The 232,936-nt window shown below is 39.7% G+C and overlaps 5 protein-coding genes across 6 annotated transcripts; 2 read left to right on the top strand and 3 right to left on the bottom strand.

Moving 5' to 3' along the window:
• The first annotated feature begins 23,496 nt into the window (after positions 1–23,496).
• Positions 23,497–203,429, top strand: tmod4 (tropomodulin 4 (muscle)). Of its 2 annotated transcripts, XR_008532158.1 has the most exons (11): positions 23,497–23,621; positions 30,804–30,981; positions 31,767–31,923; positions 32,689–32,808; positions 36,406–36,498; positions 38,049–38,179; positions 38,893–39,000; positions 39,294–39,437; positions 39,534–39,678; positions 39,771–39,852; positions 203,419–203,429. XR_008532158.1 is itself a non-coding variant. In XM_054622442.1 (10 exons), the coding sequence occupies exons 2-10, from the start codon at positions 30,880–30,882 to the stop codon at positions 39,791–39,793; spliced, it is 1,023 nt and encodes a 340-aa protein (XP_054478417.1). In that variant the 5' UTR covers positions 23,497–23,621; positions 30,804–30,879; the 3' UTR covers positions 39,794–40,190. The 2 variants fall into 2 exon arrangements, 1 of the variants encoding a protein (XP_054478417.1); XM_054622442.1 differs by lacking the exon at positions 203,419–203,429 and having other exon boundaries at positions 39,771–40,190.
• On the bottom strand, positions 41,773–45,302 carry scnm1 (sodium channel modifier 1). The gene is made up of 8 exons (XM_054622443.1): positions 45,165–45,302; positions 44,957–45,027; positions 44,788–44,876; positions 43,315–43,409; positions 42,926–43,026; positions 42,699–42,847; positions 42,478–42,598; positions 41,773–42,379 (listed from the first exon to the last, which is right to left on the bottom strand). Exons 1-8 carry the CDS (start codon positions 45,213–45,215, stop codon positions 42,265–42,267), a joined length of 792 nt encoding a protein of 263 aa, XP_054478418.1. The 5' UTR covers positions 45,216–45,302; the 3' UTR covers positions 41,773–42,264.
• lysmd1 (LysM, putative peptidoglycan-binding, domain containing 1) lies at positions 45,843–49,394 on the top strand. The gene is made up of 3 exons (XM_054622444.1): positions 45,843–46,205; positions 47,334–47,641; positions 47,942–49,394. The coding sequence occupies exons 1-3, from the start codon at positions 46,032–46,034 to the stop codon at positions 48,126–48,128; spliced, it is 669 nt and encodes a 222-aa protein (XP_054478419.1). The 5' UTR covers positions 45,843–46,031; the 3' UTR covers positions 48,129–49,394.
• Positions 49,469–56,823, bottom strand: tnfaip8l2b (tumor necrosis factor, alpha-induced protein 8-like 2b). Its single transcript, XM_054622445.1, has 3 exons — positions 56,424–56,823; positions 51,557–51,885; positions 49,469–50,735 (listed from the first exon to the last, which is right to left on the bottom strand). Exons 2-3 carry the CDS (start codon positions 51,872–51,874, stop codon positions 50,493–50,495), a joined length of 561 nt encoding a protein of 186 aa, XP_054478420.1. The 5' UTR covers positions 51,875–51,885; positions 56,424–56,823; the 3' UTR covers positions 49,469–50,492.
• Positions 61,627–75,209, bottom strand: LOC129110033 (soluble guanylate cyclase gcy-31-like). The gene is made up of 16 exons (XM_054622193.1): positions 75,082–75,209; positions 74,392–74,524; positions 73,606–73,780; positions 72,691–72,782; positions 70,884–71,141; positions 70,666–70,792; positions 69,367–69,525; positions 69,157–69,277; positions 68,231–68,360; positions 67,703–67,849; positions 66,357–66,503; positions 65,912–66,068; positions 64,775–64,848; positions 64,195–64,284; positions 63,768–63,886; positions 61,627–62,005 (listed from the first exon to the last, which is right to left on the bottom strand). Exons 1-16 carry the CDS (start codon positions 75,207–75,209, stop codon positions 61,627–61,629), a joined length of 2,436 nt encoding a protein of 811 aa, XP_054478168.1.
• Positions 203,430–232,936: the final 29,507 nt, after the last annotated feature.

Raw genomic sequence — 232,936 nt, 5'->3', positions numbered from 1 at the left:
AAATATCCTCACTTTTGAAAAATATCCTCACTTTTGAAAAATATCCTCACTTTTGAAAAATATCCTCACTTTTGAAAAATATCCTCACTTTTGAAAAATATCCTCACTTTTGAAAAATATCCTCACTTTTGAAAAATATCCTCACTTTTGAAAAATATCCTCACTTTTGAAAAATATCCTCACTTTTGAAAAATATCCTCACTTTTGAAAAATATCCTCACTTTTGAAAAATATCCTCACTTTTGAAAAATATCCTCACTTTTGAAAAATATCCTCACTTTTGAAAAATATCCTCACTTTTGAAAAATATCCTCACTTTTGAAAAATATCCTCACTTTTGAAAAATATCCTCACTTTGGTAAAATATCCTCACTTTTGAAAAATATCCTCACTTTTGAAAAATATCCTCACTTTTGAAAAATATCCTCACTTTTGAAAAATATCCTCACTTTTGAAAAATATCCTCACTTTTGAAAAATATCCTCACTTTCTAAAAATATCCTCACTTTTGAAAAATATCCTCACTTTTGAAAAATATCCTCACTTTTGAAAAATATCCTCACTTTTGAAAAATATCCTCACTTTTGAAAAATATCCTCACTTTTGAAAAATATCCTCACTTTTGAAAAATATCCTCACTTTTGAAAAATATCCTCACTTTTGAAAAATATCCTCACTTTTGAAAAATATCCTCACTTTTGAAAAATATCCTCACTTTTGAAAAATATCCTCACTTTTGAAAAATATCCTCACTTTGTTAAAATACCTTACTTTTGAAAAATATCCTCACTTTTGAAAAATATCCTCACTTTTGAAAAATATCCTCACTTTTGAAAAATATCCTCACTTTTGAAAAATATCCTCACTTTTGAAAAATATCCTCACTTTTGAAAAATATCCTCACTTTTGAAAAATATCCTCACTTTTGAAAAATATCCTCACTTTTGAAAAATATCCTCACTTTTGAAAAATATCCTCACTTTTGAAAAATATCCTCACTTTTGAAAAATATCCTCACTTTTGTAAAAATATCCTCACTTTTGAAAAATATCCTCACTTTTGAAAAATATCCTCACTTTTGAAAAATATCCTCACTTTTGAAAAATATCCTCACTTTTGAAAAATATCCTCACTTTTGAAAAATATCCTCACTTTTGAAAAATATCCTCACTTTTGAAAAATATCCTCACTTTTGAAAAATATCCTCACTTTTGAAAAATATCCTCACTTTGTTAAAATATCCTCACTTTTGAAAAATATCCTCACTTTTGAAAAATATCCTCACTTTTGAAAAATATCCTCGCTTTTGAAAAATATCCTCACTTTTGAAAAATATCCTCACTTTTGAAAAATATCCTCACTTTTGAAAAATATCGTCAATTTTGAAAAATATCCTCACTTTTGAAAAATATCCTCACTTTGTTAAAATATCCTCACTTTTGAAAAATATCCTCACTTCTGAAAAATATCCTCACTTTTGAAAAATATCCTCAATTTTGAAAAAAATTCTCACTTTTCAAAAATATCCTCACTTTTGTAAAAATATCCTCACTTTGGAAAAATATCCTCACTTTTGAAAAATATCCTCACTTTTGAAAAATATCCTCACTTTTGAAAAATATCCTCACTTTTGAAAAATATCCTCACTTTTGAAAAATATCCTCACTTTTGAAAAATTTCCTCACTTTTTAAATCCTCATGTTAGTAAAATATCCTCACTTTTGAAAAATATCCTCACTTTTGAAAAATATCCTCACTTTGGAAAAATATCTATAATTTTGAAAAATATCCTCACTTTTGAAAAATATCCTCACTTTTGAAAAATATCCTCACTTTTGAAAAATATCCTCACTTTTGAAAAATATCCTCACTTTTTGTAAAATATACACACTTTTGAAAAATATCCTCACTTTGGAAAACATCCTCACTTCTGAAAAATATCCTCACTTTTGAAAAATATCCTCACTTTTGAAAAATATCCTCACTTTTGAAAAATATCCTCACTTTTGAAAAATATCCTCACTTTTGAAAAATATCCTCACTTTTGAAAAATATCCTCACTTTTGAAAAATATCCTCACTTTTGAAAAATATCCTCACTTTTGAAAAATATCCTCACTTTTAAAAATATCCTCACTTTTGAAAAATATCCTCACTTTTGAAAAATATCCTCACTTTTGAAAAATATCCTCACTTTTGAAAATTATCTACACTTTTGAAAAATATCCTCACTTTTGAAAAATATCCTCAAAAATATCCTCACTTTTGAAAAATATCCTCACTTTTGAAAAATATCCTCACTTTTGAAAAATATCCTCACTTTTGAAAAATATCCACACTTTTGAAAAATATCCTCAATTTTTAAAAATATCGTCAATTTTGAAAAATATCCTCACTTTTGAAAAATATCCTCACTTTTGAAAAATATCCTTTTTTGAAAAATATTTTTTTTTGAAAATATCCTCACTTTTAAAAATATCCTCACTTTTGAAAAATATCCTCACTTTTGAAAAATATCCTCACTTTTGAAAAATATCCTCACTTTTTTTTCAAAATATCCTCACTTTTGAAAAATATCCTCACTTTTTAAAAATATCCTCACTTTTGAAAAATATCCTCACTTTTGAAAAATATCCTCACTTTTTAAAAATATCCTCACTTTTGAAAAAATATCCTCACTTTTGAAAAATATCCTCACTTTTTAAAAATATCCTCAATTTTTAAAAATATCGTCAATTTTTAAAAATATCCTATCTTTTGAAAAATATCCTCACTTTTGAAAAATATCCTCACTTTTGAAAAATATCCTATTTTTCAAAAATATCCTTTTTTAAAAATATCCTCACTATTTTTTTTTTTGAAAAATATCCTATTTTGAAAAATGATCCTATTTTTCAAAAATATCCTCATTTTTCAAAAAATATCCTCATTTTTTTTCAAAGTTTTTTCAAATATCCTTTTTGAAAAATATCCTCATATTTTTCAAAAATATTTTTTCAAATATCCTCATTTTTCAAAAATATCCTATTTTTCAAAAATATCCTCATATTTTTCAAAAAATCCTCATTTTTCAAAAATATATTTTTCAAAAATATCCTATTTTTCAAAAATATCCTATTTTTCAAAATATCCTATTTTTCAAAAAATATCCTCACTTTTTTCAAAATATCCTCATTTTTTCAAAAATATCCTATTTTTTAAAAATATCCTATTTTTCAAATATCCTCATTTTTCAAAAATGAGGATATTTTTCAAAAATATGAGGATATTTTTTCAAAAATATCCTATTTTTCAAAAAGATATTTTTTTGAAAAATATGAGGATATTTTCAAAATTGATCCTATTTTTCAAAATATCCTCACTATTTTTCAAAATATTTTCCTCACTTTTGAAAAATATTTTTTTCAAAATATGAGGATATTTTTCAAAATATCCTATTTTTTCAAAAATGAGGATATTTTTCAAAAATATGAGGATATTTTTTAAAATATCCTCATATTTTTCAAAAGTGAGGATATTTTTCAAAAAGGATATTTTTTCAAAAAAAAAGAGGATATTTTTTCAAAAGTGATATTTTTTGAAAAATATTTTTTCAAAAAGTGATTTTTCAAAAATGAGGATATTTTTCAAAAATATGAGATATTTTTCAAAATTTCAAAAGTAGGATATTTTTCAAAAATGAGGATATTTTTCAAAAAGTGAGGATATTTTTCAAAAAGGATATTTTTTTTCAAAATGAGATATTTTTTTCAAAAATGAGGATATTTTTTCAAAAGTGAGGATATTTTTCAAAAAGGATATTTTTTCAAAAATGATCCTATTTTTCAAAAAGTGAGGATATTTTTCAAAAAGGATATTTTTCAAAAGTGAGGATATTTTTCAAAAGTGAAAATATTTTTTTCAAAATATGAGGATATTTTTCAAAAAAGATCCTCATTTTTTCAAAAATGAGGATATTTTTCAAAAAATTGAGGATATTTTTTTCAAAAATGAGGATATTTTTCAAAATTGAGGATATTTTTTTTGAAAATTTTCAAAATATTTTTTTTTCAAAAATGAGGATATTTTTTCAAAAATGAGGATATTTTCAAAAGTGAGGATATTTTTCAAAAGTGAGGATATTTTTTAAAAAGTGAGGATATTTTTTTCAAAAGTGAGGATATTTTTCAAAAGTGAGGATATTTTCAAAAATGTGAGGATTTTTTAAAAAGTGAGGATATTTTTCAAAATGAGGATATTTTTTTCAAAAGTGAGGATATTTTTTTGAAAAGTGAGGATTTTTTCAAAGTGAGGATATTTTTCAAAAAAGTGAGGATATTTTTTACAAAAATGAGGATATTTTTTCAAAAGTGAGGATATTTTTCAAAAGTGAGGATATTTTTCAAAAGTGATATTTTTTTCAAAAAAGTGAGGATATTTTTTTAAAAGTGAGGATATTTTTTTCAAAAGTGAGGATATTTTTCAAAAGTGAGGATATTTTTTTAAAAATGAGGATATTTTTCAAAAGTGAGGATATTTTTTCAAAAGTGAGGATATTTTTCAAAAAGTGAGGATATTTTTTAAAAAGTGAGATATTTTTCAAAAAGTTGAGGATATTTTTCAAAAGTGAGATATTTTTCAAAAGTGAGGATATTTTTCAAAAATGAGGATATTTTTCAAAAGTGAGGATATTTTTCAAAAGTGAGGATATTTTTTCAAAAGTGAGGATATTTTTCAAAAGTGAGGATATTTTTCAAAAGTGAGATATTTTTCAAAAGTGAGATATTTTTTCAAAAGTGAGGATATTTTTTCAAAGTGAGGATATTTTTCAAAAGTGAGGATATTTTTTTCAAAAGTGAGGATATTTTTTCAAAAGTGAGGATATTTTTCAAAAGTGAGGATATTTTTTCAAAAGTGAGGATATTTTTCAAAAGTGAGGATATTTTTCAAAAGTGAGGATATTTTTCAAAAGTGAGGATATTTTTCAAAAGTGAGGATATTTTTCAAAAGTGAGGATATTTTTCAAAATTTTTCAGGATATTTTTTTCAAAAGTGAGGATATTTTTTCAAAAAAGTGAGGATATTTTTCAAAAGTGAGGATATTTTTCAAAAGTGAGGATATTTTTTCAAAAGTGAGGATATTTTTCAAAAGTGATATTTTTTTCAAAAGTGAGGATATTTTTCAAAAGTGAGGATATTTTTTTCAAAAAGTGAGGATATTTTTCAAAAGTGAGGATATTTTTTCAAAAGTGAGGATATTTTTCAAAAGTGAGGATATTTTTTTCAAAGTGAGGATATTTTTCAAAAATGAAAATTTTTTCAAAAAGTGATATTTTTCAAAAGTGAGGATATTTTTCAAAAGTGAGGATATTTTTCAAAAGTGAGGATATTTTTTCAAAAGTGAGGATATTTTTCAAAAGTGAGGATATTTTTTTCAAAAGTGAGGATATTTTTCAAAAGTGAGGATATTTTTCAAAAGTGAGGATATTTTTTCAAAAAGTGAGGATATTTTTCAAAAGTGAGGATATTTTTCAAAAGTGAGATATTTTTCAAAAAGTGAGGATATTTTTCAAAAGTGAGGATATTTTTTCAAAAAATGAGGATATTTTTCAAAAGTGAGGATATTTTTCAAAAGTGAGGATATTTTTTTTAAAAAGTGAGGATATTTTTTCAAAAAGTGAGATATTTTTCAAAAGTGAGGATATTTTTCAAAAGTGAGGATATTTTTTTAAAAAGTGAGGATATTTTTTCAAAAAGTGAGGATATTTTTCAAAAGTGAGGATATTTTTCAAAAGTGAGGATATTTTTCAAAAGTGAGGATATTTTTCAAAATATTATTTTTTTAAAAGTGAGGATATTTTTCAAAAGTGAGGATATTTTTTTTCAAAGTGAGGATATTTTTCAAAAGTGAGGATATTTTTCAAAAGTGAGGATATTTTTCAAAAAGAGGATATTTTTTCAAAAGTGAGGATATTTTTCAAAAGTGAGGATATTTTTCAAAAGTGAGGATATTTTTCAAAAGTGAGGATATTTTTCAAAAGTGAGGATATTTTTTCAAAAAGTGAGGATATTTTTCAAAAGTGAGGATTTTTTCAAAAGTGAGGATATTTTTCAAAAAAGTGAGGATATTTTTCAAAAGTGAGGATATTTTTCAAAAAGTGAGGATATTTTTTCAAAAGTGAGGATATTTTTCAAAAGTGAGGATATTTTTCAAAAGTGAGGATATTTTTCAAAAGTGAGGATATTTTTCAAAAGTGAGGATATTTTTCAAAAGTGAGGATATTTTTCAAAAAGTGAGGATATTTTTCAAAAGTGAGGATATTTTTCAAAAGTGAGATATTTTTCAAAAGTGAGGATTTTTTCAAAAGTGAGGATATTTTTCAAAAGTGAGGATATTTTTCAAAAGTGAGGATATTTTTCAAAAGTGAGATATTTTTCAAAAGTATTTTTTTTTCAAAAGTGAGGATATTTTTCAAAAGTGAGGATATTTTTCAAAAGTGAGGATATTTTTCAAAAAGAGGATATTTTTTAAAAGTGAGGATATTTTTTCAAAAGTGAGGATATTTTTCAAAAAGTGAGGATATTTTTCAAAAGTGAGGATATTTTTCAAAAGTGAGGATATTTTTCAAAAGTGAGGATATTTTTCAAAAAAGTGAGGATATTTTTTTTAAAAAATTTTTCAAGGATATTTTTCAAAAGTGAGGATATTTTTCAAAAAGTGAGGATATTTTTCAAAAGTGAGGATATTTTTCAAAAGTGAGGATATTTTTCAAAAAGTGAGATATTTTTTTAAAAAGTGAGGATATTTTTCAAAAAGTGAGGATATTTTTCAAAAGTGAGGATATTTTTTCAAAAGTGAGGATATTTTTCAAAAGTGAGGATATTTTTCAAATATTTTTCAAAAGGATATTTTTTTTCAAAGTGAGGATATTTTTCAAAAGTGAGGATATTTTTCAAAAGTGAGGATATTTTTTTGAGGATATTTTTCAAAAAATGAGGATATTTTTCAAAAGTGAGGATATTTTTCAAAAGTGAGGATATTTTTCAAAAGTGAGATATTTTTCAAAAGTGAGGATATTTTTCAAAAGTGAGGATATTTTTCAAAAGTGAGGATATTTTTTTAAATATTTTTCAAAAATGAGGATATTTTTCAAAAAGTGAGGATATTTTTTCAAAAGTGAGGATATTTTTCAAAAAGTGAGGATATTTTTCAAAAAGTGAGGATATTTTTCAAAAGTGAGGATATTTTTCAAAAGTGAGGATATTTTTCAAAAAAGTGAGGATATTTTTCAAAAAGTGAGGATATTTTTCAAAAATTGAGGATATTTTTCAAAAGTGAGGATATTTTTCAAAAGTGAGGATATTTTTCAAAAAGTGAGGATATTTTTCAAAAGTGAGGATATTTTTCAAAAGTTTATTTTTCAAAAGTGAGGATATTTTTCAAAAGTGAGGATATTTTTCAAAAAGTGAGGATATTTTTCAAAAGTGAGATATTTTTCAAAAGTGAGGATATTTTTTCAAAAGTGAGGATATTTTTCAAAAGTGAGGATATTTTTCAAAAAGTGAGGATATTTTTTCAAAAGTGAGGATATTTTTTCAAAAGTGAGATATTTTTTTCAAAAGTGAGGATATTTTTCAAAAGTGAGGATTTTTTCAAAAGTGAGGATATTTTTCAAAAGTGAGGATATTTTTCAAAAGTGAGGATATTTTTCAAAAAGTGAGGATATTTTTCAAAAGTGAGGATATTTTTCAAAAGTGAGGATATTTTTCAAAAGTGAGGATATTTTTTTCAAAGTGAGGATATTTTTCAAAAAGTGAGGATATTTTTCAAAAGTGAGGATATTTTTCAAAAAAGTGAGGATATTTTTTTCAAAAGGATATTTTTCAAAAGTGAGGATATTTTTCAAAAGTGAGGATATTTTTCAAAAGTGAGGATATTTTTCAAAAGTGAGGATATTTTTCAAAAGTGAGGATATTTTTCAAAAGTGAGGATATTTTTCAAAAGTGAGATATTTTTCAAAAAGTATTTTTTTCAAAAGTGAGATATTTTTTTCAAAATGAGGATATTTTTTTCAAAAGTGAGGATATTTTTCAAAAGTGAGGATATTTTTCAAAAATGAGGATATTTTTCAAAAAAGTGAGGATATTTTTCAAAAGTGAGGATATTTTTCAAAAGTGAGGATATTTTTCAAAAAGAGGATATTTTTCAAAAGTGAGGATATTTTTCAAAAGTGAGGATATTTTTCAAAAGTGAGGATATTTTTTTAAAGGATATTTTTTCAAAAGTGAGGATATTTTTTCAAAGTGAGATATTTTTCAAAAGTGAGGATATTTTTTTCAAAGTGAGGATATTTTTTTCAAAAGTGAGGATATTTTTCAAAAGTGAGGATATTTTTTTTCAAAAGTGAGGATATTTTTTCAAAAGTGAGGATATTTTTTCAAAAGTGAGGATATTTTTTCAAAAAAAGTGAGGATATTTTTCAAAAAGTGAGGATATTTTTCAAAAGTGAGATATTTTTCAAAAGTGAGGATATTTTTTTTTTTTCAAAAGTTTTTCAGGATATTTTTCAAAAGTGAGGATATTTTTCAAAGTGAGGATATTTTTCAAAAGTGAGGATATTTTTCAAAAGTGAGGATATTTTTTTCAAAAGTGAGGATATTTTTTAAAAGTGAGGATATTTTTCAAAAAGTGAGGATATTTTTCAAAAGTATTTTTAGGATATTTTTTTTCAAAATTGAGGATATTTTTCAAAAAGTGAGGATATTTTTCAAAAGTGAGGATATTTTTCAAAAGTGAGGATATTTTTCAAAAGTGAGGATATTTTTCAAAAGTGAGGATATTTTTTTCAAAAGTGAGGATATTTTTCAAAAAAGTGAGGATATTTTTCAAAAGTGAGATATATTTTTTTCAAAAGTGAGGATATTTTTCAAAAGTGTGGATATTTTTTTCAAAAGTGAGGATATTTTTTCAAAAGTGAGGATATTTTTTTCAAAAAGTGGATATTTTTTTCAAAAGTGAGGATATTTTTCAAAAGTGAGGATATTTTTCAAAAAGAGGATATTTTTCAAAAAGTGAGGATATTTTTTCAAAAAGTGAGGATATTTTTCAAAAGTGAGGATATTTTTCAAAAGTGAGGATATTTTTCAAAAGTGAGGATATTTTTCAAAAGTGAGGATATTTTTCAAAAGTGAGGATATTTTTTCAAAGTGAGGATATTTTTCAAAAGTGAGATATTTTTCAAAAAGTGAGGATATTTTTCAAAAGTGAGGATATTTTTTTAAAGTGAGGATATTTTTCAAAAAAGTGAGGATATTTTTCAAAAAGTGAGGATATTTTTCAAAAGTGAGGATATTTTTCAAAAGTGAGATATTTTTCAAAAGTGAGGATATTTTTTTCAAAAGTGAGGATATTTTTCAAAAGTGAGGATATTTTTTCAAAAAGTGGATATTTTTCAAAAGTGAGGATATTTTTCAAAAAATGAGGATATTTTTCAAAAGTGAGGATATTTTTCAAAAAGTGAGATATTTTTTCAAAAAGTTTTTCAAAAGTGAGGATATTTTTCAAAAGTGAGGATATTTTTCAAAAGTGAGGATATTTTTCAAAATTTTTCAGGATATTTTTTCAAAAGTGAGGATATTTTTTCAAAAGTGAGGATATTTTTCAAAAGTGAGGATATTTTTCAAAAGTGAGGATATTTTTCAAAAAATGAGGATATTTTTCAAAAGTGAGGATATTTTTCAAAAGTGAGGATATTTTTCAAAAGTGAGGATATTTTTTTAAAAGTGAGGATATTTTTCAAAAGTGAGGATATTTTTCAAAAGCGAGGATATTTTTAAAAAGTGAGGATATTTTTCAAAAGTGAGGATGTTTTCCAAAGTGAGGATATTTTTCAAAAGTGAGGATATTTTTCAAAAGTGAGATATTTTTCAAAAGTGAGGATATTTTTTTTTCAAAAGTGAGGATATTTTTCAAAAAGAGGATATTTTTTTCAAAGTGAGGATATTTTTTCAAAAGTGAGGATATTTTTCAAATTTTTTCAAAAGTGAGATATTTTTCAAAAGTGAGGATATTTTTCAAAAGTGAGGATATTTTTCAAAAGTGAGGATATTTTTCAAAAGTGAGGATTTTTTTCAAAAAAGTGAGGATATTTTTTTCAAAAGTGAGGATATTTTTTTCAAAATTGACGATTTTTTCAAAAGTGAGGATATTTTTCAAGTGAGGATATTTTTGAAAATTGACGATTTTTTCAAAAGTGAGGATATTTTTCAAAAGTGAGGATATTTTTCAAAAGTGAGGATATTTTTCAAAAGTGAGGATATTTTTCAAAATTGAGATATTTTTCAAAAAGTGATATTTTTTTCAAAAGTGAGGATATTTTTCAAAAGTGAGGATATTTTTTTCAAAAGAGGATATTTTTCAAAAGTGAGGATATTTTTTTCAAAGTGAGGATATTTTTCAAAAGTGAGGATATTTTTCAAAAAGTGAGGATATTTTTCAAAAGTGAGGATATTTTTTTCAAAAGTGAGGATATTTTTTCAAAAAAGTGAGGATTTTTTCAAAATATTTTTCAAAATTGAGATATTTTTTCAAAAGTGAGGATATTTTTCAAAAGTGAGGATATTTTTTCAAAAGTGAGGATATTTTTCAAAAGTGAGGATATTTTTTCAAAAGTGAGGATATTTTTCAAAAGTGAGGATATTTTTCAAAAGTGAGATATTTTTTTAAAAGTGAGGATATTTTTCAAAAGTGAGGATATTTTTCAAAAGTGAGGATATTTTTCAAAAGTGAGGATATTTTTTTTTCAAAAGTGAGATATTTTTTCAAAAAGGAGGATATTTTTCAAAAGTGAGGATATTTTTTCAAAAGTGAGGATATTTTTTTCAAAAGTGTGAGGATATTTTTTTCAAAAAGTGAGGATATTTTTCAAAAAGTGAGGATATTTTTCAAAGTGAGGATATTTTTCAAAAAGTGAGGATATTTTTCAAAAGTGAGGATATTTTTTTAAAAGTGAGGATATTTTTCAAAAAGTGAGATATTTTTCAAAAGTGAGGATATTTTTCAAAAAGTGGATATTTTTTTCAAAAAGTGAGGATATTTTTCAAAAGTGAGGATATTTTTCAAAAGTGAGGATATTTTTCAAAAGTGAGGATATTTTTCAAAAAGAGGATATTTTTCAAAAGTGAGGATATTTTTTTCAAAAGTGAGGATATTTTTCAAAAGTGAGGATATTTTTCAAAAGTGAGGATATTTTTCAAAAGTGAGGATATTTTTTCAAAAGTGAGGATATTTTTCAAAAGTGAGGATATTTTTCAAAAGTGAGGATATTTTTCAAAAGTGAGGATATTTTTCAAAAGTGAGGATATTTTTTACAAAATTGACGATATTTTTCAAAAGTGAGATATTTTTCAAAAGTGAGGATATTTTTCAAAAAGTGAGGATATTTTTCAAAAGTGAGGATATTTTTCAAAAGTGAGGATATTTTTTTCAAAAGTGAGGATATTTTTCAAAAGTGAGGATATTTTTTTCAAAAGTGAGGATATTTTTTCAAAAAGTGAGGATATTTTTCAAAAGTATTTTTCAAAAGGATATTTTTCAAAAAGTGAGGATATTTTTCAAAAGTGAGGATATTTTTCAAAAGTGAGGATATTTTTCAAAAGTGAGGATATTTTTTCAAAAAGTGAGGATATTTTTCAAAAGTGAGGATATTTTTCAAAAGTGAGGATATTTTTTACAAAATTGACGATATTTTTCAAAAAGTGAGGATATTTTTCAAAAGTGAGGATATTTTTCAAAAAGTGAGGATATTTTTCAAAAGTGAGGATATTTTTCAAAAGTGAGGATATTTTTTCAAAAGTGAGGATATTTTTCAAAAGTGAGGATATTTTTCAAAAGTGAGGATATTTTTCAAAAGTGAGGATATTTTTCAAAAGTGAGGATATTTTTCAAAAATATGAGGATATTTTTTCAAAAGTGAGGATATTTTTCAAAAGTGAGGATATTTTTTCAAAATTGAGATATTTTTCAAAAGTGAGATATTTTTCAAAAGTGAGGATATTTTTTCAAAAGTGAGGATATTTTTCAAAAGTGAGGATATTTTTCAAAAGTGAGGATATTTTTCAAAAAAGTGAGGATATTTTTCAAAAGTGAGATATTTTTTTAAAAGTGAGGATATTTTTCAAAAGTGAGATATTTTATTTTCAAAAGTGTATATTTTTAAAAGTGAGGATATTTTTCAAAATATTTTTCAAAAAGTGATATTTTTCAAAAGTGAGATATTTTTCAAAATGAGGATATTTTAAAAAAGAGATATTTTTCAAAAGTGAGGATATTTTTCAAAAGTGAGGATAGCCGTTCTCAGCAGATGTCTGTGCTAAAGGTGAGATGACAATTCCACCTTTGTTTGGTGTAAAACATCAAAAACCAGCTGGGTCGGTAAACATGCTTTATGCTGGTAATCCATTAAAGTCTGAGCATTGGTGTCATTACATTTGAAACAGTTCCCTGTTGCGTCCGACTGGTTCCACCATTCTGAGAAACAGCACTATGGCATGTTCACAGCAACATTTTGAAACAGCAAAATCAATTCATTTAATGAAGTCATTGTGAATATTTTGTGTTATAACTTTGGTGAACTTTCACACCTAAATGTGTGCTGGTGACCAATAACAAACAGAACAGTGTTGACCTTTGAGACAACGAGAACCAGAGAGCTCCAAATGGAGGAAGCTATTGTTCTAGCTGTGTTTCACCATGAAGTTATATTTAACTTATTGCAGTATAATGTGTTCCACTAAAAAGGCATGGATTGTTAACAGTTATGTCTTTTCAACTCTGTAAACAATTGTTTTCTAGCCTCAAAAATTATCCGAAGTGTTTTAATGATTAAATAAAATTGTGAAAATTACAAAATATAACATTTTTCGACCTGGGTAACCCTTGAATGATAGGAAAAGAAATAGTGAGCTGTCATGAGTTGCTCTCCTTCCAGACCTGTCTAGTTTTTAGCGCTGGTTAGCATCATGGCTAGGCTAACGTTGCCTGGAATGCCTGGAAGGAACGAGCCAATCAGAGGCAGAGTAGAGGCGGATCTTCCCGTAAGGTTTACAGCAAGATTGGAAAGCTTTTTCTGCTTCTTAAATAGCATTCCCATTGTATACTTCTGCAAACCATGAATACCTTAAATGTTGATGGTTTTTTTCTGGTCAGAAGAAGAGACGCAGAGCAAGTGATGAAGTATATCGAGCATGATTCTTGGACTTTATGTAAAAATGAGTAAAACAAGCGTGATAGTCCACTAAGGGCGGGTGGGTCAGACCAAAGACTGAATATAAGAAGTGGACATAGTCATCGTTACGTCTCACATTGGTTTGTTGACTGCTGTTTTGAAGCCTTGAATTGGGCGTCGCCATCTTGGTTTTTGCAACCAGTGAACCATATTTGGACTGAGGAGGAGTGACGTAGAGATGCCATATGTTTACAATGTTTACTGAGATAATAAATGAAGTGAGAAGTAGGGTCACTTTCTCATAGACTTCCATAGAGTCGCCCCCTGCTGGTCAGTAGAGAGAATGCAAGTGTAAGACAATTCCACATTGAGTTCACTCGTCAGGTTCACTTGGCAACGGTTGCCACCTGGGTCAAACACAGGACCATCACCCAGGACACCACTGTTTGTGAAACATATTTCCGATTCAAAAAAAGTTTATATGTCCTGACTGTATCATTTGCTGTGGATTTTAATCAAAAATGAAAGGAAAACCAATTCTAATTGGAGACCTGAGAGACAATTAAGCAACCTGTTGTTTTCTGTATGGTGGATATCTCATCTTGGAATGAAACTCCACATTAGGTATACTTTTACATCTCATAATTAAGACCACATTTCATGATGAACAACCTTGTTGCTTTACCAAGGTGACATCATGCACCACAGTAAGCCTTTACTCATCACTCAGGCTCCTCAGTAATGCAGTAAAACACATAATGAGGAGGGCAACATAGTGAAACACCAAGAACATTGCCTCAACATGTTCTTCCCTGATACTTATCACCTTTACTTGTGAGGCTCACACCCTCACCAGAGGGACGACTAATGTGTTGACGGCTGCTTGAGTAATGCAAGACATTTCTTTCCCATCACCAAATGTCTGGAAGCTCCTGTTTATCTGTTCTCCTGCTGGTTTACAGTCATTGTTTTCAATTTCATGGCTTTGCCCACTGACATTTAAAATGGATCCTCCACCAAAAAATACTGTTTATCAAAGATGGAAGAACAACATTATCATCTTCTCAACTTTGCATCTGAATTTTCAAGATGTCCTATTTTTATTGTGCTCTTGAGGCTCATAATGGACCGCCATCTTCCTCCAACAATTCGTTCATATAATTGGTCATCCATTAACGGATACAGAACATCCTGATTGCATAAGTTGAAACCTAATTGGTCAAGACTGCCACACCTCAAAGTCATGGTACATGCTGTCCACATTCCACCACACCTAACTCTGACTCTGGGTGTAACTAGAACAGATTGAAAGTCATTGCTCTATTCATCTTCTAAACATGTACCTTAGTTAGTAACTACTTTGCAGATTAAGATTTACATATAACTGTATTTATACTCAGACAGTCTGCCATTTATTGTGTGTTTTTTCCAATATGTATGCAGTGACAATTGATCAATCCATAATGTCATGAAAGATCATAAAAAATAGGCGTAGAATTGATAATATAACATCTGTCAAAATTCAAGAAATATGAACGTCAAAAGCACAATGAATATATTGAAATATTGAGAATTTGATACCTAAAATGCATCTATAAAATCATAACACACTTATCAAAATGTGTCCTTAAAGGTCCTTTGTACTGTCTTATCATAAAGAAGGTGTTCACGTAAAGAGATAAGGTTTATTTGCTTGTACTACAGTCAGAGTGAGTTGGCTTGCTTCCTTATATAGAAGTTCCGGGAATTCAAACTGCCATCGTCAGCCTTTTTTGTGATAATACATTTTTGAGGAAATGCTCAGCATGTCTTTGTAGATTAGTTAGTAAAGATGTCTAACCTATCGGGCAAGGCGTGTAATAAAGAGAGCTAAGGCAAACAGTCCAAAGAGCGAAGGATTTGAGAACAGCGATCAACTCCACCTTTAGCAACTACAATATTTAAATGGTGGTTACATGTTCGATAACTTCTCGTAATCCATCAGCATCAAAATGCCAATGATGTAACAATCTCAAAAGGTTCATTTTGCATAATGAGAACTTTAATTTGCAGATTTGACCTCAGTGTAAAGTTGCATGCAGGACTTTTACTTGACCCTTTTGTTTAGTCCCGCCCCTTAAACGCAGACCGGCCAATCACAGCTTTGCATCAGCCAGCTCCGACCATGGTCCGACAACTATAAAGCTCTGCTCCGCCGACTGTCATGCAATCGTTTCAGATTTTATTACTTTTCAAGCTGGATTCGTGGATTTGTTGTAGCTAGTTATGTTTAAACGTTGTGTCATAGAGATACTCGTTAACCGGAGATATGTACATTTCTAAAACCTTTCTATATGAAAACTAGTGGAGCTAACATTAGCAGGGTATGTTAGCACAACAGTAACTAGCATTATTTACCTACTGAATGTATTTTAATGATGGTAACAGTGAATAATGACCCACCTGTTTAACAGGAACAGTGTTGTTCCTTAATTTCATGGAAGACCAAACACGGTGATGTGGTTTCAAAAAACATGATCTGTAGCTTCTATGTTTATCTTTTTAACTTGCAAACACATATTGTAGAACCTTCTGTCTGCTTATCTCTGAAAAAGCCTTTTCACAAAATATGATAATAATTATTCAGGGGGTGCAGTTAGTGACAGTGTGGGCTCTGACATTTAGACAGAATAGCAGTGGGGGGCGGGGCTTAGCGAAGGGCCATTGAGCACTTTTTTACGTCGTGGTTTTGCTACTTTTACTTAAACCTTTATAAGTACATTTGTTGCGACCACTTGGGGAGTACTTCATGCTGTAAACATAAAGTGAAAATGGTGAACATGTTGGCAAACAGTGGCTTAATTACACAACCAAAAGACAACAGTGCAACGCTAGCATTCATCTGTAGTCATGTCCGTGTCCTCGTGATGAATGTAAGACCAATATTGACATTTTTCTCTGTTCACGTTTCATTGATTTTGTGAACACAAGAGGTCATTTGTGGCATCAACTTAAAAATATTGTCAACATGAAGTGCACCTGCTTCAAGTACCATGAAGTTGTCCAGGGCCTTCCAATTGACTATATTTTGTATTCGAGAGCATAATCCAAAACCTCTAAATATCCTCGGGTTAGGATTTCCTTTCCACTAACTCCAAAGGTAAATACCTAGCTCTTTAGCTGCTAGCTGCTCCACTATGTTTACTAGCTAATTGCTAGCTTTGGTGCCTTTAGAGCTTTTTCCCATAAAACACTGTTTCAGACCGTGAAACTGACCTTTTTTGAAACCGATGAACATAAAGTTACCTTATTTTGAATTCTGAGGAGTGATGTCGTGATGGCGAATACAGCTCTGGTTGCGACTGCGACCTGTCAATCAAAGTAAGCCCCGCCCTAAAGCATTCCCTGCTTTATGGTCTGTTTGACTCTAAATGGAGCATCATTTACTAAATGAACATCATGCTGTATTGAAGAAGACTTGAAACTAGAGATTGAGACCATAAACTCATGTTTACAATGTTTACTGAGGGAATAAATCAAGAGAGAAGTAGAGTCATTTTCTCATAGACTTCTATACAACCAGAGGAGTCGCCCCCTGATGGACAGTAGAGAGAATGCAGGGTTCTGCATCGGCCTCACTCTGCAAAAAAGGACACACAACAACGAGCTAAAAGATGCTAAAAAGCTTTGTGGAGCTGAGCGATAATCCTCATTATTAGCCAACTTCTTTCACATTACACATAATTATTTTAGCTAATATTACCTTTTGTTTTATTACAGTATAGCAACTTTAAGTAAAAGGCCCTCTTCTATCACTATAACTTAAATTCAGGACTTTCAGGTACGTTTTGTATTTGCCCTTTACCTCATCATGCACTAACCCATGCTGCAATCAAGTTTAACTTTGCGGAATTTGACCATCTAATTGCTTATAACCTGATATGCAAAACAAGTGGACTAAACAACAGCGCCACTCCTCTCTGTACAAAAATGATATTAAATCACCATTTAATTGTGGTATAAGCACAACACTTCCTCAACAACACGAGTATGAATAATTACTTTTAAGTTTGTGTTCGTTGGCGCACAGGCCGAGGGCCAACACCTTGTGAGACTGAACCACAGAGCATACACTGCTCTGTGAGACGGGTTCGGGCCGGATTTGTGGTTGAATTTGTCTTTGCACAGTCCAACACAGTGGAATGTTCCTCATGTGGTTTGTGTTTGGTATTCACTCAGTGTCTCGGTGCCATGAGGGATAAAAGGTTCCCAACTGGGAACATCGTAAACACAGAGTGAAGTCAGCAAAGGAGAGCTCTGTGTTTGCTGTCAACATGGCTTAAAGTAGTCCTGCTGTGATCATGTAGCACACGTAGCACACACACACACACACACACACACACACACACACACACACACACACACACACACACACACACACACACACACACACACACACACACACACACACACACACAAAGGAGAAGCAGGAGAACGGTCTGCATTCTCTCTGAGACAAAGACCTTTTGTCTGCTGGTTTTGGAAATGTCACTGGAGGAAAAACTGCCTCATTTGCCCCCTCTAGGGGCCCCCTCAACGACGACTTTTACAGGAATTCCATCTATGTATTTCCTCTTTTCTGTGAATGAGGAAGCAGGTAGTCTGAAGGTGTCTGTGAGGGGAAACATGCGGATGTGTGAGAGAGGAGCCGAAGGAGGGAATTGTGATAATTTATCAGACAAAAAGACTCCTTGTTGTTGCTTTGGATTTTTTGTCCCCAGAGGTTTCTTTCGTGTTTGAATATGAGGGGTGAACCCCGAAGACTTCCTGTTGAAGCGGTGGAACCCCGCCTCATTAGTCACATTCAAATTAGCTTTATTTTCATGAGCAGAAAACACAGTTATAGTATGACTTGCTTTTGTCTTTTATTGTGACTGTATCTATATTTCATTTTCATGTTTTTTGTGTTTTTGTGTTAATGTATATACTTCTGCATTTTTATTTACATGTTGTACATAATAGTTAAATGTCTACCATTTGTTCCTCTTGGATCTCCTTGTATTTTTTGGTTTTTATTTGTCTGTTTCTTTGTATTAGTGGGCGTAAGAAACCAGAGTCAAATTCCTTGTATTCATACGCATACATGGCCAATAAAGCTGATTCTGACTCTGATTCTGATTCTGAAGCATTTTGTGACCTCAACTCTAAAAAGGTGCTACATAAAGTAAATAAAGTCACTTTTAGTTTACAAAGAGTGGTTTTCACACTATACTCTTTATACAATACATACACAATACAATACAACAACACCATGCATAAAAATCATACAGAATAAATATATAAATAAAAGAATAAATATGATCAGATCAGATAAAGTTTGAACCATTGTATTGCTGTTTCCCCCCTTTGTCTTTGTGCTAAGCTAAGCTAACAGATGCTTGTATTTACTGTGCAGATTAAGTAGTATCTTCCCATCTAACTCTTGGCAAAAAAAATAGCGTATAACATTATATTTAAATATTGAACTGTCCCTTTAACAACTGAACGTAATGGTGACAAACTGAGTCTGTTTTGTAATGCTCTTATTGCAGAGTTGTTTCTTCCCTTCAGGCTGTGACTTGCTCTGACATATTTTCTTCTCAAGTAAATATTGAATGTCGTTTTGCTCTGAGAGTCTGCCAATCTCCTGCTGTTTGAGTTGTCATTTTGGAAAAGAAAAACTGGGTCAAGGTATCTTTTCTATAAGCTGCTGGCATGGGCACAGACATGCTGAAGGCCTCACCACCTGGAACAAGACACACAGACTCATAGTTGTGTTCTTTGTCATTTGTTTGACCTTTTTGTAGTTGTTATGAGTCTCTGTGATTCTTTGCAGTTAATTTGGTCTTGTTGTGGTGATTGAGTGTCTCTTTGTGGTTGTTTTGATCCCTCTCATATAGTCTTTGCAAAAATCCCTCTGTGTGTCTTTGCAGCTGTTATGTAGTCATTATGAGTCTCTTAGCATTAATTCTATGTTTGTTTTGTAGTCATTATGAGTCTCTTTGTAGTTGATTTGTATCTCTATCTTCATCATTTTATTTTGTCTATTTTCATTGTCTTTGTCAGTCTATCTGTCTCTTTGTAGTTGTTTTGGTCTTTTGTAGTCTTTTTGTGTGTTATTGTAGCGGCTGTGGCGTAGTGGAGAGCAAGGTAGTTCTCCATTCAGAGGATCGGTGGTTCGATACCCGGCTTCGGCAGTCGATGTGTCCTTGGGCAAGACACTTAACCCCAAGTTGCTCCTGAAGGCTTGCCATCGGTGTGGACTGGATGATGAATGTTAGTTAGAGTCTGATGGTGGCACCTTGATGGTAGCCTGTCATCAGTGTGTGAATGGGTGAATGATATGTAATATACTACTGACTGTAAGTCGCTTTGGATAAAAGCGTCTGCTAAATGACTGTAATGTAATGTAGCATCTCTGTTGTCATTTTGAGTCTCCTCTTGGTTGGTATGTCTCCCTTTGAGTGACATTTTGAGTGACATTCCTGCTGCACTGCAGGGGCCCCTGACACTTTGGGCCCCTGCAGTGCAGCAGGAAGTGTGTCTCTGTCTCAGCAGAACTGACACAGCCTGTTTTTTTTTAACATTTGTCTGTGTTGACCAGTCATAACTTCCAGATGTTTGCTGATTATGCAGAGTGTTTTCATTTAATGTGGTTTTTCAGTTTCTGTTTGATCAGATCATCAGTTTTGTCTATGTGTCAAAGAGCTTTGAAGTTCCCTTTCAGTCTTTCTAGTTGGTGCCCGATGGTTTCTTTTTTACTAATCTGGATCGTCTAGTTGAAGGGCTGTCCTGACCTTATGTTTGTATGTTTGTTCCTCTGTCTCTCTCTCTCGGTCTCGGTCTTTTTCTCGCTCTCTCGATCTTACTCACTTGTTCTGTCTCACATATCAATTTAGTGGCTCACACTTCCCCCTCCCAACTGGTGACTGAGTCATTTAACTGGAAACACCTACGCACAACACACACAACACACACACACACACACGCACACACACACACACACACACACACAATCTCAAAAAACGGACTTATCTGACTAATTATGAACCAGTGAACAAACATGAAACTCTGGATCTGTCAGATTTTGAGTCAAACTCAAAGTGAGAGTAGGAGGAATCTGACTTGAGGGGAAATAACATATTTCATAACAATATCACTCCAATAACATCCCTATTAGACAATGTTTTATTGACTTCATTGGTGTGTAAACACTTCAGGGTTGATTGTCGATCTCACTAAATATTTGGAAACGATTTAACTCCCTCGCCTCAGAGAATATGGTTTTGTTCGTCTTTGCATACCATGCATTGTTTTAAACTTATGCTTTGTTTTGAAATGTAGCCAAGGTTCCAAAGAAAATGCAGCAGCTTAGGTTTGCAAAACTCTAGAGCTAAAAATGTCAGCACACAAACAGTATTTTTCTTTAACAGAAATGCAGAGTCTATATTTTAGTTCCAAAATATTCCCTCGCAAACTTCTGCCTTCGAACCAACACATCTGACCTGAACAGAAGTTAATTTGTGGTGCCGAAAGCTTGGAAAATTACAAAATCTAACATTTTTGTGTCTGTGGAAAAATCCCAACACATCACTGTTTACAGTTTTTCTAAAGGACTATTTATATATATATAAATGCCCAGACTGAGGTTTTTGGGTTATCCAGAATAACCCAGGACAATTATTTTAGAAAGAAACTTTACTTATGATAATTTCGCAATATTCAAAGCTCATATTTCATCACGATTGCACTGGTTCAGAGGCAAAAGTCTCAGAGATACATATATCAAAGCCTTAGCGGGTATAACTGAAACTATCCATGGGATAAGTGCGAATATATACCGTAGCATACGATCCACTTTATTTTTTTTGACCTTTGTGTCTTGGAAGCATCTTGCGTTTGTTTTTCCATGTCATGCTTTTCCTCAACTTGCAAAATGGGTGAACCAACCCTTTAAGAAAATCAGTTATATGCAAAGGCCGCAGGTGCAATAGATCACATCAGGGCGTGCAGAGGAATGTGCAGACTTGCAAGAACAGAAACACTGAACACATGAAGAAAGTGCTTAAATGACAGAATAGAAAAGTACAAACGGTGTGAGAACCCAGGTGCTTTTTTATTCACACTCGTATCGGATTATGCGGACACTGCTGGGAAAATGAAAAACGAATGAATGCTGAAGGCACTCTGTTTGTTGTTGGCTTCTCTATGGTGAGGGTTATAATGGGAACAGAATGCAGCCAGGTGGCATACACACTCAGGTGTGCAGTATGTGAAACATCTGTCAGGGATCAAAGAGATGAATGGCTTTTTTTGTGTTAAGGCTTCAGTTGCGAAATCATCTTGAATAGACATCTTTCAGTATTATATAAATAGCACATTGAAATGATTCTGTTGAGTAGAATCAAAAGAAGGTTTCCCAGTATCGCTTTCGGAATGAACCACACGATAATGTTTTTCTTTTTTCCTAACAAAATGATACATTTATCCCCTCAATAATGAGCTCACTATTGCTCGTTGCAAGTCTTGTTTTTCTCATGCAGCCCTTCGGCTCGTTTATAGCCAGAGTGCCAAACACTGGAGGGCTTTGTACAGTCATAAACACAGGGTTGCCTGTTTGATGGCAATGATTTCATAAGAACATCAGAGCTGCAGTGTTAGTGGTTAGTGTCTGTCTGCTGCCATCTAGAGGCGTGTAGATGTGTGCAGTCTGGTTCTAAAAGCGTGTAGAAAGTGCAGGAAAATGATTTAATTTAAGATCATGGTTCCTGGAAATTTAAGTTGAGGTAAGGGAAAAAAGATCCTCTCTTAGTGCAGTAATCAAACGGGTTGTTCAGGGAAAACAGGTGAATTACAGAGGAAGTTTGCTGAGGTAAGCTAGTCATTCATTTTCCCTCTGGAGGGGAATTCCTTACCTGCTATTTCTTAAATGACAAACAAGGGAATGACTTTAAATAATGGTGTTACTATTATATGATAAAGGTTTACTACTTAGCTACACACTGCCTAATAATCAGAAAATAAGTGAGGGATAAAAGAGATGAGAAATGAAAGAGAAAAAAATAATAAAATACCTGCCACACAATCATTTAGAAATAAATATAAATGTGGATTAATTAAAAAATATGCTACAAGTATAGGTCATAGGCTGAATACAATAGTGCTTTATTTAAATTGTGTATAAATTGATTTGGGTTGTCACTTTGTTGGGATAGCTCCATGGTAACAATGTCAAGTGCTGCCAGTGTGGGAAAATAATAATGAGCATGCACACAGCTGATTGGCTGTTTCCTCTGCTTTAATTTGATTGGCTATTTAACTTATGTCGTCATTTGCTCCTAGCTAAGAAAGTTTGTTAGAAAGATTAAACACATCAGTACTCACCAATCGTGGCATATTGTTATGAACCAAACCTCTGTTGAGAATTATCAGATTTAACGTGCGAGGTTCTTGAGACAGAAATGGCTAAAGCTAACTGCCAGCTTGTCAGTGAAGACACTTTTATTCCCCTGCATCATTCAGAGGAGAATGAGGAACATTTGGGCAAACATGGCTACCCAAACGTAATGTTTAGTGACTTTGGTAAAGTGGCTTGTGGAAAAACGCTGCTTTCTCACACTGAGAATGAACCACACTGTGAAATGGGCGGTATGAACATACATATAGGTTAATGCTAAAGGGCGAAACAGTTGCTAGTTAATTCCTGCTAATACAGGACATGACTTGTTTAAAATATCAAGTTAAGATACAAGTTCAATACTTTTGCCTGTAAGATTTCATGGATGTACAGAGTGACATTGTTTTGTCCATAAGTTGAGGAAAATAAGCAGGCCTCTGTTGGCATTACATACGAGTATCAGAAGCAGAAATAGTAGTAAACGTGGTTTCTATCGCACAATCCATGCAGAAAAATGCACGTTTTCATCATAAGATTATACAATAAAACAGTAACGAAGTATGATGTATGAAAATACATAGTGTAAAATATCTACAGATAGAAAGAAACGGAGGTCCAAAGTACAACTCGACTCAAACCACTAGATGTCAGCCCTTCTCTTTCTGTCTGACTGCACTCAGTTTTAATTGGATGACTGATGAACATGAGTTCATGCCCCACTTCTCTCCCCCTCTCTCTTTCTCAAAATGACCCCCCCTTCTCTCTTTCTAGCAACCAAAATAACAAAATGCTGACTTCTCAAAGTGCTGTCCGTCAGCATGCCTGTTTCAGCATAGCAGCCACTCAAGAGAGAGGGGGAGTAGAGAGAGAGAGAGAGAGAGAGAGGGAGAGAGGGAGAGAGGGAGGAGGGGGGAGAAGAAGAAAAAAAAGAAGCAACTTTCTCTGGTTTCTAACTGCAGGCTCTGCCTTGCCGAGGGGCTTCATCACTGCGCTTCTGTGAAGGTAGGTGTGAGGCTGCTTCCTTCTGTTGCTCTGTGTATTTTTTTAAAGAGGGGAGGGGGGTCCCCACTTTAATCTTCCCCTCCGGGTTGCCTGTTTGGGGGCAGAGTGGGGGGTTCACCCTCTCATGTGTGAGACTGTGGATTATTGTGTCCAAAGTGGGACAAAGCTAGAGAATGAATGGTGGACATGGGTGAATTGTTCCATAATCAAATGTTGCTGTGCTCCAATATATATATATATATATATATATATATTTTATTAAACTGGATTTATATTTATGTTGATGTTTCCAGGCTGAAACTCTCCACTTGTGTCACTCTATGGGTGGCTTCTGCAGAGGGTCAGCTGAAAACTGAAACAGTGTCGCTCTAATGAAGCTATCGGTGTGGCATGTGGCCGGGTTGAGCCGCTCTGCTCATCGCTGTGCCGTTAACTCGTCAGAGGGGATTTGGAGATGTTGCCTCAGTGGGTCGCAGAGTTTGGAGACCGGGAAAGGAGGGTTACGTTTGCCCTCCGCCTGCACAACCCGTCCAGTTAAGGTCCATTAGGGTTGGACATTTGATTATCTGTCACTGGATTAGATTGTCTTTTGGGGGACTGATGTCTTCATTGTGGTGGACGATGAAGTTGTAAAGGTGCGACCTTTTCTGCAGAGTCAACTGAGTTACAGTGGGTTTTTTTAATGACATACGCCACCAAACAGCTTGTGAAACAGCTCCAATTTATTCAATTATTTTCAATATCTGAGTCAGTTTTCTGCATCAGTTCCAAATTGGCTGACCTTGTTCCAAAAAATACTGAACGACACTTTTCAGACTTCCCTTTTGGAGCAAAACCTATGCATCCGAGATGTTCTCTGGGCCTAAAAATGGTGCTTCGATATACAGTCTCAAGGAGCAACCCAAGCCGGGGAGGATTCACACGGCTGGAAGTAGCTGACTTGTGAAGCTAAAATTAAGCTGAGGGCAGATTTGGAATGTTACACTTGGGCGGTAAGACGTGGAGAAGACGACCCGCGGATGGTGACAAATCTCCTGAGTGGTCGGTGGCAGAAGGGCAACTTGCATCATTTAATGAATAATAAAATAAATAAATAAAACTTTTGATACAATTACACAAAAAGTAGTCCTCTACCTAACAAAGATCAGGGAAACTGAGAGAGATGACCTCAAAGTTTATATTCTGCTCCAGTAAAAACAAACGCCCTGGCACAGAAGCCGAGTGTAAATCATTCTGGAGCATTTATGAGTGTACAACCTTTGTCACTGTGAAATCCAAACCCTTGTAATGGTCTTTGACTTATAAAACACATAGTAACTCACTGCTGCCTTTGAGTTACTGGGGCCCCTTAATGCAAGAGGACAATAAGAAAGGAAACAAGCTCACATGCAGTGAATCAGGGTTTTTACTGCACGTATCACCTAAATAAGTGCCTTTTTTCCCACAGACAGTGTGCTCTTCAAATGACTCCATGAACATGTACAGATTCAGACAGAAGCACCAGCCGTGAAATCTCTGGATACTTTAACTGCCGTGCCCAAAGTGCCCATGCGCAAAGCTCAACAGATGGTTGGAGTTGGAAGGACAGAATTGGTTGCAATGATCGGGGCAGTCGGAGCAGCTGCTTTAGCTCCTGTTGGAGGAAACATGTTAGCTGTGATTTAGAATGGTGGAGCCCAGTTTCACCTCGTACACTGTTGAGGTACAGTCGCATTACAATTATAAACATATCCTCCACCTCTCGTTCACTACTATCAGAACCTTTGGGACAAAACATTCAAGCTGCTAGAGTTTAATTTGAGTTCAGCTGTTTTCGAGCTGTCAGTCTGAGGAAGGCCCAACTCCTTTGATCGCCCTGCAAACCAAGTCTGCCCAGGTGTGTTCTGTTATTCTGGTTAATTAAACTCTATTCTGTAGTTCACTCATTCAACACTGGATTTACTATATAATCAGTAGTTTACTCTATTGTGAGCAGCAAATTGATATTCATTTTGTGTGTCTGTGTCGCACAACAGGGAATTTTGCATCTATAATATTCAACACACTGTTGGATTGTTAGCAGAAAGTAGTGTACAGGCCACACTACCATCTTTGTTCCATTGTTGGATGTTTTTAAAGGCACTACTGTGCATAAAGTGCATCAATTTTACTTTTAGAATTCAGGCACTTAACTCACAGTTGAGCTTTGATTATAATCAGTTTTTGATCCAGTTCCAAGTTGGTGAAATTAATGAATGAGGTGAAGCTCAGACTCTTGAATCTTTTATTTCCTCTTCTGTTATAAGTGAGGATTCCCTCGTTATTTCCCTGAATACTCAATAGAACATTAATACTTGAGTTTAAGTTCTAGCATTGTTTTTGGTTTGCCAGACAAAATCAGATACTGGATGATGAGTTACACATTTAATAGGATTCAGGCTCAATTGGTCTAGTATTAGGATGATTTTTTCCATTCTGCTGCAATGCTAAAGCCCAACTTTGTTTTAAACACACACTGAAATAAGCTTTTTGAATTTTCTCTGATTTAAGGCTTCTCATTAAATTGAGTTGCCTGTTTAATGTTCCGTTCCCTCGTTGTGCCACATAACCGTAATTATGACATTTATCTCAGGAGGAAGCTAAAATGATTTTACTGTTGAGCTAACGATGACAAATTCTGCTCTGACTTGCTAAAAAGAGTCACATGTCAGGGTAAACAGTGACTCTGTGAGCTTTTTCTGGAGTTCACAGACCAGAGAAACATCTCCGTGTGTGCAGCAGAAATTACTGGGTGTTGAGGGGCTGTCATGGTTGACACTTCAACAGTTGCCAAAGGAGTGGCAAACCGGGGTGGTGGTTCCCCTGTTCAAAAAGGGGGACCAGAGTGTGTGCCAATTACCAGGTGCTTCTCAGCCTCCTGGTAAAGTCTACTCCAAGGTGCTGGAAAGGAGGTAGGGAACATTAAACCTCTGTCACACAAAATCTGACCTGGCTCTCTTTCACATGCGGTTTAAATATTGAGCAGCTGTCATTAACCAGCCCCAATAAAATGTAGATAAACATTTAGAACAGCTAAAGTCAGGGCTCTCATAAAGACGGCATCTGCAGGTGCAGGAGATGGTTGAGATTTAAATCCTGGAAAAAGAAACGTCCGGAGCCAGCTGGCAGCGGCAGGTGACGGCCACTGCTCCCAGTTTGTTGTGGTTCATATAGAAATCCTGCTGGGACTGCTGGTGACAGATGCACATTCAAAGTCCAGCCTGTTTCCAGTGCGGTCGGAGACCTCCTGGCATGTGGAACGTGCCAAATTAAATGTCAAAACAAATGAAAACACAATGGTGGGCCTGGCTGTTTGTCCGCGCACCACAGGGGTATTGTCTATTATCTGCCAAAGTCCGTGCAGTTTTTTTGATATCTTAACTATTTTATGATAATTAACTAATACATTCAGTGATACTATGTAATCTGGATTTGTAGTTCCCTATACCATGCGAGAAGAGGAAATGTACCGTTATAAGACCTCCCCCCCAAACCAATGATCTCTTTCTAAAACTGTAAATGTCAAAGTATTTAGATCTTCGGTTCCTTGACTGGCAGGCTGCTGGCACGCAGTGGTCTGAGCCCTCACACTTAGCTCAAGTGTCAGAAAAACAGCCATGCATTTAACTCAACAATAAGCACGGCTCAAAGGCTTGACTGCCGGCAAATCACATGAGCCTCGTTTGGATGGCACTGGGTCATATTCACTTCTTAAGTCACAGACGGCTCTCTACGTCAAATACAGCAATAAAGCCAATAAGTGACTGTAACAACAAGGATTGGGAAAAGTTAATGGATGAATTACAAATTTGCAATGTTTTCATGTCAAAGTGTCTTAGATGTTAGATACGAGCTGAAAATGGATTTACATAAAGCTGAATAGACCAATTAAAACAAAAGTTGCGTAAATTAATCAAATAGGGACAACTTGGAAATTGTAGCATGTTAAACAACCACACAGAGTTTTAATTTAACTTGCATCATTTGATGCTTTACTGCAATATACAACATACTATTAATATCTGACTGATGTATTTAATGCATTGAGAAAGAGTGATGTCTTTAATGACAATTTCCCCAAGTGAAGATACTTAAAGTTTCAAAACTGAAACTTTTGGCTATACATCACCTCACTACTTGCTACAAAGATCATACTAGTGGGGCCCAAACATAGGTTGTATATAAGAAGTGGACGTAGTCATCATGACGTCACCCGTTGATTTGTGGTCTGCCGTTGTGAAGCCTCAAGTTCGGCGATTTCGCTGTCGCCATCTTGGAATACGGCCATTGCCATGTACATTTTTAAAACAGAAGTGACCATATTTGGAAAGATGAGGAATAATGCAGAGACGCCGTATCTGGTTCTGGTCCGCCCTAAAGCATCCCCTGCTTTATGGTCTGTTTGACTCTAAATGGAGCATCATTTACTAAATGAACATCATGCTGTATTGAAGAAGACTTGAAACTAGAGATTGAGACCATAAACTCATGTTTACAATGTTTACTGAGGGAATAAATCAAGAGAGAAGTAGAGTCATTTTCTCATAGACTTCTATACAACCAGAGGAGTCGCCCCCTGATGGACAGTAGAGAGAATGCAAGTTGAAGTCATGTCCGCATTGGCTTCACTCGGCAGAACTGTAGGTTGCCGCCTGGGCCCGACAGTGAGGGTTGCCCAATGTTATGGCCTTTTGGTTGTCATCAGTTGAAACAATTTTTTAATGTATAAAAAAATAGAGACAGCAAATAGCAAAACGTGCATCCCATAATCAATACATTTTACATTTTTGTCACATTTGTGATATTTAAATATTGCTGTTACAGGTGTGTTTAGACTTGGAGGCTTATAAAACGTTTAATCCCAGACCAGGTAGAGTTATCCTCCACCTGGTCCTTAGAGCTGCAGCCTCCTTCCCCTCATCCTTTTTAAATCTCCTCCATCTTCCTCTACAATCCGGTGTTTGTGTCGTTGGCTTTACGCATTAGAGCCACACAGCCTCGGCGAGGAAAAAGAGAGATAGAATTTCAGAGGTCTTGTCCAAGGAGAAGATCTGAAACATTCGCTAACACACATACCAAGTTATCATTCTTTGATTCTGTAGCAGGTATTGTTTCATCAGCCATATGGTGTCCATCTCCAGTCACAAGAAGTGTGTATCCTATGTGAGTGTGTCTCCTCTCTAATGAAGTGTAATCTGATAACTGACTCCAAACAAACAGGCCTTACCTTGAGAAGAACAAGGTTATGGTCACATAGTTTGTGTGCCATTGGAGCCAATAGTTCTATTCCCATGGCGACCGAGATTCTGTACTGTTGTCAAGGAAACCATGGATGGATAAAGAGAGCTGGATACAGGGTTGGAGCCTGCGAGTGCGATTTCTTTAACTCTGCCTTCGAGCTATATGATATTAACTGTGGATTTGGCAATTTTTTTGACAACTTAAAGGACCTATTGTCTTAATTAATGTCTATTCTAGCTTTACCTAAAAAGAAAATGATCCGCTGAGTAACAGACGTCTCGGGTGGCAACTTTGCTTACCAACACGTTGCATATTGACAAAAAAATATGATGACTAATTGTGAAATCAGTTTGACTTAAACATTACAGTATTTAGTAGCAGTTTATTACAATTTCTTGTCATTTTTGGCACATTTTGTTCTGTTTTGGAGGGTAAAAGACCTTTATGTAGCTGGAAAAAGTTGTATGGATATCATTTCTTCTAGTAAAAGTACAAGTTGATAATTGCCTATTTCACTAAATATCCCTTAAATGAATCCCTGAGCATAAATGTGACTGTTTACTTGCTGTAAAATACATGAACTCCCGTTGCCATCACAGACATGATTGGCCCCTGACATTATACAAGCGGGCTGGCTGAATCACACCACGTTCTGTGACCTGAGCTGCGATGGGTTTTCTTCTCTGGCCAAGTTTGGATGAAATTTGGAGCGAAAATGAAAACATTGGACCTCACAAACCTGATAGCTGCATTACTCATAATTTGACCTAGAGCCATTATTGAGGAATTGTATTCCCTAGTTTGAGGGCTCCTCTGTGTAGTTTGAATCTGCTGCTCTTTGCTTTATCAGACACCGTTTGTTGTTGGGTGTTTTTTTTCATCGCTGGGTGCTGATATGTTTCGGGTGTGTCCACTACTGTATGGGCGAGTGTCCGTCAATGATAAATAAGGGATTGCACTTTCCACCCTCTCCAATCTGCTATTCTTAGTCTCTGTGTGGTGAGCTAAGGGTTTAGAGTTACAAAGACTTTGCACTCTCTCTCTTTTTCACTTTCTTCCCTTCTCTGCCTCGCTCTACCTCTTCGTCTTTCAAACATCAGTGGGTGGTTGTTCACATCTCATGTGTTTTTTTTAAGGTGAGAATGAAGCTTATGTCGGCGTGTGTGCTGGGAGCCCGCTGCAGCATATTTATGCAGCCTCTGCCCTCCTGAGAACTGCAGATTTGTTATTGGAAATGCATCTATTATTATCATCACCACATTATTGAAGCTGTCTGAACAAGGCAGTTGATAAGCTCAATGGAGATCATGACACTGTTTGGCAAGGACGGTGGTACTTAAGGGGGGGGAGTCCCCAGGTGAAATAAGGACATAGGGATTTCTAATTTTGTCAAATAGTTTGAAAACCTAGGGGGCGCCCTGGTGTCCTAAGGGTCAAGGTGCCATCCATGAGCTGAAATGTCCTCGACTCACAACCATCCAGCAATAGATCGGATCCCTTTCCACCTGGACAAAGACCCACTAACATTGCAAACATCTGGCTTTGGTCTTCAGTTGGAAAGGTTACAACCAGCATTCATTCCCGGGTAGAATATTTCTGCAGTAATCACAGGTCCGGCTATGTGAGGCGAGGGCCGCTGTGAAGCTGACATGGGGTCGGTGCCGTGAACAGCTTGCACTTTCCGAACCGAACTAGATTCGCTGCTGGATGAAATGTGCAGGGAGAGAACCAGCCCACCGGCCGAGAAGTGTAAAAATATGTTCTGCTACACTGATGTGCTACCGTGTAACTTTATTTACACTAATTGTGTTGCTAAGGGCGTAAACTCCTAATGAGCAGAGGACACAAGACACCGAGAGAAAAACAAACTCTGATATCCCCCCCTCCTCTCTCTCTCTCTCTCTCTCTTCCCTTCTCTCACAGTGCCCTCTCGCCCAGGGGTGTGCAGCGGTGTGTATGAGAGAGTGTGTGTGTATGTGAGCCAGAACCCTAAGGAGCCATGTCGGACCCCCGGGACATCGACGAGGATGCCATCCTCAAGGGCCTCAGCGCCGCGGAGCTGGACCAGCTGGAGAATGAGCTGCAGGAGATGGACCCCGAGGTATGAGGGAGCGCTTGATAATTTGAAACCAGCCAGGTGTTTCGGCTGCTGGTCTCTAATCCGACAGGGATTTGTTTGTCAGATCTGGCTCCTGTGGTCCAGAAATCCTGCAGGTTTTTTGTTCCTGTATCTTCACGGTCAGCGAACCTAAAAACCTGCAGGATGAATGACATCAAAGATTGAGAGGTTTATCGCAGTAGGCCTCCCTTCAGTGAACCCACGCAGTGATTCAATTTGTTACAAGAAGTGAGCAGCAGGAGAACGAGGGCAAAAGATCAATTGAAGCGAAATCAAGCGTCAAACTCAACCAGTAAAAGTTACTGTTGCCATAACAAAGTTGTCCAAATTAATATGATAAAAAAAAGAAAATGATTTAGGCAGATGCAGCGACTGATTGGATTGAGCAACGCCCACATGTTCAGAATTGTGAGATACATGTTGTCAAAATAGGAAACTGTGAAAATGAACTGATCTAATTTGTATCGTCACTGCAGAACCATGTAAATGCACCTTTATATACAAACAGGTCTCACTGAATACTGAGAAAAAAGACATTTTAGACCAATGGGGACATCCAGCCATAATTTTTTGGTTGGGAACTGTAATATCCACATGTAATGTTCAGCCAATTAAAGTCCCAGTCAGTAATTAGAGATACCTGACTGCAGCAGATGTCTCCAACATGTTAAACCCACTACGCTGAGGTAACAACGAGTCTGTTCTCTCGTGTTCTCTCGTCTTAATGCCGCATAAACTTAACATTTGATCCTGTGTTCTCTTCCCAGAATGCCATGCTGCCTGCCGGCTACCGGCAGCGTGACCAGACGAAGAAGGGCCCAACGGGGGCGTTTGACCGCGACGCCCTGCAGCAGCACTTGGAGAAGGAAGCCCTGGAGCACGAGGACAGGGACGACCTGGTGCCCTTCACTCAGGAGAAGAAAGGTGTGGGGGGGACGACGACTTCGTTACACCAAGTCATCTCAATCTTATGTAACCACACAGACATGAAACTGTGTGGGCTCAGACCTGAATCTCCCTCCATAGACTTCTCTCAGACAGATGTACAGTATTGTACTCTGTGATGCTCCACTGCACAGCAGCTCAGGCTCTTAGTTTCAGGTCTGTGTGGGTTTTGTTGCAGCTCACTGAGTTTCGGGGTCATTTCCATCACAGTCCCACAGGCTGCCGTGTCCCATAACTACTACCAGGAAATAGTTTTACTTCGAATATTTGTTCTTGTGCAGCTCAGATTAAACTGAACCAATATCAGATATATTTTATGAGTTTTTGTTGGTATTCACAACAGAAATTGTGAAGATAAATGAGAAAAAGTCCAAAGAAAAAAATAAGAAAGCACAATCTAGGCTCCAGTGGAAAATGTGGAGTTTTTTTTAGAGCTGGTCCACAAATCCGTGATAAGCCCTGACTACTTGTAAAACATGAAGCTTTCACCAAAACAGAGACAAATGATCAGTTGTAACTAGTCAGATGGAAGAAACCCAATTAAAGGGTTTTAGAAAAAACAAAAAAAACATTGGGACACTTTGTTTGCTGACTGATGCTTGAATACACACAAACATCAGAAACTGCACAACACTGTGATCCTATCTGACTCTATCGATATCCTCATTTCTGATCCCCCCTCTGCCTTTTTCCTATTCTCTTGTTTTATTTCTAAACTCTTCAATTCTTTCTTTCTGCCTCCAGGAAAGACCTTCGTGCCAAAGAAACCAGCGGAGATCCCTGAACACGAGCAGGTGATGCTGGAGCCGGAGCTGGAGGAGGCTCTGAAAAATGCCAGTGACGCAGAGATGTGTGACATTGCGGGTAAGAAGAACATCATTATTATTACTACGATATATAGTAGTAGCATGGTCAAATCCTGGTTGACTCACTTAATGTTAATTAATTACACCTGTGCTTATCCTGCCGATGCTGACATGTCTCATGATGTCATCTTTTGGTCCTCATGCTCATTTTACCAGCAGCAGGTGCTGATTATACCTCAGTGTTTGGTCACAGTGGCTCTGACCATCATAGTTCTATAAAACAGAACCAGTTTTCTCTCTACTGTTGGCTTCGTGTTGTTTTTCATTTAGCAGACGCTTTTATCCAAAGCGACTTACAGGAAGTGTATTCAACATAGGTATTCAAGAGAACTACTAGTCACCAGAAGTCATAAGTGCATCTCCTTTCTTAAACAAGCATCTTAAAGCATAAACCAGAGCAAAAGTATAGTGCAGAGGCAAATTACTACGAGAACAATAATTGCAACAAACTAATATGAATATAATAATTGCAACAGACTAATACGAATACAACTCTGACACTCGGCTCAGTCGTCCCTGGTTTACAGACATGGGCAAAAATGCAACGAGATCCAATTCCCCACGCTCAGCAACACAAAAATAAATAAGCATGGCCCGCAGCCAGAGGGAAGGGTGGAGCTAACACTGGGGACGGTGGGGGGGGGGGGCAAAGATACTGTATCTGTTTGAAACAGACCACAGGGAAGCTACTGTGTTCACAGATAGACAAGCCACAGATCTCAGAATATGCTGTGTGATGGGTCAAGTATTATTGGAGTCTTTTAAAACATTTCTTTCTTTTTTTAAATATGATCTTATTTAAGATTTGTAGATTTGATGATTTAATAACGTACTGTAGATAGTCTTCTTAAAGTGGTATAAACTTTAGTAGTATTGTTCCACAATCGACATTCAAATATGGCATTTGGGTGAATCTGACACAATGACATCATGATTGAGTGTTCACTAAACCCCGTCTCCATTAGTTACTGTTGCCATGATGAACAAGCATTCCATTCTGGCAATGCAAACAATGGATCCTTGATTTCCATCAGTTGTAGATAGCCCGCTAAATCAGCTTTAACCAGCTCATCAAGCTGGCATTTACAACAATGAGAGCTGGTCTCTGGTTGACATTTCCATCTGGCTTGTTTTAGAATGAAAATATTGTAACATTGGTCTTGAATATGCACATGACAGCTACACACATAACATCAGTCAGCCTCCTCATCATCAGCTGATGATCCATGTAGAAGACGTATGAACTCAGCCTGTTAGTCTCTCACAACGTTCGCCTGTTCAGAACATTTAAATCTAATAGAGTGCAGGACAGAGCTGCTAACATTAGCTCACACTGGTCTGGTTTTCACACGGTGGGGAAGTACCAGAGGAGGGACCAAGTCATTGTTTTGCAAGTTAAACTCAAGTCACAAGTCCAGATGGACAAGTTTCAGGTCGAGATGAATAAGTTTCAAGTCAAGACTTACGAGTTTCAGGTATAGAGTCGACTCAGGTCCAAGTGAAGTCCTGAGTCATTGGTTTTGAAGTCCAAGTTGAGTTGAAAGTCTTTTATGGTTTTGTCAGGTTATTAGTCATCAAATTTGTGACTTGAATCCTCACCTCTGGGAAATACTACGCAGTGCTAATGTAACCTAGTCTGTTCACAGTTGGAGTAGCTTACATTACAGTAGAAAGGTTCACTGCTGAGGTTGTTTCCTGCTCTTGTGTTTCTGGTTTTGGAAAGGTTTAAAGAAAACACGGCTCCCTTCAAACTTTTTAAATGCAGAGCAGACCCATTAAGTTTGGCATAAGGGGAAACCCAAAGAGTGCCTTAAAGGAACTAAATATAGAACTCACTAACTAACTTACAAAAACTGTGTCAGACAGCCTTCCTTGTCCAGAAATGAGGTTAAATTGAAACGTAGAACGTGTTGTCTTTATTCAGTGTGATCCGTTGAACAGCGTGAACACGCTTTCACACACAGAGAGGCAGGCATCCGGAAAGCCAGAGCAGGGGAGCGTGTTTGTCCGGCTCCATCAGCCCGTCAGAGAGACGGCCCTTTTAACCCTGGACCGGGTCCAGATGAGGATTAAACCTCCGTTAGCCTCTGTCAGTCTTTTGTTTGGGCTTTTTTGGCAAACACACTAAAAGGGGGCTGCGTAGCCGGGCCGACCCGCTTCATGAGCTCAGAGCCGTCCAACAAGTTCATTTTCAAAATGTGTAAATGTCACCATGTTTCCATATTGAGCTTTTGTAGTTGCTGCAGTCTAGTTAGTGTTGTAAAGCTACCGTGGGTTATTCTAAGGAGCCAAACCGGATGATGAGGGGGTGTTTATGGTCGGTAAGCCCCCCCACCCACACACCGAGCAGGCAGCTGTCTCCCTGGCCTCCCTCTCCTCACAAGAACCTTCCCATGGTTCCCCACACCGGGTCAGGAGGCTGGGAGGTGGAGGGGAGGGGGCTTTCAGTTATAGCAGTTTGTTTGTGACATAGTTTGGCAGTTTACTCTGCCCCCTGCTGGTCATATACAGTAACAACAGAACAAGAGAGAACTGTCACTGTTTGATTCTATTTATAAGTCTTTAATTCTGGGTATTAAATAAACCAATTATATTCTCTATGCATAGATGCATAGAGTGTCACTTAATCTCCAAACCAATGAAACTACATAGCATGTAAGGTCAAACATATTACTTACTGGCAAATAACTGCTCTGGAAAGTACATTCATCCAAGCACTGTACTTTTTTTAAATTGTGCTCTTTTACTTCAATACATTTCAGAAAGAAGTATTGTACTTGTTACTTTACATTACTACATTTGTCTTGGCAGCTACAGTAACTTGCACATTCAGATTTTACATTCAAAACTAAAGATAAAGCATGATTTAATGCTATAGATGAAATAAGCAGCATATAAAGTAGAATCGGTAGAATCCACCAGAGGGCCCCACAATAGAATATTATTGCAAATTAATAAATGATGCAATAAGCAGAGTACTTGTCGACATCTGTTTATTCTAATCTAGGTTTCACACTTCCTATTGCAGCAAAACGGGTTTGTCAGTTGTGCAAAAATCTACAGAAAGCCTCAAATCTATTGTCAAATCTGATCACATCGCAACATTGACTGTAAACTAGATGATTTGTTGTTCAAGAATCCAGCTCCTCTCCTTAAGTGTGTTTATGTGTGTGTGTGTGTGTGTGTGTGTGTGTGTGTGTGTGTGTGTGTGTGTGTGTGTGTGTGTGTGTGTGTGTGTGTGTGTGTGTGTGTGTGTGTGTGTGTGTGTGTGTGTGTGTGTGGTCTTATAACACACACACACACACTCAGAGAAAGCTGATAACACTTCCTCTGTGTTATCAGCTTGAAAAACACAGAGAAAGTTAGAGGCCCTCCCTGAAACATTACTTCCTCGGGACTCCTGTGAGATTAGAACCAGTGATCCAGTTTCGTGCTGAGCTCAGGCATTTAATGTCCTCATCTCAGACATAGAGACACGCATGAGACCAGGGCTCACGGCAAACATGACAATCCAGGACATTCAGCATGATCTCATTCCAAACATCAGAGACATTTTGATCTTGTGTTCACAGGGTTTGTTTTTCTGTTCTTGCAGCTATCCTTGGAATGTACACGCTGATGAGCAACAAGCAGTACTACGACGCTCTGGGCACCACAGGAACCATCGCCAACACAGAGGGCATCAACAGTACGTATGACGTCGCTTCATGAACGATTTCAGCTTTATTTTAATAAGGAAAGATATTTTACAAGTTAATATTAAAGTAACAAGAAACACAAACCGCTGAGGAGATTCTTATTCTTATTTTAATGGTCTTTTGATCAGATCTTTTTCCTTCTTTCAACCGTGAATTGGTTCCCACACGTCCTGGAAAAACAAGTTAATCAATTTTCTAGTTATGGAGTAAAATGTCCCAGGAATATAAATTTCAACATTCTCCAATTTTCCTATCAGAGCTCCCAAAACACACAACATTACTGTCTGTAAGTCATATTCAGGATCATATTCATGTTTAAATGGCAGTTTGTGCACCAGAGTCTCATAACAGGCTGCTCTAGGTTAAGTTGTTGAAACGCTGTGAACACACTCATAATTTAAGTCACGCTGGAGGACATAACATGATGTGCTTTCTTTCCTTCTCTTTTACTTATTTTAAACATTTGAATAATGTTAAATTAGTGATCATGTTTGGTTCAGTGGCAGCAAATAATCCTAGAAGACTAGACTCTGAAATCAATTCACTTCCACAGAGAGGAACATATTAGTTTATGGCGCCTTCCCTGTCTGTCATATCAGCTTGATCATCACTGAAAATGTCCTGGGAAATCATTTCAAGAGAAGAGAAGGGAACCTGCATAATATTGCTTATTTCAGACTGTGTTTTATTCTGGCAAATGTCTTGCATAGCAGAAATCAGACACTGATGCATTTGAGAAGTTGAAATAATATTTAATAATTAATAATCCTCAGAGTAAGTATGTTTTTGCATTGTTTTGCTATCTTAATGTCCCCGGTAACACAAATTATAAATGATTTTCGTAGCGTGCATTAAATATGCTGAGGAGGGACTGATTCAAAATTGCTGAACACTACGTACAGCAACTTTCAAGCTTGCTAGCATGCCTTTTGGCAATTCAAATGTAACATTGGCCTAGTTAATCGACCAAGTGGTAAACATGAATAGAATCCATCCTTTTTTTCCCCAAGAACTGATGGTGGAACTAGCTAAGAAGTGATCCTGCTTTTAGATTATAACCTTCTAAAGCTGTACCACTCCTTTAAAGTGTTCTCTATAAATAAACTTAACTTGAGTCATCTCGCTTCTTTCTCATCTCTGTTGAGAGTTGCACATGCACAGTCCTATCGGGCACTTGCTAGAAAAAGGAAGCGGTTTAAGCTGTGGGGCATCTGAAAGGATATTGCGCACTTTGACACGTTTGAGAACAAGGCGGATAAAACAAGTCTTTGTGGTTATTTGTTTACCACTAATAAATATTTGTATAGGGCGGATAAAAATGTTATTTGGGCAGGTTGAACCCTGCATAAAAAAACATAAAGGCACTCTGTCTTGACGGTATTCTTGTTGAGGTTTTCTCATTTTTGACATTACGTGTATGTCATTTGAATGAGGGAAGTTTCCTCTTCTTTGTTTAACACAAATCAATGAATGGATGAATGCTTAAACTCGATCACTACGCCCGTCTGGAGCCTAAGCTGTGATGTTGTGTCTCCTACAGGTGTAGTGAAAGCAGATCCATTCAAAATCTTCCCCGATGAGATGCCCAACCCCACCAACGTGGAGGAAACCCTGGAGAGAATCCACAACAACGACAGCGGCCTGATAGAAGTCAACCTCAACAACATCAAGGTCAGTTTAACGGGGAAAAAACTGCAATAACAGGAGAAGATAAATTAAACACGGTTTATTCCTCCAATTCATCAGAAATACAAATAACAGCTTTAGTAGCATGCAGCTGATATTTACACTCTTTTAAAGCCGACATCATTTTTTCTTTTCACTGTTAACACTCTCAAAAAGTGACTCTACCACCAGATGATTTTCCTTTAAAGAGTGCTGCAGGAATCCTAATACCCAGAAATGAGTCGGCATGTTTGCACTTCCTGTTCCCTCGTCTCGAACTCAAGTGGTTTTTGGATTGATGCCTAAAATAATGTTTGGTTTGCGGTTGCCACAAGTTTAAGACATACAGAAGCATCTAAGAAGCATTTGTCTTGATGAGACGACAAAAGGTCATCCCAGAACACCAGTCCTCCTTTAGCTTGGCGGTGGTGACATGAAGTCATGTGACCGTTGAATACTTCCTTTTTTGGGGGCGTTGGAATTAAGCTACAAAAATCATTAAAGTGGCGTTCATTTTGCTGAACAAAACAAATTAGTATCATAAATGTTTATTTTCTGCAATAATCCAAAATCCAATGAAATATCCCATTGGCTGTCAACTGGGAACCAGTGTGATGCTAACTTCCTGGTTGGCCTACAAAGAAACGTCAGCCCTGAAGCGCTCTACTAACAAACAGAATACCTAAAGCTTCTGAAAGGTGACCGTGTCTGTGCTGCAGGACATTCCCATCCCAACACTGAAAGAGATCTTCGAGGCGATGAAGGGAAACTCTCACGTGGAGTTTCTGAGCATCGCGGCGACACGCAGCAACGACCCCGTGGCCTACGTGAGTACGATGCGAAACGACCATGACAACAGGTCAGCTGACAAAGGCTGTGCATGTTCAGATGTTTTGGTTTTAATTTCTTAAGTATAGAAAATCTAAAACATACTTTTGGACCCACTGATGGATAGTTGTTTTCATAAACCTGTGAAGCAGATACTTCTACTACTTCTACTCCTAAGCATGGATTTTTTTATCTAATATTTGTTGGGAATTGAACCCATAATCCTACATTGTAACATTTCAAATAAAAAGCCCATTAAATGAAGGTTTTTGTGTGTGTGTGTGTACACCAGGCATGTGCCGAGATGCTCCAGGAGAACACCAGCTTGCAGAGTCTTAACGTCGAGTCCAACTTCATCACTTCGGACGGCATGATGGCGATCATCAAAGCCATGGCCAGCAACGCCACACTGGTGGAGCTCAAGATCGACAACCAGGTCTGAAACACGTGACTGAAACTACGGAGCATCTCAGTAACAAATACCATATGTGAGAGTCAATGCTGTGACGCTCGTGACCGTGTTTCCATACAGAGGCAGAAGCTGGGAGACTCAGTTGAGATGGAGATCGCCTCCATGTTGGAGAACAACTCCAGCATCCTCAAGTTCGGCTACCACTTCACCCAGCAGGGTCCCCGCGCCAGGGCTGCCATGGCGATCACACGAAACAACGACATGAGTGAGAAAAACGCACAGAAAGACATTTTTTTTTTATGTGTAAAGTGTGTTTTTAGGCTTCATATTTAGGGTTTATTCTTCTTCTCTCTGCAGTTCGCCAGCAGAGATTAAGATGAAAGCAGCGAGGAGCAAACAGAACAGACGCTTCGGCCCCGTGGAGCCTACAGACAGACCGCTCCAGCGCCGGAGATGAAACCAAATCCTCCCAAATTAACCCGGGTCGTCGTCGTGCGCGGTGCGACCCAGCTAACACCCGTGTACAACCATTTCATTTCATTTACCGCGGCCAGCTTCTTCTTGTAGACTGCTGAAATTCATCATAAAGGCATGTATAGGTCACAAGCAAAATGTGAGGTGTCTCTTTTTTTTTTGTGCTTTTATCGTCATCCTCGTCATCATCATCCCAAAAAAAACCCAAGTCTTTTCATTCATGAAAAACATTTTCAATGTGGTGCTATCTGTGGGAAGAAAAACAAACTGTAAATACTTTAAATAAAAATATATATTCAAGTATTTTTTTTTGTAAATGTCTTTGGCAATTTTAATGTTCTATATTGGATATATGACTACGATTTAAGTTTAAATGCACCAAAGAAGCGCATATTTGGTGCATCTGGACAGAATTGTTTTGCATAAGCTAAAAGGAACTTCTAATTGTGTCTTAATCAAATCTGATAAACAAGATTTCAACCCAAATTAAACTTTGTAGGACTCCACAGGTCCATAATTTACAAAATCTTACATGAATGATTCTCTTCATAGTTTATTTTGAACATTACATGATAATTTTCCCCTTTACAAATTCTGCAGCATTTCAGGGATGAACCCTTCCCGTAAAGAATCACAGCGCTTTAATCCCTTTTAAAGTCTCTCCTGATCCTCGGACTCCCCTCAAGCACCTGAGCTATATTTAACCCCCCCCCCCCCCCCCCAGAACCCTGATGGGAAACGTAACCTCGTCCACTGGGCTTGAGTTACCTTATTCCAAATATATACACACACAAACATTTGAAGGTTTCACCCGCAGAGTTTTATGAACACAAACAGCTGCTAACCTCTGAGGACTTGTTCACCTCTTCATTTCTTCAACCTATTTTTCCTCATTTCTTCAAAGCGCTCTGACTTAATGTCAAGTTTGATGCGATCCATCAAGTGAAACGCAGAAAGCTAGACTTCTGAAAGGTCACATCTTTAAAAGTCATACTGCATTTCACTGACGTTTGGCACCTTTAAAATGATTTAAAGTCAGCGTTGCCTCTCATCAATCTATTCCGAGGGTTTTCTCTCCTCTGCACATTAAAACCCAGGGACATTTTTCAAATGCTGGGTGCAAAGCATGCTGGGACAGACTTGTTAACTGTAATATGTTTCTTTTTTTATATACAGATTTGCATCTGAAGTATGTGTAAGTTATAGAAGAGGGAATGGCAGAAATGACATTAAAGGTCACCAGAGGTTAAGTGTGATGAATTTGACTTCAAAGCATTTTAAAGTTGTTTCCAAGTCGTTCTGCCAACAACAGACACTCTTGGCTCCAAACTAATGAAGTGAGCGTGCTTTTCGACACGTATCAGCGGCGTCATCAGAAGCTAACCCATGCTAAGCCCGCTGACCCTGACCGTGTTACCCAATTCATACCAACTGTGAGCTGAGAGGAGAACCGAACGAAACACCCTGTGAAGAATGCTAACCGGCGGCTACGCTAACAAGATTAGCACCAGGATGGGTCCTACCAGAGAGGAGATGGAGCTTTAATTTAAAGGGGGTCAGATTTAATACACAATTAAGGGTGATGAAGATAGCATTTCTTGTTCTGTAGGTAAGAGACTTTAAGCTGAAAAGAGTCTGACTATGGTCCAGTTAGTTTGTAACACTGTTTAAACTCTGTCACACTCACTAAGTAAACCTTGAACTTTGACCCTCTTGCTCATTAATCTGCTGCGCTAAGGATTGTGGCTCAGAATAGAGAAAATGTGGCTGCAAAATGCAACTGCTTGTAGTAGAACATCCTGGTATTTTTGACATACTACATTTGACATACTATGTATTAGGACTAACTAAATATTATTCCGGCATACGAAATAATACGGAAGTATGGGTGTTGGAACAGACTTTAATAGGGTACTTGCCGTAGTTTCAGTTTTTGCTCCAGATTAAGTGGTTTAGATTATCTGAATGAGCTTTTGGTTTATTTTTATTTTGCCTAGTCAGACTCAGATGTAGCAATTTCTCCAACTACTTTGGTGAATACAGGGTTATGATAAATAAAATGATGGCCAAAGCAAGTAAAACAGTGCTTTACAAAGTAGTAACAAAAACAGTAACACTGTCAGCAATTAGAGGGACATTTTTCCTTACTGTTGGTTCTGATTCTGTAAATCGTAAATTATGATTTACAAAATAAGCTGACTGTGTGAAAATTACATTTATCAGCACAGAAAAAAACCTGGAATCCAATAAAAGGTTGATGATTATATTTATAAGAGAAGTCTTTGCACGCGGCACTGTTTCAAACAGCACTGTGGCCTCTGAATGCACCACTGTGGTACGAGTTCATCTGTGTTTTCCCACAGTTCTTAGCTCTTTCTCAGTGACTCTCAGGTAGCGGGGCGAGCGTAGTAGGCTCCTCCTCCTCGTCCGAATCAAACTCCACATTCTCGTCTCTCACCCACTGGCCGCTCCGGTCCTTCAGCCAGCCGTCACTAAGAAATAGACAAATAAAAAGATGAAATTAAAGCCACCATGTTGGTCCAGTCAAATATACTGAGGCTGATAGTGACAGATAGTGACAGTCCTTCACCTTTTCAGTTTGAGATAGTGCTCCAGCTCTCTCCTCCTCTGGGCGGTTATAGGCTCCGCCTCCTGTGTCACTGCTCCCTCAGCTCCTTTTATGTCTTCTGATGGATGTGACACTTCATCGGCTACAGGACGCAATAAACATGTCCACAATTAAAGCACAGTGGGACCAGGGCTCTTTTCAACAAAGTCTGAAAATGAAAGGTTTCCTACGGCAGACTGTACCTGCTGTGGAGCCACTAGAAGTACTTTGTGATAAACTGTTTGTAACTTCAGATTCCCGACATGCTTTTTCTTGTTGGGTTGTCGTTTTGCTGGAAGAGATGCTGCTGGGATCGGAGTCGATGCTCGGCGGCACCTTTTCAGATTTCGTGCTTGAAAATGATAATAGATTTATGTTAAAAAATGTATTTATCAGGGAATTTATATATAAAAAGCAACAACATGCTCACCTGGTTTTTGTATGGCAGCTGTTGTATGGTACAGTCTTCAATAGAGCATGATGTGTAAGCTTCCGTGTTTGTTCCAGTAAAGGGGCTGAAGAGGAGGGTTCCTAAAAACATAACAAAACACTAGATGATGTCATTTGTCAGGGTCATGTGGTAGACACACCCGGGCTAACAAATGCCTTCCACACAAGACAACAACATGGCTCGACAGTCTCAGTCAGTCAAGGGAAGTTTGTTCATCTTATTGTTGTTATTCTCCAATGATGGTTCATTGACCTTCTGTCTGTTGGATGATCAGACTGGCACACATCTGTTGTTCCAGAAAACAACGTATCCATGCAGCTACATGTTGCTTTTGAGTCAACTGAACCGCGACAGTTAAAGCTGCCCACCTGCCTCGTGTCTTCTGCCTTGACGTAGTTTTCATGGTGCCTTTTTGTCCGTTCATTCTTCAGTCGTGCTTTCTTGCCGTAGAATGATTTTAATCCTGATGAAATACAACACAAAACAGAGTAATGTATATTTTTCAAGCCATTTATAATAACTTGCATACAGTGCGAAACAATATAAATTTGTCAACCATCAGATTATTTGCCATACAATTTACACAATAGTTGTGTAGCTATGCTTTCTGGTTGTATTATGCCACCATGGGAAATGTTGCAAACCAATAAGCTAGTCATCTTTATGCTAATATCAGAATTTTATGATTTCTGCATCATTTTGATAAGGTGAGAGTGACTTGACTTATCAGGAGTTTAATTCATTTTATGCATTCGCCAAAAACAGATTTGTTCCTGTCTGGTTTTATGCATAAAAAGGTTTTCATATTCACATAAATCAGACCTCTGGAGCTGGTCCAGAAAGCTGCAGCACGTCTGGTGTTCAATCGCCCCAAGTTCTCCCACACAACCTCCCTTCTCCGTTCTCTACACTGGCTCCCTGTAAGAGCTCGCATCCAGTTACAGACTCTGGTGCTAGCCTACAGGGCAGTGAGAGGAACAGCTCCTTCCTATCTCCAGGCCTTGGTCAAGCCCTACACCCCCGCCCGACCACTTGGCTCTGCTGCCTCGGGGCGATCGGTTGCCCCGTCGCTCAGAGGTCCCTGCAGGCCGATCCACCCGGTCACAGCTTCTTTCTGTCCTGGCCCCTCAGTGGTGGAATGAACTCCCCACTGACGTCAGGACAGCAGAGTCGCTGCCCATCTTTAGACGCAGGCTGAAAACTCACCTCTTCAAGAAGTACTACCCTATTGTATTCATATTAGTTTGCACTTATTGTATTTGTATTAGTTTGTTGCACTTATTGTATTCATATTAGTTTGTTAGTTGCACTTATTGTATTCATATTAGTTTGTTGCACTTATTGTATTCATATTAGTTTGTATTCATGTTAGTTTGTTACACTTATTGTATTCATATTAGTTTGTTGCACTTATTGTATTCACTTATTGTATTCATATTAGTTTGTTAGTTGTATTCACTTATTGTATTCATATTAGTTTGTTTCTGTACTTTTGCTCTGGTTTATGCTTTAAGATGCTTGTTTAAGAAAGGAGATGCACTTATGACTTCTGGTGACTAGTAGTTCTCTTGAATACCTATGTTGAATACACTTCCTGTAAGTCGCTTTGGATAAAAGCGTCTGCTAAATGACTGTAATGTAATGTAATAATGTAATGTAAATGTATGTAGGGATATCAAGTCCAGATATTCCATTAAATGTTGCTCAAGAGATAAATCTTCAAAACAAAATAGCTGTCTATGAGGAAGTAATGCTAGATGATCACAGGAAAGAGAGGACACCTGAACACCTCTGGAATGAAATGCACATCATGAATAAGAGGTGGTCTTTGAACGTCTCACCCTCCAGATGCCTTTTCCCGTTCCTGTGGGCCGTCAGCGTGTCGACAGTATCAAACACAGGCCGGTAGGAGCACACAAGGCAAGTGTATCTAGAAAACAACAACAAAAAAATGTGTTTTTAATGCAATAAATGTGCTTATTTCCCCCAAAAACATGTTTAAAAGTTCACCTTCCGTTGTTGAGAAGAGCTGCTTCATCCTCTGGAATGAAACTAGACAGCAGATCTGCTACACGACGTCTCTGAAACACAAGGTTGTCTCATTGTTTTGGTTCAAAGCAGCTCTCACAGCACACGTGGCTAGCAGGATGCTAACCATAACAACGTAGATAATATACTGAAAAACCTTCTAAAAGGGCAAAATAAAGTTAAATTATACCTTAAGTATGTTCAACTGACTCTTATCATCGCCTTCACGTTTAAAAGACATTATTTATTATGGAGGAAAATCTGTAAAAATGTGTCTTAAACACGTTAGCATAGCTGGCTGTTTTCTTCTTCTTCTTCTTCTGCTGCTTTTTTTCTGCTTCTTCTTCTTCTTCTTTGTTTTTTTTAGCGGTAGATGCGTTCAGTTGCATCACCGCCCCCTAGTGGCGTTACCCGCCCACTGCTAAACCCTGTGCTAAATCATGATAGCAATGCTGCGTTCGAAGTCATGAGGAAAATGGGAAATATAAGTTTCCCGTTTGAAAATACCATTTTTTTAAGGTGGTATATTGTTTTGATTTGAAAGTTAGGCAATTATAACCGATTTTTATTGATTCTATTGATTTAGAGAGACATGCAACAATAACAGAGTATTAAATAGATAAAGTAATTCACTATAATTTGCATTCGCTTGGTTACACAACCTTTTAAACGTCACCTGTGATTAATATATTAGAAAGTCACCTCAAGTCTTTATCAAAGTGTGTCTAAGGCTCAGAAAACAGTCAAATTATCATAAATATCCAATCACTATGCGGGCAAATACATCAAGTATGTGTCACTCCCGGGAATTCCAATTGTTTTGAACGCAACGCGTGTCTGCAAAGACAACACATGGCGACCAGCTGACTGCTGACTGCGAGCGACAATCTGCAACTTTCTCTGCAACTTTCCAGGTGTTTCTTGGACAGGTACGGGGTCTGCAACTTGCCATAAAGTAAGTTAATGCCCCTGGCCTTCACATAAACCCGACAGGTAACATTGTGCATGCATTAAAGCTGCTGGTGACGTCACTTAAGCCCTGGTAAAAACGCAAACCATGACGTCCGGGGAGAGAGCGCCTTTGCCGGCCGGGGGCAGCGGCCTGCTGCGGGGGAGCCGCACCAGGTCGTACGGGAGCCTGGTCCGGTCCCCGCTGCGACAGAGATGCATTGAACACAACATTCAGCCAGAAGACACGCTGCCAGGCCTGGCCCTGAAATATGGAGTGTCTGTAAGTATTAAAGTGTTTAAGTCAGTGTCTGTATCTTTGTTATAAGATAAGATAAGATAAGATAATCCTGTATTATGTGCAGGATTACAGCAGCATAGAGTATAGTGCAAAACAAGAGACATAGTGAAAATGAAAGTATTATAAATAAGCAATAAAAAAAATGTATTTTATTGCACATGTGTCATGTAGACCACATGACAATGAGAAATAAAATAATAAAAAAATCCACAATAACTGAAATATTATTTGATTATAGTGAAAAGAAAAACAAAGATTAAAGAAAATGAAAGTATTATAAATAAGCAGTAAAAAATTATAAATAAGTAATAAAAAAAATCCACAATAACTGAAATATTATTTTATCTAATTATTATTAGAAAAACTATTACAGTGTATTTTGTATTTTATTGCACATGTGTCATGTGGTCTGCTGGGAGCAGAGTTGGTTGCAAAACAAGATAAAAGAAAATGAAAGTATTATAAATAAGCAATAAAAAAACAGTAAAAAAAAAAAATAGCTGAAATATTATTTTATATAATTATTATTAGAAAAACTATTACAGTGTATTTTGTATTTTATTGCACATGTGTCATGTGGTCTGCTGGGAGCAGAGTTGGTTGGTTGTCCTCTCACATTTAGGCCTAAACAGACATTAGAGATGCATGATATTGTAAATGCATGCTCCCCCCCATAGGATATCCATCATTTCCTATATTCTTATGATCAAAATGAACATTTAATGTTGTTTTAAGTACTATATTTTTCTTTCTAACCTTTGTTCATGTGTTATTGTGGTTCAGTAAAATGAAGTATCCATAATCACAAACAGCACAGCACATATACAGTACCAGCCAAAAGGTTGGACACACCTTGAAGGAACACATGTGGAATTATGTGGTAAACAAACAAATGCTCAACAAACCAGAATATGTTTTACATTTTAGATTCTTCAAAGTAGTTGAATGAGAAGGTGTGTCCAAACTTTTGACTGCTACTGTAGTTGAATTAACTTGTGTGTTTAATTGTTGGCAATTTGCATGAATGAATTGGTGTGCCGTCCTTCTAGTGGTTTTATTACATTTTTATTGAGTCAAGTTTGAAACTAATGAGGAAATCTTCTCTCACAGATGGAGCAAATCAAAAGAGCCAACTGGCTGTACACCAACGAGTCCATATTCCTGAAGAAGTCGCTGTCCATCCCTGTGCTGTCGGACTCGGACCACTGCAGTAAAAGGGTGGATTTGGTTGGAGAGGACAGTGAAGGAGACGGCTCCGCTGTAAACGGGCTCACGGGGAGCTCCTCCGAGAGGAAGCAGAGCGATGGTACAGAAAGGGCGTCGGACCTCACGCCAGTGGATTTTCTGAAAAGGCTGGATGGCTTGATCAGTCAGTCCAAGCAGGCGGCCGTCAAAGGATGCCAGGACGCAGAGAGAAGGTATGACTGCGGGCCTCTCACTGTAGTTTGTTCACATTAGCAAGTCATTATTTTTTGTTCTTATGTAAATAAGAACACCAGTTGCTGCCGGCTGTTGTACAAGTCAAATACTAAACACAATGTTCCACCTCCCTTTGCCTCATCATTGCTTTGAACCACTTCCAGTTTTAGCAGCAAATGTTGCAACTGAAAGATTAAATTGTCAATACATGTTAGATATGAGTGCACTTTGTAGGAGACCTGTTTGATACTACTCAGAGCAACAGTCTTCACACTTCTCATCTTCCTCGGTCTTCACAGGGTTGCTGCCATAGAAGCAGCTTGCACCCGCGGGACATCGGACTGGTGGCCGTTGACGAGGTCCCAGAGTGTCATTTTATCTTCCAGAGGGCATCAGCAGCAGGCGTCACACGTGGCGGTGCCCTTAACCATCACCAGACTCACAAAGAAACTCCGAGACAGGGAGGATGAGATCTTCCAGCTGTGACTTGTTTGGTTCCTGCTGTCTCACACTGATCATTACAGGAAAACTCTCTCAGAAAGCCACGTCACAGGGTTTGTCCTACCGGATAAGAGAGCAACGCAGATTAAAGAATAGATCCTGCTGCCACATGGACTTGAAGCACAAACGTTTCTTTTCACACAGCTATATAATATATACCTATTTAATGGGAGTCTTTTAACAGGGTCTTTAAAATGATTATTGCACCTATGTAGCCACCTTATTTATTTGTTGACACATACTCTAGATCCGGAGTAGCTCTACCCGTTAGAGTGGCTTGCTAAAGGTTCAAAGAAGTTGTACATCAATTCGATGACACAAAATAGTTTTCTTTTAATTCTATCCAGTCAAATTCCCAGGCATCCCGCACCCTTCTGATATTTAATGATTATTTGCCGACCAGCGGCCAATTAAATGATTTATGCCGCTTTTATGTTTTGTTGCGTCTGCGTAACTTTAGTCGATGGCGGCAGACTAGCAAGCAAACACCAGATTTGACTTTAACTACCAAAAAATAGCCAAGCCAATAACAGCCCCCCAGAAAACTATTTACATAAGCAGAATTTTTATTTCACAAATTTGAATGGTAAATGTTTGTGTCTCATTTGCGGTGCCGCTTCACCAAAGTCCACAGCAACCTTTCATGGGACTTTCTGGCTCGTATTTAGTTTGATTTACCAAGCTGAAGAAGAAAGCCGCCGCAGCAACAGAGGCTTTGAATACACTTCCTGTAAGTCGCTTTGGATAAAAGCGTCTGCTAAATGACTGTAATGTAATGTAATGCTTTGATTAGTGGAGCAACACAACAGGCCCTTTGCCTAGAAGCGATGACTGCTGTGGCTGAAACATTTCAGACAACCATAAAAGTAAGACAGGAATCATGTCTGTTATTGACGATGTACAACTATGTTGCTATGAGTAGATTTCAGTTACTTTCATTATTTCAAATAAGCTGTTAAGAGGGGAAAAGGTTTGAGGCTGATGCTGTAGATTATGAAGAGCTTCATATGCTCCATAGCTGTGTTTGGCTTGTTTTCATGAGCAGGAAACATAAGTGTGAAATTATTCTAAATGAGAGTCTTTGGTCACAAGCTGGTTCAGTCACATGACTCTTCATATGGTCAACTCAAGTGGTTTGAGTGTGACGCTACCTGATACTGCCTGATACTGCAAAGAAGGCCAAGTTTTCAGACTAAAGCCTTCAGAATATGAATCATGTTTTCTGAAATATTAAGAGCACAAAGTTCTTTCTCTCTGTTACTACTGAATACTTTAAACTCTAATGTAGCCAAAGTATAAAAAAAAGTGACAAGTCTTTTAGAGCATATTTTAAAAGAAATCTTTTTATTATTTATGTGCAACCTTTTTCTTTTTTTTTATGTTCATTTTAGTTGTGTATAGTTCACTTTAGAATATAAGAAACGTATTGATCCCATGTTTAGGTGCAGGTATGTAATATGTGTTGACTCTCTAAAGCACTTGATATTTCAAAAGAGCTTTCTGTAACTTTATAGTTAAACTAACTTTTCTCTGTATTAGCATTTGACTTTTCTATAAGATATTTATTTTCATGATTGTCTTTTTAATGTAAAACCAAAGAATAACACTTGTCTTAATCACATCCATTGTCTGTGATCCAATCTTCAGAAAAACACGAATTATAGGATTAACATTGAAGCTCGTTCAGTCAACACCATCTCAGGTGTTTTTGTTCATGCTTCTAAACATGTTTTGAAGACACTGCAAAGTGTTGGTGTAAGTAATTGTCCACTGTGGCGGTAATTCACTTTATTATTGGCTGCATTGTCTTACTGATGCTCCAGTAAATACAGCAAGTTGAGCATCGTCCTGCCCACCAGGTGGCGCTGCAGTATTACAGTAGCATCATCCCTCCCCTTTGTTCTCTTTATGCAATCTTTCCAGCTGTTTTAACTCCTCCTCCTCCTCTGAATACACAACATCAGTAGTTCATGAAACATTTCAAAGTCTCAAGTATTTACATTAGATGACTAATCATAATCTAATATAACATCTGATATAGTAGAAACTGGTTTATATTCAAGTTTGATTTCTGTGAACTTTGTCTGAACAGACATTACAACTATACAGTATATATATCGCCTATAAAAGTAAAAAAAACTTGAGGAATAAGTCGACCAACTTTGTTTTTATCCCACATGTTCTTTAAGAACGATGTGGCAGCAGTTAGGTTCTTAAATCACTTGTCTTACGTTGCCGGTGCTCGGCAGCATGAAGACTAATTCTGTCCAACAGAGTCTTGGATGCATCAGCCCGTTGATCTCCCAGTGTCTGTGTGACTATGTGGGGGTTTTTAAAATTGTTTATAGGTCATATAGTCCCGTCCTCCACCAGTTTGTTGAGTCCTTTGCAGATCTTGGTGAGGTTGGGTCTGAAGGCGCTGCTGGGCTCGTACAGCTTGGTCAGGAGCTCCGGGTCGGAGTAATGGTTGAAGACGTGGTTGATGCGGCCGTGGGATTTGGGGGTGAGGTGGGTGTTGACCAGCTTCAGCAGCAGATCCCTGCAGTTGGTCAGGAGCTCCTCCATCACTGCTTTGTCGAAGGTAAAGTCCACCTGCAGTAGTCGGGGGGGGAAACGTGATGTAAGAGCATTGTTAGTATGAGGTTCATCTCTGATATCTGTATTTGACAAAGGACAGCATCTAATAGGAGATTTGTAACCGTGAGACGGATATATGGATATATATTTTATTTTTTTATAACATTTTCTTTACATTTAAAAGAAAAGAAAAATCTTAAAAAAAAAAAAAAAAAAAAAAAATGTAATAATGCTTTCACACTCTGAGGCCTCGATCACACCCAGATGCATTCCTAGAAAAGTGTTGGCCACAAACCCATTTTATTTCCTGTGGTGTGGCGCGCCCTCATCTTTTGCCCAGTGACGTTTTCTAGCGTTTTTTCGATTCAAATAAAAGTTTAAATATTCTGAACCGTTTAGTATCAGGCACAGAGTCACATGATTCGTCAATGTCACACTTGGCCCAGCCAATCACGCAATAGGCGGGATTTACTAAGTTACCATTAACTTTCAGTTTTGCAAGCTAGCTAGTTGACCTATAGGGTCTAAATGGAGCATCATTTACTAAATGAACATCATGCTGTATTGAAGAAGACTTGAAACTAGAGATTGAGACCATAAACTCATGTTTACAATGTTTACTGAGGGAATAAATCAAGAGAGAAGTAGAGTCATTTTCTCATAGACTTGTTGATTTTCATCTCATCAGTTTGAATGAACTTGGTGTCCTTTTCCCGATGTGATTTATCTATTAGTTGATTTATACGTGCCAGAGTAAAGTACATACATTTCAGATCACTCGAGTTCTGGCTTTCATACATCCTGTACATTAAACAAGTGAACATGTGGACTCGTACCTCGTAGAAGCTGATGGCCGTCATGGCCCCCATGTGCAGCTTCTTCTTAAACTCCGTGGCCACTTTCAGCTCCTCCGTGCTGAAGCGGTTGTTCTTGAACAGCAGGCCGATCTTCACGGCGATCTTAATCAGGTTCTTGATCACCTTCTGGGCCTCCGACTTGTTACCCGAGTACTCCTTGGAGACGCGGTACAGTTCGTCTAGGATCTCGCTGGTGGTGTCGTCGATGAACATCTGGACGGAGCTTTTGGTGGCCATGGAGCTGAGGATCTTCTTCTGCGCCCTCAAGGCCATGTCCTTGGAGCTGAAGGCGTCCATGGTTGCCTGAACTGTGAGGGAGAAGAAAAAAACACAGACGGAGATTAAACTGCTGTAGTAAATGTCGCATATTAGTATTTTCCCACATTAGGATTGAAGAAGACAGACTTTACTGTTTAAGGTCTTATAATAAAGTTGTTTATGATAAAAGTGTTGCTGGAGTTTTCTTCTCCATGCACCTTGGGAGTATCCCCACTCTGCTAATCCATGACTGACATCCGCAACATTTTGAATTTGTCTCGTTCAGCCGATGGAAAAATTCAATTAGATTACTCACATTTTTATTTTTTTCTCCACTGTATGATTACAAAAGTGCTACATGTAAAAGTAGTACCCACTCAACCGAAAATAATGAAGATATTTATAGACGTGGCCTTAAAAGAAGAGGAAGAATGACATTTTCACATCTGGTTGCTGCTCTTTGGCTGGCAGAAAGTGATCAGCTCTAGAGTGGAGTAGTTGGAGGTTAAGTGCCACGTTCAAGAGCCTACCGTTTGTAGTTATGGAAGCTTTGGAGGGCAACATATGTTCACCTCTCCGGGGATTTGAACCGGCGACTCTCCAGACATTACTTGGAGTCTCTAACCTTCATATTGCCACCTATCCAGATTCAAACACAAGCACACATCAGTGTATTGTTAACAATAGAAGCTCACATATTTGTTGATTTATGGAAATAAAGGGAAAGTTGAGTTATTTAAAAACGCTGAAAAATACAGTGTCGAATTTGAAACCCTTCTTTCATGTAACTTTAGTTTCATCCTGTGTTTGTTTTTGTATCTGTCGTGAACATACGATGCCAAAAGGGGGGAAAAAAGGCTCCACGGAGGCTTTTAATTTCTCCACCGAGACTTTAACCACACCTAGCATCCATCACAGAGGAGCCCCCCACGGGAGGTCATCAGCATGAAGGCTGCAGGCAATGACACAACTACAAAATCCACTGTTTATCTTCCACTGTCAACACCGTTTGGATTAATTCCTTTTTAATTGTGTTTAATTCCCCCCCACACCCGCCCGCCCGCCTGCCTTAATCTCTGTCATAAAGCAGGCGTGGAGTGGATCATTCACAGAGGAAATCTATATTCATATTTTATTTAGCTGAGAGAATTAGAGAAGGAAATAAAGAGTGAGAGGATCAGAGTAACATGATTCTAACAATGAAACCAATATGTGTCCTTGTAGAATACTTGTTATATCTCCAATCCCATAAAACACATAAAGAACAATGCATGTCTTGACTCCCACTTCTTCTCTCAATCCAAATAATTTGCGATGAGTGAGTTTGAATCAACAAAGACATACAGTATCTCTTGCATGCATCAGTGCCGCTGTGACTTCCGTGCATCCTCTCCCACTTCCTGTGTGATCAGGCCTCGCAGTTACACAGTTATATTGGCCCAAAGTGTTCAAACAACATATTTCAACTGTAACTTTTAGTGCACTAAATCCCTGATCTGGCCTGCGTGGACAAGTTCTGTGAGAGGAGCAGGACGGCTGCATAGCTGAGGCAGGTCCATGCCTGCTTCTCCCAGATTGCATCAGTGGCAGGGCTGCAGAGATGGCATGTTTTTTAAGAAAGTGTAAATAAAGTTTTGTGGTTTACTTTAGTTTACTTTAGTTTGTTACAGCTGAAATATGTTGTTAGAACGTTGTTTTGTTCAGCAAGATAATCTTCACAAATGACATCCACATTTGTAGATTTTTGAAGTGTGAACGCAATAGCCAGAAGTGAAACGCCAACGTTAGGCTATAAACAGACTTTGCATGAGTGCAGGTACACACAGCGAGGCTGTAAAGGCGTTTTGTAGTTTCCATTTAGCCATTTGTTAACAACCGCTAGCTTCAAAATCAGGAGAGGGGTTTTTACGGAAGTATTTTATGTTGAAGAACGTTTTCATTACTTAATCTTGTGTTGACCGCAGACTCTTTTTCAGGCGTCTAACCAAAAACCCATTGAATTTGAGACGATGGAACTGGTGGTCAAATATGCCGACTCATTTCTGGGGGGGTTTAGGACTCATTCCTTCAGCCCTCTATGTCTGCCTAAATAACTGGCCTGGGGTATGCCTTTAGGTAAAAAAAAACAGTTAATCTGCTATGGAAATACCCTGTGCATTAGCATCGGCCTACTGTCCATAAGTTGTCAGTTAAATGGCGGCCTAATGGCTTCGTTAATGAGTTTCTCTCTACTTGTTAATAATGTCGATGATTCACTGTCAGCGTTGTGAGCAGAAAAAAGTGATCCGCTGGAATTAACGATCATATCATGCAAATACGCAGTGCTTCTCCTCGTCCCCGATGTGCACCCCGATCCCAGCGACAACATCCATAATAAGCAAACATCCACTTTATGTTTTTTAATAGGATATCTCACCAGGTTTCCATTTTTTACATGCACAGCCATTCATTTCGAAACAAGTGTCACATTTTCTAATAGCCCGCTTTGTTACGAAAGCTTTGACTTCCCCGTGGGGAATTAAAGAACATTCATTAGATTAATTTCCCTTAACGGTGATGATGGAAGTGGAGCAGTGTGATAGCTGTTTCAGATTCATGCTTCAATCTCATTTATTTCGCTAAAAAGACTACAGGGATTTGAGGGACGTGCACGGTGTGTACTCATGAGCCACAGTGAGATGTGGCTCCTCAGCTGGAGGCCGCTGGCTGCTTGGCCTTTCTTTTTTTTTTTTTTTTTTTTCTCGTGCTCCTACATTGTTTGTTTTTATGCAGATCCATCAGAAGATTGAGGCCGTCTGCCGAGAGCCTTGGAAAATGTTCTGTGTCGTGGCAGCACATTGCCATGAAGCCACTTTCCCATAATGGGTGTCGTTCGGTCGGTCACATCAAGGGGCGCTTTGGATTCTGAGTATCAATTTTCTGCTACAGATGGATTGAAGGGGGCTTTTAAGCGTCGCTTCATCGTTGGCGTCCACCAGAGAGTGACTGCATTGCATGTTCAAGTGTTTGTCGTCGTCGTCCCCCCCCCCACCGACATGCACCTGTATACTGAGTAAAATCTGACACTGCTCAGAGGAGCAACATTTTAAATAACAGAGGTGGAACTCTCCGTAAACAGTGAGGCAGTGAGGAATCTTTAAACGCTGGGTTAATGGACAGTCAGAGAGAGAGAGAGACAGCTGATTGGTGGAGCTATCCAGGAAAGCAGGAGAGGTAAATATTTAGCATTCCTCAGATGACTCCAGCATCGGGTCTCAGCGTTTGTGTGAACATGTGTGAACTTGTGCATGTGGACGTGTGCTTTTTAGAGTTATCAGTGGTTTCTGTTTGTTTTTTTTGTTTTTGCAACTTTTATTTTGTGTGTGTGTGTGTGTGTGTGTGTGTGTGTGTGTGTGTGTGTGTGTGTGTGTGTGTGTGTGTGTGTGTGTGTGTGTGTGTGTGTGTGTGTGTGTGTGTGTGGAGCCCCCCTTTTGACTCTGCCGATCAAAATGTTATAAGAGAGCATTACAGGGCCTCGTTGCCATGAGCTCCACAGATAGACATCCTCACTGACTTACATCACCTGGGGTTGAGCAGGAGGAGTGGGGGGGGTTGAGGTCTCTTTTAGCTGCCCACCAGCCTTTGATCAGATTAAACAATGAGAATGTTCCAGAAAAGAAACGCACAGAAAAAGCCATACTGCTCGATTGGATGAAAACAAGCAGGCCATTGTTGAAAGGTCATCGCTGAGCTACAAGGGTGGATGTATATGAACTGGTAGAAACCTTTGAGTTTCTCCTGGTGATGAACCAAAGATGATTAAACGGTAACAATGAAACTAACGGGTGTCTGTGCACCACGAGCGTTGTGTCAGGATGAAATGCAACTTCCGCTGTGGGGCAACGGTGCTGAAGGTTCAAATGTGTACTTGTCTTGTTTTTTTTTTAAACTTTGGACACATCTTATCGTTTTATGTACTTGATGTCCATTTTTAATTCTAGACAAGACAGCAATTTGACATCCTCCAAAAAAACACACATTGCAGTCTCTCTTTTCAACATTGCGCAACCCTTCCAGATAGTCGTTGCTCAAACGGGAAGCGAAACAGACAGCGGTTGGCTAAAGCGCTGTAGAGCCACCAGCCGAGGCCCACAGATAGTATCCGTCTCTTTGTGTATATCTGCACTGCGACGCCAGTGACATCGCACACTTTCCTACCACCCCCCCACACACCGTCTTTATCTCTGACTTTTAAGTGCCTCAAATCAAAGCAGGCCACTGAGGGAGGGAAAGTCCACTGGCTCCAGATTTTGAGTTGAGCAACTCCGAGCGTGTGCAAACAAAAAAAGGTTGTGAGCCAAACATCTGTGCAATTGTCAACTGTGCTTGTTCCAGCATGACTGCTACCGTACATGCATGTCTCCCAGCTCAAGATGGGGAAGTAGAGAGAGGTCAAGCAGTTTGTTCCAATCATGCTCCGTCTCTTCTCATACTCTTAATGTTTCCACAAACAACAAAAAAAGGAGAACTTTACACTAATCTGGGCCCATAGTTTATTTTTTTCTTCTTCTTCTCTACTGTCACATGAACGCGGTAGAAGTTCTCTTACCTGAGTTGCTGAGTCCTCCTCCCTCCTGCTCTGTCAGATGTCTCTCTCTCTCTCTCTCTCTCTCTCTTTTGTGTTGACAGCACAGGCCGGTTGATTTAATTTGATCCCTTCTTCATCTTCATCACGAGCAGAACCAAAAAAACTGAAAAAAGTATCCCTCCTGCAGCGCTTCTGTCAGATCTGCCACCCTGTCTTAAGATAATGTAGAGTTATACTTCCTTGAGGAACTAAATTGCTATGACACACCCCTTAGTGTGTGTCTCTCTCTCTCTCTCGCTCTCTCTCTCTCTCTCTCTCTCTCTCTCCTATCTTGTGTGTTCCCTCCTCTGAAGTTCAAACTCTCCAGAACAGCTGTGTTTCTCTCCTGGCCTCACACCTTGGCGCTCTCTCTGATTCTGTCTCTTCTCTCTCTGCTCTTCTCTCTCTACTGCTGACGTTGTGCCTCTGCTTGTTCTGACAAGTGAAAACCCCAGAAAGAATTTAGCAATAATCCATGGATGCAGCCGGGTGAAAGGGGAGTGGCTCAACCCCTTTTATTTGTGTGTGTGTGTTGTGTGTGTGTGTGTGTGTGTGTGTGTGTGTGTGTGTGTGTGTTGTGTGTGTGTGTGTGTGTGTGTGTGTGTGTTCACCTTCGCTGGAATGCAGCTCCTGTCAGTGCGGCCGAGCTCCATGTCCCTCCCCGTGTGTGTGTGTGTGTGTGTGTGTCACCTATTCAGGGTAGAGAGAAAACAATGAGTAGCCAGGAGTGTGTCTCCGTCTGACACACACACACACACACACACACACACACACACACACACACACACACACACACACACACACACGTGCACACGGTAACAGACGGCTGACTGAGCTGAAACTAAACTCTCCTAACCACCTGTGGAGCTTTTTGATATGATAGTTATTGACAAAACGCAGTGGCAACATGATCCGATACTTTCATGCTGCTTCATGCATTTCTCTGTGTGATATCTGCCACTGATGTCTGCTTTTATAATAACTCCTGAGGTTGTCTGGGATCTTAATCCCGTGCAAACCTGCCAAGTTATTTACGTAATTTGACAAGTAAAAATTCAACCACAAATGAACTACCGTATTTGCCAAATATAGGGGTGATTTGACTTTTTTCTGCCACCTACCTGGTTAGGAATTTTGGGAGACTGCGTTTGCAGTTATGCATGAGAATTTTGAAAGCATTTTGGGTAAAGATTCAAGAGCGTCATCTCATCTCGCTACACAGCACGGAGACCCGCTTCAACCGGGACATAAATAGGCCTATAATACTTCTAGTATTAGATATAAATTTCACATAGTATGTATTATTGTAATAAAAGCCGGTGTTGTGCAGAGCTGTGATATCATACGGAGGAGGATAATGGCAGTAAAATACAGACTTGGTTGACGTGGAAAAGGTGTTTGTTTTCCACCGGTAATTAAATGTTGTCGGCCTTCTTTGTTTTAACACTTTAGATTTATTGGGTGTGTGTATTGATAAGTTATCGTAGTTGTTAAGTTCGGTGTCAGCTGACCTAACTGCAGATAAAACAATAGCACATAAACTCATTGACATCATCGTGATGCAAACTAGTGCACTTTGTCCCTGATAAATGAAAAATACACTTCATAAAATAATTCCCCGTGTAGTTGAGAGTTTCATTGTAGTCTCGGCTCTAATAAAATCTGAAGGCCAATATCACTTTGATGAATGGAGCTTTGTTTGAGCTGGTGGCCATAAAACAGCCATTTCAGAGTCTCATTTGAGTGAGTGAAATCTAAACACAGATGAGGGTACTAGAGGATATAATCAAGAGTAACCGATATCGAGCCCGGTGTTGTTCACAACAGAGCAGTCAGTCTTGGCGACGACAGCAAACACGTCTGAACTCATGAATTCAACGATTCATTTAGAAACCAGGAAGTGTCCCATGATTCATAGCTGTGTGTTTTATCAGTAGGTTTATCTGAATAGCAACCAGCTGTGCTGAGAGGGGGCTGCTGGCTGAAGCTCAGGCCATTCAGAAAGAAAAAAAAAAGACTGTCGCAAATGTTAATTGTTGTCAGATGTTGGGGGTCAAAGGTCACGCTGACACCCAGCTGGACTGAGGAGCGCCTGGACGCGGCTGCAGACCCCAACACACCTGCCTCCTTTGTTTTTCTACCTCCCGCTCCGGGGCCCTTCTGCAAGAAATTAACCCCTGGGTGAAGTCGTGGTAAACTTTGCAACTGCAGGGTGAGGTCTGTCGTCGTGGCAACAGACAGGAAGTAGTGCTTAAGCGGTTTCCTGATGGCTTCCTCTTTATCGTGTAATGACATCTCGCAAGGAAACATCGGCAGAGAGCACTCGGCTGAACGTGTGTGTGTGTGTGTGTGTGTGTGTGTGTGAGTACGCCCGATTGGGTGTTAAAGTGTGTGTGTGTGTGTGTGTGTGTGTGTGTGTGTGTGTGTGTGTGTGTGTGTGTGTGTGTGTGTGTGTGTGTTGTAAAGGAGCGCACTTGACCTGGAATTAGCTCTTACCTGTCTTACCTTCGTACTGTACTCAGCTTACACACTTGCCTCTTTTGGTTATGAGATAATAAAAGGAACTTCAATTATGTCACTTATCTTTCATTAAAAGATCTCATGGACCTTCCAGCCTCCAACCTTACACACACACACACACACACACACACACACACACACACACACACACACACACACGCATACATACATACAGTCACTCACATAATGGCAGCCTGTTATCAACAGATGACTAAGACGGGAATAACTGACCTGCTAACCACTGAGGTCAGGACATTACGCCTGAAGATGTGGAGGCTGAATTGGACGGAGGATTTGGTGAGCTTAGGTGCTTTCCACTCGCAGCGTCACGAGATAGAAGGCGAGATCGGATGGAGATGAACAGATGCTGGTTCAGGGGAGGCCAGAGATTTGATTTTGATCGGTCTGCAGCTAACAGGGATTCACTTTCACCCCACGGCTTCATCGTATATAAGATCCTTCCATCTCACTTGTTTTTTTTTTTTTAGATGTGAAGAACTTCAGGAAACCAGAAAGTGAACACTCATTGACTACGTTAACATGCACCAAATATTCATATTTTTTGTCTTATTCCAACAAACACAATATTCCTAATAATCTGTTAACATGGCTAATGAGAATAAATATTCCACTTATATTCCCATTTACATGCATCCGTACATATTCTGATTAACGGCAGAAGCAGCATTTTGCTTCTTTGCGTCAAAATATCTTTTTTCCTTCAACCACCTTCTTGAAAAGATCCACTATGCGATATTTGTTCATATCCAAAAACCTGTGTATATCCAAGTCCTTCATAATGTTTAAAAGTAGGTGTGTTTCTCCTGCTTTTCTTTTGGACATGCATCTCTACTCCAGCTTTACAAACTGTTGGCTAGTTGCTTTGTGTTCAACGCACAGAGCTAGTCGTAAACAGGAAAGATGTCGTGTTTCGCAAAGTGACGTGAAAACCCATATTGAGACTCATATTCTGAATGCTCCTAACACCTGAATAATATTAACATATCCTACATGTCTTAATCGGAAAATGCTTCATTTGGAATAAGGCCTAATTCAGAATATCCAAATAGAATATGATGTTTACATGAACCACATCTTATTCTGAATATTGTCATGTTTAGAATAATAGTGGAATATGAGTGGGCATGTAAACAAAGTCATTGTTCCCAGGACCTGATTTATTAAAGTTTAACTGCAACCCCTGGTCTAAGCCTGAATCCACCCACCCACCATTTTCTGTAACCCGTGTAAGGTCATGTTAGAAACATGGTGGGATTAGCAGGCTACCGTTAGCTAGGAGAGGACAGACTCCCTCCTCTGTTGCTCTCCCTCATTTTTCTCTGTAAAAGCTTTTTGGGGGAAAGTTTTTCCTTTTTTTCCGATGCTAGGATCTTGTAACAGATGATGTCGTAAAATAAACAGATTTTAAAGCCCTCTGAGGCAAAGTTGTAATTTGTGATATTGAGCTAAACCAATAAAACTGACTAGAAAATGATTAGGAAACAATGCTTATGTAAAATAAAGCATTACCCGTTTTTCATACTTAGCAAAGTGCACACTATAGCCACAAGCCAGAAACAGGTGCATATTGTATGTAGATCAGTATGAGGGTCATGACCTTATTACAGGCAAATGAAAACATGACACTTTTAGTGGCTGTACACATAGCTTTTATATAAATAAACACTGTCATACAGTGAAATGCAGTCAGTTACATGCAGAACTTGGAACCAAAACTCCTAAAGACAATGTTGTGAAGGTCCAACCAAATGCCTACTGAATTACTATATGCTTAGTTTCAACAAAATAAAATGCAACCTCTGATGATGTCTACTCTCAGTGAATGAAATGGAGCATCCATAGAATTAGTTGTCCTGTTTCTGTGGATTCTCTAGATTACCGTGGAAGGCCGGACACATAAATTTGCTCACTTTTATTTGTTCAAATGATCCTTTATTTTGTTGTCATTGTACATTTAAACTTAATTCCTGACTTGGTGAAGTGCTTGTAGAGCTGGAAAAAAGAAATATTCATGAAATATTCATGTATTCAAGAAAACTCATATTCATGCCTATAGTACAGTTTTAAGTTCTCTGTTTCTCTGTGTGTGTGCTGTTTGCGTGTAGAGGACGTTGCACTTCCTTTTTTAAAAAATGTTGTGAAACCTGTTGTGAAACCTGTTAATTCTAAGTATTCTAAAAAAAGTACTTTCACAATTTCTATACAAGTCGAACCCTTTGATGCATGAAATCAAATGAACATGCTGGTTTAGAGTTGACTTAAATGCAGTGACTTTGAGTGCATCTCGCAATCAAGATAACTGCATCCAATTATCAAGCACTTTGGAGCACGCTTTAAACTTTGCACAAACTTTACCTTAACAAAAAGGGACTTTAGTAGAAAATGTTTGAATGTGTTTAAAAGTGTTAGTGATCAGTTTAAGTTGCCATTTAACTCTTATTTTAATCCACAAACCACAACCCCGTTGGCGTGACGTAGCATTCAAAAGGCGTTAAAATACAGATCGTTGTTGACTGTGAATTCTGAAAACTTTTTAAAAATGCCTGTTTTGCCCTCTGATTTAAACTTCATTGATATTTTTCCGTATCACACCCTGGTCACATGTCAGAGCCGTTTTGTCACCTCTCACACTACGACCGGCCGCTCACAGAATGCAGCAGGAGGCGCTGCGCATGGGCAGGTTGGCGGGCAGCTTGGCGTAGTGCTGCCTGAAGCTGTTCCTCTTGATGCCCAGCAGAGGAGCCGGGTTGTCCGGGCCGTTGACTGGCGACGAAGACTCCGGCATGGCGTTCCCCTGGGGCACTTCCAGCTTGGCCCCCTTGTTGTTCTTAGTCTTTTTTGGGGCCTTCTCCTTCTCCCCCTCCGGAGGCTCGACAGACATGGACGGGGGCTCGATGGCGACCTCTGGTGGCGGCAGGGCGTCCAGCGGGAGGTCGCTTGGGCTCGGCTTCCCATCGGCTTGCTCCTCGACGCTGCCGATGTTGAGGTTGGAGCCCATGCACTTGGCGTTGGTGCTTATGGAACTAGAGTGGTTACACATTAGTAGAGTTTTTCCAGGGATTCACAAAAGACATAAAAACATGTGTAATGCTGTGTACACAGCAAACGTTTACTCGCAGGTCAATTTGTGTTTATTCGCTTCATTCGCGCCAGACGAGCCGGAGAGGGGGAGTGGCTTATCTCCCTGGAAACTGTCGCCAACTAAGCCATTTATCTCTGCAATCAACCATGCAAGAAATAACTACTATATCTGCTTTATACTTGTTGTGGCAGTCCCAGATATCCCGGGAAACTAAACGCCGTCTTGTCTGGGTTCATAACATCATCCGGTGGCGCTCGGTGGATTTCATCGAGCCGTATTCACTGAATCCACCAGGCCACACGTCGGCTGGTTTACTACAGCTGTATGAACCGAAAACAAACAATTTTGCTTTGATTTAATTGCAAAAAACGTACAAAAAGGGACGCTGAAATAACTACATAATGATGGTTGTTTGTAAAAAGTCAGATTTCATGTTTTTGTTAGTTCTCTTTGCAAGACGACAAGGAAATCACTTTTTAAGTGCTTGCTTTCTGAACAGAGCTCGGATCGATTGGTGCTAGACTTTGCTTACATGACATGATGACAGGAAGTGAATCTCAACGCTGATTGGCTGAAAAATTTGCTTCGCGTTTGGTGTGAACGCAGCATAAGTGTAATTATGCTGTCTGAAATAAAACAAATAATCAAACAAACAAAATAAATAAAATAATAAAATAAATAAAATAAATAAAATAAATAAAATAAATAAAATAAATAAAATAAATAAAATAATGAAATAAATAAAATCAAGTGATAATGGTAAAATATAGTAAACAAATATAAGATAAAATACCAAGACCAAATGAAAATGAACCAATAAAACGACGACATCACATAAAAGCCAATCTATAAAAATGTGTTTTAAGAAGTGATTAAAAAGAGATTACTGATTCTGAAGCCTTATCTCCTCCGGTAGGTCATTCCAAAGCCGAGGGGCCCTTATGGCAAGAGCACGGTCGCCTTTGGTTTTCAGTTTCGACTTTGGAACAACCAGAAGGGCCCCACCTGAGGATCTAAGGCTGCGAGCTGGCTCATACGGGGTCAACATTTCTCCTATGTATGTCGGGGCCAGACCCAGACGTGCTTTAAAAGTGATCAGCAAAATCTTAAAATCAATTCTAAAACGAGCAGGGAGCCAGTGAAGAGAAGCCAGGATCGGGGTGATGTGATGTCGTCTGTTACAACCAGTAAGAAGCCTCGCTGCGGAGTTCTGAACCAGTTGGAGGCGAGAGAGTGACTTGTGGTTAATGCCAGAGAGGAGGGAGTACATTTTGTTTGTACGACCTCTGGCATTTCAGAGAGTTCTGCAACGGACAGCGTGTTGAGCATGAATGCCTTTTGGCCGTGCTCTTATCTTGCGTCATCTCACGTTTAGTGCCACGCATAAACAAATGTTAAAGGAACCTTTTTTTTGTGCCGTTTTGCCTGCTTTGTCTCACCCTGTTCAGTTTCTGTGTTGCTTCAGTAACCCAACAGTTGCACTGCCCTATCTGACTGAAAATGTAGTTGTTGTTTTTTTCTGGTCAGCATGACTCCTCCAAACAAACAAAAGCGCCCTAACACGGCCTCTCGGTCTGCTTGCTGTCTGGTTCTGCAGGGGGCCAATGAGCACAGCTGGTTCTGACCCAACGGGGGGGGCATCCTGAGTCCACACTGTGAAAAGTGTCTGTTTGGCCCTGACTGCTCTCCTTTTGTCCACTCACCCGATAGAGCTCTTTTCCTCCGAGTCCTTCTGTTCGCTGCTGTAGCGCATCTCCGCCGGGGTCTTGAACGACAGATCCCTCTTTCCTTTGAGCCAGTAGGTCTTCATGTAGCCTTTACCCTGCAGGACGTCAGGACCATAGTGTGCTGATCAGAAATGCATTTTGGAAAGAGCATCTAAAATGCATCGGTGTAAAAGCACAACATATCTTAGAATTGGTCAAGTATTTTTTTTAGCACACAAGGTGTGCAATTTTTTTAATTATACAACTCATCTTGGAATAACGTGCTTGAAGTCTGACTAAACCTGACCAAGTAGTAATCATAATGTCCGTCTCAATCAGAGGATTGTGGATAAGAAAGCCATAATTTGCAGAAAGCAATCACTAGCATAAGGTCTGTGTTCGTCAGCTGATATGAAACACTCACCTTCACAAAGATTTTTCCCCTCTCCTCGATGATGTAGGGCTCGTGTTCCAGGTGGTCTTTGGTGGTCTGACTGATGTGTATCTGCATGCCCTGCTCAGACAGACACACAACCACACAACTACTGCTCAGGCTGAGTATTGAAATACATGAACTCCATGAAACTTATTGAAAAAATCATCAAAGGAAAGTGGAAGAGTTCATTCTGGGGTTTCTCTTCCTTTTCATGTGCAGTAAAGTGGCATTCAGCCCGCACAAACTGCCTCCCCTTTTTAATTTATTTTCTTTTCATCGTAAAAAACTGATTTCCAGCATGAAACATGACATTATATTACTGTAAGTAATGGAAAGCAAATGAGGCGATTTGCCAGTTGCATTAACTAAAAAGCAGCCCGCACAATGGCATCATTAAACACAAAATGCTCTTCGGTACTAATCTACTTTTAGAATTTGACTGAGGGCGATCGTGGACGTTATTACAGTTATTTATACTTCTGCCGTGGGTTATTTGGCACATTCTGCTCGTATAATATGTGAGTGTAGTCACCACTCCGTTGCTCTCCATCCTCGAGGCTGTGTTCACGGTGTCGCCAAACATACAGTAGCGAGGCATCTTCAGGCCCACCACGCCGGCTACCACCATACCTGAGTGAATACCTGAGAGAGAGAGAGAGACGGGGGAGAAAACAGTTTATAGAAACAAACATGAGCTGATTTGTTCATGAACTGCCCGAATTTAGGTTTTATTGCAGCTATTGTCGAACTGGGTTACATTTAAATGAATTATGAAGCTCCATATAGCAAACATGTATTTAGTCTTTATAAGCAACAATAGTGACAACAGGGAGGGTCAAAACTACAACGTGCAGAAAATACATCCTTTCTCCCATGTTTAGTTTACAACTTGCACTTTGTGTTTGACCTCGAAGCTGCAGCACTCTTACGGTCTTAAGGTTTCTGTTACTCTTCCTTAACATGACAATACTCTATTTGTGCAGCAGTCGTAGGTTTGATGATTCATATTCATGACTCAAGTGTTTCTTTCCAGCCTTGACAGGAAATATGTCATTTTTCTACCATTGCAAAAAAGCAATGTTTTCTATAGGAGTTTAGTATCAAGGTCGGCGGCCTGTCAAGAGACAACCCTCTAGCACAATGCATGCTGGGATAGGATCCAGCACCCACGAATCATGATTTGAAGAAATGCTTTTACAGAATAGATGGATGGATGGATTGTTGGATCCCCACTTTGTGTGTCGATGTGTCTCTGAGTTTTTAACTTTGCTAGGCTCTAATGCACCGGCATGACAGTTGCAGACCAAAAGATGATAGTATTTTCCACAGGTTATGCCAATTTCCACAATATTTTGTCACAATTTACGCCCCTCAATACCGGCAGCCTTATGGTCTTAAGTTTTTAGGGGAAAAATGGTTAAGGTAGGGATATAAAAATGATTAAAAAAAAGCATGATTTATATTTGGAAAATCCCCTTTTTCTCTGCAAAGATGTCAGTGGTTAGGGGTTGGTGTAAGAGCAGCGACCCCTTGTGGCAGTAAAGAAACAGTGTCTTCAACTATTTAACCTTGGCAAAACTCCAGCAACTCCTTTAGTAAATATAAAAATCTCTATTGTACGACGAATGTGTTTGGGCTCGACCAGGGTTGATCGCCTAAACTGTAAAATAATCTTGGCCATAATCCAGACGGTCGTGCTTCTCACCGACTCTGATCTGGATGTTGTCTCCGGTGGACGGGTCCTTCAGGTGGTCGATGGAGCTCAGCATGTCCAGGGCCATGTCGCAGATGTGGTGCGCGTGGAAGGTGGTCTTGTTGGGCACGCCGGCCACCACCATGTAGGCGTCACGGATCGTCTCCACCTGGACAGAAGGAATAGTTGCGATTAGTAAATATATGTTTTTGTGTCCAAGATTGTTGTGTTTCAGAAGCTTTACCACCTTAAGAAAAAGGGAAATTCAGCTGGAATTTACTTTATATTGTTAAGAAAATCATCTGCTTTCATTTTACATTCTGGGAATACACAAACCTTAGCATGCAACAAAAAGTGACCATAAATGCTTAAAACATGTCAAAGATAACCCTAAATATACACAACACAGTTGTAAGTGTCTGAACCATATGCAGACGGCGTTCTCAGACTATCTGACCTTGTAGACGTTGTGCTTCTCGCTGAGAGTGTCGAACACGATGTAGATCTCGTTGAGCATGTCCACCACCTGCATGGGAGTGATGTGGATGCAGATCTCGTTGAACTTGACCACGTCGCTGAACAGGATGGTCACATCCGGGAAGACCTGGGACGGAAACAGGAGATACATCACCAGTATACTCACTGGGGGCCTGTACTGGGAAGAGATGCACTCCGTCACAGGTTCCTTGAGTCATCAATTAGACGTTTGGTATTGTTGTGTTTTAGTGTGGAAGGATATTCAACCTTGATTTGTTTTGTGGTCATTTGTTCTTTGATTTTGTAATATTATATGTTGGATGTTTAAAAAAATACCTTCACTACAACTGCTGCTATTTGTTCTGCTTCACATTTGCACAACAATCGGCTTTTATCTACCAATTATTGACATGAATCCATGTTGGGTTGTATGTTTTTATCCACATTCTATCTGTGTTTTCATTTTTCACATTGGATGGGGTAAATAGTTTAGTTCTGCTGTGCAACGTTTGTTTCATGGTCTTGTCTTCATACCTAACCAGCACAATAGATTGATGCCAATGACTACCGACATATTGGTTTGAGCTGGGAAAATATTATAGATTGGGTTAATTTAAAATGTCCATTATGTATCACGACCATGACGTGGTTTTGTATTAACCCTTTTGTGACATATTAATGTAGTTCTGTAACTTAAAATAACTACTTAACATTGATGACTCAATGGGTTGTCTTTTGGTTTCACACAGGACACAAACAGCGGTCTCCTGGGTGAAAGTCAATCGCTTGTTTGAGCCATCCATCGTTAGTGTTTATACTACGTCACCGGATTCTACATCACACTCTTCTGCTCCCGACTGCACAGCAAAGTTAGAAACGGGTTGTAAGAAGCTGCTTACAAAGATGACCTATGCAGCCATTTTCTTTTAGGGTGAAGACATATTTTTTCTTTGAACCGCTCTGGAAATGAACATTCTCACTTCTCACTCCTCTTGCACAGCTCCTGCGATTGACACATAAATCTTGTTCTTTTGTTGGTCACACACTCTTAACTTTACTTGTGAGAAAATGGCAGTTCCATTTCCTGTGACGGCTCGGAGCAGTGTTGCATAGCTGACCCCTGACCTCCATGTGCAGTGTGTCGACCGAGAGCACTTGCTATGCAAGACGTGCGCTGCCTTTTGAGTGAAGTCTGTGCTATGATGACACCATAGGATTGCAGCAAAACAATCCAAGACCTCAGGTCAGCGGTTACATTGTGCACATTGGCGGTGATATTGGTGGTGTTCGAGTACCGCCATCATTGTCAGCAGCAGCGCCTCGTACCTGGCACGTCTCCAGGGCGGTGATCCCCTTCCTGAGGCGGTCGGCCACGGCTTTAGGGATCATGGCGTACAGCAAAGAGTCTCCTCTCTTCTTCTCCTCGTCCAGCTTCTTGATGATTTCCTGCAGCTGAGCATATTTTTGTTGCTCCTAGGGGATCAGAAATGGGACAAAAGAGTCTACGGTTACAGTCTCACCTCCCTTTAAAAGCTAAAAAATCCCCTCTTTGCCTTCTCTAATCCTCTTAATCCACATTTCTCCTGCTCGACTGAGGTGGATTTAATGGGTGAAATCAACACTGGAGCGGCGGTTTCACCTGGGCTCACCTGGTCAGGCTGCTTCATGGAGAGAACTGGCAGTTCTTACATTTTCTGCACTCATATAGAACGACTTTTGCTTTGAATCCTCCAATTATTTCAGCATATTTTACAGGGCGGTTTTGTACATTTGAGCTCTCCAGTTTAAGCCTCCATTGTTAGTACGATGCTCCATCCCTGCAGACTAAAGGTTCAGAGGATTTTTTTCCATCACCTGGTCGAGGGCCAGCTGCAGCTCAGCCGACTGTTGTGTCCCGGCCAGAATCAGCTCTCTGCTGGAGTCGTGCAGGTTCAGATCATTCACGTACACGCCCATCTTTATCATGTCCTCCACCGTCTCTATGCTTTAAGAGTTAGGAGAAAGAAATTAAATTAACTGCATAAAGAGAGAGAGAAAAGCATCAGAATGGAAATTAATTCACTGCATTAGCGTACATTAATCAAGTCTCCAAAATTCAATTTTATAGGGGGAAGCAACCGTAACTGAAATAGGGCGGCAACACACCACTGAACACAACTGAAATATATATTGTACTTTAATGGGATTAAAATAAGACAAAGAGCTTCCGATACTATATTTAGATTAATTAATGTATTGCAATTAAATTCATGCATTAATTCGCAAATATTAAAGGAACATTTCTGCAGAAAACAACTTGGGCTTAATAAAAAAATATAATGACCTGTACTGTAGTGGCTCACATGGTAGATCACCAATCTATTAATTTAATCAGTAGAACATTATGTAGTGCTGCCATACGAACTACTCTGTAACTCACGTTCTTCTTAATTCTGATTATTACATATTTACTGTGTTTTCTCAATCTAGCGTAATGAAAATGAACACTTGCACGTGTTTCACAATAAAAGCCTGCAAGGTAAGGAATCTGAATATGCCCCCTGATACCTGAAACAGATGGATGAGAGAATTAAGAGCTAATTAAAACCACATTACTGGGTGATTACTTATTTACTTAATTATTATACGTATTTTGATCTTGTTTTTCTTTTACTTATGTCTCTTGTTCCACTCTGCTGCAGTAATCCTGCAAATGTCAAGGGAACCAAGTGGACCCTTGACGACGTCTTATCCCGTGTCAAAACCATTAAACACAGTCAGTCTGTGGGCTCTGGTCTTACATGGGTGTCCCCAGGAAGATGAGGGAGTCCCACTGGGGGACATACTTCATCTGGCCCTTCAGGTGGAGGGGTTTCTTCGGAGGCTCTCGCATGTCCTCAAAGATGGTCTCACTGCACTTTCCTGAGTGGAACCATGAGGGACAGGTCAACAGGACTGTGAGCAAATAATTTACATGATAGTAAGAAACAAAAATCAGAAAAGGCTCTGACCGGTGATGGTCTGGAACGCCAGCAGTTCAATGTCCTCCCCGCCGGAGTTCGCAGAACTGTTGTATTGGGTGAGAGAGCTGCTGTACTCCTGGTCCGTACCCTTCATCTCCTCCACCGGCTTGGGCTCTGACGGAGGAGAGGGAGAGAGAGCAGAAAAGACTTAGGTTGGGAGTTAAACAGGCCCTATTATGTTATTTTCCGGTGCATATTTTTATCTCCAGTTACAGTTACAACATGTTTACATGCGTTAATGCTCATAATCCTCCTTGTTTTTCTCATCCTGGCTGTCCTGCAGCACCTCTTCTCACCCTCTCTCTGAAACGCTCCGTTGTAGTGCTGGCTCCTCCCTCCAGAAAGCAAAGTCTGCTCTGATTGGTCAGCTAGCCCGCTCTGTTGTGATTGGTCAACGTTTCACATTTAAAAAAACTCTTCCTCCGGAGCTTCACGTCAGTCTCTCTCTTTTGTTGTTTGAGGGCCAAACCAGCCTGAAGGAGTTTTACGTCACTTCTGTAACATTATGACCTCATAACGTTACATTGTGACCTCATAAAGTTACAGATGTGAAGGAGAGAATTCAATGGAGCCGTTTAAGGCAGCTCAGGAGCTTCTGAGGGGGAGGGTAACTCCTTTTAGGTGTGGACTTCAGGTTTTACACTCTACGGACCTTTTACATGTACAAAAATATATATAACACACTAAAGGAGAGGGAAAAAGTGGAAAAGCATAATAGGCCACTTTAAGAAAGTGAGTTAAACGGTGGTATGAATGTTGTAAAATGACACGGTGAACTCCAATCAGAACGGCACGAGAATCCCATCACGAATTCATCGTTTGTTCTACTGCGTTCTTGATGGTTATGCTCAGGATTATGTCCGTTACCTTCCATTCTTACACATAACATAACTGGGATTGTCACTTCGTCTTGTAATAATGACACCCTTAGCGAATCTTTCTTGTTTCATATCTTTTCCTTTGCTTTTATTCTGACAGTCACCAGGCTGCAGGGTTTGGTGTTTTACTGTTTCATTACAGTTTCTATTAAAATAAAGTTATATGTGCTTCAAGGATGCAGCACATTCAACTTTATATTATATGAACAATAGAGTAGTTTGACTTCTTTCCACGTGAATATGTTATACATATTTTATATTTCTCTTTCAATGACCTTCAAATGACAAAAACATGAGGGAGTGACTTGATGGACGTTCTCTGATCCCATCTATTTGTAATGAGACCTTTTTTCCTTTTTTGAATCCATAATGCATTTGAAATGATTGAAATGGAGAGAGAGACCGGTACCTCTTTCTTCTTCCCTTGCCTTCTCGTTCTCCTCCTGCTCCTGTACCGTCGTGATGTTCACCTTCTGCTTGCTCTCCACCACCGCGACAGACAGCAGCTCGAACACATTGTTCAAATGGGTGTAGATCTGATGGGGGGGGAAGCAGAAAGTAAAACATTTCAGCAATTAATTTGAGCATAAGAGGAGAAAGACTGAACTACCGCCCCTCTGAACTCACATTGTCCCAGCTGAACTCCAGCATGGGTCTGATCAGGGTGAACTCCTCGTCCACCTTCTTGCCCTGGAGGTCGGAGAAGACCTCCTTGAGGCCGTCTCCGATGCGGTACATGGTCATGTCGCGGCGGAAGATGACGCTGAAGGGGAACATGACGAAGAAGATGCCTCGCTTCATCGGCAGCTTCTCGTAGCCCGGCGCCGTCTTCTGCTGCGGCATGCGGTGCTTGAAGGCGGCGTTGTCGAAGTTCATCTTGTAAACCTGGATGAGCAGCGTGGCGTTAATTAAAAAAACCTTTTGAAATATGAGGGCAGTCAGTGTAAATGTTTTTGTGCAGGTTTAAACAGCAGAAAAGTAAAGTTTGGGAAATTATTCTTAACTTTGAGTTTTTGAAATCTATTAAAAGGCTCATGTGTATTTAACATATCCTCACAAAATATGTTTTCTCCTTTCTTTATTGAAAATGATATTCGTGACGTTATGTTTAAAGAAAACTTTTGTCATTCCGCTACCATTAAAAGGTTTCTTACATGCAGCTTTTCTCGTCAGAACAAGTTACTGTATCTTTAAGTTATTGCCAAATATAGCTAATCAAAGTAAATACAATCTTTGTTTCCATACTTGCCCGAATACACTCAGTATAACCCACATATTTAACATTATAATCTACACAAAGGTGGGATTTATTGCAGGATTGCTGCATTAAGTCCTTTACAAACAGGACTTCTACATGTCTTTGGCTTTCTATTCGGAGAGAATGGAATTGGTCCGTGTTGCCTTTATCAAAGTTGAAAGGAGTTATAAAGTTTACCCACTTGGTTCAGACCATAAACTGTAAATAAGAAGCCTCTGTGTCGTAGTTTCATAAAAATAGGCACAAATCAACTTATATTGCACAACTCCATAAGTTGATGCCTTTATTTGCAATGCGATGGCTCAGAAAGAAAAGAAAGTTTCTCTTTTTCGCAGCGTAATACTCACGTTCTGTGTGAAAGTATTCATGACAAAAATAACACTTTGAAAAAATATATTTATCATATATTAATAGCATGAAAAAAACTGCCCCGGGTGTGTAAAGGCCTTTAGGCTGCTTTAGTTTTAGCTAGGTGACTCTAATAAACTGGCAACTATTTGTCTAAAGAACATAAAGGGCGTTCTTTACAATGAGGTTTGAAGTTGCAGCTACTAATGTTTATAGGTAAATTATTAAACAATATTTGGGTTTCTCTGGATAAGAGTTTCAGCGTCCGAAACCAAAACCTTACATGTCAATATTTAGATTGTCAGAACCCTTAATTAATGCATTTATTACTTTCTAATAAGCCTTTAAATCCAATGATAAACATGCAAGTAAGTCCTTCATAAAGGTTTTTCTATAACTAATCAAGTAAGTGCAATTAATAACGGCAGCTCCAATAATCCTGTTTCTGATCCATAAAGCATTAAATGGTTATAAATCTTATAAACTATGCATTATTAAAAAAAAAAAGCAATGCATTCCATACTGTATGATAATAAGGTCATTTCAGGAATCCAAACAGAGATTGTCTGCTGATGCTGGACAGTAATGCATCAGGTATACGGAGGTTGCACATTCCACATTTGCTCTCCTGTTAAATTCTGAGTTTACCCAGAGTCCCATCCCAATAAACACTTATCTCCATCCAATAAACACTTGCTGTCTGAGTGTAAACAACAACTCCACCCGGCGTCTCAGGGAAGGTGATGGAAATCATTTTTTTTCGTGCCAATAGAACCGACCCCTCGACCTTGACCTGGACACTTGACCCCCTGAGCCCCGAGTACGTACCACATACGTCATTTTCTCCGTCTCCTCTTTGGACAGGATTTCCACCTCGATATCCGTGTTGTAGAATTGGCGACCCACCTGAGAGAGCTGGCCTGCAGGAGACAGTGAGGATGTTGCGTAGAGGTCAAGTTCTGCTTGTAAGACATTCAGTCACAATGGGCTTCTGTGAGCTTAATGACAGAGGAGTTAATTAGAGTCACTGTGTCCTAATGAATCAATGACTTTACATAGATAGACTGACCTGAAGGCACGGCGACGCATTGTTAATTTCACTTTTCAGCACATCTTACTGTACATACTGTAAGGCTAATGTATCATTGATTTATTCACCTGTTATTTAGTGTTTTCAATTAAATAAACAAATTGAAACTAAATGTAATCAGCTTAAAAACCTACAGCTCATTGTCTTGTACATTTTACTATGTTTCCATCGCTGCAGACTATTTTAGAAATCACACTCCAGTGCTCTAAAATGATGTATAGCCCATGCACATTGAACATAATTTTGCTTTTAATCATCGAGGTAAAATTATGTTTTTGTGGCAATCCAGCAGAAAGTGCAGATTGTTTTTTGTCTGCAGTTTATTACAACAAAATAGAAGACGCGTTGGGCATCTCAAGCGAGTTTCTCAGGAGATTTGGACTTTTATACTCAAATGTAGACCTGCGGCTCTGTGGGAGATATAATGATTTATTTAAAACAACCTAAAGCACAATGGCATGTTTTGAAAATGATGTGTAAATGAGCTAAGATATGGAAAAATATGAGATATGCCTTTAATAGTGTGTGTGTTGTGTCCTGTGTTGTACACTGGACAAGCCAACAACACTTTCTTTAGACACTTAACCACACTCAGGTTCATGAAGCTAGAGCCTTTCCCAGCATGCAATGGGCCTAAACCCCCCCACCGGTACCTTTGACGAACTGGGTGAAGCCCTTGCGGGTGCTGCGGTAGTGCAGCGTGAGGCTCGTCTCACACTCCTCCTCCACGCAGAAGCTCGGCGGCTGAACTTTGGGGAAGGAGAAGCGGAAGTACTCGTGCAGGTTGTCCAGCTCGTTGATGAAGTCACGCACGTTTCGCCCCAAAACCTTTATAAAAAAAAAAAAAAAAAAGATGGAGTATGGTGGTATTTAAATTGTACACAATAACGGCGGTTTGTTTATTGTGAATAATATTTCATTATGAGGTCATTTTTCATGTTGTCAGAATACTTATTTGAATGTTTCTCTGGAGGGAGCACATTGCTCTGGTGTTTCTACACTGAACCTCTCACCTTTAACCACGCCGTATATTCAGATGTATTTGCTATTCCTGTTTCATTTTGAATGAACAAAGGAGACATTTGTTGGGAATTTCACTGGCATAAATAAGTTTGGAAGTGATGCTTTTTAATATTTCAATATTTATTGAAACCTCCCAGCCTCTTCTCCTCCACCCTCCATATAATATAGGTTTTTCTTCTGTAGTAAAATGTGACTCCAATCTGAATGTTGTTGTGCAACCCTGTTGTACAATGACAATAAAAGATAACCTTGTAACCTTTAACCTAACTACACATTTCTTATCAAGAGTCAAGGTTCATGAGGCTGCAGGTGAGCAGGGTTTTCATTTATTTACACATGCACCATCAGGACGTGCATTTGATGCTGCTGTCAGCTAAAGACAACCGAAAGGAAAGAGGGAGGGGTCACTATGTCACCTTAAGGATGCGCTCGTATCCATAGTTTCCAATCCTCTTGACCATGTAGACCCCGAAGGCGTACATCAGCTCGTCGTGGGTCTTTCCCAGAACCTCCCCCGCTGCCTTCGCCAACCGCAGGATCAGGTTGTCACTTTTAAAGTACAGCAGCAAAAGTTTGTTTCAGCGTATTCCCAGTGGGATTTTAAACTCTGCTTTACAGTCGTGACATAAACAAACAAATGAAATGAGCGAGAACAACAGCACGGTATCTAAACAGTCTCCTAAGAGTCAAGGTAAAAATTGAACAATACAAGCTTCAACAAGTGTATCATTCTTTGCACCGCTGTGCTAAATGGTGTTAATCTGTGCAGCCGTTTGTGAAGTTGTGTTGATGAAGTGCTCCGTCATAGATAACCACATCAACACTCACTAGACAGCAGTTCGGCTGCAGACTAAGAGGCTTAAGCTCCTTAACAGAGCATGTCCAACCACAACAACAAATCAGGCCCTGAGCAATATAGTGCTATATTTCTTGCATAGGGATATTTTCTGAGATGGTTATTCTACCATTACAACCATATTCTCTTTGTGTGTCTGATGAGACTTTTGCCAAAAAAAACACAGTGTTTGTTGCATTCCAAGCAATAAAAACCACAACAGAATTCACCACAATATAACAAGGAAACACTATAAACAAACACCACCTACTTGTACATCTGATGCCGGACGAACTTGAGGTGGGGGATCTCCGCCCGGTTCTCGATCAGCCTCCACACATCCTCTCCGTAGGATTCGTTGATGTAATCGTTTACTGCTTCCAGATACAGGCCGTACATCTTCAGAGGATTGGAAACCTCCAGATTGATGCTAAATTAACTGCTCAACTGAGGAGAGGACAAAGAGGAGAAATGAGGTTTCACAAAATGCAGGTTGGACTCGTCTTTTGTTAGGGTCAGCAGTTTAAAATATATACTGTTGAGGGAAATCTCTTTAAATCCATTATTCCTTGAGAGGACAGACCTTTGGCAGTGTCTTCTTGTGAGATTAAAATACCACTTTTTGTTTTAATCTTTCAGTGCGAGAAGAAAATGTAAATGCATACTGATCTATCCACCTGCATGCAGGGGAGGAAAGAATAAAAGATGCCTGAGTCACACACGACCTCATGTTACCTCAGCTAACCTTCTCAGACACCGGCCTCATCTAAGAGAAAGAGAAAGACTCTCAATAAAGGAAAGCGTTTAAGCCGAGCCTGTGCTCTGTCTGCAGCAGCTGCTTTGTTTCTACACTCGCTGTAAAATGTCACCATCGTGGCAAATACAAGATTCTGAAAAAAACAAAACATGGCAGCCTGTGATGCTCCCATCCCACCAGTTAACCACAGTAAGAACGGATAAAAGAAAGAAAGAAAAATGGGGAAGGAAAGAAATAAAGGCTGCAAAGGTGTAAAAAGAGTCCCCTTACATGCAGTCCCTCGATGGTGTGATGTCCTGGTCTCCAACTGAGCCAGAAAACGCCTCAGCATCGAGAGTCTCCACCTGCAGCTGACATGGTGACACTTGGTTGTCAGGTCAATGGTGACATGAGCCAAAATAGCAGCACCAAGGCATGTTTGTGGCAGGTAGCACAAACAAGAAATAAACAATTCTTTCAGACAGTTTCTTGGACTTGCAAACATTAATTTGTCTAATTTGTAAAGCATTTGTATGGAGATTAAGTTTGTGGGTGGTTGTTACTGTAGATGGGAATTCCTTTTAAAAATACAAAGAAAAGACATTTAGTTTCTGTTATTATAAACCAGAGCGCACAATGTGAGGCTCATTATCTCAAAATTAGCCTGTACTCTCTTGCAACAACTCATTAGGACTAGCCGGTTTCTCGGGCTAATTACCTCAAATTTGCATAATTACGGTCAGGTGCACATTAGACTGACTCGCATTGTGTTGAGATTGGCGTTTGAACGGTTTTTGCATTTGGTTTGTGAAGTGAAGCTGAATAGACCCTCTGGAAAAAAACAAAAAAAAATCAGGGATAACTGAAGACTGGAATGTCACAAACATTTGTGTTTTATTGCCTCGAGTCATGATGTGTGTTTTGACCTGCTGGAACTACTTTTACATTTGGGAAAAAAAAGGAATATTAATTAAAAAAAGGCATATTTGGTCAAACAAGAGCTGCAGCTTTATTCAACAACTGTCAACAAGGATGGCTGCTCCACTGTGTCTAAGTGAGGGGATATATATATATATATATATATATATATATATATTTATATAACAGAGCTCCTTCTTCAAGGTTAATGCTCACCACTATTCTCACCACAAGGGGGCACTGTTACAACACCCGTGATTCATTACTGGTTTATCTAATGCTTCCACTGGGGGGGGGGAATGAGTATGGAAGTTAAAAGAAGTGTGTCACTCTGACCAGCTTCCGGTGAGACCAGACGAGGAAGATTTGCAGAAAATTTCCCCCATAAAAAAAAGATCAGATTTTTGGTCAAGCATGTTTGGGGAAAAAAAGGACTTTTACTTCTGCTGTTTTATTATTTTCATATTTAAATCCTGATCTGAAAGGTTACGGCGGCTCACACCTGTCATGTAGAGGTCTAATTATGAAAACACTGATTTAATCTCTCCAGCCACCACTCTCCTCCTCCTCCTCCTCCTCCTCCTCCTCACACCTCCTCTCCACCAGTGAACCAAAGGTGTGCCGACAGCTAGCGATAATGAGCCGCCCTCTGTTTCCGTTTTCTTGTGTGTCTTTTTCTTCATCCCTCCTTCATTTCCTCCCTTCTCCCCCCCGCTCGTCATCCCGTTCACCAGGTGCTGCTTCCTTTCCCCTTTTTAATGTCCTGCAGTGACACTCGGTGGCACTGGGAGGTCCGCCGCTTACCTCTTAACAGAGGGAGATAACAATGTGCTGATGGTGCCAATACCTCAGCTCCACACAGGAAGCTTTCATAAAAGAAGACATGACTCATCTTTTTTTTTTTCTCGCTCCGCTAATACAACACCCTGCCTTCCTTCTAACAAAGGGAGAAAGGTGTCAAAAGGTGTCCATTCGGGGGAGCCGAGGAACATCTCCCTCCTGTTGCTTGATGTAACACACCAGATTGCACAAATGGACACACACGGTCCTCTCTTGGTGGTGTCAGTTTCGCTCGTACTCATACATATTTTCTTTTCCGTCTCGTTATCTGTTGGAGGAGTTATCAGGCTCTGCCAGCCCAAACGGACGGGTGATCCAAATCTCTGATGGGTATCGAGGTCACTGCAGGCAGCCATGCATAGTCGGACCTATTCAGCTCCTGCAAACAGTGACGCGCTGATATATCATTTTTATTTATATATATATATGTAGTCAAAGCAAGGGGGAAAGAGCTCACTGTTGAAATGTAGGGGCATTGATTAAAGCGCCGGCGTGACGCTTTTTCTAACTGAGTCAGAGCGCACAGTTGTTGGGTGACAAACTCCCGCCATGAACTGCTTTTTATTGTTTACAACCAGCAGCCTCTCCGGATAAAAACTGACTGCACAAAAGCTGCAGGGATGAATCCTTTCTCTTTTTCAGATGTGGCAGAATGGAAATCCCTGCCTCTGTGGAGGAGCTGAATATGTTGTGACCTCGTGGTTGAATACTTAATAGGAGTCTTATCTGTATCCCTCCCCCCCCACCCAACAAACCCAACAACCCGCTGCAAAATAATGTGCCATATTTCTCCAGCACAATCCCACGACGGCTCCATCTTATTGGTTTCACTGTAGACACAGCGGGAAGCTGGGCTTTAATGCTACGCTAGCTGAATGCTAACGACGTTTGGGCGTCTTATTGTGGTTTTAAGCAGCAACCGAGGGCCTCTCTCTCTCTCTCTCTCTCTCTCTCTCTCTCCCCCCTGTATTTATAGCTCCTCTGTGAGTTCTCCCCCTCTCCCCTCCCCTCCCCTCCCTGCTTCCTCCCTTTCTGTTTCTTTTCAGTTTCACCTGTCAGCATCTCCATCCCCCCCACTCTCCCAATATCCTTTACTCCACCTGCTGCTTTTCTCCTTTCACTTTCTCCACGCCGACTTGCTCTCAATCTCCTGTAATGCCAGCCCTCTCTTTCCTGCCTTCCATCATCATTTAATGCAGCGTTTTGGCGATATATATATATATAAGTATTCTTATGGTTCGTCACTCGCCCTTTCAGCTGTCGTCCTCTCTGTCTCTCTTTAGCATTAGCTTAATTGAATAAAAAAAAAAGTATACGTGGGGGGGGGGGGGGTATTGTTACTCGGCATTGATTTCCATGATGGCGTGGCGCGGTGAAGCTAATAGCAGCTGAATTCACTCCGTCTCTCTGCAGGCCCTTTCAACTGCAGCAGATGGAAATACAGTTCTCTTGGAGGTGTAAAAATAGTGTCAAATCCCAACAAAGGCAATTCTAGAAGGAGAGATAAGAGGGGGGGGAGGAGGAGGGGGGGTTTTGCACGCCGTTCGTAAAAAGAAAGGAAATTCAGGGTTCCACAGTCTGCATATAAATATTCCATTAACTTCAGCCGGGCTCCATAACGGCATGGCGGCGCGGTTATGCATTCAGTGCTTGGAATTTAAAATGAAATTATTGCGGGAGGTGGAGGAGGAGAGGGGGAGGTGGGGGTGGGGGTGGTGATGGTGTTGGTGGTGGTGAAATAGCCGTTTCCTTTCTTCCAATTTCCTCCCTTTCCCCTCTTTCGCCCCTTCGCCTTATCACGGTTGACACTAATCCAATTCCAGCTCTGCTTGTGACAGCTCTAACGTGATCCTGTGTACCGATTTCCCCCCCACCACCAACCAAGTGTGCACTCACACACACACACACACACAAACGCAAGTGATGCACGCATACTCTGAAAAGGTCACATACAGTATCCAGACAAATACAGGGTGTACAGTACACACAGATATGCCATTTGCTGTAAACTACGATCCGTGAGATTACAGCCAAACCTCATCTGAAACCGAACAAATTCAACCGGTCCGCTCAGCATCGAGTGAATCCAGATTCTAAAAGGTCAAAAACATAAATAATAATGATAATATTTCCAGTCCAAATGACCCCTGAATGTGTGAAGCCCTGCAGATGCGTTCGATCTTCTCTGCTCGTGTTTCTATATATGTTCCCCGCTCAGACTCGGCAGCAGAAACAGTGACTCACTTCCTCGCCTTAATCCAACTTCATGCTAAAAAATGTCATGTTTCATAACCTCATGAACTGAAACAATATTGCGAAGAGGAAGCTTGAGTTTCTCTTAATGGCTCTGGGAATAGTTTAGTAAGAGAGGTTGTTATTTTTTTTTTTATAAAGGTGCATGTGTTACTAAGGTCAAGAGTGAACCTCAACGGCATTATTGTACAGTAGTATTGTATTGTAGTGTGTAATACTGAAGGCAGTTCTCATATATAGAGTTTGTAGCTATACCTGCAAAAATGTATGTGCTCTAAGTTGTATATATCCCCAAAAAATATTCGTTTGTAATTCAAGTAATCATGAACAAGGAAGTATAAAAAAACTGTCCTTTAGAGGCCGCTGTTTGTGAAGTGAGAAGTTAACTTTGATTTATTTGTCACGTAACTTCCATACTTCAGTAACACTACTTCCTAATGTTTTTAACCCAAATGCCTAAAACTAAGTAGTTTTGTTGCCTAAACTTAACTAAGTACTCTTGTTGCCTTAACTTAACCTACTAATTTAAGTTAAACCTAACCAATTCGTTTTGTTGCCTGAACTTAACTAAATAGTTTTGTTGTCAAACTTAACTAAGTAGTTTTGTTGTCAAACTTAACTAAGTAGTTTTGTTGCCTTAACCAAGTACTGTTGTTGCCTTAACTTAACCTACTAAGCTAAGTTAAACCTAACCAATTAGTTTTGCTGCCTAAACTTAACGTAGGAGTTTTGTTGCCTTAACCTAATCAAGTAGTTTTGTTGCCTAAACCTAACCACATAGTTTTGTTGCTTAAACTCAATTTAGTAGTTTTCTGTGAAGACGGAACTTTATTTTGAAAAGACTGCATTCATGTAGCGAGCAGACATTGACATGTGTTGTTTGACTTTCGTAGGAAAACGCATACAAAATGTTTCTCTTAAGCTATTATACAAACAGTTATATGAGGATAAGTTGACTACTATATTACCGTATATGTTATTTTTTTTACTTTACCAATATGAAAGCATTTTTGTAGCTAAAACAAAGATTTACCAAGGGAAATACCTAAAAATATAAAGATATTTATTTAATTAAGATGAACAGACTTCCGGACTAAATCCACAGGTTTCTTGAGTTTTGCTGGTTCTGTTGTGATACTGGGTTAGAGAGCAGTATCAGTGGTAATAAGACTTTTGAGTCTTTCCTTTTACTCCCAACACAACACGTGGATGTATTGCACCCGGTCTCTTGGGGCAACTGTGAATGAAGAAAGTATTCTCGGTGCGCCTTCTATGATGGATTTCTCTCTGTTTGATTATTGAATGTCGGTGCAGAATTGTGAGATTAGAAATAAGCCCTTGGCTCTTTGATTCTGAGTGACTAACACCAAAGTCTGACGTTTGCTATTGATGTTTGAGAAATTCTATTGCAGCGTCTGGAAATGAGAAAAATACACCAACAAACAACAATAGCTGGAAATGGAAGTTTTAATTTGATGTGTTTTTATGAAAGGTACTATGCTTAAAATTGACATATAACGCTCATTTTCTGGTTGAAACTTGTATTTCGGGATTTTTAGAACATGTTTTCATGCTTTGTTGCTGAAATAAACTAGTCTATTCGACTCTAAATTAACCATAATTTACTAAATGAACATCATTCTGTATTGAAGAAGACATTCTTCTTCTGACTTCCCTTTGCAGCTGTAGGAGTCGGCCCCTGCTGTGACAAACCGTCAGTCTGTTCGGTGTATAAGGTCACATTAACCTGCTCCAGCAGTCGTAATGGCAATGACACAGTTTGTGGTTTGGTAGGTAACCCAGATACCCAAATGTGCACAGTGCACAAGCACCGAAAAGACTGAGTTTTCCGTTATATGTCCCCTTTAATGTAATCAAAGCATGATGATTCAAAACACAGGATTGAAAACTACCCTCAAGCAAAACCAAGCACATTTTCAATGTTGCATTTTACAGTTATTGTTTTTTTTTTAAATCAGAAGTGTAACAACAACAAAATAACAGGCCAGTATTTTAAATTATATGTTAAAAAACACAGAAAGGCTTTTTTTCCATGTACTATGCTATTTCTTGTGACTGTCCTCACATGAAAAATATACAGCATCGTCAATTTTTCAGATGTCTACAACCTAGGCATGCTCGTTAAACCTGTGTTTACTGAGACCTCTAGTGACCGTGTGAATTATGACTCTCTTTGTCAGCGACAAAGGCGTAAGTAGCGTGACGTTGTTGTAGAGCAGCTAAGCCTTGTTGGGAGGAAGTCTGAGAGGATGGATTAGTCAACAAAGCGTGTGACTTGGACACGGGAGACTGCTATTCATTTCCTGTTTCCCACCAACTGTTATTGTTGTTCTCTTTTAGTCCCCAAACATACTCTCTTCTATTTATTTGTGCCTCTACCCAACCAAAACATATCTATAAGCACAGCAGTGGCTGATCAGAAAATGCTTACATTCATTACTTTTGTAATGGTCATATGTGACTTTTAAAGCACATTATTTATTGGGGAAGTAATGACAAATGTTGTTTTATCATTTAGTTTGGAGGAAATTTTGTTTTTAGTGGATTTTTAAGGGAATACATTGATAAATACCTGATGAGCCACATTTTCAGGCATTGTATGGCGTATGCAGTTCCAGGTAAATGCTCCCACTAACTGTCTTTTCAACAACTACAATCTTCAGAAGCTTACCTCCGGTTCTGAAAAATGAAGCCAATGCTGAAGTGTCTTAACCCTGCATTCCCTCTACTGTCCATCAAGGGGCGACTCCTCTGGTTGTATAGAAGTCTAACCCAAAACACAGGAGTTGTCTGTGTTTTAATCTTAGAACTTTTACCCTTTCGCAGTCTGTTTTGAGTTTGTGAAAGTTCATTTTGGTTGCCTAAAACTCGACCCTCTTGTGTCACTTCTGGTTGCAAAAAAACAAGATGGCAGCAGCCAAAATGCCGACGCGAAGCTTCAAAAATGGCAGTCTACTTTCCATTTTATTCGTCACACCTTCTGGTGTGTAAAGTCTCTAAGACGACGAAAGAAAGCATCTTCAAGTGTCACAAATGTAAACTTAAATGAACAAGTTTTAGTGTGCTTTGTTAAGGTCAATAGGCATGTAATGAGATTGATAACAATTTCAAAAAGGGCTTAAGGCAGCAGTTGCCACAGAAATATGTTAAAGCTTGAATATCCTAAGCCGCTGGGGATTTCTAAACTACTTCACTCTAAAATCCATTTAAATTTTACTGTTATTTACACTTTCCACATGTCTCTATCAATTGTATCTTACCTATTTACTGATAGAATACATTTTCTGGGACCATATAGTCATTAAGATTAGGTTAGTTAGTTTTGATGGGCCTTTGTTTTGTAGGTTGTGACTGTTTCACTTTTTCAAATCTAGACAACTTGCTGGTAAACGTGTGTATGTATATATATATATATATATATATATATATATATATTAAATATCTTTCTGTCTGGGCCCCAATTTGAAGCTTCCGTAGCTTATCAGGGTGTCGCATTTCACATATCTCCATTGTGTTTTATTATTGTATTCTAACAAAATGAAAGTCGCCTAGAAAGCGGTTCCTTTCCGACCGAGGCATTAGTTAAATGTGTTTCTTACAGTAACTGGAGGCTGTAAACAGATGCTGCAGCTCTGTGTTGATTTCACACCTTGGTCGTCGTTATTAGCGGGCGAGAGACATCGAGTGGCTGCAGCAGGGGGAAGTGAGGACACCGAAGGCGGTCGCATAAGTGATAAATGAATTGTAATAATGACTATCAGTGCTTTATTCATTTGCTCCTTTTATCTGTTTTCTGTCTGTGGGTTTCAGCATTAGCTGGCTTTTATGTGCAATTTACTGATCTGCCATCTGCCCACACTGATTTATATGGGCCAAACAGCTCACACTGGACTGAATGAAAGCAGATAATTGTGCCCATTGTTAGTAATGCTGGCAGCAATTCTGTTTTCGCTTTATGCTAAAATCAGGATTCAACTTCACATTTCATTTCATAAATGCAATCATTTGCCACTCGGGCTGCAACGGATCACAAAAAGTGACGGTTCGGATGGTATCGTAGGTTTGAGTCACGGAGCGGATCAGCAGAAAAAAAAGGGAGCAAATATAACTTTTAATCTGTATTAATACAGATTATTTTGTTGTTTTGTTATAGCAGCTTGTACACAAGGCTTTAGACGATATAACTGTACTTTGTTATAGTCATCTATAGTAGTTATTTTCATAAACACACTATCAAAGTGATTATATAATATATTAGATTGTATTATTATTGGTTTGAATTTTTTTTGGCTAATTTTAATGATGCATTATAAGCTGCTTATGTGCTAGTGAGCTAGTGTTAGGAAGCTAAACATGTCATAATTCCCTCTCTAATATCTAAATTATACTGCTTTGAAAACAACTGAATCTAGTTTCTCACAAAAAAATACATTTGAACACATCATGGTAACATTATCATCATGGCAAATTTCCCCGCTGCGGGACTAATAAAGGATTATCTTATCTCTTATCTTATCTTATCATTTATCTTCTCCCAATACCATAGATTTATATAAGTAGACGTAGTCATGGTGACGTCCCTCATTGGTTTGTGGACTGCGGTTTTGAAGCTTCGAGTTCGGCGTTTTGGCCGTCGTCATCTTGACATTTTGCAACCGGTGAACGGTAGTGACTATATTTGGACTGGTGAGTGAAGTAGAGACGACGTAAACGGCTCTGGTAGAGACCTGTCGATAACAAGGTAGCCCCGCCCTAAAGCATCCCCTGCTTTATGGTCTGTTTGACTCTAAATGGAGCATCATTTACTAAATGAACATCATGCTGTATTGAAGAAGACTTGAAACTAGAGATTGAGACCATAAACTCATGTTTACAATGTTTACTGAGGGAATAAATCAAGAGAGAAGTAGAGTCATTTTCTCATAGACTTCTATACAACCAGAGGAGTCGCCCCCTGATGGACAGTAGAGAGAATGCAAGTTTAAAGACCCTCCAGCAACAGCTTCCCTCTCAGAATCAGAGGTTGACACCCGCCCAATACTCTTCATAATGTTACTCAATACAACCAATACAACGATGCTAGCTCCCCTCCTGCAGATTTCAACCCAGATTTGTGATTCACAAGGTGTCATTATCAGGGATCGGTGACTAGGGAGCATTAATGCCTTTCTCCTGATCCAACTTATCCTCATACAAGTTCAGTAAAGCGTCAATTTACGTTATAATAAACTTCTGTCTTCAAAGGAAACAACTTAGTTAAGTTTGGACCACAAAACTACTAACTACGGTAAGTGCTGTTCCAGAAGTACACGAGTTGCATGAAAAATAAATGACATTGACTTGTTGTTTCGCACATTGAATAAACCGTGGTCTCCTGGTCGACAGATAGTTGTTTGGCAACCCTTCGTTATTCACTAATTGGCACCTTACAAATAAGGTGCTTCACATAAATCAATTCACAATCTTGATTTGTGAGTTCCCATCTCCTAGACTCCAAAAGTGGCAGCCGAAAACTAGTTCCAGTCACGGAAGTATTTCTGCTCCTGTGAAGTGGCAAGCTGTGTGTGTGTGTGTGTGTGTGTGTGTGTGTGTGTGTGTGTGTGTGTGTGTGTGTGTATGAGAGTCTCTGTGAAGTGAAACAAACTTTTTATTTTAGTAACTGGAACAAGTGCTGAAGGAAGCAGTCTTCCTCTTCCCTATACGTCTGATTTTACAGTGTCCACACAACACGGGAAGAACAAAAAGATGTTGCACCGTTGATCTTCTCTCTCTGCACACACACAGAGAGGCACACACACACACACACACACACACACACACACACACACACACACACACACACACACACACACACACACACACACACTTAACCCACACGCATCGCGCACACACTCCTCAGCACATCAGTGAACATCCCATTTCCTGTTCTTATTCCCAGAGTTTCCACAGGGAATCATTCAATTGTGTTTTTTTTTTTATTTCCCTCAGAGTGTAGCGCCTTTGTGTTTTTATTTTTTTTGCGTAGTCGGGTAGCGATGTCTAAATGGGAGGCAAGGTCATGGAGTCTTTGTCAGGACGCACCACAGAGAAAACAAACGGCGGTGAAACAAAAAGCCAACCTCACCCCTCCGCAGCAAGGGAGGTAATTGCATCAGAAAGTGGTAATTTAAAACAGGGTTCGTGGCCAGGCAGTGGTAGGCCGGCTCTTCTGTGTGTGTGTGTGTGTGTGTGTGTGTGTGTGTGTATTGTTTCAAAACAAAAGCTTAGAAGGGTGAAGTCAATCATTCACACAACACTGTGAAGGAGTCTTGAGGATCGTTGCTGAAGTATTGTTTACACTGAAACAATGGACGCACATCAGTTCTGACCACGTTGGATGTAATTCTTACTAAACGGGTCGATGATGTAAGGAAATGCTTTGTGGGTAATAACGGGCTCCGCTCTGTCCTAAGCTGCTCTGTTATTATATCAGAAAGGCCGACTGCAGAGTATTAAAACATCTGTGTTCAGCATATTTACTCATGTGATTTGTATGAATCCATCAATTATTGTTTTTGAGATACAAACAAACCTTTACTCCGTCCAAAGCACCAAGTCATTCTCTTTATATATCCATATGTGTTGTAATTTGATTCAAGAGTACGTAAAGTTAAATAAGATTAATGGGTATTGAAAATGACTATATTTAAAAATGAATAATTAATAATACACATATGATAATATTGTGTAAATAATCCAGCGCCTGTTAAATAATTTGGTATATGGTTATAGATGCTCCCTTCACTTTCCCACACTCGTATTTTGAGTGTAATTTATTTTCCACAAAACGCACAATAAACAATGTTAAAGACCAATTTCACTTATATATATATATATATTTTTTTTTTTTTTTAATCTTTATTGTATAATATTTTGGCAACTATAATAGCATAATGAATTCTGAAAAATGTGACGGCTCTATTCCATTTTGCATTTTGTATTTAAAAAGAGTATTTTAAGCCGTTGCATGTGGGAAAGTCACAATGCTCTTCCCTGATTGGTCGACAGCAGCTCCTCTGACTGACCTGAACCTGCTGAGGGAGGCAAACCGGCCTGAGGAACTGGACTTTTGAGGTTCCTGGTGTCTCTTCTTTGTTGTGTTTGAAGAAATAGGACACCTTTTATTTCTGTTCCTGCAGTTTTTATAATATATCTTCCTCTAATATACACAGCTAATGCAGATAAGTCCTGGCACTTTTTTCTGTGGAGAGTCTTAAAGTGTGAACTGTCCTTTAATCCTGGCATCCTGCAGCAGAGGACGGGTCATCTGGCAGCCGATGAGTCCCAGTAGCGCCGTTAAGCGTGATGAGCTGGTTAAACAGCCCCCTGCTGGATAAACCAGAGCAGTGCTTCTGTCTGAAAGCTCTTAAAATGGTCTGAGACTCTCTGAGGCCTCCTGCAGACCGTCTCCCCCGGTACAGCGGCATGAGCAAGGACTTCTGTCTCAGAAGACTCTTTTGGAAAGCAGATGATACCAAAAAAAGAAAGAAATTGGCAGTGGCAGTTCTTTTTATCAGTCCTGACAGTGTGTATCAGCATCTGCTGTCAGCTGGCAACGCGTCTCTGCAACAATGTCACTCTTATTTAAGAAGTGTGATGTTTTAGTGCAAAGCGGATAAAGATGGGAAGTTTGAGAGAAGGACAAAAACACATCTTTGAGTTATTTATTTGTTTCCTCGAGGATAGATAACTGTGCATTTTATGTGAAGATTAATCTGATTTTCATTTCCATATTTATTCTCTGGTGATTTTGCAGAAAAGCAATATCTCTTTGTACGTTTTCCTCTGGGTAACGGTCCAGATGTGGAGATTAAAACTACAAATATAATGGGTTTTTTTATGGATTATTGACATGGGACATTTGACATCAAAGTTCAGCATTGAAACCAGGTATCCCTTTGAAGCAAATTCCACTTTCTGTGACTGCTGGTTATCTATCAAATGTTAAATTGCTTTAACCTTTTTTGGGGGGAAGATTGGCTGAGATATTGGTGCTCACGGTGCTCCGGCAATCTGTCTGTGCAGAGCAGTTATTTTTCCATTTTCTAGCTCCTTTTTCTTTTTGCACAAATGCTCACTTTGAAAGATTGTCAGTGACTCCGAGAGGTTGAGCTCAAGTTATATAAAGACGGACGCGTTGCACGATGTTTTTTTGTGGATCTCATTTAAATCTTGTGATACACTGTTGACTTTTAAAAAACAAGCGCACCAACCTGCATGTTTTGCCCCTTGTTATGTGTGGATTTAGTTTTTTTCGTGCCAGAGCAGATAAGACGGCGCTGTGTGTTTACGAAGCGTCGCTGTGCGGCTGGTTCTGGATGCTGCGACGTTAAGGTCTCTGCCAAGTGATTGGGTCTGAGCAGGGATCTCCTCGTGGGGGGTAAATGGAGACCAGACTGTCGGTCTCATACGTTGAACACATGAATGAGATGAATGCCAAAGTGACAGCATGCATGTCTGACTTCAGGCTCTATATGGAAAGAAATGATAAATATACTGAATGTAGAAAATGGTATGCACATTTTAATCAACCATTTCACCTTATTCATTTTTCATACTAAACATGTGGGCTCACAGGAGGATGATGATGATGATAATTTAGTATAATTACATGATTATACTACATTTTGCACGTTCTGTATACAGAGACAAAATACCCCCATAAAGAACAATGTCTATTTTCTGTTTTAAAATATATATAATTTGTACACACAAAGTTTGCTCAAGTAAACACAGCAAGCTTATATTTCTAGATATATATTGTAAAATAAAGTCAGTTGGTTAAATTTAATAATACATTTCTTACCTTTGGTTAGATATTATGTTATTGTGTTAAATGATGGTGTGGACTGGATGTTGCATGAATGTTAGTTAGAGTCTGATGGTGGCACCTTGATGGTAGCCTGTCATCAGTGTGTGAATGGGTGAATGATATGTAATATACTACTGACTGTAAGTCGCTTTGGATAAAAGCGTCTGCTAAATGACTGTAATGTAATGTAATGTAATGATGGAGTTCATACTTTCTCAGAAATCTGACACTAGCAAAGCTGTTTCACATATTACAAAAAAACCCACTGGACAACCTTCCAAATGATCCTCATATTAACAGTAAAATGTGTATATGTATATCCTTAAAAAAAAACCCCCCACAAAGCTTTATTTTTTATTACCTCATAACCACTTCTTTTCATTTCCTCCCACCAGCACAAATGCTGCAGTGAACACGTGTATTTCCCAAATTGTTGTTAGCACTACTTTAATAACATGCTACGTTAGGTAGTTTGCAGTGTATGAAACATTTCATGTCGGCAGTCAGAATGCAATGCAACAAATTCAATAAAGAAAAGATCAGACACAGGAGGAGAGTGCTGAGCAGGGATTTCTGTGTTTTAAACATGAGAAAGAATTATGACTCATACTTCCCACTGTCTGCATATCCATATATCCTCAGCTCAAGAACATACAGTAGATGTAAGTGTCATCATTATTTGTATCAAATCTTTACCATGAGTATAAATAAGTATTGTTTACCTAGATCCACAGTTTGTCTACCTACGGTCTTGACTCCAGATCCTCACAGTCAAGCTTTGTTTATACTCTCTCACAGCTCCGAGCATGGACAGGGAGGGATTGTAATTATCTCTTAACTCATATCTTATATTCATGGTCTACTTTATTGCTTGTTTCAAGCCTGTAAAAAAAAAGAGCACAAGTATTACAAGCATTATTAAGAGAAGAAGGTTGAATATCCTGTAAACAATTTGATTTGGCTGCAAAATATTCACTCAAATGAAGATTTTTAAGACCTCCTGTTTTAAAAAAATCTAAGAACGAATTGGCCCTCTTTTTTAAAAATCCCTAGACATGTCTATAGTGCTTTTATCAGTGAACTATTTGTGACAGTGACGTGATTGCACCATAAATTGCGCCATTTCCGGATTGTGCACCTCACTCTATTAGTATAAACTAAGCTTCACTTGTCACATAGTTTGGTGTCTTTCACATTCGTAAAAATAACAATATGCAGTCTAGTTCACTGGACTGCAGAGAATGCAATGGGTTGGACATCCTCATATCTTAGTTACGCCCTCCTGTCAGCAAGACATGGCCTGTTGCACTCACTGACACTGTAGTCCAATTTACCAAGAATTGACCTACTGATTGAATCACTTGCAAGCACTAGGTGCCCTGTCTCAAGGTACGATCAAAAAAGATGCTGCACGGATGATATATAACACTCCAATAAAGTTCTGCAGCTGAGTGCAACTTGCCCTTTAATTGTGTTTGATTGCAATCATGTCTGTGGCAAAGTGTAAATGTTGAACCAACAACAACCATGGCCATGGCCGTAATCCAAGATGGCTGAATGGTGAATTTGAGGCTTCAAAACGTCAGTCCACAAACCAATGGGTGACGTCACAATGACTACGTCCACTTCTAATATACAGTCTATGGTGAGAACATCACAATCACATTTTAGAAGGTCTGCAACGAGGACCAATAAAACAGTTCTGTCATTCCGACCGTTACACCCAGCAACGGCCTGCATGGCTAACATGAGCCACAGGAGTCTGCCTCTGCAGAGCTCGCCGTGAACGACTTCATCAGGTCATTCAAAGAGAAGGCTGCTCTGCTCATTTACTGCAGCTACACTCTCCTTGTATGCTTCAGTTGCCCGCGACCACCCTGGTTCCCCTCATAACACTGTCGCCCTGGGATGAGATTACCGTAAACCTGGAGCCGTCCACGTTCACAGCACAAACGGAGACGAGGGGACACACAGGCTTGATTTTCACCGTCCTCCATTGTGCGCCCGGAAGCTGGGCGTCGAGATAAACATGAATACAGAGGGAGGCAGGTTTGTCGACAGCGGTGTTGTTGGGGATGCAGGTCTTTTTTTTTTTTTTCCTGCTCCACCGGTGCCAGATGCTCGCCGTGTGCCAAAACGCCGCCACACATCCCCACCTCCCCCACCCCTCCGTCCTTTGCCAGCTCCGACACAACCATCTGCGCGCTCACTTGGCAGCCTCTCTCCTCCAGTCAATTTTTACATTCTCACACAATTCTCATTCCTTCCCCGAGAGAGACCTCGAGGGAACGTGTCAAGGTGTTGGGAGTCCAAGAAGTCCCGTGAGGATGCCTCGCCACTGAGCTCGGCAATTTGTAATTCCTAAACTCTACCCTGGGCGCTCTGTATTCTATTAACATTTATTAAAGCGTATCAAAGGCCTGAGAGGAAGCACCGAGAGTATTACTTTGTTGATGCCGAGCACTGACAGCGCTCAGATTTGTTAGGAGGACTGCAGCTTTATCTATGTACCTTCATCCAGAGTTCAACATCACCCGAAGCCAAAAGTTGGGCACTTTCTTTTATAATTTTTTTTTCTTGTCGTGTGATTACATTTTCTGTGAGGGCCCACAGATAGACTCATTCCATTCTGGGCTGAAAGAAAATGTATCTGAGTAGAAAAAAAAAAAAGGCCTTTTTGTTCATTTCATTTTATATTTTTTTCATATCTGCAGAAATTGAAGTGCAGTTGGTACAATCTCAGAACCTGTAAGAGCAAAGTGCGACACCAGAGAAGGAGTCAGAAAAACAACAGCTGGCGAGGCGACAACGTGGCATATTATTTTTTTGGGAGTGAGATGAAATCAGAGGTGAGGAATCTGATCACGTGCCATCGGCCCCTCGCTCTCTTAACTCTCTCATTATACCCCCCCTCTCCTGCCATGCCTCATTGTCTTTCTCATCCCAATTAGCGCCGTTTCAAATCGGTCCAAGCGGTTTTAATCGCCGACCAGATAGCCGTCGTGCCCGGGAGGTCTCTGTTTTTAATATTTTATCCACAGCTGTGTGGGCACCATCAGATGAGATTTCCCACCATAACTCTCGTTTCATTTTTTAAAGCTTTCATTTAACCCCCCCGCTGCTCAGAATAGAGGCGTCAGAACGCCGTCTAAATAACGATGATGACATTTCATGACTAATTGATGCCGCGGTACCGTCCCCAGCTCGTTCTGTGGAAAAACACACAAGTGGTGGTTAGCGTTAATCCGTGCTGATGCAGGGATCAGAATCATACAAATTTAGAACAGTGGTGTTAGCCGCGGGGATACACACTTACTGAATATTCTAAGGGGATACGATGACTCTTGTTTCTGGGAGATGTTTCAGTGAAGAGGAGAGGGAGTGCACGCTTTCTGCGTAGTGGAGACAAGGATTATACTTCATTTTATATGTTACAGTACATATTTATTTCAGCTCTTTCTTCTTATTCGGTGCAATTAGTCATAGGAAGGTTCACTGTGTTGCACATAATCAATGTGAAAGAAGCTGCATCCCTCGTTTTCAGTCAACGTATCCTCGTAAAACTCTTATGAAAAAGTGATTTTAATAACCTTAAAAGGGCCGTACATACTGTATGTGGGTTTACTTGTGCGTTTTCCTACAAAAGTCCAGCAACACTCATTAGTTTTCTGCTCATTAAACATATACAGTCTTTTCAAAATAAACTTCCATCTTCACAAGAAACATCTTAGTTAGGTTAAGGCAAAAGAAACCCGACAGAGTTAGATTTAGGAAAGGATTGTGGTTTTGGTTAAAATAATACAAAATACTATTTACTATACTTAGGTATGGCAGTTATGTGGTAAATAAATCAAATTTCATTTTCGTTTCACTTGATTAAAAACAACAAAGGCCGTTTTTTTGTTTGATGCATCCACTTCCCTTCCCACCCGCCATTTGTGGGTTTTTTTGGTCTTTGTATTCCTGGTTCATTACTCAGTGGATTACATACAAATTGCTCCTTTACAGAGTGCTGATGGAGATATGTACACCATCAATGAGCACATGTGCCCCTGGTCACCTTGAACCACAGACAGGTAACCCCTCCCCCGCTCCATTGGCTAAAGAAAAATGCAATCATCTATTCCTAATCATTGGAATTGTGTGTTTGTATGCAAAAAACCCACTTTAAATGACAATAACAAAGTAAAAATATATTATCTCAAACATCTATATGGTTTACACTGACCACATTGCCTGGCGGCTTTTAAAAAGAGTTAGTCTGGAGCCTGGCTGTCAATTAAAATTCTAAGGAAGAAAATTGTAATCAGAGTGGAAGATTTTTATCGGCCAAGACAAACAACCCATTCTATTCAGATGAAATCTCCAAAAAAAGCCAGTAATCAAAGACTGAACAACTTATTTTGTAGTTCAGCTGCGAGGTCTCAAACCCCTGGTGAGAGAAATATCAAAGTTTTACCTTTTGCTCTCACGGATAGAAACAAAAGTCAAGGAGGATTGAAGATGCCTGTTAGGTCTTAATGTTCCACAGCGTGGATTCTGATGAGAAGAGGTTGAATGCAAAACAAAACATCTGAATGAAAACTCTATGCCCACTAAACAGGGCCCTTCAGTCCCATCTCAGCAGCAGAAATATGGAGCTGCACCTGGTGTTGCATAATGTGAATGTAAAAAAAAAAAAAGAGTTTGTGCTCAGCAAAGCATTCCCTGACAGAATACTAAAGTGAGAACTCGTCTACCTGCATGACAGCACACTGAAAAAAAAACCCTGTTACTTACAGTTATTGAGCCTCTTTCTCAGACCTGCAGAGTTTGCTGTTGATGTTTTTTTTTGTTGCCACTTAATTAGAGAAGCTGATGTCGCCTCTGAAATTTGGTGATAAAGAAGCTGATGGGTTTTTTATTCGCATAAAGCCTCCTCACAGACCTGTCTACGCTGTAATAATTCACCTCTCTATGATGCGTCATCCATCTCGCCAGGCCACGCCGTTGTTTTTTCTTTCAAGTTATCTGATATCACACCTCAGACAGCACAATGTTCTCTCTCTTTCTACCCGTGTCTCTCTTTAATAACACAATCCACTCACACAAACATTCTCCCCCCTTTCTCCTGCGTTATCCAGCCTAATACAGGACTCCTCCTCCTCCTCCTCCTCCTCCTCCCCCCGTGTGACCGGTCCGCTTCTCACCAATTAGACTTGTAACAGTATTGATTTGCATGTAAACAGGATGTGGCTCTTGTTTTTTCCCCATGGTGCACTCTCACCTTAACTCATTCATCAATACGTCAATGCCCTCGTCCCAGTCTTCTCCAGCACACTTTGACAAATTGACATCCAGCGTGGGCTGAATGAAACGCCTATCAAAATAAATGCACACACACGAACACACACACGTATGTATATTGTTTATTCTCTACATAGAAAATAGTTTTACTTCTCAGCTGAAAGTATTTAATCCATTTAGTTCAGTTACACACCCAGGTTGTTTTTCTTTTTGTGCGATTAAATTGCATGTCAATAAAGAAAATTCTAACCGTATTTGTCGGGTTAGGGTTCGGGTATAAATAGGAAGCAATACACGGCGTAAAAGTAGCAATTTGTTTTTGCAAAGCAAGGTCACAGCAAATAAAGGCATCAACCAATAACGTTGTGCAGATTGGACAGAGGCTCCGTAGTCCCAACCACGATGGCAAACTTTATTAGTTCATTCAATTCCTTGACGAAGAAAGCACTTACCAGCTTTTCACGCTCACAATTCTGACCTTTCACAATAAACACTGCTTAACAGTTTACCAGAGGGAACTCAAATTCTGTCAGAGAATTTTCCTCAGAGGAAACTCAAAGTTTCTTACAGCAGCTTATTGCTCTACAACAATTTACCCCAGACAGACGCTGCTCTGGGTCAATAGGATCCTCGTAGTTGGTCCTCGGCCTGCGTGAATCTTTTCAAACCTTTTATTGAAAAAGTGTTTGCATCGCTGCTGCAGTGGATATTTTTGATTCATAATTTTCGCAGGTGAGTATTTTGCATTTCCGTGTCTTTCATTCGTCGCCGGTGTGTAAAGGCCTTTAGCTGAAAGTTATCTCAACCCAGACCACGATAATGGGGCGGCTGTGGCGTAGTGGAGAGCAAGGTAGTTCTCCAATCAGAGGGTCGGTGGTTCGATACCCGGCTTCGGCAGTCGATGTGTCCTTGGGCAAGACACTTAACCCCAAGTTGCTCCTGAAGGCTTGCCATCGGTGTGGACTGGATGATGAATGTTAGTTAGAGTCTGATGGTGGCACCTTGATGGTAGCCTGTCATCAGTGTGTGAATGGGTGAATGATATGTAATATACTACTGACTGTAAGTCGCTTTGGATAAAAGCGTCTGCTAAATGACTGTAATGTAATGTAATGTCCTTACCCTAACCAAGTAGTTTTGTTGCCTAAACCTAAGTGAGTTGTTTTCTGTGAAGAAGGAAGTTCATTTTAAAAAGACTGCGTGCATGTAACAAGCGGAAAATGACACGTGTTGCTGGATATTTGTAGGAAAATGCACCAAAAAAGGAGTCACTTTTTAGTCAGATATGATGCAAACTGTTGTGTGAGGATAGGTTGATTAATTGACATGAATTATTGGCCCTTTGGTCTGAAAAGACATTGAGGTCGTAGCAGTTCCAGACTGAACTGTGAGTGTGTTACTGCATGTGTGACTCCAGCAAAAACCACTTCATCTAACTTCTCAGAGACCACATAGCGCTGTGGAACGCCTGGCAGTTCTGATGCTTATCATCAATTTCAGTTTGGAGCTTTTTTAATGGCCTAGTCTGATTTTACACTGAAAAGGTGGATTAAATGCATTATTCACATTCTAATATGGTGGTGCTATTACAAACCGACCTATTCTCCTCTCTCTATCACATCCACACATACACCCACACGCACACACACACACACACACACACACACACACACACACACACACACACACACACACACACACACACACACACACACACACACACTCTCTCTCTCGCCTCGCGGTGATGAAATATGTGCATACTGTTTACAGCCTCATAAATTGAGGGTGCAGACTCAGACATAAAAGATTACATAAAGCAATTCCTTCTGGTTATTTTTCTCAACTCGTTTTGTTTTTTTTTCTCACATGGAAGTGAACTGCAGAATTGCTCCTCTCTGAGTCTTCCAGTGTGATGATGCGAACCTCCGACTCGGCCGGCACAAACTATTACCAACAGGAAGGCAGAGCGAGGAGCCTCCGGCGGGAAGCCCCCCCCAGAGCAAAAGGAAGACTTGACTAGCTGAGTACGATCTATTATTAAGCACCGGATCAAAGCTGAGGGAGGACGAGTTCATCTGCAGGGCTGCTGGGGTCGACAGGGTTGAAGGTACTGAGGATAAAAAAAGGACAGCAAGCGGGGAATTCATTCATTTCACATCCTCAACATATGTGATGTTGAGGTTCAGTAGTTTATTGAGTGTGTGGTAGTTCTTTGTAAGAAAAAAGTGACACTTTTCTGACCTTAAGACTCAGCAGAAAAAGGGCCTTTTTGGTAAAGCAGCAGCAGTTCCACGTTAAACCAGAGTTCAGCTGAAAATCCCCCTCTTTATGTATGTGCATGTTTACTCTGAGGAGAGGCCCTGTTGAATTCCAGCAACTGGTTATTATACAAAAAATATAAGTGTTAAATGTTTGTTGTGTGCGCAACACCTACCTTCAAAAAAAGACTGTGTACCGGTGCTCTACCTCTGCAACCTGCACGATATTAAGACATAAATTCAATAACCAAAGAAGATGCACAACAGCTCACCGGCAAATGTGAGTGAGAAATAAATAAAAAAACACTTTGCATAGAGAGCCTGCAGCAACAAATTGAGCTTCACCTGATTTGCATTCAATCTGAATGCCAGATTTTCCGGCACTATCAACACTTAGAGCCAGGAAACTGCAGGATATTAATCCAATATGAGGTCTGACTGTGAAATGATAGAGGGATAGAAAATAAGTGCAAATACAGAGGATAGGTGTAACCTGTAACATCAGCAGAAATAAGTTAAATATGTGGGAGAGTTTTTGCAGTTTTGGCTTCACTGCATTAAGTCTGTAGACGTGAGTAAAAAGATTAAGCAGTTTCACTTATTATTGAGCCATGAAACTGTGATTTTTGTGGCTTTGATTGCGTTCAAATTCAGTTATGTCTTTCATGTCCTTTATGTGCATGAATCCTGAAGTCAGTCCAGTTTCCAGTGCCACAACAAATGACACACGTGAACAGTCGAAACACTGCATGCATCACCCAGTGTTCTGCATCAACATCTGGCCAACACCTGCCTCTGCATCGCCTTAATGTAATAAAACCCCACGAAATCTCAGGTTACAATAAGTCAGAGGCCAATTTGGAAAGAGGTAAACAGCAGTGCCTCGTGTCGTGACTTGCCAAAAAATAAAAAAGATTGATCTGCATTTTCTTCTTTTATTGCTATGTTTACAATTCCTGCCCTTTCCAAGGAAAAATATCCATTTTTGGACCGAAATAGCTGCTTCGTCTCCGATTATTTCTGTTAAAGTTGCTGCCAATATTCCATTAAAGCAAGGCTATATTTATGGGGCATATTTCCCCAGTTAAATAGTAGCTTTGGCTCCTTTTACCGCCAAGTTTAATGTCTCCAGACCATCTGCATAGTTAATGAGGGAAGGGGTGGGGGGCAGAGATGGCACACTCGGCTGTAACCTTTATGCTTCTCTCGTTGACGCCAACTGGATCGATATATTAATACAAAACACTGGATGTATAAGGGCAAGAAGTCACAGTCCACCTGCCTGTGACCTTTTAAAAGGAGTCCAGGAATGCACGCGTCTGAGAAAGCCGAGGCTTTGCAGAAGTGGAGCTGCACAGAGTGAGGATCTGACGTGAAGGACCATCTTGAAGCAGAGCAACAACAGTGTTGCGTCACAGAGCTTGAGGCTTCTTACAGAACCCCTTATTATTTTGCCATATGGACTTGTTTTTCCGGTCCTGTGTGTGGCTCCGATGTCATTAAAATATGATGGAGCTCGATAACCTTTTAAGGCATCCAACCGCCGAACACTGACCTTTTCTTTTGAGCCGAGCGATAAGAATCAGACATAGATTTTAGAAGAGATTATCTAATCTAGAATGGGCAATGTGTTCGTAGCCGCCATATGAGGGGAATTTCATATTTGCTTAATTTTCTATAGCAAGGCTCGCAAATATGTTCCATGCATGATGAAATCAAACGTATCACTCGTAATCACAGTAATGTCATTAAGCCAAAGAAAGAGCAACATCTGCTGTTCTATTCGCAGTTTATTTTAATAACCTTAAAAGGGCCGTACATACTGTATGTGGGTTTACCATACCACTGTTCACATCCAGTTTTAAAATGTCTTCATGAATACAGTACCAAACATGAACATGGAAAATGAGCACCTGCTTTGTGATCTGACCATAGACTGTATATAACAAGTGGATGTAGCTATCGTGAAGTCACCCAGTGGTTTTCCAGACTGCCATTATGAAGCCTCTAGTTTTTCATCCATCTTTGCTTCTTTGGAACCAATGAACGGTATTACCATATTTGAAATGTGGAGGAGTGACGTAGAGACGCCACATACAGCTCTGGTATTGATAGCAATCTGCTAATCACAGTAAGCCCGCCCTAAAGCATCCTCTGCTTTATGGTCTGTTTGACTCTAAATGGAGCATCATTTACTAAATGAACATCATGCTGTATTGAAGAAGACTTGAAACTAGAGATTGAGACCATAAACTCATGTTTACAATGTTTACTGAGGGAATAAATCAAGAGAGAAGTAGAGTCATTTTCTCATAGACTTCTATACAACCAGAGGAGTCGCCCCCTGATGGTCAGTAGAGAGAATGCAAGTTTTAAGACACGTCCGCATTGGCTTCACTCGGCAGAACCAGAGGTTGCCGCCTGGATCTGACGACTTAATAGGTTGGAAATCTTTATTGGTCTACGTCTTCCAAAACTCTTACAAATCCCTGTTAAATAATAAATAACTTTGGTTTGGTTTCTGCACAAAAACTGCTTGGTTAGGTAAAGAACACAGTTAAAGAACAAACATGAAATATGTAGAAAGTATGGGCTCCTCGTCTTGGCAAGTCTGACTCTGTTTACATTTATATTTATTGGACTGATTCCTGTAAAATGCCTTTTTCACTGTAGCTACATTTGCTTTGAGACTATTAAATGCTGGTTTTGAAATATCCAACATTTGAGACGTATTTTAAGTGCCGAAAGTTTATTTTTTTCTTCCACAAATCCCATTTCAAAAAGCACACTGTAGCTTCAACATGAGTCCTTGTTTGATTTCCCGAGAGACGCTCGGCACCTCAAAGACTGATGTGAACACAGTTACCTTGAGATTAATGCCAAGAAAACAAAGACGTGATCAGAGCACTCAGCCGAGATGTTAGCACTCTTCTGCCTGTAACACTGAGAGGGCACCTCCTATAGATATGTTGCTCTTGAAAAATGACGAGGTGCTTAAGTTCGATATGTGCAGCAGCATATTTTATTTATTGCCATCTTGTGCTTAAAGCTACTTTCATCCAAAAATGTTAAACTATATTAACAATGCTCCAATGAGAAAAATGCACTACGCTGAGCATTTCAGCTGCAGTTAGACTTTTAACAATTAGTTCAGAGTTGAAAGTCAGAGCTCAGCAGCAGCACAACAAACTTTTGATCACCGGCTGTATCACCTGTTGATTCCTGCTGAAGGGTCCTTTTGGGACCGAGGGGGAACAGAAGGAGATCCAGTTACTGTTCCAGTGATGAAGGAATTGATTAGGTGTTTCATCGTAAAAGAGATATACGAGGGTGCAGAGGCCGTTAACAGCTGAGCCGACCAAACGCCAAATAATCACACAAACCTACTCTGAAATGGTTCTTGTCGTCTTTTTAAAAATGTTCTCAAAGAACTGTTACACCATATGCTGATGACAAATACTTTTATATGTTTGAATGTCAATTATTTAAGTGATAATATTCCTTTTGCATGCACCCATAGAGTTGCGTTTATGTAGAAGAAACCAATAGATCTTCCTTTTTTTGTGATTTTTTTCATGACCTTCCATGATACTGGGCTGGAAAAACGCTCTCGCCACCTATTCTACTCTATTTTTACCAAACTAACTGTAAGAAAAAGCATTATATCCTTTAAACCTTGTTACAAACTTACTCATTAATGTGTGAGAAAGTTCAACACCTTGCTCTCCTCAGGGCTTAATGTAGCTGTAGACTCTCACTGCTGAGCCATAACGAGTCACGAGCAGAGTGTGGAAGTCCTGCTGTTTGTTTACTGGGGAAATAATAAGTCGTGTCCACACAATTATAACAGCATATAAAGGAAACACACTCCATAGTTTCACAAGTTATTAGCTTAATGTTGCCTGAAAAGTATTTTGGAAGGATAATAAAGTATTTAATTTTCTTTACTACCTCTCAGTGCTTAATTTGTAAATCAGAAATCAGAACATTAAGAGGATGCTGACCAAGCAGTCGTGGAACATAAAAAACCACTGGGCCTGGTGAACAGACAACATCCAAGTCCTGCTGTTCTGAAACTGTACAAGATAGAATACAATCGAAAATATTGTATTCACAAACAAACACAAGTATTTTTGATCGGTCCAGTCGTAGTCAACACGTTAAAAAAGCTTGCAGTCAGACGTCGTCGGTGTTTCGGTTTAAATAATTTTAAATACATACTCATCTGTGTTTATTATATACGGATGAGAGACACCAGTTAACACGGTCTCTACTTAAACTGAAACACTGAATACAGTAGAACTTAAGTTTGCTGTTGGAATTTGGTTTTGACGACCGAATATCCAAAAACCAGACATTTTGATGCTGATAACAGTTATAATTCAATATTTAAAGCTTGATTACTTGTCTGTATAGCTGGGGCAAAAAGACATTTACTATGCCAACATGTGCAAGTACATTTTTTTTTTTTTTATGACTTCATCTGTAAAAATCTATACGAACACAACATGCTTCTGGCCTAAAAGAAGTGCGGAGGATTATACTTGCAAACCTTAAAAAACTCCAGACCAGGAATCGGCAACTCAACACTTTAACCTCTTGGCATTAATATTAACTAATATAATCAATTTACAGGCTTGAATTGGAACAAAAAGGGTGCCACTAATAAAAAAAACTGTCTACATAGTCAGCAAATGCAACATTGAGGGTCACAAATCATGCACAAAATATTAATTTGTAGGTACAAATGACTTATTCATAACAGAAAATACTCCACATATCCAACATTTGTAATCACAGTCATTTCAGATGGTACTCTATCTAAAAAATCTTTCTGTTTTTTCTTTTGTGTCAGGTGTCGCCTAGTTTACCAAGTTTTGAAACGTGTCTTCCAACAACAATATCACTCTCCCTCAACACGTCAATAGATGCCACTCCATGTGAGATTGGCAAGACAAATGGCTGTTAAAAAAGCAGCTGGCTGCTGGGTAGTGATTTTATTTCATTCTCAGTGCAGCGTCCAGCGCCGCTCGGGCAGATTGTTTGGGCGAGTGGACGTGTTGGTGCCATTGATCTTGGCCATCTGATAAGGAAGCCCGGCGACAGGCTGTTAACCTCAAACGGTGGGAGCATTAATCCATTTCAAAACGTCCCGCTGCTTTTCGCTTCGCTCTGCTCGATTTCTCCCGGATAGTCACACAGAGGAAGAACAGAACAGAACTATTCCTGTCTGCTCTTGTTTTTTTATTTTATTTCTTCCTCGAATGCGACGTGTTAGTGTTTGTTATGAAATGCAATCAAAACTCCTGACGAACTTTCCAGAAATGCATTGTTATCAGTAAAAGAAAAGAAATCGCTCTGTTTCTCTATAATCCGGAAAATGAGATTTGTTAGAGGCTACAAAGGTTTCATCTGACTGCAGCTCTGCGCTGGTAGCAGATTTAATAGAGAATCATTTAGCCCTCCAGCGGTTTACAGGCTTTTTGAGTTAACAGGTCATCCAGTTTCAAATGTTTATTACTGCATCGAGAAACGTTAGCGCTGGAAAGCGATTAGCTTGAGGCGTGCCCGAAGAAATAAAAACGGGATTGGCCGCTAATAGATTTGTTACAGGAAGTTGCACCGGGGGAATTTTATCATTAATGGGTGTGTTTTTAAAAAAGAGCTGAAGGTTAATGGAAAGAGCCTGAGGGCAAAAACACCGGATCGCTTAGCATCGAGGGACTGTTGCTAATGAATTCTGCGACTGATAGCAGCTTTGAGATTATTGTATGTCATTAGAGGTGTGAGCCGCGTTCAAACACACAGAATCTGATGTAACTATTTCTAATTAAACAAAAAGTCAATGGAAAGTCAACAGCGTGGTATTTGAAGACGGACTGAGAGCCTCAACAGAGGAATAAGTGGAAATGGGAAAAAAATATGCAGTATATGTTTTGGTCCTGGAGATTGAAATCAATGTAACTTCTATAAAGAAAGTTTTGACATTTATTGTATCACCCAGGCAATTTAGCAGGTATCCCTCTGGTCTGATCAGGTTCAAACATCTAATGACTATTCAGAATCTTCACTGGGTTTCTTGACTAGGTCACTACTTTTGTCCAGACTGAAATATCTCAACCCCTGTAGAATAGATTGAGTTGAAATTCAGTATCAATATTCATGGTCTTCAGAGGATTTTTCCTACTGACTTTGGTGATTACCTGACTTATCCTCTTGTGCCACCATGAGGATCCCATTTTTGATTTTAGGTGAAATGTTTTAACAACCATTGTTGGGATAAACCCTTGAGATGAACCATCTTGTTTTCAACAATTACACAGTATAAGGACGATCAGAAAAAACATTTAACAAAACTCACAAGTAACTTTTAGTTTATGAACTTATTTTAACAATGACATTCTCATCAGCTGTACTTAAACTCATTTGCTTGACTAAGATGGTCAATGTGTAAAACATACCTGCTCAACATCGGCATATTTGCGTCGTCTTTGTGAGCATGTTAGCACGCTGACATTAGCATTTTGTAGACTCTTAGCTTTGTTCCCATGAATTTATTCACGTATAGATGCATGATGGTTAATTGATGCTTATTGAGCTAAATGCATACATATGATTTATAGTCTCTGCAGGAATACAATCAACAAATAAACCGAAACAAGGCACCCAACTCTAGAATGAGTGAATCAGTCTGCATAGCAAAGGTTTTGTGTGTTATATATATGTAGGTGTGTGTATAAATGTATATGTAAATGTGTTTTGTCTGTTGAAACAAAGACAACATAATGTGGAAACCACTGACAAAAGGGAAGTGCTGCTTCAGCTTTAGCAGGCTTCTATAAATCGTGGCTGTACCTGGACCGTGGTCGTGCATCCTGCTACGGCCCTGCTGACACCGACTGCTACCACCATTATTATTACTAGTCACATTACTATTACTATTACCTGTACCATTAAGCATTTTAGCTTTACTTCCACCCTGAAGCCCTTTTGCTTTCTCGTTCTGCAGGTTTCCATGAATCGTTGTGGTACCTGGACCGTAGTCGTGCCTCCTGCTGTGAGCCGACTGACACCCACTGCTACTTCCATTATTATTATTAATCACATTACTATCCCTATTTTCATGGCTATAATTCTACTGTAATAATTGCTGCTGTTATTATAAGTAGTCTTATTATATGAATCATTTATGTCATATACATTGAATGTGTTGTATCTCTGTTATGCTGCTCATTCTGTACACATGACATCTATTGCATTCTGTCCATCCTGGGAGAAGGATCCCTCCTCTGTCGTTCTCCCAGAGGTTTCTTCCTTTTTTCTCCCTGTTAAAGGGGTTTTTTAGGGGAGTTTTTCCTGTGCCGATGTGAGGGAAGGACAGAGGATGTCCCATGTGCACAGATTGTAAAGCCCTCTGAGGCAAATTTGTAATTTGTGATTCTGGGCTATACAAAATAAACTGAATTGAATTGAATTGAATCTTTAGCGGCCGTGTTTTTTGTGAGTCATCCTGCTTGCTGCAGCTCTGACAGCCGTGCAGTAATTATCTTGCCCTGCATATGTACATCCAGTCTCACCCTAACCCAGGTTTCAGTAAGCAGATTTACGTGTAAACGTCTGGAGACTTGTGAGCCAAACGGCCGGTGAAGCCCTCCTGATGTCCCCGAGGCCTTTGGCAGGACATCAAGCAGGCTTTTCAGTTTCCCCAGACACCGCGCGTATTGAAGCCGGACATTCAAGCCGTTGTCTGAGGAGAAAACACAGCTTACTGTACGATTCACTTAGTGGGAAAAGCTTCCAGAAAATGGTATGCATGTTTGAGTGAAGTTTTGTTTGCCATTTTCAATGTGTGCTGTGGAGAAGCCGACCCTAACGATTGGGGGTGTCTGAGCATAATGCGGTTTGACCCGTCGCTAATGATGTCCTGACACTTGCTTAACGGAGCTCTAAATTTGGATAGCTGGCGTCTAATTGGAAGTGACGGGACATCACCTGTAGCTCTCTCGGCGCAGTGTTTACCAGGAAAATGTTAGGGGTGACTGTGAGGGGGAGGGGGGCCGAAGTGATCTGTTGGGGAATGTGGCTTCTTCTTCTCCTGTATCTCTCTCTTTTGCGCCGTTAAACCCATTTATTCACACTCGACGACAGCCACAGTTCATCTCTGTCCACCACCAGGCAGTCTGAGGTGGAGTAATAAAGGGATAGTTAACATTTGTGTGCTGCGTTACCCACAAGTCATGCATGGGCAGCCAGCATGAATTAGAAAACTCTTAAAGGTCTCCTCTCTCAGAAGCAAATGGATAAAAGTATCATATAATTCCAAACCTCAGTAGCTCCCAAAACGATGGTGATGGATCTTAGCTGTTGGCCATCACTGTAACCAAGATGGTTAAGGTTAGGTGGCATTAATGAGATAAATTAAGAAAGAACTTTAATAATCCCAAAGGAAATTCTTTTGCGAGTTTGATCAAAGATTACAACAGAAAAACAACAAAAAACAATAGAATAAAAATATAAAATATATGAGCAAGATAAATGTTAAAGAAGTAAAAATGACACCATTGCAAAATAGAGTAGAATAGCAATAAGAGTTAGGGTAATAAATAAAGTAAAAAAAACTCAACTGAAAAACAACAACAAAGATTTACAACAAGAGTACAAATAAAACGTATAATAAGTAATACAAGCACGAGTTCCTACTAGAAACTAAAATAGAAAAGTAATATCGAGCATGATATTGTGTGCTGTATTGTCAACGATTTTAGAAAAGTTGTAAAAATGTAGATATAAGTTGTAGACCGGAGGCTGTAAAAGCGCTATTGTCACTATAGCACCATAACAAGTCAGCTGAACTAACTGGGCATCTATCAATCGATAACATGAGAATCTCGGTAAATAAGTAATGTCTTTGAGCCAATGCATGGACCAATCAGAGTCCAGCTATGGGTTTGTATGAGGCGACATGGAGAGGCTACTCTTCGTTCAAAACAACAATGGCGGCTCCTAAAGAGGTTAGCGTAGATACTTCAATAGCAACTGTTGTATCAGAACTGGAAATCATTTATTCATAGCAAGAAGAGCAAAGAATTGTACTGAAGGCTTTTCTTGATGGAAAATATGTTTTTTTTTTTGCTCTGTCACAAGTCCATCAAAATGATGTCGGTTAGAGTTTAATTGACAGATGGTTCATCCAATCACCTGCCAAGCATGTTTATAAAGTGCCTGCCCTTTTCAGTTTCAACTGACTGCTTCTCAGATGGTTCTGTGTATCAAACCATCTGGTGTGTTAGGTTGCTGAGAACACCAAGTAGAACTAAAACAACTGTTGTATGGAACAGTCAGACTAGGAAGGTGAAGACTTGCAATATATTCAAAGTTTTTTTATACATGTATATAAATATATACATACAAATGGGTGATACTTTTAAGGAAAAACAGAGCAAACATGTGGTGAAAGGTTAAGAATATGATTTGTTTGATCAGTTTCAGTTTGTTAGTGTAAAGGAGGGTCAAACCTGAGACATAGAAGTCAAAGAACATGTTGAGATGAGCTTTCAGAGGCAGATTTATAACTAAACCTTTAATATGTTTGTTCAATCTGTTTAATTGTTAGTATTAAGTCACCTTGTCCTAAAGGTCTTTACTCAAACTCTTATGTTTGTAGGCAAGATGAATTCCTGCAATGTCCGTGTGGTTTTGGAAATGCCAATGGCAATTTTAGATATTTAAAGCAGGGCAGCTGGTACAATAAAACAAAATTGATGTGCAGAATGTTTAAGAAAACCAGTGTGAGCAAATGAAGCAGCGAGCTTCTTACTAAAGTTGGGCTGATGGACAAGAAGCAAGGCAGCTGAAGGTTGTTCTGACACATTTGTCCATCAGAGCAGACGACAGCACCTTTTAAACTTTTCTATTTCTGGAAAAAACTCCATCTCTGCTGCCACCAGCTCCATGAAATGGCGTCTCCATTATTTCCTCGCTCTCTTTATCACCCCTACCCAGGCATCTCAAGGAGTTAGGATGGAAAAGAAAAGACTCCATATTTTTTCTTATCCTCATTAGGTGGAAGCAAAGAGCCCTCTTTTTTCTCTCTCTCTTTCTCGCGGCCATCCCGCCTGCCGTTGTCTCTTAAATCTTTCTCCAGGCCAGGCAGAGAGAGCTGTGATGGAGCTGGTGCCATGCAGGGTGTGATCTTCTCCGGCGATACTGATGCTCTGAAGAGGGTACTTCAGCCGAAGGAGGGTAAAAAGAATGTGCTTTTTGAGCTCACACGTCGTGCAGCTTTGCATTCACAGTTGCAGTCGATAATTTCAGCAGGAATGGCTACTAATCAAGCAGTGAAGGCATCATTTCACATTTTAAAGTCCATTTCAGTATCTAATACGCCAATAAATCCTGCGAGGGTAGTTAAAATTCTTTCCTCGTTTCAAATCGTCAGTATTTAGTTTGGTTATTGAGCAGTTAGGGCCATCTGGATGCAGCAGAGTTTGGCAACATAACAAATTTGAAAAATGGAGGTGTTTATCTGCAGTTGGTAAGAATAGATTTACATTTATATCATGCAATCAGCCTAAATAATTTTGATGTGCAGAACTTTCTCTTGTGTGACTTTATTCTACCGCATTTCAGCGAGAAATATTGCACTTTTGATTCCAACATCTTACTCTGACAACTATGATTGTTCGTTACTCTTCAGATTAAGGTATAACGTGCAAGTTCATAAAATGTGATCCCTAGCCAGAGTTTAATCTAGCCAGCAGCACCAGACCAATTAGAGTATAAAAATACCCTTCACAAGAAGATTAGACTGCAAAGCCTTTTCCTACTCAGATTCAGGGTGCAGGTGTGAGGAAGCAGAGACAGAGTGGAGAGCAAAGGGAGCTTGGTAATACAGAATAATAATGGGCTTTCTCTGTGTAAAGAACATTGGTCACAATCAGAACATTTATTACATTTTAAACACACATTGCACTGCAAGTTCTCCCATTGTGCAGCATCTTTAATGGAGCAGCATTCCTTTGTGGGACTAGACTTAAACCTGCATGAACAGTTTTCCATTATCATAAGCTGGACAAACATTTTGGCCCAGTTGAGAGGACATGAGGTGGACAAATACAAAATTACTTCCTGCAACTTTGTGTTATCTTATTTATTACAATAGACCCTCGATGTCATCAAAAATAATATGTATAAAATACCATCCAGAACAGTTAACGAGCTTTAAACATTAAATCAAAACTGTTCCCAGCTTCAAAATGGTTGGCGATGTTCAGTTGACAGAATCAATATTCCAACAACAGACTCAAGGTCAACAGAATTGTGACAGGATTACAAACATTTTAGAACAACAGGTGTTTCAGTTTAACGAGTGACCGTGTTCACTGGTGACTCAGAGGTATGTGTCTGTGGTTGCTTGTAGTAACTAACAAACACAAATGAGTTTGTATTTAAATTGATTGAAGGTTTTTATGAGAAAACATACAAGTTCTTTTGGTGTTTTCAAAAGCTGCCGTCACTTTGAGCAACGATGGAGTCATTTGGCTGAGACTCACCAGTAAACTTGATTGCTAGTTAAACCAAAACACCGGCAGCGTCTTTGCCTGCAAGCTCTAAAACATGTGGACTACCACTGGACTGCTTGTAGCGCCAATTTTAAAACTCAAAAAAGTCAAACTTCTGAGTTTATGTCATGGTTTCGTTCTGTTTGTGAACACAGACAACGTTGTAAGCATCTAGTGACTGATATGCTCCTCATTTTATGGCTTGTGTAACTTTACAGATTGGTTTCTCTACTGATAACGTGTATGTATCTGGTCATTAAATATTGTGCCATTTGCTAATGTATTCTATCCACTCACTTATAGCCCATTGATCTGGAAAGTCAATATGATTAGATTGCATTTGCCATCTCTGTTGGTTAATGCCCTTGCAGAGCTTGACAACTACTGCACGCTCCCGTACTTCTGTTGCCAAGTTGCGTGCACACAATCCGGGCCTGAAAAGTGAAGCCAATGTGGAAGTGCCTTAAACTTGCATTCTTTCTAATGACCATCAGGGGGCGACTCCTCTGGTTGCAAAAAGAAGTCTGATTGTATAGAAGTCTATGAGAAAATGACTCTACTTCTCTCTTGATTTATTACTTTAGTAAACATTGTAAACATACATTTATGGCCTCAATCTCTAGTTTCAAGTCTTCTTCCTTCTTGGTCCATTTAGAGTCAAATAGACCATAAAGCAGCGTAATGTTTAGGGCGGGGCTACCTTGTGATTGACAGGTCGCTATCACAGTGTTGTCCCTTCTGGGAGTTATCTGTTTATACTTCCAGCAACTTTAACCCTTTCACATTGTGTTTTCACATCATGAAAGTTAATTGAAACCATTTTGGTCGCTTAGTATTATAGAGCGTTAGGTTGTAATTAATTCCCCCTCTCGTGTCCCTTCTGTTTGCAAATAAACAAGATGGCGACAGCTTAAATGCGTAATACGAGGATACAAACCTGTAGTTCACAAACCAGTGGGCGACGTAATGGTGACTATGTCCACATTTTATATACAATCTGCAATCTATCCTTGAAAATGTCAAAACCTGACAGATGTTCCAAAATGCTTGTGTCAGCCTGTAAGCGTTGTCTATACATCTTTATTATTCAGTAAAGTGACCCTGATATGGTGGAGACATTCAGAAGTGAAAGGTCAAAGTGTCCTTGTCTTTGTTAAATGTTATCGTATTTTCCCTCAGTTGTGTTTTTATGTGACCGTTGTTGGCCTTGTGGAATAAATCTTTTGGACGTTCCATTGATTGATAGCAAAGCAGCCTGTCGAGATGCGATTAAGTGTGTTCGACACATCAGATACAGGCCGTTTGCCTGCAGAGTCCTCATGTTATGTTGAGTGTAGTTATCAATACTGCAGTTTAATGCTCTGAGATAACCAGAGTGTGTGTGTGTGACTCTGTGTCTCAGTGTGTGTGTGTGTGTGTGTGTGTGTGTGTGTGTGTTGTGTGTTTGTGTGCTGAGGCGTTATTCTTACAGCCTGTGTGTGGATGAAACCCATCCATCAGTTCAAAGAGCAGAATAACCAAGAGTGACATTCAATTACGGTATGCTAATTTGTGTTCTTTATTTATTTATTTTGGCTTCACCATTCATTTACTTAATTAACAATTTTGGACGTGAGCTATCATGAGCAGATTGCAATATTCTTTCCAATAACAGGCCATAATGAAATATATTATTAGCAATAAAGTTAATGGAACAAGTGAAGTGAGACTCCTCATCACCGCTGGATAGATGGCAAATTAAGGATCATAAAGGGAACAAACAAAGAACACACACTCAGGAAAATAGCTCCTGTAAAGTATTGTTTAAGATTTCCGTGAGACGTTTATGGGATGTGCACACTTGTGTTGTATCTTTCTGATGCGTAATAGCATTTACATTGTCCACCTGTCAATGCAAGGCCTAAACAGAACCTTTTTCCCCCTCGTTGTTATTGCAAATTGGACCTTGTTCCCAATTAAAATGTAATTATAGGGTTAAAAGAGGGAGCTGGATGTTTTGACAGGCCTGACTGAACTCAAGACGCTTGAAGGTAATTAAAACTATTAAGCTGGACAGAGCAGCATCTGGCATTCATTTAGAAACTCTCATTTGTGGGTTGATTGTTTTTGTGATGTGCTCCTTTTACAGTGATACAGTACATTTTATTCAAAAGAAACTTTTCTCTGATTTAAAAGTACTGTGAGGAATTTTACAACTGGTTCTGAAACAGTCTCAAATGAACACTGACGCCTCTATATGACCTTCATAGGTTAAATAGACCATCAGCGTAAAGATTGAATATTTCTATACGGTTATTTTTAATGCTTGTCGTGTCGGAATCCGCGCAAAATCAGATTTAATCATTCAGGTTCACCCAAAAAATCAGGTAAGGTTTTTTAAATTTTAAGAAGTTTCACTCCAGACTAATTGGACAGAAAGAAACCAAGCAGCAGTGGATCTACTGAGCTCCAAGACCAAGCTGGACTGTCTTTGATGTAAAGATGTTAAAGCCTGCAACTGACTGAAGTTCAGTCAAAGCCTTTGGCAAGTATCTTTTTTACCAGTCCAGTAATGTACTTGAATCACAGATGTTAACCAAGGAAAAATAAGAGAGGTTTGGTTTAAAGCAACACTGCATTCAAGATATCTCAAGACAAATATAGAGGAGGAACAAGAAACCAAACTTTAAAGAGAATCGGGCAACAATTTATTTGAAAGGATGTTCAATTGACTCACGTGACGCCTGCCATGAACAAGACTCTTTGTGAATGTTTTCATTAAGTGTGATTTGGTCAATAATGTAAATTCCCTGTCTTCAAACTGGCCTCTGCTGGTCTCGGAGGCTGTGTTCACACAAACACAGGACTTTAACCCAGGAGACCGCTGTATTTGTCCCGTGTAAAACCAAAAGAAAATATTGAACTTACATGTGCTACCTAGATTAAAACCTGATTAAATTTGGTTGAAAAGTTGATTTTAATGGGTTTTTTTAATGACATATACATGAAGCCATGTCCTTACTAAACGTAATGATTTCTTCGCCCCGGTTTTAGCCTCAATTTCTTCACCTTTTCTGCTGCAAATCAGCAAATCAATACTTATTGATATCCTACAGTGGTGTGAAGGAGTTGCAGATATATCCTATAATACACAAATTGCAGAGCATTTACTGTAAACGGACATACATCAGAGTAATAACTTGGTATTCCATATCTGCTCTTGATAGAAATCCTATTAGGCCTATTTATTCCTGAATAAGTGTCCAGATGAAATGGTCTACTAATATAACAAATGTCTGGTCTGGAGGTGGACCACACATGACACTGGTTCTGTTTTATGAACTGGCCTGGACAAACCTCCTGCCCTCATTAGCTCCATGCTATTGAAGTATTTGGACTGACAAAACCCACATTTCGCTATCATTGCCCCCCCCCTGTCACCTTGTCCCCGAAGCCGGCGCCGTTCTGTATAAATAATGAAAGCGGTGATCTCCGAGTCTTGCTGGCTCTGCGACAGCAACCGGGAGCTGCTCCATTAAAGAATGAAAAGGCAGGAGGTTCCATTTTTTATTTTTTTTTTTGTTGCTCCCAGATCTCCCCATTATTAAAGAATCCCATTAACCGGGCACAAGAAGGTGACTTTCCCTTTCAGTGCGATGACACATGGAAAGAGGCCCCCAGTCGGGTCAGAGATGGGGGGCTGCTGATGAGGCTGGTGAGGCGGGGCGGGGGGGGGCCTCGAGAGGAAAGGAGTTATTGATTGACTGAGCCAGCACTGCGTCTCCTGCACTCTGTCAATCACCTGCAGACCCCTTTTTCTTTTGTTGCTGCCTTTTTTCTTCTGGCCACCAGTGATCGTCCGTTTGTAGACCGATGCCCTTGCCCTCATTTAACTTCATTACTGAGAGGCTGACAGCCAGGCGGGGAGGAAGGGGGTAGGGGGCAAACAGCATCCTTCGACCCTGCATGGTCACCATCTCCTGGAGACAACTCTCCTGCCGCCATCCATCCTCAACCCCCTCCTCCACCTCCACTCCCTTCGCTCTCCTTCCTTTCTTCTTCTCTGCAGTTATTCTATCACTGTCTCCCCCTTTTCTCCGCCGCCCTCCCCCATCACGCCCCCAACAAATGCAGCTCAGCAGCATTGATAACAGTCTTGACAGACCTCAGTGGAAGGCCCGGCGTCAGCTCCTCGCCCTCCTTCCTCCTTTCTCTCCCCTTCTAACGCGACGTCTCGCCGTCCTCGTCAAGGTCACCCCTCTGCCGGAGAGAGAGAATGAAAGGATTTTCACCGTCTCGTTCCCTTGCAGAGGTTTTTCTTGCACCTACCAAGATGATGTCAGTGGTTTGATTTAGCACTGCGTGGCCGGGCTGTCAGCAGGAGATAACGCCTGATGTGATGACAGTGTGTGATTTATGGATTTTTGGTTTTACCCCCCCCAAAAAAAAAAAACAACACAACAGATAGTTTCTGCTGCAGGATTTCAATTGTAATGGATACAAGCTGTGTAGTAAATGGGCTAAAACATTTGCCATCACTGGTACTGTAATTTGAGCTACTAAGCTTCTCTTACACAACTCATACAGTTTGTTTTTGTAGTATTATTTAATCTTTTTTTGTAAGTCCTCTGACTGTGGTCACTAAAATTCACTCTCACAGATTTATAGTTTACACTTAATAGGAAAAATCTGTGCCTAATCAAAACTGCTCTGAATTGTTAATATCCAAAAAGCTAATTTTGTCTTAAGGAAGACAACCATCATTACACAGATGATAAGATGGTAATAAAAATATGTTTTAAGTAAACATGATCGGATGAATTAACTTTGATAGTATCCTGTAAAGGAATTGTTTGACCTTTAGGGAAATGTGCTTACTTGTTTCATCTTTGCAATTTATAACGTAATATGCACTTTCTTAATATACACAGATATGTAATATCTGCTAACAGTAAACAAAAAATGCCTGTTCCATCTTAACCCAAGACAAACATGACCTTAAGAAGGATGTCGAGAACACTCTGCTGTGTTACTTTCTGCAGAAGTTGTAGATCCTCTGCCCTCTCTGCCTTCATATATTTAGCAGCGAACTTTAAAACCTAAGTGTCTGGCACCTTCGGTTGTAACCGGCAAAGGAAAAGTAACACTTGAGGCAATGTGCAAAGCCCGTATCTCTCATATATGCGCGGCAGCACACTGTGCAACCTCCTTCAGCATGGCTCGGTGATGAATCGCGGCATACAAATACACAGAAGACCCGTAAACACACATACAGGACTTATTTCAGAGTGCTGTGCATCCTTTTGGGGGAACGGGTGAAAACCACCGGAGGTACAAGTGCTAGTTTCATGCTTGACACCTGTTTTGTCTGTGAATCTCACCAATATAACAGCTTATAATAAATATTTACTTGTAAAATTATGCAGGAGACCCGACTCCATCGTTAAAGAAAGCACATCTGGAATCATAAGCGTATGATGTAGATTTGTTTGGTTTAAATGAAAATATTTATTCCATCCATGTATTTCATTGCAATACATGGATTGAATACATTTCAGTTATGTGAAGAATTTGTAAACATTAACCAGTTGTCGCTTCTTAAAATCTTTTTTTTTCAATTTCAAATTGGCCTACATTATGTATATCATTAGACATTATTATTTTGTCATCCTTTGCTTATGTCTTTTAACTGGATTTTCAAGATGCTGCATCATGTATATAAAACATTTTCTTCCCAAATATTCCCCAAAACATCATGCTTATCTGATCTCATTGAACTCTCACTCTTAAATGAACTTGTCTTAAATCAACATTAGCCTTGCACAAAATAGGATATATTTGATAAACTACTGTCACACTACCAGCATGCCGTGCAAGCCCCTGCAATTACAACTGGGAAAAAAAGGCAAATAAAACCTTTTAGTGGCCAAGATATTGACATGTTATTGCTGGAAAAGCAGAGGTATAATTAATAACTAAGAAATAATTTCTAGTAATGTGCATGCTGGTTTGGAGGCTGCACTGCTGAGAGTTCAGTTGTGTGTACACTTGCCAAAGAGAGTTTGTCATGGTCAGCCATGGTTTTTGTTAACATAACTGGGAAAATTTCAATGTCTGAGTGGTCTGGAATGCAGCAGTAGTAATATATTTTATTGAGACCCTTTTTCTATTAGTGAGCCTAACATGATAATGTATTTTTTGGGGTGGAGCATAAATTGGAGCAGAATAAATCTCTGAACAAAATAGTTAAGTTTTGTTGGCTAGTTTCTCTCTATATATACAGTCACTCAGTCTGTGGGACAGCGGGAGTCAACATTTACACCGTCACCGGCAGACTATTTTGCTATATTTGAGGAGAGCAGACAGGATCTAAGAATAGGATGGCTGGCTAGTTAGCTTGTCCATCCCCTCCTGGCAAAGAAGTCTTTTAGCAGCGAGGAGTGAGGCAGAGCGACCACAGACCCAAAACTGCTGCTGGACAACAGCCCGCTGTTGGGCACAGTGTAGCATTAAAGCATGGTGGAATTACCAAAGTGGCTAGTTAACTAACCAGTTAGTCAAATTTAAAAACTGCTTACTCCACACAGAGCACATTGCTATGGCCTGATATATACAAATTTTGCATGAAAGCATGGTGGAATTAGCAAGCTATCTAAGTGCCAGCCGTCCGCTAGTTACATCTCTTTAATAGTTTAGCATAGCAACATTTCTCTCCACATTTTCTCTGAAACACTTTTCTGATAGTGTAGCTCTCTTGAGCCTAAGATCCCAATTTATCATCTCAAATACAATATCGATCCTTTCACCCAACAACACAGCAAGACGTCATTTCTCTGTGTAACTTTAGCTGGAGTTGATTCATTTTTGCCTCCAGCCTTTCCTTTGTTTTGCGTCCAGCTAACACCATGATGGAAACATGACGCCATCTGTAAAAGGGTTTAACACTTTAGGGAAACACAGAAAAGGGTTGAAGTCAAATTGAAGTCTTTTCTGAGACCATTTCTTCTTGACTTTCAGTGTGGTAAGACATATTAACACTTAGTTATTGTGGTCTTATTTCAATATTTAAAGTGTTAAAATTCTGCAATATGTGTTTTCCATTTTACACATTGTGATGAGGAGGGCTTCCGTCATTTCTTGAGGACACAAAACCGTCTGTGCATGTTCTCAAGTCGTGCGCGCTAATTGGAATCTGCACACCTGCTGATAATCACGCTAATGACCAGAGTCTCCACACGTCGAATGCAAGCTGCCAGTAACTTATAAATGAACTGATACTAAAAATAATCAAACTTAATTGGGCAAATTGGCAGTGGGATATAGGACGATCTCGTATGGTTGCAAGCCCAATTTGCAGTTTATTCCGGTGTGATACAGGTGTTTTTCTTTTACTAAATGATCTTTTTGAGAAAATACAAAAAGTATACAGTAGTTAAACATGAACCACACAGTGTTGGGGAAATGTTGTTTGCTCTTTTTAACATGTTTGAATCATAATTTTTATTACAAAATGCAAAATGATGCCAGCGCTTTTTTCTTTTTTTGCATTCAGAAGTATCATAGTTAATTATAATGACACTTTTACATTTCATATATGTACTAAAGTGACTTCAAAACATTTTTGCATCTTTTTTCAGTCACTTCAACAAAGTTTGCTTCGTTCCAGACTGATTTCTTATTTTGGCCTCGCTCCTGTTTTTCTGCCTCGTTAGCAGACCTCATATGGTTCATCACATATTTCATTCGGGGGTGATTCATTCGTATCATACTGATTCATATGTTAATATGTTCCTGAGACGACCCCCCGTGGCTCGCAGAGAGAGCTTGCGATTTTCCCACTTCCTCGACGCTCAGCTCGTCGTCTCCTTTCACAGCAGCCGTGATAACTGAGCTTTATCACTCCTCCCACCCACCAACTTCTGTTGACCTATCTTTGTTTCTTTTTCCTGCAGTGGGAAAGGCATTTCTGGGATAAACAATCCATTGAAATGTCACCAGATTCCATGGAGTCCCAGGGAGCTGCATCCCGGGGCCCGAGGGACTGGCATGTTGACATTAGACATTAAGCAGCATTTCATATCATATTATGGTGTGACAACAACATCGTACAACTGCAGCTTTCAGAAATGCCATTCTCAAACGGTGGGCTGTGAAGCATATCGTATTGATATTATATTCCGTGGATCACAGCCCGACTCCACCAGCAGCGACAGGGAACCACAGACAGTGTTGCGCGGCCTTCTGTCAGCTGCTCAAGTTGAAATCATTATGTGAATGTTACAGTGATGCAGACACAAAGGCACTTGACAGCGTGTGCCTCTGATTTACAGCTAAGCCTCTGCTGAGAAATTTACTTGCACATTTAATGAGACCTTGACAAAAGGGGAGGGGAGCTGGTGGGGGATCGGACTTTTCTTCTCTTTTATTTGCCTGATCTGAGTGTGTTCTCTAGTCTAGTCTATATCAGGTTGCTTGCAAGCAAAAGTTCTATTCGCGTCTAGCGCTGCGTTGTAAATGTGCTGTCTGGAAGAAAAGAAAAGAAAATTAAAGCTTCTCTTAGAATAGTTGTTGAGTCATTTTTACTGAAGACGTTATGTCTGGAAGTTTGACGTTACCTCTCTTGCTTTATGTCGAAGTGAAACTCTTTTAGATCACAGGTCCTATTGTGCAACTGTTTAGCAATATATGCAAACAAAAATACCCCAAAATGTGTTTCTCCACATCTTTATTCAATATCTTCTCTTTCTGTAAAAAATAAATAAAAATGAAATGTGCTTATGTTAGCTATACCAACCAATTTTAACCAATAATATGACATCCATCATCTATCAATCTACAACTTTAAGTGATAAGGGAGCTTTGTGTGGAGCTCTCTGTAGCTACGTATGCCACTACATTCTAAGACCTCACACTTTTAAGGGGTCCAAATCGAACGTGATAACTGTTGATGTTACTGTACTCGGCTCAAATATTCTGTTTCACTGGGAGAACAGAAGCTAAAGACGCTCTCGCTTCTGTTTCACTTGGACCTTAAGTGATGATACAAGCTTACTTATTTCAAGCCAAACCATGACGATGAGTCTTCTTTTTACATGAGTGGCAACATATGACAAGTAGGGATGACATCATGTTGCAAGTCTAATCACACAATATGTAGCCTAAACTGTCGGTCTCTCAAACTGCAGTTTTGTAACACCACTGCCAGTCCTACATCATAAAAAGTAGACTTTATACTTTGGATTTTGTTTTGCAAGATCTTTCTGAACCTGTCTCTGTTCACAGTTCATTATTTGCAGCTACAACTGTAGAAGCTTCTCCATGTCCTTCGTGCATTACATGTGGGGAAATACTATTCTTTCTTTACTGGCGGTTTTGAAAGAGTAGGCCTTTACAATATTGTGTCACCTTTCTAGTGTGAACACCCTACAGACTCGCAATCTGCTTAGAATTAGTGTTCAGTATGGAATTGGGAAACAGCTCCGGTAAAAACCAACGGTGCGTTCAGATGCTCAATGTCAAGTTGTAAAGTCAGTTTATTACCAGGAACTTGTGCTCAGATGGTAGATAAAATGTAAATATCAATGGGGAAATGCCAATTTTGTCTATGTCTGCTTACTACCAGTTGTGTCCTCCAGATTAAAGCAAAAACAGAATGTACAGTATTTGTCGTCTGGCTTAATGCGGCTTTGAAATAGCAGCCATTAGGATGGGTTCAGTCCAAAAAATAAAAGTGCACTTTAGAGGATGAAGCCCCCGACTAAGAACACAGCTATTATCACTTAATACCTACCAAGTTGGAGCGGTGAGGAGAAAGGGATTAACTGCTGTTTACAGCCACCTTAAGTATCAGGGTTTTAGCAGTGTGAATGCACAGTAAGGATAAAAAACAACAGGCTTTTAACACCTTGAACTTACTTAGTACAGGTCCAGTCCTGCACCCTCACTTAATGTTAGGATAATCAGTCTATCCTGTTTATAAGTGATAGCCTAATGCTCAATCCGGAACGCAGGGGGTAGCTGGTGAATATGTCTGCTTCCTACTGTTTCCCTGGCAGACTCCTCTATCTCTGGATGGGAAACTACAGGTGTGCACTGCAAAGGGGATATTTTGTCATCTGCTGTACTCATGGCAACAGAGACACTAAATCTCACGGTGTGAAGGGCTCGTATAAACACTATAATCCAAGTAAGACCTCACTGTAATTTACTTCTGTGCATTACTATGTTAATGTGACCACAGAACTATTCCCCTCTCACTTTTGAAGTTGTTGACGATGCTGACTTTGGTTTTTTTTTCTTGTTGTGAAGTAGACCGTAATTATACTAGGATCATCCAGAGGAATGTAGGTATTAGAAAGACAGAACGCAATACATGAAAGCCTGTATGGCTAACCTGTGCAACTGACCGTTTAAAAACTACTCCACTGGACCATCAGTGCTCAATAGTTTAGCAATCATAATTTGGCACAGCAACATGATGGACTTGGTTGCATGGAGTGAGTAAGAGGAATGGAATAGAGTTCATGTTTAATTGCTGTATTGTTAGCTAGCTTGCTAAGATGATTGAATCTGTCAGCGAGAATTGTTATTTCTGAGGGCAAAATCTTCCATCTTTTGTCACCCCTTGTTTGAAATCAAGGACCAATTGTTTTTAAAAAATTACACTGGATTTCTAGTGGTAAATCTATCAGCGAACGGTCAGTGGTGGACATAATCTGGTAGTGTTCTGCTTAGTGTCCAGGAGACAAAACTTAACACTATCATCAGCATGGCCTGTTGGAGGATATCTTTTCTTTGCCTTTGGCTGAATCCCAAGCCTTAGGTATTGCATCTCACTGTTTTCTCTCTCTGACTTTCTGAATTTATATTTTAAATCATTTGAATTCAGTCATATCATTTTTTTTTTCAAATTCAATCTTGTTTATGTGTTGTGTAAAGCACTTTCAGTTGCCCTTTATATGACAAATTCTGCATAAACTCTTACTTCATTTCACAAACTAGCCTGCATACCTGCAGTTACAACTCCATCTTTAAAGGTTCTCTATATGACACTCTGATCATCCATAAAGCAGCACACAAGTATTTAAAATGTAAAGATATAGTGTGTTTTGCTTATGTTCATGGTCCGGCCGCACGTGCATGTTAGTGCATGTGACTCTGCCACACGCTCAAACAGCGACAGCCGCTGATAACGCCGTCTCGACCCAGGCCGTTGTCACGGAAGCGTAGCGCCCTCCCTCCAGTCAACCCCTGCAATAGTTAACAGTGTTTTTGCAGTTGTTTGCACTGTTTGTGCACTGTAGCTGCTCAGCCATCGCCATGTTGAGAGCCATTGGGAGGCAATCCCTCACTCATAGATCTGCTCTGAATTCCATATAGAGCTCATTTAAAAGTCAATTAAAGGATTTATTTAATTAATGATGCGGAGTGGAGACAACGTCATAAGAACTTAGCGTTGTCTTCATAGATTTGTTCTAAATTAGCATAGACTCCTAATAATGTCATCTAATTCCTTTATATATCTTCAAATTTGTCTGGTTGGAGTAAATGTTTAAGTTCATCCCCGCTGGCCCTTTCAGCCTGTTCCAACTTAAAACATGAATGCTAATTAGAAAATATCCAGCTCCCCACATGCGTCCGAATTCCTGAAGCAACGTCTCCTCTGACTTTCATGCACGTTATCTGTGTTGACCTTGAAGTTGGTTCCTCTTCCCCTCCATGCCGTCTGGGCCTGGCTGCAGCTTCCATGCCCCGAGCGGGTCTAAGTTGAGCTGGTTTCATCTGAGGTCACCTCGTCTCCATTCCAGATTTCTTTTTTCCTGAGAGAAACCGTTGGATCCTGTAGAGAGCTGCCCTGCGGTTGTGATTAGTGCTGGCTCCGCCTCCACAGCTTCTCCTGGAGGGGAGAAAAAAAAACAACAACAACATCAAAATAAAAGCACCATCGTTCGACTCTGGCAACAATGAATATCATAAGAGAAGAGCAGACAGACTCAGAGAGCGAGAAAAAGAGAGTGAATTTTATTCCCCTCCTATAACCCTGAAGCGACAACCCTGATCGAAACGGTGACCTTAATACACAGACACTTCATAATGCTGAGAAACCCAGTGGGCGGATTCTAAGCTGCAGGACTATTTCTAAATGCCATGCAAAGGTGCCAGTCATACTTACAGCTTTGAAAATCAGCTGAATTGCTATTTGTAGCGGATAATAAGCTGTCATCACCTGGTGCTTTGCTATATTTTCTTGGTTTCTGAGAGTTGTGACCGAAAAAAGATCAGCAATTCCGTGTAAAACTTTTTGTTTAACAGGCTCTACTGTTTCCAAACCTGCAGGGAATAGGCAGGGAACAGTTGGAGACTGTGCTCCATACAAATCATTATCACCAAGCTTTATTTACCAGTGTTAATATAGAGGGCGGCAGCAGCTTTTATTGTACTGTAGCAGTCAGCGGAAAGTGGTTTGCACTCATAGTAGCTCATGCTCAGGAGGAAAGAGTACTGAGTGGTAAGAGAGTATCTGAAAGGTCACAGACTTTTATCTTTTCCTGGGTGAGGAGTTAGCAGGCTGGGGTTGAATCAGTCTATCATTTCATCTCCATCAAACATCAAACTGTCTTTCATGGTTTTCAGGTCTTTATAGTTTCTTGTTGTAGGCTACATACCCTTTATGGCCAAAACAAAGACGTCACAGAGAAAAAATGTGGATGCTGCTTGTCTAACCTTCTAAACATTACGTCATACAAATAATTTGGCTAAAAAAGTTTTGTCAATTCGGAATTGGTTTTGAGATCCTCAAAACTCAAAAAATGTGACTTCTAAGTATAAAATTCAGATCAAATTACCGGGATCTTCCAAATTCATGGGCCTAAAGGACAAGCGCACTAGCATTTCCTTTAACCCTGTCAATATCCCAATGTTCATCTACCTAAAATATAAAATGACCCGCTGATTTTAAGACATCTCTTTCCACTTTTTCACTGTATGTCTATGGAATTTACGCAATCTATGGGGAAAAGTATTTTCTGGCTCCAATGGCATCTTGTGACGGTTAAGGTAAGTGATTTGGACTTCAACTAACTGTGTTGTAGAGACGCTGTATACGACACTGGCAGCAACCTGTCAATCACAAGGTAGCCCCGCCCTAAAGCATCCCCTGCTTTATGGTCTGTTTGACTCTAAATGGAGCATCATTTACTAAATGAACATCATGCTGTATTGAAGAAGACTTGAAACTAGAGATTGAGACCATAAACTCATGTTTACAATGTTTACTGAGGGAATAAATCAAGAGAGAAGTAGAGTCATTTTCTCATAGACTTCTATACAACCAGAGGAGTCGCCCCCTGCTGGCCAGTGGATGTAGCAAGTTCGAGACACTTCCGTATTGGATTCACTTTTCAGAATCGAAAGTTGCCGGCTGGCGACAACACTTTACGGCCACCACTGAGGTGTGTGGTCACCACAATAAACAACAACAACCACCGTTTTCTTTTGTAGCAGTCAAATGACGACTGCGAACATGTTCAATATCAGTTATATTCCTGTTTCTATTTCTTCTAATGAAAACATAGCGGTTTAAAGATCCTCCAAATCGGCCCTTTAGAAACACTATACACATTGTGGGATATGATTCCAATGGCCCCAAGCTATCCTGTTGAACTAAAACCATTGTTATCAAGGTTCTTCCAGGAATGTTGAAGTATTTTTTTTATAGTCGCATTATTGTTATGGTCATTGCCCAAGGAGAACAACAAAACATAACTGTCGTTTTTTCGTCCTCTGTCCTGACGAACAGACCATTAACTGTCACCGTCCATCAGTGGTTCCATTTACATTCACAAACAACGTCTTCACTGATACCTGCTGATGAATTACCCCGTGCTCCTTTAACTCCCTAAAATACAAAATACCTGGCATCCATTTCCAGTACATTACGTATTGCAGCTCAGTGCCTTTACTTATCTATTAAGTAAATTAGATGGCAATGGTAAATAGTTTTACTTAACAAATGACAAATGACCTCCATGTGCAGGTCCAAAGCCACCGCTACCGTGTAACACGAGATGATGAAGGAGGCTGTTCTTGAGCAGTATCCAGCTTCTAAATGGCCAGCCTGGTCGAGTGCATCATTCCCATGTCAGGGAACAAACAAATAAGATGAAGTGCTCTCTCAAAGTCAGTGGAAAGGACAACCACGCTGGCTCCCAACAAACAATGATAGATGAGCAATACATGATTGTGTGGGCAGAGAACAGGAGAGCGTTCAATTAGTACAAGGAGAAATGGCAGTTTAACGGTACGGCGAGAGAAGCTGGCAGGCATTAAGAAACGCCAAATTGAAAACGCATACATCTCAGATAGCTGACAGCCTCATTCCCTTTTCCAAATTGGTCACAAATTTATGATTTTCCATAATTGTTCATGTTTTGACACCTCATATTTCAATCTTGAAAATGAATGAGAGAAAAGTATGCTTGGGGGATTTAACCAAAAAAAAAGTTTAGGGCTGCTCCCATGTGAAAAACGTACTCTAAATGCAAAAAGGGTGGATTCAGCTGCACACTCCTCCACCCCACCTCTCAACTTTGCCACCGTGCCCCAGGATTTGTGGCACACAGGAGACGGTGCGCCAAGCTATTGTGAAGAGTTACACCTTCAAAAGCACTCTGGGCCGGACTCATGAATATTTATACACTGATTAGGTGCCCTGATTTATCAGGCTGCTGCGACAGAAAGGAATGATGGGTCTTAAGGAGTTGAGGCTCGCTTGGAGACAAAGCTGTGGCTCCCTTAATGCAGATCCTACACTCTACATAATGGGCTGTCCATTACAGAAGACTGCTGGCTGCGTAGAACACTTCCAACTTTAATTTTGGAGTTTTTAGTTCAGAGTTATAACGTAGAAGAGCTGTGTCATCATAAATATTGCAGTGAAATACAATGTAAGCGCTAAAGCTGAGTGAAATGAACCACTTGCTTCACAGCTTACATAAGCTGTGTTTAGACAGTTTCAAGGCCCAAGATGGAAAATGTATTGAAAAGTATTTCATTTTAATAATGTAATGTTTAAGTGCTTTGACTGATTTCGTGCTTTATTGCTGCTGTCTCAGTCTCCCTCTCAAAAGAACCTCAGTTGGATTTAAAGTAGAGTTTTATGAAAATAATGCTCCCCACATCATGTTTGTTGTTTTTAATTTATGCATCTACACTGTAACACAATGTTCATTGTGTAAAATAATTGCCATCGGATTAGTAGATAAAATAAATATTCATAAAAAAAAAATATTCAAAACATTGTTTTTCCTCACTTGTCACAATAAAAAAAGTACTGTTTTTATTTGTTTATTCAACTCAAAGCACTTGTATAAGGTAAGGATAAGATCATTCTGTTAAATTAAGGAAAAGTCAATGCCCAAGTGAATGAACTAAATGTTTTATTTAACCAGAACCATCATCTTCCCTTAACCTTCACCCTTTCAAAGGTGTGATATGTAAATTTAGCCACCTGCTCCAAAGAAATAGGGGTCTGCATATTAACTCGGCAAAAAATGTACAGCCATAAATTATAAAAATAAACCGACTAAGACAATGGAAGTACATGGGTCCAACAAACAGGACTTTCAACCATGAGACAGGTGTTTGACACAATGTCCCACAACGTTGTGGTTTTGTTCCTTAATGGTATTCTTAAAGTTAAGTTTGTGGTTGTGTTGAATAAACCGTTTTGTTGATTTGTTACGCAATGTTGTTTCAAGCGACACGTGGAAAAACTGACACAAAAAAACAGGCCGTAGCTAGCTGGTTAGCATGCTAATTTCAATAGATATCAATGCAACACAATAGATAAACGTCTTTTCTATAACGCCAACACTTTAACCTCTTCGGATTCTGTTGATAATGTTAAACTTGAATTTAATCACGATTATTTAGCCTTTTGTTGCTACGATAGAAAAGTTAACAGTATAAATACAAGATGACGTCACGTGAATTGAATGTGGCTCTAAACATATTCAGTTGTTCAAGTATTCTTGTTACTGCAATAAGCTTTTATTATGAGCTTTAACTTCCCTTTGTCACTAGATTTCTAATTACATATTATATATTACTTTCAAGTTTTTTTCAAGTTTGCTTTGACCTTTTCTGTTGTAAGGTGATCTGTGATAAAGAAAAGATGGCAACCGCATTGCAGAGCATTAAACGGGGATTCGTTTGTCGAGTGTATTGATTAAGAGACAGTTACAGAATGCAACATCATTAGCCCTTTCATGGCCATTACATCATTAATCAAAACCACAGAATTGCTTCTTAAATGCTTTTGTTTGAATGGTTTTTCGAGATGGCGACTGTCAGATTGACTTGAATGGTAATTAAATCGAGTGGTCTAATAGTTTTTCTTTGCACAAATGGTGCTCTATTCATCCTTGAACTTTTTGAATTGGAGGTTAAGGGAAAAGGTATTTTACAAATGAAAAGACGTAACATTCCTCTTTCAACATGCTGCCTGTTTAGATAATGAATAAGCCCCGGTCACAAAGGAAGGATCTGGAGTCTAATAGTTCCTTTTCTATACTTTCTGAAAGATACTTGATTTTTCCTTGATCTGTTCATGACCCTAATAGCATCGGCCTTTGTCTGCAGGTTTATTTTTCTCCCATTCATACAGTCCTTTTCTTTTCTGTTGAAATATTCCCTTTTGTTAAAGCTCTATTTTTCAGACTGCTTTAAAGTGTAAAGTATATGACATCAAAATTCACGTTTCCTCCTATTTATATCACTTGAGGATTAATAGCAGTTGTGCACATTGTTGAAATTAGTTATTGAATGGAAACAAACACAAAAAAATATTTCATTTTAAACCGGAAATTCGTGCTTGTTGATGAGAAAGAAGAAAAGAATCAGTTCTCTTTTGAAAACGTTTGAAGAAATGATGGCTATTGTGGGCCAATCATTTACACAATATATATTATAATAGTAATTAAAATGCTCGATTTTTATTCGGACAGAACTCAAGAAACTAGAAGGTTAATTATGCTTTATAATATGCAATATTTAATATGATAACAGGTTGGGCGTTGGGGGTTGATAACATATATTTCTGAGTATGTGCTCCACAGACTTCCACCAGAATCCGACTAGAATGAAGTTCTGAAGCCTGACTTTCCTTCTAGCGCCACCATGAGGTTGGCATCAATGTCTCAACATCTTTTGGTTGGATGCTGCAGACATTCATGTTCGCCTCAGGATGAATTGCAACATCACCTAATGTAGAATCATAATCAGGCCAACGTTTTAATTTGTCGAGAAATTTAATTTATGATCAACTACGTGCAAAACTAATAACCATAGTGCTAGTAACCAAATGTTAGAATGCTGCACACTAAACTAAGATCATGAATATGTTGAGCATTTCCAGCTAAACATGTTCATTGTGAAAACATTAGCATGGACAGACTAACGAGCTCGAGTGGCTGCAACATTCAATCTGCTACTTTCATCCGTCAAAGGTGGTGAGTTCCGACCTTAAATCCACTCAGACTTCGACCTTTTTCTCTGCTGTGTTTTTTTGCTGTGCATGCAATTCAATATGTCTTAATTGCAGTCGGAACATGTTCTGTTTCGTCTCTGTGAAACAGGAAGTGATGGGCACAGGCGTACAATCGCCAGATAAGTCAAGCGGCGCTCTCTAAAGAGGACGACGTAATCAAAGACCTCCACGTTCTGCTATCGCTCGCACACTTTCGGCCTGCCGTTTTGTTCTTCATTCATGTCGGCCTTCCTTCCCCAGCCGCTTGAGTGACAGGTGAGATTAAGCACCCTTTGAACTCTATCTGGTTATTGGAGGAGCAGTCTAAATTGAAGCAGTGTTATTTCATGCCGCGTTGCTGAGTCAACGGGAAAGTGGGAGCAGAGGGTGGCGCTTCTTGAATGAATAAAGAGCTTTTCACAGGGAAAGGTGTTGAGCCAGATCTCAAATACATTATAGAACAATAATGAGAATTGTACAGGCGAGAGTGGGGGGAAAAATTAGATTAAAAATGTTTGGAACAGCAGCTCTGCTTTCGTTTAATCTCTTGGAGGAAAAAAAGAAATATGACCTGGAAAATCATTTTAATAAGACAAACATTGATAAAATGTTTTTTTTTTCATTCCATACTCAGCTTTTGAAGGATAGATATGATTTGAGAAAGAAAAGAAGCTTATTGCACCTATTAATTCTGAACCTGAATGCCAAAAGACAAAGGACGTGCATTAATCTTAATATTAGGGGACCTAGAAGGACCTTTTTTGTTAATTCAGTGGGCGGTAAAATCAATCACAGTAAGATTTAACTTTAATTTGACATTCTGTAATTTAAAAAGACTGAGTTTGTAGAATAGTCAGGTGTTTTAGAGGGAACTCAGTCAAATTATACTGACGGTACTTTCCAGTGTTTTATCTCTGTGAATACAGATGCAGCTGTCACATAAATCACGTCACGCTTTATGCATCAGGGTTTTTGTGAAGATTATTCAACATTTTGGCATGTCTGTAATTATAAGGAGATGCAGTAAGAATTCTATTCTTACTGCATCTCTTCTCTGTGAAAAAATAAAAAATATCAGTAGATATAACATTTCAGGTGTAAAGTATGCATTATAAGTTTTAATTTAAAACTGATAATTAGTTCAATTTTGTTTTCCAAAGGTGTTCCAATCTGTTTTCTGAAACTGTGGTCGTAAAAAATATCAGTTTTCTGCCCAAATGTGTTTGAGGATAAAAAATAATAATTTCCTGTTGTCAAACCTCATTGTGGATTGTTGAACATCACATCACACATTGTCTGTTTGGCCAGTTATCCATGTCATCGTGAAAAATGTGCAATTAAACAACGAAATGGACACAATTGAGCGAAAAGAGGTTGGCAACAGTTGTTTTTCACAGCATGTGGTGTGAGTGGAGGATTGTGGGAGAATAGACGGCGGGTGACAGCTTGCTTCACATGCTGTCTGCTCACAGACAGAAACGAATCAGTCAGGACGAACAGCGCAACATCTGTATTAGTTTGTTCATTTACATTTCAGCAATTGTCTGTCATGGAACAATGTTTACAGCAACTCGGCTAAGCAGACACTTGTATTTGCCACTTTATTTATTCATATTTATATCAGCTAATGAGAACGTGCACCACTGTTACACATCAAAGTCTTTCAGGTCCCGGGGAGGAGTACTGCATGTGGGAAATGTATGTGTTAGATTTTTGTTTTCTTCAGAGGGAGCTTACTGTAATTAGATTCATTGCTGTGATTGTAGATGTTTGAGAATTTAAGAAAATATTGAGGGTTGAAGTTATAAAGAAATGAACTTTCTGGACTTCTGCTTTAAGTTAGCAGTTTCTTTAGACGCTACTAGCACACCACACAGTTAAATCTTAAACGGTACTGTCAGCGGTCAAATTGCATTGTTGGTTGTGTAGGCGCAAGGTTTGACAAGAAAGAAGTGTTTTATGAAAGGGACAATATCTCTAAAACAAACTAATTCACATGAAGTGTTCAAACCGTTCAAATCTAAAGTTAAAAGTGTTTATAGCTTTTTTGAACAGCCGCACTCAAAGGCGAAAGGTGGAACCCTGCTGTCATGCTAATGGGTGAGATGCACTGAACAGTACTCATGAGGGTAACAGAGAACACGAGTTATTCATGGTGTTGATCCAGAAAAGTTCCTTCAACCTGCATTCTCTCTACTGTCCATCAGGGGGCGACTCCTCTGGTTGTATAGAAGTCTATGAGAAAATGACTCTACTTCTCTCTTGATTTATTCCCTCAGTAAACATTGTAAACATGAGTTTATGGTCTCAATCTCTAGTTTCAAGTCTTCTTCAATACAGCATGATGTTCATTTAGTAAATGATGCTCCATTTAGAGTCAAACAGACCATAAAGCAGGGTAACATTTTGGTCAACTAAAAATGTCTTGCTCATAATTGGGTTGCACTCCACCCTCTCGTGTCACTTCTTGTTGCAAAAAAACAAGATGGCAACTGCCAAAATTCCGAACTCGATGCTTCAAAATGTCAAACCAATGGGTGACATTACAATGACAGAGTCCACTTCTAATATACAGTCAACGATACTCAACCACTGACCCAACGCAAACATCTCAACCTTGCAGCCTGACTCTCTACCCTTTGACTAATTTAATTCAACGTGATCTTACAACACACACACACACACACACACACACACACACACACACACACACACACACACACACACACACACACAGGTATTGTAACCTCACACCTGGGATTTGCCTGCAGCAAACTATCGTAACTGTCAGCCTGCTGAATAATTCCACTGGACAGAATTGGGGCTTGAGTGTGGTGTTCAAAGACAAATCGCTGGTCATTTTTTTTCAGAGATTAAAGAATGATAACCGCTAACTCGTCCAACCACATTCTGTGGAGCCGGTCGCTGGAAGCGAAGCATTGATCATCTACACCACGGTGCAACGCTCTTCTTCTGCTGTCCCTCACAGCACACTGACTTTGATCCGTGGGTTCCTCCCTCTCTCCTGCTTTTCAAATGTCACGTCTTGCCATAGCAGAGAGAATTCAATTGTGTAGAAAAACAAATAAGACCTTAAATCCCCCTTCTGACATTTTACATTTTAAAGCACAAACACGGAAAATGAAATTGACTTTTTTTGTTTTGCTAATTTATGATATGAAAACAACAAATCAATACCTTTCGCTCTTTTTACTGCAGCTTTAAAGCCAGAGCAAATTCACTAGAAGAAAAGTCAGGGGATCAAATGGAAAGGAATAAAATAAAATGAATAAATACAATTAAATAAATTCAATAATAATGAATTTCAAAAAGACAAATGCTGGCATTTAATGATATTTATTCAGCATTTCAAAATATTATATATATATATTTATATTATAGTCAGGGGATCATCAAAGTCAGTTGGGTTCATCCTCTCAGGACCATGATGAATGGTACGGATTTTATGTATATATGTATATACAGTATATGTATATATGTGTGTATATGTATATATGTAAAATATTTAATTGTATTTATTCTTTTTATTTTATTCCTTTATTTATTTATATATTTATATTTATTATTGAGCCATATCTTTCAGGTTGAGGCTTATATTTAAATTTTCCAGTTCATATTTTTTTCCCGACATCTGCTATAGCTGTTGTTTTGCTGGTTGCTGTACAATATATATGTAGAATTATTTATTTTGATGCTGATCTGTTCTACATGTGAACAGCAGGCAGATGAGAGGAGCGTCTCCTGAACGTTTGAGCGGTTCCCTGTGAAACAGAGCTCCTCTCTTCATCCCTCCCGTAGAGTTGAGCCCGGAGAGCCGGAGTCATACAGGCTCAACGAAGACTGTCAGACCGTGTTAGGTTTGATTCTCATGGAACGCAGACGCCATTAGAAGTAGATGTCACAACATTCCTGGATGAATCGGTTCGGGCTCCAACAATCTGCTGACGTCCATCCATCACTGGCCTGTGGAAACAGGGAGCAGCACCGATTCCCTGCATGCCTCACTTCATTCCTCCAGGCATTTAGTTGGAGGTCTTGATTCTTACCTTTTTTTTTCCACTGCTTTACATGCTTCACTTCTCCCTTTGGAGGCTGCTTTTAAGCCATACCAGCCTTTTTGTCTCTTAAATCATTCATCTTTCTGTCACGTATGAGTGCAGGATAAAAAGTTGTAGTGGTATTTTAAAGTAGCATCTTAACAGAGGATGGTGCACACTGTGAAGTTATCGTGCATGAATGCTGTTGTAAATGGATAGGGTACTTGTTACAAGTTTCTTTTCTCAGCGTAGGTAACAAGATTTGCAACGCATCCAATTACATTTCCTGCATCTACTTGGAACTGTTGGCAAGAGCAGCCTAATATGAGTACAACAGTGGAATACAGATGTGTTTCCATTAACAGCTGGCACAGATTGATTAGCATCTAGAGTTCTTTAGCATCTTAAACTCTATATAAACTAGTTCAGGCAGTGCAGCTGCACTGGGGTCAGTGAGGGGCTGAGTCTTGGGGTTTTAATATTAGAAAAAATAATAGAAAACTGAATGTGGAGGGGTTATTTCAGTTTATTTGGTCGTGTGAGAATAATGCCATTAAAACAAAGTAAACACCAAATAAGAGCTAAGAAAAAACATATTGCTATAAATATATACATATATACATATTTCCCATTCAGCTATTTATTTATGCAAATTATTTTCATGTTAGTTCTTAACATTACAGTCGACAATAAGACTGGTATACTGTAGAAATAAGTTGGTAATACAGAGGTAATAATAAAGTCATAACATGTAATTAACAACGTAATAACCAGGTTTTAGCTTAGTATCAACAACTGGAATACCTGTGTAATATTAAACTGGAATATATGGGCCAAAACAAATGGTAATAATGGGTAAACAGATTTAAAGCTTGTAGCGAGACAAAGTTATTTAGTAGTGTCATAGTAATAGTCAGGTAACATTATGGTAACCTGCTAACAAAAAATGGTTAAATAAGTACAATATGGATAGAAAAGTAGTAATTTGGTGACAATAATTAGGTTATATATATAGTATGCGTATAGATGTATAGGTTGATGTTTTCAGTATTATAGGCAGCAGTCTAATACCTTCACAATTGCGAAAATCATTGGAAATAAATTTTTCAATTCATCCTCCCATAAGCTCCAAACATTCCCTTTTGTTTAACTGTAATACTGTGCAAATTATATATTTAATGCATACACTTATTGCAGTTTCTGTGTAATGACCATGAATATATGCTTGCAAACACCTTTTTCAACTTGGTATTATTCTATCGACCGCTTACCCAATTACACATATTTCTCTATTATGTTACCAAGATATACCCATTGTAAATACCAAGCTATGGTTATTACTTTGGAAACTGTTTTACTTAATTATTACCTCTTTAATATTAAACTACTGCCCCAGTATTACCAATCCTACCAAGTGCTACCGCATTCCATCAAGTTATAAAGCGTCCAGTTTTAGATTTTTCCTCCTGGTGAAACTAAAGTTGAAAAATCGACTTCCTGGTTCATTTGTCGAGTGTAAGGAGAAGTTAAGCCTCTAGGGGGCACTAGTGAGGCTGGGACTCTCCGTCTTGTTACCATGTCAGTTTGTTCATGTTTGACAAAGAGAACAAAAAAAAAAGGAATCACGCTGTCATGAGTGAACAGTGATACGGCACAGATTTCCCAGAGCACCATCTGCTTGGCCTAATTAGAAATCTCACTCTTTCAATTTGCACACGTCTGGATAGTTTTCATGATGCTTTAAACTCCTCGCAGCCTTTACCAAAACCTGACAGTTTTTAGCAACCGATAAAACCAATAATAAAACATGTAAAAAAAGATGTAAATGTGTGATTCATTTGGAATATAGAATACAGAAAAAAAGCATTTTTGGTTGCTTCTAGTGACTCCATATGTTTGGAAACAAAGGAGATACTGTACAATGTAGCAGTTTCCATGAAGTATATATTGTTGTATTAACAGTCAGATAATCTGGGTTTTTATACATTGCAATGAATGTTTTAAAAAAAAAATCTACACATATGTGAACCTCATGGTGGTGCAAGAGGAAAAATTCAGGGGATTGATATATTGGACCAAAACAGTTGACGTTTTTCGGATGTTGTAAGTGAAAAATGAGTCCTTTCAGTCTGTAGATATAATGGATGGATGTGTCAAACTTTCATTAGAATGCTGGAGTTGGTACAGGCAACTCCTCCAGTTGCAAAAAGTCTGATTGTATAGAAGTCTATGAGAAAATGACTCTACTTCTCTCTTGATTTATTCCCTCAGTAAACATTGTAAACATGAGTTTATGGTCTCAATCTCTAGTTTCAAGTCTTCTTCAATACAGCATGATGTTCATTTAGTAAATGATGCTCCATTTAGAGTCAAACAGACCATAAAGCAGGGGATGCTTTAGGGCGGGGCTTACTGTGATTGACAGGTCTCTGCAACGCTGTTTTCAGGTCTGGCAGTTTTCCGTGTTTTGATCTTATTTTAACCCTTTCACAGTGTGTTTTCAGCTCATGGAAGTTAATTGTGACATTTTGGTCGCCTAAAAATGTCTTATTCAGCGTTCAGAGGTTCTGGTTGTATAAAGCCAAGAAGGCTGACAAAAAACAAAGATGACAACGACCAAAACGCCGAACTCAAAGTCTCAAAACGTCAGTCCACAAACCAGTGGGTGACTTCATGATGACTACATCCACTTCTTCTATACAGACTATGATCTGATCACTATCAGAGTGTACAAGGTTAGAAGTGTAACCATGGCCTGAGGTTGTGTCCGACTAGCAGGTTGGAGCTTTGGATCTTTCATGATATAATTGTATTTTTATGAGAATAGAAGCCCAGATTGTTGTTTTCACCTCCAGTACAGCAGAGTGACATTGGTTTCTGGCAGGCCATTGTCCCACACTGGCACAGAGCTGATACACTCAGTGGAGACAGGTCGCGAATGTGGCTCCACTTTTTTCTGTCAAAATTGAATCAGGGCTCCAGCCGCTTACTTTTACCTTAATTTGTTGCTGAGGAGAGTGCAGAGACAGCTCCTTCAACTTCCAACAAATCGTTAGGCTTTTTTTTATTTTTTTTTTCCTGAGTGCACTCCCTTGATTGTATCTGAAGCTGTTTGGGTCGGCGGCCTCTCCGTGATCCATAAATCGAGCTACTTGAAGGGAAACATCAGAGAAATTACAAGGGCGACTGGTGCATCCACACCAGAGGAACTTTTTAAAACATGGAGGTGCAAAGACGCTTTTATAGGTCAGTGTGAGACAAATCACCACATCAGTTTCATCCTGCAGCATAAATGTGTCTCTTTTCCACCAAAACGTCTTCCTGATAAATAAAAAGTTTACAGAAACTGCAGCTTTTAGGACGGAGGAGAGGGATTATTTCCCCGTCAAATGTCTGCTTGTGTTAATTCACTCAAGCACATGAAAAGAGCTCTGAAAGGCAGGGAGGCAAACAATGACTTCATGAAAATCTCTTCTAAAGACGTGACATGTTGTTCTCCCAATCTCAGCCCTGATATCTGACAGCTTGTTTGGAGAGCAGAACTCAGACTGGTTTTCATCTGCAGTGTTATTCCCCCCCTAAAGGAAAGATGTCCGACCTTGAGTTTGATTAAAAAAAAAAGACTTGTAGGAGATGTAAATGAGGAAAGCAGCAAACATTCTGTCAGCGTTGTATACACTCATCTTTGGGGACTTAGCGGAGGCGTCGGGCCTCAGGTGTTTGTTGTCCTCTTTAAGGATTACAGAGGAGAGTCAGGATAGGTGCATAATCCCTTCAAGTTTCCATCCGCCTCGGACCAGTGGACAAAGTCAACAGTCCGACCGGGCGGCGCTGCTGGGTTCTTCTGTCCTTCACACTCGCCACTGTGTAAAACTTTCTTTCCTTTTTATTGTTGCCGTGTTCAGGGTCACTCAGGCCGCCGGTGTGTGATCTTGACACACAAACCCCAGTGAGACTCTTACAAAACCGGAGCATTCGTCTCCTCTGGAGCGCTGCAGCTCGTCTCCGATGGATCAGAGGAAAGAGGGCGGGCCTCCGGAGAACGTGTCCGGTTATTGCCTCGGCGTTTGGCCGTGCCCAGGTCGCTGACCGCCACCAGGCAGCAGGTGGACACAAGCGAGCTGCTTTTTTTTTGTTTGCTTTCAATACAAATCTGATTGGATTTTGTGTTTATCTTCATCATGATTCTGTCATATGACACTCCATAATAAATTATTCTGCTGCCTTTCGTGTTTGCAATCAGTGATCTGCAGCGAGAGGTCATGTTAGGCTTATGAAATATTGATGCTCAGTTCAGCCAGAGCTGAGCGGTGGTGGAGGAAGTATCCAGATCTTTTATTCAAGCCAAAGTAATCAAATACAACTGAAAGTTGGGCCCTCACAATAGGGAGACACGTCATGTTAAAATGTCTTCTTTAAGAACCTTATGTTTTAATTGTAAAATCATAATCTCCAAAGTAACTTGTAATTAAAGATGTCAAATAAATGTAGACGAGTAAAAAGTCAAATACACACCTTGACAAGTATTAAAGCAGACATGTGGAATGAAATGGCAATACTCAAGTTAAGTAAAAGTACCTCAAAGAACAGTTTAAGGATGTTCAAAATGAACCGTTAATCTACAATATTAGTTTTGTTTGGTTAATGTTATAATTTAAACTGTTATAAGAGATAAAAATAAGACACAAACACGTAGGTATTGAGGAGTTGTAGCATTTAATTCACATACAAATGGCTCAAACTGCACATCCACAACCTTGCAACGTTTACAGCTATAACGATACTGATATCTTCATTCCATCGCAACATACTCGCTGAGCTTCCGGTTCTGCAAATAACTGCTTGACTAACGGGTTTTTCATCAGACACACAGCTGACAACCTCACAGCTAAACCCACTGGTGAAGGGGAGACTAACTGGGAAAGAGGCAGCATGTGTCCAAGACAATGCTTGCAACATCACGGCTTCTAACTCTCCTGGACGTGTAAAAATGTGTGTTTTTTCTCTGAAGATCAGCGGTTGATCCTGTAGTCTGCATGGTGAAGTGTCCAAGATACTGAACCCCAAATTGCTACCTAAGGTGAATGTTGTAAATGTAATGGTCAGAAGGCTAGAAATACTTCTATTTACCATTTGGCATTTACTAAATCTGGCGATAAATAATGGATTCAACCTGTTTGTGCATCTGGTTGTTGTTGCAAGCTGTTTGGCTCTTCAACCACGGCACTCTGCAAGCAAAGCTCTAATCCCGTCGGTTAACGAGGGTCGGCTATCAGTTATAAATTAATTAACATCTCTATTAAAGTACATGCTCCACTAGTTCTGGCTTAATTGTCTAAAAGTATATTAGGGAAAACATCTTTCATGTTTGTGTCATGAAGCAACAAGTTGCTGTAGATAAATTGCTTTATTAACAGTATGATAATCCAAGTTTGGAATTAACAGATTTCAAAATCCATGCCTTGAAAAATTTATTTTTTTCAACTTTAAATCTACATGAAGGGGGGATTTAAGGTGGAGTCAGGATTCAGGGAGTAAAAAAAATTAAAATCTTTCTGTAAATTATTGGTAACCTGGCCTTGGTCTTTATTTGAGCACATTTATTTGAGGGTGTGTGTGTGTGTGTGTGTGTGTGTGTGTGTGTGTGTACGTGAAACAGTGAGAGAAAAGCACAAACATCACATCAGGGACATAGGCTAATTTATGATAATTGTGGACAGTGATTTTAATCCTGTCTGAATTTGGGAAAAAACGAAAAAAAAAAATCCAGAGAAAATGATCTGCCATATTTTGGTTGATGGCAGACGTCCCCTGACGGCGTTAATCCTGTTCAAATCAAAACCATTTCAGACGTTTGTTTGTTTTCACCGAGCAATCTATTTCTCTTGCTCCCCCCGGAAAACACGTTTTCAATCCTCTGCCTGTCGTAAAAAATGTAAAAGGATGTTTTTGGCAAGTAAGAAAATCTTTTTGTTTTTTACTTTACCAAACCTTGAAGAGACAAAATGTAAGAATGTTAACTCTCTAGCGATAACGCTTTTCTGGTAATGCAGAAGCTGAGGATCATTCATGATTTAAACACACTCCCAAAATACTACCAGCTAAACAAGGCTAAAGACCACGTAAATGCTTGTGTTTGTGTGTTAAAAAATATAATTAAACAGGCCCTATTATGCTATTTTCTGGGTGGATATTTTTCTCTCCAGTTACAGTTACAACATGTTTACATGTGTTAATGCTCATAATCCTCCTTGTTTTTCATCCTGGCTGTCCTGCAGCACCTCTTCTCACCCTCTCTCTGAAACACTCCAGAAAGCAAAGTCTGCTCTGATTGGTCAGCTAGCCTGCTCTGTTGTGATTGGTCAATGTTTCACATTTAAAAAAACTCTTCCTCCGGAGCTTCAACTCCGTCTCTCTCTTGTTGTTTGAGGGCCAAACCAGCCTGAAGGAGTTTTATGTCACTTCCGTAACATTATGACCTCATAAAGTTACATTGTGACCTCATAAAGTTACAGAAGTGAAGAAGAGAATTCAATGGAGCCGTTTCAGGCAGCTCTGGAGCTTCTGAGGGGGGAGGGGGACTCCTTTTAGGCGCGGACTTCAGGTTTTACACTCTACGGACCTTTTACATGCACAAAAATATATATAACACACTAAAGGAGAGGGAAAAAATGGAAAAGCATAATAGGGCCACTTTAAGCTGCACCCAGACCAGCAGATCAGTGGGAGACGACACAGTGACAGTAGCTAAACCCAACACCCTCCATTTGTCCCTCAGTGTCACTACTGCCTCCCGAGCTCTCACCCTCCCCCTTGGGTTTTTTTGGTCTTCAAAGCGGGTCACATTTTAACATGGCAGCCCTGGCAATCACCACTTAATTGTGCCCTCTGTCGAGGCAGGGGACATCTCGCACAGCTGCGACGGCCGCATCCTCCAATTAATTCCTCACAAGCAAATTATTAATTAAACCCAATTCTTCACATTGCTGCGAAAGCAAATAAATGGCAAATAATTATGATGGTAATTGTACGTTGCAGTGATGGTGAAACTGGTCATTAGCGCTCATATTTTATGCATGCATGAAACTCACTTCCCCGAGACCTTGAAGCAGCGTTGACTACAGTGAGAGACGGAGTGTGATCTGTGCAGCAGTGACTGGGACTTCACTAATGTGTGTGTGTGTGTGTGTGTGTGTGTGTGTGTGTGTGTGTGTGTGTGTGTGTGTGTGTGTGTGTGTGTGTGTGTTTACTTCTATCTTTGTGAGTGTGTATTTACACTCACTCTAATACCTTCTTTTTTCAGTAGTTTATTCATTCAGTATCCTTGTATGTTAAATATGCTGGTAGGATGAAGTTAAAAGGTGTAAGTGCCTTTCCAAACAGTTTTGACAAGCAGCATGGTTCCCTCCAGATGGGATTAAAAACCTGCAGGTCTGCTCTGGGCACAAATTATACAATTTAGAATCATTATGAACCAAAGATGCCACAAAGAAGATATATGTTGTATTTCATTGCTTCGACAACACTTTAGTTGTTTTAGAGTCGTTGTTCCGACTAGAGAGGATGGTCACGGGAACAATTTTTTTTTGTATTATCGGAAACTACATGAATGCATCACAATTTTTCTATCACACAATGTTTATAAAAGTGAAACATAAGTCTATTTGTTTGTATTTGTACAAACAAATAGACCTAAAAATAGCCTACTTGGCAGACGCAGCCTAACTTATGTTGTTTATGTTGACCTGAGGTTACGAGATGTGTTTTCTTATTGGAAATGAGATCAGGACGGGTTGCTGCTGGGGGTTTTGGCAGAGAGCTTCTGTCCTCTTTTCCTAGCACTGTGTACCGGTACTGAACCTTCTCAGTGGTACCGAGTACTGGACCGTACAAACCTTATTTAACCCCTAGAGTTCTTTAATATATTAATAGTTTATCTTTTTGTGAGAGAGAGCGTGACATTACCAACGTTGTATTTAAGGGCCCCCTTTAACCACAGCAGTGTGCCAGCATGCTTACTACCAGGACCATGAAACTAAGGAAGTCTAAAGAAATCCATCTGTCATTGATTGTATTTTTATTTTTTTTACAGTTCTGCATTATATGGTGATATGTCACAATGTCTTCCACAAAAAATGCTTATTTTATTAAAAACATGAGCAGCTCATTATGTCTCTTATCATGAATACAATGAAGGATGATGATTTGAACACAACTTATCTTTCCTGCCTGTCGTAAGTGTCTGTTAGCACACTGCTGTATAGGTGCTCTTTTCCAACATCACGTACCCTTGTGCATTATATTTGTGTATATATGAACCTCCATCTCATAATGGCTGCATTGCCTGGCCTGTCTGATTGTAACCCCAGTGTTCTGTGAGTAACAGATTGCTGGTGTTGACATCCCTGCTGTATGTGGTGTGATGCTGTGATTCTCAGGTCCTCATGTATATACTCATACATACATTTGAATAATCAGCTATTAAAGCTGTTACATAAAGCTGTGTTATATATTCTGATGGCACAGCCAGCAGGTGGATGTAACACGCCGAATCAACAGAGAGGAGTTTGAATGTAGGAGATCCTGTCTTGATGGGCAGATGTTGAGGAGGAGACAGAGGCATGGCTGCAGTGATGGTACTGTCAGTCTGTCAGTCAGTACGCCTTGGTCTTGATCTATCTCAACAACTGCCAGTGGGATTGTCATGGAAATGGAAATACAGACAGTCATGGTCCCCAGAGAATGCATACAATTTACTGTGGGAATCTGTGTTTTTTCCCCCATGCCTGGCAACCAGCAGACCAAAATGTTCACTTATTCTGTTAAATATCTAAATGTCTAGTAATTATTCCGATAGGTTCTCATGTAGCTCAGGTCAAAAGTTGGATTTTTATACTTTATTCTTTCACTAAATACCTGTAAATCAGCCGGAGTTTTTCTTGTGTGTAGTACTAAATAGCGAATGTTCTCTAAATTAACTCTTTACATCAGCATGTTGTAATTGTGCGAACGTTAACATGCCCAACTGTGCCTAAGTACAAGCTTTAAAAGCCAATTGCATGACTGTAGATAGGTCACTAACAGGCAGAATGTTGCTCAGCCTTCCATCCAATTTTGCCAAGTGGTCCAATAAAAAAATCCCCACTGCGTTCCACAAAGCATCCCCCCTATAGACCACCATGTAAAGAGGAGCAAACAAGGTCAATTATGACTCTCTCTGTTCTGAATTTTTCATCCATGGAGGTTTAATCTTTGTAAAACGTACCTCAAGCAGAGAAAAGTGATGTGAACACAATGTAAAGCCCAGAAGTAAAGCTAGAAAAAAAATCCTAGAGACTAGCTAGACCAGGAGCATTTATTTTTATTGCTAGGAGCCAACAAAACCAGCTCTACCAAACCAGATATAATGATGCCTTTATGGAACACATTTCATGACTAATGTGGCTTAAATGGTGTAAATGGTAGAGTATCATAATGTTGTCACTTTAAGACTCAATAGAAGAATAAATCTCTTGTTAAGATGAAGATGTTTATCGGTGCTCGGAAGAGAAAGGCTCCCAACTGTCTCCCATCACAATCTGTCCCTTAATTGTCAGTGTGTGCTGACAGGCATATGTTCTGGTCACTTTATGTTGAAAGCACTGTCAGAGGATCCATCTGTGTGTGTGTGATAGAGTGTGATGCATCCATCTATGCGTGCACGCCGTCCACCATATGTGCATGCTCCATTTTGCGTGTTTGACAAGCGCTCCGAGGCCAATGTTGACACTCGGATTAGAGACAAGGCGGAGGAGCTGGACGTGAAGACTGCGTGACCTTCCAAGGACGGGAGTGGAAATGGACTATGAGATGGGGGGAGGGATGGGAGGGGAGGGGAGGGAAGGGAGCGGCACGCTGCCGGCGGCCGGCGTCCGCCCGCTCCGCATGTTCAGGGATTTAAAGGCCTAAGGAGGGCGTAAGGAGACTCAGAAGGATCAGGAGCTGCCTGGCTCCTCTCTACTCTGTTGGGTTGTTATCTATTTTTAGTGGACTGCTGCATGAATCTGCTTCCACTCATTCCACCCCCCAAAAGCGTTTCTATCGATTTCCCTCCCACTGCTTTTACTTACCCATCCAGACTCGGTGGCACGTCCTGGGGAAAATTTAAAGGGTACTTTGTCCTGATCTACACAGACGCCGCCACGTTTCAGATATCAGATGTTAATATCGCAGATAAATTTCTCAGAGGAGACTCTTAATCTGATTTTTCTTTGTCGTTCAGCTCGGCTCGCCTGCTCTCCTCACGTGGCAGCCGTTCTCAGAGGGTACGGGATACAAAAGCCCAGAGTAAAGCTCCGAGTAACCATTCATTTCCTGCTGACAGACGACACGGAGTGATGCATGGCCCGTGGCTTTACTTGATTTATCAAAACAAAATTACACAAAGAGCAGAGCAGACGCTGAGAGATGACAGGGAAAAGGCCATTTGAAATCTGCTGAATGGGTTGCTTTGAGCTTTTTTTGCATAATTGGTTGTTTGCCTCGAAATGATGAATAAACCAAAATGCGTGCATTAAAAAACGGCAAAGTTTGAAAGGCAAAGCGGCGTCCACCCTCGACCGAGCATGCGCTGCAACATCCACGCCTCTGCTTCTCTGCTAATGAGATCGAGATTGCAGCGTGTCAGTTTGGAGCATGCTACAAATGACCAAAAAATCTAATCATATTATTTGGTGCCAAGAAAAAAAGAATGAAATATGAATGTTACAATAAACTTAACCTCCATTATCTATCAAAACTGAATAATACATGAAGTTAATCAGAGCTTTTGCTTTTTAATAATAAATAACCTCACAGAGTGCTGACGACGCTCAATTCAGCAGGTTTTTTTCCGGTGTGTCATCTCGCCGAGTGTGAGCACTGTTTATTTGACAGCGACGTGTCAAGTTCACAAAAACAGACAGTTTTTGTCTTCCTTGTGTTTCTTGATATACAACTGTTCAATGCTGTATCGTTGCATAAAGCCAACCTATAACGTGTGCCCACTTACAATGTTCAAAAGCGAATTACATCCGTGGGTGTAATTTCCCACACTTGAGCATAAAAGAAAAGATTACATGTTCGGCTTAAAGTGCCATTCAATATTTCAAACCATTAATAACAGATTATTTGTATTTATCTGCTGGCAGCGGGCGGTCTTCCCCCCTTAACTTACCAATCAAGACCCTTTTATGATCAACTGTTGTTGTGCCCAATCAGAATCCTCGGCACGATTGATTATTCCACTGGGCTTTGTGATAATAAGCCAATTTCAGAAAGAAACAGAATTAGGTGATTGATTAGTTCAATATGGGTTTGCCAAAACCGCGGCCTCAAGCACCACCACTTCACTTTGCATGAAGCAGATGAAAGGAAAATGCTAACCCTTATTCAGCGTCTGTGCTGATTTTTGGAAGAAGGGAACAAACTGGTCTCTGGTGATGATGATGTAGAAACAGACCTCAGCTTGTGAGAAAGTCTCTCTGGGTTATTTTACGTGAACAATAGGCCCATCAGATGAACTATCAAACCTCTCCTCTTTCTCACCAATTTCCAACAAAACCCAAGAAGTGCCGTGGCACCAAGAGAATAAACGTCCGCAGATGTTAGAGGGCAGAGGCGAGGACATCCATCAAGCTCGTTGTCACCGCGCTTCCCGTCCCTATAAAGAAACAAAACGCCCTCAAAACCGAATCAAGGAACAATAGTTCCGGTTTGGTAGTGTCCTGCTCTGGTCCGGGTCAACGCCGCGTTTCCCATTTAGCCCCGATACAAAGTCTCCTTGTCCCTACATGAGGAGGAAGATTGACACATCCAGCCCGGCCTCCTTCAGCGCTCCCTGAACCCCCTCGCCCACATGTGCTTTGTCTCGTCTGCCCTGCCTCATTGGAGCAGTCAGCTCCATTCAGGCAGGTTCGCGGGGGGGCATTTAGTCATGCACTGTCAGCTCTGCTGTAGTCCTTTGCCTCTCCATGTGAGGCGTGTCAGGGGAATGACACACACACACACACACACACACACACACACACACACACACACACACACACACACACACACACACACACACACACACACACTCAAACACACACTCTACCAACCTGATCCAGACCTGACATGCAAGAAACACACACTCACACACGGTCACACACAGATTCACATGTGAGGGCAGACCACAGAGGAGGCATGTCAAAAAGACCGATTCAGGCGGGTCGGCCTGACATGGTTGTACTATTTTTGAGAATCATCGAGGGAGAGGAGTGAGCAATGAGATGGAAGACGGTTTGAAAGACATTTCTGGCAGCATGAAATTTTATTTGTTAGCAGAGGTGGAGAGTAAAGATACTCAAATAATGAAACCCTCCAGTACACCTTCAAGGTACTGGAGGGTTTCCATAAAAGGAAATACTGTATTTTTCCACGACTACATTTATTTAACAGCTGTAGAAGTGCTTGTACTGAGGAATTAAAATTTTGTGCCAATTATATTTCTTATTTCTTATTCTAAAGGAAATATTATACCCTATAATGTAATAAACATTACATACTCTTTAACAAGCTCGTCACAAGCACGACAACTCTGAAACCTTTTAAGTCCCTTAACAAACATACATATAATGGTGATATTATATAATATTATCACCATTGCCATATAGTTCAAAAGTACAATCTAGGTTATTTCAATAGTTTTAAACATTTTGCACGACAGACACTTTCACTTGAAATACAGTAGGTTAAAGTTTGCACACGTACACAATCACTACGTTAACATTTTGTGACTATTTCACAAGCTGCAGTGGGCAGTTGTATAATAACAGGGTTTTGGGGTGAAAACTGTGTGACTCTAAAATGCAAGCATTTGAAAAACAACGCCATGTTTTGTGTGATGAAGTGTTATCTTAGTCTATGTGGAGTTTTAGAGACCTTTTAGAAAATGAATCCTGAACATTTTTGATTTCTTTTTTTGGGAGATTGTCATCAATCATTTTCATGAATTCAGCTGTCTGAAAAGAACAAATCTTCACATTGGGTACCTTAACTGATGACACACATCTTTTACTGCTTATACTTATACCTGCTTTGATTGATTGATTGATTTTTATGGATTATCAGACAAAGAAACACAAATATCCAAAGGATAACATGTTAAATTGAAAACACTTATTTCCTACATGTTCCCATGTTTGCTTAAAGTTTCCAAGTGGCTAAAACAGACAACAGTTCTACTTGTAATGTTGTATTTTGCAGTATGATCTTTCTACTTTAACCTACTTTAATTAAAGAATTTTAGTACTTCTTGTTATTGCTGTTAGCACACATGTGCACGTGAAGCGAGCACAGAACACGGAGTGACACGGGAGTTAACCTCGTCTTACTGTGCTCATATTCGATTCACACGGCATCCAGTATTTGCATATGAAACATAATCACAGACTTGAAGTTTTATTAAAGTAAGCGATGTAGAGGATGACAAAGACAGTAATCCCCTCTCAGCTCCGCTCACTCTGTCTCATAATGATAATGGTAAGAAGAATTAGTTTCAGCCTGCCGTACACCCACACACACACACACACACACACACACCACACACACACACACACACACACACACACACACACACACACACACACACACACACACACACACACACACACACACACACACACACACACACACACACACACACACACACAGACACCATGTATTATTCCAAATGCAAACTGTAACTAAAGTTATTCGTAGACACTTTCAGAATGGAGGCAAATGCAACACACTTGTGCTTGTATTTCTAACACATGTACGCAGAAGCACATACACACACACACACACACACACACACACACACACACACACACACACACACACACACACACACACACACACACACACACACTCATTTCCCAGAGTGTTCGTCTGTGTGACAGAGCACTGGTGAGAAGCAATTTCCCCTCCTTGTCATTATTAGATTAGTGCTTGTATTATTTGGGAGAATAAATTGGCCGCAATTGAAATGAACGCCGTCAGCCAGCCTCTAATACATATCTCCTCTGTCTCTGCAGCTTGGTGTTCGTTTCCTGATTGTGAAACACAGACGGAGTGAGCCAGAGGGAGACCACCACCACCACCACCACCACCACCACCACCACCAGTCAGATGGGACTCTTTGCTTCATGTGTTTGCCTTAAGCTGAGCTGATTCAGTCTTGCGAGCGACCTCTACAACGTGACCAAAAAAGTGATGACTTACTCCTAAACGGTAAGTAACTGAACTCACTCGTCATGATCCGAGTTAAAGGGGATCACACGCTGCGACCGCCGAATGACCCGACTTCCTGTTTGCTCTGCAGCAAGAAAAAAAAAAAAAAAAAAAAGGTCTATCGACTCAACAGCAAATTGTCTAATTTGAAATAAATTACAAAGAAGCAGCACAATCGAATGTAGCCAGCCACTTTTAAATCACCTGTATCCATCAATTGAAGAAGGCCGAGGTCGCACGGGACTCGCCCGCTGCAGGCCGCTCCGTTAGCAGGTCACACAGCTCTGTGGGGTGTGTGCGCTTCCCTTAAACGCTTCCCTTAAACGCTTCCCTTCTTCTTACCCCTTTGATTCGACGTCTGCTGAAATAAACCCAGCCGGCGCCGACTGATGACTTTGGCCTTGAAGGGTAATTGATTGGCTGGGATTATCCGCTTCCAAGTCACATGCTGACGGAGCCCAGAACGACAAAGGTGAAGCAATCTGCAACCAGAGAGCATTTAGCCCTCCTACAGTGTTATATATATATATATATATATATGTATATGTATATATATATATATATATATATATATATATATATATATATATATATATATATATATATATATATATATGTATATATATATATATGTATATATATATATATATGTATGTATATATATATATATATATATATATGTATATATATGTATGTATATGTATGTATATGTATATGTATATATATATATATATATATATATATATATATATATATATATATATATATATATATATATATATATATTCTCACATGAACAGTGTTAAAACATTGACCCTGAGCGTCCTTTTTCTAATATTTCTGTATTGGCCTCAGACAATGCTACTTATCAGCTATTTTTTTCATTTAAAAAACAAAAAAAGCACTTCAGTTTCTCTCCATTTCCAACTATATTTACTCAGCATGCAAACAACTGAAAGTGTTTGTATCTACGTAGAAAATTATACAGTAGTCTAGTATTCCAAAGGGAAATTACATCGAGTGTGTTTCCTTCCCCTGTTTGTATTCATTTATTTTCAATTTACACATGAAATGCTGGATACTTCCAATATTGCAAAAACATCTTTGCGTATGGCAAAGTAAGGGAAGGGTAGAAAAGTTGGTGGAGTGGTAAAAACTAAAAGCCACCATAAAAGGAATAACTGCCTTTTTAACCCTTTGAGATCACATCCCCGGCCATATTGTGCACCTTTTTAACAGTATATCAAAATGCAATCATCTTATCTGCATGTGAAACAAAATACGAAATGTGCTAACGTAAGCTAGTACATTTCAACCAATGACATCATGACATCCATTCATCAATTGGTCTGCAACTTTTAGTGAAGTGAAGGTGTGGAGCTGCCGTCCTCTGTAGTTCCGTATCGCTCTTGTAACTGTTCTACACTGAAATATTCCGTTTCCCATGTCCACTTGGAAATACCTCACAGTACAGAAGCTTAAGACAATCTAACCTCCATTCTACTGAGGCAACATCACATCTGTGTGGATGAGGAGAATTTCTTCACTTCCTTCCACCGTTTGACTTGAGCTCTTTTAATTCCATCATCTTATGGCTTCCTCTTCTTTTGTAGTGGTTTAAAGGCCTAGTGTTTAGGATTTAGAAGGATTTATTGGCAGAAATTGAAAATAGTAATGACATGTTTTCATTAGTTTTGAGTCACCTGAAACTAAGAATTTTGGTTTTCAGTAGTTTACAGTGAGCCATTTTATCCACATAGCGGGCGGGTCCTCTTTAAATCATAATTTACAAACCAATTATTATTTCCTTATATACTGTTTGTCTTTGCTAAATGGGGACTAGTATAAATGTTCCTCATGGTTTTCTCAGTGACGGCTTTGAGATTATATCGTTATGCTGGCGACAAAGCATCTTTTTATTCGCCGCACTGCATCAAAATTATACTCTCAAAACTGCATGTCATCCTTCAAAGCTCCAACCAACAGCAATGGATCCTGGGTCTAGAAATTACTTGATTATAATGGCGGAACCACTTTAAGCAAAGCTTCTGTCATGTTTGAAGACATTAGGCACACTGCCAAATGTTGTAATTTCTGCTCCTTATAAAGCTTTGAAATGGCAGATGAAATGACATAAAACTAGTACTGGAGCAAAACAGATTCAGATTTATCCACATTAGCAGCAACAATTAAATCTCTTGGCATTTCTTTTAATTCCATCATTTTATGGCTTCCTCTTCTTTTGTAGTGGTTTAAAGACCTAGTGTTTAGGATTTAGAAGGATTTATTGGCAGAAATTGAAAATAGTAATGACATGTTTTCATTAGTTTTGAGTCACCTACAGTAGCTCAGAGTGGACAAACCAAACACACTGGCTCTAGAGAGAGAATTTTGCGTTTTTACGTTACCTGAAAGCCACCATAGTTCTAGAGGAGTGGTATTCAGTTGGTTGCAATCTGCAAACTCACCACTAGATGCCACTAAATCTCACACACTGTTCCTTTAATGGCAACCAACTGGAGAATTGGCATCACCAGCTGTTTATCTTGATGCATCCAACTACTCACGAGCAATAGTGAAGGGAAATGTGCCATTTCTCCATCTCTTAACATTTCTAAATGCAGCACTTGAAGCACTTTGGCATATTTGATGAAGTTGATATACTTGGCATTATTCTTGCCATCATTATGGAACAGAAAAACAAGTAAAGTATTATTTTTATTGAAACAAACAAACTGTCAAAGTTGCTGTTATGGCTCAAAGAAGCATCAAAATCAATGGTATTACTATATTTTGGAAGAACGGTACACTACTATTAGAATTTGGCAGCATTTTTACAGCAACTTAATAGAGTGTAGAAGTCTGGATGTCTTTTTACAAAAAACAAAAATCTGTGCTTACAGGGAAGCAGCAAAAAACATCTTGAATCATTTATTTTTGCATTGGAGCTCCAGTATCAAGTAAAACATTTACATTACATTCTACTCATACAGTTTGACTGATCTCTGGGAGTTACAAGGTTGCACTTCAACATGAATTGGTGCTTTGCGACAAAAATGGGAGATGAAATCAAAGAAACAAACAAAAAAAAAAGATATCTGCATCTTGAGGAATTCCTGATATTGAGTTCCAACAGATAAGTCAGTGAGTGTAAAGCCCAAACGTTAGTGTGTGTGAGTCTCTTTTCACATGCTGTCTCTCCAGAGGCTTAGCGTCCTCCCTGCCTGCCCGTCAGCCTGCCTGGCAACATAATTAGAGAGCTTACAACAACAGCATCCACCCGACGGGACTTTACACACATGAATGCTTAGTCCACTGCCATTACACACTCCAGAACGCCACCCCAACTCATTCTGTCCTCCACTTCAGTCCCTCTCTCTGTCTGCGACTCTTCTTCTTCTCCCTCTCTTTGAAGGAGCATTTATTTTTCCCTCCCGCTCTGCAGAGGCCCGAGGGAAGCAGCTGGACTCTGCGGGTTGCTGCCGAGGCGAGGCGGCGAAAAAACAGACAAATCAGAGAGGCCTAATTGTTTTTTAATGTGCTCGACTGCGGTGCACAGGAGGGCTGCTTGGGTGTGCATGTTTGTTTATGTGTTTCTCTCTGTCTCATTTCTGTGTATGAGCATGAGATTGTGTGATGGCTGTGTGCAGGCATGCTTGTATGATATACTATAAGTGTGTCTTGTGACAGCGTAGTTATATTTAATTTCATAAAACATTACCCACGCTGTTTTTAGAGCGGAGTATAATTATTGAATAATTATCATAATTTCCTGGTCTGGAGAGATGAATGGAGGTCAAACAGCTGTGATGATGTGTTTTTCTTTCAGGCTAATTTCTTCCTTTTACTGAAAAAAAACACTATATATGAGTTCCTCTATATGAATAATGTCAGTTTGACTCACTTTAGTCTGCTTATAACTCCGATGAACTATAATTCAAAGCTCATTCAGGTGTCGCATTGGATAAGATTGTGATTTTAAATATATTTATTTTTAGAGATAATAATGTACCTCCTTTTAGAGCCATTTCCCGCCGATGGCCCAGTCAAGCAAGCTGATTGCTACCTGTAGTGCTAATAGTCTCAGAGAGGCAGGTGGGGGGGAAATGGTACTGTTTGTCATCGGCGCTGTGAAAGCCCGGAAGTTCAGCTGCAAGCAAACTTGTGGGCATCCATTGACGTCATTATTAGACAGGTTAACTAATGTGGAGTAGAGAGAGAAAATGTGATTAAGGGCAGGTGGGACGGGTTGGATGAACAAGTCAAACAAACACAGGACTTTAACCCAGGAGACCGTTGTTTGTGTCTCGTGTTAAACTAAGTCACCATAGATGTATTTTAGCTAAGTTTTGTCACACAAGTTACGTAGCCGACCAAGCGCTAGTTTGTAATGCACATACTGATTTTACTTACCAAACATACTGTTTTTAACCCAAACCACAATGTTTCCTAAGCCTAACCAAGTATTTGTGTTGCCTTAACCTAACCATGTAGTGTTGATGTGTAAGAAAGCCTAAAAACAAAGTAAACCTATGTGGAAGATTATTTTAAAAAGAGACTGTATGCATGTAACAAATGGAAATCGTAAGTTTATTTTGAAAATACACTAGGGGTCATATTTTAAAGCTTAGAGCCACTGACCAAGCATCTGTATTGGAGTGAGAAGGTGCTGACTATTTAATCATAAACCAAAGTACTGGACAAATCGAAAATTTGGACTGATGATGGCGCTAGAAAGAAAAAATATTTTTACAATCCATCAATTGAACGTGACATTTTTCTATAATATTTAAATATGAGCTAGCGTGGCTCAAAATGTACCTGCTCCCAACTACATTATAGTATCTTACAGTATCATAATTTACAAACCAATTATTATTTCCTTATATACTGTTTGTCTTTGCTAAATGGGGACTAGTATAAATGTTCCTCATGGTTTTCTCAGTGACGGCTTTAAGATTATATCAGTTATGCTGGCGACAAAGCATCTTTTTATTCGCCGCACTGCATCAAAATTATACTCTCAAAACTGCATGTCATCCTTCAAAGCTCCAACCAACAGCAATGGATCCTGGGTCTAGAAATTACTTGATTATAATGGCGGAACCACTTTAAGCAAAGCTTCTGTCATGTTTGAAGACATTAGGCACACTGCCAAATGTTGTAATTTCTGCTCCTTATAAAGCTTTGAAATGGCAGATGAAATGACATAAAACTAGTACTGGAGCAAAACAGATTCAGATTTATCCACATTAGCAGCAACAATTAAATCTCTTGGCATTTCAATGACATTTATTTTGTCATCATTAAACACTTTGATTGATCACAGGATGACTCATTTTGCCTTCTAGAGCTTAATGTCACAAGAGGAATCATTTATTAATTAATAGTGGGTGAAGTCACCATCCATTGCTAACAAGCTCAACCGTTATTAGAGTATGTTGTGAATGAATGAACACTGAAAAGTTGTGCCCCAAAATGAGAAACTATTTGGACCTAAAAAAACTTTCCCCGCCCTGAAAACTTAACCCAATATGTAGGGTTATATATAGATACATTTCACACATATAAATGGGGAGCTAAACACAATTTCATTGAAGATTGAAAGCAGGAGTTGGCCTTTGAGTTTTTATCTGGAATAAATTATGAAACTGTGAAAACAGTGTTGGATGAAAAACATCAAACTTGATGATCAGAAAACATGAAAAAGATGAGGAACCACAAACAAACCAGACCAAACATTGTAAAAATCAATGTTCACAAAAGTAAAGGCTAACTGTGAAATTGTGACAAGAATAAAAGGATCAGCAATAAAAAATCTGTGGTAACCGTGTTAAAAGAGACGGAAGGAGTTGGCTTGTAGCCAAGCACATGATCGCCAAGACTTCTGTCAAGCACGCATGGAAACTTCACAAAACAAACACGACAAGAAGTGAAAATCTATGAATAAAAGTCTGCCTGCTTCTGCTTTAAAGTGAGCGACAGGAATAAATAGAAACAGGCGACCTCGACAAAAGTTCAGCTCAAAACAGTGGTCACTTATAGGATATTACAAAAGAAAATAATGTCATCAAACGGAATTATCGCTGATACTAGCTTGCAGTGTGAATCAGGCCGGTTTAATTGTCTTCCTGAAGACACAAGGCTTTGTTTGTCATGTGATTTATGTGAGATTGAAGGTGAAATCCGTGTGTTCATTCACATCTCTCTCTCATTATATGATCATTATGATCGGGGCGGCTGTGGCACATGAGGTAGAGCGCTTGTCATGTAACCACAAGGTTGGTGGTTCAAACCCCTCTACCGGCAACATGCCGAGGTGTCCTTGAGCGAGACACCTAACCCCAAGTTGCTCCCCGGGCGCTTCATTGCAGCCCACTGCTCCTCCGGGATGGGTTAAATGCAGACAAATAATTTCCCCATTGTGGGACTAATAAAGGCTTAATTATTATTATTATTATTAATGTCCTTCACCTTTTAGTGAAGTATTCTTCCGAATGGATGATTCTGGGGAAACCTGAGTTTTGTTTCTAGAGGGTAACTTTTTTGTAGAAGATTGTATCTGTCAAGCATGGGACAGAGTTGAAGGTTTGCTCCCAGCTCTATACTGTCAACATTTCAGTCAGGAATCCACAAAAAACATAGTAGTTACTGGTGCCATGGAGGTCATAAACGATATAACTGAAGCCCTGGATAACAAGCAGTGATGTCTCTTTCTTTTCATAGACCTCTCTAAAGGCCTTTGATACAGTTGACCACAGTACTTTGATTGGATGTCTTACAGCTATTGTTTTTTTCTGAACTTGCAGTTGGACGGATTGCAAACTATCTCAAAGACAAAACCCAGGCTATTCATTATTTAATATATATTTATTGCCTTGGGCAGAATATGCCAAACTTTTCTTTATGCTGATGACACTGTCATTTACTGCTTTGCACTCATTCATGCTAAGGCTTCTGAGAATCTTCAGTCAGCATTTGATAGTAGGACAAAAACTGCTTTGTGAGCTTATTCTAAATGAAGACAAAACAAAACTTGTGTTTTCACTACTTCAACAACAGTAAGATCATCATTGTCCAAGAATATTGTCACCATATTTGGGTCAACAAATTGTCTTTTGAGTTGCAAATAACAAATACTGAAGCTTTGGATTTTACTTTAGAAAATTGTTTGTTGTGTGAAATGGAATTGATTATGGTGGTGTGAATGCCTCTGCTCACTGTCTTTGCATGCTGGGTAGCGTGTATCATGGGGCTCTGAGATTCATTACAAACTCTGGATGTCTTACTTGCTATTGTGTTTTATACCTAAAAGTGAATTTACCTGCTTTAGGTTTAAGCGGCCTCAGTAACTGTTATGTTTTTATTCACAATGCTTCTTTTAGAAAAATATTCCTAGACACTCTCTTTTTTAATTTCATTGAATTATGAACATAACGTTCTGTTTCTGCAGGACTTGTTTTGTGTTTTTTTGTCCCCAACATCAGAAAGGAATTGGCAAAAAAAAGCGTTTTGATTTTCTTGTACCTACTGCATGGAACAATCTACAGACTGATCAGAAGCTTCACAACATGGTACTCTTGAATGAGAGCTATGCTGTGATTCGTTGAGCCCAGATTATTTTTTATGTTAACCAGATATATGTGGTTATTATGTTAATTGTTGAAACTATTTGTGGCCAGGTCTCCCTTATAAAAGCTATATTTAATCTCAGTGGGACGAACCTGGTTACATCCAATAAAAATAAGAAGTTTTTTGCTTTGTATGTGTAGGGCAAAATAAACAACATTACTAGATTAACAATAACTACAGGAACTGCAATATGTTTGTCTCAGTGTTTGCTGACTCTGTTTGTGATGCTTCTCTTCTGAAAAGAAAATTAAAAAATGACAAGATATTAAGCTGTATTTAGAAGGCAAATCAGTTTTAAATATTGAAGAGGAAAAGTAGGAATAAAGGAAGAGTGAGCTGAATGACGAAAAAGCTCCTTGCTTCTTATTGTGGTTTAAACCAGCGCACGTCGGACTCTTAATCAAGGTAAACACAGTTTTTTTTACGTCGCTGTCTTGTGAAATACCAGGACTTGAATGGTCACAGCTGCTCAACGCTCAGCTCGCCAAGAGCATCCACCCTAATCGGAAAAATCTCACAATAAGAGGACGAATCCTCAATCTGCTCGTTTCTATTTCACAGTCCTTTAAAAGATTAAATGCATGAAATGAGAAAATGAACAGAGTGTCATTTTCCCATAACAAGTAGATATTAATTATTCCGGACACTAAAAGGTCCTTGGCAGGTACTTTTTTCAGTTCACCCCTTGGCAGAGGAGAACGTTCATTATGGACTCAGAGCCAGCCAGGATGATGTAACAATGGGTTTTTCATTGCATAATATTTGTATAACATTAATGCACTCCCAAAGTCAGAGCATAGACTCCTGGAGGACTAGAATATCTTGTCATTACAGCAAAGCTCATCATTTATGGAACACATGATGCCTGTATTTGCCAGTAGATGGTGTTTGGGCTCATTAATGACATTACTTTTGCATCGAACTGCGGTGCAGGCTGAGAGGAAACAAATGAGAGAGCATCTGTTCCTCATGCATAAAGAAAATGAACATGAAACTGTGTTAGAGTTTAGAACAGTGTGCTGCTCTACAAGCATACACATGCACGTGCATCTGCAAACAATTTTTATTCATTCTTCATCATAATAAGTTTAGGGCTCGTCGAGCTTTTTCCTTGTTTTTTTTGGTTTATGAGCTTTCAGTTTCTTCGTTTTTTACTAGGTAATGGTTATTTACTCATGCTAACTAAAAAAAAAGAATCTTTAAAATAAAGAATAGTAAATGGTAAACTTTCCATGTACTAGTTCTGAGTAAAATCATTACATTTTTGTCGTATCAAGAAAATGTATAATTAATGAAAAATTAGATTTCCTCTAATCCTTACATTATTTCCCATTACGCTCAGTCTTCCACCACTCAGTCCATGCTGCTAATCTCTTAACCAGTGCACATACCACTAAGGGCTTACCATAAGGCCTTGTGAATAGCTAAAGAAACAGAATGCATGAAACGGAGGAGAGTAATTGGATGTTACCTATTAGAAAAGATTAGTCTCAAATGGGTTTTTTGCATCTGATGAAATGTATAAGTGAGAAATGTCATCATTCGGCAACCTGGGAAACAACAAATGTGTCTTCTCTTCTTCTTCTTGCTGTTTTGTGCAAATCTTTTCAATCAGTGTGCAAAATGGGGTCCTTATAGGTCCAAAAGTTTCACGCAACCCACTCTGGCTGGCTTTTCATTTACGTCTCCCGCACTCACTTTTTGTATCTGTCAATAAATGTTTGGCAGTTTGAAAAATGAGAACTGCTGGACATTAGTAAGCTTTTAAAAAAATAATTACTGACAATTGCAAGTGCCAAATAATTGTCTTGACTACCGTAAATGTTGCTATTGAGGCTTTCAAAGGGTCTCGTACCCCCTGAGATTCCCTGTAATACGCACGCTGCTTTCAATTATGAATATGTGACATGCTCAAAGATGTTTAACAGGAGTTAAACAAGGAAATGCCAGAAAACTGGCGGCAAACTCCCATTCTGCCATGTGAAGCCAATGTGGAAATGTTTTATAACTTGCATTCTCTCTCCTGTCCATCAGGGGGCGACTCCTCTGGTTGTATAGAAGTCTATGAGAAAATGACTCTACTTCTCTCTTGATTTATTCCCTCAGTAAACATTGTAAACATGAGTTTATGGTCTCAATCTCTAGTTTCAAGTCTTCTTCAATACAGCATGATGTTCATTTAGTAAATGATGCTCCATTTAGAGTCAAACAGACCATAAAGCATGTTCATGGGCAGCATCTTTAGCTTCAAAGCCTGGTGCTCTTCCTTGGGGCTTCAATTCCAAGCTGCATTGATTTTTTTTGCCACTAGAAAAACTGCACAAGAAGATCAAAAGCTCTTAGTTTTTGAATGCCTGAAATGTCATGGCTAATATGTTAGCGAACAATTGCCTATTATCACATCCAGAGGACACATAGCCATATTATCATTCACTTTGAGCCCTGTTTCTTTCACCTCTTGACTTCCTTAGTCTTCCTTAGATCTGACCCTAATACAGCTGGATTCTCCACTTTCTTCACTAGCTGCAGCGCTAGTTAGTTTAGTTTGCCCAGCTGCTGTTGATGCGTTTTCTAACAGCCATAGATTAAATGGGTTATAAATCTATAACTATGAGCTTTAAACAGGCTAGAAAATCTGGATAGAACTGCATAGGGTGTAGCATTTCTATTTATATTCATCACTAAAAATGGCTGCTTTCCCTTTATGTAGTCACTTGACTCATGTTAATATACAAAATACTGATTACTGGCGCGTCAAGAAACAAAGTGCCTCCTGATTAAAAACGTACTTAGCTTATTTCAGAGTTGCATCTGGCTGTCTTCTCTGAAATGCATGACAACAAAGCAACAATGGCCATTATGCTCGCTCCAATACACATTTGCCGTTGCCTGGTACCCGCCTCCATAACGACCAGCTCATTGCACTTATTCACTGTGGAGGGAAAAAAAAGAGGGATTAAGAAATAGCTATCAGCACTCAAAGACGTACTGGCTTTTATTCATTGATGCAGTATTAGCGGCAGCATATGCAAGGCCTTCCTCTGAAGTCAGAACGGCATTATTAAGTCAAATTAAGCTGTGTTCTGCACGCTGAAGCTGAAGCTGAGTGCTTGACCCTGTCTTGCCCGGGGGAGGCCATCTCGTTGTGCTGCATTAAGGAGGGCCCAATTGCTCCTGTCTACACTTTGAATAAGGCCATCTCTGGACTAATGCACCCCCGCCATTTGACGGCACAGATTTTAATCTATTTTTCTCACCAAAGGGCTCACCCACCCCCGAGATCCTCATTAACACTCCTCCTTTGCAGACCAACTTGTTCTTCCCACACTGACATCGTCTAGTTTCTTGTCACCCCCCCACCCCGTCCTGTCTCCTTAGCACGTTGTCATTGGGCGCAGTGTTGTTCACTCTCTTGTTGTTTTTTCTTTTTCTGCCGGGCCTCTTATCTCGCCTGCCTCCATTCGCCCGTTGCTGTTTTTGTCTGCCGAACTCTCCCTTATCCTCCCTCTCTATTTTTGTCTGTGTTGCTCTTAGCGAAGGAGAGAGCTGAAAGGGAATTACAGAATCCTTGGTGTCATTGAAGCCTCCAAGACTGACAGTGAAAAGCCAATAATGAGGCCCTCCATCCTTATTTTCCTCAGACACTGACCAGACTCCCTTCTGCCCATCAGGACCCGGTCTTCTTGTGGTTCAAAGGTCATTTGTCTCGGTACCACGGAGACCGGCGCGCGCACTTTCACCGCGACTCACCCCAAAACACCCATTTAAGTTAAATGAATCTAATTAGCTTAACATTTTGGATGATGGATTTTAGGCCCCTGCCTTAGCAGCAATTACTGAGTTTCAGGACTATTGATTTATTTGAGAGTGGAGCTACAGTAGATAGTGTTGAACCTTCCCAGGAGGCAAACTACACAATGAAACACACTGTACATCCTCGGGTAATTACTGTCGGGAAAGTGCGATGTAAATCATCAAGCAAATACACTCTCTCCAAACAGCCATTGATTGTTTGTGGCGTTCAACACATCAACGTCTTGTATAGAGTATCATTTCATCACCGGGCGCGCGGTCGTGAACCTGTTTGGATGAAACAATTCGTTGGCGGCAGATTGTTGCTGCGTTAAGCAAGAAAACTGGATTGATCTTGCTGAGCGTGCAGGATTTGCACAATCAATGGCATAAATATGACTCAAACTTACGAGCATAACAGTGTGGCCATTATAGCAGTGTGGCAAATGCTACATTTTCCCCACATTAACATTAGCAGCAGCACTGCAGCAGATCAAAGCATAGTTACTGTAACTGGTTTTTAAGGTTATCTCATTAAATCTGTAGCAACAATCTCACAACGCGTTACTCTCTGCCAAACCTTTTGTCCTCATTGGACCGGGTCCGTTCTGAAACAACCCCCTTTGAACAAAGTAGTCGGAGAGTTGCCAAACATGGAAAGATTACCGCAGGATGCAATAAAACCTTATCTGTCCGACGCAAACCGGATTACAAAAGGCCAGAAACTAACTCAGCATGGTTTATCATGCCAACATTATGCAGATTGCTGCAATTGATTTGAATAGCATGTTGCTTGAGGAGGCCCATCCAGCCTCAAAAGCAGATGGCGATAGCAGAGAGGGGGAAGTAATTAAAATGGCTAATCCTCAGTGAGGTGGTGTGTTGACGCCTTCTTCTTTCCGCCTGCACTGCAATGAGAACCTGGCTGCAGCAACAAACCAGACACGAGCAAAAATAATACACAGCTCGCACAAAACTCATGCTTTAAATGGTTTCTTAGTCATTTACTGTGATCACATATGTCAGGATGAGTTCATTTTTTTGGCTTGGTGCAGTGACAAAGCCTGAGGGCACAATTACCAGACATGCTGTGGTTATGATTTTAGGACCCAGTCCTGGCTGCAGTCAGGTTGGTTTCCATAGTTAGACTGGCTTATTAGTCTGGTGGATTGACCTGCATGTGCTCACTAGGCGCTAAATCTGCCCAAAGCTCAGTGCTGTAGGTCGTTCCTGGGTAAATTTGCCAAAAAAATACCAAACTCAATTACATTTTGCACCTTTGGAAACTTGAAGGGTGTGCATATTTTGTGATAGATAGTGTTTTTTCATCCATTCCCTGCTGCTTCGTCTTTTATTCACAGAGGCACTATTTGCCACAGGCCTCATTATTTTGTGTGTTCAACCCTATTTCTTCTTTCTGGTTTCGCACAAATTACTTTTATGAAAGATGGCAGACACCTATGCCTCCCTTCACCATGTTGGCTGTAAATCAAGATATGATGAGTTCAGTGGCTCGTGAAAAGATGGATATAAGACATTGTGTTCATTTTACTGTGCAACATGTTATCTCACCTGAGCGGTCAGTCTTTACTTGCGGATGGACTCTCACGATGTTGCCGTAATGTCTCGACTGGGTAACTATTTATGTTCACATTGTGCGACCTTCAGAAAAATGCGTCTCCAGCTGGCCGTTGGGAGCTTAGTGGTGTGTGCGAAAGAACGCCGAGGTACATTAAACCATCAACGAGGTACACGGAGCGTCGTCATAAATGAAATCTAACCTCTGAGGTGTGACTTCGGTGAGTCTTAGTGTGAAGTCACGCTCTTCGTAATGGCTATCAGGCCTGGAACGGTGCCATGTTTGCAGGTCAGGAGCTAATATCTGTCACAAGATGTGATTTTAGCATAATTTTAAAGAGCAGAACTATTAAATCTCTCTGCTGAACGTGAGATACTTTTTTATATATGCAAATCTTTTTTTTAGCACATGAGTGTTAAACAGGCCCTATTATGCTAATTTCCGGGTGCATATTTTTATCTCCAGTTACAGTTACAACATGTTTACATGCGTTAATGCTCATAATCCTCCTTGTTTTTCTCATCCTGGCTGTCCTGCAGCACCTCTTCTCACCCTCCCTTGTAACGCTGGCTCCTCCCTCCAGAAAGCAAAGTCTGCTCTGATTGGTCAGCTAGCCCGCTCCGTTGTGATTGGTCAACGTTTCACATTTAAAAAAACTCTTCCTCCGAAGCTTCAGCTCCGTCTCTTTTGTTGTTTGAGGGCCAAACTAGCCAGAAGGAGTTTTACGTCACTTCCGTAACATTGTGACCTCATAAAGTTACACTGTGACCTCATAAAGTTACATTATGACCTCATCAAGTTACATTATGACCTCATAAAGGTACATTATGACCTCATAAAGTTACATTATGACCTCATAAAGTTACATTGTGACCTCATAAAGTTACGGAAGTGAAGGAGAGAATTCAATGGAGCCGCTTCAGGAGCTCAGGCGCTTCTGAGGGGGAGGGTAACTCCTTTTAGGTGTGGACTTCAGGTTTTACACTCTACGGACCTTTTACATGTACAAAAATATATATAACACACTAAAGAAGAGGTAAAAAGTGGAAAAGCATAATAGGGCCACTTTAGGTATCCTTGGTCTCAGCAAAGTGAGTGCAGACACGCAGCAGAATTAGCTTGGTAACACAAAACATACTGGAACACAACAACACCATATAAGGTGAAGGGACAGCGCAAACATATAATGAATCATCTGCAGAATATTATGCGTGACGATCCACAAATCAGGCCGCTCTGACACAGTACTTATGCCTCGTGGTGATGAGAAATCATCCGATGTAGAATTATGCTGCTTCAGCTCCGTCTGCAGACATTAAAACACAGTGACAGAACTGACATCTGCTGTTATGACAGGTGTGAGGGTGAGTTTACTTTCCATGAGCTGCGTGAGATACACAAAGTCACCACTTCTTAGGCCCACGATGCACTTTGTGACTCAGCGTGAACTTTTTGTTGAGACAGCAGTTCGTGCCAAAAACACGAGTAATGTTCAATAGCGGATTATTAGTTACGCATGCACACACATGCAGAGTGAAGAGAAAAAAAGAGAGGAAAGAAGAAGAAGCTGTAACTCTTTGGTCAAAAGTGTTCAAATCCTGCGCCTTTTAATGATCTGTCGGCTTAGTCTTTATTTGGTGGCTGTGCTGGTGTTAGGATGCAAGACACTGACACGTATGAAACAGCCACTAACATCTTTAAACTTTGAAGTAGTATACTCTCATTAAATTCAAAACTCTTAATCTTAAAGAGGATGAAAAATGAGACTAATCCATTTCCATGACCTGTGGAAGTTTCACTCTAAAATTTAGAAGAAAAACAGCAAAACACTTCAACATAGATGAAGCTTTAAAATACAAAAAGCCTACATAGGGTATATCTAAATGTTACGGACTCAGCAGGGGTTGGAGTGGGTTGAGGTTCTTGCCGGTGCTTCTACCCCAAACTTCATATTGTTCTTCTCTCAGCCGTAGCTTCATGCATCAGAGTTTTAACACCTGGATGTTGTAGGAAAAAATTAGAAACACCAGCTTGAGTTGAGGAGGGAATGAATGGTAGTGTGAATGGCTGAGTGACTGTATTTATTGCTCTTAATAGGGGGAAATCTGATCCGGTATGAGAAAGCATCTGAAATCGGAGAGTGAAGAGGGTTTACAAAGAAGTAAAAGGCTTTTTATAAAGGTGACAAAACAATTTCACCTCAAGGCCCATTGAGAAGCTGTTCTGGTGCTTTCAGCTGTATCACACTGTCCTCATCCAGACCAGTATCACGGCAGGTCGTGAAATTGTCATGAAATGCAATCTAGTTGTATTCCTATACATGGAGAGGAATTGTCAGATTTCTTTTTTTGTGTTGCTCAGGACAAAAACATTGCCGATGGAAAGACAATCAGGATCCTTTTGCATGTTGGACACATGAATGGAAAGCAGGAAGGAAGATGGATGGGTCCAACAAACACAAGACTCTCAACCACGAGACCTGTGTGCAAAACCACGGGTGATGTTCTTTCTTTTTGGAATGTAATGTTGTCCCGGAAAAAAAGGCGTTCTGAGCAACACACAAGAAAATCCAAACAATGTCTACATGAAAGCGATATATAACATTTCATGACTATTTCATGAACTGCCATGAGACTCTGTCGCCTCATCATCAGATTTAATCTGCTCGTGACTCTGCTTGTGTGATTCCAACTCTGAGCTTCTCTGGGACTTCTCATTTATATTGGCTTTAAAAGTTGAGCTCAACAGTTTATGAAGTGAACTTGAGTGAACTGTCAGCTGACTTTGTTGTATCTGGATCATAAAAATCAATCTACTCCCCGATGCATAGTCCAATGCGTGGTTCTAGTACCAGAACAATTATTCAATAATTAAATCACTCAGTTGACCTCTTGAGAATAAATGATTAATCAAAAAATAGCTATTGAAAAAAACAATGATTATAGTTAGCTCTACCTGGTACCCAGCTACATAATCACCCACTTTCTGGAGCTATACTGCTGTAGCCACAGTTGTTCCCTGAATTGACAGATAATGATCCTCTGCTTCCCCGTGGTTCAGATCAGACTGTGCTTCAAATAAGAGAACTCTATTTCTGTCTTTAAAAGAACAGAAGCCACATTTATACAGTAGTGTATTGTGGAGCTAGAACTGAAAGTACAATTTGCAACTTTTCTTTTTAACTTTATCCCGTCATGCCCTCCCCCTCAGCTTGGGCTGCTATCTCTGAATGTTCACATTGTCAAAACGATGGCCACGTCATTTTCCACAGGTGTTAGTTAATGCAACATCAATCTATTGCTTTTAATTCATGGTACTGTTCAAGAAAACATACTGAAGAATACTAAAACTGAACAGAACTACTACAAGTCCTTAGCGTCTGCAGCTATCGGTCGTTTGGAGTATAAGGGGAAGTACATGTTGCATATATAAAAATCAGCCGTGCCACTTTCATTAATTTATCCAAGGTGCTTTTGGTGGAGGCGGGGGGGTTCAGACACTGTCGCGCGCTGGAATGACAATCATGATGCAGCAGTAATTTAGCAGTAAGCCTCACTGACTAAATTAAACAAAGATAAATGGATTTTTCCATCACCATAAATCCCTCACAGTAGCGTTCACTGCTTGATTTGTCTGTGACAGTTTGGCTAAACCTTTCAACCGGATGTCATGACGTACGTTAACGGCAAAGATGAAGCAAGTAAAATATTCCGTGGAACGGATAGAAAAGCTCGGGCTGGTTCTGAACTAAAATGATTGAACTACTCCTCCATTATTTCACCAAAGGTTATTTACGGAAGAAAGGAAAGATGTGGTTTTCTTTTCCTCATCAGATGAAATGTGCTGCAGCGTTCCAAAAAGTTTTTTTTATCTCTTGCACCCTGAAAATATGCACTTAGGAACTCTTGTACACTTCAACGGCATCGCTTTTGCTTTTGAGCACTTTCTGCCCTTTTACATTGACAACCATATACTTGAGGGCGCGGTCACTAAGGTTACTGTATTGAACAGTTAGTGGTAAGGAGACCATTCACGTCCATGGTCATGTTAGAGGCCTACGTTTGGAGTTTTGTGTTTGGAGTTCTTCAACTGAGACTCAAACTCTCTACAACAGCTACTGCTTGTGATGAGTCACTCTTCTGTCAGAGTTTCTTCTGCGTTCTGGTCTGTTTGACCGCATTCATGATCAGGTTTGTGGTCGAGATTTCTGACCTGTATACCCCGATGCTAACCCCTCAATCAATTTTATTACAAGGCTAACAGCGTAACTGCACATCATCAGCAGTAAGATCATGTTGCGATACATTATGGATTTCGAGTAAATGTGAGAGATACTTGAAAAGTTCAATAAGACCTCAGGCTTTGTTTTGTGGATGAAGGAAATAGATTTTGGTTGCATTTATGAGACCATCTCACTGACAATCCAGGGCAACTTGAGCGGCTGAAGCCTGTAATTGGAAATTCTTAAAGACTGAAGAAGGCATAACTTGTTCTCTCATCAAAAGCTCTCTTCTTCATTTGCCATAGCCTCAGGAAATTGTTTATGCTCAGCAATGTACTCAAAATGTCTATGTAGACAAAAAGGTTTACACATCAATGATATGCAATTGATTTACTGCTGATCAAAGGTTCTCTGTATAAAATTCAGAATTCAGGACAGAAGTCCGTACCATAGACTGTAGATAGGAAGTAGTCATGGTGACGTCACCCATTGGTTTGTGGACTGCCGTTTTGAAGCCTTGATTTTGGCGATTTCGCCCCCGTCGTCTTGGATTAAGGCCATTGCCATGTTGTTTCGATATAAGGTACCATATTTGGAATGGGGAGGAGTGAAGTAGAGACGCAGTATACGGCTCTGGTAGAGGCAGAGACCTGTCAATCACTGTAGACCCGCCCTAAAGCATAGCATACTTTATGGTGTATTTGACTCTAAATGGAGCATCATTTACTAAATGAACATCATGCTGTATTGAAGAAGACTTGAAACTAGAGATTGAGACCATAAACTCATGTTTACAATGTTTACTGAGGGAATAAATCAAGAGAGAAGTAGAGTCATTTTCTCATAGACTTCTATACAACCAGAGGAGTCGCCCCCTGCTGGTCTGTAGTTATAATGCAAGTTTTTGGACACAACTGGAGGTTGCTCAATAGGTAATGTACAAGATTTCATAGATGCACACCACAGCATCTAGATGTACACACTTTATCTCGATTAAGAGGTCTTAAACCCCCATATTTCGCCAACTGACTACAAAGCACGTGTGACCGGACCGACTGCACTAACAAAGCACCGAGAAGCTTCACTCCCTTCTCAGGTAGACATCACTCCACTACATCCTCTCAAAGCTAAATGTGTGCTTATATTCTGTATAAAGAACCTTTAAGAAGTGCTTAATATCTAACTCAAGCTCTTCACCCGGGTTCATAACAGCTGCTTCTCCTGTCAAAACATTTACATATTTTCTAGATGACCTAAACCACAAATGAATGTAAATAATATTCAATACTCATCATAAAGTCCTTCATAAGATAAATCACACCTCATTATTGGATGTACATGTGGAGGCTTGTGTGTGTGTGTGTGTGTGTGTGTGTGTGTGTGTGTGTGTGTGTGTGTGTGTGTGTGTGTGTGTGTGTGTGTGTGTGTGTGTGTGTGTGTGTTCTAGCAGAAGGGAGACTGGAGCCTGTGATGGCATTCATCAGGGCCTTAATATCGACTATGGAGCTGTAATGTAATTTCAAGAGTAAAAAATGATGCACAGCGTAACGCACCCAATGGCGCAGTGCATTTAAAACCTATTATTCACCGACAACTTGTCAAAAATAGTTCTCGCCATTTTTTCCTGCTGCTTAGCAATGTTGAATGGCGACATATTTGTACCTGTATAATCAGTGCAAATTTCCCCGCTGCGGGACTAATAAAGGATTATCTTATTTTATCAGAGGAGTGGAGAATCCGCTCGGTGCAGATGGTCAGCTCTAACCTTTCATTATCTCTTCCGGTGAAAGAATGACACCAAAAAGAAAAGTAACACAATTACACTGAAAAGCAATTAGTACCACGCTCTCAGTGTTGTGGAACTGAGGGGTGTAATTACGCAGATGAAGTTTGTGACGGCTATGAATGTCTCGGATATGAGACGGCGCCATTAGCCATCCTTGTTTTTTTTAATTAGTGCTTCGCTCACTTTTTGGCTGCGACATTAAGGGTAATGTTGCAGTGAGGAGAGCAGGCTGCAGACATGGCCACGGTTTTCATATCTCACCCAGAGCTGTTGCAGTGTCACTTAATGTAGCATGAAACCTGAAAAGGTTGTCTCCAAACAACACGATTAATCAACCGATGGGCCTCCTTTTATTGATCGAAGACGGTACTTTGAGAACTCTTCCCTGCTGAATGTTTTTTTGGTGGAATTGCTTTTGTCTCTTCAAGATTATCAAAATCTCCAATGACACTCCAGCAGTTCCTGCACCTGCTCTTTATTCTGAACTAACAACTCCTGCCATACAAAAGTTGATTTGCACACAAGGTATCATCATACATCAGTTTGTATGGTAACTTACGAAAGATACTTTTTATTCAAAAGCCAGCAAAACGTGTCAATTTCAACTTTTTATGCATAGTTTTTTCAAAAAACTTTCCATCTTCACAGGGAACAACTTAGTTAGGTTTTAGGCAACAAAACTACTTAGATTTAGGAAAAGCTTGTGGCTCGGGTTGAATTAACTAGGGAAGTGCAGTAACCTAAGTATGCAAGTTACGTGACAAACATATCATTGGTGACTTCTCGTTTCACACAGGAAACAAAACAACATTCTCCTTGGATAAAGATTGTTTTTTATGTTTGACAGGCGGAGACCTCAGGTACTGAAGAGTGAAACCAATGCGGAAGTGTCCTAAACTTGCATTCTCTCTCCTGTCCAGCAGGGGGCGACTCCTCTGGTTGTATAGAAGTCTATGAGAAAATGACTCTACTTCTCTCTTGATTTATTCCCTCAGTAAACATTGTAAACATGAGTTTATGGTCTCAATCTCTAGTTTCAAGTCTTCTTCAATACAGCATGATGTTCATTTAGTAAATGATGCTCCATTTAGAGTCAAACAGACCATAAAGCAGGGGATGCTTTAGGGCGGGGCTACCTTGGGATTGACAGGTCGCTACCACACTTCTTACATACAGTCTATGTTGTTTGACCCATTCAACATACTTGCCTTATGCCCATTGCATTGGATTTGATTTTGTGGGATACCTACAAACTACAGCGCGTTGTTTTTAGTGGGTATAGCAACAAAAGCTGGATGAGAACAGCATGCACATACACAGCCATCACCAGACAGGGTGCAACCTTACGCCTCCACACTAGCAGATTCTTTCTCTCTTGCGTCAATTCCCTGTTTGAGCTGGTGTTTCTAGTTTGTATACCTGTATTTTCTCACGTTACGATTATAGTTTTCCCTCTTTAAATTTATGACATTATCCTGGAGCAATGCTTAGCTATGGTTGTGACTCTCCATCACATCGTTAAGATTTGAATGGTTGGTAAGTTTAACAAGCCGATATAACTTTTCATCATTTTGTAAATAAATTGCCATCGATTAAATGTATAATGCTCATATGCTGAAGTGGATTTGTAACCCTGCTATTGTCCCCTGAACTATTAGTTTGTCTTTGCTCTGCTTACTTACAACATAAACCACATTTCTTTGCATCCACCACTCTTGTCTTCAAGTCTGCTTTGTAGAACCAGGTCCAAAAGTGTCACGCACATTGACGTTTTCCTATGGTTCTTCTCATCCCTCCCCTCAGTCTCTGCTCCTCTCCCTCATTACTCCCAACCAGCAGAATGACCTTCCTGCTGCAGTCATTACAGCAGAGTCACTCCCGCTCCTCCACCTGTGGGCTGAAACACATCTGTTCACAGAATTATCTCACTCTGCACCTCCCTTCACATCTCCCCTCTTAATTATAGCTCTGGTTCCAACTCCTGTCTCTCATATGATCATTCACAACGCTGTTGAGACAAAATATGGCTGCTGAAATAAACAAAAGAAATCAGAAGCAGCACTATTTCTATATCAAAAATGGGAGTTGAAGTAAACAAACTGTGGTTTTGGATACAGAATCATTCTGTGCATTCAGTCCTGTCTGTCCCTGTTAGGTCCCTTAATTTGGCGCCTATGAGGGACCTCTATTTACACTTGTCTTTTCAAGTGTCTCACAACCAGATAAAATACAGATGAGATTTAAGGCACTTTCATTCACACTTAGCCACATATATGCGTCCTTGCTGGCTAAATCACTAATTCTATTACAGTCTGTGTATTTGTCTAGGATGCATGCAAATGAGGGTCATACGTACTCCAGCCAAAGAGGGGCGGGGGGGGGGCTAATGCACCTGAAGTTGTTAGGTAACTGCCTGAAACACCAGAACAAGAATGACTCCCGCACTTGAGTCATGACTTTAGTAGTTTAGTTCACGTCATTGATGTTGTCCCAGCGTTGGATGGCAGGAACTGATCAGGGACCAGTTAAACAGCTCGGTGTTGATATTGCTGGATCCTCTTTTCTACGTACCTTCCCAACCCCCCTGCACATATGACCAAGTTCTTCTGCAACCCACCACGGCCCCTCAAGATCCACATCCCGAGCCGAAACCGCAAGTCCTACCATATCCATGCGCTGTTCAAATAACTTGGCTTGGCAGCATGTCTAAAGTGATCATATTTGGCCATTGCATATATGCCAAACAAAGATAGTATATATTTAATTACAAATATTCAGGACTTTTTTTTGGGCTATTCTCATAATATTGAGCAGCACATCGTTACAGTCACCATGTCTGTGAGAAACACAACTAATTAAAGAGGCTCTCATATTCCAGGTGACGCAGAAGAAAGAGCAGACACAAAAAAGCAATCAGAGTAAAGAATTCATAATTATTATCAATGTGTATCTTTGTTACCTAGAACTGAACCCTGAAATGAAGTTAAGACAAAATACCACCAACGAATCATCACATTGTTTTGCTCACCCAGCCCAATGCAGGGCGTGGATACTTGGAATGAGTAAAGTATACGTCTCTATCTAGATCTACGCATAAATCTATTCAAGACTTGTTGATCAGATTTCATCCCTCTTGAATGCTTCTAGGATGCATTTACACAAAGCTTTTTGGAGATGGGATAGCCATCCGATCCGCCCAAGAGGCACGAGGTGGAATGGGGTATATGATTCCAACCGATGACCACATTCATTTTGGTTGCTTGTAATAATAGAGATAGGGAGCATCAGCCGCATTGAAGCTAGAAGAACTCAGTCAAAATGAATGTTCTAAACAATCAGAGAGAAGCAGAGCAGACTGGCTGACATCATCGTCTCTGTGTGTCTGGACCTTCTCATGACTCGGTGTTGCTGCCCCCTCCGACACCGAGAGTTCGGTCCGCGGATCAGAGAGCCAGGGGTCCCGGCCTTTTTGCAGAGAAGAGCTTGCGGCGGCTCCCATCTGTCATCGGCTCAGCGGCCAAATGAGCCTGTTCTTTACTGGGAACAACAACAAGATGGATGGAGCCACTTCATCACGGCTGTATTGGGGGCACGGTGGAAGCTCTGCGCTGCATGGCCTCTTTGACAGCCAGTCCTCCCCCCCACTCTGACTCCCTACGGTTACCAACGGGGCAATGTAGATTACAGCTAACTCATTAGCAGTGCTACCACTGTGACTGCAGATTTCATTTACTGAATAATTATTTTCACCCGGAAAGTGTGATACTCAAATCATTTTTACGCTATTGAGAGCTGTTATGAAAGGTTTTAATTTATTCATTTCCTAATAGTTGTAGAACTTAATTCATGCACACAATGTAGCAAACTTATATCATGTAGCGAATAAATCAACATTGCCGGTCATTGCCACACAGCTGGGTCAATTTAGGTTAAATTCCAGTGGCAGAGGATGACAAAGATAAATGGATGTCAGTGCTTTGAACACATCCATCCCACTGTGTCCTCTGCAGACCCATCATCATCCACGTCACTGTCCAGTCTTGTTGTTTCAGAAATAGTGGCTTTCTTTGGCAGCACTGAGTGAATGTCCTCTGAGCAGCTTATAAATGTGGAATTAAAAAGATTTTTTGGAAGACTTGGACTATCAGTACCAAATTCAAACTTGTCCCCAGATAAAAACATATTGTATGGAGTTTGCTGGAAAGCTAAATAACTCGATAGCAATTTTAATTTGCTTTGTTCATCACGTATTTTCAGCAAGTATGTGCAGTCCATGCACAGATGTAATGAAAAAAAGGATAAATGTGTTCCAAGCAGGGAGTAACCTAAAGACTGAAGCCAATACGGAAGAGCCTTAAACTTGCATTCTCTCTCCTGTCCAGCAGGGGGCGACTCCTCTGGTTGTATAGAAGTCTATGAGAAAATGACTCTACTTCTCTCTTGATTTATTCCCTCAGTAAACATTGTAAACATGAGTTTATGGTCTCAATCTCTAGTTTCAAGTCTTCTTCAACACAGCATGATGTTCATTTAGTAAATGATGCTCCATTTAGAGCAGGGCATGCTTTAGGGCGGGGCTACCTTGTGATTGACAGATCGCTACCACGGTGTTGTCCGGGCTGGTAGTTGTACTTTAACCCTTTTAGAGGGTGTTTTCAATTCATGAAAGTTGAGTTAAGTCCCTTTTCGTGTCACTAAACACGAGGTGAACCCCTTATTCATTCCAAAGAAAGTTGCTTACCAGGTGGTTATGCTCTAAAAAGCTTCAGGCTTTAGTTCCCTTAAAGAGCGTCAATTAGGGCCCTTCTTTAGTCACATGACCTCTAGCCTTGTGGTTTCAACCCACAAGTACATTGAATATAAGAAACAATGTTCCAGTTCTTGACCAGTTTACCTGCCGTTTGGAGCTCACAATTGCTTTGAAAACTAACAGAGTTAAGTGCTAACAGAGTTAATATGGTTATATTATTTTCTTTTCAACAGATGTTTTCATTATATCTGTACGTAGACATGGAAAGAGCAATTATGAGGGGTTTCTTTCCAATCAAGATGTTTGAAGTTATTCCGCCCACCACACAGCAGGTGTTTGAAGCTGCTATGATGTATTGATTATAAGTTGTTTCTCGTTACATCATTTGGCAAAATGTTATTTTATGGACGATTATCACGGTTAGGCTTTTTGTGAAATAAAAGAGGCTGTAAAAGTTCACTGACATGTTCAAGTAGAATTTAAAAAGCACAGTATAAACAAAATAAACTGGCCTTGACAGTAGCCTTGGTTTTGACACTCGATTAGCCTTTAACCTCGGTGCGATTGGTTCATTCCCTTTTTTCCTTGACGGAATCCTTCATGACATTATTGAGCTTCCAGAGCAGCTTGAAGTGATTTCCAGAGTTTTGAATAGAAACCCAGTCGACCACAACTGGGCCCCAAAACGTGAGGGTGTTTTTTTTTTTTTCTTTTAATGCTCATCATCTCAATATCATTCCTGCAATTACCCATACTGCATCAGTCTGAAGTACAGGGTCTAAGGAAGTGCAGAGTCCTGTCTTATATTAGCGGTGAGAGCAGTGTTTTTCATTAGAATCGGGTTCGGAGGGATACTTTGAGCCGCTGCTGATGGAATTGTGGTTTCAGCTGAAATGGCTCTCAGATCTTACACGCTAGCTGTTTTGTTAGTTAACGCTGGTTATGAATTTTCCAGCTCTCTTACATGTAGAGTTACCGACCGTATCCCTCAACTGCCAAAGCGTACAGTTAAATAGAAACAAACATTCGCACCTCTTTGTCGTTGTGATATTTCAGAGTTAAGTGGTTGCTGGTGACTTGAGGATGATTTGCCAAGACTCACATACATTCAAATAGCAGAGGAAATTACATTTTTCATATATTTTGTTAAAGCCTTGTATGTCCACGTTATGATTGTAATGTGGTCTCACGAAAAAAGGGAAAAAGCTGCCACACCTTCAGCGGTCTGTTCCTTTCATTTTACCTCGTCTCCCCATCCCTCGTTCTCTCCACATGCCGTAGACACAATCAACTTTTCACCCTGAATTAAGGTGCAGAGTCTAGCATCAGAAAAATGTCTCCAGTCGTTGCGGGGTCTCCATCAGAAGCCGAGGTTCTCCGTTGTACTGTCCTTAGGCTCTTTATATTTCCTTTTTTTGCTCTTTTCCCTCTTGTCTATGACTCTGTCTGCTTTCTCTCATTGCTGTCTGGAGCAACTACGAAAGAAAGCAGAAAGCATACACAGACTGAGATGAATGAGCACTGAGGACACATAGAAATACCCAGATGATCGTTTTTTGGCACCTTCAGTCTGTTCTTGCATGAAAAGTAAGCATGAACCCAAGGGCAAGCCTTTACAATGTTAATATTCTAGTTTTTTGAAGGAGAGACAATGTCCTGCTTTAATCAAGGTTCTCACAAAAGGCACTCATCCAAATTTGTCCAAAGTGGGTCCAATTAGGTCCACAAATACACTTGAAAACAAACTAGAATCCCTCAACCCCCTCCTCCAAATGAACCCGTCAGTGTTTTTCAAGGTCCAGTATCTTCAGGTTTGTTCTGGTTTTCCTCCTCAGAGTCTTGTGTAATTTTGCAGATTGGACGAATGATTCTTCAATTCTGTCAGCACAAAGATTAACCTGTTCTGGATCAAGACAAGAACTGGATTATTTTCTGGATCTACTCAAAGGTTTTTCAGCTCCAGTTTGAAGGATTCTTGGACAAAACCGATGTTAAATCGGTAATTTCCATCTTGATGGATTTTGTGTTTTTCCTCGTTGTGCTTTTGGACACACGGCTTCCTTTAAACCAGGAACAGGAGAGGAAACTCTGCAAGGATTTGAAGGGGTCCCAAGTATTTCAACATTATTCCACAACTTGCTTTTGGAAATGAATTCGTTTCACATTTGTTTGTAAATGTCATAAATTTTTCAAGCTCTTGTTTAAATTTTTTCCAGACTGGATGTGTCACTAGTGGCAGAAAATCGTCTATTGCGCTCACGATTCATATTTGCGAATACATTTTTTGCAGTTTGAATAATGAAAACAGCAGGACATTAGTTAGCTTTTAAAAGACATTTAAGTAATAATTGGATATGACAAATAGTTGTATTTAAAAGAGCCCCCTGAAATTTTCCGATGGAGGCTTTTGGGGGTCTCAAGTTTCAATCCAGGGGTCTCGGACCTCCGTAGACCCCCTTATTTTGCACACTGGTTGTAAACTTTTTTTTTTGAAAAGAACTTTGGCTAAATGAGACATTGGTATTAAATACAATTTTGAAACTATTGTTTTGTGTAAATGTGTAATATGAATCCTCTGGTTCTTGTTTTTGGTCTGGCTGATCAGGTTTCTAATTCTGTTAGACCGGCCGTAGACATCTCAGCCATTACCTGGCCCAAAAACTGAATTGCCCTTTAAACAAAGACATAACTTATCCATTGTTACCTCTGAGCTCCTCTCACCTTCAGACTATGCAGTCATTCCTCATTCTTATTCTTTCCCTGTGACTGTTAACAGCCTGTCTGCTCAGGAAATGCTCCTCAGCACTTTATCTCGTATTGCCTTGATTTCCCATTTCTAATCCACAGAAATACATAAAACACCACCTCCCAGGTGTGCAGTAATCATGGATTATGTTCGCTAAGCAACCACTAAGTCACACATAAGGGATTTGGTCAACAGCCTAAAAAAAAGGCAGCATATCCTTGTGTATAATTGCATGGATCTTCTTATCTCAGGCATAATCTCATTCCACGGATTTGATAAGATTTCTTGATGAGTGTGGAGCTTTTTTGCATCACTTCATCTTACTTTCTCTGCTTGGAGGGAGGAAGGAGAGGAGGAAATGATTTCACTTAAAAAGAAGAAAAAAAAAATCATTGTCTTCAGAAAATTAATCCTCAGCTCTGTATTCTGGAGAAGAAGTGATTTTCAAACCGACACATCGCATTGCTCCAGCGGTTTTAAATTATCGCACAGATAATGCAGGTCTGTGTGACACTCTGTTGGTTTAGTTCACTTAAATGGAATGACATTAAAGTGCTTTTACAGTTGGGTGACGAGTGAATGCAAAGAAAGGAGGCATGCGGGGTCGTCCTATGACATTCCTCGGAGACGCTGCAGGGCGGTTTACTCAGGCAACGGAGCTCGCAGTCCAATCTAACACATTACACACACACACACAACCCTGAGCTCCTGAAAATGCAAAACTCATTTTCAAGGCAGGGAAAGAAAGTGAAAACGTTTGGCGACCTTTGCCAGCCAAGGTAGTTGGTGTCTGTGCTGACTAATCGATCGTTTTGTAGGCCAGAGTCAACAGCTGTTCAGACTTCCTGGCAGTTTCTTCCTATTCAACTTGGAGTTTAATGAGCATCTTCCTGCCATCTGTCTGCAGTCCTTTCCCTTTGACTCATGGCTCAGGAAGACCCTTCTCCAGACTGTGACTATTCCCCTCACAAATAACTGACAAGGTCAAGAACGCATCCCCGGTTTCAGAGTGACCTGCGGTTCTGACAGACCCTCCTCATGTTGGGCCTCATGCAGGAACAACTCGTAAGAACAGATTTGCTCTTCAGTGGCTTGTACGAGTAATTAACTTCCCACATTCGCCAGCCTTTTCTCTTCTTTAGATTCTTCTCTAAGGTTGAAATAATGTTCAATTAATCGGCTGATATCCAAGCCAAAGTTTCACACTAATGGACCCTATTAATCAGAACTTTGAATTTTCTATAATAGGAATTATAGGCTAATATAATTCTAAATGTATTCTGTAGCCTAACGATACCACCATTAGTTTAAATTGGCTATTGATGCCGTTGTGTAACACTGAAATTAGACTATGAAGATCTTAAATATTAGACCCCCTGCTGTTGCCGTCATCGATGGCCTTGCTGTTGCGAGACGTATTTCATATGGAACTATTTTTTTCTTTACTTCAGTGACAGTACTACCCTCAGGCGACCCAGCATTACCATTTGTTATCTGTCCCATTCCTGATTTAGCAAGTCCCTTAATTCTGCTGCTGACGCTGTTAAAAATGATAGACTTTCTTTAATGTATCTCCAAAGGCTTCCAAGAACTTAAATAAAGGAAATATGGGGCAGGACGGGTAAACCTTATATGGGATTAGTATGGGATTATTAATTAGACATTAATTATGGAAATGTATAATTCTCGTGCACGCATATTTGCAAACAGGTGGCATTCATTGTGTTCATGCTGGTCATTTACAGTTCTCTAAAGGAAGGAGTGTCTGACGTGTCGTACGAGCCCACCGTAAGAAAAAGAAAAGTTAGAGAAAGTAACGAACAGGAAATCAGAATTGGAAAATATTCTTGCATGATGTCTCGTGGGCCACATGCAGGAGACTTGTTGTCAGTCTGCACATGAAAGAGCCCTGACGTTAGCGCTTAATCCAAATATGGTTTAAAGTATGCAACGTCACTGGCTGTACGGAAACAAGTCCTCCATCTTTGCAGACGAAGAAGAAATGGTAGAACATATAAATGTCACTATTTTGCTTGGTTTCACGGCACTTGTGATTTACAGAGTAGATATAAATGCTGTAGCAGACAAACAAAAATAAAAAATACTTTCAGTTTACAATTACATCATTCACAAACAGGAAGCAGGAAGTTTTGGTCAGCACTGAGAGCATGATACTATTCCTTACAGCCTCGGGTTTAACTCTCTTCATCCCTGTCTTCCTGAAATGATTTGAAGACTAAATGTTACCCAGCATTCATTGGTAGCACAGAGGTTGAGGTGATCTGCAGGACCTTTTGGCTTAAGTCTCTTTGTTACCTGTAGATTTCACATCTCGATTGTATATACACCCTTGTATACAAGCAGTTCGACATCATTCGTCTTGGAAGCTTTTCTCTCTCCCAGAACTAAACTTTTTTTTCGGACCAAAAAAAAAAGAAGGGGATGCTCCACATTGTTGCAGTGTTTGCCCAGACTGCTATAGACCAACACAGCCTGGACCTTGGTGATAAAAGCAAGCCAGAAACAGAGGAGATGCGCGTGCTCTTTCAAAGGCAGCCCTCGTGGCGAGCCTCTCGATAGCTCGGTGAGAAGTGACTACAGAAAGAAATCAAAGACTTTCAAAGAACAAGAACAAAGTCTGTGAGACGAACCCATCTGATAGGCAGTGTGGAAACTCACACTTGTTCGCTTTTTTGGAGCGAGCGATCCTCGTTGCATATCCCACCATCTGCACAGCTGATAGTTTGTAAATAATGAGAAGTGCTGAGACAGAGTGCCAAGAGGCTTTGTGCGGCTGTATCATCGCTCCAACTTTGAAGGGTGTTTCTGCCATCTTCTCCCTCCAGCTGGAGCCTCGCCGCCCCTGGCTCTGTCTCAGCTACTGGTATTGGTGTGGGGCTCGGGGTCATGGCCCCTGTCACTGGCATCACGCACAGGCAGCAGATGAGCCAAGTACACACATGCACATACACACTCATGTAAACACGAGAAACACGCACGCATACGCTCGACATACATGCACGCACGCACACACACACACATCAATTCACAGAGCATATGGCTCCCTTTACATTTCTGAAAGTCTTCTAATAGAGGTAGAGCCCTGTGGAGGTTGTTTCCAGGTTGCTCATATGTTTGTATTTATGTTTGACCTTGGACTTGAAATTTTTCATTCAATTTGGCCTTACTCTGCCTGAGGTTTCTTCCTTTTTTTTTTTTCCACCATTGAAGGCTTTTTGGGGGGAAGGTTTTTTCTTCTCAGATGAGAGGATCCAAGGACAGAAGAAGCCATATGTTGTACTGACGGTAAAGCCCTCTGAGGCAAATTTGTGATGCTGGGCTATACAAATAAGATTGAGATTGAAAGATGAAATTGAAAAAGATGCATCAGATGAGGAAATGATTGTATGCCAGTGTTGTCTAGCTCACAAGAGACTAGATTTAGATTTAAGATTAGGAACACAAGGTCACAAGGTCCATTTATTGTCATTTTACAACATGGTCCCATTTTACAGCTTAAGAAAACACAGAAAACAAATACAGTTATTTATCAAATGTGAACGTGACCTACTCTAGCAACATAGCGACTTTAGAGCAGACTTTAGCTACCTTCCATTGAAAATACCTCTTCGATATAAAAGTTAAATAAAGGCTCATTGAAGGGTCATTTGTCTTTCATCTTGACCCATGAAGGACAAAACTGTGTGAGAGGGTGGGTGTCAGGTTTAAGGAGATTAATGCAAATTCTTCACTAGCATATAAGTACAAAGTGTGTGTGTGTGTGTGTGTGCGTTTGGTCACGCAAAGTTCTGCTTGGTGATGCGGAGAGACCATGAGGCTGAAGAGTCAGACAGTGATTGAAGGAGTGTGAGCAGGGCCGACTGATCGCTGTGTCAAATCACATCTCCCACTGTGTCAGCTTCTCCCTGCCTCTCGCTCTGGTGTTATCTTCAGACAGAGCTTCACTAAAAGAACAGAGCGTGTGTTCTTTTTGTTGCACTCACTTGCAGAAAGTTCTAATCCTACCCAGACTGGCTGTGCTAAAAAAGAAGAAGTGTGAGAGATTTATTGGGAGAAAAGGAATATCATTTTAATAAATATGTTTTCTTCAGTGTATAATCACCAGAAACAAAAGAATCTTTGCGTTTCCGTTACCTTAGAATGAGCCGTTTGTTATTATACAGAGTGAGTCCTCTTCATGGAGCGGGCAGCCATGTTTCTGTAGCAGCAACAGAATGGACAAACACTGGTTCTCTCTCCTCACCGCCTTTTATCTTATATTTGTTTACTATATTTTACCAATATCACTTGATTTTATTTATTTCATTATTTTATTTGTTTGTTTGTTTATTTGATTGACATTTGTTCCAACATATAAAACACACAAACAGCAAACAGTCACACAACAAACAATAAACAGTCACACAACAAACAGTCACACAACAAACAATAAACAGTCACACAAACAAAGTCACACAAACAGTCACACAACAAACAACAAACAGTCACACAACAAACAGTCACACAACAAACAACAAACAGTCACACAACAAACAGTCACACAACAAACAGTCACACAACAAACAGTCACACAACAAACAATAAACAGTCACACAACAAACAGTCACACAACAAACAGTCACACAATAAACAATAAACAGTCACACAACAAACAGTCACACAATAAACAATAACAGTCACACAACAAACAAACAGTCACACAACAAACAGTCACACAACAAACAGTCACACAACAAACAGTCACACAACAAACAGTCACACAACAAACAGTCACACAATAAACAGTCACACAACAAACAGTCATATGTAATATATAAATGTAATATAATATTAATATTACACAACAAACAGTCACACAATAAACAATGAACAGTCACACAACAAACAGTCACACAACACACAGTCACACAACAAACAGTCACACAACAAACAACACAATAAACAGTCACACAATAAACAGTCACACAACAAACAGTCACACAAAATGCTAATAAACAATTAATTATTAGTCACACAACAAACAGTCACACAACACACAGTCACACAACAAACAGTCACACAAACATCTCCGACACACAGAACCTTAAAGTGAGCTTTAACGGGGAAAATTTAAAAAGCGAAGTCCTTTTCTGGTTCTGATGTTAAACATGTGTCACAGTGGCACCTTTCACAATGACCTCTCTTGAACAGATCAATTACAGTGCTGTAATCTACATTAGACTTCATTTACAGCTGCAGCAGGTCAGCTGGAACATTTGCTTGATAAATAGGAGGGGGCTTTACGACTTGATGCATTGTACTTAAAGACATGAAAGCATGAGGTCACTCGATGTTATGCTCTTTCACAGATGGTTGTTAGTATTGTAGATGAGTCTTGCAAAGTGCTGACTGTTAATCTGTCCTGTCAGATCTTTGTTGAAAGACGTGAAGGACAAATCGATTTCGTGATGAGAGGGATCTGAGAGAATTGATTGCCACAAACACAGAGGAGGCCATGTGGACTGATTCACCTCCTCTTTCTCTTTTTGTCTGAAGTCTGATCTTTTTAAGTGCTCCTCTGTAGAGCATCTTAAAGAGGTTCGGTGCTTTTATCCACTGACAGTGAACTAATGAACCGAAGGAGTAGGTACTTTGTGTAATGCATCAAGGTTCTTCACTGTAACTGCCTTTCAGAGGTTTTTAAATATTGTGTTGTTCTTTTTGTCACACAAAAGTACGGTTGCACTACGTGACGTTCTGCCTTACACTTTGCAATCACTCCCTAGAGTGTATTCATATGATAGCATCTTATGACATTTAGTGGAATGAATGATCCATGTGTTGGTTATATGATAATGATGTGATATATAACAGGGGGCTTTTATGTGATGCACCCTCCGGCAGCTAAATAGGATGTCTTTCAGTTCAGCAGCATCCGTTGCTTCAAACAGCTGATTGTGTTGCTGCACGCACAACTCTGCATTGATTTTAGTGCTGTTTTGATCAAGAAATTGATTATTTCACAACCAACTGTTATAATGTAATAATGCAGGTACATTTCTGTGTTCGACCTTTCTAAGGCAGTGTACATGTTTATTTTTCCATTCGACACATCTGCAGTCAAAGTCAACCCCAACGTCACAGAGGCCGTCCAGCGGCAGCTCATCATCCCACGCCTGCACATTGGTCAGGGAGATGCCTTGCATACAATTAATCACACAGCAAGCCTTATTTTTTCTCTGATATTTGCATGAAAAATTCTCCAAAAGGCACCAACGCGACAAACACAACAGAGAGGTTGAGTTGAGTGACTTGAATTAGCCGAGGTGACATCTGGCAGACAGTAAGCGGCTGTCATGGCACAAACCTGTCACTCAAAGCAGCCATGCCTTTAATCGGGCCTAACCGTAAGCCTTAATATAACTTAAACAGGTGGGTTGTGTAAAAATCCAGCCCACATACAGTTACATTAGTAATATATTAGCTATAGAGACCAAAACTGTTTTTTGTACCAAACTGTAAACATATTTTGTAACTGTTGTCTATCTGGGCACTATAACATGGAGGTCTATGGGGATCAGGTGGCAATCTCTGGTTCTGCTGGGTGAGTGTCTACAAACTTGCATTCTCTCTACTGACCAGCAGGGGGCGACTCCTCTGGTTGTATAGAAGTCTATGAGAAAATGACTCTACTTCTCTCTTGATTTATTCCCTCTGTAAACATTGTAAACATGAGTTTATGGTCTCAATCTCTATTTTACTGACTGTGATTGACAGGTTGCTGTAGCTAGCCGTATACGGAGTCTCTACGTCACTCCTCCGCATTGCAAATATGCTAGCTTGTGTTCGTTGGCCGCGAAAACAAAATGGCGACGCCGTAATCCAACATAATACTAACTCAAGGCTTCATTACAGCAGTCCACAAACCAGTTGGTGATGTCACGATGACTACGTCCACTTCTTAAATACAGTCTATAATGGTGGTTGACTCACTTTTGGAGCCGGCCCCAAGTGGCCGTTTGGGGAACTGCAGTTTTTGGCACTTTTGTGTTGGGTTCATTTTTCAGCCCTTAGGGTATTTTTCGGACTAAATACCTGCAGAACTAATGACATTCCCCTCAGCCTCAATCTTACTTTGTGATTAGATTGCAAACTAAGATGGAGAAAAATATTTATCAGTGCTAAAGATCAGCATGTTAGCGTTGTCATGCTGATGTTAGCATTTAGCTCAAAGCACTGTGTCTATTTACAGACTCACAGAGCAGCTAGCCTGGCTGTAAACTCATAGTTTTGGTTATTGCTACGTTGACACATACCTCCACTTCAAATCAGTTTAAACCCTAACCTAATATTATCTTTTTATTTGAGTATCATTTTTCTTAAATGGTAAACTTTCCCATCATCCCTCACACCAGGGCCATGAAGATAAGACTCCCACTGGAATCTTGATCTTTTTTATCAGATGATTCACTACGAGCCATCTTAGATATCTAGAACAAACTGAACCGTCTGAGAGCTGCAGTTGAACTCAAGGCATTAACCTTTGTCTCATGTGGATATGTGGCTTCCTCTAATGGTATTGCATGACATACTGCAAGCCTGACACTGGTGTTAGAAAAGAGCTTCTTTTATTGCTAAAAAATCACAAGGCTTTGGTTCTCTGACCTTTGGCAGGACAAATTAAACCACAACAATGGGCAATTTGTCACCTACTTATTAATTAAGTTAGCTCCAGATTTGTTTCTTTTCTTGTTCCTTGATAACTTTAGATGAACTCCTTTTCTTTTTCTTTTTCGCTTCCCCTCCACTCTACTTCCTTGCCCTGCGGTCTTTGCTGTACAGTACAACTAAAACTCCATGGTCAGTGTGTGATGGGTCAGCAGGAAGATTTTTTTTCTGCTCAGAGACGAACAATTTTCAACTTGAGGACCAATGATCAAGGCCTAACCTGCTGCTGGAAAACATGTCCAGGGTTATCACAGCTTATGGAATTCTCTGTTTTGTCCAGCAGAGTAGACCATGGCTGACGCAGAGTGTCAGTCAAAGTTCATGTCCTTAGTGATTAGTCTGTTTGACCACTAGCCTCGCACTGTCAGTACTAACACTTCTTACTTTTCAATGCATAAGTGCATTCACAGTTATGACAAAATACAATGTACTGAGAACTTGGATGATGTACTCATATAAATCAAAAAAGTTTACCAAAAGTTTTTATGGACGTGCACATGTATGCATGCACCATTGGGGTTTTCATCTGAATCAGGGACAGTTATTGAAGACCAGCTGTACAGTCCACGGATTATAAATTCATTATGTTTTACCAGATCGAAGGTCCTCTCCTGTGCTGCTCGTTTCAGAAGGCTGTAATGGCGTTTTTCCCGATGAAGAAGGTCACAACATTGCTACTTTACCACTTTTAGCCACAACCTGCTTTTCCACATGCACAACCAGAAATGTACTCTTGCAGTGTGCGCAGAATGCAGTATTTTTGTTGCCAGGTACTTTGATTTGGAAACCACAAAGGATAATGCTGCAAGCTAGCTAGCTAACAATGGCAATCATCATTTCCGGTGAGTGCACAACAGCCATGCTTGATTTGAGAGACTAAAAACAACACCAAGTTAAAATACACGTCCTACACAAGTAGTGTATATAGTGTACACAGTTGACTACATGGAGGTGTACTAAAGAAGGTGTCTTAATTAGATCTTACAACATTCTTGTAGTATATAGTAGTATAGTATACTATAGCATAGTATATATATATATATATATATATATATATATGTATATATATATTAGGTCTCAGCCACCTTGCAGTTTAGTATCATATTGATAGAAACGTTTCTTTCACCATATCATACCCTATTTCCAGACACGGCTGTATTTATAGTATGCATTTATAGTCTGCATTTTTTAACAGTATGTTTTCATGCAGAGACTTCCTGTCTGTGTTGTTGTCATATTGTAAGAACATAAGAAAATGTGCAAAAACAAAGGTAATAGATCAACAGCTAAAAAACCACACGTTAGTTGCAATCAACAGATTAAAAAGGTGTTAATTGATGTCAGCAGTGCAGCTGCTGTTGAGGGACCATCATTCCTTCTCAGTTATTTTGCATGCAGCGAGTAAGATCATTAGCTGAATGTTTACAGTGCACTTGTCTGACGGCTGTATGGATTGCTGATGAGCTTCTCACTTTTTGCACTGCATGACACTCGGGGAGTTATTTCACGCTGCCTGGATTGAAAAATCAGGAGCACAACAACGACACAAAAATGATAAAAAAGTATGTTTCTTATCGACTTTTCCAAGTGCAGGTCAAGCAGTAAATCAAAAGGTTAAATGAGCACCAAAGTTGGGAGCCTGTGGCGCAGGTTCTCCATTAGTGTGACTGACAGCGGTGGGAAATCTGCTGCAATAGCGCCGACCTCCCTCTGCTCCCTGCAGATGTACAGTAATTAGCCCATCCGCTGATAATAGCTTAACGATTACTGGCATGTCGCCATTTGTTATTCGGGAGATGTGCTTTGTTGACTCATTTGGGAGGGAAACCAATATGAGTTTTTGATGCAATTACTCATCATTAAGGATTTGGTTGTTGTTGTTGTTGTTGTTGTTGACTCTTATTAAAGTCTCACACAGGAGAAAGATTAAGGCGATTTTTGTTTTGTATTTCAAGACAAAAGGAATGTGTGGATGGGGAAACATGTGGGAGGGCGGATAGGTTTTTTGTGATTGTTGTTTGACAGGTTCCAGGGGTTAATGGCCCAGTGTTTAAGATTGAATAGCAGAAATAGGGCTATTAGGGTTAATGGAAGCTTCAGACTGAGGTATGGCCCGGATTAAGAAAGTTGTTTTTCTTTAAATTCTGTTGACGATTGATACAAAATCACACAGACCACAAACAAAACTCTTAGAATACAGAATGGTATGATCCAACACTAAAGCTAAAAGTTGTAAAAAGTCACTATTCATGCTTCTTCCGTCCAAATTTCAATATTGTCAGCCTTTGGTTTTGAGTTTTCTGGCTACATTTTGTCAAGATAATGAGATAATGTGTTGGGACTTCCAGCGAACAGCTGGAAGCTTTTTTTTCTTTCTGACGGACACACCCATCATGAGACCACTGGAATTTAAACACATTAAGTCATCATAGATAAGCATATTAGAAGTAGAACAGCTGGGAAACAAGGAATAATCTGACCTCATAGTTTTATTACCACATATATTGGCTTAATAAAATGCATAAATATCCTTTACGTGCTGATCTGCAGATAGAACATTATCAAGGCACTTAGGTGTAAATTGGGCTAAACTTAATGTAAAAGTTAAAGTCTTTTAGATGTTTGCTTCAACAGAATAATTCGCAACATTTAAATTTGAATCATTAAATGTTGTTGTAAAGATAAGGTTTTTCATGTTCAAGTTTTTTTTAACGATATTCTCAGTTTTTCTGCAACATACAATGGAACATCATTGTGTCCTCTGCATAGTGGTATGATATTGCATGGCCATTAGTTGTATTTATTTACGCTTGACGTCTTTTTTTTCTTCCATTAACTTCCTCTAAATACTACGATACCCTTGAGCATTATTCACTGTTGCTATGGAGAAGAAGCCCAAAGCAGAGCTGTAGAAACAACCTGATCTCATGTGAAGGTGTTTAAAAAGCACAGCGTATTATAGTTACGCGGATATGTTTATATTAGAGTCAGTACAGACAACATGGCCTTCAAATGACACGAAAAAAGTGAAAAAGGCGTTTTTTTTTCACATGGAATGACTTAAAAATGATTGAGAGCGGGATGATTAAAGTACATCTATGTAAGACACAAGTCACATGTGTGTGTCTGCAAGCCTCTGCTTCATTCACACTATACATATATATTCATTCACACTATATATATATATATATATATATATATATATATATATATATACATAATTAGTACTTTAGTCACACCATGCACCCATTTAGATTTAATAATTGGAAATGAATAATTCTGAAATGTAGCCAAAAAGCTGTAAAGGTTTATGAACTAATTATTTCCCTTCGTACGGCCATAGAAAAATACACTGGAATGAAATTGTGTCAGGGAACAAACTTAAATGACTTTCCCCGAGGACAGCATTTCAACAATCCTCACTCATACTTTTTCCTCCCTGTTCATCTGTGTTTTCGCTGCTTTTTGCCAAATGAAGTCTCTGACTTTATTCCTTTCTCTTCCTCTCAGACGGCCGCCCGAGCCGCTCACTGTGGCGCGGCCACCAGACCAGAATGTTAATGCAGCTCCGCACTGCTGCCAAATAATGTCATGAAATCATCGCTCATATTTTCATAACCACATCTGACTGTGGGTGCAGATATTAAGAAGTCGGCCTGGAGGCAAACATATTGCCTGAATTGCGGAGGATGGGGGGGGGGGGTGATTCCTAATTCAAATTTACTCTCTCAACGACACCTGCTGTTTGGACAAATAATCTTTTTTTCCTGGTGGATGTGTCCCCGGTGGAATCAACCCAGATGCCTTGAGATGTTGAGAGAGGATAGAAAATGCCATGCATAACAAATATTGATCCAGCAGACGCATAAATCAATCCGCCGTGATTAGGGGAAGAAAAAAAAGGGCAGGTGAGGCACACAAAGGCTTGTCGACTCGCTGATGTGTCTGCGATCCGGAGCATGTCGGGCTATTTTTACCTCCCGGCAACAGATGACCAGCGGGACACGTAGACAGGGAACACACCGGCGGTGACCCTGTGAAAATGAGATTACAGCGGCACAAACACTGAGGCAGCACGCGCACAGGTCGCTAACAAAGGCAATTAAACACACACCTAATGTCACACCACGACAGCATACATGCACGTGACAGAAAATCAGTGCACAAACACTATCCTTCACAATGGCACGGTGACCTTTTCAGAAACATTCCACGCAGACAGGGACAGAAGAAATGAACGGCGGCAGCACGGGATGAAGAGGGATTACGGGCTCGGTGCCGCTAATCAAATGAAAGAGCAGCAAAAATTGTATTAGGTGGGACAAATAATTGAGTTAGAGCTATTGAAGGACACTGGCGGCTACAGCTGCCATGAAGCTCAATAGTGAGTACAGTATTGCACAAACACTTTGTCCTTTGTTTCAACACACAAACAGCTAACACTAGAATTAAAATTCCTCACAAAAACGACAAAAACAACAGTCAGGCCTGTTTCTAAATCTGAGGTTTCATCTATAGCAGATAGATATATAAATAGATTATTTAAAGCAGACACATGCAGCTCTTTGAATTTCAAGAATAGTTCAACATTTTGAGAAATACAAGTTAGCTGAGAAGATTGAAACCACTCTCATTATGAATATGAAGCTACAGCCAGGAGACTTTAGCTTAGCTTAGCATAAAGACTATAAGCAATGGGAAATGGCTAGCCTGGCTTCGTCCAAATGTAACAAATGTTGCTTACCAGCTTCTCTAACACTCACTAGCTAACATGTTTGTTCATACGGTTTTATGGAGGTGCATCAAACTAGTCCAGCTTGGGTAACCTCCTGGGGTCTCTGCTGGTTAAAATAAAACCCATGTTGACGACGAGACTGCTCAGCAAGAAAGCAAATAAGCACAATTCCTGAAATGTAAAAACTGTTCCTATAATCACGTAGCCTCATAAAATGACTCGTATGATAACTTCCGGAAATATTTTTTACTTGTTTTCCTGCAAATGTCCATTAACATGAGGGATCAGTACGCCTGCACAAGTTCTTGCTTTGTTTATGCAACTAAACAACTTGGTTTGGTTTAGGAAAAGATCATAGTTTGGGTTAAAATGAAGTGGCTACTAAAGTACGGAAGATATGTGAACGTTGACTTCTTGTTTCACACCGGACACAGACAGTGGTCTCCTGGGTGAAAGTCTTGTGTTTTTACTTTATTTTCTCCCTCTTTTATACCACTAGGTCTAGCTACAAACAGTACATTTGACTAGCCTGCTTTTGTGAAGGAAGTGTACGCTGGTATTTACGTTTGAACCCTCTGGACACAAATTGCAATCAAATCATTTTTGAGAAAAAATAACCGTTATCACGTAAAGTCTCACTGACTCGTCACATTGTTCCTCAGTAACCTAAACAGTTGGGAAAACAGTCGTACATATAAAAAAAAATATTGTCTTGCTGAGACATGAATCAGCCATAAGCTCCGAAATAAAGAGGGTGACTGACAGCATCTCGTAAACATCCCATCAGTCCCATGAAGCTCACATCGCGGCACTTGTCACTCAGCTGTCGACTTGGAAACATCTTGTAAGATTGTTTACCCACAGTAGATATCCCATATAATATTTTTCACAATATTAACACTTGTTTAAACTTTAGATTCAGTGGCAGTTTCGGAAACCCACAAGAGGATTTGTGCATGTGCGTAAACACCACAAAATCCAGACTGATGAATTCCTGAAACAGGCTTTAATAAACGAAGCCTCTTGTCTCGGTTCGTCTCTTTGTCACCCGTTGTCTCCCTCTCTCCCTCATTGCTGCTGTCAACTCCCGTTCCTTCTTGTGCTCTTCTTCTCTCGCTGTCTTCTTCACTTCCCTGTCCCCTTAATCTCCTCCTCGCCCTCTCCACTGCTCTTTCTCTCAGTCGCCCTCTCTGGGTTTGTAATGGCTCCTGTCATCCATGAGGAGCTGATGAGGGACCAGGGCAGGAAGGTAACCTTTCTTGATGCACAGAGACCACCAGGATCCATCTTCTTTAGCACCAGAACTAGTGCTTTGCTGTTTTCTTTACCCTTGACAATCAAATTCAGAACGTTTATGCCGAAAGCAGTCAACGTTTGTTTGGCTCCCTAAGCTAACAAATAGAATGAAATGAAATGAATTAATATGCAGCGAGTTACACAGTTTACATATGTAATTGATGCAGTTTATTGCCTCTGTTTGTTGTTTGGAACCATCTCCATTACTGAGAGTCACTCTTTTGTAATGAGGCGTGGAGGTTTGCACTGAAGCTGTAAATGCCTTGAAGTCGTTACAAATGTCACTATATTTAGTTACTAAAAGCCGCGCTAACCTTCACGGTGTCACTTAAGACTTGACAGACTGCTGCATTGTGCGTTCATGTGACCTCTGAAGAGGAGCCCTCTTCTTTCTCTGGTCAGATTTTGCAGAAGGTTGCAGGACAGAAACGCATCCTACCATGAAAACAGACTCACTACCAGCACACTGTTGTTTTGTCTTTCTTGTGTACGCACATCATGTTTAGCTTTGCTGCATGTGGAATGGTTGATGTAGGAGCACATGCATGCCTGTATGTGGCATTATTAATGTTTCTATATTCAGACATGCATTCTGTTGTTCCGCACATTTTAAAAAAATAGATTTGATTGTAAAATTTAAGGAGACATATCATCAAAACTCACTATTTCGGTGCTTTTGCACATACATTTGGGTATCTGGAGTTTCTACCAACCCAAAAACTGCAAAATGAGATCACCATTCAACAAGCCTTTTTGGCTCTCCTTCTTATGTCACATGACGGCTAATTAGAATATACTGCCTACTACTTGAGAACTACCTTTGCAAAGGTGCACCCATAGAAATAGAATAGCAGAGGCCGCCCTTGTTACCATAACCAACCAACAACATTTGCTCAACATTTTCTCTTATGTACCTGTCAAATATCTGAGGAAAATGTTCAATGACCGTTCTACTCCTATTCTATGTCTATGGGTGTAACCTGTATTTCTCCTGAGCCCATCAGAGAAGACCGGCGCTAATACAGAGTTAACACAGGAATATTCGGACAGACAGTATGAGGAAAATAACATTGTTTTTGAACATTAAAGCATGGAAATATGTTGTAGTATAAACCAAACAAAAACAAATACAAGCCTGACAATTGAAATGAGCATGATATGTCCCCTTTAAGGTCGGACCAGGACATCAGTGCCCTTTTCTCATTTTCAAAAAAAAATGGGATGTGATAGATGCCCTTACATTTTTTTTTTTAATAAAATAATACAGGAACAAAAACAGCAAGGCAACTTGCAGCTGATGAAAAACAGGAATACCTACATAGTAAAAAGGACAAACGGTGCACAAACACAACTGTAGTGAGTCCTGTATAAACAGTCATCTAATCCCTCCCCCATATGTGTGCAGGTTCCTTCAGCTTCAAATCTAAAATTTGTAAAGATCTGGTACTTGTTGATTCTGCCTCCAAGTGGAGTTGTTTTCACACAAACACACACACACACACACACACACACACACACACACACACACACACACACACACACACACTTACAGGTCCGTCTGATTGAAGTTGCCACAGTGTATTGGCTTACTCAACAGTTTGGTTCACTCAACTTTCCTTTGCCTTCAGGAAGGAGACAGTTCTCAGAGGACGCACTGGCACAAAAGAGTTTATTGAGGAGATCTATTTTCCGTCCGTCCACCACACCACAGATATCGCTACTTTTCTTTTTTGTCAAATGCTTGCAACACTGGGAGAGTACAAAAGTACAAAACCCTCTGCGGTGGAAAACATGGCAAACATCTCAGATCCCATGTTCATATCGTATTGGAAGATGTGGGTTTCCTGTGTATGTTGCAAAAGTTGCACAATTCATTACACCAAAGCATGCAAAAAGCTCCAACAGACTTCAAGGAGTTTGTCCATTCGGCTGCAAGTATTCACAACAAATCTGAAACGTTGAAACTCTTTTCTTCCCCTCCCTGTTTCATTCACACTGTAAGATGCTCTTAACATTATCAGACTCAAGCTCAACACTGACATCCATTCTTCCTGTTTTCACTGTAATCAAGGATCTTAAAGACACAATCAAAGGTCCTTCTCTGCTTGAGAGAAGAGTCTTAGATTTGAACCATGAAGAACTCTTATTTTGGTGACGTTTCTCAAGGACAGAAACCAGACACTTTGTATGGAGTAGTAAAAGGACAGAATAGAGACTGCATGCGTATTAAATGGCTTGCTCCTTTATGAGACATTAACAGTCTTCGCTCGGTTTAAAAATACAGACTTGGTAATTTCTGGAGATGAAAAGTGGCTCCCTAAAAGCCTCTTCCAGTGAGACCTGTGCTAATGACGATTGTAAAACCAAGTGAAAGGCAAATTATTATGGCTCTGTTGCTTTGCATTTCTTAAATAAAAGGAAGTGATAAAATGGAAAGTAAATGAAAAGGAGACCTGGTCTGAAAGGTGCCTCTATAATGATGTAACTCAGTGACTTCAGTGCTATACAGAATGGCAAATCTCAGTGGGTTTTGAAGTACTTCAACATCACATTTTACTTCATAATGTCACCACTCCAATGCCAGTTGGATGTATTGTACATCATCAGGCCAAGGGTGAGTTAAGATGGAAAGGTTCACCTTGTGTCATGATTGAATAGGAGACTATTGCCATATAGAGAGCGGAGGATTGCAGTGGAGATGACATTGGGAGATGTATGTTGCTGAAAAGAAGCAGAAAACTGAGCCTTTCCAGCATGTTTTTTCTTCACTTTCAACAATCTCCATTTGCATTGGAAACTTTTAGGCGAAAACACATTCACAGTTCTTGTTGTCTCCATGTGGTCATCTTTGGTTCCTATGTGCTCCTACGCCTTTAACCCTTTACTACAAATCCCCCTTTACATTCATTTTATTCTTCCTGTTCCTATTCTTGTTCTCCTTCTTGTTCTTCATCTTATTATTACTGTTATAATAACCAATCATTCCCCCGATACACAGAGGTCTTACAGTGTGTAGTTGAATTTCAGAGGTGGCAGGATTGAATACTAAATAAATAGAGAGATGCAATTTGGAACAACTTTGCTCAAAGAGGCAGGAAGAAACACAAAGTTAAGACTAAAATGTTTCATCTTAAGTCTTTGGGGAGTTCTGAGACTCATGACTGGTACGTCTGCTGCTGGTTTGCTCTCAGCTTATGTCTGTATGGATTAGATATTGGCTTTTTGGAGCGAGTTTTCATGCAAAGGACTCAAGTCAAAATATAGCTTTGCTTCCTGTCTGAACACACTTTGTGGCATGGGATGGTTTGACATCCTAAGCACGGATAGACATCAAAGACAAGCTGAGCCATCTTCCCCTTACTGTAACCAAATGTTTTACCTGTCTAAACTTAAACCTTCCTTTAGAGGCCAGGATCATCTCTTTAATGAGACAACGTTGTCTCAGTAGTATACTGTATACTTTAGCCTGGACCAGGTTTGGTTATCCATTCTTACAATAGGGGAAGGTGTTTGTTTGGACACACAATCATCCTTTCAAATCGTGGACTGAATTGGCAAGACATTTCAATACTGCCACTGTAATCCACCATGTTGCATATCAAGCCCATTCAGATACAGTTATTACTATATTTGTTCCGCATCTAATGACGAATCCCGGCAATACATCACATTCAACCAGTCAAGCTATTAACAGTTTGTCTTGGCATCTGTTGTGGACTCAGGAGAAACACCAACAGACTTACTAGAATCAAACCTCAGAGCTTCGTTTTAAACTATAAACTATACTGTTCTAGAGCAGCTTAAATGAACACCAAAAAAACAAAACTATTTCGAGGCTTTGGCTTCAAACAAAGTTTCCCAGTTCCACTTTCTTCTGATTTGTGAGCACTTGTCATGATTTTCCATTACAGGTTTGTCATTACGTCCAGTCAGTTTTTATTTACTCTCTCAGCATCACAAAGCTCTTCAGTTTCTCTGCTGTCAGGCCACTCGACAAACAGAGACCAACTCTGTTTACAGCCCGGATTCTGTATCGGTGGGGCATTAATCTTCTTTTGTTCAGTTATGGTACAATATTCCACCTACACACACACACACACACATATACACATACACAGACAGTCAAAATGAAGTTGGATTAGTCCTCCTCTTTATTGTCTCCAGTCAGACCGACCTCTATAAAACACACCTTTTAGATTACACATACATTACATACTCCACCAGCTGAGATTTACTTCTTTAATTTAGATGTAGTGTATATGTACAGCGCAGCGCTTTCACATAGCAATTGGTTAGAGTGTTGTACAACTGCGGTGCATTGATTTATTCTGTACATTTCATGCATTTTCATTTGGAGCAGGTGTCGGGGCAGTAGTTTCAATTTGTGCTCCTTAACATTCACGGCCAGACTGTTTTTGTAATTTTAGCCATTTAATTAGGGTGCATATCAACTCCTTGGTTGCCATGTGAATGCTTTAAAGTGCAACTAATGATATGAAGTCAGGCTGGAGAACATTCCAAGTCCACAAAAAACATGTATATTGGATAGTAATACTCCCAGGGGAGTAAGCTATGAGAGCGCTGCTCTGTACAAAAAGCATGTAGATTGGAATGGGCAGACTCCCATAGGAGTAGGCCCATCCAATCTACATGCTTTTTTCCAACAACCTTGCAAGGGTAGAGAACAATGCAAGGACAGAATCCCTGTCGTTCTTACTGGAGCTGAGCTACGACAAACATTCAGAGCCACCTATCCAGCATCCTGAAATAAACTTTCTGGAGACCCCTGAGCTAACCAAGCCTTAAAGGTGAAAGCATTTGCCGACAACAAAGTTACCGTCACCCACTGTTGATCAAGCAAATAGCATGAAACCTGCAGAAGGAATTGTGTATCAAGTCGCGAACACGTCTTTTCTCAGGTGTGTGCAATGATAGAAATAAAATGAGGACCCACTGGTAAACCAATGCTCCTAAGTGTTACTAGTGGTCATATACTTTAAGATGCACCTTTAAGACAGCTGTTTAGGGAAATGTGTGTAAACATTTTTGTTGTTGACACGTTCAGAAAATGCTCATTACTTCTAAGATTAATTTTTATTGGTAAATGAGGCTCATGATCTTTGAATAAACTCAATACGTCAATGCATGGAGCTGAATGCTCTTAGAGTTAGGAAATGAGTCTTCTCTACATTACATATTTGATAAATCCTGTTAGCCATTGTTTATACATAGAGATGAACCATTGTGTTGTATGTAGCACAGTGAGTTTATCACTATTATCCTGCTTATCCACCTATTTTACCCCGGGTTAACTAAAATTGAACCTGCTTCGTCCATTGTGGACCGTTAACATGTTCTAGTGCCGCTCACTCACCCAAAAACAAATCTTTTTGATCATCTTGAAGTTTCAGCTGGTGGGAAAATCTTTGTTCTTCAGTTTTGAAAGCCAAAATGTCAGCCCTGATTGGTTTAATTGTTCATTAGAAATGATTAACAGCTTCCTGCAGATGTACTATGTGGCCATTTTGTGCAACAGCGTGAAGTGGCACCGGTTACAAGTACTTATTTGTAATAATCATGGAAATCAAACTTCCATACACACATTGTTTATAGGTCTTACACAGACCATAAAACAACATGACCTCCTCTGCAGACTGGCAGCCAAAGTGAATGTATTCAGTATAAATCACATTCTGGTTGGCTTGTTGAGTTGCGCTTGTTCCAGTAAACTTTACTAGTTGCCAATTAAGTCTTTTCTGCACAATGCTATTACATTAGCCGCCCTTTAACCACAAGGTTGGCGGTTCGATTCCAGACTCCTCCTGATCGCATGTCGAAGGGTCTTTGAGCAAAACACTGAAACTCAAGTTGGTCCCTAGCAATTTTACAACAGCCACCTGCTCCTCAGGCTTAAGAGGGGCTAAATGTGTGTCCTTATGAAGGTGGGTCCTTCACACAAACTGAATCTGATTCCGGAGAATACAACTTAACCCATGTGACATATACCATATATTTGCCTCTAGGGTTCATATGGCCTTAATATATATTATAAGAAATGTGGATGATGTGTTTTAGATACAGCATAAACACATTAAACCACAGAAGTGACTTCAAGCACAAACCTCCCCCATCATGTTGTCTGTTACTAGATGTTGATTTAGTGTGAAGGTCAACAGGATTCTTCATCTCGCCGTTGTTCATCGACATTCTATTGGAAGAGTCCATCAACACTTGGGAAAACAAATGAAGCTGGTAGATACACTGATCCAATCTGTCTTTGAGAGCTTGGTCCTTCAATGACAGAGATAAATCAGATTCAGCCACCATTAGTGCCGTCATGTTCATGCTAGACAAAAGCCAGATTCAAGACTAGTTCTTATGTTAAAGACGCTGCTTTTTGGTTTCCAAATCTCAATGCTAATCTCTCTTTTGAAAGATGGGTTCATTTACAAAACAATAGTATTATACATGACCCACTACACTGACTGGCGGGTGGTGTTTCCGATCACGCCCCCTTCCTTTACATACAATGTCCTAAGACCAAGTAGTAAACGAGCCTCCTTCAGACTTAAATTGAGACTTTAAATGGGCAAATTTTTACGGCTCTTTTGGCTGTTTTTCAGGCACAAATGAGATGCATTCTGTACCAATTTAACATATTTCTGTATTTAATTTAATTTATAGTATATGTGTTGTATTGTTCTGTAAAGTGTTGTACTATAGTGTTTGCTGTTGAATTGTATTGACAATGTAAGGGCCACTCAATTGTAATAACCTGCCCAGGGAACACAGACAAGAATTTGCTCTTTAGCTAACTCTGGCACATTTACATTGAGGTGGAAACTGACAGTTGATTAATGTGCACTGTCACTGGTAAATAAATAAATAAAATAAAAATAAAACCAAACAAACGCTGTGTATTTATCAAACAAATCCACAGGGATGCAATTTGTGTGTCAATTGTGCGAGAAAGAGTCTCTCTCCTCATTGCATTTGAACATAAGGAATTAAATAAAATGAGGAGACGTGTTAACCGACATGGATTTCGCTGGATTTACAAAAAGGTCAGGCAATTTACAACTGTCAAATTTGCACCTGAAGATGAGGCATAAAAGTAGCAAAAGTGGAATTTACAAGGAAGACTATGGGTTTGACTTATGGCTGCAGCTCTGAGCTGCTGAACCTGCTTCTACGTCCATCCGTCTCTTTATCAGACTTCTTCTCTTGTTTCATGTTTCCTGTTTTAATTATTATGAAACCAATTATTTTATCATCATTTCATGAGCAACATTTTGAGTCAAAGCCCTGGAGTTTCTCTCAGGTACATTAAGAGGACAACCTAAGTAGAAGTTTTTCAGGAGACACACCTCAGACAAAACATTTTTTTCATTCACTGGTCAATTGTTGCAGTTTGGATCTATCTCGCTTCCATATTTAACCATTTCACAATAGTTTCATTCCTATCCATATTCTGAAGGTTTTAACCGAAGGGTTTGTTCATATATCATTCATAACCTGATTTATAGAACATTTGAATCCATAAAAACATGGCAGAAACGTATTAATTTTTGGGGCTGTCAACGGTATTTTCTGATTTATGGAGTGACACAAAGAGATATCCAGAATTCACTCCTTTGAATATTTTAAGCAAAATGATACAATAATTTAGAACCTGTCTTCATCCAATGTTCATATTTCTCTTCTGCAAATTAGCACATATTTGATTAGATAATGCCTCATTTGCATATTAAAACATACATTTTAAAAACAATAGTCATACAAAAAAAATCCTCTTCTGCCTCTTAATCAACTGAGGAAGTTTCCTGGTGATATCTGTTATATTTTTTGTAGTGTCTCCCCTTAATCAAGATCTCTACAATATCATTTCTGTGCTTAGTGATCTCACATCGAGGGGCAGTTTGGACAGTTTTTTCACAGCTACAGTTTCATCATGTCAAAAAGTTTGTGGAGAAGTCGGGAGGAGAGTCAAATTCAGCAGCACTTAAATAACATCTCTAACTAAAACACAGCCCAGAGCTACAGCGTCCCCGTTCTCCACAACACCCCGTCTCTCCTCCTTTTTTAAATTGGACTGTCCTGAGGCCGCTGACAACCCCGCTGGGATTATTTGTAGTGACACATTTGCGTCTGTAGTTCTTACTCAACAAATTGTATTATACTAGCTGCAGACCAAGTGACAGGTCAGGGCCCATATCACACACAGACACACCTACACACAAACCAATAACAAAGACAAGGGCACACACACACACACACACACACACACACACACACACACACACACACACACACACACACACACACACACACACACACACGCACACACACGCACACACACACTATTCTTCATATCCCACAGCCTTTTGATTCATCCTATCTTCTTCTCCCATGTGTGACTGTTTCTCCCCAGAAGCTTGAGGAAGAAAAAAAAAAAAGAGAGAGAGAGAGAGGACTTCTCTTTATCTCTGGCGCTCGCACACAACTGGCTTATCATGTATGCATTGAAAAAAGCCCTAGTTGTGATAGGGGCAATAAAAAAAGGCCACAGAAAAAAGGAGTAGAAGGAGTTGTATTAAGCTGTCAGAAATGAAGAGAACACGCTGCGCTCCCATTGACCTTGGTCCGACGGCAGGGAGCGATAACACCTGAAAAGGATTTTTGAAAATTTGCTCTTCATCATACAACACATTCTAAAAGGCAGCGATGTGTATTTTAATTTTTTTATTGATCTTCAATAGGTGAGCAACACAATATATAGTGAAACCAAAGTCCCATTGGAGAATCAGATTGGGAGGAAGTGGACGAGGAGACACACATCCACAGGCCAAAGAAGATAAAAATACAGAGCGAGTGAGTGAGCATACTTATTATTACTCAAAGTAATAATTCATACGTTTCAGAAGCGTATTGCTGCCATAAATCTGCTCAGTTTCTTCTTATGAGAAGAAAATGTTCTGCTCCTTTCCCCTTTACTTAGTTTTAACAAGAAAACCCTTCTTGTTATGCCACAGAACATCCTCGTTATTGCACAAAATCAACATATCTCGTTCAAACTATAAATCCCTCTCGTTATGATGACATACCGTCTTCTCGTCTCCTAAAACAAGAGACTTTTCTTGTTATGACATGATAAAATGTAAGACACTTCCATATATCTAGTAAATGCCTAAAGAGGGTTCATCCAATATCTAAAACCCATCATTATGTCACGTTATGTGTCATTATTACATGGCAATTATTTGGTATATAGTCAGAATCTAAAAGTGATCTTGTGAAGACAAAAAAGAAATATCAAATAGATCAATATCATGAGAAACTGAGCAATTTGTGCGTGTTTAAGGCCATTTTTTTACGGTGTCTATCGCGATGCCATGATTTCAGTTTGTGAGAAATTTCTTTGTGATCATTTTAACCAAACAATTATAGAGAGAGAGATCAGAGGACAGGAGGAAGGATATTTCCCAGGTTGGCAGCCCCAAATAGCAGAAAATTAAAACATATAGAGAGAGGGATGTAAGGTGACATCATTAAACTGCTCAAGCTTATTCAGCCTGCAGGAAAACTTGGATGTAAATCAGTCGATTTTCAATTCATCTTTGTTGGATCAGCCGACATGAGATTTGTACTCAGTTACTTAGTGGATTTTCTGGATCATTTCAGCTGTTAAATAAATCATAATATACAGTATAAAGAACAGGAATTTGAAAAAGGTAATCACAGTCAAAGGATTCTCATTACCTCTCCTCTCTGTTGCCACTTTCTAATGGAGGCACTTCACAAAAAAAAAGTATTTTTTAAATAATAATCCAGGTTTTATAAAAGATAACAAACATGGATATCTACAAATTTGATTTTCTGATTAATTTATTGATATTTGCATCCCAAAATAAGTCACACAACTTTAGGATGTGATTCAGTTCTCTAGTTCTTATTTTCTAATAAATCTTGATGTCAAACACTGACTGCCTGTCTCTGTCTTGATGAAGGTCAGTGGACGGTGTAAACACCAGGGACAGTCATATAAATAAGTCAAGGACAAAGTCTGTTGTTGGATTTTATAGATTAATATTAGAATGTTGTAAAAGAGACACAAAAAAACTGTCAAATTAGTTTATTTTGATAAATAGATAATTAAAAAAATGATTCAATAATTGAAATAAATAAAAAACATACATTTTAAATTATCAAGGGAAAAAAAACCCCACTTCATTCTACAAACATTCAACAACGTGTGAGGCTTTTCTTTACTGTCACGGGTGTCGCAGATTAAAAAGTCCTTCCATGAGTTCACGTTAATGCCCCACAACTGCGACACAGTCACAAACAATACAGCATCTGCCAATACTTTTTTTTTTTCTTTATGGGTGTCATTTACAGTACGTTTGTCTACCATCAGCATCTAATGAATCCAGAGCTCTGTTGTTCTCCTCTGTCTTTGATAAGTGATGGCTCTGCACCGAGACATTATGATGACGACGGCTGTATTGTGGCGGTATGCTAATTGTTTCAAGAGCCTGACTATTCTTTAGAATGGTTTATGGTATTAAATCCTCTCTGCAGAGAGAGAGAGAGAGAGAGAGAGTGACTCATACAATCTGACTATGTATCTGTTATTATTTAATATTTTCTCTATACGTCATCTTACAGAAATAACTCTTAAAACTTGTGTAGGTACATTTGAGAAACTAGCAAGAGTATGCTTGATTTAAACCTTTTGTGGGGATGAAATATTTGTGATTTGGTGCAAACTGGCCTGATATTGTATTTGACCATTTCTACAAACTGTACATGTTAATAAAGCATCACACAGACTGCAGCATGTGAACCAAAGATGAGCTGAAACACAGAGTAGAAACTGATAACAGTTACCATTTTTTGTTTCTCAAAGGTTACAGCTATAGCTGGACGTAGTCACCATGATGTAGTCCATATGTTTGCTGCCGTTTGGCATTTTGTCCGCCGCCATCTTGGTTTTGGCGGTCGCCATGTTGGTTTGTTGCTACCAGAAGCGACATGAGAAGGTGGAGCTTAGTACAAATGAACTCTGAATCCAGTTGACCAGAAAGGTTACGCTTAACTTCCATGAACTGTGAACACACTGTGGAAGCTTAAAGTTCTATGACGGACAACTCCCAGACCCGACAAAGACGCGGTAGTGACCTGTCAATCACAATGTAGCCCCGCCCTAAAGCATCCCCTGCTTTATGGTCTGTTTGACTCTAAATGGAGCATCATTTACTAAATGAACATCATGCTGTATTGAAGAAGACTTGAAACTAGAGATTGAGACCATAAACTCATGTTTACAATGTTTACTGAGGGAATAAATCAAGAGAGAAGTAGAGTCATTTTCTCATAGATTTCCATATAATCTGATTTATTTTTGCAACCAGATCAGTTGCCCCCTGGTGGTCATTAGGAAGACCAAAGTTTAAGGCACTTCAGCTTTGGCTTCATTTTCAGACCCAGGGGTTGCTGCCTGGTTCCAGCTGTGGATGACTAACAGACTTACAGGTGATGGCTGTCTCCCCCGGTGCAGGCCCGTCACATCCACGTCTATATAATGTTCAAATTGTGCCTGGGAGGACTCACTCTTCCCTTTCCAATTAGGAGTGAGGGCCATTATTCTGAGCAGGAGGCTTAATTTAGGTTCCCCCTCTCGGTGTGTCAGCACATGAGGGGCCATCTTGTGTAAGGGAAAACTTCTCAGCGGTTTCACTCCCACGCTGCTCGCTGTATTTAAACATTCATCCCCACGGGGGCCCTGCCTCCCCCAAATACTAACCCTCAGACTTTCTGGAGATCAAGTACTGAGCAAGCACAGCCCCCTAGGTTCTCACACACACACACACACACACACACACACACACACACACACACACACACACACACACACACACACTTCTGACAGAACCACATGTTCTTCATTATATCGAACCACTTGCTGGCGAGCCCGGGGCTGTTCACTTACCTCTGCTCTTTTAATGGAGTGTGGGGGTGAGGTGAGATGGGGGAGTTTGGGGTGAGATGGGGAGATCAACTTGCAATGGTGGGGGCTAACTGAGGGTGTATACCTACAAGTTCTGGATGATTTAAAATAAAAAAAAAAAGGGACACCAGGAAAGGAGACATGTGTTCGGTGTGTGTGTGTGTGTGTGTGTGTGTGTGTGTGTGTGTGTGTGTGTGTGTGTGTGTGTGTGTGTGTGTGTGTGTGCGCTCTTGTACATTTCTCTTCGTAAAGACCAATTTGAGTTTTACAGCTTGAACGTGGTATTTTTTGGCAAGTGAGGACTCACTTCCTTGTAAAGGGGTGCTTTGTTGTGCTCTTAAAGGGTAATTTCACCCAATTTACAAAAAAATGATCTGCATTTTCTCCCTTACACCTACTGACATCTGACCATGTTGGTGTTTTGGGTTAAATGTCCTGAGGTTTTGTTAGTTCCAATTAAAACTGTTCACAGTGGTCTGTGGGAACCATGAGATTGTTTCTGTGACTGAAGCACATGTGCTTTTCCGGATGCTAATGCTAAGCTAGCAGTGAAAGAATTACATGCAACAGACAACACATCTGATAGCTGCCTTTTATTGTTGTAGGTGTTCGACCTCTCCAACCTGATTCGTGGCTTATACGAGTGATTCATGAGAACATCCACAACATGTCTTGTATTTTGAATTTACTCTAAGATACAAACACAATATTTGAGTCTGCTGTTACCCAAGCATACGTTTCTCACTAATGGATTGTCTCTTTAATTACTTTGAAGCGATTTAGATTTTTCAGTTTTAACCCACTACATAAATTACACTTAATATCCTGTTTGACTTTCGATTCAAATTCAAAATTTATTCATACAGCCGATATATATCCCCATGAATTTAAATTAATGAAATTGTTTAAGACTTTATTATCAATGTGAATGCCTTTAATTCTGCTGCAAACGCTGATAAATATGATTGACTTTCCTTTATGGAACTCCAAAAGCGGAACTCCAATGTTGGACATATAGAGCAGGATGTGTGGCCTTAAATAGTATTATTATGGCATTAATAATGCTTATTTAAAATTCTCTTGAACATGCATCATTCACTCATAGTTATCTGAAGTTAGGAGCGTTTGCTGAATCTTACATGGCACACAAAAATAAGAGAAAGTTACAATAAGAATACAGAAATGTTCTTGCATGAGCCCCATTGTGCTTTCTCCTTTAAGCCATCATAACATTTAGATATGACGGCTAAACCTCCAAAGATCACATCTAAGTTATAACAAACCAGAATTATTCTTTATGTTTGGGGTTAGAGGCTGTGAAACACATCGTATCAATGATGGTCCTCATTAGTGTAGTAAAGTAAAAGCACATGTGTGTCTGCAAGTTCACACATGTAGCCGGCGTGTGAGACTAAATCAACACACACACAACCGTGTGTTTTCATGTGAACGTGTGCGCCTGCTCTGCATGTCTGTCAGCGTGTACGTGCATATGTGTGTGTGTGTGTGTGTGTGTGTATAAAAGATTTAGTGTTTCAGGCGTCTTATTGTCCTTTTACTGCTTAGAGTCAGGAGGTTCCTATTTAACAGAGGGCTGCTGGGTTTTATTTATTTACTTCAGTGATTCCACCTTTTTTTAACCAGGAAGTCTCCGCTGGGACTCGAGGGCTGCTGCTTCCAGTCGGCTGGTGGGCGGGAGGTCAAACTAAAGTGTTTTTTACTCCGTCAGCTTTTTTGGTTTAATTACCCCGCTGCTGTTCCCTAAAACCCCCAGAAGTTTTTTGAGCCTGGCTCAGACTCGTGATTAAAGACGTGTCATCTCCAACGTGCCGTCCCCCGTTGATAATGATCATCATCAGCATTAGAGCTACGAGCTGAAGTGATGGGATTAGTATTAATTATGTCAGCCGGCTTTGTTCTGATCATATGCTCGGATGCTGTGGGTGATCAAGATGAAGATAACATTTTATTGCACTAACATGGTCTACTTGAACCACCAGCTAAACGACTCACTGTTACAGAGAAGGGCTGCATTTCTCAGGAATATGCAATGGAATATATTTCATTAAAACATTCAAATGTAGAGGGGAAAAAGGTCTGTGGAAAATTATTAATCAATATTCTGGTGTATAACAGCTGCTAAAATGTTCTGTTTTGGGTATGGGTCCTAGTCTGGCTGAACCATCCTTCAATCCTTCCATCCTTCCTTCCTCCATCCATGCATCAATCCATCCATCCTTCAATGCATTCATCTCTCATCCATCCCTTCATCTATCCCTCTTTCTATCCTTCCATCCTTCATCCATTCATCTTTCCATCCTTCCTTCCTTCCTTCCTTCCTTCCTTCCTTCCTTCCTTCCTTCCTTCCTTCCTTCCTTCCTTCCTGCATCCATTCATCCTTCCTTCTTTCCATCCATTCATCTTTCCATCTTTCCATCCATTCATCCATATATCCATTAATCCATCCTTCCATCCTTATTTCCATCCATTCATCTTTCCATCCATCTATCCTTCCTCCATTACATTACATTACATTACAGTCATTTAGCAGACGCTTTTATCCAAAGCGACTTACAGGAAGTGTATTCAACATAGGTATTCAAGAGAACTACTAGTCACCAGAAGTCATAAGTGCATCTCCTTTCTTAAACAAGCATCTTAAAGCATAAACCAGAGCAAAAGTATAGTGCAGAGGCAGATTACTACGAAAACAATAATTGCAACAGACTAATCCGAATATAGTAAGTGCTACAAACTACTACGAATAGGATAAGTGCAGTAAACAAATACAAATTCAATAAGTGCAGCGAACTGATACAAATACAGTAAGTGCAACAACTAATACGAGTGCAATAAGTGCTACGAGGAAGGCTCAGGGTAGTACTTCTTGAAGAGGTGAGTTTTCAGCCTGCGCTAAAGATGGGCAGCGACTCTGCTGTCCTGACGTCAGTGGGGAGTTCATTCCACCACTGAGGGGCCAGGACAGAAAGAAGCTGTGACCGGGTGGATCGGCCGGAGGGCGTCTTTCCATCCATCCATCTTTCCATCCTTCTTTCCATCCATCCATCTTTCTATCCATCCATCCTTCCATTCATCCATATATCCATTAATCCATTCATTCATTCATCCATTATCTTCCACCTATCCCAGGCAAAGTTATACTGGCAGCATGTTTTCAGGGTTTTCCAGATGTCCCTCTTCCCAGCAACTTTTCCCAGCTCTTTCTGTGGAACCCCTTTACATTCCAAGTCCAGTCGAGATATATAATCCCTCCAGTGGGTTCTGGGTCTACCTTTGGGCCTCTTACCCGTTAGGCGTGTCAAGGACGGCGCCCAGGAGGCATCCGGATCAGATGCCGAACCACCTCAGCTGGCCCCTTTTGAAGGAGCAGCTCCGATCCAGTGATGTTTGAGCTCCTCTTCCTATCTCTGAGGCTGAGCCAAGCCACCTTACGAAGGAAGCTCATTTCCTCTGCTTATATTAGCACTCTCATACTTTCTGACACTAACTATTGGTCAGCATTATAGGTAATTGTACTTTTTACTTTACTACATCCCATAGGAAAAGATTGTACTTTTTACTCCACTACATCTCATAATTAGACATTATTCTATCCTAAAACTGTTGATACTAATAGATCTGTGGCTGTTAATATCAATATCAACCCTTTTAGAGCGTTGGTCAATAATATATGTGACAGTATTGGTTGGTAATTCACAGTATTTTCTTGTTTTGCCAAATTGAAAATACATGCAACGCATAGTAGTGACAGGGAACTTTAATGAAACTCTCTAATATTATTGATAAACAAATAAAGTTAAATGATAATTTACTTGTTTTCATCTTTATGTCTTCCTATTTATGTATTGCCATCCTCATCCACTTCAATGACCCAATTTTGCAACTGTAGCCTTTTCATTTCATCTGATCTGACAGTGTTTTCTAGCTATTGCAGATTCATGAATTCACGCCAACAGCTGGCTCTGGGTGGTTCAGTCTTGTCGTGCAATACAGCACTTGGAGGAATCTTAATTCACGCCGCATACCCTCTCAGTGACACGGGACGGCACCGGCGATGACAGAAGGGGGCCCGAAGCAGGGATGTGAGGCTTAAAGTAGCTGTCACACTGATTTGCCGGTCAGGATTCAAGCCTGTGTGCTGTGTCACCGCTGCTGTTATTAGAGAGCAGAATCTGTGGCTGCCTCCCAGCAGGGAATAAGCTCCTTGAGTGCAATGAGGCACAGAAAGTTTTAGCCGAACTGATCAGTCTGACTGTGCTGCCACGGAGAGCCAAAGGGCAGCGACTGTGTCGAAATTGGTGAAAAAGAGAGAAATGACTTCAAAGTCTGTCTGCTGTCCTTACAGGAAAACTGTTGACTGAGTGATGGACTGAGGATACGTCAATACTATTTATTGGATAATTTTATTTTGCTGTGTTTGAAGGATAAGACTGGGTTTATTCTAGATTTCTGCCAAATTGCCAAACAACGCAGCCAAAAGCAGTCCAAAAGTTAGTCGTTTCTCAATACTTTCTGATTTTCACTGCCACAAATTCAACAAATAAAGGCCCCAAAAAAAAACAATGTAACTGAATCAAGTCTCCAGGAAGAGCACCAGACTTTGAAGCCAAGTTTGTAATGATTGGTTTGTCATATGATGCAATTGGGCCCCAAAATACTTTTCCCCATAGACTAACATTGGGAAAGAGACGACTGTAAATCAGCTGCAAATTTTTTGTTGAGGCAAATCAACTTCCCAGCATGAACACTTAAATAGCCCTTATTTAAATCATTAGGTCCTAAAAGTTGTAAAATGCACTAACAGCCGAATCCACACTTATTTTCATTCCTCCGTTCATGTGAATGAAGCCGAGACGAGTGGCTCGGAGGGGGGTTTAAAGGAAACGCTGGCGGCATCGCTCTATGGGCCCATTGATGCGGAAGATCCCCATGAGTCGGGGTAATTTTATCACTCGGCAGTCAAGCAATTTTCGCCAATTAGCTAATTTCATGCAATAGGAGTGAACCGAAGGCAGCTTCAAACACTGTATCCAGCTCTCTTTATACATCCATGCACTGAATCCATTGGGACAATATACTCCCTGTTTACGTCCACCAAAGCATTATGTGAACCCTAGTTCAAAAAACGTTCCTACAAATAGAAGAAGGATAAAGAACAATGATCGGAGTGACAAAACCATAGCTTTTTCAATTTTTTTCCTCAAAACTAGCAATAGCAGAGTAGCCAAACTCATTCTGCTGATAACAATATATGGCAAATTCAACTAAGGAGTGTAAATATAGTGTTTATTGTTCTTAAAGAGGACAGAGGTCATGAGGCTGTCTAGAGCTGCCTTTCAGAGCGCTCCAATTTTTTGTGCAGACGCTCTGAGTGCTTCTAGTTGAACATCTCTGAAGTCTTCATCTAGTCAGAAGAAACGTTATATGGACATTCAGCCAAATACATGAAGGGAATCTGCTAAAGCCTGTTAATAAAACAAGAGAAAACAAACTGGGGTTCAAAAAGTGTAGGTCCTGTTTGTCAAACTGAGATGCAGTTTCAAAAGTCTTTGTTTCTAACTTTAATATTACCCACAAAACAAAAAGAAATAACTTTTGGCAGAAGTAGCACTCAATACCAACTGCTATTCATGCTAATGTTGACATTATTATTATAGCTATTATAGGACAATTACAGTCGAGGAACTCCAATAGTTCAACCACAGGAAGTTGTTAAATCACCTGAAAGCTCTCTTTAGTGACTCACAGCCTCACGGTGGTCCCAGCAGGAATCACTTAAGACCCTCAACCCGGCATTTTTTATGTCATTAACGAACTAGCTGGAGCTTTATAGGTTTTAATTAGGAAGTAACGTGATTGTGGCGGGTGAGTCGAGGACGGCTACCGGTTCGAGATGCAGAGTCTGATGAGGCAGCAGAGAGCATCTGAACCTCATTAACTCTTCCATATAGTCACCGGTCTCCTTCAGTGGGCACCGAGAGGAGGGATATGAAGCTGCGTCAGCAAGTCTTTTCAATTGTTATTTAGAGCACCGAGTGTGATTGGTGTTTTCTCCTTTGGTTTGTTCAAGGGAGCGTGAATAATAACTTTAGAAGTTGTGTGACACTGATACTGTGACAAGTGGTCTTCAAATAAAGTCTGGCACTTTTTATGAGAGTGTGATAGAAACCAACTGAAGGAAAATGGACAAGGATGCAGATGCTGATACCAGTTACTCTTTTGACAAAACTAGAGGCACAAGACTACATCCCAAATGTTTCTCATCTATTATTCATGTTGGTATAAGGATCCTTCAGGGTAAATTTGAGTAAAGACAAAGACAAGGCTAAAGTTCCAGGGACTAGAACCATATTTGTTTTGACCACCAGAATCCTACAGGGTCAGACAGTCAACCTCTGTGCAGCTAATGACTCTGAATAGATGCCTGTGGGTCGGGATCTCATTTAGAGTTCAGCATAAAATGTATCACAAAACCATTCATCAAATACACACAAAGCAGTCATGCTTTCATAAACCTTTTTACATTCTTTCCTTTGCTTTGTTATGGTGATTTACCAAAGCGAGGACAAACATTTGTACTGATGAAACCTTTGCTGCTCTCTCAGAAATAAAGGTGCTAACTAGAACCCTATATGGTTCTAGTTAGCACCTTTAAGTCCTCAAAGGAGAGCCCTTTTTGGTTCCAGGTAGAGCCTTTCAAAAGAAACTGATTGGTTCTACGTTGATCCCATCGAAAAGGGTTATACGAGGAACCATATGTGAAAGGTTCCACCAGAACCCCCAATGAGAGGTTTTACAAAAAACCCTTCTATGATGTAATGGTTCAACCCAGAACCCTCTCTGGAGGTTCTGTCCAGAAACCTTCCATCTTCTAAAGCCTCGCTTATGTTATGTTTTTGAGCTGACTCAGAACCTTGATGAGGGAACGTTTGGATCTTTATAGTCCCGTGCAGGTTTTTCCTTGCGGCAAACAGAGATTCTCAAAGCTCCTTAAAGTTTTCCATTTTCCCCACACTTCCTCGTAGTGAGAACGTTTTAGATGTGCATGGACAGCCGAAAAACATGCCGCACGGAACCCCAGCAAAGGCCGCATCGATGGTGTGACTTCACTTTGGCATGCGGGCGCTTGCGGATGCTGCAAGCATTATTCAGGCTTAACAGTGCTAACAAGAGAACACTTTAATATTCCCTTTTATATCCCATAGATCTTTCTTCACCGTAACCATGATTGTAGTCAAGCCTGGGGCCATGTGGATAACGTCCCTCAGACTAATGAGGCAGAATTACTTTTATTTTAAGTATGTCATGCAGTGACCTCTGACCTGATCTTGGACTTGACTCGGTCTTAACTAATGACCTGCTCACGGTTTAGGTGGTCCTGTCTAAAACACCACTGTAGGGTAGATGAATATCTCATATTTCATGGCAATCCAATCAATAGTTCTTCAGATATTTCAGTCTGGACCATATATACTCTTCCATTATGGTTCACACTAAAGAAAAGAAGCTGAAAACTCAAAATTGAAGCCTCATGTACATCTGTTAATGTGTTTTATACTAGTACTGTGTAGCACTACTAAAACCTGTAACAGCTGCACTAACGTTTCATCCTCAAATATCATGTAATACTGTACCACATCAAAGGCAGATATAATAATATAATAATAATGGTCAAGCAATTAGAGATGACTAGAGACAAATGTGATGGCTGTGGTTGTGTCTGCAAATATAAGTGAACACACTTTCACAGTGGCATCGCTCCAGTCCACCTGTTGCCATCCGTCCAATCAACTGACGTGAAGAAGAGGTCACAGAGGGAGAATGAACCACACAGGGAGAGGAGTTCATTTTTCTTTTCACATAAAGAATCATATTTCCTGTATGAAAGTGCAAGAAACTACTAATGTAGAATCATCAGAGGTGCCTAGAAAGTAGAGTGTGATTAGTAGTGACAGACGAGAGGGAGAGGGTGAGAAGCCTAAAATCCTGTAAATACATAGATTTTTACGGAGGGTGCTCAAAGGGAATATACTTATTATAGTTCATTGAGTTTAACAATTGACTGAACAATCAGACGCATCTATGAAATCTAATGTCAAAGCATTTTAATATGCTCCATAAACTGTAAAGTTATATGTCAAAAAGGAGATTTTCCTTGCCAAACATTTGCTGCAGTCAGCTTCTTAGTCATCACAAACCTTAAATATGGTTTTAAAAGAATTAAATAACTATACTACACTTTTGATATTGAACCAACGATAACATGTTTTCTCTTTTACATGTGGCATCGACTGCTGTTTGCTGCCAAGATGATTTTACAGCAAGCAACTGGACTAATTGAGTTTAAATCTGTTCGTGTTTGAGACCAAATCAGGAGGATCTTTAAGCCACAACTGCAAAAAAAGACAATTAAATTAAATTAATGCTTTTATAGATTTAAATGAAGTTAAGCTTGCACACCAGTTCAGTGAGACAAGTCGTGTTATGGTGCTGCAGTCGCACAACTTAACTCAATAAACATAAATGGCTCATTTTTCATTCTCATGCAGTATTTATTTGTAGAAAACAAATGTGAAGAAAAATGATTTTAACTGGATTAAAGAAAAGATACAACAACAAACACTTTGAGCATTAATCAGGAGCTCATTTGTATTTTCTCCTCATGTGTTTTATTATTATTTATTACCATGCATCTAAACACAACTTTAGAAGCTTGGGGACATAAAATTTGGGTGAAAAGCTGTTATTATTATATCATTTATCATCTATTTTCTATTGCCTCCACATGGCTCTCAACATGGCAACTCCCAACGCGTTCTTTTTCCAAACTCGTCACGTAATGACGCTTGGTCAGAACCCTTGGCTTCACGTTCTAACACACTTTGTAGCCCAGTGTGTCAAAGTACGGCGCTGCACTGGGGTTCAAACAAAAACATTTGCTAAGATCTAGGTTTAGTCAAAAAAAACATCACAGTTGGGCTTAAAAAAGTAAAACATAAACAACGTAACATAAATATGTAAAACACATCATAAAAATCATTAACATAACTGGTACAACAAACACCGGTCTCATGGTAAATAAATCGGTGCAATATAAAAATATGTGCAATACACTGTACAATACTACACTTATTCTATCTGTATATATGATATTTTAGTTATTGTGGATTTTTAACTTCTTTTAACTTATTTAATATTCTTTACTGTGTTATTACTTACTTACTTATTTATAATACTTGTTTTGATCTTGTTTTTTTATTTACTTATGTCTCTTGTTTGCACTATACTCTCTGCTGCTAATCCTGCAAATGTCCCCGCTGTGGGACTAATAAAGGATTATCTTATTTTATCTTATCTTATCTTATGGTTGAAAGTCTTGTGTCTGCTTGACCCTTCCGACCTTTTCTTTTCTGTCTTTATACACCGTCCTCACACTCCTGGAGCATTGTATCTAACAAAGACAAGGACAGTATATATTGTGGATACTTGACAAGCTAATGGCCTCATACTGACGTTAAAGGGTGATTTGTACGTCGGTATAAGGAGTCTAGAGACGTGACGAGGTGTTGGTATGGCCAGCAGTTAGCAATTGAGGTTGCTAACAGTGCTAACAACGTATACCTGAGAGGATACTTTTCTGTGACATCCCTGTTGGCTGCTATGAGGACCAGTGGGACACGCTCACATGCACTAACATGCACTAAAAGTCACGGCTATGTTAACAAAAAACAGAGTAGCTCAGATATCAACACACACAAAGAGAGAACTACTCTAATCTCTGCTCATGTAGACATGACTACACTTTATCTGTACATAGCAAAACGTTTTTTTTCTGATACATTAATGCTCTGAATGTGGAATTTAGCCACCTTTAATGACATGCAAGCATCCCTGAATCATCAGCGTTCTCCACCCATCATCCCCTCGCAGGCTCTGGATCTAGTTTCCTGAGTGGAGGGAGATTTGTTCTAATCACTCCCCAATCTGCCTTTGAACAGCCTTCGGGGAGGGACAATGTCAGAGCACAGACACATTTTTGATACACATTTTAATATAACTGCTGCATGCGAGTGATTAAAATAACTTATCAGGAAAGGGAACCTTGAAGTGCAACTTGATGTATGTGATGAAAAAAACCCGGCTTCAATCAAGAAGCACCTGTTTAAAATTCTTGCCTGTGGTGCACACGGCACCGAACTGCTCCGAGGTTTCACTCCATGCTTTAGTGCAGTGATGGGGAAGACTTTTAACTAGATTCTATGGGAAAGTCTTACCCAAACTTCCTCACCCCTGCAGTGTTTCCCACACACGCACATAGATGTGTTCTTAATGACTGACTGAGTATTTTTAGACTTTTCCTAGAAGAATGACGAGCTCCCTGCAGCAGAGCAGAATGTACCAGAAGCACCGGCGTCTGGAAGTGAACCTGTGCAGCGGTGAAAGAATGAACTTTTAGCTATTCTAATCAATGTGCTTCCTTTAGCTAGTTTAATAACTATATCTTGTTTGTAGATTAAATACAAACAAGATATAGTAGTAGTTTGAAACTTCTTTGTACCCACTGATGGTGGATAATACGATGACTCTTCATCACATATGCCTGTCAAAACACCTTTTAAAAACAGAAATGCACTAGAGCTGATGTCAATGTTTATCACATCTCAACATATTTTGCTTCATGACATAATTGCCATAGCTTGGTTCTAAGTTCTCTTGTCTAAACAGGTACATTTTTTTATCAAAATATCTCATAGCATCATGTCCTCAACTTAAAAACACATACTTGAACTTCATATAATTCAATTTTGCGACTTTGAAAACCTTTACCGTATCCTCACATGTCGATATCAAGGTTAAAGTTTTACTATGTAAAAAGTATTGCAGTATTATCACCCATAATGTAAGTATTTGTAGAGTAAAATGTAATTCCTGTGGTGGAACTGGAAGGTTAGAGTGAGAAAGACATTGGGATGCTGCAACACACTGAGGGGCGAATTCATCACAAAGGAAAATGGAGTTTGCAGTCGCTAAACATGCACAAATAAGACAAAAATAAACTGTGATTTCTCAAAGCACCCGCAAAGGAGGAAATGCACTTCAGACAGTGCTAATAACGTCTCAGTGCTCCTGTGACATTTAGCACAAAATGTCCCATTTTATGCAAATGAGCGTTGTCACGAAAACAGTCCAATTCACAAAGATCAGCGCTAATAGCTACATGCTCTTTTAGAGAAAGTATTTGGGTCTTCAGTAACTAGAGCACATTCATAAAGGCTGTCAAATTAAATCCCAAATACCGTTTCTCTCTGTCACATTGAAATTCCTCGCCTGAAGTTTTGAGGAATGTCTCTGCACCTTGTCGGTGAGGACATGTAGCTCATAGTGTGAAACTTTCATTATTCTTTTTCTCTGCTCACGGTGTTCTTGGCGCAACTTTTAGACTTTGCCACATGGATATGAACTGCAGTCAGAGACAGAAAAAGGACAAATTGCGCTCAGCTGCTAATGTTAATGGCCATATTTGCATTTTTAATATATTCTGTGAATCGGACCTTGACATGGGGCAGATAGTTGTTGTAGCAGATCAGAAGAAAACCAATCCATCCATCGTGAATTCACCAGGGATTTTCTCGTACAGTCAAATTGAAAAATGTCTGCCTGACCTATAGCTTAAACAGTTCCTAACTTTTGTACTTTTATTTTAAATACACATGCGTGGGCATCAGAAATAAAAAATAATGTAAATAAGCGCTTGAACCGAGTGGGCAGTCAGCAGTACATCAGTAGGTGATGAAAGGTCACTGGCACATGCACTTATGTTGATGATGTGCAATTCTCAAGGGATTTTCTGATGATTAAGGCCCTGATCTTCAACCTAGTGGATACATCTTGAAATCGCCTTAAAACCAAGCAGTGTTTCCTTTCAACTGCTCATTATTTTAATGTAGAGTGATTTCAACTTCTAAACTTGTCTGGTTGTTGCTTTAAAGTGATTGTTAGAGGCCTTAAGAGGCCAAACTATTCAGGGATTCACAAGAGACAGGCTAAGAATGAGGAAAAGTCAGGGAGGATGAAGACAAATTTGTGTAGCAGCTCAATGTTTTTCCTTCTTTCCTTTCCCATTAATCATCGTGCTCCCGTCTGAAGGGGTCCCGACCCTCAGGTTGGGAAATCACTGGTTTAAAATACAAAGCTGGAGTTTACAATACATGTAGAGGGACTTGTTCATGGAAACATTTCACAGTGTTGGCTCCACTTTTTGTGGATTTTTTTGTATTTGACGTACATGCAAATTGGAGTGTCCAAGGAATAGCTTTATGGCCATTTGCATTAATCCTTCTATTTACATTTTTAAGGTTTAAGCTGTCGTTCCATTACTGGGCTCCTCTCATGTGTGCAAACTGCGACCCACTAATAAGCCCGTCTTTAGTGTTGTTTAATGGACTATACGTCGAGTAAAAGGCCGTCTTTTCTGCCAGTGCTGCTGCCGGTTAATTGTCCTCATGTCTCTGACACCGGATCAGACTGGCTTAGTTCAGGGTCGTGGTTTGCAGAATTACACCGCTACTGCAGTAATCTCTCGCTTTAAGCCCACAAGATATATTTAAATATTCCAGTGAATATAACCACTCTGCATTGAAGCTGGAGATATGTGTGGAAATGTCAAAATATTCTGCTCTGGCCTTTGGCTTCCTTTTCCCCCCCGACGAGTCTCTCAGTCGGTTTAAAGCATTACAAAAACCTTAGGCTACCTCTGCACACCGGCCTTGGACCCACATGTTGCTTTGCATTTTCCCTCCTACGTGAATTATTTCCGGCGCTTACTCCTGTTCTGTTATGGCAGCACTGATTGCTTTCCTTCTGGTGTGTTGTCTCTTCTGTCTCTCATATGTAAATGAACAGTAAGAATGAATTTCTTTGACCTCGTAGCGCAGAAGGATCATTTATCTGGGCAGGCTTGCTGGGTTTCTCATTAACTCCAGTGACTCGGCGATCACTGGGCCAAGCTGCTGAGATTTCTCGCCTTAACTTTCTCAACTGAAACGTAACCTCTTATCAGTTACCAGTGGCAGAAGATGAAAGATTTTATACGTGGGTCCAAGTGTTTTTCCAAGTGGGACACATAGCAAAAGTGAATATCTGCAATACAACAGGCAGAAATGGTGCAGTGATGGCGGAGGAATCACACTGATACCAGAGTTGTTCATTTCCTTCTTGTAGCAGCTGGAGCTGCTGTTACAGGTACAATAGCAGGTTGTCAGTTATTACCGTCACAGCAGTCTTTTCACTGTTTGTGTTGAATTGGTCAAATACTCTCTCTGCTCACAGCACAAATCAGTCTGACAGAGACCAGATATCTGTGTCCCAGATCCACACCACATGTAGGCCTTCACATTCTCAGCTTGGTTCTGTGTACTTGTTTTATTCTCTCCACAAAAGACATGAGGACATGCTGCCATCTTGTCACATACAGACGCTTGGTGTACCATTTTAGCGCCATTTGTAACGTGCAGGGTAGTCCGACAGACTTCTACAGGTACTTGGTTAGTTTGAGGAAAAGATCATGGTTTTGGGTTAGTCACATAGTTAGGACTGTAAGTTAAGTATGTTGGGTACATGGTGTAAGTAAAAGATATAGTTCAGATGTTTTGAAGTGGGGTTGTAATCTTTTGTCAGTGTGGTGCCTGTGGCTTTGGGCAAGACCCCATTTTGGAGAAGCAGTTTGGTTTAGACCTTTAAAAAAAATCAATACCAGTTGAATTGTACAGTATGGTTAGAATATTTCACAGCTATACCATGGTATCAGACAGCCCTTTTTGACGTGAACTGAAGCCATTATATCCATCCAAGCTTTCTTCAAAGCCAATAGACTCCATTGACAAAACACTCATTTTACCTCCCAGATCTCAGTAGTTGCTATTCTGTTGCTGCCTCCATCGATGGATCGATTTAGTTGGTGCTGTTGTTTGACTTTGATTAATCTGAATTTACGCGGTAAAACAGGTCCTGCTCCAATGATCAGAACTACCCGTGCGTACGTTATGTAAGTTAAGCTTCTCCCTACGCAGACCGGGTGAATGGACGGACATATTTGCAGCTGATGGGTTTACATTGGAGTTTGATGTTTCTTTTCACACACATTCCCACCTGGAAGCTATCCAGTAAAGCCACAACCTAATCTGCTGGCCACTGAGCAGCTTCACTTGGGCTATTGGGGTTTAGGGCCTTGCTCAAGGGCATCTCAATGGTGGTTATAAGGAGGGGGCAAGTGCTAGACTGATAGTTCCTAATAAAAGAAGCCGATTAAATGCATAATATTCATTATTTAAAGGTGAAGCGTTCAAATCTGTATGATACGATAAGATTATATCAGACGTGTTGCCCCATTGTCTACCCTTCAGGCAGCTCTCAGCCTTAAAAAGGTTGGTGACCCTTAATCTAAACATATAACCTTCATTTATTTCTGAATCTCACAGTTGATAAAATATATTTACTTCTAGACATTAGGCTATATATCGAGAATCATTTAAAAAAAAATAATGCTGCCATGTTGTTTGGATTTTATTAACAAAGATGCATCCTTGGGCTTTTACAAACTATTGATCCTAATGGCTTTTGTAAACCATCTATCCAGGGAAAGTTAATAAAATAAACCTCATAGAGCAATTTAGAAATGAAACGATGAAATTGAGCCCAAAAGCTTAAAGAGTGATTCTACAGCCCATATCCTTTCCATTCCAAGAGACAAATCATTGATTACCAAATAGTCTGAGCGATCATACTCATTTGAAACACTTTCTTAAGTAAATACATGCTGCTGTTATTATAAGTAGTCTTATTATATGAATCATTTATGTCATATACATTGAATGTGTTGTATCTCTGTTATGCTGCTCATTCTGTACACATGACATCTATTGCATTCTGTCCATCCTGGGAGAAGGATCCCTCCTCTGTCGTTCTCCCAGAGGTTTCTTCCTTTTTTCTCCCTGTTAAAGGGGTTTTTTAGGGGAGTTTTTAGATGTCGCATGTGCACAGATTGTAAAGCCCTCTGAGGCAAATTTGTAATTTGTGATTCTGGGCTATACAAAATAAACTGAATTGAATTGAATTGAATTGTTTTCATTTTGTAAAGTAATGCCAACTGCTCTCAAAATAACTCCTGACTGAGAAAATGAATGAGAAATGTTTCCAAAACAGAAAGAAATAGCAGTCTATTCTCTGAAAAGGAAACATTAAACTAAAGGAAAGACTCCTGAAAGAAAAGTTATTGGTGTCTCTTCTGTTCTCTTTAGCTCTACGTCTGTTCTCTCAGACCTCTGACATCGTCTCAGTGCATCTCTGCCTCGCTTTCTCGCTCATGAAATGAAATTTGTTCCCCCCCAACACGCTCACCTCCCTTTATTCATTTAATATTCTTTTCCTCTTTCCGTCATGAGCTTTTTTGCAGCCTGATGCTTTCATCAGGCCAACTGTATCATCGACATCAACTGTCATAGAAACATAAAAGGCTTAAGCGCTGGCTGCACTTTGTTTTCCTGCCATAAACAGAAACCCTTCAGTCTGGCAGAAGCTGCAGGTTTTGCAGCATTCACAGTGTTGCACGGCGAGCACATTATTTGTGATATTGCAGCCGGTGTGTGGGTGGGAAAGGTCACCACATCCATATGGCATAAACACACCAGACCTTTAATGTATTTCAGCGTTTCAGCTGCTCCACTAAATCAGTGACGATTGTTGCCAAAGGGATGTTTTTTTCTATGATAGAGACAGTGGAAATTATATAATAATGTCAAAGCAACAAAGTATTCATCACGCAAATGGTCTAAATATGACCTTGAGTTGTAGCGGTTAATGCGTTTTGTTACCAAAGGCAACCACTTATTCCAGAGTAAAAACATCATAATTCAGTCCTGTGACAGATGCAGCATTTTGTTCCTTTTTTTTGTTCGGTCTCGGTTTACAAAAAGGAGCAACAGGATTGTGGGGTTTTTACTGGCAGCTGAGTCATACATGTTTATCAGAATATGAAGCTTTGTAGTTCAGTCTCTTCAACTTAGAGTCCTGCAGCAGATTCACAACATCTTACACTTTCCAAAGCATCAATGTTGACAAAACAGCCTCAGGTTAAGGCCCATTACATGCTCGTTCTGGAGCTTTCAACCATGTCACACCGACTTCATCTGCAGATAATGTTCTAACTTAAAGGAGCTGCATGTAACATTCTGGACATTGATAAAGGAGCAAACAACTATTTGCCAGTTCCCCCTGAGGCGAACGCTGTTAGCTCTGTCAGCACTTCCGACATAGTTAGCACCTGTTAGCACTGTTAGCTATGAGACGCCGGCTCGCCGTCAACATGCTGAGAGCCGTTGAGAGCCAATCGTAATGCTCCCATATTTGGAATATTGCACCTTTAACATTATTCTGAGTACATTTAGGACGTCTGGTCCATGTTGGCTTGAAAGTGATACTTTAACAATTCATTCTTGACCTAGAAAACAAAAGTTGACTAAACCATCTCGATTCAACGTCCACTTGCTGGCTTGTTTTTGCATAATATTCTTACTCCTCAAATATAAACGCTTGGTTATTGGCCCTTTGCTTCCAACCATGACACTCAAGGTAACCCGCTTGTGTCAATTTTGAATGCATCAGTTTCTGCTTGTTACATGCATAGTCAAAGTAGGTTTACTTGGTTATTTTAGGAAAAGATGTAGCTTGTATTAGAAAAACGTTTGTTAAGTTTGAAAGTTATGTTGCAAAACTCAGTCAAAATAAGTCAACGTTGACTTGGTTTCACTGTATAATACATAATACTGTATTAAGAAATGTTGTATACTGTAGCACATCTTGTACCATAGCCGCGGTGAATACTTGATCCTTCTCTTGGATAAAGCAACATTTCCACCACGGTTTACACAGATATGGCCGACATTCAGTGTACAAGGTTTTTGTAACACTTGACACTTTCACTGAACTTTCCTTGAAAAGACCAAGTGTGGTCGAAACGTCTGCAAGGCAATAAAATCCTCCTCCAGCACCACGTCTTTGGTGTGTATTCACCAGATCTATGTGGGTAGTTTGCTGTCTTCAGTTTACTTGAGACTGTTTTTAAACTGTTGGCAGAAGCTGGAAAATCCAGCGTTAGCAGGGTTTTAAACCCAGAACTTCCTTGCTATGGGGAAACGTATGCTAAACGCTGAGTCACGGCGCCACCCAGACTCTTAATATGTTACAATAACAGATGATCCAAATGTTTTTGTCAAAATTGAGGACAATCAGTACAGTCTTAGTCCCTCCCGCTCTAAACTGTCGATCACAATAGAAGTAGTTGCTCACAGTGTAAACAGAGGAATCATTTGTTGAATCTGACCGTTCGCCACAAAAAGATGACAAAGAACATAATCCAAAAACTCAAACTTTACTTCGGTTCCAGCATTATCGGTTATATAATATTTTCTCCTTTGCTTTTTGATCCTTAACAAAAGAGATTCTGATATTTAAAAAGTACAAAAATCACGGAGCCATCATAGCAAAAGAATGTTTTTTTTCCTACTCTTTGAAATTTACATGGCTTACCCTTTTAAAAGTAGGTTATGTGATACTTTGTGATATTCAGTGGTCTCTCTGTTGGAGATGATATAGATTGGTGGAATCCTCTTGTTAAACACAAAAACAAAGATGAAACTCATGTTAAGCATGCACCCGTGGGTGAGTTTCTGCACTGCTGAATTAAATATGAGTCCCTTTTCTCTCCTGGAGGAGCCCATGGTCTCGTCTCTCTTTGAAGCCTCTAATGTTTGAGGAGGGCTGGCTGAGGGTGCGAGGGTTTGTGTAAAGTTTTCTCTGATCACTGCCACATCTGGGAGCTGAGAGTCATCACTGTCTGACAGCGAGGTTACACCCACTCCTCGGTGAGACTTTGCCGAAGGCCAGAACAATTTCGTTTCGCATGCGGAAGTCAGCTGATGTTGATCAACCGTTATGTAACTTCCCAGGGACTTTTCAGCAAAAGTGATTTACCGTTTTCAGCAGTTCATGTAGGAAATTAATCAAATTAGCTGAGTCATGAGGAGGAAGTTGTTTCTCTGAGGGCTGTTTTTTTCCCTTTAGTGGTTATTTTTCTCTTTTTCTGTCTCAGCAGTCTCATTTTTTGTAATTACTTATTAGACTTTTATCATGGAGGAGTTTCACTTGTTCAGAGTGGTCGGCGTAATTGGGGTTTAGTTCAGTGAAAATGGAACTGATATGTTAAGACGGTGGCTTTCATCACTGATGTTTGTCACCTTTTTCATCGTAAATGGATGAGGCTGAATGTGGGTGTTTAGGAAGTCTAGCTCTTAGAGGTACCGACTCTCATCCATGATGTAAAATGAACCTACTGGTGTTGATTTTATACTACTATCAGACTATAAGGAAATATTCTTACTTTACTTCACAACCGCTTTTGTCACTTCACCGATTCATATCTTACATAAATATGATGCATTTATAAAAGGTTATAGGCTGCATCTAAAGGAGATTTCGCAAATAGTTAATCTATACAATTTTCTTAATGTCACTTGAAAGCAAAGACCTAAACCGACAATGTACTAGTTGGACTTGCAATATTAAATAGTTTCTAAATAAAAAACCTAAAAGTGTTTTTTAGCAAAAGTTACTCTAACAGGAGGATATACTGCATTTATTGAGAACTATTTTCATCGGCGGATTAATCCACAATCGGTGCTTTAGTGAGTATTTGTGGCAGCAGGGCGTCAAAATAAACTACAATGTGTGTGTTCAAGTTAATTAAGGAACGTTACACCCAGTGCAACAGTGAGGCTCATTGATGTGTGTTTTTTTTATAGTTTTTGGACAACAATGGAGCTCAGATGCTTTTGCTTTAAAGGATGCTTGTTTCAATTCATTGTTGGTTTTAAGTCCTTTCATGTGATTTGTAGACACCAAATTAAAGGATCTGGAAACTTCTTCTACATATTGTCTCACCTCTTTTACAAATAGGAGAATGACGCAGACTAACAATACTGTTGAAGGGCATCGCGAGTTACATTAAATTACTTTCGGAAAGATATATTTCCAATCAATATGCTGTAATTGAGGAATGTTATGTGATCAGAATCCACAAGCAGACATGTTTCTGAAAAGGTGGTAAAAATAAAATATCTATATAGGAGCACGAGCTTGAGGAGGATGTTCATCTGTCCTTCTGTGCTTTTCTTTCCACCACCGGTCTTCTTTGTTTATTTTAGTGATAATAATGTCATAAAATGATTGCGGTTATGATTTGATTAACATGTTAGCTTGACCTAACAACTTCAATGCAACGACTGTTCAGACACATCCCACTGAACAGCAGTAATTGGGTTTTGCTTCCACACTGGGAGAACACAGGGGCCGTTCTGGAACGATTTCTGTCACATTTCTCCGAAATTATTCACCAAAATTGGTTTCTGAATACATTTAAAGCATCAAATAGGCCACTGAATCATACTTAATTTTATATTTAAAAAAGCCTGGTTATAATGTGTTCACAAGTTTTTGGGTCACATCATCATCTGAAGATTTTTTTCTCCGTAATGGGCTGACTGGTCCGGTCTACAGCTGGTTCTTACTGGTTTTCTATGTGAGTTTTTTCAGACCTGACGGTGCTACACCTGGCAGCTATGCTTCCATAAAAAATAATGAGCAGTAATTTGTAGATATCCCACAAAATGATTTTGTATGTTAACCACGTAATCATGAACAAGGAAGTATAAAGACTGCATGTATAAAACAGCAAAAGCCCAAACACTATGAGGCTGATGGGCCCAACAAACAGCCATCTTCCAGCCAGTAGACTGCTGTTCGTTCCTCGTGTGAAACAATATGTCAACGTTGATGTATTTCTTCAAGAACTGCCCATCCGTGGTTAATTTAAACCAAATAACGTTCTTTTTCTGAACCTAGCTAAGTAGCTTTGTTGCCTAAACCTAGCTAAGTAGTTTCCATTGGAGACAGAAGTTTATTTTGAAAAGACTATGCATGTCACAAGTGGAAATTGACGCAAGATGTATGAGGATACGTTGGCTACACAACGGAACAAGTAATTGATGGCGATACCCGATACTCTCCCACCTCATTTTGTACAATATCAGCGTACACTGCTAACTACATCATCACTTTTATTGACTGTTTATTCAATGATGGTTAAATTTGGTACTAAATGTCTGAAGGTGTTGGGAGATATGGAGTATGAATAATATATCTAGCAGTATACAATCCATTTTCCATTATTGTTATATTTTCTATAAAATATCCTAACTGTTTGATGCGTATGATACCAGAATGATCATTCTAGTAAACTAATCTGAATTCAGAGGGAACACAGCTCGTATGTGACATCTTAGAGGACTTTCATTTTGAAATGTCGTGATATTGTTTGAGTGACACTCTGGGGTGGTTATTAAGTTCTTTGTTATTAAGTTTTATTCATTAGTCACACAATAAAAATTCCTTTTCTTTTTTTTCCTGAAAAACTGTTGTATCATTTAGTTATTTTTTTCCCTTTTATATTAGTTTACGTATTAATTATTGACAGACTAACTGACTGACTCTAATTCACTGGAAGATCACACTTATTTATTCTTACCTCCTTTATCGTAATGCCTAATACATACACATACCCCAAAACAACCTCTTTTAAAGGAGAGGCCTTTATCTTCATCAAAGTTTCCAAACTCAACGCATTTAAACTTCTTATTTCTTGAAAACTCTGACGCCTAAAAATGTCTCTTTCAGCTCTCAGTTGTACTTCGCTCCTCTTCTCGTGTCAATTCTGCTTACAAAGAAACAAGATGGTGAATACGTCCACCTCTTATGTACGGTCTATGATTGGAAAACTGTTTAAACCTGCAATTGTTATCCAGAATAAAATATGTTTTCTTTAATCTGTAGTTTAGTTGAATGGGAACGTAGTTTGTAGGAGACAGGGTTGATCTTCGGTGCACAGCAGAGCAGCTCAAACACCAAATCTCTGTTCATCTGTGAGCTGACACTGATCAATGGCGAACAGGTGGCTGACATACCCGACTTCCTGAATATGGATATTAGTAATGTGTTGGACATTGGCGGTCTGGCTACAGTTGTACGCTCCACAGAAGAGGAGGAAGCACCAGAGCTGGAGAGAGAGAGACAGCGGGGGACAGATTCTCATTTCTCCACACAGAAGCGGTAAAGGTCAGTCAGAAGCCCGTAATCGAATGCACCATGTGCCGCTTCCTTCCTTCACATATTCTACGTGACCGGAAAGCTGATCAGGAGCTCTGTGGTTTGACAGCATTAAGCCGGCCATCATTACGTCTGTTTTGTTTGAAGATAAGCCCCCGTTACGTGGCCACGTAGAGGGAAATCGCTTCTTTTTCTTTTTTCTTTCTGAGGGCAGGCGTAATATTCTGTCCAAGGCCAGCAGGTCGTTATCTTGTTCTTAGCTAGTCTTCGGAGAATTTCATTGTCCTCCCAGTCCACACACACACACACACACACACACACACACACACACACACACACACACACACACACACACACACACACACACACACACACATACCCATACGTAACTCAGCAAGATGTTTTTCACTCCAAGAGTGACCTGTCTTGCACTTCTATAACGTCCTCTGTCCACCATGCTCCCTGACTTCTATATTTGACCCTACGTGGCATAATGCATTCCCCAAACACTAACAGTCATCTAACTAAAATGGAAGTAGTCTGTCTGTCTGTCTGTCTGTCTGTCTGTCTGAATTACTCAATAACCGCTCATTGACTTCACACTTAGCGGATGTATTGCTGAGGACTCAAGGAGGCGCACTGGGGAATGCGAGCTCCATCTACACCACATATTTATTACTAGTGCATTATGTAGACACTGTCTAGACCCCTATTAACTGTTACACCACTGAACGGCATGCTGGGTACAGCTCGTTCTCTGTACATCCATAACGGATGAGAAAAGGGAGACCAAAGACATATTTGTTTTCTTATCCTTTTGAGCTTCACAACTGGTGTTGAGAATCCTGTTTCCAGTTGATAGTTTATTTCCCCATTGTAGTTCTTTTTTGGAAATGCTGATGTTTTCCTAAAACTGCATAATTTACTTTTCCAGTATAATATTTTTATTACTAATAGGAATGATGACATAACCATGAAAAACAACATTCAACTTGTAATGGACCATAATTACGCTTTAACCATAAAACAACCCTTTGCAGAAGAAAAGAAAATGTTCCCTGTATCCAAAAATAGTCCCACTCTATAACTACATTTGTGGTCCTCACAAATGTAGAAGAACAAGAACACACAGACAAACAACTCTGTTTTTTTCCCCTCAGCCTCCTCGCCCTCCGCTTCATGAACCCTCCGTCACCCACCACCTGTTTACCCAATCCACAAACTCCCAGCTGTGCACACACACACACACACACACACACACACACACACACACACACACACACACACACACACACACACACACTGGCTCATTAGCTGACCCAGAGCTTGGCTTCCTGATCCTGCTGTGTGTCTCTGTGGAGCAAAGGTTAAACGGTAAAAGTCTCCAGGTTTGGACAGTGTGTGGGATGGGATGCTGAGACTGACCCTGATCTCATTTCTCTGCAACTGGGGGGGGGGGGGGGGATGAAATTTCAACTCCCTGCAAGGGCTGACTGCTTTTACCTCCTCTGCTGCTCTCACAAAAAAAAAAAAAATGACAAAGAACGAGTTGAATACCTTGAAAGAGGAACCTAAAAATGACTTCAAATGGTTTCGACTTATCTTCTGCTCTGGGCAAAAAGCTCTGAGGGGAGACGGTGAAAAGAAAGACGTCGCCATCTAAGAAATGCCACCATTTCCTTCTAATTTTTCTCCACTGCTGCACGAGACATTCACATTTCAAATGCCAGCAGGCACAGAGGAGTGAAGATGGGGGGGGAGCTGGCAGTGGGGATATATATATATATTGCGGGAGGGCTGATTTGAGCAAGCGGCGGGCGGCTACAGTTAGCCCCCTCGCTCCTCGCCGCCCTGGCCCTATTTTCCGCGGGGCGAGGAAATAAAAGTGACAGAGTGCAATCACTGTCTCTTATCTGCCAATGAGGAGAATGGGTAGGGATGAGATTGAGTGACCGGGCTGGCTGCAGCGTGTCTGCCGTGTCAGCCTTATTGAATTATGACTCGCCAGGAAGTGGCATGTTATGAGATATTACGGCCGTGGATTCAGCATGAGGCGGCGGGGCAGAGAAAGCATCTGAATGAAACCTGTCTGTATGTAAAGTTCATGATGTCTTTCACGGGGTAATGGGATTTGAAAGGATATTGGATTGGCTCAGATGAAAAGATGAGCTATTGCAGGTTTCAGGTAATGTCGTACATATATGGGCGGCTATTCTGGAGGTCCAAGACTCCAATGTAAGAATATTTTTTGTGAAAAGCTAATTGTCCTTGTGTTTGACCAATAGGGGGCAGAAATACTCCCAAAGAATATAACACCAGTTGTCACTGCTAACCTTTGAGCAAACAGTTGCCTTCTTACACAACCAGCAGACACAGATCAATATGAACATCCCATAGACTGTGTATAAAGATGTAGCAGGACAGCAAAGCCAAACTATCTCAGTCGCCCCCTGGTGGTGAAAGTCATAAACCCCGCCTCCTCCATGCTAGCTATTGGGACATGGGCCAAACTAAAGAAAAAATGAGCTTCAAACACATTTTTCCGGAAGTTGGTTTCTGTCATTTAAAGTAGTTCTTATCAAGTGCTAATATTTCTAACAAGGTTGGTTTTAATTACTTATTTGATGCTTTAAACAGCGGTTGAGACGTCATGATTGACAGCTAGTTGTGGAGGCGGAGGCTCAGAGATTGTACGAGAGAGGAGATGTTACGTAAACTTTCCATAACCGTCACAAGTCTCTTCAATATAACAGGTCAATTTCATCATTAATGTAGCCATAGAGATTTTATGGTTAGGTGTGTTTTTCCAGTTAAACAATTATCTTAAAGCTAGTACAGAAGCTACGAGGCTCACGCTAACAGGTTTTGGCCATGCTCGGCTCGTGGTTGGCTGAGGCAGGTGTGTGGGTGGGACCTCTTTACCGTAAGCCCCCATGAAGAGCAGCAAGCTTTGAAGCAAACTTTACATCGTGGCAAAACAATGAAGTTACAATTTCCAGGTCCGTCTCTTGTTACCATTGGGCCCAAAAACACTATTTCCCATAGACTTACATTAAAATAGAGACTTTTTAAGATTTTTTGGGGGGGGAAATAGCCCCAGAGTTATTTTCCTTTGTTCATGCGAATGAGCTTGAGAGCAAGGCTGAATCGAGGTCATGGAAGCAGGGTTAAAGGAAACACTATAGTGCTTGCTCTGAGGGCTCCATTGATGCAGAAGATCGCCTGAAGATCTGGGTAATTTTATCTGCATTTTATACTCAGAAGTCGGACTACATCTTTGCTCACTACTGCGCAAACCTTGGCTTCTAATGAGGCCAAAATCTCAAGTTGGCAGCTTCAGTCTCCAGGATATCTTTGCTTCCCATTTGTTCAGTGGGAGCAAGGTTGAGATGTGTTGTCCATCTAGTTATACAGTCCATGGAACATCCCATTGGATTAGTCCATTGGATGAATGTCTAATATTTACTTCTTTTAGCTCTGGTTTGGTCTTCGCCAACTCTTGAGAAAAATACTATCTTGCCAGGCTGTGCTTACCAAACAGCTATCTATCTTTAGCAAACACTTATAATGTTAATAATAACCTGTATGTTATAGAAATAGCTCCATACATGCAGGGTTGGTGAGAGCCATGACACTCAACCACATTGTACGTTGACATGTTTAGTTTGCTGTTTAAATATAAGCAGCTGAGAGGAAAAACTGTTTATTTCAGCCAGTATGGGGAGCTTCTAAATTCTCCAATATCCAATTTTCTCTTCACTTTAAAAAACCCCTGTACATTACCTGCCCGGCACAGAACAGCAGACAGACAGAAGTGAGGACTAGCTGTGAACACAGTGAAGCATTTAGCTGCTAAAGAGCCAGATATTCCCCTCAGGAGTTAGTGTAGACCAAAACAGAGATAAAAGGGTCAGGCAGAGTCACGACTCCAAGTGAATGTTAATGCTGTTCTGTGTCTGCGAAAAAGGTGAAATCAGTGTTTCCAGCTTGTTCCGCTGAACCATAGTAGCAATAAAACAATTGATACTGCTCTAACAACACGTTTTCAGTCCCATCTCGTCACACATCAACGCACCGAGGCACCCTTTACCGTCTGTGTGAGATCCACGGATGGACGGGTCAAACAAACACAGGACTTTCACCCAGGAGACCTCTGTTTGTGTACCGTGTGAAACCAAGTTTTGTTACATAATTCACGCACTTAACTAAAGCCATTTCTGTAACAAAGATACTTATTTTACACAACAATTGTACTTATTCTAACCAATTTCTATTAGTTAACCTACAATGGAAGTTTATTTTGAAAAGACACGTCAAAGCGTCAATTGACCTGCCGTCCCAGAAACGTCCAAAACTGACACTAGCGTGATACCTAGAGCGTCATAGTTTAAAGCGAGGGCCCACTGACCAAGCGTCAGTATTTGAAGAGTTGGGATTGAGAACATGTTACAGGACGGCTCAAAGCTAATGGTGCCAACAGCGCTAACTACATGCTAACAGTGTTTACCTTAGGGGGTCTAAGTTGTAGAGTCTCCACAACTGTCGTTTCAAACAGCTTCCTGTACTTTGCTAATGCCATTTACATAACAAACATACTCGTTTTATATAACATAACATAACGTACTTATTCTAACTCAAGATCTTTTCATAAACCTCCCCAAGTAGTTACGTTGCGTAATCAAAACGGGTCCGAAGCGCTAGAGGGCAAGGTAGAGTGCAGAAGTTTGAAAAGTAGGGCCACTGACTAAGAGTCGGTATTGGATGAGATGGTAGTGAGACTATTGGGCTTTAAGTTTCATTTTGTGACTTAAATCTGAGTCCAAAGATGTAAGTTGATGAAAATAGCAAGACTTTAGTACATTTAACACATTCATAACAATAAGACTTTCCCACTGTTCCAACTTGACTTGAATGCATCATCATAACGGTAAACAGAATTGAAGAGTCTGTATTTTCTATTTGTTTAACACAACGCTCAACCCTTTACCATCACACTGAGTCACTTGATTGTATGATAATATTACAAAATATGCTTAATCCGGCTTTAAGTGCTGCCCCTTACTTTGGCGCTCGTTTTTGCAAAAGAAATCTGTCTCGTTTAAACCCACAGTTACATATTCAGGTGTTAGTTCTGCTGTTTGTGTTGGAAAACGAGTGTCTCTCCTTTTTTTCCTTCCCTCTCTATTTCCATTTCCTCTCTTCCTTCTTTCTTTCACTTTACATTTTCCACATCCTTGTAGTCCTGTGTCGTCTATTTCACGCTTCTTCTATCTTCTCCGTCTCAGCAACTTACCGTGGGTGGCTGACCCCGATTTGTGCGAGGTAACGTTCAAGGACAGCAATTATCAAAGGTACATTGGCGCCCGCTCTGCAGCTAAGGCCGGGGATTTACGGAAAATTACACAGCAGTAAAACAGTCACCGTATTTCTATGCAGATATGTACGCTACACAGGGCGAGGGTGGTATTATGGCTGCTGAAGTATTATATGAGGGTGATAGTTACATCAGGGTCTCTGGCTACGTGCCCTGCTTTGAAATGAGATCCCAGTATAGGGCAACAGTCAAGATACAGTGGAAAGGAGATGATGAGAGAGGTATTTTTCTCTCTGTTGACCATTTATGTGCTGTGTGAAATCACAGATATCTGCCGTCTGTTGTGATAAACACACAATCAAAAGCATCAGGACTGTTTTCCTCCCACAGCAGCAGCTGGGAGATGAGAGCTGCAGTCACCTCTGGAACATAGACTTTATTCCCACAACTTTTCAAACTTATCTACATGAAGAATTACAAACAAAGAGGATGGAGCTACTGTCATTTATTGTGTTTTTCAGTGCAAAATCACTCCTGATTCCCTCCAAAATGTAAAGATACGACGATTATTTATCAAACTTTATGTATTTATTAATGTCAAATAGATCTTTGTCACTTCATTAAAACATGATGAATACTCTGATCCTCTTTATTATTTGGCTACCATTAAAAAAACACAATATCCAAACAGCAGCCCACTGTTCCCACTCAGAAATCACATTTCATGTTTATTCCCATGTTGATTTTTCTTTTTGTTTGAAATCATCTCAGTTGAGGTTTAAAGTGGCAGAAATCAGTGGAATTTTCGTCATCGTTTGATATAATTGTTAGACAGCTGGCGACTTTTTCTTATGTGATTTGCAAACCGGAGTCATGCAGCTATACAAGAAGGTCAGAATCCTGCTATCACTGATGTATTTTACTGCTGCTTTACTACTGACAGTCCTGAAATGGTGATTTATGATTGTCAAAGGCCGTGGTGATAAAGTGCTACTGTTTTCTTGGAGCACAGATTTGTGGATTCACTGGGCAGCTCGAGAATGTGAAACTGTATAAAATTCCAATTATGTAACAGTACATTTGAAAAATATATTTTTCCCTGTACTTTTATAGCAAAGTCCCCTTCCTGTCCCTTCTGTTCCTACCGAACAGCTTGTTTAAACTGTCTTAAAATGTAATTTCCAGATTTTACCTTATTATTATACTATTTATGGTCATATTTGCTTCCTGTCATTACCTTTCTATAGTTGTCATTTTGGTTAGTGGGGTCTGCTGCAGCATGTTAAACAGCTAGCCTCATTTTATTTTAGCAGATAAATCTGATCTTCACATCTAACGTTTAGCAAGAAAAAATGACGGAGCATATTACCCATAATTGCCTAACTGTTCCTTTAAAGCAGTGAATAGGTGGCCTGTCCAGAGAATGATGGCCGACACCCTGCTTGGTTTCCTTTTGGTTTAAAGCATCACAGAAGTCAGTTGTTAAATCTTTGGTCTCGAAACAGCTGATTATGAGAAAGACGTCGTCTGCGGCTCCAGTGTTTTCTTGATGTATGGAACTTTGAAATGAAACACTTCGTATGGTTAATAAGTAAAATACAAGTTCCAAAGCAAATCTACAGATGTGCTGAAAATTACCCTTTTTTAAGAGGATCTGGCTTATTTCCTAAAAGAATGCCATTACTGCTGGGTTCAGTGAACTTTACAGCGGCTCATAGCGGTCTATGCTTTTTTATGAGTGTTTCCACCAGCTGAGTAGAGTTTCCACACTGTTCTGTTAGATGTACAAAAACACTTCCTACTGGGTGGTATCACAGTGAACATGGAGCTGCCTGTGCTTTGTTTAACCGTGACTTTTATGATTGACCCTTGACCCTGACTGGCAGAAGTTAGGCTTCTGACCAAGGGAAGACCTCCGGGCCTGAGGGGCCTTAAACTTGCATTCTCTCTACTGTCCATCAGGGGGCGACTCCTCTGGTTGTATAGAAGTCTATGAGAAAATGACTCTACTTCTCTCTTGATTTATTCCCTCAGTAAACATTGTAAACATGAGTTTATGGTCTCAATCTCTAGTTTCAAGTCTTCTTCAATACAGCATGATGTTCATTTAGTAAATGATGCTCCATTTAGAGTCAAACAGACCATAAAGCAGGGGATGCTTTAGGGCGGGGGCAAAAAATAACATAAACAGCATGACATAAGTTTGTAAAATACAACATTAACATCACTAACGTACCTTCAAAATAACTGGTATTTGACGCCCTTGGATTGAGAACAGACTCTTTCATTTAAACATTTTGGTCGCCTCAAATGTCTTTTCAACATCTCTAAAGAGTTGGTTTTTATATTCTTCCAGTAACTACATTTTGTTTTAAGCCAGTTTTTCCACTAGCCAAAATTAGCATCCGAATTAATATCATAGTTGAATTAGGGATACGCCTTGCTCACGAATCTCGCTAGCTAGCTAGCTAGCCCTAGCTTCGGCTGGTTTCTCAGTGTTTGCTATGCTAACGGTACCTGACCTTGCTTGGCCTTGGTCCTCTCCAGCTCCATTTATTGTCCAAATATAGTCACCTCTGGCTCCAAAGAACCAAGATGGTGACGGCCAAAATGCCAAACACAAGGCTTGAGTCTCCGCTTCTGACACCACCACTATTCAGAGGTTATGTGGTGTCAGAATTATTGAGCTTTTGTCAAAATACTGTATTCCAGCTGAGCTGTCAGACAGAGCTTCAGTGAAGAGAAAGTCTTCTCAGTCTTTATTCAAATAAAGGTCAGAAATAAAATATCTGTTATACCAGCAAAAAGACAGCGCAAGATAAAAAAAGCTGCAAATTAAATAGGATGCTAAAATGTAAAGGTTTATCACTCTGGTCTCCGTTTGTGTTAGAGGTTTAATAAACTTTCAAAAGTTAAGTAAAACAGCTCCATAAAGTTTGACTATTTATTGGTGTCTAGCTGTGTTGCCCTTTTTATCATAATGTTGTGTATATATGTGATTTATGCACATTCAAATTTAAAGGAATTTAAATCGGTACCTGACCTTGCTTGGCCTTTAAAGTCAGCTTGGAAGGTGGCTCTAAAAGGTATCTTCCTCCTTCATGTAAGATGGAGTGATACATGATAGCAGGAGACAGAAGTTGGATATTTCTTTCTCTGTTATGGAGAAACTACGAGTGTTTGAAAGTTAAGTATTAAATTCTTATTTTATTTTTTGTTTGTTTTTAGCGTTTTATTATTATATTTGATTATTGTGATTGTTCTACCCTGTGCAGCACCTTGAGATTTCTTTGTATTTTAGAGTGTGCTATATAAATAAAATCCATTATTATTATTATTACTCCGACAGCAGAGAGGTAGATCATGCAGCAGGAGTGGTTTAATTTGATTTAATGGATGTTTTTAGGGGCTTTGACATGTTTTTGTTACTGAAAACACAGTGGCCAAACTGATTCTTTTTCCTGGAGGTACCTGAAACACATTCATTAAATATTATGTTGATCAGATTATCAGTCAAAACATCCACCAAAGAAGAATGACCCAAACTACCATCAATCAACCTGTCGCTCTTCCTGAGGTTTCTTTTTTTCTAACTGTTGGACAACATCAAGAGATTTAATCAAAAGATGAACACAAAAAGGTTCAGCTCGCAGTGACAGAATGTCCAATTCTCTATTCATTTCAAGGGAAAATATCCACTCAAATGGTCTCCTTCTAGGCGCCCAAGCTCCCATATAATTGGAGTTTATGAATTATATACATGTGTTGTTGCCAAAACATTGTTTTGAGAAATCATTTACGACCGTTTCCCGGAAAACAAAGTACATTTTGTACATTTTATTTCCAGTGGATACAGTGCAAAGTGATTGAAACGGCATCCAGTTCATGAAAAATAAATGTTTCCCCGCGGAGGAAATATACATTTATATCTGCACAAGAAGAGAAGCTTTGTATTCTTTATTATTGGAATAAACAGAGGAAGATCTGTGTGGTCGTGAGCAGTTATAGACGCCATGTTTGATACGGATGGAAAGACAGAGCGCCACCTGTGGAATCATAAAACCTCATCGGCAGGAAATGAAGAAGTCGCCCATACCACCCACACTTTTGATTTGATTGACAGGTGATCTCATGGTAAAGGAGGGAAAAAAAAAGAAAACAGAAATAGCAGAAATAGCATCAGCTGCGAGCGCTTGACAAAATGGAAAAAAAGGAGAAAAAATTGAAAACAGGATGTCACGGATTACCTCTTCATAAAGGATTCTCATTTCCAACACATCCATTCTCATCAGTGTGAGCCCCGCTGATCTCACTGTGTCTCAGCCCGCCTGCCCCAATAAAGGGAATAAAAACAATAATAATAAAAGACACGCAATATATTTCACCCACATCATCATACTGATGCCACTTCTCCTCCTGCAGGGACTTTTGCTTGCTTGTTTGTTTGTTTGCGTTTTTTCCCCGCAACAGCCTCCAGTAACAGTCGGGCTGCATTGATGCGTCAGTGTGGCTGTCACCTCGAGGTGGGGGTGGAGGGGTGTAGGGGGGATGGAGGAAGGGCAGTCACAGTCACATGCAATACTGCATTAATTGGTGTCACTTCACAAGGGGTGGTGGTGGGGGGGTTATATTAGCCCCCTTCCCTTCCCTCCCATCCCCTCTTTCTTCCTGACAGTCTAATTAGGCTGCAAATATGCCTTAAGTGTTAATAAGTGTTGGAGTGTGTGTGTGTGTGTGTGTGTGTGTGTGTGTGTGTGTGTGTGTGTGTGTGTGTGTGTGTGTGTGTGTGTGTGTGTGTGTGTAAACAGGTATGTGGGGGCATGAAGGACAGAGGGCTTTACAAGAGGGTGGGGAAAAATGCCCCGATGCGTTATGGGTCATCAACACCTTCTCGGCTGCTAATCAGCACCATGTTCACCCCCCAAACCGACCCCCTTAACCACTGCCGCCGCCGCCGCCGCGCCACCACAGCCCTTCTATAACGAACACTGAATTACCAGCGGAGGCCTCTGCAGGCTGCTGGATCATCCAGTCTGCCACCAGAGCTCTCATTCAGTGACTGCTACTGTCTACTGTTAGATAAAAGCATCTGATCGTTTTAAAGTATGTCCACAGATGATGTGCATGTATTTGAAACAACGTATCCTCATCAAGCTGCAACCTCCGGTTCTGTTAAGTGAAGCAGATACGGAAGTGTTTTAAAACTTGCATTCTCTCTACTGACCATCAGGGGGCGACTCCTCTGGTTGTATAGAAGTCTATGAGAAAATGACTCTACTTCTCTCTTGATTTATTCCCTCAGTAAACATTGTAAACATGAGTTTATGGTCTCAATCTCTAGTTTCAAGTCTTCTTCAATACAGCATGATGTTCATTTAGTAAATGATGCTCCATTTAGAGTCAAATAAAAATAAAGCAGAGTATGCTTTAGGGCGGGGCTACTGTGATTGACGGGTCGCTTCCGTTACCGGAGACGTATACAGAGTCTCTAAGTAACTCCACCGCATTCAAAATATGGAAACTTACATTTATTGGCCACCAAATCTGAAGACTTTTAAGGATTAGGCAAAGTCATTTTAAAACAGTTAAAACATTTTTAAATGTTATGCTGTTTTGCTTATTTTCCTACTTTAGAAGGTAATCATGTTTGCAAAATTTCATTTTTATGCTATTTTTTATCTTACTCGGATAGACAAAAAACATTCAAAGATTTAAATTCTGCCACATTTCTGTGCATTTGGAGGAAGGTGGAAAACCACAGAAAGTTTGTACGTCATGCAGGTGTTTGCACATACTGTGTGCTAGTCATTGCCAAGTATTTTTTATGGGGAAAATATCTAAACTAAAGCTAAAAGGAGCTTTTAGGAAAACTCAGTGCACAGATCCAGATTCAAGCAGATCCCACATAAATCAGAGGCCCATGACTCATAGATTCCCAGATATCCAGGTAAGAGGCTGTGTTGATTTATCCGTTTTACTGTGCTTGGTATGTTTGTGGTGTAATTGCTTGTAATTGCTTTTATTGTTTTCTGCAGCGTCTCTCTGCCTCCGGAAAGATCTAATCTCCCCGCAGGATTTATCCGGATTTCCCCTAAATTTGAATCAATAAATCAATTACCCCAGTTTCCCACTCAAGGTTAATAAAGTGTCTAAACAAAAGTCACTCATTCAGAGACAATAATTCAAAGAGCCGACTATTCATGTTTTATTGGCTCAGATATTATCTTGACATTCTCTTGACATTATTATCTTGACATTTTCTCGACAAACTGCATCTACCGTGTGCGGCTCATCTGCATCGCTCTCCTTTGACAAATGGGAACTTCTGGTTAACCTTTCTGTGGGAAAACTGATATCGAGGCCTGGGAAGATTATAGGCTTTTAATAACAAGGCCAATATTTGATAACAGACGTTCGCTGCAGTGCAGAAAAAGAAAAAAGAAAAAACATCAATATTGGTGGTCATTAAACAAATGGTGAAATGAAAAAAATTTGCTCTCTGACCAGTTCCCACTCCAGAGGCCCGGCAGACGGGCGCAGTAAAACATTTAATCACGGCTCTTTAAAAGCTCCGAGATTTATTCACCCCGCACTGTAGAAGGCTGCAAATGGTGCGATCGGATCTGTTTTAAAAAAAAACGGCCCTTGATCTGCCCGGGGCAAGAGGGCTTCTCTGGCTCGCTTTGTAACGTGACTCGCTTGTTTAACTGCCCACCAGCGATGGAGAGAGAGAGAGAGAGACAGAGAGAGAGAGAGAGAGAGAGGAGGAGTTAGGGAGCCAGCAGGCAGTGGAAGGTCAGCCCAATGTGAGCTGCCGAGCCCGGCGGGTAAACCCCCCCCTCGGGGAGAGGTTGTAAGAGGCCGCTTACCCGACCTCGACCCCGGAGCCCACCTGGGACAGCTCAAGCGGGCGAGGCTTGGGCTCTGGAACTGAAGCAGTCAAGTCTCCCACGGACCTAATCACTCCCACCAAAAAATCATTCTCATTTGTTATTCACATGCCCTGGAGGGCCCGGAGCCTGCCTATCCACAACCACGCCGGGCTCTCCAACACCTATTTGACTGTGGAGCTGGTTGGTGGGTGGATGAGCACAAGTTAATGCTTCTCTTTGAGAGACCTCGCTTCACCTTTGATCATAAATTTAGAACTTTTTAAAAAACGCAGAACAAAAGTGCTTCCAGTATCAAACACGTGAGACGCATTGTGTGTTCTCTGTGATGAATCTCAGAGAGAGAGGTCCACAGCTGTCTCACCACGCGCTGTGTTGGGCGGTTTGTTGACTCGGGTTTTTGATGGATATGGGGGGGTAATCCTTGTGACAAACAGACTGCTGCAGCGAGCCCAGCGGGCGCCGCTCCTCGTGCGGCCTGGTTCGGTCTGCGTGGCCGACTGATGTGAGCCGTTGAGACAAAGTCCCGATGACGAACACATGACGAGGTCGCTGTGGAAACGGCATCTAGCCATGCTTCCTAACAGACAGGCAGCATGAACGAGAATCTTTGTTCAGCTCCATGAGGAAAAAAAAAAAAACGCTGCCTCAAGAAAGTCATCCTGATTATGACGAAGCTGGAACAAAACAGCTGATGTAAAAACAACAAGATTAGATGGAAACCTAGTATATGGCTAGAATATGTATGCCCAGTGTGAGAAAGCTTGGCCAAAATGTCACAGAAAACATCAGCAGTAGTGTCCATAATGCAAATTCCTGTATTATAAATCTTCATCTGAAGACATAGACGGACATTTCACGAACATTTTTCTCCCACCAAATAGGTTACAATTAACTCACATGAGCTGCAAAAACACTGTGAACCGGTTTAGGTTTTTAGAAAAAACACGGACAACTCCCAGATGGACCAACGCCAAAGGAGCCACCCGTCAATCACAAGGTAGCCCCGCCCTAAAGCATACCCTGCTTTATGGTCTGTGTGACTCTAAATGGAGCATCATTTACTAAATGAACATCATGCTGTATTGAAGAAGACTTGAAACTAGAGATTGAGACCATAAACTCATGTTTACAATGTTTACTGAGGGAATAAATCAAGAGAGAAGTAGAGTCATTTTCTCATAGACTTCTATACAACCAGAGGAGTCGCCCTTTAATGGCCATTAATTCAGAATTGGAGGTTGCTGCCTTTTTTTAATATGTCCACATTCTAAAAATATTGGTCTTGAGAAGCTGCCATATTTTTTTCATTGACAAACTGAAACTGTAGACCTACATTTATTTTCAACTTGCAGCTTTACTAGTCTTTCCTTTCCTTCACTGCTCCGATCGGCAAAACACCTGTCTGCTCTGAACGCATCCGTCACTCTCGTCAATAAATGCTGCTCTCATTGAGCTCCCCGAAATGTTCTCATATGAGGATTGATGGGATGAGCATTGTGGGTAGAGAAGAAACCATGCTGCGCATCAACAACTGGAAATGTTTCTGAGGAAGTGGATCAGCTGATTGACCTCAAAGGCTAAGATATCACCAGCGGGAAACACTGTCGGCCCATTCATTTCAAAGAAAAAACAGGAAACTGCAACGATCAAAGTGTTCTTATAGCATTTGTGTTGTGTACCAAGGGCATCAAAAGACATGCCATGAGTTGCCCTTTAGTTGTATGGAAGCACGGGTTGTTGAATACTAGAGCACTCGTGTTTATTTCCTTAGAATTCTGTGGTTTTCTTAGAATTATGTGCTTTTGACACTTCATAGAAGTAGATACTGTGGAATAGAAACATAAATACCCAGTATCATCAACAACAACAAAAAATCACTTATTCACTGTCAAATGATGGACGTGTTTTTGTAAACATGTTGGACATAATTTAATAACACATTCTCTTTCCCAACTTGTCAAATATGGATGCTTCAAGCGATGACACTCTGGGTTCACAGAGGTTTACTTGTACAACCAAATTACTTGAAAGGTTTAGGCAAGAAAAGAATTGGAATGGATCGTGGTTGGGCTCAAAACAAGTATGTTTGTTATGTAACTGCTGTTATTTTAGTACATACATTACGTGACAAAACTACCATAAAATAAGTAAATGTTGACTTGGTTTCACATGTGATACGGACAGCGGTCTCCTAGCTGAAAGTCCAGCTGTTTGACCCATCCAACCCCAACCCCCCACCCACCTATTACAGACTGTCTCTCTCTTCACCCTAAATACGTTGCTCTGACCATCTATACAATACAATACAATACAATACAATACAATACAATACAATACAATACAACTTTATTAATCCACAAGGGCAATTTGATTTTGGGCATAAAAAGAAACAGACAAAAAAGAAAAAGCAGACACATCACAGACGGACAATCTAATGACAACGCAGATTGGTCTACATCGGAGTTCGTTTAAATCTCGGTGCGTCTCGTATAGATGCTGATCAGGGCTTTGATGCGACCGCCTCAGACGCCGAGGAGCAGTGACCAAGCATCTGTATCTGACGAGCTGGGAGTGAGAACAGTTTGAAACAGATGTACGCTCAAAGTTAACTTGATTTGACTGGACTTCTGCTCCCATTCAAAGTAGTCACCTTCTGTGTTTGGAAACTAGTGAGAATAGGGACTTTGATATCCCAGTTCAGTCACAGTTCAGCACTCCACTACAATACCCTCTGTGTGTGTGTGTGTGTGTGTGTGTGTGTGTGTGTGTGTGTGTGTGTGTGTGTGTGTGTGTGTGTGTGTGTGTGTGTGTGTGTGTGTGTGTGTGTGTGCAGGTGATGTGTTTGTGCACCAGATCAGCTCTAAGCCACTGTGAACCCCCGGGCAATTCTCTGAGTAATAATGCCTGAAATCCAGAGAAGCAATCGTGCAGATCCACCAGGGCAAAATAACGGAGAGGAAGTGAAGATAGCTGCTCTTCTTCTTCTTCTTCTTCTTCTTCTTCTTCTTCTTCTTCTTCTTCTTCTTCTTCTTCTTCTCCTTCTTCTTCTTCTACTTCTACTTATCTTCTTCTTGTTCTACGTCTCCTCTTCTACTTCTACTTCTTCTTCTCCTTCTTCTCCTTCTCCTTCTTGTACTTCCACTTCTCCTCTTCGTCTTCTACTTCTTCTTCTTCTTCTTCTTCTTCTTCTTCTTCTTCTTCTTTTATCACTCCCTTGCTTTGGGAGGGCAGCTTTGATAACTCTGCTAAAATAATCTGGCGTTGTAATCCTCTCTTCTTTAAATTGGGCCTCTGGACTGCCAAGGCGACGGTTCTCTGAAGTGCTTTTGAGAAACACTCTCCCACAGATTACCCCACTCCTTTCCTATCTCGGCCCCCATTTCAGCCACTTTCATGTTGTCATTTTTCAGTTTTGTGTAATGCTTTGTTTTTTTTACAGAAAAGATTGTGATCTTTTTTAAACCCCTGCAGTTTTTTTTCCCCCCTTAAATCCACTTTGAGCGATTCCTCCTCTGCCATCTCATGGAATGAAATCGAGGCTCTGCCAAGAAGTGTCAACAAAGTTAGGGATTCCTCATGAGGTGGCTGTTTGGAAGATTGTGATTGTTCATAATAATCAGCTTGCCTTCGGGCGAGACTCTTTTTTTATGCTTCATAAGGAACAGAAGGGTAAGGAGAAGCTGTATATTGCATACTGAGATGATGATGATGATGATGATGATGATGATGATGATGATGATGATGATGATGATAGAATTGCACTAAATCTGCTCCGTGGGTGGCAGCTATAAGAGGCCACAGAACAGCCAACATATTTTATTACAATGGGTTTGTGTGCCATATGGTCCAA

Source organism: Anoplopoma fimbria, chromosome 20 (genome assembly GCF_027596085.1).
Source record: "Anoplopoma fimbria isolate UVic2021 breed Golden Eagle Sablefish chromosome 20, Afim_UVic_2022, whole genome shotgun sequence".
Lineage (NCBI taxonomy): Eukaryota > Metazoa > Chordata > Actinopteri > Perciformes > Anoplopomatidae > Anoplopoma > Anoplopoma fimbria.
This window is presented reverse-complemented; position numbering and strand designations above follow the sequence as displayed.

Excerpts from the sequence above, each read along its gene's own strand:
- lysmd1 (XM_054622444.1), top strand. The coding sequence starts at position 46,032 with ATGACGTCCGGGGAGAGAGCGCCTTTGCCGGCCGGGGGCAGCGGCCTG. Across the intron at positions 46,206-47,333 it reads CCCTGAAATATGGAGTGTCT|ATGGAGCAAATCAAAAGAGC; the intron begins GTAAGTATTAAA and ends CTTCTCTCACAG. Across the intron at positions 47,642-47,941 it reads TGCCAGGACGCAGAGAGAAG|GGTTGCTGCCATAGAAGCAG; the intron begins GTATGACTGCGG and ends CGGTCTTCACAG.
- tmod4 (XM_054622442.1), top strand. The coding sequence starts at position 30,880 with ATGTCGGACCCCCGGGACATCGACGAGGATGCCATCCTCAAGGGCCTC. Across the intron at positions 36,499-38,048 it reads CAACACAGAGGGCATCAACA|GTGTAGTGAAAGCAGATCCA; the intron begins GTACGTATGACG and ends TGTCTCCTACAG. Across the intron at positions 39,438-39,533 it reads AGCTCAAGATCGACAACCAG|AGGCAGAAGCTGGGAGACTC; the intron begins GTCTGAAACACG and ends GTTTCCATACAG.
- tnfaip8l2b (XM_054622445.1), bottom strand. The coding sequence starts at position 51,874 with ATGGACGCCTTCAGCTCCAAGGACATGGCCTTGAGGGCGCAGAAGAAG. Across the intron at positions 50,736-51,556 it reads CGGCCATCAGCTTCTACGAG|GTGGACTTTACCTTCGACAA; the intron begins GTACGAGTCCAC and ends CGACTACTGCAG.
- scnm1 (XM_054622443.1), bottom strand. The coding sequence starts at position 45,215 with ATGTCTTTTAAACGTGAAGGCGATGATAAGAGTCAGTTGAACATACTT. Across the intron at positions 43,027-43,314 it reads AGGCAGAAGACACGAGGCAG|GAACCCTCCTCTTCAGCCCC; the intron begins GTGGGCAGCTTT and ends TTATGTTTTTAG. Across the intron at positions 42,848-42,925 it reads AGCTGCCATACAAAAACCAG|CACGAAATCTGAAAAGGTGC; the intron begins GTGAGCATGTTG and ends ATCATTTTCAAG.
- LOC129110033 (XM_054622193.1), bottom strand. The coding sequence starts at position 75,209 with ATGTACGGCCTGTATCTGGAAGCAGTAAACGATTACATCAACGAATCC. Across the intron at positions 72,783-73,605 it reads CTTCACCCAGTTCGTCAAAG|GCCAGCTCTCTCAGGTGGGT; the intron begins GTACCGGTGGGG and ends TGTCTCCTGCAG. Across the intron at positions 71,142-72,690 it reads CGGAGAAAATGACGTATGTG|GTTTACAAGATGAACTTCGA; the intron begins GTACGTACTCGG and ends CTGCTCATCCAG.